Source organism: Geotrypetes seraphini, chromosome 5 (genome assembly GCF_902459505.1).
Source record: "Geotrypetes seraphini chromosome 5, aGeoSer1.1, whole genome shotgun sequence".
Taxonomy (NCBI): Eukaryota; Metazoa; Chordata; class Amphibia; order Gymnophiona; family Dermophiidae; genus Geotrypetes; species Geotrypetes seraphini.
Window position 1 is genome coordinate 99,788,351 of NC_047088.1, and position 288,358 is coordinate 100,076,708.

Below are 288,358 nucleotides of genomic sequence, written 5' to 3' on the forward strand. Positions count from 1 at the left end.
TCCCAATCCTGTCCTGGGCACCCCAGAGCTGCTCAGGGCTTTGGAGTTGGTAGATAAATGTTCCGACTCCGACTCCTCAGTTTTTTGTACTTCAGACTCCGACTCCAGGTACCCGAAATTTCCTCCGACTCCGACTCTACAGCACTGGTTAATTTTCAGATCGTTAAAATGGAATGTCAAGTTGAGAGAAATGAGCATTTTCGACACCACCTTCTTTTTGCTTTTAATCAAGGTTCTAAGGCCGCAGAAGCTGCTCGCAACATTTGTGCTGTGTATATAGTGGGTGCTATAGCTGAAAGAATCGCTCATGATTGGTATCCCAAGTTCAAAAATGGAGTCGGTAGATAAATGTTCCGACTCCGACTCCTCAGTTTTTTGTACTTCTGACTCCGACTCCAGGTACCCAAAATTTCCTCCGACTCCTCGACTCCGACTCCACAGCCCTGGAGCTGCTCATGTTTTCTGGATATCCACTATTAATATGCATGAGATCAATTTCAATACACAGAGTCTCTAATACATGCTAATTTCTCTCATGTATATTCGTTGTGAATAGCCTGAAGACTTGACTAGCTGGGGGGGGTCTCCCAGGATGGATTTGGGAGCTATTGTAGTAGAGCAGGGGTGTCAAAGTCCCTCCTCGAGGGCCGCAATCCATTTGGGTTTTCAGGATTTCCCCAATGAATATGCATGAGATCTATTTGCGTGCACTGCTTTCATTGTATGCTAATAGATCTCATGCATATTCATTGGGGAAATCCTGAAAACCCAACTGGCTTGCGGCCCTCGAGAAGGAACTTTGACACTCCTGTAGTAGAGGAACTGAAGTTACAAGTTTCATAGCTGCAATGATTTAAAACCAGGACAGCTACCTGAGGCTTTTACCTACTGTACATTTCCCAGTGCTTTGTGGTACTTATGGCCCCTCCTTCTTCCATTTGGAAAGCAGTGCCACCACAGTCTCCCTCCAGACACAAGAGGTACATCCCAGCTTATCAGTGGATTCATATGCATTTCCCATTCCAATCTGGATTAGTCCTCTTGTAATTTAATATGGCATTCTACCCTGTTCTTCCTTGCCTCCACCCTAGATTTTGACTGATGAGCCCCAGGCATTTATTACATTTACCAAGCTAAAATTTGTATTCTTTTCGGGAATGATGTGTAGAAGTTTCCGCCGAGGAGATTTGAGGCAAGAAAGATGTAAAGTATTAAAGACAGATGGGAAAGGATTGACGCCTGCAGGCAGGGATAAATGGAAAACAGTTGGCTTAGAGCCGGGAATTTCTGAGTAAACCCCTCTCTCACGTTTTCTCTCTCCCTCCTACTAGCACAGAGCAGGTTACATCTCAGAGAGACTGTAAATGAGAAGAGAGAGCCTTTCTGTGTTCAGGGAATAAAGCAGGGTCAGGGGCTGCAAATCAAAGCCAGGATACCCTCTCACTGGCTTGGATTCAAAGAAACTTTTATTGGCAGTGCAGTATGTACACCTAGCCAAATTCGGCACATTGCATAGTGAAAGAAAGAGAAGACCCAACCATGATAATTGTAGGGCTTTTCCTGGTGCTCTCAATCCGTCTGTCCAGGCCCAGCTGTCTATCTGTCTTGTATGTTCCATTCTCTATCTTTGTGTATTTCTGTCTCATAATCCAGGCAAGGGGGGTCTGAACTGATGATAGCCTTGAGCCGCGCCCTTCCCCCTGCTATACAATCCATATGGCTTAGTGACAGCTCTCACTACACCCACTCCTTACGTCCCTCTGCACACATGTAAAAGGGATGGCTGCGTCAGTAAGACACTATTATAGAACTCTGCTCTATGTACCCTTAAATGTTACCTTGCTTTTATTGTCACTGTTCTACAGAGAAAGAAATTATTAATATTTTTACAAAATATTTTTACAAAAATGCTGGCTGCAGCAGTCAGAAAATATCCTGATAGTTAGTGCCGGTGTCTGGATAGGTTGGACAGAGTTGGAACTTATCCAGATAGTGGCTGTATTCACTCTACTGTAACCCAGGACAACTTTTTATCCCAATTAGGTAAAATTAGAGCTTACCTGATAATTTTCTTTCCCTTAGTTACAGCAGAAGAATTCAGACACATTTAGGTTGTCACATTTAGGTATTCATACTTAACTTACTTAAGGGTGGCTTAATAAATGTAAACCTCTTTGATTGCACCTCAGAAAAGTGGTACCTAGGCCCTGATTTCCAGCCAATGGTGATCAGTGATTGCCTGACCCCCTACTGGCATTAAACCTGGAAATTCAATGCCAGGCCATAGCATTGAATTTACAGGCCTCTGGAGCTGGCTATCACATAGCTAGTTAAGTGCAATATTCAGAAATTATCAACTATGGTGCACTGCATAAAGGGAATGGGAACTTGTATGCTGCCTTTTTTGGCATTGGAATTTCAAAACTTACATTCAAAGTAGTGGGCACTGGAGGATTAAGTAACTTGTCCAGGGTCACAAGGAGTAGCACTGGGATTTGAACTCACAACCTCTGGGTACAGAGGCAACAGTTCAACCAGTGAGCCACAGCCCCTTTTACAAAACTGTGGTAACAATTCTCCCACAGCAAGCACACTTTCTATGCGCTTTGTAGCATTTGCCACAGCTCTATAAAAGGAACCCGATGATATGCAACTTTTAGGCAGTCCTATTTTTGCAGTTAACCTGGCCAGTTAAGTGCTAAATATCAGTACTCGATCAGCTAAGCACTGATTCCACCCACCTAGCTGGTTTTCAGTTTGGCACTAAACAGTTAAGTACCACTAAAAATTTGCTGTTAGGCCCGAACACGTAATTTAACCAGCAAGGAGCCACATCTGGCAAGTTAAATTGCTTTGAATATCAATTCTTTAAATGTTAGGCACATTAATTTAGTAATGCACACTCTATGATAAATTGTTAGAGACTTGTCAATTGATATACATAATCAATAACACAGGGAAAGATTTCTGAAAAAAATAAATAATCCAGCAAAAGATCTGTTATAATTTAGTGTCTGCTGCAAAACATCCAGCAAAATGTCATCTACAATGTAATCCCCAGACTGTGTTACCACCTTCCAGCCTCTTGCAGCTCCCATCATTTTAGAGGGCAGTCTGTTGACCAAGAAGATGGAGACAGGGCAAAGGGGCAGTTGCCCCAGGCCTTGCATTGTAGGGTGCCCACAGGTACAGTATATTCTGCCTGGAGTGCAAAACTGCCAGTGTTGCTACTGCTACTCTTAAACCTTTCCTTAAAGTCCTCCAATGCAGATTACAGACCCAAATTCTTCATATGCCCTCTGGCTCTGCTTCTGGGCTTCTCTTCCCAGCTACAGTTTCAATATTCTTACTGTAGCAGACTCAGCCACAGGGTATGCTCTAAAGCAGGGGTCCCCAACATCCCTCCTTGAGGGCCGAATCCAGTCGGGTTTTCAGGATTTCCCCAATGAATATGCATGAGATCTATGTGCATGCACTGCTTTCAATACATATTCATTGGGGAAATCCTGAAAACCCGACTGGATTCGGCCCTCTAGGAGGGACTTTGGGGACCCCTGCTCTAAAGGCACAGTGCACAGGTCAGGAAGTCAGGGTACTGATGCAGCAGAGACCCAATCAAAAGTTTGCTCAAGGCCTCATAAGCAGTTTAAGCAGCCTTAGATGAGGACAGGGGGAGGGGCTCTGTTCAAAGACCAACTTTCTCAATAACAACCATCAAGAGAGTCTCTTTCTTTCTCTACAGGGGTGTGTGAGACCAAGCAGCAGAGGCAGCAGGGAGGAATGACAAGTCCTTCTTGTCCTTCTCCTCCTTCCCCTTACCCCTCGTGCCTCCAGAGCTGCACTGTTTTCCAGAAGCCTCAGTGGGAACTGCTTGACAGAGAGAGAAGAGAGGACAACCCTCAACCCCTCAGATCCACGGGATAGAACTGCACTGCCTGCAAAGGAAGAGGGAAGAAAGCATGTGAAGCCTTCTTGCAGGCTATTAGTAAAGCTAAACTGCCCCACTGAACACTTATAGCTAAGTAAATATATAGCTCCTTTGGGAAAAATGCCCATTAGAAAGCAAAATATGGTATGTATAAATATGAGTATGTGTCTATTCTCCAAGAGAGGTTGAACATATACAGATAAAAGAAGGGAGGGGTAGTTTAAATCCCCGATTTATATTGTTTAGAAAAGAAAAAAAAAGTAGTATTTTTGCATTAGTATTTTTGCTTCGTCAAAAAATAGGTTAAAACTTAAACCCCCAAAGTGACACAAAGTGCAGGAATCAGCAGCACATGCATAGATCCAACCAGGTTCCTTCCTCAAAAACAGGATCCATCTATCGACTTCTTTCTTTGTAAGGGTCTGCACCCTGGCGGTGCCAGCTCACTGTATGATTGCCTTAAAAAAAGTATTTTTGGTCTTTTTTTTTTTTTTTTTTCCTTCTTCTGATGCTGCTGAATTTTGCACACAGTATTTTGCACCGGTGGGAGGGTGGGGGGGGGACTGGGATATGCTGTGTGTGTATGTATGCTGTGTGTGTGGGGGTGCCTTTATGCTTATGGGGAACATTGCTAGAAAAGGAGAAACAGTTCCTCATGTCACCCTGAACTTCATTGACTTTGAATGTAGACTTTGTTCTCCTTTCTGGGTAAGCTATTGACTGCTCCAAGGCAATTGTGAGGCTTCCCTTAGGTTGTGTGACTTTTAGGTTACAGCAGTGAGACCTGTGGGTTCAAAGCGAAAATGGTATATGTTGAAGCAGGCACTACAGGGGGGGAGGGGGAGGAATGCCCTTTGGGGGAGGGAAGGGGACCGAGCCATCTGGCCAGCAGATCAGCTTCATTAAAGAGCAGCACAAAGATCCAGGAGAAAGGTAGCAGATGTACCTATATGTGCATATGTTGCTGTTCCTTTTTGGCACTGCATGGTATCCAAACTTGTGCTCTATGCTGATAAGGGAGGAGAGGGAGACTCTGAGATGCCGAGAAGAGCACGGGAGTTCAGGCACTACACAGTTCAAACTTGCTATGTACCATGGCCTTCTGGAAAGAAATGGCTTTCTGAGGCTCATATCTTGGAGTCCTTGAAATATATGCTTGGACAACATAGCTCATAAAACACATATCTGCTGTAGAAAAAGTCAAGGGTTTTCATGCAGAGGGTTTCATCACTTGGGCAGTGGAATTTCTTAAATCATTCCTAAATTAATCAAATGAAGAGTTATTTGTAGAACCTCTTCCATCAAAGGTCTGCAAAAAAAGTGAAAATGTTGACAAGAGGAAGGGAACTTTGCTGATGGCATCACATAAACTGGTATGATAATTGGGATTAGATTCACTTTTGCTTTATCTATATCCCTTCCTTCCTTAACTCAAAGTAGCAAGGAGCAGGATGATTGGAAAATCACATATCTCTTATGCATGATGTGCACGTGTGAGAAAAGTTTCGCAGTGGTTGGGTGGGGTGTGTATGTATCTGTGTGTGTCTGTGGGTGGCAGTTGGATGTGTGTGTGTGTATCACATACATACAATCAAACTCAGATGTTCAAGTACCATGTATAATATTTTCCAAAGGATGTGAACATTTTAAAAATGTGTTTCTCCAGAGGCTGTGCACAATATCAAAAAAACTATATCTATTGCAAAGAATGTATGTATTTTTTAAAGCTGTACATATTTTCAAAGGATGCATGTATCTTTGAAGGATGTACATATTGTCAAAGAGCATGAGTATTTTATAAGAATGGGCTAATCCATCCATCTTTTACCAGGTTCTGCCCATTTACCTCCATCTCTACGCCTGACTGATTGTGGGGAGACAGTACCTCCATGGGTCGCAGGCATGTAGCTTCAAGCCATGTATGATGGAAAAGTCAGTCACATATATATTAACAGTTTCTCAAGGTGATGTGTTCACTATGTGTATGTATGTATATACACACACATAAATATATTATTTATATTTGTATAGTGTACATACTATAAAATCCTCAAGGGCAGAGGATCAGGCAAATGGGTTTATGGCTCCGTTACTCTGATTTTCCAAAATCAGGCAAGGGTGAGGGGGGAAAGTTTAGGTGGCTAATGGCCATAGCTAGGGGAAATAATCTGCTGGGTTGTGTATCCCTTCCCACCATTTGATTATATATGTGCACACACATTTCCTCCCTTTCTCTCTCTTTCCCTCCCTCTTCCCCCCCCCAAACACACACATATACACTTTCACTTTTTGCATTGTTAACTTTCTATCTTGGCAGGGCAGGGATTTCTGTAGAATCATCTGAAATATATTTTCTTATGTGTGCACCTCTTCCCTACCCCAAATCCCACCTTCACATACACACACACAGACATGTGAATATGCATACAGAGCCATTTATGCACTCAGGTGCACATGCACAAAATAACACACATCTTTACACTATTTAACAGGCAAGTTGTGCATGGAGAAGCGCAACTGTTTACACACATATGATTACACTTGCAGATATGCACCCACAGAGAAACACGGGCATGCATCGATGCAAGTATTAAAGCACAGGTGATGTTGTGCTTACATATGGTGTCTGATGTACTGTTGGCAGGAACACACCCTCACACACAAATATAAACTCACATGCTTACAGTAGCTGCACGTCCTTACAGTGGTACAAATACACATAGCAAGTACACTTAGACCCATCTGCCTGAATGCGTTTTGTGTCCTCTGTATCAAAGGGATCAATTGTCAAAGGGTTTGTGTACCCTACTTAAGAAATTAGGTTCCAAAGTTGGCTTCTTTGAAACCTAAATAGCACTGAGCACTTAAAAATTTAGATAATCAAAAAAACGGGTGGTTGTGGGGTTGAAATTGAGGTGGAGAAAAAGTTAGGTGCCTATCACCAATTTCTTTTATTATTATTAAGCACCTAAATTTATGGCTATGAATTCCAAACTAAAATGAGTCCTTAGTTCAAAGTGCCTATGTTGAATCTTCAACAGAAGACATATCCAATTCAACTAGGCACCTAAAATACGGCTAACTGAAGCGCTGAGCGTTTTTGAAGACTGACCTTTAAGCTTTTTTTCTCGTGGACCTGGAATGAGAGAAAAGCTTTAGCAAATCAGGTGCTTGAACTGTTAATAAAATAAAATAGTGTTTCATAGTTGTATAGTCTGTAAATTTTGCTTATAAGAAGACTTTTTAAATTGTTACAGTCCTGGAAGATCTGGTGCTCTTACAAACAAAAAGAAATAAAATAAAATAAAAATAGAATTCAGAAACCAGGTTTGAATTGTAGAGTCTGATTCTTGTTTGTTTTTGATGAAAGGTGAAAGGATTACAAGAGGTGGGAGACCTCTCTGGGGCAAAGCTATGATGAATGCAATGAGGGGGGCCCAGCTTTACTGTGTAAAACCTCAGATCTCACCCTCTTGTCTTGGCACAGAAGAGGCTTAAGTGCCTGCTACGGAAAGTGCAAAGCTTCTCCAGTGCCTGGGATTTTGGATTTAGCTCAAGTCTCTTTTCAGGTGTAGCTCAAGCAGGGTTTTATTCAAGTATCATAGGCGTTTTTCTGTCCCTGGAGGGCTTACAAGTTTGTACCAAAGCAATGGAGGGTTCAGTACAGTAGAATCTCACTTAACTGGTATTCAAATAATCGGCACTCTCAACCAACCAGAAAAAAAAAAAAAATTGTCTCCCACGCTCCTAAGACAACGTCCAGTGGTGCTCCTGACAATAACCTCCCCTCCCTCCAGCCCCAGAGACATCAGCAGCAGCTACAAATCTTCCTCCAGCGCCTGGAGCACTGCGGCAGCCACAAATTGCCCTCCATTCCCAAAGCAGCAGGCTGACCTCCCCCCCCCCCCCCACACACACACACTGTTCCCGAAGCAGTACAGTCTTTCTCTGTTCCCAAAGCATTAGAGACAATTCTGACAAGCCCCTCCCTCCCTCCGTTCCTGAAGCAGCAGAGCCAGTCCTGACAATATTTTTTCACTCGGAGAATAGTTAAGCTCTGGAATGTGTTGCCAAAGGATGTGGTAAGAGCAGTTAATGTAGCTAACGGTTTGGACAAGTTCCTAGAGGAAAAGTCCATAGTCTGCTGTTGAGACAGACATGGGACGGTAGCATTGGATGCTGCTGCTATTTGGGTTTTTTGCCAGGTACTGGTGATGAAGATGGGATACTGTGCTAGATGGACTATTGGTCTGACCCAGTAAGGCTATTCTTATGTTCTCCCATACTCACCTGATGCTTTAGCAGCAGCTGGTGAGCAGAGGAAGCACTGGTAGACAAACAGCTTCAGGCCAGCCCCGGCAAGGCCTTTCCTCTGCCGCATCACTTTCGACATGGCAGAAGAAAGGGGCTGGCCAGAATCTGCCTATTTAGTGGCACTTCCTTTGCTTGCCAGCTGCCACTACAGCATTGGGTGAGGGAGGGAGGAAAGGGGTTGTCAGGACCGGCTCTGCTGTTTCAGGAATGGAGAGAGGGGGTTGTCAGGACTGGCTCTACTGCTTTGGGTAAGGGAGGGAGGGAATGGGGGGGGAGAAGAGGGAAGAGAAAGTGGGAGAGGAGGGAGAAAAAGTAACCAATAAAGAAAGAAGGGAAGAAGATGCTGGACCTACAAGTGGGGGTGGAAGGAGTGAGGTAGGAAGGGAAACACAATTATTTTTACACAACTATTTGAAGATGCATTTCTTTGAGAAATTGATCTTATGTAAGGATTGAATCTGTTTGTTTTGTTTTTACTTTGTTCTGAATTTTATAATATTTTATGTATGTAACTATCTGAAAACTGTTTTGGAACAGTATAGAAATATTTAAAATAAATAAATACCCAGAAACTACAGTTATCCGGCCTCCGCCAATCCCCATGGGTGCCGGATAACTGAGATTCTACTGTAACTTGCCCATGGTCAAAAAAACATAAGAGTAGCCATACTGTGTTAGATTGACCGCCTAGCCCAGTATCCTGCTTCCAACAGTGACCAATCCAGGTTACAGGATTCCACATAGTAGCGAGATTCCATGCTACCAATCCCAGGAATAAGTAGTGGCTGTCCCAGTGTCTATCTTAATATCAGATTACAAACTTTTCCTCCAGGAACCTTTTTTAAACCTGATACACTCATTGCTGTTACCACATCCTCTGGCAATTAATTCCAAAGCTTAACTATTCATTCAGTTAAAAAATATTTTCTCTTGGTTGTTTTAAAAGTATTACCATAAGAATAAACAATTGATTCATATTATATTTATCTGTCAAACTCCAGGATTTTGTAGACCTCTTGTCATATCTCCTCTCAGCCATCTCTTCTCCAAACTGAAAAGCCCTAACCTCTTAAGTATTTCCTCATATAAGAGGAGTTCCATCCCCTTTATCATTTTGGTTGTCCTTTTTTTGAGCCTTTTCTAATTCCACTTTATCCTTTTTGAGATACAGCATCCAGAACAGTGCACAATGCTCAAGGTGAGATCATACCATGCAGCAATACAGAGGCATTATAATATTCTTTGTCTTATTTTCTATCTCTTTCCTAATAATTCCTGGTAGCAGCAGTGGGATTTAACTGGATTCCCCTGGTTCTTAGCCTACAGCTCTAACCAATAGGCTACTTCACCATAGCTAAGTGAAAAAGAGATAACAAAGAAAGGGGGAAAAAGAATTGAGGGAGAAAGAAAAATGCTGACCAAGAAAGAAAGAAAAAAAAAGATTAAAAGAGAAATGAGACAACAGAACGGGTAAAGAGAAACAAAGAAAATAGTGAGTAATTCAGAGCAACAGAAAGAAGAGAGCTGGGCTGGGTTCTGGCAGCGAATGCTCTGGACTGTAGGGAGTTGGTGTGTGTGGGCTGCCAGTCCAATCATGGCAATAAACTTCACGGTAAAACATTGTAAATCCCTGGTGTAGATCTTACACAACGTTGGTGAGAGAGAGATAGGGGGTGCCTCAGGGAGTGGGGAGGGAAGGAAGTTCATGGATCAGTCATCACTTTTGTGGCTGGTGAAAAGGACAAGGCTCAGGAAACCTTCTCTCCCTGCCAGATCTGCAGTCTGGCGTGATGGGTGACTCATCTCCTGTAGCCAGAGACACACATAAACAGAAGGAATACAGAGGGAGCAAGAGGCCTTGCCTTATAGCCAGGAGGTGGCTGCTTGCACTCCTGAGAAGCCTCCTTGTCAAAATTTTATTTGTGGAAAGAAAAGTCAACACACAAGTTGTAGATATACCTTTTTTACTGAACAGAGTACATTTGTGACTGGTTTAGGAAAGCTACATGCGCTTTCTCAATGCAAAATGGGCTAAAGCTGATAGAGCCCGCATATAGAAGTAAACTTTAGGGTAGATTACACCATCAATATTTATTTTCAAAGCCTAATGATAGGGGGGAGGGAATTGAATGATTCTCCTATGAGAAAAATCTAGAGAAGGGGTGGGCAAGGGGAAGTATGATACAGGGTCTAGAAAATTCTGAGTAGAGTGGAACAAGTAAGTGCAAATCAATTGTTACAAAGTAGTACATTTTAAAACAAATAGAAATCACTCTTTCACTCAAGTGTCTAGTTAATTAAGCTTTAACATATTGCTGGATGATGTAGTGTAATGGTCTCAAACTTGTGGCCCGGGGACCACATTCGGCCCACCAGGTACTATTTTGAGGCCCTCGGTATGTTTATCATAATCACAAAAGTAAAATAAAACAGTGTCTTGATCATATGTCTCTTTAGCTATAAATTACAATATTATTATTAAGACTTAGCCAAAAGGAAAGATTTATAAACGATAAAGAGTTTTACCTCATGGAAAATTGTCATTACATTTAATAAGACATTACGGGTAACAGTTTTTTTTCTGAGGCCCTCCAAGTACCTACAAATCCAAAATGTGGCCCTGGAAAGGGTTTGAGTTTGAGACCACTGCTCTACTATGTTGTTGCTGCCCAACATAAGGCCCTGCAGCCTACAGCACCTAGTATTCCCCTGCTTAGTTTCCGATAGCAAGAGCAGGCCTACCCAGGGCAGCCAGGCCATAGGCAGATGATGTATGGTAGTTAAAACAGTAAAACCAAGTTTTATAGACATGATATGTAATAGCAGTAAAAAAACAAAAAAGGAAAAGTTTCTGGAGGAAAAAGTCAATAACAGACTGTTATTAAGGTAGACCTAATCGTTAAGGTTAAAATGGAGTGCAAGTTAATTTTACTTCTACTTTTTTGTACTTTTATAAACCTTCCTTCTTGTCTATGCACAATTTAATTAGTGTGCATTTTACTTCCACTCAAATAAGTTAATAAGATACAGAATTAAGTTTTCTAGAGCAGTAAAAAAAAAAAAAAAATCTGCTCTAAAAACTTAGCTCTGATTTTAACCAAGGTCTCATTACGTCAGCCCTACTGCATTCCCATGTTCTGCCTCAGCCTGCTTTCTCTGAAAGGGAGGAGGTGCTTCTGGAAAGCAGCAAGGATACATACCAGTCACACATTATCTTGTTATAGGAAGCACTGCAGTGCAAATCATGATATCAGGGCTAGCTCCACCACCAGATTGACTTGGCAATTGGTATCCACCTAGGGAAGCAAGCTTTAAGGGAGGGAGAGGGGCAGGGGCAGCAGTTCAACACCAGCACAGAGGGGAAAGATAGCAACAGGGAAGGCTTTTGAGTGTGTGTGTCTGTCATGTCTCACTGTCCCTGATGTCAAAATGGATGGAATGCAGAGGCCTTCAGTGCTCAGAGGCAGATTCTCAAAGGCCCACTACTGATAGCAATTTAAAGAGGTGCCCTGCAATGGTTTTCTGCTGCCCCCTTCCCTCCAAGCTTGTATTTCCTTTGGGCTCTTGTGGAGATAGGCACTGATGGGGGCAACAGAGGAAAGGGTAAGATACTGGACACTTTGTGAGAGCAAGCAAATAGGGGGTGATGCTGAACATCTAGGGAGAGGTAAGGAAAGAATTGCTGGACACCTTGCGGAGGAGGGAAAGAAAGAGCTGCTGGACACCTGAGAAAGGAAAGAGGCTGGGCTAGGGGTGGTGTGGGATGAGGTGAGGTGATGGTTGTGGTGGGTCACCTAAGTTTCCAAGTTTTATTTTTCATTTGATATACCGTCTATTAATGCTTATCTAGATGGTTTACAAACAATAAAGAATAAAATATAAAATATCCAAATACAGATAATTAAAATTTGCTATAGTAAGGGGGGTTACCTGCTCGGTATGTAAATTATAATACACTTGTGACATGTTTACAGTGGTTAAGTGGGATGTGCATACATATTGAAACATTTGTGCTGTGTTAATACAAGCAACATACTTGTAAAATGTGCTCAGAACATAATTTATTATGCATTTGTTTCATACTTGTTGATGGACATTATACCATGCTATGGTGTCAATAGATATAGCACACCTATTACATTGAATAGCACTGCACGTGTAATACAATAGCCAGTGTAAAACACTTATGTTGATAACACTTTTTAAATGTTCTGGGATTTTCCCGCTACCACACCCACCCACACACTCACAAGAAACTTCTGTAAATCTGTTAGGAAGTTGAGCTTAAGAGAGGAAAACAGCCTTACAATTGTGCAGAAGGTACTTAAAGTATGCTTAGCACGATGTATTGCACTGTGCCCAAGACAGGAAGAGAAAGAGAAGAGAGACTGAGACAAAGAGACAGGAGAAACTGAGAAAGAAGAGAATGATAGAGATATGGAGGGGGGGATTAGAGCAAGAAACAAACAAACAAACAAAAGAACCATAGAGACATAAAACTGATACTAAGAGGGAGAGAGATTTCAGGGCAGAAAGAACAGTGAGCAAGGCTTGCTTCCCTGAGATCTCACGGTTTAGGAATGCCCGAATGATGCAATCTGTAGAAAACAAGCTTTTATAAAGGAGAGTTATATATAGAATGCAGACACAGGGGGAAAGAACGGCTTAAAGAAGCAGTGCTTGCTAAGTGTTAACATTTAACTCTCTGGGGACAAAAGGTTACTGTATATAAATGACCCTTCTTTGGGTACTGTGTATTTTGTGACTCCCTGCTTACATCAGGGCTACTTCTGCCTTTGGGCAGAGGCCAACTGCCCCCGCCCCCTCCGCCAGCCAAGTTTAACAGGGGACCCATAAGTACACCATTCCAATAGTGTCCTTCCCTCCCTACCCTCTTTTTATCCCTGCTTCCCACAGATAAAAAGTGGTATAAAGATGTAAATCCATCTATACCACTGACAGCTCTGTTGGACCTGCCCCCTTCTGATGTTACTTCCCGTTTCTGAGGGGTGGGGTAGAATCAGTAGAGCCAATGGCACTGACTGATGTGGAAGCCACTTTTTATCCCCAAGAAGCAAGGTAGGTTGTGCTGCTGGACCAGGAATGAAGGAAAAAGTGTACTGCTGGACCGGGGGCTGCTGGACTGTGTGGAGCTCATCCACAAAAGTTTGCCCATGGCCCCTTGGATTGTTAATGCACATATAGAGCAAAGTAAAGGAAACAGAAACCCCACGTAAAATCCAACAAAGAAAGAACTAGTGGAGAGTGAGATAGAATACATCAACCTTGGGACAAACAATCTTATTTCTATAAATGCAAAATAAACACAGAGGCATATAAATAAAAAACACATGTATAAAAGTCCTATGAACGTGATGTCTTTATATTGAAAGGATTCAGCCGATGACCCGACATGGTCCGTGTTTCGGCCCCAAGATGGAGGCCTGCCTCAGGGGTGTGCCTATTGGTCTTTAAAAAGTCTGAGAACATGTACAAGGCTCGTGGAATGGAATCAACAGGCAGGCCTCCACCTGGGGGCTGAAACACGGACCGTGTCGGGTCATCGGCTGGATCCTTTCAATATAAGGACATCACGTTCATAGGACTTTTATACATGTGTTTTTATTTATGTGCCTCTGTATTTATTTTGAATTTATAGAAATAAAAGATTGTTTGTCCCAAGGTTGACGTGTCCTATCCCACGCCACACTTGTTCTCTCTTTGTTAATGCACATATCATTCATTTTATGCATTCACTACAGGAATAATGCAATAGAAAGTTCAGGGCCTGTTCCTTACTGTGCTGATATTACACTTCTCCCTCCAGATTCGCGGGGGATAGGGGCAGAGCCGAACCGCGAATGGTGAAATACCGGGAATGGTGAAATACCAGGAATATCTTCTGGTCCGGCTCTGACCCACCCCCGCTTCCCTCCCGCCTTCCCCCTGGCATCCCAGCCTTACCTGGTAGTCTAGCGGGCTTTCGGGCCAGGAGCAATCTTCCTACGCTCCTGCCCCGTGCAGATCGCCAATAGGAAATGGCACCTTTTTATGTGTTTTATATTTTTTCTTTTTTTTTCTTCTTCTTCCTTTTCATTCTTTTTTATTTTTCTTCTTTTCTTATTCAACAAACCGCTTTTATAAAGCGATCCCGCCCCATATGTTTTACCCTCACCCCTTTCTCTCCCTTCTTCTTTTAACATGTAACTCTCCCCCCCTTCTCCCTTTTTCCCTCACTTTCATGTCTGTCCAGTTTACGTCCTTGGTGTGCACTTTCATTATTTTTTAATTATTTATCTTTTTAAATTGTTATTGTAAACCGGCCAGATACTTGTTGATGGTCGGTATATTAAAAGTCAATAAACTTGAAACTTGCCATGAGTTCCCGTAGTCTCTCGAGACTACGACGAGAACTCCCCACAGCCATTTCCTATTGGTGATCTACACGGGGCAGGAGCGGTGGAAGATCGCTCCTGCCCCGAAAGCCCGCTAGACCACCAGGTAAGGCTGGGACGCCGGTGGGAAGGCTAAACTATGGGGGGGGTTCTTTTTTTTCCCCCTCCCCCAAAAATCACGATTGCTGAAACCACGAATGGGGAGGGGGAAATGTACAGAGATTTAAGTTACCCGGTTTCAGGCTGGAGATTTTGGGCAGTTCTAGATTTCTGACCACTCCATTCTGGTGCATTATGGGACATGCAGCACTGATTTCAGTGAGTAGGATCAGACACTACAAATCCCACACTACTCTGTTAGGGTTACCATATGACTCCAGAAAAAGTAATGGAAGAAAAACCCAGATGTCTTAATCTGTCCTCCTTTTTCTGGAGCCATGTGGTAACCCTACCTGGGTTGAACGGTAAGTTCAAACTCAGGCTTGCCCCAAAACTTTCCAATGACACAGTTAACTAGCTGATCCTGATCCTAAGTCAGAGGTGAATCTAGCTGAGTTTCCAAATACATTTCCACTGTACAAAAAAAACAAAAACAAAACAAGGGTTATAAACTAAACAGGAAACTGAATAGCCATAAACTGGGAGACACAGAGCAGTTCACACTCACGGGACCAGATGTCATGTGCTACTTGATAACAGGCTTTAGTTCCATTTAATGACATCATCTTAAGGCTGTGGCAGTGCTGGATGACATCACAGTGCACCTTTGCCACACTTGAAGGTTACTGATGGCACTTAATAATATCACAACATAGCCCTGCCCAGAGCTTGATGACACATCATAATGTAAATGCTACATATAAAATAAATTATATTTTGTAGTTTGTTAAGAAGTGCCCCAGTCTTGACTAGAGGAAGAAAATAGTTTCTGGTAAGGTAACACTTGAAAAAGATACCAACATTGCTAACATTGGCTCACTCATAGTCATACCACATATCGGAGGCTGAAAGACTCACCTCCCCCAGGAACACATCTGGGACCTCTTGGACTGTTTGACTTTGGAAATGAGCAAAGAAACATGGAACATCTTGTCTCTAGGACTGAGTGACTCAGAGGACTGGAACAAGCTAACAGAGCCTTTCACCTCTATAACTGGATGGTTCAGGGGACTGGCACAGGGACACAAAGCATCTCACTCTTAGCACTGAATGGCTTACGATATAAGGGGATACATCTGTACTAATACATTAGCAACCAAAGCGCTCTTAATACTATGTAGCACAAGCAAGGGTTAATCCCAGAGAGAACAAGGAAATACACAGTAGGGAAAAAAAAACATGAAAGGAGAAACCGGAGGCCCAGAAAGAATGTGAGCTGTGAGTCAAAGCTCAGTGTGTGTGGGCAGGAATCTCTTGCAGCAAGGCATCCTACAATCCTGACTCAGGAGCTGAGAATCCACTTCAAGTCAGGCAGGAAATAACAGAGCTTGAAAAGACCTGTGCCAGAATTTTAAGCCTTGGGTGCACAGAATTGTGTTGCCTTAGGCAGCATCAAAATTTGGCAGCATTCCTCTCCCCCCAAGACTTTCCTTTACCATTGGGAGTGCACCTTAACTTGCTCTCCCCTCCCATGCACCTGCTGTCAACTGGTAGTTCCCTATTCCTCCAAAGCAATAAGACAACTCTGGGAACCACAGTTACCTGTAGGGATGGGTTTTCCTTTACAACAGTGGTCTCAAACTCAAACCCTTTGCAGGGCCACATTTTGGATTTGCAGATACTTGGAGGGCCTCAGAAAAAATAGTTAACATCTTATTAACTATGAGGTAAAACTCTTTATAGTTTATAAATCTTTCCTTTTGGCTAAGCCTTAATAATAATATTGTAATATATAGCTAAAGAGACATATGATCAAGGAACTGTTTTATTTTACTTTTGTGATTATGATAAACATACCGAGGACCTCAAAATAGTACCTGCCGGACCACATGTGGCCCCCAGGCCATGAGTTTGAGACCATTGCTTTACAAGGACTTATCCCATGTTGTATGTCATTGAAACCTGAAAATGAGCAGAAACTCCCCCACCCTCTTCTACACATACACACATGATTTTTTTTTTTTTTGTGTGTGACCCCTCCAAAGAATGCCTCTGCTACAGAGGGGAATCACTGAGTATGAGTGTGTGTGGATAGAAGAACATGGTAGGAGGGGGTGGGAGGAAGACTAGTATAAAAAAAGAGAAGAGGAGTAAGGTCAAGGATTTGGTTATCTTGATTCTCCCCCCAGAGCCCTAGTACTGAGGGAGACTCCTGAAAGTACTGACTGCTGGTGGAAGGAAAATTCGTGAGGGTTTGCCGGAAGAGCAGACAACAGAGTGTGAGGAGAGAGATTGGAACCTAGAGAGTTTCACCAAGAGGAGTATCTAAGACTTTGCTCTTCCAAGGGTGTCTCCAGGAGATGACAGAACCAGGATTGTGTGGAGACCCATATCCAAGGGGTAACTATGCAATTGAGAGACCCTGCTTATAGCAGAGCTTGTGTGAAGTGTTTCAGCTTGGCGGGAAAGATAAGTAGTTCCGGGCTGAGGAAAGAGAGTGGGACCTAGGAGTGGCTCATCGCATGAACAAAAGAGTGGAATGAAGAGATTGTGGCACATGAGGAAAACGTTCTTGAGTTGACTGTATTATAGCCAGCTTTGAAAATAGTGTCACTATTCTGGAAAGTGAACTGTAAATAGTCCAACTACAATCAAGTTCAAGTAAAGTTCTCGTTATCAATTGCACCTTGGTCTCTGCTGATTCCCTTGATAAGCAACAAGGTAGTGTCTGAGTGTGGTGACTGAACCCGGGAAAGTGATCCTCCAGCCTACACCCAGCTCAGAGACATAGACTGTTCTAAATAAATTCCTTTTGGTAAGACCCGGGTAAGCCAAAGGGTTGGCTGGTGCCTACAAATTGTGTGTGAATGAAAACAGGGCTGCATTTAGGTGAGAAAACAAAGCACCTGGTCTATTAGCTCCAATGTGGCAAGTAAAAAAGAAGCAGACCGTATATAATAAAATCACAGCATGATCTGAATGAAGTAATGGTGGCGGCTCACACCTATTTTTGTCCTTGCCATCCTTCAGAGGAAAATTCTGCCCATGGGTATCACTCTGCATGCAAAGCTCAGGTGTCTTCTGCTTTAAGGTCACCTCTTTTGCAGCCTCCATAACTTTAACTACAAGTAGGCCCTGGACTTCCACTAGCTTAGACCCAGTCAAATGTAACATCATCTTCATGGAGCTGAGCTCTGTACCGCACCTACTGTATAACTTTTATTAATAAATCTTCAAACCATCCTAAAAATGTTACCATCTAGTCTCTAATCTTACAGTGATTACTCCTACATCTACTGTCCCCTCTATCCTATCTGCTTCTGACTTTGCACACTTCTTTCAACACAAAATTGAGACTCTCCAAGCTTCGATTTCTCTTCTACCTATTGGTTTGCATATGCTTTCAAGTTCTCCTTCAGTAAGATCCCTTTGAATCCTTTACTATGTTCAGCTTCCTATCATAAGGACTACATGGTCCAAGTTCAATCTCCCTTCTCTTACATCATTTAGCAAGGTTTTCTCATCTGCTAGGAAAAACCACCTGCCCTCTCAATCCAATCTCCTCCTTTGTGAAAAAAAATTTCTACTCATGGTGTTCTCTGACTGGAATTTAATAATTTCTACCATCCCATTCCTGAACAGACTCACCATATGGTTCCAGAAAAAGGAGGACAGATTGATACATCTAGGTTTTACTTCCATTGAAAGCAACAGAACTCAGGTGTCTCAATCTGTCCTCCTTACTTCCATTGCTTTTAATGGAAGTAAAACCCAAATGTCTCAATCCATCCTTCTGTTTTTGGAGCTATATAGTAACCCTAACCAAGAGGATTGTCTACACACAACTACTCCAACACACTGAAATTTCCAACATTCTGCATCCCACTCAATCAGGTTTCTGCCTCAGACACTACAGCATTCTGGCTTCACTTCTTAATGATATTAATTCACCTTTTGATCACATTGATTCTGTCCTACTTATTTCCGTGGATCTCCCTGCCACCTTTGATCTTTTTAGTAGAGAATGACACAGAGACAAATTTGTACACGTCCCCAAGGGATCTATCTCCATCCTTGTCCCATCCCTGCAAACTCTGTCCTCATCTGCATATTAGTGTATTTGAACAGGGGCTCTCTATGTTCTGAATGTTCGAATGAGGCCAGAATGGGGTGCTGTGGAAGCATATGAGAGGGGAAGATAGGTCTCAGAAGGGGTTGAGGGTGGAAATGGAGTTAATATGATACGCAGAAATGTCATTTTGACCTGCTCCCTCATACCTAGTTTGCCTCCCTGCTTCCACCCCAAATATTTTTGTATAGAGATACTACCATATGCTGATGATATTCATTTGGTTACCCCAGCCCTCACTTCTCTTCAGGGATTTGTTTGTCTATGGCAAAAAAAAACAAAAAACTATTTTTTTATCTCCTGAAGGAAGCAATTCCCCTTCCCATCTACTTTTTAAACCATGATATGAATTAGAATGTCCAAAGTTTAACAGAGATTTGTATAGCAAAGACACTGATGATGGGTTAGGGTTTTGAGGATTAAATAACTCCTGTAAGTGTGTAGTTAAATCAATAGAAAGTGAATTTGGAGGTAAGGAGTAAACATAATGCTGCAATTGATGGTGTGCAAAGGTATCTCCTAAATACCTTATATACTCAAATATAAACCGATCTGAATATAAACCAAGGTATCCTTTTCCCCCCCCCCAAAAAAAAAATGGGAGGTGGGGGAAGGAAAATGTTGACTAGAATATAAACGGAGGTTAGAAATTTGGGTTATCATGGTGAGCCACTCTATAAACATTGCTCAACTTCCTTCCCCATCAGCTATCTTGGAAGTCGCTAAACATAATAAAAAATACCTGTGATGCATATATCCCAAAGCTAATATATTCACAAGGCCCTTATATAGGAAAACACAACTACATGCAACCACAAATTTAAATAAATGTAGACAAAAAGCAAACTTAAACCTCAAGAAGCCATAAGCTGCATGCAGTTCAACATCACAAAAAGAGAAATAGCACTCTACACTTTGGAAAATAAAAAGAAATCAGTGTAAATTTACTGTAAAACTGCATTTTCTGTTCATGAAATTAAAAATAAAATTATTTTTTTCTGCCATTGTTGATTGGTCATTTTATTCATGTTTATCCCAGTTTCTGCTTTTCTCTGTCTTTTCTTAATTTTCTTTCCAGGGTCTTCCGTTTATCCGCCTCGTCTCCTTCCTGTCTTCACTTCCTCTCCTCCATCCGTCTGACTTTAACCTTTTCCGTTCAGTTTTCCTCCATTTATTTTTCTGCTTCTTCATATAGCTTTCCATCTCCCTCATCCTATTATTCTCCAGGGTTTTGTTTTGTTTTTCTAACTCTCCCCTTTCTCCTCTTTCAGCATCTTCTCTTTCTCTCTCTTCCCATTTCACTCTTCTAACCAGTCTCTCCTCTCTTGCCCCTCCATCCAGTATATCTTCTCCCCTCTTTCCTCCAACATCTCATCTGTCTCTCTTCCTCCACCTCCAACCAAGATCTCATCCCATCACCTTTTATCATTTGCCTCTTCCAATACTATTTACCTAGGGGTCTGGCTGTGGAGAATGGAGTTGCGGGGCAGGAGCAGGCCCATCATGTGAGACAGGTAGCTGATTACTCCCAGCGGCAGCCACAGTGATCGTCCATGCTGTTTGCTAGCCACTGGGAGGAGGGAAAGTGAGGAACAGTGGCGCATCCTGATTGCAATCAGCTCTGCCTTCGGTCCCAATCCCACTAAACTGGTTGGCAATAGTTTAGTTTATTTAAAATTTGTTATACCGCTTATCGTACTTCTAAGCGGTGTACAGAATATAAAATAGTAAAAAAAAGAGGAATTATATACTAATAATATAAAACTATATGGACAAGACATTATAGACATATTGGAGACAGAAGGATATGGGGGGGGAAAAATCCATAAAATATATAGAATAGTAAGACATTTATGGGAAGTACAATGGGAAAGGAGGATCTTGTTTGAACAGCAATTGAAGGATTTTTTTTATTTTTTTGTGGGGGGGGGTGTTAGTTTTTAATCTGGGCAAACCCAGAAGAAGTTTTCAGATTTCAAAAGCATCAGTGAATAGGAAGGTTTTTATTTTATATTTGAACAGGTTTAATTGGTTTTCTTCTCTTATATAAGCAGCAGTGTACCTAGGGTATGTGATACCCGGGGGGCTATCAGTTTTTACACACACACCCCCAGCCCATCATTTTTTTGACCCCCGCCCTTGGTATGCCACTGCTACGGTTCAAAAAAGGCTAAGAAGCAGGCGGGAGCGGCGAGAGTGTCCTTTAAGGAACACTCTCCCGATCTGGCTCTATCCTGCCCCCTTCGTGATGCCACCGGACAGCATTCTCAGCCATTGGTCAACCTTGCTGGGTCACAGCGCCCAGGCAACGTCGACCAATGGCCGAGAACACTGTCTGGTGGCGTCACGAAGGGGGCGGGATAGAGCCAGATCGGGAGAGTGTTCCTTAAAGGACACTTTCGCTGCTCCCGCTGGCTTTTGTAACTTGTAATTGTAACTTTTCCACTTTCCCTCAAAACTCATATTTGTATTTTATGAAAGAATATTGTTAATATGTTAGGCTCTCTGTATTATACTCTATTTTTAATTTTGTTCATCACTTAGTAATCCTAATAAGCGATTCATCAAATATACTAATAAACTTGAAACTTCTTAGCCTTTTTCTTGGCTGTGGGGGTAGACCGGCAGCCGCGCTGAAGTGCAGGTCCCAGGAGGTTCCGGACCCGGCCGGCTGTGCACCCTCCTAGGGCGTGCACCCAGGGCGGACCGCCCCACACTTGGTACACTACTGTATATAAGTTGTTATAGAGTTCCAGAATGTGGGAGCTGTTACTGAAAAGATAGAGGATTGGATTGTATCATAGTTTATGTGGCAGAGAGGGTATTGTAAGTAGATATTGGGATTGCGATTTGGATGGTGTGTAGGGGATTAATATTCATTTTATAAAGTCAGTGGAGTTTGTTTTTAAGGTCTTAAATTTAAGGAGTAGCATTTTATATGTAATTCGGTATGAGATGGGGAGCCAGTGTGCTTTTATAAGTAGTGGAGTTACATGGTCGTATTTTTTTGCCTTCATTGTAAGTTTTATTGCTGGATTTTGTATGATTTGAAATCTTCTCAGTTCCTTTTGTGTGATCCCTTTATATAAGGAGTTACAGTAATCCAGTTTTGAGATAACTAATGAATGTATTAGTATGTTGATTGATGGTGGTTCCAAAATTGTTGATAGTAAACGAATCATTGTAGTCTATGGAAACACTATTGAACTGTTGCACTGATTTGCTGATGGTAAATGAGCTTGTTAGCCAAGATTATGCCTAATAGTTTTATGGAGGATACTATTTTAAGAGGTGTGGATTTGAGAGAGAGTGGAGTAGTCAATATATGGCCTTCTTTGCAGAGCCTATAGTGATTTGGCAAGAAGGAAGGCCCCCGCGGCTTCTGGCTTCATTATTGTCAAGAACAGCAAAAAGAGGCACTGGAGATGTCACAACCAACTGTTGGTCTCAAGTCTAATATTGGAAATAAGTCACTAAAATATGTAAAAACAAACAAAGCCCCGACTAGGATCCAAGTTTTAGCGACTGCATCGCCTTCCTCAGGGGACAGTATCAAATGTGTCAGCATCTCCAGTACACAAATGAGGCACCATTATTGTCAGCCAGTTTAGCAGGACTGGGACTAAAGGCAGAGATCATTGCAATCAGGATGCGTCGCTGACTTCTCACTCCCCATGCAAACAGCATGGATGACCACCACGGCCGCCGCTGGGAGGAATCAGCTGCCTGCACATGCCAGGCCTGCCTCTGACCTGCAACTCCATTTCCCACAGCCAGACCCCCAGATAGGTTTAAAGTTTAATATTTTTAAACCGGTTACAGAAGTACTCAAGCATAGACTTGAATATAAACCAAGACCCCCATTTTTGGGCCATTTTTTTGGCCCCAAAATCTTGGTTTATATTCAAGTACCGTATATACAGTAAGCTCACAGTCCCTATCTCAGGGATAGTAATGGATGTAAACTGCCATCGTGTTGTATACAGTCTCTCAGAAAACTGATCCCTTTAGTTTGCCATTTAACAAATACTGCATTATCTTAAACAAGAGAAAAATCTGAATTCCCTTTAAGAGGAAACAAATGGAAACTATGAGGGTTCAGATTCCAGTGATGTGTTAAAGCAAACCAGATGCCCTGAAGGGGCTTCAATAATATACTACGTTTAACGGTGTTTGGAATATTTTATCCGGATATGTGCAGTAAAAAGTACAAATGCCAAGGAGCAAAAAATTCTTTCTCCAGATGACAGGGAGTATAGTTTTCCAATTCAAATAACCAGTCCCCAAGGTGTCTTAACAAACAGTGCCAGTTGTATATATTGAAACCAGGCAAACCTATTCCACCCATTTTCCAGTTCCCTATCAGATATTGAAACCATAATTTAGGGATTTTTCCCCAGGTCCCAACAAAATTGCCCCAATTCCTTACATAATGTCCTAAAATCCTTCTTTAAAATCAGAAAAGGAAAGTCTGCATAATATACAACCATCTGGGGAACAATGTCATTCTGATTAAAGCAATCCTTCCCATCAAAGAGAAAGACTTTGCCAGATCCTTAATTGAAGTCTAGTTTGATCTAACAACTTAGCAATGTTTTAATCTATACTGTGAACAAAAAAAAACCCACACCAACATTTATTTTGTCATATCTTCCACAGAACTCAACCAATTCTTATGAAATTTAGTGCATTGTGTCCTGAATGAAGTCGATGTAAAATGTTGTATTTCCCACCGAACCACAACACTACCTTGTGAAAATGAATTGTGAAATGAATAAAAACACATTAAAAAGTTTTATGCCATATTTTGCAGAAAAATATAAAGTCAAAAAATAATGTTTCAATTAAGATAATGTTCGAAGCATGCTCCCTTTGCATGAAGGTATGCCCTCAGCCTTGTCCGCCACTGATCTATGGACTTGTCACTGTTTAAGGTCTTTGACATCAGATATCATTGTCTGTTAGATGTGTTCCTGTATAAGCTCCCAGATCCAGCAGTCAACTGGGTTTAGGTCTGGTGAATTCGCAAGCCAGAGTTCTGGACCAATGAAGTCTGGGGTCTCCTGATGAAGCAGTTCTACGGTGTCCTTTGCCCGAAATGCTGGTGCATTGTCCTGTTGGAAGATAAAGTAGTCTCCCAACATGTGACAGATCGCTGACAACAGCTTCTATGTCAAGAGGATGTCCTGGTAGAATGCACCTTTGATCTTAACCCCAGGATCGATGAAGAACAGATCTGTGAATCCGAGTTTCAAGATTGCAACCGAGACCTTGACTGATTGGCTGAAGGTCGGGCTGGTCCATAGTAGGCGTTTGTCATTAACCTCACACTTCAGTGTTGTCGAAGGCATGTACAGGCAATCATTCTGTGTGTTAATCGGTGGAGCTACTGTAAATATTTTTTCATCTGTAAACCAGATGAAGCTGATGCTGTGCTTCGAGTACTTGGTCAAAAGCTGCTTGTACCATTTCAGGCATGTGTCTTTGTTGTGCAAAGTTAATTCTAGGGCACAATGCTTTTTAAGACACTTTAATTTCAGATCGCCATGAATTATTCTAACCACAGCTGTCTGGCTTATTCCTATTTTTTCTTGCTAATTTGACAAGTTGTTTGGGATGTTTGCAGCGCATCGTCCTCTCCTGGCTCAGTACAAAATCACGTACAACATCAATGTGCTCTTGTATGCGAATCTAGCATGGTCGTCCACCGCCTGGCTTTCAAACCACAGTGCCCCTTGCTCGGATCGTGCGTAACAGCACATCAAGGCCGTTTTTGTTCCAACCCTTCTGTGGGAACTCTTTCAACAATAATCAACCAAGTTCTTGATCAGAATGCAGTTAAAACCATTTTTATACAGAGACTGATTACAAACTGTCATCTGCTTCTGCACATATCCCATAGCAACAATTCATTTTCACAAGGTAGTGTTCTGATGCGCTGGGAAATATTTTACATCAACTTTATTCAGGACATGATGCACTAAATTTCATAAGAATCGGTTGAGTTCTGTGGGGTTTTTTCCAGTTCACAGTGTATAAATTCTGGATGTGTCCTTTGTGAGTTTGATCCCAAAGTGAATTGACTCCATTGCCAAATGTAAAAAAAGAAGCAATGCCAATTATTTCTCATTTCCGCCAGGGTTGGTAAAGCTTCTGATTTTCCTAAAATTAGTTCTAGTGCAATGTATCTAGTAGTCCTGTTGGGAGTGGGACCTCTGCCTGGGAGGATCAGCCCTTGGGGACATCTAGCTAGCCAGTCTGCTTTTGTATTTTTTTGGTGCTCAAGGGCCATCCCCATAGCTGCTCGCATCCCTGATTTATTAGGAGCATGAGCATAGGCTGTTTGGCTCCTTCCTGGCTTTGGCCAGGTTTAATCGTGGGCTGGTACATGGTACTCTCCCCTTCCAAAGCATGAGGTTTTCCTGAGGTTGAGTCTCAGTCTGACATCAGACCAACTGGCATCCTGAAAATCAGGCTTGTTCTGCGAACCTGTGAGGCAGAGTTCTTTTCCATTTGTTCCAGCTGCACTCCTAAGCTGAAGGAGGCAGGCACATGGCACAGTGAGTAAAGCTATTATAGCCTATTGGGAAAATTGGGGGGGGGAGGGAGGTCTCCAAAATTTAAATTTGAAGGTTTGTAAGCCAGAGCAAAGATCCCCCATCTCTAAAACACTTTCCCTGCATTTTTATTACTTCAGGGGAGTCCCCATGCAATTATGTTGGTGGCGACCATCTTGGATTTTAAACAGTATTTTCTTCTAAAGCCTCCATCTGCCTCAAAACCCTTCAGTTTTACTTACCATTGATAGGGATGGACCCCTCAGGCCTTCCTACTCCTGTATCATGCCAGGTTTGCGCTGGATGACTGGTCAAGGAGCATCATGTTCTGCATGCCCACCACTATGCCCACCACTATGCCCACCACTATGCGGGAGAAGGGCAGGAGCTTTGGGCTTAGCCTCCTCTGAGTCCTCCAGGGCTGGGGATCCAAAGAAGGCACAATCCCAAAGGAAATTCCCTTTCTAGAGCCCTTCGAAAGTACATTGGCTAAATGCAGACATGTGGTCATTGCGGAGCCCAGGAGGACCTGCAGGAGTTCCTTGCCACCCCGGATTTTGTAAGCCTTATGTGAAATGCCTATCTGAACTGCCGAGGGTCCTCAGCATCTGCGTTAAGTGTGACAGGTGGTGGGCATAGTGGATCTCAACATACATAAAATCCCATATATTGGTATACAGAAAGAGAAAGGTAGATTTAGAGTTTCAGAAACCCGCTTGGGATTCAGTGTATTCACTTTTTACCAAGACTGACTGGTTCCGAGTCTCAGTCATCGACCCTTATAACCTCCTCCTCCTCGTGCTCAAAATTTTTTTCTGCTTTTATTTAACTTTAATTGTCATTCATTTAGCAAGAAAAATTACTTATCTTAAATATGCAGAATTCTAGCAAGGCCGACAGGACCTGTTTCGCCATCAAAATGGGTTTTTCAAGGGTTCACAGGACATTCTGCTATTTTTATCGTGCATCCTTTCTCACTTCGGGCTAGCTTTTTCTGACTATGGAGGAGAGGGGAGATATCATAAAGACATTTAAATACCTATATGGCGTAATGCGCAAGAGTCGAGTCTCTTTCATTTGAAAGGAAGCTCTGGAATGAGAGGGCATGGATGAAGTTAATAGGTGATAGGCTCAGGAGTAATCTAAGAAATACATTTTTACAGAAAGGGTGGTAGATGCGTGGAACAGTCTCCCGGTAGAGGTGGTGGAGACAGAGACTGTGTCTGACTTCAAGAAAGCATGGGATAGGCATTTGGGATCTCTTAGAGAAAGGAAGAGATAATGGTTACTGCGGATGGCCAGACTGGATGGCCATTTTGCCTTTACCTGCCATCATGTTTCTCTGTTATACAACTTAGCAAACTAGCTGCGAATATTCAACTCTGGCCAGCTGAGTTTAGGAGGTAAATCTGATTGCCTAAATAATAGTTCTATCTTTGCACCCCATTAACTTTGGCCAGTGCTGAATATTTGTTTATCCAGTTAATTTAGAGCCAGCCAAAAAAAACCCAACAGATATTCAATGCCAGTCAATGGAAATGACCCAGTATTGAATATCCAGGTTAAAAAGCACTGGCATTGGGTGGACAGCACGCTGCCCAGTGCTAGCTGAAAATAGTCTGGTAGGTGCATAGATATTCAGGGCCGCCATCAGAAATTTCTGGGCCCCTTACTGAGCAATCCTATTGGGCCCCCCACGCACCCCTTCCCTCCCCCCGACGCCCCCCCCTTCTTCCATGGGCCGAATACACACATACTTTTCTGCTAATGCTCCACCTAAGCAAGTCCCTTAAAATCTTCTCACGTCCATTGGGTGATTTGGCATAGAGGAGATATTCATAAAAAGAACGTCCGTCAAGATCTTTACTCATAGACTGTGCCATTTGCTTTAAATCATCTTCCATCATTAATCCAAATTGCACAATTCTTTCTCTGTCTTTGTCCTGAATGACATCTGGCCACATTGCTGGATCCTTCCAGTCAACAAATTTATGAGCAGGCGCGGAGAACGCATTTTTAAACAAATGTAGTTTATCCTTGTACTCCTTATGTAATTTTAATCATCTATGGATATGTTTGTATGTTTATTGTTCAAATGGTTTTATTTATTTCCCCAAATTTATTTTTGTTATACGCATTGAAAATATTTGATATTGAGTTTAAATCAAAATCTCAATAAACTTGAAACTTGAAACGAGTGCCCGTGAGATTGTGGGAGGGTTAAATACTCAAAACTTAGAAGAATAACAATTTACTTAAAGTTTTTGCTACGCCAGCTTTCTGGTATCTTTACATACAGTGGCGTACGTAGCATATGTAACACCCGGGGCCCATCATTTTTTGGCACCCCCCCATCTGTAAGAAAAACATGATTTTTAGTAACAAACCACACGTCACACATGAGTACCTAGGAAAAGGCAGCATCTTACATATTGCAGTGAGCAGTACATCAATACACCCATTGTAAAACTAAACAAGCCAGACCAGCACAGATCAATCCTACACCGTCAATCCTAACAGAAAACCATGTCTTTCGAACACACAGCACACAGAAAACACCTTCGCCTAGTATGGAATATGTCATCACAAACTAACCCCTCACCCTTTTACAAAACTGTAGTGTGGATTTTAGCCACGGTGGTAACAGCCCTGACGCTCATAGAATTCTGAGCATCAGAGCTGCTACCACCACGGCTGGCGCTAAAAAACGCTCCACAGTTTTGTAAAAGGGGAGATAAAATAGAAATACACAGTTTCAACGCTCTAGCTCAGAGGTGCCCAAACTTTTTGAGCTTGTGAGCTACTTTAAAATGACCAAGTCAAAATGATCTACCAACAATAAAATTAAAAAACACAAAGCACACTATACGCTGAGAAAATGTTAATTATCATTCCTATTCTGGGGTTTTTTCAAAGAGGTCAAGGCAGATGACTCTATGCATTGTCACCTCAGTAACAACCATACAAAAATAGACAAATATACCCTCCATCCTTTTTATTAAACCACAATAGCAGTTTTTAGCGCAGGGAGCTGCGCTGAATGCCCAGCGCTGCTCTTGACGCTCATAGGCTCCCTGCGCTAAAAACCACTATTGTGGTTTAGTAAAAGGGGTCCATATTGTAAAATATAGACAGCAGATATAAATTCAGAACTGTGCATAGTAAGTGAAGGGAAGTTTTCATCTCTGGGAATTTACCCAGTTAACTATTAAGTTATTTGGGCAAATTCCTTTGAAAACTGTGGTAATACTGCCTCCACTTTGCTAAATTTAAAATAAAATAATTTTTCCTACCTTGTCTGGTGATTTCATGAGTCTCTGGTTGCACTTTCTTCTTCTGACTGTGCATCCAATCTTTCTTCCCTTGTTTCAGCCTGTATGCTTCCTCTCCTCCACACCTCATTCCCTCCCCCAACTTTTTCTTCCTCTCTCCCTGACCTTTCTTTCTTTTTTTCTGTTTCTCTTCTTTCCTTCTGTTTCCCTGCCTGCCCCCTTTCTTTCTTTCTCCCTGCCGTTCCCCAAGCCACTGCCACTGCCGCTGCCATCGGGGAACAGGACCCACCAATGGATAACAGGCCCCAAAGCCAACGCCGACGCATGCTCTCCCTGCTTCGGGCCGACCAGCATTCCTCTCCCCGACATCAATTCCGCCGTCGGAGAGGAAGTTCCGCCCAGCCAGACAGCGATTGGCTGGCCCGAACTTCCTTTCCGACTGCAGAATTAACGTCGGGGAGAGGAAGACTGATCAGCCCGATAGATCGCCAAGACAAAGTGAGTCCTGGGTTATCGACTCACTTTGCCTTGGCGAGCTACTGGCGCCCCTGCCTTAGAACACTGCCTAGGACCCTGGGGGAGCCCGGGCCCCCTGTCAGCTCCGGGCCCCTGAATTCAGGACTGGTAGTACTGCCCTGATGGTGGCCCTGTAGATATTACATATAATTAGTTGTTGTTTGCCTACTGTTATATGGGCCAACACAAAATGTCCATCTGTTCCAAATACTATTTTATGAACTACTGCCAGGTGTTTATAAAATAATAATATACAACCAGATTTCCTGTTAAGTACTGGAGAAGCTAAATAAGAACCCACCTACTATCTTTTATGCTTAGCCTGTTCAGCCTCATCCAGATGTATTTTTTGGTTGTATTTTATTTACCATAAAGAATAAGTTTGAAGAAAACTTCCCTAGTTCTGATTAGAGAATTACAAACACACAAACTAAATACAATGATATTGTAGACCTCAAAATACCCCAGTGTCGTACATTCACACTAGACACCTTATTTTGGGGATCTAGAGTATCATCATTGGTCAAAAAAACCTCTGAATGAAGGCAACATACTTGGCATTTTAAACAGGATTTACAGCTGTGATTTGAACAACACTTTCTCTGAAGAAGCCATTGATAGTGAAACGGAGTGGCCTCTTGTCAGGAATAAAAGCTAAGGGGCTCATAATCGAAATAGTAAACATAGAAACATAGAAGATGACGGCAGAAAAGGGCTACAGCCCATCAAGTCTGCCCACTCTGCTTACCTACCCCCTGTCTATGCCCTAATGACCCAATTTCCTTATCTTGACCCTCGTAGGGATCTCACATGGGTATCCCATTTATTCTTAAAGTCTGGCACGCTGTCTGCCTCGATCACCTGCACTGGAAGCTTGTTCCAATGATCAACCACTCTCTCTGTGAAGAAATACTTTCTGGTGTCGCCATGAAATTTTCTGCCCCTGAGTTTGAGCGGGTGCCCTCTTGTGGCCGAGGGTCCCTTGAGAAAGAAAATATCATCTTCCACTTCGACACGTCCCATGAGGTACTTAAATGTTTCGATCATGTCTCCCCTCTCCCTACGTTCCTCGAGAGTGTAGAGCTGCAATTTGTTCAGTCTCTCTTCGTACAAGAGACCCTTGAGCCCCGAGATCATCCTGGTGGCCGTCCGCTGAACCGATTCAATTCTGCGCACATCTTTACTGTAATGTGGCCTCCAGAATTGCACACAGTACTCCAGATGAGGTCTCACCATGGCCCTGTACAACGGCATTATGACTTCAGGCTTTCGGCTGACGAAACTTCTATTGATACAACCCAATATCTGCCTTGCCTTAGATGAAGCCTTCTCCACTTGATTGGCAGTTTTCATGTCTGCACTGATGATTACTCCTAAATCTCGTTCTGCTATAGTCCTAGTTAAAGTTTCTCCGTTTAAGAAGTACGTCCTGCATGGATTTCCGCTTCTGAGGTGCATGACCTTACATTTCGTAGCATTGAAGCCTAGCTGCCAGGTTGAGGACCAACTTTCCAATGTAAGCAGGTCCTGCGCCATATAATTCTGTAAACTGCATTCACTTACTATATTACATAATTTGGCGTCATCGGCGAATAGTGTTATTTTACCTTGAAACCCTTGAGTCAGATCCCCTATGAATATGTTGAAAAGGAGTGGACCCAGGACCGAGCCCTTCAGCACTCCACTGGTCACCTCCGATGTTTTAGAGAGGGTACCATTAACCACCACCCTCTGAAGTCTGCCACTCAGCCAATCATTGACCCATGCAGTTAGTGTCTCTCCTAACCCCTTCGATTCCATCTTGCTTAGCAGCCTGCGGTGTGGGACACTGTCAAAAGCTTTACTGAAGTCCAGGTACACGATGTCCAAAGACTCTCCCAAGTCCAACTTTCTTGTTACCCAGTCAAAGTAGCTGATGAGATTGGATTGGCAGGACCTACCCTTGGTGAATCCATGCTGACTGGGATCCCGAAGATTCCCTTCATTCAAGATCGTGTCCAATTTGCTTTTAATTAGTGTTTCCATGAGTTTGCACACTATTGATGTGAGACTCACCGGTCTATAATTCGCAGCCTCTGCCCTGCAACCCTTTTTATGCAGAGGAACGACATTAGCTAATTTCCAGTAAAACATCTAAAAACCGGCCTAAATCGGCACTTGCACGATCAGTAACAAAAGTCATCCGTTAAGCAAAATTAGCAGAAAATTTTAAGAAAAACAGAGCTTTAGGTAATCAGGAGCTTTGAGCAACCCCAAGATGGGCTTTAAAAATATTTTTTTTTTAATTATTTTTTGATCAAGTACAGTCAAATTCATGGGAAAAATTTTAATTTCTCACAGGTTTTTCTGGACAACCCTAGCCTTCATTTTTCTCTGTTTTTTTTTATAATGTGTACTATGCTATTTGACCAGTTTTATATGGCAATCTTGTATCATGCTCTTCTCTGGCCAGAGAAAAGAAACATTCGGCATCACCCCCACACTGGGTTTTATTATGAGATTTGTGGCTGTATGACCTTTTGCAGAATACTAGTGATTCCTTTTTCTTTATGTTAGATTCCTTTGCACATCCAGGGTGGGTGTGTATTATTTATTTAGAGGTATAAATTTCATAATATTCTATAATATTGATGAGTATAATATAATATCATTACTGTTATAGGTTAAGAAGGGATTAAAATTTTTTATTGTAATATTTCTGATGTTAATAGTGTATTTTCATATAGTTGTTTTTTGTTTTCGATTTTTCAAATGTATACATTGTCAAGTTCAAAATATCAATAAAGAAATTTAAAAAAAAAAAGAATACTTCCACATGAAAAGCAGCATTGAAAGACATTTGTAAGTGCCTGACGCCACCTGCTGACATTCTAAGTTATGATTCTTTTACATCAACCTTAACGTTCGCATTATTCCCTTGTAACAGCATCATCTGCTGCCCATTACCTTACCCTACATGATCAACAGATTCCCTAACAGTTCTGTAGACAGGGAGCAAGTGACAGGAAGGGTATTGGATACCATTAGCAAACCTTCTGCTTTGTGCCATGCTATTCAAAAATGCCATCCTGGAAACCCAGATCACATATATTCCATGTATTAAAAAAGGAAGGCGGGCAAACAATAGCCAAAATATTTTCTCAGGCTTGTTTTAAATCTATGAATTAGTATCTATTTTGTAGCTTCATGGCATGCCTCCAAGGGCCGGATTCTCAAATCTTAATGTGCCTTTAACAATGATTGCTAAACCTGATCAAGCCGGTTTAGCATGCTAGGATTTTACCACCTGGATTGTCAGAACGGACCATAGTCTTTTCCGAGCTTCTTAGCAGACTCAGACTCTGCCATGCAAATGTAATACAACAAGGTCATTATTATAAAAATGGTAGTAAAATGGGGTCATTAATATGTAATCGAGCACTCTGGGTGATTCTCTATCATCGCCAGGGGATTTTCTAAAAAAAGCGCCAGCTTTTAACAAACAAAAATTACTGGCTGGTCCACAGGTGCTGGTTCTGTGAAAAGCACCTCTCAGGCGCATATATCTGGCTGTGGCTCATGATCAAATTTTGTAAAAAACATACTATTCAAATAAATTATAGCAGTATAATAGTGCACACGACCAAAACCCTTGTCTATGCTCTCGTCACCTCACGCTTAGACTACTGCAACATACTTTTCTCGGGCCTCCTGCAAGCCCACCTCTCGCTTCTTCAATCCGTTCAAAATGCTGCTGCGCAACTCATATTCCGTGAGAGCCACTATTCTCACATTACCCCTCTCCTCAAGTTGCTTCATTGGCTCCCCTTCCATCTCCGAATACAGTTTAGACTCCTCTTGCTGACTTACAAATGCATTCGCTCTGAAGCCCCCCATATCTCTCTTCACTTATCTCCCCCCTATGCTCCTCCCTGTGATCTCTGTTCATCGGGCAAACCCCTCTTATCTGTACCCTTTTCTTCCATTGCCAGCTGCAGACTCCGTCCCTTCTTTCTTGTGGCGCCGTATGCCTGGAACAGGCTAACTGAATCAATACATCGTGCTCCCTCCCTAGCAGCGTTCAAATCCAAGCTAAAAGCCCACTTTCTTGAATCTGTTTTCAACTCCTAAATCACTACTGTCAGATACCTATACCCACTGTATCATTTCCTTTACCATAATCTCCCCAACCCTGAAATGTCCTGTCTAAATTAGATTGTAAGCTCTTCTGAGCAGGGACCGTCTATTGTATATTAAAATGTACAGCGCTGCGTACGCCTTTCAGCGCTTTAGAAATAATAAATAGTAGTAGTAATGGGAACTTATGGCTTTTTCAGCTACTGTACTTCAACTACAGGAGCGAGAAGGCAACACGAAAAGGAAATTGCCATAAAAGCGCTGGGCTTATCTCTTTTGCGACAAGAGCACCTAACGGCTACAGCCGCATGCCTATAACATGAGTCCAATAAGGCATACCTATGGCGTAGTTTTTCCCAGCACATGTGCACATTTACACCTTCCATGAACTATTCTGCGCATGTGCTGATCACTATCACCAGCTATCTGATCTCATGTAAATTTGACAACCTTCCGCGAACCTCATTAGCATGCGCAGTTCTTTGAGAATGGCTCATTTTTTTAAAATTGTTAGATTTACAGCCGCTACAGCGACCTGTCAAATTTTACTGAAGATATTAGAGAATCCGGCATCGACTTCTACTATTTTTGGAAAAAGTAAACAAGCAATTCATGCCTACCTGTTCCACTTGATTCAGTATTTTGTAAACCCCTATCATATCTCCCCTGAGCCATCTCTTCTCCAAGCTGAAAAGCCATGGCCTCTTTAGCCTTTCCACATAGGGAAGTCATTCCATCTCCTTTATCATTTTTATTGGCTCTCTCTGTACCTACATACAGTATTTGAGATGCAGTAGAACCAAAGTGATTTAAAAAAAAACAACAAAAAAACCCACAAACATGTGCAGGGGCATAATAATTAAAAAAAAAAAAGTCTAAGTCCCCTTTTGGCCTAAGCCCCTAAACTGAAAGTAGCAGCAGGGAAAATGTCCATTCTCAACAAAACCGTCCAAAATGAGGGTTTCTTTTGAGAATGGTCTACCTCTACATTCAGCAGTTTAATCACCCAGACCACCACTACGTCTAACCTTAAAACACATTAAAAATTGTCCATGTCCCAAATGCTGAAAACAAGACCTTTTAGGCCAGGGATAGGGAACTCCGGTCCTTGAGAGCCATATTCCAGTTGGGTTTTCAGGATTTCCCCAATGAATATGCATGAGAGCTATGTGCATACACTGCTTTCAATGCATATTCATTGGGGAAATTCTGAAAACCCGATTGGAATACGGCTCTCAAGGACCGGAGTTCCCTACCCCTGTTTTAGGCAAAGGAGGGCCAGTCCTTTGCCTAAAAGCTGGATTTTGTAACCGGCATCTCTCAAAACAACACCGGTTACAGAATATTGCCACCCCCCCCCCCCCCCCGGCAATGATCGCGACAGTTCGGGGGGGATCGTGATTGCGCCAGGAGAGATTAGGCATCTCTCCTGCCACGATCGTTGCGGTGGGGCAGGGGTGTCCAATGTCGGTCCTCGAGGGCTGCAATCCAGTCGGGTTTTCAGGATTTCCCCAAAGAATATGCATGAGATCTATTAGCATACAATGAAAGCAGTGCATGCAAATAGACCTCATGATTATTCATTGGGGAAATCCTGAAAATCCGACTGGACTGTGGCCCTCGAGGACCGACATTGGACACCCCTGCGGTGGGGGGTGGGCAGGTTGCCAGGGCTGCTGAGCTGATCGCGGCAGCTGCGATCAGCTCAGCGGCCCCTATTCAGAACTTATACCTATTTTGACTTGATGTATAAGTTCTGACTGGGCAACCTTGTTAAACTTTTGGTTATACTTGCTGTACGACCAAGTCTAGGTCGGCCCACCTCCTGCCCTTTCCCCTTCTCTAAAAACGCTTTTCGCTCTAGGTGTTTAGAGACAGGGTAAAGGCCTAAGCTGTTTTTAGATACGTCTAAAACCAGCTTTATCGGTACTTGGACGATCTGTCCTTTTGATCGTCTAAGTACCAATTTAGGCCACTCTTTGAACGTGGTTATTTTTTTAGTTATGAGACCCATATTTTCAGTTTTGCTTTTCATTCCATTCATAATAATTCCTAGCATTCTATTTGCTTTCTTAGCAGCGCCTGCACACTCAGCTTATGGCAACTCCTAATGTGGAATTTTGCATCATGTAGATTGGATAGACCAGGGATAGGCAATTCCGGTCCTCGAGAGCCGGAGCCAGGTCAGGTTTTCTGGATATCCACAATAATAATAATAAATAATTTTATTCTTATATACCGCCATACTGAAAAGGTTCTAGGTGGTTCACAACAAGGTGAGCTAATACATGGAATACAGATAAATACAAATTAGAATAATGGATTTAAAGACAGAAAGCATTTACAATATAATGCAGAAAATACCGGCATGGCAGGGAAAGAAGTAATACATAGAACAGATAAATGCATCAAGTTGAATATAAGGAACTTGATTGAAAAAATGAAGCAGAATGCATTAAGATACCAGCCTATCAAAGAGCTGAGTCTAACAATTTTCTAAAATCAAGATAGAAAGAGACCTCTAACATAATTTTTCCAAGCCATACATTCAATTTAGCGGCTTGAAATGAGAGGGTTCTCTCACAGAACTTCTTATAATGGGATATGAAACTTCTGATAAAGGGATATGAAAACAAGTGCGCTCTACATGTGGTCTTTTTGGCGTGACTCAAAGAAAAATGAGACACAAGATAACCTGGTAACAAACCCGAAACTGATTTATAACAAATACAAGAAAATTTGAACAGAATTCTCGACTCTATCGGCAATTAATAGAGTTTCAAATAAAAAGAAGAGATATGCTCCCATTTTTGTAAATCATAAATGAGGTGAACGGCAGTATTATGAATATGTATGAGATGGATTTGCATGCACTGCCTCCTTGAGATGCAAATCTATCTCATGCATATTTATTGTGGATATCCTGAAAACCTTACCTGGCTCCAGCTATTGAGGACTGGAATTGCCTACCCCTGGGATAGCACAGTTACTTACCGTAACAGGTGTTATCCAGGGACAGCAGGCAGATATTCTTAACGTATGGGTGACGTCACCGACGGAGCCCTGGTACGGACACTTTTTACTAGAAAGTTCTAGTTGGCCGCACCGCGCATGCGCGAGTGCCTTCCCGCCCGACGGAGGAGTGCGTGGTCCCCAGTTAAGATAAGCCAGCTAAGAAGCCAACCCGGGGAGGTGGGTGGGACGTAAGAATATCTGCCTGCTGTCCCTGGATAACATCTGTTACGGTAAGTAACTGTGCTTTATCCCAGGACAAGCAGGCAGCATATTCTTAACGTATGGGTGACCTCCAAGCTAAGAGAGGGAGGAGGGATGGTTGGCCATTAGGAAAATAAATTGTGTAACACAGATTGGCTGAAGTGCCCATCCCGTCTGGAGAAGGTATCCAGACAGTAGTGCGTAGTGAACGTGTGAACTGAGGACCAAGTGGCAGCCTTGCAGATTTCCTCAATGGGCGTGGAACGGAGGAAAGCCACAGAAGCAGCCATAGCTCTGACTCTGTGGGCCGTGACAGCACCTTCCAGTGAGAGACCGGCCCGAGCATAACAGAACGCAATGCAGGCAGCAAGCCAGTTGGAAAGCGTCCGTTTAGAGACAGGACGACTAGGCTGTTAGGGTCGAAGGACAAAAAGAGCTGAGGAGACGAGCGGTGAGCCCTGGTACGGTCAAGGTAGTAAGCAAGGGCACGCTTACAGTCCAGCGTGTGCAATGCCTGTTCCCCAGGATGAGATTGGGGTTTAGGGAAAAAGACAGGCAACACAATGGACTGGTTGAGATGAAAGTCCGAGACCACCTTGGGGAGGAATTTCGGATGGGTACGCAGAACCACCTTGTCATGGTGAAAAACAGTGAAAGGTGGGTCGGCAACCAGTGCATGCAGCTCACTAACCCTCCTGGCAGAGGTGATGGCAATGAGGAAAAGCACTTTCCACGTAAGGAATTTGAGTGAATTTGAGGCAAGAGGCTCAAAGGGAGGTTTCATGAGGGCGGATAAAGCACAGTTACTTACCGTAACAGGTGTTATCCAGGGACAGCAGGCAGATATTCTTAACGCATGGGTGACGTCACCGACGGAGCCCCGGTACGGACCTTTTTAACTAGAAAGTTCTAGTTGGCCGCACCGCGCATGCGCGAGTGCCTTCCCACCCGACGGAGAAGAGCGTGGTCCCCAGTTAAGATAAGCCAGCTAAGAAGCCAACCCGGGGAGGAGGGTGGGACATAAGAATATCTGCCTGCTGTCCCTGGATAACACCTGTTACGGTAAGTAACTGTGCTTTATCCCAGGACAAAGCACAGTTTTGTTTTGTTCACTTTCTGCTTTATATTATACGTTTGTGAGGTTATCCCAGGACAAGCAGGCAGCATATTCTTAACGCATGGGTGACCTCCAAGCTAACAGAGAGGGAGGAGGGACGGTTGGCCATTAGGAAAATAAATTTTGCAACACAGATTGGCCGAAGTGTCCATCCCGTCTGGAGAAGGCATCCAGACAATAGTGAGTAGTGAACGTGTGAACTGAGGACCAAGTGGCAGCCCTGCAGATTTCCTCGATGGGCGTGGAATGGAGGAAAGCCACAGAAGCAGCCATAGCTCTGACCCTGTGGGCCGTGACAGCACCTTCCAGTGAGAGACCGGCCCAAGCATAACAGAACGCAATACAGGCGGCAAGCCAGTTGGAAAGCGTCCGTTTAGAGACAGGACGACCTAGACGGTTAGGATCGAAGGTCAGAAAGAGCTGAGGGGACGAGCGGTGAGCCCTGGTATGGTCAAGGTAGTATGCAAGGGCACGCTTACAATCCAGCGTGTGCAACGCCTGTTCCCCAGGATGAGAATAGGGTTTAGGGAAAAAGACAGGCAACACAATGGACTGGTTGAGGTGAAAAGCCGAGACTACCTTGGGAAGGAATTTAGGATGGGTACGCAGAACCACCTTGTCATGGTGAAAAACAGTGAACGGTGGATCGGCGACCAGTGCATGCATCTCACTAACCCTCCTGGCAGAGGTGATGGCAATGAGGAAAAGCACCTTCCATGTTAGAAGTTTGAGCGAAGTTGTGGCAAGAGGCTCAAAAGGGGGTTTCATGAGGGCTGATAAAACCACATTCAGGTCCCAGACGACAGGAGGAGGCTTCAGAGGTGGTTTGACATTGAAGAGGCCTCTCATGAACCGGGAAACCAGTGGATGAGCCGTGAGAGGTTTTCCGAGGATAGGCTCATGAAACGCAGTGATGGCACTAAGGTGGACTCTGATTGAGGTAGACTTGAGGCCAGCGTCGGACAGGGAAAGCAAATAGTCCAGTACAGTTTCCACCGCCAAAGAGGTGGGATCGTGATGATGCAGTAGACACCAAGAAGAGAACCTGGTCCACTTCTGATGGTAACATTGAAGGGTGGCCGGTTTCTTAGAGGCATCCAAAATGCGACAGACGGGCTGAGACAGATTCTCTGGAGAGGTTAGCCCGAGAGAAACCAAGCTGTCAGGTGGAGCGAAGACAGATTGGGATGTAGTAGAGACTGATGCTGCTGCGTAAGTAGAGTAGGAAACACAGGAAGAGGAATGGGCTCCCTGGAGCTGAGCTGAAGCAGGAGGGAGAACCAGTGTTGGCGAGGCCACCGAGGAGCGATGAGAATCATGGTGGCCCTGTCCCTGCGGAGTTTGGATAACGTCCGCAACATCAGAGGTAGAGGAGGAAAGGCATAGAGGAACCGATCTGTCCAGTTGAGCAGGAATACGTCTGGGGTCAGACGATGAGGAGAGAAGAGTCTGGAACAGAACTGGGGCAGCTGATGGTTGTGAGGAGCTGCAAAGAGGTCCACCTGCGGAGTGCCCCAGTGAGCAAAGATGGAGTGGAGTGTTGGAGGGTCCAGAGTCCACTCGTGAGGTTGAAGGATGCGGCTGAGATTGTCGGCCAGGGAGTTCTGTTCGCCCTGGATGTATACAGCCTTGAGGAATAGACTGTGGGCCGTGGCCCAGGGCCATATTCGGATGGCCTCCTGACAGAGGAGGGGAGATCCAGTGCCGCCTTGCTTGTTTATGTAGTACATGGCGACTTGATTGTCTGTGCACAGGAGAAGAACCTGAGGGTAGAGAAGGTGCTGGAAGGCCTTGAGAGCATAGAACATGGCTCTGAGTTCCAGGAAATTGATGTGATGTTGACGCTCCTGAGGGGTCCAGAGTCCCTGGGTGCGTAGATCTCCCAGGTGAGCTCCCCACACATAGGGGGAGGCATCCGTGGTTATGATCATGGAGTGAGGGGGTAGATGGAAGAGTAGACCCCTGGAAAGATTGGAGTAGTTCAACCACCATTGAAGAGATTGCTGAAGAGACGATGTCACAGAGATGGGATGAGAAAGAGGATCCGTGGTCTGTGACCATTGGTTGGCTAGAGTCCACTGAGGTGTCCTGAGGTGGAGTCGAGCGAGAGGAAGTACATGGACCGTCGAGGCCATGTGGCCCAAGAGGACCATCATCTGTCGAGCTGGGATGGTTTGATGAAGGAGCACCTGACGACAGAGGTGGAGCAGGGTCCGGTGTCGGTCGGGGGGGGGAGAAACGCCCTCATTAGTGTGGTGTCGAGAACTTCTCCAATGAACTGAAGTCGCTGTGTGGGAAGCAGATGCGACTTGGGGTAGTTGATCTCGAACCCCAGGAGATGGAGGAAAGAGATGGTGTGATGAGTGGCTTGTAGCACAAGTGGAGACGTAGGTGCTTTCACCAATCAATCGTCCAAGTAGGGGAACACCTGGAGGTTGTGAGACCTGAGAAAGGCCGCCACCACAATAAGGCACTTGGTGAACACCCTGGGCGATGATGCGAGGCCAAAGGGTAGCACCTTGTATTGATAGTGGCGGTGCTGTATCTGAAATCGGAGGTAGCGACGTGAATGCAGATGGATTGGAATGTGAGTGTAGGCCTCTTTGAGGTTCAGGGAACATAGCCAGTCGTGTTGAGAGAGAAGAGGGTAAAGCGTGGCAAGGGAGAGCATTCTGAACTTCTCCTTGACCAGACACTTGTTGAGGTTCCTGAGATCGAGGATGGGACGGAGGTCTCCTGTCTTCTTGGGTACCAGGAAGTAGCAGGAGTAGAATCCCTGACCCCTTTGGTCCGGAGGCACTTCTTCGATGGCATTGAGAAGAAGGAGGGATTGGACCTCCCTCAGGAGGAGGGGGGTTTGGGAGGAGTGAGAAGCATACTCTACGGGAGGATTGTCTGGTGGAAGAGTCTGGAAGTTGAGAGAGTAGCCGTGGCGAATGATGTTGAGGACCCATTGGTCTGATGTGATGACCTCCCAACGACTGAGGAAGATTTGGAGGCGACCTCCGATCGGCTGAGGAAGAGGCAACGATGTTGGGAGACTGGCTATGCCCTGGAGAAAAGAGTCAAAAGGGCTGAGATGGTTTTGACGGAGGTAGAGGCTTGGCAGGTTGGTGAGACTGAGAGCGAGCCTGAGTTTGATGTTGTTGCCGAGGTCGGCGCAGCTGCTGTTGAGGCGGGTTGAGAGGTCTGGCCGAGAACCTGCGCTGGTAGGAAGACTGCTGTCTGTAGGTGCGAGCAGGTGGAGTCTTCTTTTTAGGTTTGATCAGAGTGTCCCACCTGGTCTCATGTGCGGAGAGTTTCTGGGTTGTGGAGTCCAGGGACTCCCCGAAGAGTTCATCACCCAGACAAGGTGCGTTTGCCAGGCGGTCCTGGTGGTTAATGTCTAGGTCAGAGACTCTCAGCCATGCCAAACGGCGCATAGCCACCGCCATGGCAGAAGCGCGAGAGGTCAGCTCAAATGAGTCGTAGATGGAGCGAACCATGAATTTCCTAAGTTGGAGGAGGCTGGAAATATGCTGTTGGAAAAGAGGGACCTTACGTTCAGGAAGATATTTCTGTAAGGAGGAGAGCTGTTGCACCAGATGCTTCATGTAGAAGGAGAAGTGGAAGGTGTAGTTGTTGGCTCTATTGGCTAACATGGCATTTTGGAAAAGGCGCTTACCAAATTTATCCATGGTTTTACCCTCTCTGCCAGGAGGGGTGGAGGCATATACACTGGAACCCTGAGATTTTTTCAAGGTGGATTCCACCAGGAGGGACTCGTGGGGCAATTGAGACTTGTCAAAACCTGGGATTGGAATAACCCGGTACAAGCTGTCTAACTTACGAGGGGCTCCAGGAACCGTGAGGGGAGCTTCCCAGTTTTTATAGAAAGTTTCCCATAAGATGTCGTGGACGGGCAACTTCAGGAACTCTTTGGGAGGTTGTTCAAAGTCTAGGGCATCGAGAAAAGCTTGAGACTTTTTAGAGTCAGACTCCAAGGGAATGGAAAGAGCTGCTGACATCTCCCTAAGAAATTTGGAGAAAGAGGATTGCTCTGGTTTTGAGACGGTGTCAGTCATGGAGGGTTCTTCATCGGTTGATGAAGCGTCCTCCTCGGTACCGTGAGGGGAGTCTTCCCACAAGTCTGGGTCCCTAACGTCTGGGTGTGTACGTTTGGACATCAGTGTGGAGGGCTCGGCATGGTGGGTCTTTGAGAGAGATTTGCCTGAGCGCACCGAGACGGTACCGGATGAGGAAGACCGATGTCGTTCCTGGGACCGGACAGGGGCAGCAGCATCACGGGTATGTACTGTAGGTGTTTCTGCCAAGAGCACCGGCATGGAAGTATTAAGCGGTACCGAGGGGGTCGATACCGATGGAACGGTGTGGGGCTCGGACCGGTCCCGTACCGGAAGGTGCGGTGCCAGCAACGCCGGCAACAGTTGTTGGAGCTGTTGTTGCAGCTGCTCCTGTAACTGTGTTTGGAGTATGGCCGCGATGCGGTCGTCCAGGGGAGGCACCGGTACCGCTTTTTTCTTCTTCGGTACCATAGGTGCCGCTCTACGCTCCGGCGATGAGGAGGCCGATGATGAGGCACTCACCGAGATCGGAGCGGAGCGTTTGTGGGGCCGGTGCGGTGCCGGGAGGGCCGGTGTCGCAACCATGGTAGGAGGGCGCTCAAGGGAAGAGGGAGGCTTCTTAGCCGGCTTACCTGGGCCCAACGACCCCGAGGAAGGATCCGGTGGTGTCGATGTCGTCGGTGCCGACTTTTGTGGTGCCGTCGACGTCGCAGCCGATTCCATGGCAGATCCGGTACCAAACAAAATATTTTGCTGGATCTGCCGATTTTTTAAAGTATGCTTTTTAAGCGTAGCACAGCGGGTGCAGGTGTCAGCCCGATGCTCTGGACCCAAGCACTGGAGGCACCAATTGTGTGGGTCGGTGAGGGAGATCGGGCGTGCACACCGCTGGCACTTCTTAAAACCCGGTTGAGGGGGCATGAAGGGAAACACGGCCTCGGCGAAATCGAATCCGGAGGCCTGTATGATGGCAACAGTCCCCGCCGGGGCCGGCCTGAAAAAATAAAGAAAACTCGACGAGTTTTTTTTTTTTTTTTTTGAAAACAAAAGTAAAGGGAATCCGATAATAAAAAAGGAAAAAATTTAGAAAATACGCGAGCGGGAAGGCAAAAATTAGTTTTTCAACGGCCGTTGAAAACACATGCGTCTTCTTCGCTCTGCGGAAACGAAGAAACTGGGGACCACGCTCTCCGTCGGGCGGGAAGGCACTCGCGCATGCGCGGTGCGGCCAACTAGAACTTTCTAGTTAAAAAGGTCCGTACCGGGGCTCCGTCGGTGACGTCACCCATGCGTTAAGAATATGCTGCCTGCTTGTCCTGGGATAAAACCACATTCAGGTCCTAGACGACTGGAGGAGGCTTCAGCGGTGGTTTGACATTGAAGAGGCCTCTCATAAACCGGGAAACCAGTGGATGAGCCGTGAGAGGTTTTCCGAGGATAGGCTCATGAAACGCAGTGATGGCACTGAGGTGGACTCTGATTGAGGTAGACTTGAGGCCAGCGTCTGATAGAGAGAGCAAATAGTCCAGTACAGTTTCCACCGCCAATGAGGTGGGGTCGTGATGATGAAGTAGACACCAGGAGGAGAACCGGGTCCACTTCTGATGGTAACATTGGAGGGTGGCCGGTTTCCTGGAGGCATCCAGAATACGACGGACAGGCTGAGACAGATTCTCTGGAGAGGTCAGCCCGAGAGAAACCAAGCTGTCAGGTGGAGCGAGGACAGATTGGGATGTAGTAGAGACTGATGCTGCTGTGTAAGTAGAGTAGGAAACACAGGAAGAGGAATGGGCTCCCTGGAGCTGAGCTGGAGCAGGAGGGAGAACCAGTGTTGGCGAGGCCACCGAGGAGCGATGAGAATCATGGTGGCTCTGTCCCTGCGGAGTTTGGATAACGTCCGCAACATTAGAGGCAGTGGAGGAAAGGCATAGAAGAACCGATCCGTCCAGTCGAGCAGGAATGCATCCGGGGCCAGACGATGAGGAGAGAAGAGTCTGGAGCAGAACTGGGGCAGCTGATGGTTGCGAGGAGCTGCAAAGAGGTCCACCTGAGGAGTGCCCCAGAGAGCAAAGATGGAGTGGAGTGTGGGAGGATCCAGGGTCCACTCGTGAGGTTGAAGGATGCGGCTGAGATTGTCGGCCAGGGAGTTCTGTTCGCCCTGGATATAGACAGCCTTGAGGAAGAGACTGTGGGCCGTGGCCCAGGTCCAGATGAGGATGGCCTACTGACAGAGGAGGGGAGATCCGGTGCCGCCTTGCTTGTTTATGTAGTACATGGCGACTTGGTTGTCTGTGCACAGGAGAAGAACCTGAGGGTAGAGAAGGTGCTGGAAGGCCTTGAGAGCATAGAACATGGCTCTGAGTTCCAGGAAATTGATGTGATGTTGACGCTCCTGAGGGGTCCAGAGTCCCTGGGTGCGAAGATCTCCCAGGTGAGCGCCCCAAGCATAGGGGGAGGCATCTGTGGTTATGATCATGGAGTGAGGGGATAGATGAAAGAGTAGACCCCTGGAAAGATTGGAGGAGTTCAACCACCATTGAAGAGATTGCTGAAGAGACGATGTCACAGAGATGGGATGAGAAAGAGGATCCGTAGTCTGTGACCATTGGTTGGCTAGAGTCCACTGAGGTGTCCTGAGGTGGAGTCGCGCCAGAGGAAGTACATGGACCGTCGAGGCCATATGGCTCAGGAGGATCATCATCTGCCGAGCTGGAACGGAGTGATGAAGGAGCACCTAACGGCAGAGGTGGAGCAGGGTTCGATGGCGGTTGAGGGGAGAAATGCCCTCATTAGAGTGGTGTCGAGAACGGCTCCAATGAACTGAAGTCGCTGTGTGGGAAGCAGATGCGACTTGGGGTAGTTGATCTCGAACCCCAGGAGATGGAGGAACGAGATGGTGTGTTGAGTGGCCTGTAGCACAAGCGGAGACGTAGGTGCTTTCACCAGCCAATCGTCCAAGTAGGGGAACACCTGAAGGTCATGAGACCTGAGGAAGGCCGCCACTACAATAAGGCACTTGGTGAACACCCTGTGTGATGATGCGAGGCCAAAGGGTAGCACTTTGTACTGATAGTGATGGTGCCGGATCTGAAACCGTAGATAGCGACGTGAAGTCGGATGGATTGGGATGCGAGTGTAGGCCTCCTTGAGGTCTAGGGAGCATAGCCAGTCGTGTTGAGAGAGAAGCGGGTAAAGCGTGGCCAGGGAGAGCATTCTGAACTTCTCTTTGACCAGACACTTGTTGAGGTCCCGGAGATCGAGGATGGGACGAAGGTCTCCTGTTTTTTTGGGAACCAGGAAGTAGCTGGAGTAGAATCCCTGACCCCTTTGGTCCGGAGGCACCTCTTCGATGGCATTGAGAAGAAGGAGGGATTGGACCTCCCTCAGGAGGAGGGGGATGTTTGGGAAGAGTGAGAAGCAGACTCTACGGGAGGATGGTCTGGTGGAAGAGTCTGGAAGTTGAGAGAGTAGCCGTGGCGAATGATGTTGAGGACCCACTGGTCCGAAGTGAAGACCTCCCAACGACTGAGGAAAAGTTGAAGACGTCCTCGATAGGTTGAGGGAGAGGTAGTGACGGTGGAAGACTGGCTATGCTCTGGAGAAAGGAGTCAAAAGGGTTGAGATGGTTTTGATGAAGGAAGAGGCTTGGCAGGCTGAGTCTGCGGACGAGTCTGAGGTGATGCTGGTGGCGAGGACGGCGAGACTGTTGTTGAGGCGGGTTGAGAGGTCTGGCCGAGAACCTGCGTTGGTAAGAAGACTGTTGTCTGTAGGGGCGAGCAGGCAGAGTCTTCTTTTTAGGTTTGATCAGAGTGTCCCACCTGGTCTCATGTGCGGAGAGCTTCTGGGTTGTCGAGTCCAGGGACTCTCCGAAGAGTTCATCACCCAGACAAGGTGCGTTAGCCAGGCGGTCCTGGTGGTTAATGTCTAGGTCAGAGACTCTCAGCCATGCCAAACGGCGCATAGCCACCGCCATGGCAGATGCGCGAGAGGTCAGCTCAAACGAGTCGTAGATAGAGCGAACCATGAACTTCCTGAGTTGGAGGAGGCTGGAAATTTGTTGCTGGAAAAGAGGGACCTTACGTTCAGGAAGATATTTCTGTAAGGAGGAGAGCTGTTGCACCAGATGCTTCATATAGAAGGAGAAGTGGAAGGTGTAATTGTTTGCTTTATTGGCTAGCATGGCATTTTGGAAAAGGCGCTTACCAAATTTATCCATAGTTTTTCCCTCTCTGCCAGGAGGGGTGGAGGCATATACACTGGAACCCTGAGATTTTTTTTAAAATAGATTCCACCAGGAGGGATTCGTGGGGAAATTGAGGTTTGTCAAACCCTGGGATTGGGATAACCCGGTACAAGCTATCCAATTTGCGAGGGGCCCTAGGAACAGTGAGGGGAGTCTCCCAGTTTTTATAGAAAGTTTCCCGTAAGATGTCGTGGACGGGCAACTTTAGAAATTCCTTGGGAGGTTGCTCAAAGTCTAGGGCATCGAGAAAAGCCTGAGACTTTTTAGAGTCGGACTCTAAGGGGATGGAAAGAGCTGCTGACATCTCCCTAAGGAATTTAGAGAAAGAGGATTGCTCTGGTTTTGAGACGGTGTCAGTCATGGAGGGTTCTTCGTCGGTTGACGAAGCGTCCTCTTCGGTACCGTGTGGGGAGTCTTCCCACAAGTCTGGGTCTCTAACGTCGGGGTGTGCACGTTTGGACATTGGTGTAGAGGGCTCGGCATGGCGGGTCTTTGAGAGAGATTTGCCTGAGCGTACCGAGGCAGTACCGGGTGAGGAAGACCGATGTCATTCCCGGGACCGGGCAGGATCGGCAGAAGCACGGGTATGCGCTGTAGGTCTTTCAGCCAAGAGCACCGGCATGGAGGTATTAATCGGTACCGAGGGGGTCGACACCGATGGGACGGTGCGAGGCTCGGACCGGTCCTGTACCGGAAGGTGCGGCGCCAGCAACGCCGGCAGCAGTTGTTGGAGTTGTTGCTGCATCTGCTCCTGTAACTGTGTTTGGAGTATGGCCGCGATGCCGTCATCCAGGGGAGGCACCGGTACCGCTTTTTTCTTCTTCGATACCAGAGGTGCCGCTCTACGCTCCGGCGATGAGGAGGCCGATGATGAGGCACTTACCGATATCGGAGCGGAGCGTTTGCGGGGTCGGTGCGGTGCCGGGAGGGCCGGTGTCGCAACCGTGGCAGGAGGGCGCTCGAGGGAAATGGAAGGCTTCTTAGCCGGCTTACCTGGGCCCAACGACCCCGAGGAAGGGTCCGGTGGTGCCGACTTTTGTGGTGCCGTCGACGTCGCAGCAGTTTCCATGGCAGATCCGGTACCGAACAAAATATTTTGCTGGATCTGCCTATTTTTTAATGTGCGCTTTTTAAGCGTAGCACAGCGGGTGCAGGTGTCAGTCCGATGCTCTGGACCCAAGCACTGCAGGCACCAATTGTGCGGGTCAGTGAGAGAGATCGGGCGTGCACACCGCTGGCACTTCTTAAAACCCGGTTGAGGGGGCATGAAGGGAAATACGGCCTCCGCAAAATCAAAGCCGGAGGCCTGTATGGTGACAACAGGCCCCGCCGGGGCCGGCTCGAAAAAATAATGAAAACTCGATGAGTTTTTTTTTTGAAAAGAAAATTAAAGGAATCCGAAGGGAAAAAATAGAAGAAAATCGAAAAAATACACGAGCGGGAAGGCAAACTAAATAATTTTAACAGCCGTTGAAACACATGCGACTTCTTCGCTCCTTGGAAACGAAGAAACTGGGTCCACGCACTCCTCCGTCGGGCGGGAAGGCACTCGCACATGCGCGGTGTGGCCAACTAGAACTTTCTAGTAAAAAGTGTCCGTACCGGGGCTCCGTCGGTGACGTCACCCATACGTTAAGAATATGCTGCCTGCTTGTCCTGGGATAAAGATCATTCGAGTCTTTATATGCTGTCATTTACTATGTTACAATGTAGCTATAAGTTTCGGTTCCTCCCTATATGGATCACTTTGTACTTGCTCGCATTAAATATTATCTGCCATTTGGATGTCCGTTCTCCCATAAGGCCCTCTTGCAATGTTTCACAATTCTCTTCTGCTTTAAGAACTTTGCATCACCAGCAAATTTAATCACTTCACTCATTATTCCAGATCATTTATAAATATGTTAAAAAGCTGAGGTCCCAAAGGAACCCCACTAATTATCCTTCTCCATTGAGAAGATTGTTTTCTTTTAGCCAGTTTGTAATGCATAATAGGACACTGCCTTCTATCTCATGACTTTCTAAATTTCTAAAGTTTTTTGTCAAACACTTCTGATAATCTAGATGTACAATATCATCCAGCTCATCTTTATCCACATGTAGGGTTACCAAATATCCAGGAAAACCTGAACATAACCTCTTTTTACAGGACTGTCTGGAAGCCTGGACAATTTTTTTAAATGGGGGAGTCTGTCTGGGTTTAACCGGCTATCCCAACTCCTCCACCCCAGGGCTGGTGCTGTAATTTAATCTTTAGGCAGCCAGCAGCAACAAGGTAAGCCTGCTACCGACAGCCTGCCCTAGAAGCTGCCGCTCTGCAGGTCCTATCTACGTGGGAACAGGAAGGCGCTGCAGAGGCAGCTTCTGGGAAAGGCCAACAGCAGCAGGCTCACCTTGGTGTTGTTGCTGCCAGCTGCCCGAAGATTAAATTATAGCAGCTGAGCCTGGGAAGGAGGTAGGTGGTGGGGGAGTCAGGAGCTAGAGAAGTCGTGAGGGGAAGCACATTGGAGGAGGAGGGAGGGGACTGGAGTAGGGTTACCAGATGTCTGGGAATCCTGGAAATGTCCTCTTTTTTAAGAGGACTGTCCGAATGTCTGGATGAGTTTCCAAAACCTGGAAGTTTGTTCAAGTTTTGGAAGGTGCTAAGCTCGAGGCCACATCTGGAGATCCTTGGAGCATGCATGGATGCATTGTGATGTCAACACGCATTTAATTGTGCATCCGTGCATGCCTTGAGGCCCTACAGAGGCAGAAGAGATGAGGTTTATGTGAGAGCAGAATGGGGTAGGGCCACATATCCTCTAAGAAATCTGGTACCCTAAGCTGGAGAAACAGCATGGAGGAAGGGAGGACTAGAGAAGCATTGTGGAAAGGAAAGAGTGCTGGAGAAAAGAGTATTGAGTAGGTTAGTGCTGGATGGGAAGGAAGAAACAAAAGGAGAGGAGGTTAGGAAAGAGAGGGGCACCCACAGGAGAGGGTTAGAATGTGAGTGAAAAAGATAAAAAGGAAAAAGGAAAGCATCCACAGGAGTGGGGTTAGAAGGAAAGAGAGATAAGCAACTGTAAGGGGGGAGGGTTGGAGAAAAGGGGGAGAGAAAGAAAAGCACTAAAAAAGGTACAGAGGATGGGAAGGGGGACCACAGAAATGGGTGACATGTGGGCAGGGGTCATGTGTTTTTTTTGTCTTCACAAATATGGAACCCTATCCACACATATATTCACTCTTTCAAAGAAATGTAGCAATTGCCCAATCAGAACGCGTTTTTTTTTTTTTTTTTTAAAAGCCCCCCCCCCCCTGAGGAGGGTTGCCTACATTGTAAGTGTTATCACGACCCTAAGGAGGCGCATAGGGCTACCTAAGCTCACCTAAGGCTAGGCATGGTTTTACCACCATCGTTGAGTGGAAAGGGTAGATGTGAATCACTTGTTCACTCTCCCAAAAAATACTAGGACTAGGGGAGATACGATGAAGCTATTAAGTACATTTAAAACAAACCGGAGAAAATATTTCTTCACACAATTAAACTCTGGAATTTGTTGCCAGAGAATGTGGTGAAATCAGTTAGGTTAGCGGGGTTTAAAAAAAAAGTTTGGATAATTTCCTAAAAGAGAAGTCCATAGGCCATTATTGAGATGGCTTGGGGAACACTGCTTATTCCTACGATAAGCAACATAGAATCTGTTTTGCTACTTGACATCTAGCTAGGTACTTGGGACCTGGGTTGGCTACTGGTGGAGAGGATACTGGGCTTGATGGACCTTTAGTCTGTCCCAGTATGGCAATTCTTACATTCTTGTGAAAGTGTTTATTTAGTCTGACATCACTTGCAATCATAGCTCATGTAGTTTCACTACCTGTATCTTCAATAGATTTGTGAAGGAACCGTACTAAAGACTGCACAGGATGTTTGCTGTGATAGTCACTGGGGGAGGATTTGTTAGCAGATATCCCAGACCACATCATTACCTGGATCACCAACCTATTAAACCACAATCATTTACCATCCCAACTGGGTCAAATTGCCCTCACCCCCATTCCCAAGACCCAAAATAATGACCTATTGAGCCCTGCAAACTACTAACCCATCAATAGCATCCCAATACTCACCAAATTTGTAGAAGTGCATTTATGCAAACTCTCAACACTCCTGCCTTCATCCCAACACAGTACCAAACTTCTTCTGTTAACCTTACCGTCTACTGATCACATTTGTGGCAGAGGGGGGATTGTGGAACTATCTATCACGATGAAGTAGGGGGGATTCTAGAACACCTAAGAGAATCCCAGAAGAAAAACACCAGATGAGGAGGAAAGGGAGTGGCTGTCCTACCGCTGTCTAGCCAGCCAATTGGGAACATACATATTATTTTAAAAAAAAAAAAAAAGCCCCGAGAGTCGCCTACATTGTAGGTGTTATTGCAACCCTAGGGAGGCACCTAGGGCTGCCTAAGCTCACCTAAGACTAAGCGTGGTTTTCCCTGGAAGTAGCCTTAGGCAAGGTTAGGCAGGCCTAGGTGTCTCCCTATGGCTGTGATAGGCACCTGAAATATAGGCCAGCAAAATGCTGTTCTACTACATTTCAGACAGACACAGCCGCTGATCCGATCATGGCAAGGGAATCTCCCTGCTGCAATCAGATTAGCAGCCGCGGCAGGGAACCCGCACCTCCCCCACAGACTACCGGCAGGAGGGATGCTCAGTCTGTCCTACCAGAACCCCCAAAGCCACCCCACCAAATGTCCATGGCAGGAGGAGTGCCCAATTCCTCCTGCCGCCACCACAGCAAGACATCCCCCAGCCTTCTTTCCCTTCTCACCTACTTGCCCCTCCTTCTGGAACCCCCAAAGCCGCCTCCCCCACCCTGAATGTCTGCAGCAAGAGTGCCCAATTCCTCCTGCTGCCACCACACAAAGACATCCCCCGGTAGGAGGAATGCCCAGTCCCTCCTGCCGGACCCCCCCCTCCGAGACATGCCCCCACAGGAGGGATGCCCAGTCCCTCCTCCACAGCCCCCCCTCGAGACATGCCCCAGCAGAAGGGACACCCCCCCTGACATCCCCGGGCACCCTGCCCCCACCCCAATTCCACCCAGACCACCCTAAGTACCTTATTGAGTTGGCAGGCTGGAGGGATGCTTACTCCCTACAGCCAGTAGGCCAGCCTCCACTGAATAGATGCCATTTTGAGACAATAAGGACTTTGGCCCCTCCCACTGCACCCTAAGATGCATTGGGAGGGGGAAGCCCTGTCATTTGCAGTACGCGGCCCTGTAGGCAGGAGGAAGTGAATTTCCTTCCTGCTATTTGCTCTTCCAAAGGTACCCGGGGAAGGGGGGGGGGTCCAAGGATGTGGGAGGGTGGTTCAGGAATATTGGAGAGATGGGAGGGGCAGATATGTCAGGACAGGTCCAGGATGTCAGGAGGTTGTGGGTGTCAGGAGGAGGGGTGTAGGGCTAAATGACTCAATTGATCCTGGAAGGGGGAATCCATATCAACTGAGCCACCAGGAATCTCTGAAACCGGCTCAGCTGTTGAGGATTTCTTCTGCCACAATCAGCTGATGGGAAACCTATGGGTTTTGGGGGTTGTTTTCTTTTGGGGGTTTTGCTCTTTGGGTAGTGGGAGGGGGTCATGACTACTGGGGGAGTAAGGGGGTGGTCATGCTTTAAATCCTCCAGTGGTCTTCTTGTCTGTTTGGGCACCTTTGTGGAACTTAGATCCAACTCAAACAGGTCTAACTGCTGGTGTCTAAGTTCCCTCTAGGAAAGCTTCGATTATGGCTGGAGTGCATCTAGGTTGAAGCCCGCTCGATGAACCACCTAGAAGTCATTTGACTATGGTGGTATAGAAAAATAAAATTATTATTATAACACACCCCTCTGGACGCACAGCAGCTTAGAGGTACTGCTGCATGTCCAAAAAGTTGGTTTTGATTATCGGCACTATAATGTCCAAGTGCTGACTTAGGCTGGGTTTTGGACGTTTTAAAATTTTGATTATGAGCCCCTTAAGGTTTTAGGAAACCAAGGAAGTACAGCATCCAGCTTGTGTCAGTTTTAACTGGTAGGTTTTCAGAATAACCACCTTTAATATATTACACACCAAGTCTCCCATCTGTAAAACCTTTGTATATCTGATGTGACTATTTCAGAACTTCAACAGGTTTAGCAGTTGCTAAGACAGATTGAACTTGCTGCAATGGAAGCTCAGTATACCAGATCATCAAGACATGCAATCAGTTAATAAAGTTGCCTTTCCATCAGTCCATTTATTTTAATGATCTAATTCTCCAATCTACCAAAAGAAAAAGAAATGCACTTTGTTGGATTTTTCAGTCTTTTAATTTTTTTTTTTTTTTGGTACAGGAAATAAATGCAATCAATTTACAGATGTGCAGAACTGAATGAAAAAAACCCAAACCAAAAACAACTCTGCTTTCTATACGCATGCAATAGCTATTGCAAAAGACACACTGAAATTAACATCTGACAGAGGCCTTGATGCAGTAAGTAATGTACTGCAATAAGCTTCAGCACATAGTATTTTAAGGGGGGGTGTTAAAATATTTTTTGACTCAATGTCATAAATTAAAGGCATGCAAATTACCAAGGTGTTATAGTTTATGCTTTCAGAAAAAGTAGTGTATACTACAGCTCCCTTTATTTAGGGAGGATTATCTTATTGGCATGGGAAAGCAGGATGTAATGCTAAGATCCATGCACTGCAGGCAGGAGCAAATTGGCACTGCTTCAGGCATACTAGTTTTTAAAAAGGGGAGCCCACATTTGGGCCACCAGAGATCTTGAGTGATCTGAGGTGAAGTTTGGCACCAGTTTTTCTCCCATGCTGTTTCTACTCCAGCACTAGGAGAAAAGTAAAAAGCACTGTAGATTTTAGCTCCCTCCCCCCAACACCCTTCACATTGAAACAGTGTTAATCAGTATTTCATATACCCACTATGCTGCTATCCTTTAACAGAGTGGTATTACTGCTAATTTTTCCATACTAAGAGTGTTACGCCATCAAATATGTAAGACTGGTATAGGAAAATCAAGAGTTAAGTCACTATACTAAAAGGATAGCACACTTTGCTGTATCAAGGCTAGTCAGGAAAATCCTTCCAAGATCAAGGAGGAAAATGTATTTAAAAAAAGCAAAAGGATTATTTATTTGAATTCATAGCCAAAAATCTGAAGTTTTCTTTCTCCTCAAAAGCAAAGAAAATAGCAGCAAACATTTCCAGAAGCCAAGATGCAATTTATGAATAAAAGAAACTCTTGAAGTTACAGTGAATTTCTTAATTGCTGAAAAATTAAGGAAACGGCAGCAGTATAACTAGACATTACTTCCAGACAGGAAGTGAAGGAAGAATCTCCATCACTGCGGTATTTGAGGGTCAAAATATGTAGCACATGACAGAAGTTTTTAAGACAACTGACATCCAAAACTTTTCCCCATTTACCATGGATATTCCAGTCATCCAGCACATATATCATACAATTTTCATTTGAATGTTTTTGATGTGGTTTACAACTTCTAGGCAGGAACTTTGAGACAGGAGATATTTCCTCTACACCAGTGTTTCCCAACCCTGTCCTGGAGGACCACCAGCCAGTCAGGTTTTGGGGATAACCCTAATGAATTTGCATGAGAGAGATTTGCATATAATGGAGGCAAGAGGCATGCAAATCTGCTCCATGCATATTTATTAGGGCTATCCTGAAAACCTGACTGATTGGTGGTCCTCCAGGACAGGGTTGGGAACAACTGCCTACACCATCTCCTTACTAAGAAATACTATATGACAAAGACTTGCCTAAATCTCTCAACCTCAACCTCCAAATTCTTTGACCATCACAATCCTGTAAGCATTCCTAACAGTAAGATATCCAAGTTCTCCAGAAATTAAAATGTACATGAAAGAGTTTTCCTTCATTAGAGGTGAAGTAGATGCAAAATTTATCTCATGTGCATTTGTTATGGCTTTGCTGAAAATCAGACCTGTAGGTATGCCCCAAGAATAGACTGAGAGCTGCAGAGTAAAGCGATACTGGCCAAAATATATAAATTCCAAGCCACATGAAAAATCTCATGATTTTTTTTTTTTTATTAAAAATACATTTTGGGCCATATTCTATAGAGGAAGCCTAGATTAGGTGCTGCTAGGCGCCCTAATTGCAACCACCTAGCAACACCCAAGTTCAAGATCTGCGTGTATTTTTATTTTTTTTTGTTGTTGTTGGCATGGTAATTGACCACACCAGTTTTCAACCAATCAAAAAAAAAAAAAATTTTTAATAATTTAAGAGAGAGTTTGGCACTAAATTCTTAGGGGTCCTTTTACTAAATATTAATACACGCTAAACGCTATCATGGGCATGTTAGCGTTTAGCACACGCTAAAACGGCTAGCGCACCTTAGTAAAAGGACCCCCTTAGGGTGCCTAACAACGCCTAAGTGGAGGCGCCCTCCCACATCTAATAACACCTATCTGAAAAAGCAGGTGTGGTTAGGAGCGGAGAATAGGCATGGTTGAGTTAGGCATCCGACATAGGTGCTACCAAATTAGGCAAATGAAAATCAGGCCTAATGGAGCAGCTCCTATGTCTAGGACACCTAGTGACGCTCAAGTCTGCTTAGGTGTCGCTAGGCTTGATTCTATAAAAAGCACCTAGAGGTTGATTGACAAACACACCTAAACTTTGGGCACTGCTAGGCACCGTTTATAGAATCCGAGCCTTTGTGCTCTCCCAGCTGTGTTGGGTCTGATCCAGTACTACTGCTGCCACATCTTTAAGACAAGATAGGGTGCCTTTAGAAGGAATAGTGATTAGAGAAAGTTAATATTCTTCCAACTGCATCTCTGGTCTTAGCTGGACAAGCCACACCTGCAAAAGAATTTGTTTTAAATTAGAAAATTAGCTACTATATTTACAAAAACATTTCCACTGTATAACTAGACATGCTATATTCAGGACTGACCCTGCCAGTAAGACTAGGCACCTACATAGGGCTTCAGATTTTTTTTTTTTTTTTAAAGGGGGGGGGTAGGAGGCAGCAGTGTGGATCAAGCTCCCCCCCTTCTGCATTTGTTGCTGATGCTGTCCCTCCCCAACTCCTCCCATGTCAGCTCCAAAAAGAAGAGCAAGTGCTGTGTGGGTCTTTTAAGCAGTTGCTTTTAGAGGGTGCAGGATTCAGCAGTGCTTCAGTGCAGGTCTGTAATGACAGGGCCTGCACAATGCTACCTCTTTACTGTCAGTGGTACAGGAGATGGTAAGGGGAGGCGGCAGTGGCCTGGAAGTAGGGAAGGAAGAAAGAGGATGAGATGCTAGCAACCCCTGGGATGGTGAAGTGGTAGAGAGAGGAAGGAAAGATGCTGTTTGAGCTGCAGAATGGACAGGATAGCCATGGCTGAAGGTTCACCTAGGGCAGGGGTTGGCAACCTGCAGCTCTTGAGCCACATGCGGCTCTTCTGCCATATGGCTGCGGTCCTCCAGGCCCTGACCCTTTAATATCTCTGCCAAACCCACGATTCCTCCCCCACCCAGGGCCTACAGAGGTACCTGGTGGTCCAGCGGGGAATCTTCATGGCAGGAGCGTGACTTTCTCGCTCCTGCCTCCAAGCAGCTGCCTTCTAAAATGGCTGCTACAACCTCTTGCGACAGCTTGCGATACCTACAGGAAAAGCTGCAAGCAGCTGCAAAAGGTCATAGCAGCTATTTTAGGAGGCAGCCACATGGATGCAGGAGCAAAAGGGCCAAGCCCCCTGCCATGAAGACCCCTGCCATGAAGACCCCCTGCTGGACCACCAGGTACCTCAGTAGACCCGAGGGTGGGGGGATTGAGGGGTTGGGAGGGAGATAAAAGGGTCAGGGCCTGGAGAGAGGAGAGAACCTTGGCTATAGGTTGCGGGGAGAGAAGCTAGACCTTTGGGAGGAAAAAGAGTAAGAGACCTGGAATATCTCAAACTCCCTTCTCTATCCATTACGGCTCTCTGTAAATCTTGGGGTCAAATTTTTAGGATAAATTGGCTCTTTGCTTAAAAAAGGTTGCCGACCCCTAACCTAGGGCATTCAAATAACCAAGGTCAACCTTGCTCCATGGAGCTTCCAATCTAATTGAGGCACAAAAACAAGACCAAAAAAAAAAAAAAAGTGTCACAGTAAAAGCCAAGATCAGGAGGTAGGATTTAAAAATGATTTAAAAGATTTGTTTTGACTATGAATTTGACTATGACCAGAGAGAGAACAAGAACCAATTCAGGATGGCTATATGGGCACACAGTGCAGCAAATCTATAGGTTGATTTAATAAAGTACAACAGGAAGGAGACAGATTTTCACACAGGACTTTGCAATGATCCTTTTACAAAGCTGCAGTAGTGAATTCCAGCATGGCAAAGGCGACAGACTATAGGAATTGAATGGGCTGCATTGCGTTTGTCACACCGGGATTCGCTACCATGGTTTTGTAAAAGGGGCCCTAAATTTTCTACTAACTGTTGATTGGACATGGACCCCATCTTAAAGCTAATGTGCAGTAAATTGCAACATGTTAATTACTCCTTGTTATCTGCTGCATTAACAGCATAGCTGCAATGGATTTAAACACGTGGAAAGTGTACTGTTTCTGCATTATTAATAATAATAATAACTTTATTTTGTACTAGCTTTATAGCCCGTTACATTAATGGGTGCTAGAATATATGTGTGTGTCTGTCTTTATTTCTTTCTCTCTGTCTCCTTAGCTGCTTTTTCCTGTCCATTCTCCCTTCTTTTTACTTCCCCTGTGTCCACCACCACCCCTTCATTGCTCCCCTTATCCAGCAGCAGCCCTTCTCCCTTTGTTTTACCTCCCCCCTGTCCATGAGCACCTCTTCCTGCTCCCCCTGTCCAGCAGTAGGCCTCCCTTCATTTCCCACCCCCCGTGTCCATCATCACCTCTTCCTGCTCCCCCTGTCCAGCAATAAGCCTCCCTTCTTTTTTTCCCTCCTGTCCAGCATCACCTCTTCCTGCTCGCATTTCCCTCCCCCTCCAGGTCCCTGTGCAGCAGTAGCAGTATTTCCCCCCCCCTCCCTACTCTTACCACGATGTGGCCTGCTCCTTTTGGCCCCTCCGCCTTCCATTCCCACGGTCTAGCCTGCTCCAAGGGCCCCCCCCCCCCTACCCTTATTGTGTTCCCCGCAGGCAGGCCCAGCTTCTCCCTGCACGTTACCTTTTTTTCATTCTGTTGCCTCCCTCGCGTGGCTGCCTGCTTGGTCCCATTGAGCGGCGAGCGGCTGAAGTCTTTTTTTTTGGGCGCTTCCCTGTCCTGTGTTTGTTTTGGTGTTTGTCTCTTTGGCTGATGTATGTGGATTTTTTTTTTTCTGTGTCTCTCTCTCTCCTTTTATTTTTTTCTTTCTTTCAATCTTTCTCTATTGCTCCTTGTCTTTAAGGGTTTTTTTTTTCCTGTGTGTGTCTCTCTGTTTGTATATGGAGGTGTCATATGTCACCTATTATTTTTTTTTTTTTTTTTTTGTAATAACTGAAGTTTCACAGAGTAAGTTGTTGTTTTTTTTTTAATGTATATTACCAGCATTCCCTCCCTCTCTATTTCCCTACCCCCACACTACTTTCCTGTGCAGCAGCAGCATTTACCCTACCACCCCCCCCTTTCTCTTCCCGCGGTCTGGTTGGCTCCCTTAGTTCCTTTCCGGCCCCCCCCCCTTCCCTTCCCGCGGTCCCGACAAACCTGCTACACCAGCAGCGTCTGCAGCACTGTACACACGCTGCATCGGGGCCTTCTACTGCCCTGATTTGCTCTGCTTCTGTGCCAGAGTAAATCAGGGCAGTAGAACGCCCCGAAGCAGCGTGTGTACAGTGCTGCTGGAGTCGGGACCGTGGGAAGGTTTCTAGAGAGTAGCTGAACAGGTCACCGGCAGTCAATGAAGGGCTGCTGTCCTCGGGGGCAGAGCCGCGGCAGGATTTTGAATTTACAGTTTGCGGTCAGGCAGCCGTCCTCACGCTCTGTCCACCGTGCACGTGGGCTGCCTCTACCCTCGGGTGCGCTCGGCAGCGATGCTTGTGGCTGGGCCGTTGCCGTTGTGAAGGGTCGGCGTGGTGCGGTCTGTATTGTGAGGTGGAGAGCAGGGAAGGGCGCGCATGCGCACTTGTCTTGCCACATCCCGACAGAAAAGGGATCAGGGAACACTCTTGAGGCAAGTGCGCATGTGCGGGCTAGCATTTTATTATTTAAGATACCGCAGTACCACAAACAGTTCACAGCGGTTTACAGTGTAAGAGACTGTACATTTACAGCGAAGATACAATGAGGACTGTACATATTCAGTAAAGGTGTTTATACAGCGAAGAACAATGCAGATTTACCATGCAGGAGACTGTACATATATAGCAGAGATATTTATATAGTTGAAAAAAAGCAGTGCAAGAGACTTATAGAGCAAAATGCAATGCAAGGGACTGGATAATGCGGTGAAGCGGTTTACTATGCAATGATAATTACATATATGGCGAGGATGCAGGGTGGTGAATGACAAGAAAAGCAACCAGTATCAATTACAGGATGGAAGTATTTGATTGAGGGGTAGAATTTGGTTATTTGGTGATGGGGAGGGTTCGAGAAATTTGTCGTAGAGGAAAGATTAACCATATGTGAAGATGCTGTGCATGAATCTAACAGTTAACACAGATTTTGCCGTTACCATGCAGTTTGGCAAAGAGGCATTAAATGCAAAACTAAAACACAGTTTCATATATAAACACAGAAAATCTGGCAACAGATAAGACGGTAGCCCAGTCTGCTTAGATACACCAACATTCTACAATCCCTCCTCTCCTTCAGAGATCCTTTGTATTGTATTCCATCTCCATTATCTCTATTAAGAGGCTGTTCCTTATATTTACCACCCTTTCCATAAAGACATATTCCTTTATTATTCAAGTCTATCCCTTTTCACCTTCATCTTATGATCCCTCAATTCCAGAGCTCCCTTTCATTTGTAAGAGGTCTGCCTCCTGTGCATTTATGCCACAAAAATGTCTGTCACCTTTCCCTTCTCCTGCATTTCTTTCAAATTATACATATGTAGATCTCGTACAATGTAGGGCAAAGACCACTGACCATTTTAACAGCCACCCTCTGGACCAACTATCCTGCTTATACCCTTTTGAAGATGCAGTCTCCAGAATTATGCACAGTAATCCGAATGAGTGCTCAGAGACTATATAGAAGAATCAACCTCTCTTATCCTCTCCCTCTGCACCCAAGCATCCTAGCTTCTGCAATCACATTGTTTGGCCACCCATAAGTCCATCAGATATGATCAATCCCCAGTCCTGCACAGATACTATAGTATACTGCTCTCTTGGGTTTATGCAACTGCCACATACTAGAACATTCCTTGAGCTCTGCTAGATCCCTCTTCACGTTTTCCACATCTTCCAGAGAATATTATCTGTAGATTTTGATTACATCCACAAAAAAAAAAGTGATTTTCTCTGCAACTATTTCTGCTAATCTCGGGTGCTATGGGAAAGGAATAGCACAGGAACAATCCGAAGAATTTCCAGATAGAAAAAGAATACAATGGAGAAAAATAACCGCAACCAGGAAGTATACGTGGTGCGAACAGTCTCGAAGCTTTGCTAAAAGCTTAAAGTGACAGTACACTTTAACACTATCCTTACCAGCTTCGTGGATGATGTTGCCCCCTTCTGTGAGAATATGCTGTCTGCTTGTCCTGAGATAATAATGAATTCCATACCATAGGATTTCCCACTTTAAATATTCAAACTTTCTATACATCTCCAAACTTACTGCTCAGAAGGAAGGATACTGGGCTAGATGACTATTGGTCTGACCTGGTATGGCTAGCACTATAGAAATAATTAATAGTAGTAATAGTAGTATTCTTATGCCATTTTGCAGTCAAATAGATATGAGACCACAGCATCAGAGCCTTACCTTGATCTTGTTTGCAGTTACATTAGAGGGTCTGAAAAGAAAAAAGAGAAAAATATAAATACTAGAGTTACAGTCTGTAAGACCCTGCAATCTTAAAGAAAGATGCATGAGAAAGAATATATTGCTAGCACTCCAAAATTTATCAAGGGTAATGGGGAGCTTAATATGGTGGCAGCAAGTAAGAACTGAACACTTATCTACAGAGCAGAGAATACAGATGACTACAAGGCAAAGAATTAAAGTGCTATTAAAGAAATAAACCCTCTAAACAAGGTTAAAAATTTTCCTAAAAATAAAATGGATGTTTCCCATAGGACAAACATATAAAGTGGCTTAAAACATTTTTGATCTGGCATGGCACTGGTCTCCTACCTCTTAAGCTAAACTCAGAAGCTAAAAAGAATGACAGTTTCCAACCCCTTTTCTGACCTGTAACTACGAATACAACCAAAAGGACACTGGGGAAATTGCATGGACTGCCAATAGATTTACTGCAATTTTGTAAAAACATGTGTTCTATTTCACTACCATTCATTTCCTTCAAATGTGGAAATATTCTCCCTACAGATTCCTTGCAAAGCAGGGTTAACATTTGCTATTTCTTGACCTGACAGTTGTCTCCTGCTAAAGTCCAGTAGTTGATCTGGGGAGCTTCTGTGCAGTACTCTGCAGCCCTTACCACCTGATCCACCAGGCTGTCCAGAATGTTTACCTCTTTTAGGGGCCCTTTTTACCAAAAGGCAATAAATCTTTAATAAATGATTAGTGCGTGTGAAGAGGCTGCTGCAGAAACATGTTAAGTGTTTTGCAGTATTTTGCCTGTTTATGCACAACTAATCTAAATGTTACCAATTTTTCAAAATGGTATTTCGGGGAAGCATGTGATTAATATACAAATACAGGAATGCCAATGTCTTGAAGGTCTCTATCATAATGTACTAGCCAGATAACTGAGAGCACTTAGATTGCCTAATAAATAGGAGATTCTAAGTGCTGCTGCGTTAATATTTTGCAGCTACTGCACACCATAATGAACACGTGGAGGGGCATAATCAAAAAACACGTCTAAGTTTGTTTTGGACCTAAGTCGCTAGTCGCCCAAAGTCGGTAGTGTCTAAAGTCCATTGTTGAATAATACATCCAAAATATTTTTTCCGAAAATTGTCTACTTGTATGACCAGCTGTTTGATCGTCCAGACCGCTAAGTCATCTATCGTTATACCCCTATTCTCATCCAAAAATTTGTCCAAGTCAAAAATGCATAGAACAAGACCTTTTGGATGTGGGCGGGGTCAGTAAAGTGATGGACTGGCCACTCAGACATGGCAAGAGTAGAGTGGGGCACCTTATAGGGCACTGCTGTGAACTTCACAAAAAGGGTGCCACATAAACATCTCACCACAACTTCCTTACAGGTCATGGTGAGCTCCCCAAAACCTACTAGACCCACATGTCTACCATCCAAATAGCCCTTATGGCTGCCGGTGCCACCTCTATGGCAGTACAAAAGAGTTTTGGTGGATGCACGTTTCACCATGAATGCAGTGGTTAGAGTGGCTTATGGGCCTGGGTTCTCCTCTCTATGGTTCACTAGCCCACCCACCAAATCACTTAAGCCACCTCTGTGCAGCTTTACTAGGCTTTCCTATGCCAGGTGCTGATATTCTGGAGGCGGATATGTATGTTTTTATTCCAATTTTTATGGCAGTGGTGGGGGGGGAGTCAGTGATCACTGGGGAAGTGTGTGGGGGGTCTGTACTTTGTCCCTGCAGTGGTTATCTGGTCCCTGTAGATACTTTTTTGCCACTTAGACCTGTTTTTAGATTACCTAAATCACTACATATAAGCTCCGTCTAGGCAGTCTGGTTAAACTTTTGGGGTTCATAGTCAGTAGCGCGCAAGACGCCAGCACGCCGACAATTCGGCGCAAGACAGAAGCGCATGGGGGAAAAAGTAATTTTTAAAGAGCTCCGACGGGGAGTTTGGGGTAGCAACCCTGCCCATTTTATTGGTTAGTGTTTGTGCTGCTGTTGGAGGGGGGGGGTTCGAACCTTTTCTGATTTTTTTCAGGAAAAGTTCTGTTTTCTCTATAATGTGGGGGGTTTCACCCCCCACCCCCTCCCGCAATGGCAGCACGAACACTAACCAATAAAGTGGGGGGGATTGCCACCCCAAACTCCCCATCTGAGCTCTTTAAAAATTATTTTTTCCCCCGCGCGCTTCTGTCTTGCGCTGAATTGTCGGCGCTAGATTGTCAGTGCGCTGGCGTCTGGCGTGCGATTATCCCGTCACTAACTTTTGGTTATACTTGCAATACAACTAAGTCTAGGTTGGCCCACGTCCCACCCAAATCCCACCCTCACCACGCCTCCTAAAACGCCCCTTTCAGCTGTGGGCGGCCAGCAGCACTGAAAAGGCCTAAGATGTTTTTAGATATGTCTAAAACCCATTTCAATTATCAGTATTTAGACGACTTCAAGTTTATTAAAAATTTGATTAATCGCTTATTCAAAATTCTTTTTTTTTTTTTAACTTTTTATTTATAGAATTTTCATTCTTTCAATACATGAATCACATATTATAAAATGTATAATAAAATATATATGTATGTACAAATTCATATCATAGATATTCATCCCTTTCCCCTATTAATTGTTTTTTCATTTTTCTTTCATATTAATATCTATATTTCCCACCCTAACCCTATATTACTATTATCAATGTGTTAAGATATCTGATCTCTAGAATAATTAGTCAATGGATCCCATATTTTCTTAAAATTTTTAATATTTCCTTGTTGTAAAGCCAAAATTTTCTCCATTTTGTAAATGTGACATACCGAGTTCCACCAGAATGTATAATTTAGTTTGGTAAAATCTTTCCAATTTTGTGTGATTTGCTGCATGGCAACTCCTGTCAATATTAAAAGTAATTTATTATTATTTGCTGATATTGGACTCTGTGTTCTCATTGCAGTACCGAATAATATGGTATCATATGAGAGTCCTACGTGATTTTCTAGTAATATATTTATTTGGGGCCAAATTAAATTCCAAAAAGCTTTTATACAGGGACAAAAAAAAATTAAATGATCCAATGTCCCTACTTCTATTTTACAATGCCAACATCTATTAGATCTAGTATTATCTATCTTTTGCAAGCGCGTCGGGGTCCATAACACTCTATGTAATAAAAATAACCATGTTTGACTCATAGATGCTGACTTTGTTAATCTTAATCTCCAGGACCAGAATTTTGGCCATTGAGATGCAGAAATTGTCTGTCCAATCTCAATGCTCCAAATATCCCTAAGTCCAGTTTTCTTTTTTTTATTTAGAAATCCATTTATTAATTTATACCATTTTGCGGCTTGGTGACCCAAGAAATCCGTCTGGAAACATAAAACTTGCAAACTATATTGAGTATTGAGAATTTTCCATTCAGGGAACCCTACCTGAATGGCTTGCTTCAATTGCATCCATTTAAAAAATTGTGTTTTATTTAGTCTAAATTTATTTTGCAATTGTGAAAAACTAAGCAAGGAACCTTCTGATATGACGTCATTTAATGTTCTTATTCCTGCAGTTATCCATTGTTTCCAGACGATTTTAAATCCGCCAATTCTGATCCTGGAGTTTACCCATATTGATTGATTTAGGGATTTAGCAATTGGTTCTGGTGTCAGATTATTTATGTATCTTAATGTTTTCCAAGTATCTAATAAGATTCTGTGTTCTTTGTATCTTATAGGCATTGATATAGAAATTAAGTGTTCTGGATTTAAAGGGAACAGGAGCCGCCATTCTAAATACAGCCAATCTGGTACATTTTCTAAGAGATCTGGGAGGATCCAATACATACCCTGTCTTAAAATATAGGCTTGATGATACCTATAAAAATTTGGAAAATTTACCCCCCCTTCCATAATTGGTCTTTGTAATGATACTAAAGCGATTCTTGGTCTTTTCCCACACCAAACAAATTTTGTAAGAATATTGTTAAGTTTTTTATAAAATGACCCCTGAAAAAATATTGGAATCATACTCATTTGGTAACAAACCACAGGCAATATCATCATTTTAATTGTTTGAATTCTTCCCCACCAAGAAAGATGTAATGGATTCCATTGCTCACACATTTCTGTTATTTTTTTCAATAAAAGTTTTTCATTCTCTTTGACTGTGTCTTCAATTGTATTTTTGATCATAATTCCTAAGTATTTTATTCCATCCTCTTTCCAAATAAATGAATATGGATCAAATAATCCTTTGGTACAATGAACATTAATTGGGAGGATTTCAGATTTATTCCAATTAATTTTATATCCAGAAAATGTACCGTATTTTTCTATTAAATTAAGCATACATGGAATAGTAATTTCCGGTTCTCTTAAATATAATAATATATCATCTGCATATGCAGATAATTTAAATTCAAAACTGGTAAATGAGATTCCCTTTATTTCCCTAGTTTTTTTTATTGCAATTAATAAAGGTTCTAGGACAACATCAAAAAGTAATGGAGACAAAGGGCATCCTTGTCTAACTCCCCTATGCAAGTTGAATTTAGTTGATAAATTATTGTTAATATATAATCTTGCTCCAGGAGAGCTATACAATGTCTGAATCATTTTAATAAAACCGGATCCTATACCAAACCAATGTAAAGCTTGATATATAAAATTCCATTCCACTCTATCAAAAGCTTTTTCTGCATCTAAAGAAATTAAAAAAACTGGATCATTTATATTTTTTGCTAAATTTAATGAGTGGAATGCAAGTCTAGTATTGTCTGATGAATGTCTTTTAGCAATAAATCCTGTTTGATGTACATCAATAATGAAAGGAAGAGCTTTTGCCAATCTTAATGCTAATACTTTAGCCATTAATTTATTATCCACATTTAATAATGAAATAGGCCTGTAATTTGAAACCAGAGTAGGATCTTTGTTTGGTTTTGGTAAGACTATAATTATCGATTCTGCCATAGTACCAGATATATTTTCATTCTTTATTTGATATTGAAACAAATTTAACAGATATGGTAATATGATATTTTGGAATGATTTATAAAATTCAACAGTATAACCATCTCCACCTGGAGCGGATCCAACTCTAAGAGACTTCAATGCTGTTTCTATTTCTTTTAAAGATATAGGTTCTTCTAAACTTCCTTTTATATGATCCGGAATATTCGGTCCAATAAAAGAATTTAAGAAAGTTAATCCGTCTTGTTCTTTATTTTTATAAGAATTAGAAGTGTATAATTCCTTGTAAAAATCAAGAAATTGTGTTATAATATCTTTTGTGTTGGTATGTGTGTTACCTTGTATATCTTTAATTGCAATAATCTTAGATTTTCTTTTCTTTGCTTTAAGAAAATTTGCTAATAATTTTCCTGCTTTATTTGAATTGCCATAATATTGTACTTGTTTATTGAAAATATCTTTCCTCACAATTTGAGAAGAAATCTCATTATATTTAACTTTTACTTTTAACAACTCTTGTAATGTATTGTTTTCCCATTTTGTAATTAATTTATTTTCTAAAATTTTTATTTGTTTTTCCATATCTTCATATTGTTTTTTAAGTTGTTTTTTAATAAAAGCTGAATATGAAATTATATTTCCTCTCATTGTTGCTTTAAAAGCATCCCATAAAATTTCTATATTAATGTCATCAGAAGTATTAAATTGAAAGAATTCTTGCATTTTTGCTTTAAGATCTTCTAAGAATTTCGAGTCTGCTAATAAATCATTATTAAATCTCCATATTGTATTAAATTGATCATTATTGTAATTCTGAAGGTTAATCCACACACCAGCATGGTCTGAAATTATAATGGGATCAATTACTGCTTTTGATACATGCTGCGCTATGTTATTATTTACAAATATATAATCAATTCTTGAAAAAGATTTATGGACTTGAGAACAAAAAGAATATTCCCGATCATTAAAATGAAGGATACGCCATATATCTATTAAATTACAAGATTGTATTAAATTATCTAGTCCTAAAGATTTTATGATTTTACTTGGTTTTTTGTCTATAATTGGATCCATTACAGCATTGAAATCTCCAGCTACTACTAAGTTAGAAGTAGCCAGTGGTAGTAATATCTGTTGAATTTGATTGAAAAACTCCTTTTGATTTGAATTAGGAGCATAAAGATTAAATAAATCAAGGGTTGTACTTCCCAAATCCATTTTAATATGTACCCATCTTCCTGAAGGATCAAAATTTATTAATTTAAAGTTTGCAGTGCATTTCTTATTTATCAGGATCGCTACCCCAGCCTTTTTTCCTAAAGCAGGTGAATAGAAACATTTTGATATCCAACCCCCTGTTAACTTCCTAGATTCATTATCTGAGAGATGAGTCTCTTGTATAAAGTATATATCGGCGTTTTGCTTATGGAGAAATCCTAATAATTTGTTTCTTTTGATAGGATGATTTAAACCATTGACATTAATTGTATATATTTTAATATCCATTTAAAATTTTAGAACTATTTTGATTTAAATGTAATATAAGTTTTACGATCAGATATCCATACATTGTAACAATATAATTTCCCATTCCCATTTCCCCTCTCCTCCCATCCCACCCTCCCTCCCCCCTAATTAATAGCAGTGCACACTTGGCAACACACATATTAGATCGGTATCAAAAAACACTCCCTGAAAGTCCAAATCTGTTAAGATTCACAAATAAGTCATATATATTATAGTAGTTTTAAAGATAATTAATATTTTCCTTGACATTTCATATTTCTATAAATCCGGTTGAGATTTTATGTTAATATAGACTTTAAATTAATTTATTATTCTATTATTCAATACACTCTTATTTTAATCTAAATCTAATAAATCATATAATATAGATTATATTTTAAGTTCCCTTCTATGGTTCCTGTATATCAAATTATATGTTTCATTACTATTTTTGACCTTAATTTAAATCTTATGTAAATATATTTAATTTTATAAATTTAAAAATATCACATTGTATAATCATATTATACTTATATATATTAAAATGAAATAATCTTTCATTATATCAAACCCAATCATATACTGTTTTCTATAATATTAATCTTTAAAAACATGAAAAGATTAAAAGATATATAAGGTATAGGTTAAGTATGCGACAAAAAAAAAAAAAAAAAAATTATATTCCAGAGCTCCCCCCCTTCAAACGCAGAAGTCTCTTTTATTCTTATATCGTGCTCTTTATTTACTAATATTTAATGTTCAGTACTTCCTTCTTCGTAGAAAATCATTCCTTCTTCTTTCACCGCCTCTTTGTATTTTTATATCCAGTTCAATATTCTTATCACATTTTGTTGTATTCCAGGTGATTTCTATTTTTCTTCGTCGTTCAATTTTAAGATATAAGTTGGTCTTTGTTTCTGTTCCATTCATATTTTATTTTAATAGTTTGTTATACAGCGAAGTAATTCTTTAATATCCATTCGAGAAATAACATCTCCTATTTATAATTCCTCTTTCCGGTTTCGTGAAGTCTTCTTATTCGCAGATTCTTTCGCATTGATGTCTGGGATTTGTAGTATTTGTAGTATTAAAGAATAGTAAAGATGTTGAAATACTGATTATCTTTTCAATTTGCTTGAGGGGTTAAATTAGTCACATGCATATAGTTCAAATAGTCTTACTGCTATTTTAAAGGAAGGAAGCTCCATCCTACAATCAATTCGCATACAGTTTTTCCTAATATTAAAAATTATAATTGAGATCAATAGAATTCAGCTGATGCCTTAACTGTTTCATTCCATTATGGAATACTTAGCCAGGCCATATCATTAGCATAAAGAACGTTGAAGTGTAATTTTGAATAAGGTTAAAAACATTCTAAATCGTTGCTATGGGTAAACAATATTATTTTAATAAGTGTATATCATAAAATAAAATAAAAGTTTTTCCAGTTAAAATAATATAACATATAATAAAGAGAAATTAAGGTGACATTGGTAATTCTTGGCTTTGTATAAATTTTTGTAGTTCTTCTGCATTGTCAAAAGTTAAAGTTTTATCTGCAATAGTTACTTTCATATTAGCCGGGTATACTATACCAAACTTTGCTCCCATTTCTCTTAGTTGTGGTCTCAAGTCCAGGAGCTTTTTTCTTTTGATCGCCGTACTTTTTGCAAAGTCTGGAACAAAATGAATGCGGGCATCTTGAAATTGTAATCCTTTATTTTGTTTTGCAAGTTGAAAAATTTCTATAACCTGCTGGTGGCGCAACAGTTTAAAGATCAGTGGCCTCGGTCCTTGATACCTTCCTGATCTTTTTGTAGGCACTCTATGTGCTCTTTCAATCTCTATGGGGTACTTGGTTTTTAGAGGAAGTAGTTTAGGTAGTAAATTTTCTATAAATGCCACCGGATTTCCTTTCTCTGCTCCTTCCGGGAGACCAATCAGACGAATATTACTCCTTCTTTCACGATTCGATTGATCCTCCAACTCTGTAGTAAGTAAATCAATTTTCTTTTTTTCATTTATGTTGTTAGAAATTTCTTTTTCAGCTGTTATTAATCTTTCTTCCATGTCATTGCACTTTAACTCCATTAAATCCATTTTTTTATTTAACGTGGATACATCTTCAGTTAAATTGTTAACTTTTTTAGTAAGAAGTAAAAGCATTTCTTTGATTTCTTTCAATTCTTTCATTACTTCTGGATCTCCTGTTTTTGATCCTATTTCTTGTTCAGGCTTTGCTCTCTTGCTGCTTCCCGAGACCGCAAAATCATTTTTATTTTGTTTTCCTGAAGCCATCGCGTTTTTTTCTTTATTTATCATTAAATAATTCTTAAATCTCCACTTTTAGTAACTTTTTTTTTTTTCTTTCAAGGACTTTTTTCAGGGAGCTCTTCTGTTAGCCGACCTTCCTCATGCGTGTCCAAGCCACGCCCCTCTTATTCAAAATTCTAAGCGATGTACAAAAAGTAAAATTACAAATTTCTGGGGGAGACAAAACAAACAAATATGACTAACCCAACAAAAAACTTATGAAGCAGAAGGAAAAAATGGGGAAAGAAATACAAATTGTTGATAGTAAATAAGACAAATAAGGGGGGGGGGGGGACCCACACCAGGAAGGGTGAAAGCGGTAGACTTAAAATAAGTCAGAAAATAAGAATCATTGGAGGCTCCTAATCTAGCTTTCTAGCAGTCAAATGCATCTTTAAAAAGAAAGCATTTTAACTTGCTCTTGAATCTGTCTAGGTTGTGTTCTTCCCTTAAAAGAATGGGGAAGGAATTCCATGTTTGGGGATTTGTCTTTTAGATCGTCCAAGTACCAATTTAGGCGGGTTTTTAAGATGTACAGTGGAACCTTGGTTTATGAGCATAATTCGTTCCAGAAGCATGCTCATAAACCAAATTGCTCGTATATCAAAGCAAGTTTCCCCATAGGAAGTAAGGGAAACTCGCTTTGATTGGTTCCACCTCCTCCCCCCCCTGCGAACCGGCATACTCCCCCCGCTCGCGTTGTTCCCCCCCTCCACCGCGTTCCTACATCCCCCCCCCCCCCCGAGCACAGCAATGACATCCCTTACCCCGACTGGGCACCAGTGCCGGTGCCCGAAGATCCTCCCTCTTCTGGCACGGCCTGGGCTGGACTGGCTTTGAGCATTTGCGCATGCTCAAAGCCTTCTGGTCTCGCTCTCTCCAAGATTCTCAGATTCAGAATCTCGGAGAGAGCGACACCAGAAGGCTTTGAGCATGCGCAAATGCTCAAAGCCAGTCCAGTCCAGCCCAGCCCAGAAGAGGGAGGAACTCCGACGCACCACCCAGCCCAGGCCGCGCCAGAAGAGGGAGGATCTTCGGGCATCGGCACTGGTGCCCAGTCAGGGTAAAGGATGTCATTGCCGTGCTCGGGGGGATGTAGGATCGCGGGGGGGCAGACGCGAGCGGGGGGATGCCGGATCTCTGGGAGGTTGCCGGATGGCAGGGGGGGGGGCGCTCATACAGCGAGGCAAGCTCGGTTTACGAGGCACCCAAGTTTGCAAATGTTTTGCTCGTCTTGCAAAACACTCGCAAACCGGTGCACTCGTAAACCGAGGTACCACTGTATTTGATTTTTGATTGAATATGAGCGCCATAACCTGCAAATAAAAAGAAATCCTAAACAACGTATGTTCAATCTAAGCTTAACACACAGGAAAGTCCCATATTTAAAATGTGTTAAGCCCAGATTTTACCAGTTTAGTAAAAGGGTCCCTTAGTTTCCTACCCTCAACATTTTAAGTTTAGAGTAACAGCAAGTGGCATCAGATACCAGGAAAAAGGACAGGAAATTTCTACATTAAAAACTAGTGGCAGTATGCTGAAGCATCTGTGGGAAGACTTTTTGCATAAAAAATGGCAAGGACGTAATGCAGCAGGCAAAAAAGAATTAGGTGCTCACCCAGTTTGTATGAAATAGGCTTCTGGCTTAGATGGCTCACTTCACAGGTATGCTGCTTGTTATCACCTGGTACGAAGTTGGTAAATTTCACCTTCCTGTAGGTCCAATCTCCTTCAAAGGAGAGGTCGAGCTCCTGAATCCCCGGCATCTGTTTTCCATTTTCATTCAGACTCATTTCAATGACGGAAGGGTGAAACTTATGAGCACAACATATGAGCACATTCTCCTTTCCCTCTTCAACTGGGTAACGAGTGTATACGTCTACTCGGGGTGCCTCTAGAGAAAAGCAACAAAAAAAAAAATACAGGTATTCACAAGTAAGCTATACGCAAGTCATAAAGGGACACCCCCCCCACACACACACACACACACACATTACATGAAAGCTCATACAGAACATTTCTGATAATCCTGTATTGGTCTGATAAACCATAGTCTGCAAAGAACACATTCATTTTCTCCAGGACTAAATATGGCTACTGGCACTCTGCATCACATGGAGAAACACAGGCTTTAAGTGTGAGCCATAAAGGATCCTAGAGAAGGTCTTGGGTTCACCCACTTCCAATATGTGTACCTACAGATTTTAGAAGCACAGCTGAACAATGAATCCCTTCTTCTTGGGAGTGTCCTTTATGCAGTAAACAATGGGTATTCATAGGGCCGCCTGCATTCCATTTATAAATTATTGCTCGACAATAACCAAAACACCAGAAAAATGGACAAATTGTGACAATTTTCTTTTTAGTCACTGCAGATGAATCCATAAACAAGTGGGTTATGTCCATCCACCAGCAGGCGGAGATAGAGAAAACAAAAGCCGAGATGAACTCTGTCGTATTTATAGGATTGTAAGCTCACTAGTAAGCCAGTATTCCTCGTAACAAAGCAGCAGGAGCAACAGAAAAGGCAAATTGGCAAAGAACTCCCTCCTCACAATTGCAAAATCCAAATCCAGGCTGCCCCAAGGGTCAATTTCTACAGAGCAAAGAAAGACAAAGTACATAAATGAGACCCTGGATTCATATGCTGTGACTAAAGAAAAGAAAATCATCAAGTAAGAACATACATTTTTCCTTCTTTGTCAGCAGCAGATGAATCTAGAGATAAGTAGGATGTAGCAAAGCAGTCCTTAGTATTGCGGGACAGAGAGCAGAATGAAGAAAGAATGAGATCCCATCCCAAGCATTCCAGAGGACTGAAAAATGGGCTTCAGAACCACCACCGCCTCCATAACAAGCAAGGACCACCTACAAAAGAGCCATGTTCTGGACAGAAGACCCAGCTTCCAAATAGCGAGATCAGCTCCATCCGGCATAACAAAAACACCAGCAGAACTGGCCACCTCAAAGTACCCAGAGAAGACAAGGCGGCGCACTCCATAGCTGAAATAGCAACCAGCACACAAGCAATAGAAGATCAATACCCTCACTCAACAGCAAAGAGAAGAGCCCCCAGCTGACAGACAAAAAAAGAAATGTGCTGGAGTGACAGACTGTACCCACAGTCAGCAAAACAGAGATGCACCACATCAGAATAAACGCAGAAATGTCAACTCCTAGGCCTCGTAAGCTGTCCAATGACCACGCTGTGCACACTGCTAAACCTGGAAGCAGAGCCACGCAAAACCATCCCAGGAGGAGTCATGCTGGCCCACTAGGCAGTAGCAGCACACTCCCCATGCATGACAGGACGTCCAGGAAAGAGGTTGTGCCACATGGCCAGACTTAAAGGTGCTCTGCTCTACATTTTAGAGCTGGAGCTGTGCCAAACAGGCAAGAGGACCCACGCTACATAGGCAGAGCTGGAGCTGTGCTGCACAGCTAACAAACGCCATGATCTATAGGCAGAGCTGGTGCTGCACCAAAGAGGCAGTAGGTGCTACATTCTAAATCCCAAGCCACAGTTCTCTCTGCATCCAGAGTTGGGAGTGCTATAATCTACCACCCGAGCCAGAGTCTTATCGGCTCAGCAGGAGATGCTCATCGGGCAACACCTCACTTACATATATAGAAGGATCTGCACCGAACGAGCAAGTGGTGCCCAACTCTACATCCAGAGATGGATCCGTGCCAAACACGCAGCAGGTGTCATGTTATCCATCCAGAGAGAAAACTGTGCCAAACAAGCAGTAGGTGCCATGCTCTACATTCAGAGATAGAGCTAATCCAGAGCTGGAGCCATGCCGAACAGACAGGAGGCACCACACACTACATCCAGAGATAAAGCCGATCCATAGATGGAGACGAGCCATAAATGGAGTGGAACTAGCACGAAGTAGATGGAACATAAAAAGGAGCCAACCATCTGTAGCACAGACTGATAGTGTGAGAACAGACAAACAAAGGACCAGCAAGATAATCCAGCCTACCTATGAATATATAGAAAGCATAGTGATGCATTCCTTTCAAGTAGACCAGCGACCTTTGATCTCCTCTAAAATGAACAAAATTTAACATTGAAGGTCTCAAATAAAACCATGGAAAATTAATTTTTTCTGGATGCCTATTGTTTTGAGACTTACTGACATCCTTAAGCATCTCACCGTGCAAGGGCTCGAAGAACGCCCCTTGCAATCTCCCCAACACCAACCCGGACAGGGTCTCTGCAAAGGTAAGCAAGTATGCTGAACCCCCTTCAGGAAGCGCATCACGTCCGGCTGAGCAGCCAACAAATAATGTGACATCCGGCCTCTTTAACAAGCAATGACAGCCTCTTGCACCCAAAGATGAGATAGGGAAGCCTGAAAAGGGAAAATGCCTTGCTGACCACACCAAGAATCGAAATCCTAGCATAAGTCGCTGACGTCAACCTCTTCTTCGCCTGGAGAAGATTAGAAATAACCTGCACAAAATATTCTTTACATTGCAGCCTCGACCTTTCAATAGCCAGGCCGTAAGACCAAAGCGGGAAGGATCTTTCACCCGTCTTGGACCTTGTGTTAGCAAGTCCAGCGTCACTGAAAACCGTAGAGGATCTCCCATCAATAGGCCCATCAGATCTGCATACCACGGACGGCGTGGCCAATCTGGAGCCACCAAGACCACCAACCCCGGAAATCGAGCAATGCGATGCAAAACCCTGCCTATCAGCCAGGGGGGGAAAAATCGTACAGAAGCCTTCCCAGAGGCCACAGAAGAGCTAATGAATCTACTCCCTCAGAATTCCTTTCCCTGTGTCTGCTGAGGAACTGAGCAAGTTTGGCATTGTGAGCCAAGGCCATGAGACCTATCTCTGGGCAACCCCACTTCTGAACAATAAGCTGGAACGCCTCTAGAGACAGTTCCCACTCTCTGGGATCTGGCAGATTTTTGCTTGAATGTTGGCTTTTCCTGCAATGTGAGCTACCAACAGAAGTGGAAGACAAGTTTTGGCCTAAAGAAGAAGAGTTTGCGCCTCCTGCACCAGTTGAGGGCTCTTCATGACCCCTTGCCTGTTGATATATACGAGACCGCTGTAACACTGTCCAAAAGACTGCTGGGTACGATGGACCACTGGTCTGACCCAGCAGCGGCAATTCTTATGTTCTTATAAACTGTATTTCCATTGGTCTGTATTCCTTCTCAGCTAAACTTGGACTCTCTTTGTCTGTTATCACTTCCTGGCTATCTCTGACCTCTGCTTGATAAGGTCACTCAAGGTGTTTCCTTTCCTCGGCCACCTGGAACTAATCTCAGCTCTGATTGGCCTCTCTCTAGTGCCCCCCTCCTCTTACCTGGTGGGCTTCCTGTAGTACCTTCGTGCCTTAACAGTCTTGCTGTTACCCTCTGCTGGAGCTCATCTCTGACCACACATTCTGGCCACATGGTTTATGGCAGCATGGCAATTTAGGCCACCCTGATGCTTCTCTGTTTAGAGAACACAGTTTTCACCTCTCTTTCCAACAGACCTTTCGTAAAAATCATCATGTTAACCTCTCTGGCTCTTGGACTTTCAGTATTTGCCGCTCCCCTTCCCCCCTATTCTAACCTCATCACCTTTACATCATAATGGAATAAGGAAGCAGTACCCAGAGGGATTCTTTCCATCTATCCTCTGAGAAAACTCCACAACGGTGAGTGCCTATGTTATATTTACTCAATAAAGTATAGTTCAGAAAAAACAGGAAAATTATCTGCATTTGAATCTGTATTGAGAGGTTTAACTCGGTGTAAAATATGACACATAATCTGGGATTGCATCGTATTAAAGCGGCAAACAGGGCATTGCTCGAAACTGATAATGTTGACCGAGAATCCTAGAGCCTGATTGGCCGAAGCACCTAAGGCCCCTCCTATAGCGGGAGGGGCCTTAGGCGCCTAGACCAATCAGGTCCTAGGATCCTATGGATTGGGCAGGGTAGGGGCAGGCCCACCTCATTTGGAAGGAGGCGGGCCAGCTGACCGGACATGCGAGGAGCTGTCCGGTCCAACTTGCTGGTAAGGTCAAGGGGGGGTTCCGGGGTAGTGGTGTTCACTGGGGGGGGTCCGGCACCCTCCTGCCAGCGATCTTATGGAGGGCCGTTGGGGAGGGGGGTCGGCAGGAGTAATTGGGCATGCTCCTGCCAGTAATCTTAGGGGGGAGCCATTGGGGGGGGTCGGCAGGAGGGGTTGGGTACCCTCCTGCCACGATCGTTAGGGGGTCAGCAGGAGGGGTTGGGCACCCTCCTGCCAGGGATCTTAGGGGGGAGCCGTTGGGGGGGGAGTCGGCAGGAGAGGTTGAGTACCCTCCTGCCGCAATCGTCGGGAGAACCGTTGGGGGTCGGCAGGAGGGGTTGGGCACCCTCCTGCCGTGATCACAGGGCAGAGGGGAGACTTTTGCGGCTTTAGCCACAGCCGCTACACTAATCACAGCAGGGAGATCCTTGTCGTGATTAGGTACAGTGGCCACGTCTACTTACCATATAGACAAAATTTTGTAAGCTTATCCCGTTCTGCTAGGGAGACACTGCCTAGGTTTGCTTAAAGCTACCACCGAGCTTAGGCGGCTTGTGGGCCTCTCTAGGCTTCCTGTTGGCGCCTTCAATATAGGCAGCCTGCCTGGGGAGCATATTTTTTTTTTTTTTTCAGAAAAAGTGCCTCCCAATTGGCTGATTAGACAGCTGTAGGATGCCTAAAGCTGCCTACAATCGGGAGCACTTTGCAGAATCAAGGCCTTATTGCACAGTAGATTAATAACTTGTGGGGAAACCTAGCTAAATAATAATCTAGGGGGGGGAGATTATACTAATTTTTCTTACAAATATTCAATAAAAATATTTAAACAAAAAAAACAAACAAACCATTTTCCAGATCCTATAAGGGACTTGTAAGTAATCCAAATCCAGGAAAAAAATACACCTTTAAGAACATAATTAAGGAACTTTTATTGACAAAATAGCTAACGGATAAATTGCTAAACAAGCAACTTTGTATGTAGCACCAGTGAAGACATTGAAGACTGTAGCAGGAAAACCCTAGCTACGATGCAAACAGAATAGAAGACTTCCGTGCACGATCCCTAGCTCAGAGAGAGGACGTGAAGACCCATCGAGCCCTTCTCTTTTGAGGAGCCTTAAGACTAGGCCAGACTACCACCAGTGCAAGAAATATCACTGAGTCACCGACGTCTGCACACTGCCTGCCTCTCTAGACCAGCAGCACAAAACTCACCCTGTCCCAAAGCTGGAACCTGCTTCCCCCAGAGGGGCCAGTACCAGCAGAGCTCTGCAGTTTGCTTGAGCCCGCAATGTGACTGGATCTGAGGCAAGACCAAAACTGCTAAATGATTGCAGCTGAAGAGGCACAGACCCTCACTGGAAGGCACCCACGGGGCACCCCTGTCATCAGCTTAAGAGGAACCTGCAAAAACTCATGCAGGAAGCAGAAAAGCCTGAAGAGGCCTGCACGACTCCCCAATACTGCCCCTGGGCCCCCATTGCAGGAGCAAAAAGCTCAGCTGCCCTTAAAGCCCCATAGATATATATTTTTTGGGGTGGGGAAGGGCCAGGACCAAAGGCCAGAATTAGCACAACCGCTGAAAACACCGGCAGGAAGAAATCACCATGGGAAGGACCAGTAAAGAGAAAGAAGGAGCAACAACCTGCAGTACTCCAGAAAATGGTAGAGATCAAATATTCATTGTATGTTACTTTAATTTTGCCTCCAGTACACTGAACTCCCTCTGGGTTTAATCACACACAAAAAAAGAAAAAGTTATAAGGGAGCAAGGAGCGCAGGACAAATGTCAAATGGAGCTGAGCAAGGGTAGGGAACTGGCATCACCAGCTATACCTGGCAATAGGCACCCAGGAAGCCTAATCCCATTGCTCAACTAAATCAGCAAAGCCAAAACAGGAGCCACCTCCACACTGACCAGGAGAAAGACGATCCATCCGCCTGCTGGAGATAAGAGAATTAAGAACATAAGAATAGCCTTACTGGGTCAGACCAATGGTCCATCTAGCCCAGTATCCCATCTTTATAGAGGCCAATCTAAGTCACAAGTACCTGGCAAAAGCCCAAATAGTAGCAGCATTCCATGCCACAGATCCAGGGCAAGCAGTGGCTTACAAGTAAGCTTACCATCCTATATGTTTGCAAAGATCAGATTTGTTTTCTCTATCTCTTTCTGGACTTAACAGCAACAGATGACTCCATAGACGAGTGGGTTAACAAGGAAAAGTAGCATTCAGTATAAAATCCATCTGGCTCTTTTCACTTGTTATAGCTCCTATGCTTGGTTTTCAGTCCTTTTATATTGTGACCTGCCCCAATGCAACTATCTGAATATTTAAAAAAAATTAAATTAAATTAAAAAATGTTTATTTCTTGTGTAACTGCATGAACCTGTGAAGATTATGCTGCTTTTAGAACTGGACCACCATACAATCTGTTTCAAGGGATTAGTTCCCAAACTGCGGGTCAAGAAAACAAATGCCATCACATCAGTGGATGAGGTAACAGGGCTGTACCCCACCCCTAACGGCTTCCACCATGATTTCTGCTCTGGCAGTTGACATGACACCTGGGAGTCTGAATGTTTACCTGCTTCTTCCTTCCGTGGGCGTTTCCTGTCATTCTGCAAACCTAGAGAAGTCTGAGTGCAAACAAACCGACACAGAAGATCCTGTGCTGACCGCTGCTTCTGTTTCCTTTGTGCTTTCGATAAGTGAGGGCAGAAGAAGAAATGAGTTGGGGGGGGGGGGGGGCTCTGCTGTTAAAATGGGGTCATATTGGATAAAAGCTTAGGAAGCACTGGCCCAAAGAAAAAAAACTGCAAGACTATATGAGCCCTTAGTCTCTGCACCAACTATTCTAGCTATTGTTTTTCTCAGCTCACTTTCCAAAGGACAAAAAGGCTTTAAGTTGCCCTGTGTGGGTCTCTCACTCCTCCACAGAACAATTTATGTCCTACTAATATGAAATGTGAGGACTATGTCAAGAAGGAAGATATGAATATTCTGACCAGGGGAGTATGTAACTTCATTTTTTTCATACGCACAGATGGGATAAAGAAAAGGCTGGATTGGTTCTAGATGGTATTTGTCATAAAGTTACTGTACATTGGACAGTTCTTTATCTGGAAAAAAAAAATGTGGAAGATGACTAACGCTATGGGAGAGGAGCAAGAATTACATCAGAGGCTGTCCAGATCACTTGTTTGAACTAGTTCTATGCTGGCAAGTCAATTTATGCAGCAGGCTTGCTGGGAAGTCACATGATTGTAAAGAACTAAAGCAACCAGGCATTAAGCCAGATCTGGATCACATGCGATTCAACAAACAGGGAGATTTGTTTTATTTCACTGAATCTCATTTAGATCTTCAGGATTCTTACATCCTAATGCTGCTCCCCCAAAATCCTAAAGGGTCCCTAGAAAAATAAAAGGTTTATACATACCCCAAAGTTTGGATAATTAAAAAAAAAAAATGTACTGTATTGAGAAAACCAGGAGTACAATTAAAGTGTTACTGATTCAATGCCAATAAAATTAAACGCCCTAGAATTGGCTTTTAAAGCATTGCCCATTCCCAGAACAGCCCATTTCAGTATGTTCACTTTGTGCAGTCTGCCCATAAGGGCTTTCTTATGGGGCACCAGGTAAAAGTCATAGAAGTGGGTGCTTGAGCCCCTAATATTGAACAAAGATCTCAACTATGTCTGGGGAAAAGTCATTTCTATTGAGTTTAACACCCCCAATAATTTTGAAAAGTTGGTGCCTATGGTGAAAGTGGCCAAGCCTTCCAGATCTTTCTTCGCGAAGACCAGTAGACCGCATGGAGAAGCCACCACTCACGGATGCCAACAGAAGTGCGGCTGGGAGGAGAAAACCGGCCAGAGGAGGAAACACAGGATGCATGAATTTGGGGCAGGAAGGGAGGAAGAAGGGGCGTGTTGGCAAAGGAAGGGAGAGGCAGTAAGTACCCTGGTTCATAAGTACGAGTTCGACATAACTCGAGTGTTCTTAAACCAGACACTGCCTATACATGTACTTTGATCTCATTATCACTAATTTATCTGGGTAATATTGCAAGGGACTTTCTACAGGGTATTTTTATTTCATTCTATGTATTATTGTTATGCAATTTGTGATGTTATACCACGCCTTCAGAACCTTGGTGTGATCATCATAATGCCCTGCCCCTACCACCAAGGAAACCTGCAGGGGATTTCCATGGGTCTAATAAATAGTACCTATACGTAAACCGCTTTGTGTGTGGTTGTAAAACTATAAAAAGGTAGTATACGAGTCCCAATCCCTTTCCCTTACTTCCTTTAAAAGCCATATGGGTCTTTTATAAAGCTGCTTTCCTACAGTCCTATAAGGGACTTGCTAAATGCTAAGGGACATGCTAAATGCTTGGTCACCTGTTCTATTCCTATGGGCTGCTTGGCAGCACAGCTTTTTAAAAGCCTGTCATAATTTGTCCATATTACAGCACATAATCAAGCAACAGAATATAAAAAAAACTTGATCACTATCATTTGAATGACAACTTTTCAAATGCATTCACATCAGTACCAAGGATTTAAAATCGGGAGTGCACACATTGACGAAGCACTCTGGATTTATCAAGCTCTGATGCAGCAACAGCTGTGTTTCCTTTGGTATAGCATCATGCAGTGGCCAAATTCCTATGCCAGTCTCACAAAACCTAGGGCCATGAAACCAGCACAAAGTTCAAGCACTACACAACTTTAAACTCATCAAGAGCTCATGGTGTCATGTCAAAAGGGAACAACCAGAAGCAGAGGCATACCTAGCTGGAGTCTACAACTTAGGGCTCCTTTTTAGAGAATGACACAGTGACAAAATTCATCACCGTCCCCGTCCCCGCGGATAACCGCGGGAAACCATCTTCATGTCATTCTTTAAGGAGAGAGGGAAGAATAAGAGTATGAATGGCCACAACCACTGACCCACAAGCTTTACTTTGAAGAATTCTGGTGTAGAAGGACTGAGATTGAAATAGACACTAGAAAATGACATGGGATTATTTCCCGCGTTTATCCGCGGGGACGGGAACGGTGATGAATTTTGTCACCGTGTCATTCTCAACTCCTTTTACAAGGGTGCGTTAGGGCCTTAGCGCACAGAATAGCGCGTGCTAAAATGTCATGCGTGCTAGCCACTACCGCTTCCTCTTGAGCTAATCCGGTGCACGCGCTATAAACGCTAGCGCCCCTTTGTAAAAGGAGCCCTTAGAGGAGGGGGTGACTAAACAAAGAAGACCAATACTAGCAAGGAGGTTACTGACTGGCTGGTGAGACAGAAGCTGAGGTGAGACTAAACAGGAAAATGCTTTATTAAATCAGGCATTTTAAAAGCTACAGCAGATCTCTTCACTCCTGCACTTCATCCCCCAGCTCCTACCTAAGGACCAACTTCTAGATCCAGAGAAAATGTGTCAAAAAGACATATGGAAAAGATGCACAACCTGGAATTGAGTTATCCATGCTGGGATATCTACAATTTTGTAGCTATTTTAGAAAAGGGTCTGTGGTACCACTGTACACCAGGTGGTACTCAATATCTTTATTCTATGAATACTCAACACGTATGAGTTTCAGCCTGAAGGCCTGCCTCAGGAGTCTAGAAAATGATTTAAAACCAATGTATGACAAATATAAAACAACAATGACATTTATAAACAAGAAATGAAACTCATATTAATCCATTTCACTGTAAATGGTAAAAACAAAAAATGAAACTCATATTGATCCATATATACTCAAATATAAACCAATCTGAACATAAACTGAAGTAACCTTTTTTCCCCCAAAAAGGAGGAAAAAAGGTTGACTCAAAATATAAACCGATGGTTTATATTCAAGTACCGGTACTGGGGAAGAAGCGACCCCTCTTGCCTTCCTTGGTGTCCTATCTGCCATCTCTGCAACTAAACAGCCAGCCAATTTGCCCCCCTTCCCAGACCCACCGAAGGCCTCCAATACTGCCCTGGTGGCCAGTGGTGCAGACAGACTGCCAGTTGGCCCCCCTTTCCGCCTCCAACTCGCAGTCTCACAAAGGTTGCCATGGGATCTCGTGGCAGCTATTTTTTCAATACAGAGACTGCAGGGAATGAGCGTAAAGAGATCGCTCCTGCACCATCTCACTGCTGGAAAACCAGGGACCCATGGTAGACCTGCAGGGGGAAAGGGAGAGGTGGGCTAGTTACACACAGTTGCTGTGAGGGAGGGATTGACGGCATCTCAGGCTCCCCTCACCACTGGATCACCAGGACAGTACTAGAGGGTCACAGTAGAAGCAGGATAAGGGTTGGTTTGAATATAAACTGGAGAACCTCATTTTTGGTCCCCATCTTTATTTGTCCCTAGTCAATTCTTTTCTGTTCCCACCCTATCATATTGGTACTGTCCCTGCATCATCCCTATCCCCAACCTGCATTTAACAGATCTTATTAATGTATTCCTCCTTCCAGCCCCAGGTCCAAAACTCTTTCCCCCGCCCTCCAGCCTCAGGTCCAACTCCCCCTCCTCCCTTAGGGGCATCTCCCTATTTCCACCCTCCCTCCCATCTTGGCTCTGCCCTAGCTCTTTTAATCTCACCCACCTCCACAGTCTGATATCACCTCCCTCCCCTCCTGGGGCAAATTCTGTAAAGGACGTCTAAATGTTACATATTGTTTAGACATCCAGCAGTGCAATTCTCTTAGCCATAGATGCACAATAGAGAATCAAGCTCAGCGAACTGAAGTGCATATATAAAGTTAGGCATGCTTTATAGAATCGCCTTCTAGGCATCGCATAGACATCTCCACAACATCTATAACATTATCATGTTTTAGCATTAAGAAGTCATTAGAACAGCGATTTTATGCTGTTTTTTACATTACAATTGTATACAGTAAAATGGCATATTTTATTTATATACCACTTATATCCTAAGTGGTTTTACATTTAACTACTTTATCATATTTCCCTTCTGTCCTGGTGGACTCAAACTCTTAGCTAGTGTAACTAGTGCAATGAGGGGATTAAGTGACTTACCCAGGGTCACAAAGAGCAGTGAAGGGTTTGAACCTATAACCTCAGGGTACTGAGACTGTAGCTCTAACCACTATACCACACACACTCGGATATTAAACCATGTCAATTCAAAAGCCAAGCTTATACCTCTTGATTCATACACAGTCATATTTCTAGGATAAATATCGTACATGTACCTTCAACACTTGGCCAATTCCTCTTTTGGTCTCTGTCTTCCTCAAAGCACATGAAAAAACATTTTTATATACCGTATTTTCTCGCATATAACGCATACAAACCGCGCATAACCTTGCGGGTTATACGCGTGAGCGCGTTGTACAAAATTTTTTTTACATAGTTTCTCCCCCCCCCCGACGCCCGATTCATCACCCGGAAGGAGCGCTCGCACTCCCACCCTGAAGGACCGCTCGCACCCCCACCTGAAGGACCGCTCGCACCCCCACAGCCTCCCCCCCTCCCCCATGGAGAAGCTGTCTACCTTGTTTCCAGATGCCAGCCCAGCTGCTTCCTCTGCCGACGGTCCTGCCCCTTCTCAGAACCCTGTGCTGCGCTGCTTCCTCTTCAGGCGGTCCTGCCCTTGCTCTGACATCAGAGAAAGGGCGGGACCGCCGGAAGAGGAAGCAGCGCAGCAGGGCTCAGAGAAGGGGCGGGACCGCCGGCAGAGGAAACAGCTGGGCTCGCTGGCATCCGGAAACAAGGTAGACAGCTTCTCCATGGGGGAGGGGGGGAGGCTGTGGGGGTGCGAGCGGTCCTTCGGGTGGGGGTGCGAGCGGTCCTTCGGGGTGTGAGTGCGAGCACTCCTTCGGGGTGGGGGTGTGAGTGCTCCTTCGGGGTGGGGGTGCGGGTGTGTGCGAGTGGTCCTTCGGGGTTCTTAAAGAGAGCTTTTTTGAACACAATGGTACCATCTACCAACAAATTGAGGGGGTAGCGATGGGGGTGACGGTAGCCCCTTCAATAGCCACTCTATACATGGGCAAGTTTTGAGACAGAAGTAGTGTACCCTTCTGAGTTTTTTCAACACATCCAAGTCTGGAAAATATTTTTAGATGATATTTTTATAGAGTGGCTATTGAAGGGGCTACCGTCACCCCCATCGCTACCCCCTCAATTTGTTGGTAGATGGTACCATTGTGTTCAAAAAAGCTCTCTTTAAGAACCCATTCTGCCAGTCTAAGAAGAAAAAAATTAGATATTCTCAAATGTTCCGTCCTACTCATCAAAATATCTTCAATGACTAGACGTAGTGTCCCTGTATACCAAGATCCCCCAGAATGAAGCCCTCTCTATCATTGAAGATATTATGATGAGTAGGACGGAACATTTGAGAATATCTAATTTTTTTCTTCTTAGACTGGCAGAATGGGTTCTTAAAGAGAGCTTTTTTTGAACACAATGGTACCATCTACCAACAAATTGAGGGGGTAGCGATGGGGGTGACGGTAGCCCCTTCAATAGCCACTCTATACATGGGCAAGTTTGAGACAGAAGTAGTGTACCCTTCTGAGTTTTTTCAACACATCCAAGTCTGGAAAAGATTTTTAGATGATATTTTTATAATATGGGATGGCTCAGAAAATGACCTTAACAGGTTTTGTATATGGATAAACACCAGAAATCCAAATCTCCAATTTGTGGCTCATTATAGTAAAACTAACATTGAATTTCTAGATATACTCATAAACAAAGACGATACAGGGATTCACACTATGCTATATAGGAAAGCTGTGGCGAGGAACACTCTGCTTCACTTCAACAGTCATCATCCATATCACTTGAGATTTAACTTACCTATCAGTCAATATCTGAGGGCACGGCGGGTTTGTTCTACCTTAGCAGAATTCAAGAGGGTAGCTAAAGATTTAGAAGAGAGGTTTTTAGAAAGGGGCTATCCCAGAAATTCCATTAGACAAGCTTATCTTAGAGCACGATATGCTCAGAGAGATCTTTTATTACAAGAAAAAACTAGTGATAAAGAGGAAGATCGTCTTGTTTGTGTTCTACCCTTTTCTAAAGCCTCAGGAGTATTAATATCTCAAATTAAACAATACAGGTCTATACTTAGCTTACATGAGGGTTTTACAGAATTCCCCTTGTTTTCCCATCGCCGAGGTAGGACCATAGGTCAAGCTCTCACTAAATCTGGCAGAGCTATAACGGACCCTAATAAGATCAGTGGTCACGAAAAATGTCAACAATGCCAGTGGTGCAATTCTACTTTGGAAGGGCCCCAATGGATTGACCCCCAATCGGGGTACATAGTGAGGGCCAGGATCAACACCAACTGTAAGACCTCTAGGGTAGTTTATATAATAGTGTGCCCCTGTAACTTAGTTTATGTGGGGCGCACTAAGAGAGCGATCAATGTCCGCCTCAATGAACATAAATCGCGGATTAATACCTTAGCCTTACAAGCCCCGATAGTCCAACATTGTATTGATAGAGATCATGAAGTTAACCAATTAAAATGGAGAATTATCGATCATATTGAAATAAGTGAGCAGAAAGGAGACTGGGAGCAGAGGCTCAATGTGCTTGAACAGAGGTGGATTTACAGACTAAATTCAGTGGTCCCTTATGGACTTAACAATGAATTGGAGTGGGCCACGTTAATATAGATGAATGGTCCTGGGATTTGTCCTCTATCTAGCCCATACACTCTATTTAGCCCATACGCTCAATGTATCTTTAATTATCACAATAAAGGCTGTACTCCAGCCCCCGACGTCGCGGCCCATTATCATTGGACGGTTGACGCTAGGGGAAGGAGTCTATAAATCACATGATTTAGAGTCGGGCTGCCATTTCGTTTTGACGCTATGGTAGCTGAATGTTAGTGAGAGGTAAGAAAATGAAATTAAGGTTTATTGATAGTACACTTAGCGATATGATTGTAAGTAGTTGGGACGGTGGATTAAGGAAACTTAACTCTCTGTTTTTATATTTTATAGGGAGTGGGAACCTTGATAAAGCCCAATAATTTTTATGGGCGAAACATGTCGGTGTACTCACACATATTCCCCTGCACAGCGTCTTGCTAAAAGCTAAGTACTTTTAGTATATTGAATTTAACCACATAGTATACGCTAGAAGTGTGCATATATTTATATATATAAAAAAATACACTAGTTCCAATGAGGAGTGGGAGCATAAAGCCATGCCCTATGAGAATGCTTGAGTGTGTGGTGGCCCGCTGAGGAACAGTAAACTAAAGAAAACTAAACTATATATGTGGAGGAAAGGTGGTAATGCTGTGAGATAATTTCTCTCAGCTGAATTGTTTAGCATCTATATTAGTTTGAACCTTCACCCAAAAACATTATTAGATAGTGCTGAGGTTCACATATTATTTTTTAATGACATTTTGCCATCTAGGTGTATATTGATGTCACAATGTTGTCAAGATTGTGCATCAGACATGTCCATTTGCTCTGAGCTACAGCCATTGTGAGTAGGGTTTCTTTTTATTTTCTTAACCTTTTGGAAATATATTTTATATATCATGTGTTTTGCTTAAGTAATGAATTATTAAACATCTTTTTCTATTATCAAAGAGGAGTCCTCTACCTCCAAAAATAGGTTGAGTTTGCAATATATATATATATATTTTTCATGTGCTTTGTTTAAGTAATGCATTATTAAACATCTTTTGACCTTAATATCAAACTGGAGTCCTCTTTACCCCAAAAAAATAGAAGCCCCATTCACTTATATGTGGATGCCTCCAGCACGCCTAAGTGAAGTCTAAGTCACATCCACCTAACTCGTGCCCAAATCATGTCCAAAAGTAGACCTGCTTTTGCAACACCTACATTTTAGGCGAGAATGTAGACACATTAGGACGCTGAGCAGCATGCGATTCTGTAAATAGGCATTACATCAAAGCCAAGCCCATGCCTATCTTGTTAGGTGCAGCTTTTTCCGATGGATGTCCACAAAATTGTGGACGCCCATTTTGTGAATCATGCACAGCCTTTGGATGTCTAACTTTCAATTATTGCTTATTTGGCTTATTATCCAATTTATTTGGATGCCTAAGTTGCTGGACATCCACATTGTGGACGCCCAACTTTAGGTGTCCTTTACAGAATTTTCCTCAATGTGTCTGCTTTTCCACCCACACCAGCCCAGCCAGTCTGGCATCAACTCACTCCGAACCAATGTGGCTGCTTTCCACCTCCCTACCGCCATCATCCTTTAAATTTAGTCTTTGACCCTGAAGGCAGCTGTACAGAAAGGCTGCCTGGGACCTGCACCTCACCTTTCCCTCTGACTTGACCTGCTCCTTCTGAAACAGGAAAATGCATCAGAAGAGGTGAGCTGGTGCAGGCCGCCTTTCTATTCATCTGCCACTGGCCTGAAGGGCCAAAGACTGAATTTAAAGGTAGGCAGGGAATTGGGGGGCAAGCATGGAGATTCCAAGGCTGCAATGTTAAGGTATGCACAGGGACATAATTTAGTCCCCATCCCCTCCCATTCCTGCAGTAATACTCTCCCCCCTCCCATTTCTGTGCTCACCACTAGTGTAAAAGGTTCTCAGTTTAACTCCTAGAGTCAGCATTTCTGCTCGCTTGAGCAGCTGAGAAAGCTGTAAAGGGAACACCAATTGCACCCAGCAAATAGATAAATCAGGACAGCTAGATTCAGGGCCCATATTTCCAAGTTTCTGGAAGGAGGCCTGGCAATGATCATTAGATTTTGTTGTTGTTGGTTCTTTTTTTTTTAGGGGGGATGGAATTCCCTGCCTCCAAGGATATCAGGAAATAAGCATCTGAACAGAAACCTCCATCCCACTGCACCCACCATGACACTGACTCCTCTTTTCCCCTCCCCTCACTCCCTATCACCCCCTAGACCAGGGATCTCAAAGTCCCTCCTTGAGGGCCGCAATCCAGTCGGGTTTTCAGGATTTCCCCAATGAATATGCATTGAAAGCAATGCATGCACATAGATCTCATGCATATTCATTGGGGAAATCCTGAAAACCTGATTGGATTGCGGCCCTCAAAGAGGGACTTTGAGACCCATGCCCTAGACTAACATCTTCACTTAAAGTCCCTCCCTGCTTTTGCTCTTTCATATAAACCAGGTTGCTGCAACATAATTACTGCTAAAAGAAATAACATTTGCAGCAAAGCCTTAAAACCTATGCTTGGCATCCTGTCTCACCTCTGACATATGAATCCTGTTACAGTCTGGTGGGTCACTGGCAGAACCTTCAATTATGTGTGGGTTTGAAGGCTCTACTGTGTACATTATAGTGTCGTCTGTGTCACTGCAGCAGCCCAGGTAGATGAAGGAGCTAAGACAGGGAAGGAGTTAGGGTACCAAGTCCAGCATCTCCATCTATCTCTTCCATGCATTTACCCAAGATGATGGATGGCTGGGAGTGAGAGAAAAACACACTGGGAAGGAAGAGGAAGAAATGTAACAAGCCAAGAGGGAGAGAAAAAGAGAAGAGTGTGCCAGGAGGAAGGGGAGAGAGGAAGGGAATGCTGATAAGATAGGGGTAGGAGAGAGGAAAGAGGGAACAGAGTGGGAAGATGCAGAAATGAAGAGGAGTAGTAGTGGAGGATAACGGAAATATGAAAAGTGGGGAAAAGTAGAGCAAAGGGTTGTGTGAGAGTGCAGGCGGAGAGAAAGGTAGGATAAAGAAAAACACAAAAAGAAATAAAGGGAATACATTGAACCTTTAGTATGAGCAAAAGAAATGTAACAGAATAAAAAAACCTATAGGAAACACCAAGAGAATAAAATGAGAATAACTAAAAAAATTAGAAAGGCGAGGAAATTTTGAAAAAGATAAAATAAGGACAAGCTAGAGATACCATGTAAAAATGAAACAAGAAACAAGAGACCAGAACAGATGCAACAGGGTGATATAATAAAATTAACTTTCAAACCTTTGTACAGTGGGTACAAGCTACAGCTGACCAAGCAGGAAGTTTGAGATGGTAACGATAGGCTTGGGAGGAGCAGTGAAAGAGTAATAGAATGTGCGCTCCTATATGTGTGGGAGAGAGAGTAAGTAGAAAAGTTAATTAATGCTAATCTGAAGGGGGCAGACAAATTAGGTCTATGGCCCTGCAATGATCAAGTAAAACATGGGGTAGGGGATAATATCAGGTGAAAAAAAAAAACCAAACCATCATTCAATAGCTATACGACAAGGTGCTGATAAGTCTTTAGCTTTTCCTATTTCACATACCAGTACTTTTAGACTATATTTTTCATCACATCAAAGTTTATTTTTTCATGTGTCTAACCTAAATTTCATAATTGTAGCTCGATTTACTTTTTTGGCAGATCTGAAATGAAAATTATGCAAAACAACCAAAATTTCACTGCAAGAGTGCTGCGTGGTAATGAAAAATCTTTTCCTAAAAGGAAATTTGGCCAAATTAATTTACAATGTGTCAGTTACATTAGAGGATAACAGCCCTTCCTACTCCACAGTCAAGAACTCGGTTGCTGTGTTTAAAACAGGACATTAGAGCACCAAAGTCTAAGAACGTTCTGGGAAACCAACTCAAGTGACAAGTCCAGAAAACGTGGTTTCCATTCATTCCATAATCCTGGACGATCAAAGAATATCCGATTTTAAACAGCAGAAACCTTGGAAATATCCTGAGAAGTAAGCTATATTACCATATACTGTATACTCAAATATAAATATAAAACAGAGATTTGGGAGTAAAAGAAATGGCCCCAAAAAATGGGGGTCTCGGTTTATATTCAGGTCCACCTTAAAATTCTGGTGGTCCAGTGGTGTGGTCAGCCAAGCCAGGAGTGAGGCGAGGTGTCAGGTTCTGTCCCAGCTATCAGCCTGTTGTAGAATCAAGTGTCCCTTCCCTCCCTCCCTGCTGTAGGATCAATGCTGGCTCCCTCCCTCCCTCCTGTAGAAGCAACACGCGCCCCCTCCCTCCTTCAGAGAAGAAGCGTAGGACTTCCCCTGGTGGTCCAGCGGGGCGAGTCAGGGCAGAAGCGATCCTCTTACGATCCTGCCCCTGCAGTCTCCCTGAAAAAATGGCTGCTGCAAATTCCCACAGCAATTCGTGAGACTGCTTCGAGAAATGGAAGATGCTGCTCACGCCGGTGAACTTTTTAAAAGGTATGCAGCGGCAGTGGGAAGGGGGTGCTCAAGCAGCGGGGAAGAGTAAGGGGGCATGGGGAGCATCACCCCCAAATGAGGTCAGGCTACACTGCCAAGTTGACAGCCAAGTGTAGGAAGATTCACTGCCAAGTTGACAGCCAAGTGTAGGAAAATTCATCAGTGCTGAAATGGCTACAGTGAATTATCCTAGACCCCACATAACACAAATCCATAATAGCTGACCAAAAACAATAAACATAAATTAAAACAAAATTCCAAAAAGTCACATCTTGCATATATATATATAGTATAAATAAAGAAATTGATACCATAAATAAAGAAGTTGAAGATGAAGGTTTTATGTACAGACTCCGCAGCCCTGCTGCAAGGTCAGAGCGTTTACCTCACCAGGCCGCAGTAGAAACCTCTACCTCAGCTTTAGCTAGGCATGTAAGCCAAATAAACAAGAACCACCAGGTTAAAAATTGGGCTGTTCTAGGAGCTTGGTGGCAGTGTTACATGCTCCCAAGTTAGGGCTTCTGCACCTTCTGTCAGCTAGGGATGCAACAGAAATAGCATTCATAGCTCCCTAAGCATGATTTGGGGGAGCAATAGTTCTAGCCATCACTGTAATCTTCACAGTGGCTAGATTAAAAGATACCATCAATTCAAGAACCCCATCACTATAATGATCAGACCCGACACAGTAATGTGTCTTTAACAGTGCAGAAATCCCAAGTTAGCTCTGAATAAAGCCTCATGGCACCAGTATTCTAGCACTAGTTCCAAATGAGCCAACAGTAAGAGGAGAAAGGAGCACTTTATGTGATTAAAAAGACAGAAAGAGCTAGCAAAACCCCATCATAATAAGAGAGTCTAGTTATTTTGCACAGTGATAAATACTGGTCATTACCGCCTCAAACTCTACTTCAGATAATTCTGCGGAATCAACCTATGGATCAGATAAGGCCCTGACCCACACTGGTGATAAAGGGTGCCACACTCTCAGTCCGTCTGCCTTCAAACATTTGAAGGGAAAGATGCCAAACTGGAATTTTGGCATCTTTTAATATAATGCCCTGGGCCAATGCCTCACCTGGTCCAGCGGGGGAGGGGGAGAGAGAACTTGAGAGAGGGGGCAAGATAATGGATCACAGGTGAGCAATACCACAATCCAGCACTGACTGAACATTTTGTATACATTGTTGCTCCTGAAGCAACAAAGAAAACAATTTCCTAACATGCTACCTAGTTTGTATATAGCAGGAGTGCCACACATTTTAAAAGCGAAAGCAAACCTCTACTTTCCCCCCACTAAGGGCTAGATTCACTAAGCAAACCGATCATGTATCAATCGTTTTCCGACCCCTTTGCACCCGATTCCCTTTTGTGGCTGATCAACCCCAATCTGATGCCGATCCACGCATGCAAATGAGGAGGAACGGCATTCAAATGATGGCAGGCAGCGATTCATTAACAAAAAACCTGGGCTGGCCGATCACAAACAAGCAACTGCTGGGGACCAGTCGTTCACTGCTTTCTGATTGCCATCTCCTGTTCTCTGCCTGCTGTCTACCCCGACTTTCCAGGTCTCTCTGCCCTAACTCTGTTGCGATTTTCTCCTACCGCCCTGCTCTGCCCCGAATCTCCTCTCCTGCTCTGACTCTCTGCCTTTTTCTCCTGCTGCCCTGCTCTGCCCCCGACTCTCCTGCTCTCTGCCCCAAGCGCTGCCCTGGCCTTCCCCCACAGTGCAAGCCCGTGGTTTAAAACCACGGGCTCACTGGGCTAGGTAAAAGTTACAAAAACAAGGTTGTTGCTCTTCGATGCATGCACAGACCATCTAAGATGGTCTTCGCATGCGTCGGTTGGGGGCATGATTCCAATCATGCTCATTTGCATGAGGGCAATTCATGAATCAGCCCCCCGGACACGGATCGGATCCCTCACGGATTGGATCCGATCCATGCCCTTAGTGAATCTAGCCCTAAGTTACCCAACTGGAAAGTACCCTGTATATTTATCCCTGCTCCCAGTTAAAATCTGGGACTTTAAGCAGCTGTGTGTGTAATTTATAAGAGAGCCTTCAACAATAGAGGAACTGAGGTAGAATAAAACATCCAACGCAAACAAAAACCACCAGTTAAGCTGTGTTAACTTGCCAAAAACTCCACTTTCTCATATAAATTACAGATAAAAGCTGGATAAGGGAAGAAGCTTCAGAAGCCACAAGGTGCAAGCACACACCAGGGCTATGAGTGAGAGCTAGAACTAAATCTTGGCTCCCCTCCACATGCTTCAATCATCAGTCAGAAAAACCATGTAGCATGGCTGATGATTGAAGCATGGGGGAGGAGGGAGCCAAGATTTAGTTCTAGCTCTCACTCATAGCCCTGGTGTGTGCTTGCACCTTGTAGCTTCTTCCCTTATCCAGCTTTTATCTGTAATTTATATGAGAAAGTGGAGTTTTTGGCAAGTTAACACGGCTTAACTGGTGGTTTTTGTTTGAATTGAATAATTTATAAGACAGACATACCTCACGACATACATGTATATAAAAGGCAATGAATTAGTGTGTGTAAAATACTGTTTTTAACCCTCGAAAATGTCTAGGAAGTCATCCATAAAATATACGCTAGATTTACGATTTCTAAGTATTCACCATTAACTGCTCAAAATAAATATCTACACCATTACCATCATACGACTAAAGTGACAGGGGTAGAAGACGGATCTCGTAGATCCTTCAAATCTCCCGGAGTTTTCGAGTACTAGTTTAAGAGCAGACAGGTTCTATTTTGTTCCTCGGGATCCATCCTTTACCTCACTCCATAGGGGGTAAAAAAAAATAAAAATAAACAAATAAGGGCGACAGCAAATCATCATGAGATATCCAAAATGAGACACATTATACACCAAGAATGCGTATAAATAATCAGAATACCGGCGTATATACCGTACATTTACCAGGAAATAAAACTAGGCAACAGGCTCTCTGAAATATAATTACTTTTTAGAACTTTAGAAAAAAAAAAAAAAAAAAGAACAGGAAAAGAAAAACGCTTAAGAGAAAATTCGCATGGTCCTTTAGCACTTTAAGTAATCTGTTTTCTTACTGATCTCCGCTTGAAGGCTACCGATGACGCAGAAGAAGACCACCAAAACCTTATACATTCTTGCAAATAGGCTTCCCCCTACAATTCTGTTTAAGCGCTGCTCTGCAACATTATATAAGTCTCACAGCTCAGCCAATCCCTGCACTCCTACCCACAAAAGTAGCACCAATGTCTCGAAAGAAGTCCCGAAATCAGCATAATGCGGTCAACGACCGACCAATGACTAAGCCCAAATAGGGTAGCGTCAGTAGTGTCCGGGCAGACTTAACTCTTGAAGGTTGGCAAAGCAAGGGGATTTCCTATGGTTTTACTTTCGGTTTCAAACTACATCATAAACAACACAAACAAACCCAATGAATCCAAATTGTTTGTAGCAGTGAGGTCTCGGTTTTATATACCGCAGTCAATTTAAAATTGGGTTGCTTGCATTGGCTCTGTAAACTTTGTAATTTGGGAGAATCTAAATTAAGATATTTGACTGTTGGAGGAGGAAGAAAGCCTGATGCTTGATTGGCCAAAAAGAGACCAAATATCAGTTAAAAATAATATCTTCACTTTTGTTACGTCCACTCTGGATTCTGTATGATAGATATCTTCCTATCAATTGAAATTTTTTACACTATCCTCAAATGGTAATTGTAAACAAAACCTTAAAGGTGCAATCTGTGATGTACGTGACATCGCTAACTAATTTTTAAGGAGATTCTGTGTTAAAAAAAAAAATCTGGACATTTGTTTAAAGAATACGTGGTGCAATATTTCGTGTTTTAGGGCAGAGTTTCTCAACTTCTTCAAGTCTAACAAATATCAACCGCATACCCTCACCCAAGCTCAGCCCCAGAGACCCCATCCCCATAATAATAGTACTACAGTGGTACCTTGGATTACGAGCATAATCCGTTCCAGGAGCATGCTCATAATCCAAAATGCTTGTTTATCAAAGCGAGTTTCCCCATAGGAAATAATGGAAACTTGCTTTGATACGTTCCCCCCCCCCCCCCCCACAAGACCTGCATTGCTCCCCCCGAAGGCCCCCCCTTCAATCAGGCAACCTCCCCCGCAATCCGGCACCCTCCTCCCGTGATCCGGCACCTCCCCCCCCCCGACGCGATCCGGCACCCCCCCACCGGCATGTCCTGTGCTTGGTGCCAGTGCCCAAAGATCGTCCTCCTCCTCTGCTGGGCCTTGAGCATCTGCGCATGCTGAAGGCCCAGCAAAGGAGGAGGATGATTTTCGGGTACCGGCACCAAGCATAGGACATGCTGGTGCTGGTGCCCAGATGACTGTAAGAAGCGGCGGGGGGAGGGGGGGTTGCCCAATCGCGGCTGGGGGTGCCGGATCACGGGGGGAGGGTGCCGGATCGCGGGGGGAGGGTGCTGGATCGCGGGGGGGGGGGGGGGCGCTCCTAAATCGAGCCATGCTCGGTTTCCAAGGCACCAATTTTGCAAATGTTTTGCTCATCTTGCAAAACATTTGCAAACCGGTGCACTCGTAAACCGAGGTACCACTGTAATTGTAATGCAATTTCTTCCATTTATTTTTCATATACATACAATATAATCTTAAACATAAGAACATAAGAAATGCCTCTGCTGGGTCAGACCAGAGGTCCATCGCGCCCTGCAGTCCACTCACGCGGCGGCCCATCAGGTCCAGGACCTGTACAGTAATTCTCTATCTATACCCTTCAATCCCCTTTTCCTTCAGAAAATCATCTAATCCAGCGGTCTCAAACACATGGCCTATGGGCCGCATGTGGCTCTTCAGGTTTTATTTGCGGCCCGCGGTCTGGACACGATCAACAGCATTTCTCTTCCCCTTTCCCTTCCTTTTGGAGCAGCAGCATCTCTGGCCGGCTCGTTCTGTTCAAAGCCGCGGGTTGGCGGCTCCTCGCGCTATCCACTTCTGCATCGGAAGCCTCTCTGATGTCACAACATCAGAGAGGCTTCAGACGTAGGCGCGGATCTCGCAAGGAGCCGCCACCTGCGGCTTTGAACGGAACGAGCCAGCCAGACACGCTGCTGCTCCACAAGGAAGAGAATGGAAAGGAAGGGGAAAGAGAAATGCTTCTGCTACATAGGAAAGGGGGACCACAGGGAAATGCTGCTGCTGCTGCTGTACAGGGAAAGGGAGAAGGAAAGGGGAAGAGAAATGCCTCTCCTGCACAGGAAAGGGGGAAGGGAAATGCTGCTTCTGTTGCTGCTGCACCCAACTGGGGAAAGAGAGGGAAGGAAGGAGAAGGGAGAGGAGAGGAACAAGATAAGAAGCCAAGTTCATGGGAGGGAGGGAAGGAAAGGAGATATCAGATCATGGAGGGAGAGGGAGAGATGCCAGGGCATGGGGGAAGGGAAGGAGATAGATGCCAGACCAGGGGAAAGGAAGGAAGGATAGAGGGAGAGAAAGGAAGGAAAGAGATACCAGACCATGGAAATAGGATGGAAGAAGAGAGAGATAGGAAGGGAAGGTAAGACATGGAAACGTAGATTTTGAAAAGAAAGCAGAAAAATTGAACATTAAGTTAATGCCAAAGATGGATGCAAGGCAGAAAGTGAAGACGGAGAGAAAAACAGTCAAAGGACAAGAAGGCCCTGGAAACATAGTTGAAAGCACAGAAAAATAAAGTCACCAGACAACAAAGGTAGGGAAAATTATTTTATTTTCAATATAGTGATTGAAATGTGCCAATTTTGAGAAAGAAAAAATATTAAACTTTAAATGTGAGGGCTGCAGAAAAAATAGAGTACTTGGAGGGCCGCAGAAAAAATAGTTAATGTCTTATTAAAGAAATGACAATTTTGCATGAGGTAAAACTCTTTATAGTTTATACATCTTTCCTTTTAACTGTTAAAGGAAAGTTTTATAAACTATAAAGAGTTTGCCACATCCAATATTTCTCCCTCCTTTCCATTGGTCCAACATGTCATTCTCTCTGCCTCTTGCAAGCTTCCTCTCCTCCAGCCCTCATTCCCTCCCCAACCAACATCTTTCTCTCTCCCTCCATGAGTCCAACTTTTTACTCTCTGCCCTCTCCCCCTGAGTGTGACATTTCTCCTTCCCTCTTTTCTGTCCTCTCCATCCATCTCTCCCTCTCTCTCTATGAGTCCAAAACTTTCTGCCTTCTGCATGCTTTCTCTCTTTCTCATCGCCCCTTCCCTCAAGTGTGATCTTCACGCTTTCTCTCTTTCTCTTTGCCTCTTCCCTAAAGTGTGATATCCCTCCCAGTACATATCTTCCCAACCCCACTCATATGTTCTCTCCATCTCCTCCCACCATGTCCATTTCTCCCTCTCTCATCACTTTCACTCATCCTGCAACAATTTTCCTTCCTTCCTTCCCTCCCCCCAATCCTACTCACAACTTATATGCTCTCTCCACATGCACTATCTCACCCTCCCCTTCAGCGTGCAGCATTTTTCCTTTTCCTCCCCTTGTCCAGCAGCACGTCTCCCTCTCCCCATGTCCAGCAGTACCTTTTCTCTGTTCCCTATGACCAGCAGTACCTCTTCTCCTTGTTAAGCAGTACCTCTTCTCTCCCTAGCAGCAGCTCACTGTATGTTTTTAACTTCCCCACACAGCTGCCGCTAGCGTTAGTTTAACCATGGTTCCTCCCTCCCCCTGTACTTTTAACTTCCACACACAGCAGCCACTAGTGTTAGTTTAGCCGGCAATTCCATCAGTCAGCCTCAGGCCTTTGCTAGGCCAGCCGCCTCCGATGATGCAACTTCCTCTTTCATCGGAGGCGGTCCGGCCTAGCAAAGGCCTGAGGCTGACTGATGGACTTGCCGGCTAAACTAACACTAGTGGCTGCTGTGTGTGGAAGTTAAAAGTACAGGGGGAGGGAGGCTAAGAAAAGAGGATGAGAAAGCGGGAGATATGCAATGGCAGAAGGAAGTTGGGAGTCATACAGCACCGGCGTCGCTTACCTCCTGACAATGGTGCGCATACCCCCTGGGTACGCATACCATATGTTGAGAACCTCTGTTTTAGGGTACTATCAAAAGCAGCAGCTTAGGGTTACCATCTGACTCTAGGAAAAGGAGGACGGATTGAGAGATCCGGGTTTTTCTTTAATTGTATACAAGTAAAACACAGATGTCTCAGTCCGTCCAAACATATATACAAATTACATAGCAGTAAGGAAACACAAGGAAGCTGGTTTACTAGATTCCATAGAACAGAAGATAAGAAGACGATATGAAGAAAAGTGGTTTTTAATGCTCCAAGGCAATAGCATCTGACATGACTGCGTTTTGGCAACAAGGTTGCATCAGGGTACACAACCAATTGGTGTTACATAACAGCTTTCACCAGGGCTGAAAAAATTATCCCAGGCACTATCCCCTGGGAGCATTAAAAATCACTTTTCTTCATATGATCTGCTTCTGTCTTCTACAAACTACAGAATGCACCAAAACTGAGGGAACTGGGCATCAAGGTAAGCCAAAAGGTGCATTTTCAGCTTTTTTATTCTTTCCAACACAGGAAGTTGAAAATAATTGTACAAAGAAGGATAAGAATGTCTGCTAGTCAGAGGAGGAGACAGACACCCAATTTTAAGTGGGCTTGAGTAGGGTTACCAGATTTCCTCTTTAAAACAAGAAGACATTTGGCCCTGCACTGCTTCGCTCCTGGGCCTGCCCTGTTCCATACCCAGCCACGCCCTCACACGAACCTCGTGTTTCCTTCCCAGAGTTCCAGGCTGCGTCTAGAGGGCCTCTGCTCATGCATGGACGTCAATGTGATGATATCACGCTCATATGCGCATGCGTGTGATGTCATCTGCACATGCACAGAAGTCCTCTACACATAGCCCCAAGATCGAGGCCTTCCAAAACCTGGACATACTGCCAACAAATATCTTCCTACTTGGGGCCATGACATCAATAATGCTTCACAACATTCATTTCTACCAGAACACCTGGCCTTGGTCATAAGTGCAGAACACAGATAAACCCTATGGAGCTCATAAGTGAAAGAGAAAAAATCCAAAAACCAACCTAAGTCGGCACTTGGATGATCATCAGTCAAAAACGTCCAAGTGCCAATAATAAAACCAGGTTTTGGATGTATTTATAAACGACCTAGGTCTTCATAGTGCCGCTGAATGACCATAGATAAACAGGGTGTGTCAGGAGGAGTGTCGAGGGCGGGATTTGGGTGGGATGTGGGCAGGCTTAGTCGTACTGCATGTATAACCGAAAGTTATACAGCAAAGGATTGATGGAACTTGGATGTTGTGACTTAGACCATTTAAAACATGGTCTAAGTCACAAAAACCCACCTAGAGTGACCAGATAAGCACTGCAAATACATAATACAGACCCCCCACATACAACCCCAGTGATCACCGACCCCCCACCCCCATAAAAAATATTAATCATAATTTGAAAATTGTGCCTCCAGAACATCATCACCTGGCAGCCTGGCATAGGAAATCCTAGTTGTGCTGCACAGAGGCATCTTAAGCCATCTTGCTTGTGGGTTAGGGACCCATGGAGAGGAGGACCCATGCCCATATGCCCCTGTAATCACTGCATTGATATTGAAACATGTGCACTCCTCTATACACCCCCAAAAACCTTTTTTACTGGCATATAAGTGGCTCCTGCAGCCATAAGGGCTATTGGGGTGGTAGATAAGTGGGTGTAGGGGATTCTGGAGGTGGTTTGGGGGCTCACCATGACCTATAAGGGAGCTGTAGTGAGATGAAGACATGGCACCCTTTTTGTGAAGTTCACAGCAGTGCCCTGTAAGGCACCCAACTATTTAGGTGCCATGTCTGGGTGTTCAGTCCATCACTTTGCAGACCCCTCCCACGTCCAACAGGGCTTGTTCTAGGCGTTTTTGACTTGGACGAAAAGTTGGACAAAAATGTAGTATAAAGATGGACAATTTAGTGACTTGGACGATCAGATCGGTAGGACGTTTACTTAGACGATTTTCGTAACGATAAAAATTTTGGACGTATTTTTCGAAAATGTGTCCTAAGCTGTTTTTGGATGACTTGCAACTTAGACGAAAACAGACTTAGACATTCCTTTCAATTATGCCCTTCCACGCAAATACAGGCCCACAAACTAAGGGCTCCTTTTATCAAGCCATGCTAGCGGGGTTAACGCACGTGACTTTTCATCACGCACTAACCCCTGCGCTGGCCAAAAACTACCGCCTGCTCAAGAGGAGGCGGTAGCAGCTAGCGCGGCCGGCGGTTTAACGCACGCTATTATGCGTGTTAAACCGCTAGCGTGGCTTGATAAAAGGAGCCCTAAAAGTCTTCATATACATAAACGAACCTCTAAGATGTCAGGGTCTGTGTGCAGTATAACACCAGAGAAATAGAAAGAAATATTTTTTTTCCTGAACAGTGCAAAATATAGACAGTAGATGTAAATTCTGAAAACTGACACATTTCAATCACTATATTTAAAATAAAATAACTTTACCTACTTTGTTGTCTGTTGATTTTAGTTTTCTATTTATCTTTTCCCAGTCTCTGGTTGTACTTCCTTCTGTCTGTATTCTTAACTCTGTTTCCAGGGCCACCTTATCCATTTTCTGTTTTCCTCTCCTTCATTTTCTGCCCTACATCCATCTTTGGTATTAACTTTTAACATTCAACTTTCTTCCATATTTCTGCTTCCTCCTCAAATCTATCTACTTTTCCATGTCTTCCTTTCCCATGTATCCATGTGAACCATCTTCTCCTTTCTTCTCCCCTATTCTCATCTATCCATAAACAGCATTTCTTCCATTTTCTTATCTTCCCCACTCCTCCCATCCCTGTATACCATGTCCTCCCTCTATCTCCCCATCTCCTCCATCCCTGTATACCATCTCCTCTCTCTCATAATGGTATGACATCTGTTTTCCCCCTTTCCCCCTCCTATGATCTGGGATCTTTCTCCTCTCCTTTCCCACAGTCTGACATCTCTATCTCCTCCTTCCTTTCCTTTCTTCCCCCTTTGTGGTCTGTCATCTGTCTTTCCTCTCCCCGCCCCCTACCTTAGTCAGGAATCCCTCTCTCCTTCTTTCTTTCCCTAGTCTGACATCTCTATCTTCTTCCCCCCCTTCCCTATCCAGTGATCTGATATCTTTCTCCTACCCTTCCCCTCCTCCCATGGTCTGGTATTTATATCAGCCCTTCACTTTCTTCCCCTGCAGGTCTAGGGCATCTTTCCTTCCATTTCCTCGCCATACCCGCATTTACTTGCTATACCCATAGTCCAGCATCAGGTGTTGATTTCAGTAGGATTTAGCAAAGCAGAATCTCAGATTATTCGTATTCAGATTTAAATCACTATTCAGCCAAACATCTAGTATAAACAATGTATTCAGGACCAAACTGAATATGAATATTTGGTACAGCTCTAATTTTTTCACTTAGATAATAGTTAATTTCTGGAACTCATTGTTGTAGGACAGGTATATTCAACTTCAAACAGGTTGTGATCTACTTTTTCCGGTCAAAAGTACCGGTGATCTACCACCATGAAAATTTAGTTTCAAATTAGTTTAAAATTAAATTTTAACCCAAATAAAGTTGGAGGATTCCTCCGCCCCCCCACCCCCCCATTTTTAATGAACCTTCTGTCATTTACTTGGATGTGATCAGCTGTTAAGCAAATTAAGCAAAAACAAATCAGAGAGACAAAGATCCAGTAAGAACTGCGAGGGGAAATGAAAAGTACATTTTTTCTTAACGTTTTATTGAGTAATAACTTTCTTTAACTGTCTTAATAACTTTCTTTTTTTTTTTTTTTCTTTTTTTTTTTACTTTTACAATTTAACATGTCAATCAGTACTTGAAGGAAATATAACAATCCAATAAGAAAAACAAATATTAATTATAAAATAATGCCACATAGTAACTATGAGTAAAGTCCACAATCTGAGAGGAGAAGGAATCAATCACTTCCAAGGGTAGTTGGTTTCAAGAAATAAACTAAATTAATACAATACAAATAACAGAGTGCAGTTGGAGTTATTTAACTAATGGCCTGCTGGGTTGATTCCATGGAGGTATCTGGAATTCTTGTGGTTACTTTACCTTCAAGAAAAAACTGCATGGGTTCATAAAAAATATATCTATTACTCTGATAAGTGATGCAACATTTACAGGGGAAACGTAATTGAAAAGTTGCCCCTAAACTCAAAACAGACTGACGACAAGCCAAGAACTTCTTACGTCTGGCTTGTGTCCACCTAGATACATCAGGAAATATAGAAATTTTGAATCCATGAAATTCCACCTTTTCAGTCCTATAGAATAGACGAAGAATTGCTTCTTTATCTTGAAGAAAGACAAAAGTTACCAATAAAGTGGCTCTAGGCAATAAATCTTCTTGCGATGTCTCCAGCATACCAGTGAGATCCAATTCTCCCGGTATGGTGTTCCCTTTATCTTTATCCTCCTTTGGTAAATTTAGGTAATATATCTTTTGTAATGGTGGCATGTTATTTTCAGGAAATTTCAAAACAGTGTTCAAAAAGGAATGAAATAGATCCGTAGGAGATTGAAACTTGGAAACAGGAAAATTTAAAAGTCTCAAATTCAAGTTCCTATTAACATTTTCCAAATTTTCAATTTTCCTAGCAAGTAAAACTTTATCCTTAAGTTGTAAATTAGTAGTAATCTTCCCATCTGCCACAGATTTCTCCAATTTGTCCATTCTAAGAGACTGTTGCTGGAGTTTCTCTTCAAAAGTTTTAAATTTACTATTAGTATTTTGTGTGGAAAGTACAATTTGGGAGCATACCTTATGTAAAGTCTCCAGAGCGCTCCATAATGCCTCCATGTCGATCACCGCTGGTTTAATCAGGGGTGCGGGGGTAGCTATTCCGGGGGACTCCACCATAGGATCCATCTCCACCTTCCCCGCTTCCCGCTGACTTTCAGGTCCTCCGGTTTCCGATGCTGACTGTAAGGAAGTCAGCAAGCTGTGGTTTCCATCCGGGGTCAGGGGTGAGACCTGCAGCGCCGCCGGAGACATCAATTCCGGCGCTTCCTGTGCGTCTGAGGACGTCCCCGACATCATCCCGGGACGCGGAGGAACTCCGGGCCCAAAGGGGCTAAGCGAAACGTCGCCTTCCAGGACCGAGGTCTGCCCTCCTCGGTCTGCGGATGCGCCCTCTCCAACTGGGACAACATAAGATGTTATTGCCGCTTGCTGAGTCAGTGAAGTGGAAGAGGAGGCAGGAAGCACACTCCTCTGCTTACCCCTGCGCTTGGGCATAGCAGGTAAATTCTATAAGAAAAAGTTGAAAAATTGAGAGAAAATGCCGAGCAGAGCAGGAGCCACTTGATAGCTCGACTCACTCCGACGCCATCTTGATTCCCCCCATAACTTTCTTTAACTTTTATTGAATAACTAGTGTTTAAGCCCGTTACATTAACGGGTGCTAGAATATATGTCTGTTTGTCTTTCTTTCTTACTTTCTGTGTCTCTCCCTGCCCCTGTCTCTCTTCCTTTCTTTCTTTCTCCCTCCCTCCCTCCCGCTGTCTGTCCTTTCTTTCTGATTCTCTCTCTGGCAACCTGTCTGTCTGTCTGTCTTTCTTTCTTTCTGTTTCTCTCCCTGCCTGCTGTCTTTCTGTGTGTCTGTCTTTCGTTTTAATGCGCTGCCTGCCTGCCTGTCTTTCTGTCTCTCCATGGCCCCCTTCTGTCTCCCCTCTCCTAAAGCAAACCAAGATTGCTCCCAGGCCCCCTTTCCCTCTCCGTCCTCTCCACTTCCCTGTGCTGCAGCAGCAGCATTTCCCTCCCACCCTTCCCTGTTCAGCAGCAGAATTCCCCCCCCCCAGACACACATACACTACCCTGTGCAGCAGCAGCATTTCCTGGGCTTCCCTGTGCAGAAGCAGCATTTCCCCACACACACACTTCCCTGTGCAGCAGCAGCATTTCCCACCCTTCCCTGTGTAGCAGCAGCATTTCCCTGCCTTCCCTGTGCAGAAGCATTTACCCCCACACACACACACTTCCCTGTGCAGCAGCAGCATTTCCCTGCCTTCCCTGTGCAGAAGCAGCATTTACCCCCCCACATACACACACACTTCCCTGTGCAGCAGCAGCATTTCCCCCTCACACACACACACTTCCCTGAGCAGCAGCAGCATTTCCCACCCTTCCCTGTGCAGAAGCATCATTTCCACACACACACACACACACACACACACTTCCCTGTGCAGCAGCAGCATTTCCTGGCCTTCCCTGTGTAGCAGCAGCATTTCCCGCCGTCCCCTTCCCAGCCGCCGCGTTGAAATTGAGACAAAAGCGCTGCACCGTGCTACCACTGGCTTTGGCGTCTTCTATCCACTGCGGCCAACCCTAGCAAAACAGGAAGTAGTCAGAGAAGGTGGGCCGCAGTGGACAGAAGACGGCGAGGCCAGTGTTAGCGCGGTGCAGCGCTTTTCTCTTAATTGAAACGCGGGTGAGCTGGCAAGAAGGAGGAGGCTTTGGCGGTGGTGGTTTTGGCAGTGAATGAGGGCAGGAGGGGGGAGTCGCCGGCTGTGCTGTGTTTCTCCGCTTTGGCCGCCGCATCCGCACTCCTGCTGGCCACGGACCTACTGATCACAGATCAGAGATCACGGAAGCACGCAGGTAAGTGTGCATGCGCGGCTAGGGTTTTATTATGTAGGATTTGTGTTAAATTTAGGTCAAGTATTGATCCAGGCTGATCTTGCACAATCTTTAATATTTTGCTCTTGCTCATTAGTGAGCCTGCATTTCATCCACCAGCTTTTTGAAGTTGGGTGAATATTGCATGAAGGCCAGTCTTAGGGAATCCTGGAGATGTTCATCTGTCATGTTGGAACGTTGTGTATTCTTTGTCATTTTCAGATGGGAAAACACAGATTCACACAAATAAGTTGAACCGAAACAGGAGTGTACAGCTTCACTGCATCTTCTCAAGTTGGGAAATTTGTCTCTAGGCACTAGCTTCCAAAATGATTCTTGCTCAGTACGGTCTTGAGAAAAATGTAATTTTTAAAGGTTAATATTTAATTTTCAAGAGATGGTTTGTTCAATGAGTAATTTTTACTGATAGCAGCTGCAGTTTCTTTAATGTCCACATCTACTTTGAATGGGGTATGATAAGTACTCCAATTTTTTGGAAGTCAAAGAATCTATTTTTTAATTCCTGGATAACAGAACAGATTTCTGTCACATACTTCTCATTCTGAAAAACAAAATGTGGATGTTGTCCCAAATGGTCCTGCATAGTAGGAAAATTATTAAAAATGTTGTTTGCAAGGTCAGTCATCATTAGCTAAAATTTGCTCATGTAGGATGAAACTGTACTCATCATCTCACCAATGCATTTGTTTTTACCTTGTAGTTCAAGGTTCATATCACTTAGTTTGCCTGTAAAGTCAGCAAGAAATGCCAGATCACATAACCATTCTTCATCTTCCAACTCTGCTTGGTCATCTCCCCTCTCCTTCAAAAAACTTCTTAGTTCATTCAGCATATCACAAAATCTTTGCAGAAATTTGTGCCTACTTAGCCACCTTACATCAGTGTGCAAAATGATTTCCGCTGCCCCTTCATCAAGAGTAAGATTGAAAAGCCGGCTTTGAAGTGATCTTCCATGAACTGAATTTACAATTTTTAAAATTATGTCCATGACAGTCTTTGTATTGAGTCTCTTGCTTGCCAAAACTTGCCGGTGAATGATGCAGTGGTAAGAAAGAAAATCTGGGAAGTCATGCTGTCTACAGAGGGCTATGAAACCCTTAACCTCACCTGTCATTGTTCTTGCACCATCAGTAGTGATGGAAACAAGTCTATGCAATGGAAAATTACACTTTATCAAAAAAGAATGGAAAGAACTGAATATTTCTTGACCAGTAGCTCTCCCTTTTAAATAAATCATTCCAAGTAGTTCTTCTTTAACACTGCAGTCTTCAAAAACCATCCGGATAAAGATTAGTAACTGGGCTATGTCTCTTATGTATATAGATTCATCCAGTTGGAGTGAGAAAGCAACACAATTTGAAACGTCCTCCAATTGTTCAGTTGTGTCTACAAACATCTTTTCTATTCGCCGCACGACGGTGTTTCTTGACAATTGTACATCTTGAATAGCAGCTATGATCTCTTTCTTATTTTTAAATCCTTCAAAAAGATTGTTAGCTGCTTCAAGAAACCAATCTTACATATTCCCCTTCAGTAATAGGTTTGCATTTCTTTGTGATCAGGTTGCTGACCTTGAAGGATGCTATGGTTGCATTGACCGAATGTGACCTTGGCTTCGCCATCAACTGTTGCTAAGTAACCAATTTTGATTTAATTTCTTTGAGCTTCAGTTTATGAATTTCACTTTTAGGTGGAAAATCAGCATCAAACTTATTGTTATGCAGAGCCTTATAATGACGTTCCAGATTACCCTTTTTGGGCAAGGATATAAATTAGACAACACCACTTGTCTTCAGTGGCGTACCAAAGGGGAGCCGGGGGGAAGTCCGCCCCGGGTGCACGCCCCAAGGGGGTGCACAGCTGGCCACCCACCGGGGACTAGGCTGCCACTGGGGAAAAGCTACCACTGCCGCCATCGAGAACAAGCCGGCGCCGAGTTCTCCCTCCCTGCTTTTCTTCCCCACAGGCTGACCAACTCTCACCACCCGATGTCAATTCTGATGTCAGAGAGAACATTCCGGGCCAGACAGAACTTGTTCCCGATGGCGGCAGTGGCAGCCTTTCCCCGGTAGCGGTGGCAGCAGCATGTTTCCCAATGGCGGTGGCATTGGGGAGGGCAGGGAGGGAAAAAGAAAGAAAGGGGGCAGGGTGAAACAAAGAAAGAAAAAAAATGGGGCACAGAGAGAGAAAGACAGACATAGAGAAAGAAAGGGGGCATGGAGAGAGAAAGAAAGAAGGGAGCAGGGTGAAAGAAAGAAAGAAATGGGGCACGGAGAGAGAGAGAGAAAGACAGACATACAGAAAGAAAGGGGGCATGGAGAGAGAAAGAAAGAAGGGGGCAGGGTGAAAGAAAGAAATGGGGCATGGAGAGAGAGAGAGAGAGAGAAAGACAGACATACAGAAAGAAAGGGGGCATGGAAAGAGAAAGAAAGAAGGGTGCTGCGTGAAAGAAAGAAAGAAACGGGTCACGGAGAGAGAGAGAGAAAGGCTGACATAGAGAAAGAAAGGGGACATGGAGAAAGAAAGAAGGTGGCAGGGTGAAATAAAGAAAGAAATGGGGCACGAAGAGAGAGAGAGAAAGACAGACAGACATGCAGAAAGAAAGGGGGCATGGAGAGAGAAAGAAAGAAGGGGGCAGGGTGAAATAAAGAAAAAGTTTGGGGAGGGAATGAAGTCTGGAGGACAGGAAGCATATAGGAGGCTGAAAGAAGGGAAGAAATATTGGATGTACAGTCAGAAGAATAAACTGCAACCAGAGACTGATGAAATTATTTTCAATTTAGTGATCAAAATGTGTCCGTTTTGAGAATTTATATATGCTGTCTATATTTTGCACTATGGCCCCCTTTTACTAAACTGCAATAGCGTTTTTTAGCACTGGGAGCCTATGAGCTTCGAGAGCAGCGTTGGGCATTCAGCGCAGCTTCCTGCGCTAAAAACCGCTATTGCAGTTTAGTAAAAAGGGAGGGGGTATATTTGTCTATTTTTGTATAGTTGTTACCAAGGTGACATTGCAGAGTCATCTGCCTTGACCTCTTTGAAAACCCTTGGAATATAAATGATAATTAACATTTTCTCTGCGTACAGTGTGCTTTGTGTTTTTAAAATTTTATTGTTGATAGATCATTTTAACTTGGCCACGAAGGTAAGGGGGAGGGAGGGAAGGGAGCTGCTGAAAGACATCTAGTAATCCTTGCAGGCTTGAAAATGATATAAAATTGATATAAAATTACTGGCTTGTTTTTATGTGCGTGCACTGAAGGAAAGTGGAGCGAGAGTGGGCTAAGGACGCTGAAGGGAAATGGGGAAGAGAGAGTGGGGAGAAGACGCTGATTTATAAACTGACAATTGTACAGAATATTGTTTCTTTTTATACTTTAATATAATAAGCTCAATATAAAACAATTGAAGGCTGGGGATGGAATCAGGTGGTTTGCGGGGATGGAGACTGAGCTTACGGGGATTAGTCCAATAAAATGTTTTTTTCTTATTTCTCATTATTTGTTTTATTTTTATTTGTTAATTTGTAAAGTGGCGATTGTTATGTATCAGTTTTTTCAAATTTACATCTACTGTCTTTATATTTTGCACAGTATTAGAGGATATGTATTACTGTTTTTGTGGTGTTGTACTGTATGCAGAGTCTGGTTTCTTGGCGGTTCAGTTTAACTTTTGTTTACATATTTCTATTTTTAGTTTGTGATTATTCCATATTGGTCGAGGGTGTATCTGTCTGTGTGTATGAAAGGGACATGGCTTTCTGATAGCATTGACTGTACAGGATCAATTAACTGTGCAGGATCTGGCTTGTTTAGTTTTACAATGTATGTGTTGGTGTTCTAGTGCTCACTGCAGTGTTTAAGATGCTGCCTTTTCCTAGGTACACTCTTGTTGTGCGATATGTGGATTGTTACTAAAAATCATATTTTTCATATAGATGGGGGGGGGGGGCAAAAATGATGGGCCCTGGGTGTCACATAAGCTAGGTACGCCACTGCTTGTCTTTCACCATGATGAAGTAGTCCATTTCCCATTCATCATGAAAGTGGTAGGTTTTGCTCTTCTTTGGAACACTCATCTTCGTTATACTGGGGTGGCTGGATGTAAGAAGGCCAAATCTGCTAAGTTAGTATAAACACTGGCTGAATCTGGTCCAAAACTGTCACTGTCTCAAAGTATTCAAGATCAACAGGAACTGAAGACTTCTAGATGATGTGCAATACAAGGACTGGAGATGCCAAAACCACACATGCAGTTCTAAAAGTAAAAATAATAATTCATCATACTGACACCAATAATCAAATACCACCAAACAATCATCAAAAAAACTCAAACACCTATCCAGCAAACCAGATAAAATAAAATACTACCAAACAAGTTCAAATACCACCATAAGCAATTTAATAAATTCTGCACACAGTGTAGAATCAACACAAAGGCTAAGCAAAATAAAATTGCAGAGGCAAGCAAAAGTCACAGTGGTTTGAACCAATTCAAAGGCAAAGTATAGGCAAGTTAGAACAAAATTGGAAAGCCTGCCAAAATCACCAAATTCTTGACACTTTGTTGTGTCTGCCCGAAAATGTTTAATGAAAGCGAACTATAAAGCGACACAACTAATATGGTAAGTGTATTCAGGTAAAACACAGGTGAATGGATATCGCCCGGTATATAACACACTTCTAAGAGGTGTTGGGGCGGGGGCAGGAATGGGTGATTCTGAGAGGCAGGAAACCAGGTATGATGCCAGGCCTGTGGCATATCATCACAGGGCGTGGGCGGCAGCTCCCTGGGGTACTCACAAACTATTGGCACGAAAACAACAAGCGCCCCCAATACACCTGCAGGCAAGATTCCCGCAGGCAGGGAAAAAAGACAGGCAAAGGATCAGTGGCGGCGGCAAGTCCTCGGCAGACGACCTGCCAGCATGAGCTCTCTCCTAGCAATAGGGCAAGCTGCTGGAGAGATGGAGCCAAGTGGAGCTAGCAATCTACCTCTGACCCCTCCACAATCTACGGGTAGATCGCGATCTATCTGTTGGACATGCCTGCTGTAGGATGTGGTAACAGCAGTTAGTGTGGCTGGGTTTAAAAAAGGTTTGGTCAAGTTCCTGGAGGAAAGTCCACAGTCCACAGTTGAGATAGACATGGGGAAAGCCATTGCTTGCACTGGGATTGGTAGTATGGAATGCTGCTGTTATTTGGATTTCTGTCAGATATTTGTGACCTGGATTGGCCACTGTTGGAAACAGGATACTGGGCTAAATGGACCATTTGTTTGACCCAGTATGGCTATTCTTATGTTCTTAGGAGACATGTTGTACAGTAAATCATGGATAGGGTTACCAGATGTCTGAGTTTCCCAAGCCATGTCCTCTTTTTGAGGACTGTGTCAGGAGTCGGGTGGCTTTTTAATTTTATAACTTTTCTCTGGGGAAACCGGACATCTAGAATGGGGCTGTGCAGGGGGGCAGAATGGGGTGAGGCCCCTCTTTTTTTATAAAAGGAAATCTGATAACCCTAATCACAGAAGGAGTAATATTGAAAGAGAAAGGGAGAGATGCCAGACTGTGGGCAAGGGAGGGGAGTGGAGGATGAGATCCTGGACTGCGGGCAGGGAGAGAGAAGTGGAAGGAGAGATACTGTCTGACAAGTCGGATAAGGGGAGCAGATGGTGAAATGCCACATTGTGGGCAGGGGTGGAGGGAGCAATGCTGCATCACAGGAAAAATGGCAGGTAGGAGAAAGAAGTAGCTGGCACATTTAGGGGTGCTTGTGCCCAAGCCCAAGTGCCTCCTCCAAGTTTCAACATCTATACTAGCACCTACGATAGGTAGGCCTGCAGTGGGGAGAATCTAAATACTTCCATCAAGCTGCCCACCAGTGAGGGTAGCAATCAGACTACAGGACACCTATTGTAGTAGTGAAAGAAGTCTCAGATTGCAGTGCTAGAAACAATCACTGCAGCTAAACTAGGGTTACCAGATTTTACTTTACCTTTTTTTTTTTTAATGGGCACAGATGTTGTGTGTGTGTTACACATGCACAATATCTATCCCCATTAGAAATTAGTATTGTAAATCATCTAAGTATTTCTTGATAGACGGTATATCAAGTACTGAATAAACCTGGAAACATAATTTATCAACCAACGTCCATAATGGCTCACCGTGGGCTTTTCAGTGCATAGGCCCTCTAGGCGTGGGCCGGAGCTTGGGGAAGGAGGAAACAGGTTCAAGAGGGGGCGGAACGGAGCAGGGTCACAGTGTCTTCTGTGTTTTTTTTTCCAAAGAGGAAATCTGATTACCCTAGTTTAAGCACCCACGGTATATAATGCCTTTCATTCACAGCGAGATTGGGCACACTTTTGATTTGTGTGGTTTAAGTGATGCAGCCTCTTTTTATTGGGATTGCATGGGTCAATCTCTATAGAGAAGTATTTGTGTCTGCATTGCTCTTTCTTGCCCGGCCCAAACAGTATTTTTTCTGTCTGAAAGAAACGTTCCATCAAAAGCTCAGATTAATACAAGAATCGTGTTTATTATATATTTGTGAGATATCCCGGTGCATGTTCTGCTGCATGTACCTATAAAATACAACTCCCCTTTTTGTGTGGTCGGGTTCATGGTTATGTGGCTAGTACAAATTTGAGTGAGGATGTGCCGATGCGCATGCGTAACCTTTTGCTGTGGCGGGAAAAACCTCTCCCACCTCTACACAGGTGTCTTGCTGAAGCTTCGGAGGTACTTGCGATAAAGGTACTTTTAGAGGGGGAACTAATGCGGAGTAGTAGTGTAATATAACGTATATAAATATGTGCTGAGATTATGCATTAAGGCGTGCTACGTGGGCTTTACATTTTTGGAGAGAGACTGCTGAATGTATATTCATGTAAATGTTTATACTGTGATTATTATATGCATGGGGTGTTTTTTTCGTGAATAATTGTAAAAGTACATGGTGTGTAAAATTACTTTAAGTGCATAGGCGTCGGAATGGCCTGGCCCCTCCAATATTATTTATGTTCGCTTTTAGTTTCAGAGCAACGGGTGCTTGTCTCCTCGCGCCGCGTACTTCTAGAAATATTCACTGGCGCGAGCAGCATCTTCCACTTGCTGCTCGCACTTGCCTCGGCTCCCTTCGTAATGTTCTGGTCGCGGAACCAAAACTTGACGTCAGAAGGGAGCTGTGGCCTGTACGAGCAGCAGGAGGAAGGAAAATGCTGCTCGCGGCGGGGAGTGGGTGGGGGACTGCATAGCGCCGCCCCCGGCGTTAACTTCCCTCACTACTCCACTGCCTCTGCCAGTCCTTGGCTATCTGCTGGAAGCAATTAAAGAGGCAATAGGTATGTTCCTCTAACTAGTTTTAACATCGCATAGTAGTGGAAACAAACTTCTGTTTAAACTGCTTAGATATTCGTATTATGTGTTAAATTTTAAATAAAAGTGGACTATGAATTTTTTTTTCTGCAGGTGACTTTAAAGTGCTGGGCAGTAGGTAGGGGATGGCGGACTTGCCTGGAAATAGAACCTGTCAGGTGTTGGACTGGGAGCAGGTGGGAGAACTGGGGCTTGAACATGGATCTGGAAAGGGGTTGCCAGATGGCAAGAAAGTTTCCAGCCAGCAAAAAATAGCTCAAGCAATTGCTGCTGGAAATCCCTCTAATTTATCAAAGAAATGCTTCATACAAATACAAAATGTTTATTTATACATTTCACATATCCCAAACAGTCCATAATGGTGTACAAAAAGATCAAATCCTAAATACAAAACATTCAGGAAAACCACAATTAAAACAAGCTCTTCAAATTTCTGGACATGAGTCCACAACAGCAACAGATTTATTTTACCAGATTATACCCGAGGCCAATTCAGTGCTCTCTATCTCCCCCTGCTGGTTGATAGAGGTAATCCCACTAGTCTCTGGTTTTATCTGCTGTGACTAAGGGAAAGAAAATTATTAGGTAAGGACATATTTTACCTTCTTGTTCCTCTAATCTTATTCCTCTAATCTTATTCTGGTTTTCTCTCACTTGTTTCTCAATGCAATTTGATGTATAGGTTGCTTAATTACCTCCCCATTCTATATTTCTTTGCTGTCTACTTCCTTTTGACCTTTTCTGCCTCTTCCAGCATTTCAGAGCAGCATTTTCTTCACCAGTGACCCCTTTCCATTCCTTTCACCCTTTCCTTTTCTCCTTTTTCCTCTCCCAGTGTTTCTTTTTTACCTTAACTTCTGCATTGATACTTCCAGTTTGTGGCGCTCCCTTTCGGATTGACCATGGCTCGCTCACATCTTTACCAAGGTGATGTGTAGGATGGGTGTCCAGGTGCATCCTTACCTAGATGATTGGCTGATCAGGGTCACCCCTCCCCTCCTCCTCTGCGGGCCAGCAGCAGGTGGTGAGTCTTCTCCAGAGTCTGGGTTGGATAGTCAACTTTTGAAAGAGTCATCTTCAGTCATTTTAGTGCTTGGAATATCTGGGAGTCTGCTTTGATGTGGGTCATGCTTTTTTTCCCCCATGCCCATACAAACAGAAGCTCAGGAAGCAGATCTTAGAAATCCTGGCTATACCGAGCCCCATGTCCTGGAATTACCTTAAAGTGCTGGGCTCGATGGCAACCTCCCTAGATGTTGTTCCCTGGGCGAGTGCTCATATGCCACCACTCTACTACTTTCTTCTGTCCAGGAGGTCTCTGCAGCACCACTCTTTGTAGATGCAGCTCCCCTGGACTTCAGGGGCAAAGCGCAGCTTACGCTGGTGGCTCCAGGGGGTTGCTTTGTTGAATCCAAACATGGGTAACCCTCATGACCCTTGCTGGCCTGAACAGCTGGGGGCCTCACTGCTGTGCTTGTCCGCTCCTGGGCAAGTGAAACTTATCAGAAAGCAAGTGGTCCATAAATTATATGGAACTGAAAAACATTTGTTTGGCTTTGAAGGAGTTGCAATCTTTCTTGATAGGGAAAGCAGTCAGGGTGTTTTCAGACAATACCACAGTGATAGCTTTTGTGAACAAACAAGGAGGCACCAGAAGCGTTCCCCTACACCTGGAGGCAGATGTTATTCCATTGGATGGGAAGTTCACTTGAAAGGCCTCTCAGCTGCCCTTGTGGCAGGAGTAGAGAACTCCAACACTCATAGAAATTCCTTTGGGCATCGGAGTTCTTACCACCACAGCTGGCGCTAGAAATGCTAGTGCGGCTCTGTAAAGGAGGGCCTTAATATTGTTTTATATTTACACATTGATCTATTTTTATCTAAATGTTCTTGTTCTGTTACAGGCATATTCTTCATCTCTGATCCCAGACAAGGTGTTTGGGCTTCCAAGCACAGGTGGCTGAAGCACTTTTGGTCACTTCATAATTAAAGCTAGATTCCTGGAAGATTTGAGGAAGAAAAAAGGAGCTATACAAGCTGTGAACTCAAAAGGCAAGATGGGTGGCAGTGAGGAAATGGGTGCGGCACAGCTTTGCTCTTCTCATGGCCTGCCCTTAAAGTATTTTTGTAAAACAGATCAGCTTGGGGTCTGTGCGGAATGCATAGCTGGGGGGCTCCACCGAGAGCATCCGTATCTGAACATGGAAGAAGCTTCCAAGCAATGCAAGGTGAGGTTTTTTTTAAATACTAGCACAGTAGATACAAGGTTGTCCTAGTCCTAATTGCTATAGCACATTCCTTTGTATAGCTGTTATGCATGCAGCTACTTCAGGATGCATGTGAGAGGGTTATTTTTTACTGGTAGATTTCTCCTGCTCTTTTAGGGTGTAATCTTAAATGAGAAACAGATTGAATGCTAGAACTAGGGTGCCATAATCTCTCTTGCTGCAGCATTCTGAATTTATTTTCCTGACTTTGTATTCCTCCTTCTCATTTGTTTAGCCGTTATTGATGCGAGAGTTCTTAGCTAGGGACTGCTGATTGTGGTGTTCTTTGGAACATGTGAAACATGAATATGCATAGTAGGTTCCACTGTTGCATAATGGCTGGAGCCTTCTTCCCCAAGAAGCTCAGAAAATTGCCTCTGTGGCATCTCTGGTTGCAGCTGACTGGGGAATGGGGGCCAGGAGGGTGCAGTGACATCTCTTTTCTAATATTAAATATTTATATAGCACAGCACTGCAAAGATAATACTCTGGGGTGTTTGCAATGTGATCAGCAGAAGGACAGTGAGGAATAAACATGTTTCCTAAATTATAGTCAGGATGATAAGCCAGTATTTTCTCTCTCAAGGCTTCACTTCCCATTGATATCTGTTCACACTGAAATCTGGAATAGCAAATTTGTTAGAGGAAAAATAAAGCAAAATAGCTGGAGTTGGAAAAAGCAACTATTACAATAGATTAAAATCCCCACAATATCAGCACCATTGAGGCCATCATGTTGCCATGACATGGATGAACTCTGATAGCCATTGGACTTTGGGCATAATGGGGAGAGAGACACCATCATGGATTTTTAGTTAGGATTTGAATGTTGCCAGGGATGGAGTCACTCACTGAATCAGGAATGTTGTTCATGCACTTAGGTAAATCAATGACAGTTCTAGGTGTAAAGTTGGATTGTGTCTTCTCAATGAATTTACAAGTTGCAAAAACTGTACAAACATGTTATGCATCACGTAAAGCCAATGTTGTCACCTTATGATTTCCGCATAGTAGTTCAGGCAATGGTATTATCTAGACTTGATTACTGCAATGTCCTGTATCTTGGAATAACTAAGACAAGATGCAGGGCATTGCAAGTTGTGCAAGACTGATAACAGGCGTATCTAAATACAATCACATCTCGCCCTATCTCCAACAATTGCACTGGTTGCTTGTTGTTTCTAGATCTCAATATAAAGCAATAATGATTTGCCATCAATTCTTGTATGGAACCATACCCGAATTGTTTAAAAGTGAGATGTCAAACTATTTACCATCTAGGTCTCTGCGTTCTGAGAATTTAGCATTATTAAAAACAAATGCTAATCCAAAATATGCTGAGACCAGTAAAATGGCCTTTTGCTGTACGGGGATCAAATTGTGGAACTCGATTGTCGGTCAGTTACGAAAATGTTATGACAAGGGTAATTTCAGAAAACTATTAAAAACGCAGTTATTTGTTAATGCATTTTTCTAGGAACTGATCTTTGCAACTGTTCTTTTGATGGGCACTTTAGGTGATTTTCTGATGATTATGTTAATGTTTGTTTGATTTTATTTGTCTTACTGAATTATGTATGTAACGATATGTAAACCATTTAGGTTTAAACAGTATATAAATTTTTAAAATGAATAAAATAAATTACCTTAGTGGGGGGGGAGAGTTTATAGCATTTTAAACAAAATTCAATTAAAATTATTCTCCACTTTTTTTCTTTTTACTTGAAATATAGCTAATTTTATTGTATGTTTATTGATTGTGAACTGCTCTGTTGTATAAGAAAGAGTGGTATATTAAATAAAATAAACCAAGGGTGCCCAAATGGTCAATCGCGATTGACCAGTAGATCGCAAAGGCAACACGAGTCGATCGTGTTGCCTTTGTGATCTTCCTTCCCGAGCCAGGCCAGGAGTGTACAAGTGCCAGACCCACAAGACTTCACCTCCGATGTCAATTCTGACATCAGAGAGGAAGTTCTGGGCCAGCCAATTGCTGCCTGGCTGGCCTGGAACTTCCTCTCTGACGTCTGAATTGATGTCGGAGGTGAAGTCTTGTGGGTCTGGCTTGGGGAGGAAGGAAGAAATAGTCATGGTGGCTTGGAGAGGGGTGGCAGGGAGAGAGAAAAAGAATCGGGGAAGTGGAGAAATCAGTGCAATGGCTTGGGGGGGAAGAGGGGAGAGAGAAAGAAAGACAGAAATAAAGAGGTGGGTAGGGGGAGAAAGAAAGAAAGAGAGACAGAATGAAAAGGGGAGGGGGCACAAAGAAAAAAATATTGGATTTACAGAAGAAGGAAGTGCAACTAGAGACTCATGAAATCACTAGACAAAAAGGTAGGAAAATGACTTTATTTTCAATTTAGTGATCAAAATGTGTCCGTTTTGAAAATTTATATCTGCTGTCTATGTTTTGCACTATGGCCCCTTTTTACTAAACCGCGATAGAGGTTTATTTTTAAAATCTTTATTCATTTTCAAACTTACAATAAGTGTCAATATATTCAAACAAATTAACAATAAATATATCACTTAATCATCATCATCAAATGATATGCTCTTATTTCCCACCCTTTCTTATCATATAATCAAATACCTTGTACGATTTGTAATAATAAATTACCCTCCCTCCCCCCTCACAATTGAAATTGTAAATTCAAGGGAAAAAATGTCCTCTAATCAGTACAATATTTTGTTAATGGCTCCCACACATCTTGAAATTTCTTAAACACCCTTTCAGTATTGCAATAAATCTTTCCATTTTATATATATATATATGATATGATATAGAGAATTCCACCAAAAATTATAATTTAGTCTACTCCGGTTCTTCCAATTATAAGTAATTTGTTGAATGGCAACCCCAGTCATTATAAGTACCGTATTTTCTCGCATATAACGCGCGCGTTATATGTGTTTAAGTACCGCGCATACCCTTGTGCGTTATACGCTTGAGCGCGTTGTACAAAAATTTTTTTACATAGTTCCCCCCCGACGTCCGATTCCCCCCCCCCCCCCGCAGGACCGCTCGCACCCCCACCCCGAAGGACCGCTCGCACGCACCCGCATCCCCACCCCGAAGGACCGCTCGCACGCACTCCCACCCGCACCCCCACCCTGAAGGACCGCTCGCACCCCCACAGCCTCCCGACCTTCCCCATCATGTAGAAGCTCCTACCGGTGTCCTGCTGCTTCCTCTTGATGCTTCCTCAAGCCCTCTTGCCCCCCCGACTCCCCGACACGATCGGGGCAAAAGGGAGCCCAAGCCCTCTTACCCCGCAGACTCCCCAACAATATCGGGCCAGGAGGGAGCCCAAACCCTCCTGGCCACGGCGACCCCCCTACCCCCACCCCACACTACATTACGGGCAGGAGGGATCCCAGGTCCTCCTGCCCTCAACGCAAACCCCCCTCCCCCCAACAACCGCCCCCCCCAAGAACCTCCGACCGCCCCCCCAGCCGACCGGCGCCCCCCCCTGGCCGACCCCCACGACACCCCCACCCCCCTTCCCCGTACCTTTGTGTAGTTGGCCGGACAGACGGGAGTCAAACTTGCCAGTCCGGCAGGCAGCCAACGACGGAATAAGGCCGGATTGGCCCATCCGTCCCAAAGCTCCGCCTACTGGTGGGGCCTAAGGCGCCCGGGCCAATCAGAATAGGCCCGGGAGCCTTAGGTCCCACCTGGGGGCGGGGCCTGAGGCACATGGGCCCAACCCGACCATGTGCCCAAGGCCCCGCCCCCAGGAGGGACCTAAGGCTCTCGGGCCTATTCTGATTGGCCCGGGCGCCTTAGGCCCCACCAGTAGGCGGAGCTTTGGGACGGATGGGCCAATCCGGCCTTATTCCGTCGTTGGCTGCCTGCCGGACAGGCGAGTTTGACTCCCGTCTGTCCGGCCAACTACACAAAGGTACGGGGAAGGGGGGTGGGGGTGTCGTGGGGGTCGGCCGGGGGGGGGCGGTCAGAGGTTCTTGGGGGGGGCGGTTGTTGGGGGGAGGGGGGTTTGCGTCGAGGGCAGGAGGGCCTGGGATCCCTCCTGCCCGTAATGTAGTGCGGGGTGGGGGTAGGGGGTCGCCGTGGCCAGGAGGGTTTGGGCTCCCTCTTGGCCCGAACAACTAGCGTGGGGGGGGGGGTTGCCAGGGCCAGGAGGACTTGGGCTCCCTCCTGGCCCGATATTGTTGGGGAGTCGGCGGGGCAAGAGGGCTTGAGCTCCCTCTTGCCCCGATCGTGTCGAGGAGTCGGGGGGGCAAGAGGGCTTGAGCTCCCTCTTGCCCCGATCGTGTCGGGGAGTCGGGACCGCCAAGAGGAAGCAGCAGGACACCGGTAGGAACTTCTACATGATGGGGGGGTCGGGAGGTTGTGTGGGTGCGAGCGGTCCTTCAGGGTGGGGTGCGGGTGGGAGTGCGTGCGAGCGGTCCTTCGGGGTGGGGGTGCGGGTGCGTGCGAGCGGTCCTTCGGGGTGGGGGTGCGAGCGGTCCTGCGGGGGGGGTGAATCGGATGTCGGGGGGGCATCAGGCTTTCAGGGTGGGGACAGGACTTCAAGGGGGAGAGGAGAGTCGGGGCGGGCGAAAGGAGAGTCGGGGTGGCCAGAGGAGAGTCGGGGCGGGCGAAAGGAGAGTCGAGCAGCATGCGCGGTATACGGGTGTGCGCGGTATATAAAAACTTCTGTACATAAATTTGTGTTTTTTGCGCGCTATACCCGTGTGCGCGTTTTACAAGGGTGCGCATTATCTACGTGAAAATACGGTAATAATTTGTTATTATTTGAAGAAATCTGACGTTTTGCTCTCATTTCCATACCAAGCAGCACAGTATCATATGACAATGCCACTGGATTATCTAATAAATAATTTGGTCCCAAATTGATTTCCAAAAAGCTATAACATATGGACAATAGAATAACAAATGATCTAAAGTCCCTGCTTCAAGATGACAGTGCCAACATTCATTAGACTTAGAGCTATCCAATTTTTGTAACCGAACAGGGGTCCATAATTCTCTATGTAACAGAAAAAACCATGCTTGTCTCATAGATGCTGACATTGTACATCTCATCCTCCAAGTCCAAATTTGTGTCCATTTAGACACAGAAATTTGATGTTTGATCTCTTTGCTCCAAATGTCTCTCAGACCAGTACAGTGGTGCCTCACACAACGAACTTAATCCGTTCCAGGAGCAAGTTTGTTATGTGAAACGTTCGTTGTGTGAAACGCGTTGTCCCATAAGAATACATGTAAAACAAAATAATTCGTTCTGCAGCCCTGTTTTCCCATAAGAATACATGTAAAACAAAATAATTTGTTCTGCAGCCCTACATTTCCCTCCCTCCACCTCACCTTATATGCAGAGTTTGCCAGCTTTCTTTTTCACCCAGCCGCACGCTTTCAAAAAGCTGTGCACGCGCAGCTGCTGGAGTTGATCAATGTTCTCCTCTCCTGCAACTTCCGGTTTCCGGTTGCGTCAGAGGAGAAGATTGAACAACAGAGCATGCGCGCATGTGCTGCTCTTTGAAAGTGTGTGGCTGGCCGAAAAAGAAAGCCGGAAAACTCGGCATCTAAGGTAAGGTGGAGGGTGCTGCTGTTCCCGGCTCACATTAGGAAGCGGCGAGAGTAGTTCCGCCCCCCCCCGGTCCCCTCGGGCGACTTCGTTGTGTGAAACGAAGTTCGTTATAGGGAGCAAGACAAAAAGTTCGTTATGCGCAGCGTTCACTGTGCGAGGCGTCCGTTATGCGAGGCACCACTGTATTTGATTTCTTTTTAATCAGTCCAGTTAACAATTTATACCACTGGGCAGCCTGGTGACCCAGGAAGTCCACCTGAAAGCATAGGAACTCCATACTATATTGATCATTAAGGTTTTTCCATTCAGGGAACCCCGCCTGAATGGCCTGCTTCAATTGCAACCATCTAAAACTTTCTGATTTATTGATGCCATATTTATGTTGCAATTGTGAAAACTCAAGCAGTTTACTATTAGAGATAACATCATCCAATAAATGTATTCCTGCTTTCATCCAATGCGATAGTGGTTTTTAGCATTGGAGCTGCGAGGGGCATTCAGCGCAGCTCCCTGCGCTAAAAAACACTATCACGGTTTAGTAAAAGGGGAGGGGGTATATTTGTCTATTTTTGTATAGTTGTTACTGAGGTGACATTGCATATTTTAAAGTCATCTGCCTTGACCTCTGGAAACCCCCCCCCCAAATACAAATGATAATTAACATTTTTTCTGCGTACAGTGTGCGTTGTGTTTTTAAAAATTTTATTGTTGGTAGATCATTTTTATTTGCTCATTTTAAAAGTAGCTCGCAAGCCAAAAAAGTGTGGGCACTCCTGAAGTAAACCATAAAACCATTTATGTGGAAGAAGGTGTCTTAACAAGCAGTTAGTTTTGAAGGAGGCCAGAAGATCGGAGGAACGCCCCCATTTGTGAGCAGGAATCGAAAATGTGCGATCCCCGCTCATGCGCAGACCCTGACAGTAGTGACAGGAGAAGCAGGGCTTGTAATTTTTTTTTTTTTTTTTTTTAATCGGGCAGATATTTTGTGTGTTGTACACATGCAAAATATCTGCTCAGTTAAAAAAAAAAAAAAAAAAGCCCCCTAATCTAATCTAATCTAAACCTTAAGTTTATATACTGCATCATCTCCATGAGAATGGAGCTCGACACGGTTTACAAGAACTTAAAATAGTGGGTAGAGAAGAAGAAAAAGGATTACATGAACTTATGTGTAGAAGGGGGGAGAGAAAGGGGGGGAAGGATAGAGCTACAATTTGCTGAAAAGCCAGGTTTTCAGTTGTTTGCGGAATAACTGAAGGGAGCTCAGGTTCCGCAGCGGGGTAGTTAGGTCGTTCCAAAGACCTGTGATTTTGAAGAGAAGGGATTTTCCCAGTTTGCCTGAATAGTGGATGCCGCGTGGAGAGGGGAAGGCTAGTTTAAGCCTTTGGGCAGTTCTGGAGGAGTCGGGACTGGAGGAGTTGAAAGACAGTGGGATAAGAGGAGGCAGGATTCCGTGAATGACCTTGAAAGCCAGGCAGGAACATTTGAAATGGATTCTGGAGATTATTGGGAGCCAATGAAGTTTGGCAAGGAGTGGGGAGGCATGGTCAGACTTGCGTTTTGAGAAGATCAGTTTGGCTGCTTCCTCCCTCCCCAAACCCCTACAAAATGCCCCCCCCAAAGCGGCCCTGCCGATGCCCCACAAAAGGCAGGAGGGATGCCAACTCCCTCCTGCCATGTGAAACCCCATCCTGATCTGGCTGGCCCACCTCCCTCCCTCCCTACCTAGGCTGGACAGACAGCCTGGCCCAGCCTGGCCCACCCGTTCCCCCCCCCCCACACACCTTTAAGAATCGTGGGAGCAGGAGGGGTGCTCATTCCCTCCTGCTCCAGGCCTGCTCTGAGACCGGCAGGATGACTGGGCAAGGCCCACCCCCTCTCCGTACCTTAATATTGTAGGGAGCAAGAGGGGTGCTCAGTCCCTTCTGCTCCACGCCTCCTCTGCCGACGAGTGCAGCCTTAGGCCAGGCCCGGAGCACCTCAGCCAATCAGGGCCTTAGGCCCCTTCCCGTGCATCATGATGCATCGGGGTGTGACCTAAGGCCGCACTCATCGGCGGAGGAGGCATTTAGCAGGAGGGACTGAGCTCTCCTCCTGCTCCCAACAATATTAAGGTACAGAGAGGGGGTGGGCCTTGCCCGGTCATCCTGCCGGTCTCGGAGGAGGCCTGGAGCAGGAGGGAATGAGCACCCCTCCTGCCCCAATGATTCTTAAAGGTAGGGTGGGGAGCGATTGGGCCGGGCCCGGCCGGCCTAGGTAGTGCTGCAGGGAGGGAGGGAGATGGACCGGGATGGGGTTTCACAGGGCAGGAGGGAGTTGGCATCCTTCCTGTCTTTTGTGGGGCATTGGCATGGGGGGGGGGAATGGGTCTAGGCTACAACTTTTTTAAAAAAACTTTTGTATTCTTTGGAGGGTAATCAGGCGATAAGTGATCCCGCGGTGAAACCAACAGCTGCTGGGGTCTTATCCTCAGCCCCTTTGGAGGTCACCCTGCTGAACGTCTGGGGAGTTCTCCATAGAATGGAAGGAACAGTACTGAAGACTGCCCAAGAAACATCAGAATTGGTGAGGAAAATGGACTCTTTGTCTAAAACTATTGAAAATGTTAAAGCAGACAATGAAGCTAAATTTCAATTAGTACATGAAGATATAAAAACTTTGAAAACAGCAGTTGATAGTTTGATCAAAGATAAATTGGTGGTTCATAGAAAAATTGAACATCTAGAAAATTTTAACAGAAAACTCAATTTGCGTTTCTTGAACTTCCCAAAGACTTTGGAAATATCAGCTGTAGAACTGTTTAGGAAGTACTTAATACAAAATTTAAACTTCTCTCCCGAGGCTATTCTTCCATTAAACAAAATTTATTATTTGCCTATGAAAAAAAACCCTGGGACTGAAGTGGAGATTGAAAATCAGATTCAGCAAGTTCCTCCTACCATGGATTTGGATAATTTGTCAGCTATATTGGAGACTACTACAACAATTGAAGAAAGAGCAACATTGCTTGTGTCTTATTTTTCAACAAAATTTGAATTCAGTATTGAAACTTTATTTTCGGAAACCTCAAATTCCCTTTATGGGTCAACATATATGGGTTTTTCCTGATGTAAATAAAGAAACTCAAACGAGAAAGAAATCTTTTCTAGCTACGAGACAAGAGACTAAGGAAATTGGTGCAGTCTTTCAATTGATGTACCCATGTAAATGCCTTATTAAATATGCTGGGACTAAATATACTTTCTTTTTTCCAGACCATTTGCGAGCCTTCCTAGACTTGAAGAAAATCTCCAGGGGGTAAAATGGGAAGTAATTGGACTGTTAAGGGGCCAATAAGCCATTAATGCCTTTTCATTTTTAAATCCTTCTGTTTCCTCATGTAGAATTTGGTCCCCAATATTAAGCTTTCTCCCCTTCAAAATTTTTTGAGGTCTAAGGAGAAATATTGGTTTCTTATGTTGATATTCTGTGATATATATTGTTTTCTTTCGAATTGCCTACACAAGTTGTTTTACTTGTATATTATTTCAATAATTATAAATAAATAAATAAAAAAAAAACCCAAAAAACTTTTGTAGGCAAGGGAGCCCATGGTTTTAACCCGCAGGTTAAAACCATGGGCTCGCAGTGCAGGAAAGGGCAAGAGAGATTCGGGGTGGCAGGCAGGAGAGATCGGGAAAGAACATCGGGGCGGCAGGCAGGAGAGATTCGGAGCAGCAGAGAGCAGGGCTGTGAGCTGGGCTTCTATGGAGTAGGAGAGTAGGAAAGACGTTTGTGACTGGTCCCCAGCAGTCGCTTTTTCCGAGCCCAGTCAGATTTGAAAAAATGGTTAGTGAATCACGTCCCTGCCTATTTTGCATGCAGTTCCCCTCATTTACATGCACGGATCGGAAGAGGGTCGCTACACAGGTTAGTGAATCGTGTTGGGGAGAAATTGGGTCACAAAGGGCTCGCAAACCGATCAGTACACGATCAGTTTGCTTAGTGACTCTAGCCCTTAGTGCTTAAAGCAAAGCAGACTATTTTAGGGGCATTTTGGGGGTGGGGTTGGCACCTGGCTGGTTAAAGTGCCAGTATTTGGCGCTTAACTGGCCAAGGTAACCACATAAATAGGACTACTCCAGAAACCCAGAACTTCAGTGTTGAAGCCTGGACATGGCCCGGCATTGAATTTCCAAGCATAACATCAGTGGTGGTCAGCAAAACACTAGGCACTGCCAGCTAAATATTGACCCCCTTGTTTATAGATTTCATTTCTTATAATGTGTACATTTTAATGCAATTCCTTACTTAGATTTATTAATTTTGTTTTTGAGAGTACAGCAGCAAGAGCAAGCTTGCATACCTCTACAGCGTTCCCTTTCGCTACCCCCTTCTTTGAACACCGGTCACCTAACCTCGCTGGAACAAGCGGTACAGAGAAAAGATAACATACGGGAGAAGCACAAAACCGAAGTGAGTGCGACTTTTGGTTTTTCAGTGTTAGAAAAATAAAAACTGAACACACCATAATGGCAGATAAGGACCATAAGACCAATTTTCCTGCCCAATCTACTACTTTTTGCAAATGCCATAGACCAGTGATTTTCACTATTTTTTATGCAAGTGCCAGTTTGGAATTTTTTTTTCTAAATTTTAGAGCCAGGGAAGTTATAGGATAAGGTGGTTCTGAGCAGTGGGGCTAGTAGGAGATATTCTCCTTCCATGATACAACTAGCAAAAACTGAAGTCTGCTGTCTCTCTCCCTCACCTTTCTTCCTCAGCCCCATCCTATTTTGTCTCAGCTCTTCCCTGCTTTTCCTACTAGTCAGCTATCTTCATCACCTTGTCTCCATACCCGTTCCTTACAAATTGGCTTTAACACAATTTTACAATTCTCCCCCTCAAATTCATCAGAGACTTGTTGCCAGCAGTTGCCCTGAATCAGGTGTTCAGTTCTTTGAACTACCTGTTGCTTGAATGCCTTCACTTTTTGCACAGTCTTGCAATAATGGTATGTGGAAGCTCATGCATGCATTGCGTGGCTTGAACTCGGAGATGTGCAGGGTAAGAAGCCAACAGAACAGTTGTCTTAGAGGCAGTACTAGAACCATATTCAAGAGCTAGGGAACCACATTCAAGAATCATGGGCCTTTAGGCCCAGAGGTCAATGGTATCCCCCAAACACTTCTAGAATGGACCCCATTGTATTTCTGAGGGGTGGTTAGTTTGTTTGTTTTAAACTCTCCCTCATCCATGTTCCCCTTTCTGTCCTGAGCTTAGGTAGAGAGGCAAAGAGCCACATGCTTGAAGGGCAAGGCATTTCTCAGTAGACAAAAAAGAATGCATTTGTGAATGCTTATAACCTTGAGAATGTCCCACAATGAAGTTTGAGGGTAGGTTGGTGAGGATGATGTCATTGACACACACTGGTCAGCAATGTCATGACCCTGTATGGGAAGATACTTGGCAGCTTTACTTCAGCTCATTAGAATCCAAAGTGGTGCCAGCTTAAAAAATTAATGACATAGATCATAGTTATCTCGTGGATTTCCCTTCATTTCTCTGGAGGTAAGCAGTGGAGATGTAGGCACTAGTGCTGCCCGATTCAGAAAAAAAAATTTCGATTCGATTCAGCCTATTGAATCGATTTTTCGATTCGATTTTCCTGCCCAATTGGGTGGTTTTTTCCAAACATACTTGTGGGTTTATTTTATAGCCTCTTCACCCCCTTTGCCCTCTCCTAACCACACTGGTCCTGTGGTGTAAACAAAATAAACAAACAAAAAATACTTTTTCTCTCTCTGTTAAATCCTAGCTCACGTTCAAGGTCCAACACAAGCTCTAAAATGATACACATTTAAAATCTGACATATTGTAATCACAAAACAGAAAATAAAATTATTTTTCCTACCTTTTGTTGTCTGGTCATTTTTCCAATCATGTTGGTCCCATGATGTTCTGGTTGTCTTCTGATCAGGCTCTCCTTCTTTCTTCTTTCTCTGTGCTAGCCATCCATCTTCCATCTCTGTCCTCCCCTTCTGTTTCCCTTTCCTCCCCCGGAGGTCTGGCATCTTTCCTTTTGTTCATCTCCATCCCCCTGCAGCTGCAGCAATGGACTCCACCATCCCCAGATCCACCATCTCTCCTTTTCTCAACTACCCTTTCATCCAGCATCTCTCTTCTGTGTCCTGTCCCTATTCTCCTTTCCAGTACTGTCCCCCTTGTGTCCCTGTTCCTATGCTCCCTCCATTCCCAGCATCTTATCTCTCTCCATATCCAGCTTCTTCTTTCTCCCTTACCTCCTATTTATCCCAGGACAAGCAGGCAGGTATTCTCACATATGGGTGACGTCATCGACGGAGCCTGGATGCGGACGCCTCACAAGCAGACTTGCTTGAAGAAACTCGAAGTTTCGAGTCGCCCGCACCGTGCATGTACGAGTGCCTTCCCGCCCAGCACAGGGGCGTCTCCTCAGTTCTCAGTTTTCTGTGGAGCCAAGAAGTCCGTCTTTGACTCTCTGCGTTTAACTTCGTTCACTTTGTGCCTTCTCTCAACCGCGGTTTGTGTTTTTTTTCTCACGAATCACTGTTTTATTTTATTTCTTTTATTTTAGTACAAAAAAAAAAATTTTCTTCTTCTGTTCGTTTTCCGGGACAGGCCGCTCAGCCGCAGCCCGAAGGCTTCGACTTTGATGCGGCTATTTTTCCGTCTATGTCCCGGCCTGCTACAGGCTTTAAGAGGTGTAGCAAGTGTCAGCGCGCGATCTCTCTTACGGACCCTCACGGACGCTGCCTCAAGTGCCTTGGGCCGAAACATCATCCTAGGTCGTGCCTGCCTTGCCAAACACTTCAGCCTCGTGCTTTCAAGCACGTCAGGGGTAGGATCGCGGCAGAGAGAACGTGACGCTTAGGACAACGGGCAGCTACAGGGATCGCTATAGCATTTGCGATCCTGCAGGCTACTGTATTAGCCACTCTCGCAGGATTCGTCAGGAAGCAGAGGCGCAGCCAAACAATCTCCGCGGCAGAACAGGATCAGCAAAAAAGCTCCCGCACTCCACGGGACTACCGCTGGCTCTCACTGCAGTTTATCGACTCCTAGGAGGCACACCATCTTCTCAAAGAGCTCCCAAAGCTCAGTCCACGCCGCTCCCCCCACAATCTCTGAGGAAGGAGTCTCCAGCAGAGACAATACTCTCATCTGCCGTCCGTGCACTCACAGCGGGCGCCGCCCCCAACACTCCAGCCAGCTCTCTGCCTCTGCTCTCCCCTCGGCTGCGTCGGAACATGTGGGCTCGCAACAGAAACACTACAAGGAGAAGCTCTCCGCTCCAGCCAGCCAGCCGTGGTGAGTTTAGAGTAAGTAATTAATGGGGCAGTGCTAGATTTCTCCATGGTAGGGTAGAGTCCCAGTTAACTCACACTAGTCAGCCATTGATTCGGGAGGCCAATTTTTTTTTTTTTTTTTTTTAAATTGAATCGATTCAAATCGTGAATCGGGCAGCACTAGTAGGCATAATAATGGATCCTGTGTGCCTGATCACTCCTTTAGCTAAGTAAGCCTTTTGGCTTACTGGTTATATACAGGAGTTCTGCGCTTGCTGCTTCTTAACCTGTTCCTCTTATTTTGTTTTCTTTTCTCACTCCTAACTAGAGAATGACACGGGGGCAAAGTTTGTCCCTGCCCCATCCCCACAGGCTCTGTCTACATCCCTGCCTCTGTTCCCATGGACTCTGTCCTCCATCTGCACAAACCTTGAACACTTATATTTAAATCACAAATAGAACCTTCCATTTTGATCTTGTTTTGGTACAACTTTCCCCAAATATATGGGAAGATAATTGTATTGTCTTTCAGACATGGGTATAGAAGAGTGTAGTGGATGAAAAGGAAAATAAGTTCCTCTTAAATGTTTTAAATGCTCCTTGATGCCAGCAATGATGGATGAATCTGTTAACAATAAGATACTTGAACAACTGGACACGTGATGCAAGGATGTTGTAGGTGGTAGGAATTTGGTGTTAAGGTGGTGATGGCTCTGAAGACAGGAGGAGAATGGGGGTAAAGGTGAAGACTTTGGGAAAAGAGGCTCCAACTGGGGACTAAGCCAATAAGAAAGCTTGTTTCCTTGCTGTAGAGGAGAGTGAGGAAGCCAGCTACCTCTATCCTCAAACTCTTGCAAACATTTTTTCAGGAAAGTGCCTCCCTTCTGTCTCAGTCTCCTGCACCACTCTCAGCACAGCGCCAGAACCCCAACAAACCCAAGCATCTTTGCTCCCTCAGATCAGCTGCAGCCCTCCCACCTTCCTCCACATGCATGTACAGCCTCTATCAAACTGCCCAACCCCACCACCTCCACAACCTTCAGCTCAGGGACGGGATTCTAAGTGATCGCTGAACCAGGTTCAGTTGTTTCCAAACCACATAGCAGACAATCACTGAACATCATTTCTGTGGAGGTAGCAACTAAATTTCAGCACTCACCTAACTAGAGTGCTATTCAGGAGGGACAGAGTAGGTAAAAAGGGTGGCATATGTTAAGAATAATATTAAAGTGACAGAATTCCAGGACATATGGGGTAAAGGTAAAGAAGCACTCTGGGTTAATCTGCAAAGAGGGAATGGAAAATGTATTTACATTGGTGTGATATACAGGCCTTCTTCAAAGTCAGAAGAAATGGACAAAGATTTAATTGAAAACATTCACAAGAAAGCTATGAAAGGGGAAATATTACCATCCCTGCTATGGGGTCATCTGAAAGCAAGAGGATCTTGGATTCACTACAGGAAGAATTGTTCCAGCAGTTAGGAGCACAACTCACAGAGGATAGAACTATTCTGGACCTGATGTTGATTCTAAGTATAGTGAGGAGTATCTCAAAATCTTAGACTACGATCATCCTCCAAAGGACATGCTTAAACTACTGTTGCAAGGGATCTTAATAGAGACTTTTTACAAGAATCTGGAATCACCCTTCTCGGTACCGGTGGCTCCTAGGAAACTGGAGTCTCTCTGCAAGATAATTTCTCTCCTGGGATTTGATAAACCTCAACTCCTTCATCAATCCCTCATCGTTGAGTCTACTCTAAAGAAGTCCACTCCGTCTAAAGTTTATGCGTCGGTTCCCCCTGGTAGGAAGGGCCGCACTATGGACAAATTTGGACAAAGTCTCTATCAAAATTCCATATTGGCTAATAGAGCTGTCAACTACAAGTTCTACTTCTCATACTACTTGAAGCATCTTATGAAACAATTTCCTGCATATCACAAATACATCCCTGCTTGTAAGTTGAAAGGTTTTCAACATCTCGTCAGCACTATCCTGCAATTGAGGAAGTGTCTGGTACATTCAGCCTATGACATCTTTGAACTCACGTCCAGAGCCTTTTCCATGTCCGTAACCATGAGGAGACTAATGTGGCTTAGAGTCTCTGATATGGATGTAAACCTGCAGGACAGATTTGCCAAAGTACCTTGCTTGGGGGAAGAGCATTTTGGGGATTTGGCGGATAATGCAATCCAAAAACTCTCGGCTCAAGAGACTCGATGGGACACCTTGGTTAAACCCAAGTCAAAACCCTCATCATCAAGACTTTTCAGGCCTACTCCTTCTTATCAGAAGCGTTTTTCAGCCAAAGCCTCTACTCCAATAAGGCTGCAGCAGAAAAAGCAAAAAGCAGCAACGCCCTGCCAAGGCCCAGCCTGCTGCTCCTGCCTAGTCAACTCAGTCTTTGTTAATGAAGAACATAGTTTCAATCCCCTTGATTCAACCTCTTCCTTAACCAATCAGAAGTCGCCTTCAACTTTATATCGATCATTGGGAGCTCATCACCTCCGATCTCTAGTTTCTGCAGATCATTCGGGAGGGTTAGTCTCTACATTTTACTGCCCTTCCTCCGGATCATCCTCCAAGAGTCTACTTTCAATCCTCTCTTCTTCTTCAGGAGGTTCAGTCCCTTCTTCTCCTCAACGCCATCGATTAAGTTTCGGTAGACCAACAAAACCTAGGGTTTTCCTCCCATTATTTTCTAGTGCCGAAGAAGACATGAGGTCTTTGACTGATATTAGATTTCAGAACCCTCAACAAATTTCTGGTCAGAGAAAAATTTTTGCATATATATATAGAAGTGTAAGCCTCTTAGGGTCAATAGAGCATTACTATGTCAAATTAGATGCAGGGGCAGTATGGAGGTTCCTCACTTCGCTTCATATTTAGCAGCCCAGATTCAAATTTTGGCTACTTGGATGGCAACATCCTCTGCACCTTGGGTTTGTCTTGAGCAATACTATATCCCTACGATACAGTTATGGGCACTACCGTGGCTGCCCTTAGATAGATTGCGTCAACTTCTATCTGAACTTCCTTTTTTAATGAAGGGGCTTTTACAAGCTTGAATTGCTTTACGCTCCCGCCTCTTCCAGAGCGTAAATATTTCCATCTCTCCCCTATATCATTTCTACCTGATTTCTCCCCCCAATCAAACCTACATGACTTTCTATAATGGGCTAAGCAGTCTTTGCGCACTTTGAGGCAGGTGTGGAAGGATGGGAGAATGGTTTCACTTCAAGAAGTGGAAGAGGAATATGGCCTCTCAGATCGAGACTTATTTCACTGTCACCAACTGCAAGCTTTCCTATTATCTTGTAAAGAGGAGTTACTGCTGGGAGAGACCTATTTTGAACAGGCTTTATATAAGGCTTCACATAGGAGGGGATTGGGTAGGTTATACTGATACCTTTTACTCTGGAGAGATCCCACAGTTACCTATATGAGCCGATTGGAGGTTCAACTGGATCGTTCTTTCTCTCCATCTCAATGGGTCAAGATTTATAAATCTCTGTTTCAGGTATCGGTGGTGGCCTCTCTGGTGGAAAATGGATATAAAATATTTTATCAATGGTATCTTACTCCTGAGCACCTCCATAAAATGTTTCCGAAAGTCCAGGATGTTTGCTGGAGAGGTTGTGGCCAGAAGGGCATGTTTACACATATTTGGTGGCAGTGTCCATTACTCCAACCATTCTGGACACAAATAGTGCACACCTTTGGGGAAGTGTTCGGTATAGATTATCCTACAACACAGGAATGCCTTCTGTTGCATGATAAACCCCCTGGGGTTACAATTCAGATTCATAAATTTGCTATGGCGCTCTTTGTAGCTGATGAACTGACACTGGCCCAATCAAGGAAGCAACCAGAGATTCCTGCTATACAGAAGGTGCTGCACAAATTAGATTATATATGACTGCAATACAAATATGGTAGAATGGCACCCTTTCACAAAGTTTGGGATACTTATCTTGAGTGGAGAAATGAGGTGTATTGATTTGTATCTGGGATTTGATGATCATTACCTTATACCAAGCTCCAGCGATGCTGGTTAAATGGTGGCAAATGGTGAAAAGAATTGGAGGGTTTTGTTTACAATTTCTTTTGTTTCATTTCTTGAACATCACAAGTAAATATTTCTCTGATGATATGTTGCTTTAGCCTGTCTCCCCTCCCCTTTTTTGTAGTGGGGGCTTTGTTAACCAATTGTGATGTATAGTTTGTATACTTGTATATGAAACATTATAAAATAAAACATTTAAAAAAAATAAATCTTAATAACACAGGAACAGCAATGAACCTTGCAGCACACCCTAATTTAATAGGTGCACTACTCATATTCAGATCATTGTATTACCAAGAAAATAAAGACATACCTCTAGCTGACCATGGTAAATGGTATGAAAGGCTGTTGACGGATCCAGTTGGACTCAAACAGCATCAAAACGCTAGCTGGCATTAATTCTGATAGAATTGCTGGCCTTGGTTGATAATATCTGACAACTGAGACCTTTCTAGTAACTCTACTATACTGAATGAAATGGTTTAATCTCATTCAGAAAATCTATAAACTGATAAGTGCTATTTTTTCCAACATTTTAATAAAAATAGGTAAACTTGAAACTCTTCTGACAGGTTTAAAATTAGCCAGCTGACTTCCTCTTCTGATCTTGTTACCTGATGAGCTTTTTTTGGATAATTCTTATGCTAATTCAGTATTGGACATATGAAAATGGGACCTATGTTGGAAAAAAATCAATTTCCTTGCTTTTAATAGTTTATTCTTGCGATCTTTCTTTGAAGCTACATGGGTTTGACTAAAGGTATTATAAGAAATTCTAAATATTGCAAATAGTGGGTTCTCATGCTTTTTTGTCATTTTTGACTTCCAGGTGTATGACATGTCTGGGGAGCGCCTGGCTCTCACACTGTGTGTGACTTCAGGGAGAGCTGGAGCTGAGGCAGACATTTTTGCTCTTAATCAGCTATTCTTTCGCTTGGGATTTCTCAACAGGATTATCCGGGATCCCACAGGAGAGGTAAAACTTTCTTTGTAAAGGAGCAATTTGTATATAAAAGCATGTGCCAGCTCCTGAAGCAGTATCATAAATATCTAGCTGCAAAACGTTGGGCATAATGTAGAATACTTTTTGACTAATAATATACTCCCCCTTTTACAAAATGGTTTTGAGCACTGGCTGCGGTGATAACAGCTCTGACACTCATAGAATTCCTATGAGAGTTGGAGTTGTTACCACCACAGCCTGCTCTAAAAACCACACTACAGTTTTGTAAAAGGGGAGAATAATAAAAAATGTATTTTTATGCCTGATAAGAAAGTAATAAAAAGCTAGGCACTAGATATAATCAATTTGAATGAAGAATATTCTCATATAACAGGCAGCTTCAGTAAGATGTTATCTCACTGATTTACCAAACTTCATTCTGCATGACTTCACAATATTTTCAGGTCCTCAGCGGGCCACCACACACTCAAACCATCTCATTGTGTGGGGCTTTATGCTCCCACTCGTCATTGGACCCATATATATTTTTTCAGAGAGAGCCCTAAGCCAGCTGGAAGCTAAAGAAGCACATCTTGCTTTGTGGTACCCAGTTATGTCTAACACCAGCTCTAGCAGGATACATATTTCAAATCTGATATATTCTATTTTTCTACCTTTTATTGTCTTGTCATTTTATTCTTGTTGGTCTCAGGTACTTGTCTCCGTTTTCTTTTTGTCTTCTCTTAACTCACTTACCAGGGTCTCCTGACCATATAACATTTTTCTCCATGCTCACCATCCATCTTCTAAGTTCAATAATTTTTATTAAGTATTTTAAAGGATACAAGAATCATTTAAAGTACATAGAAACAAAATAAAGCTTTCTGTATATAAAATATATAAATCTATGTTTAACTGTATAGGAGCAAAGGCTCCAGTTATTAAAAATGTATGTAAGGGATATATAAGATAAAGATGAGAGAGAGCAGTAAAGAAAAAGGAAAGAAGAATGAAAGAGAGAAGAGAGGAGAAGAAAAGGATAACAGGAGTGTCTAAGAAGATGAGCGTACATAGGAGTCTAAGAATGACCATGGAGATTTGTTGTATTTCAAGTTCATGCAGGTTCGGAATGTAACTCTCTTCTCATATGCATAGGATTCAAATCTATGATACATACTCAGAGAGTTCCACCAAAAGGTATAATCTAATAGCGAGGGTGATTTCCAATTTTTTAGAATGTGCATGAGAGCAGTCACCAACATGGTATCAATGAGTTTAGGTGGACAATTTGATTGTGTGAAACATGGGTGTTGAGAGCGAAGGATTACAATGTCTATAGAGATTTCTTCTGAGCAGTTAGTAATAGATTGTATGGTGTTCCAGACATAGGTCCAAAAAGAGCGGACTAGAGTACAATGAAATAACATATGATCAAGAGTTCCTTCCTCTTTCAAGCAGTTCCAGCAAACAGAGTTTTGCTTTAAGTTAGCTTTCCACATGCGAAGTGGGGTCCATATTGCCTGCCACATAAGAAAGTACATTGATTGTGATACTCTAGAAGATAAAAGCGGGCGATTTGTCGATGACCAGAAAAGCTCCCAATCAATGTCAGAAAGCGGAGTGGTAAGTATAGCGTCCCAGTGCTTCATAGAGTGAGGTGAAAAAGTGAAGGAGTGATCTCTTAAAATATTGTAGAAGGATGATATCGCCTTGCCTTTTAATAGAGACAGAGAAGACCAGTTGTAAATAGTATTTTTGGAAGTCATATATTCAAATCGTATATGCAAAGAAGGCAACACTCCAGTGAGAGAACGCCATTGTGAATAAGTAGAAGGAGGCAGCGAGTATGTAGAGCACAGTATATCGAATGGAACTAACGAGTTGAGGGTAGACAATTGATGGACAAACCATATACCTGCCCGCTGCCACCTTTTCCATGATAGAGATTTGTCGTGATTTTGAATTTTGGGATTGTTCCAAAGGGACATGAGTGGACTAACATTAACTGAGATTTCAGTCAATGTATCTATAAGATAAAGAGCATGCTGCGTTGCACCCAATAAAGAGTATCTCTTTAAGTGCCTTGGTATTGACACCGTTAGTAAGCATGAGATGTGTAAAGGCGTACATAAAAAACATTCCATTTCAAACCAGGCAGGAAGATCTTGAGGGGGAAGATTTTGAGTGGAGGAGTTAGTGAGCCAGTAAGCTCCATATTTGGCTAATGAAGCAATATAATAGTGATAGAAATCAGGAAAGTTGAGACCACCGTTGATCTTAGAGGCTTTCAGTTTGGCGAGAGCAATTCGAGGTTTTTTCTTGTTCCAAATGAATTCAGATATTTTCATATTTAGCCAATTAAATAATGATTTCCGGCATAACAGAGGGAACATAGAAAGGATATAATTAATTTGAGGGGCCAGAGTCATTTTGATGGATGCAATTCTACCCCACCAGGATAAAAAGAGTGGAGTCCATCGAGATGTAGTGTTTAGAACTAGATTTTTGACTTTAGATATATTAAGATCTTGAGCATGAACCGAATCTTTATGTATTAAAATCCCCAAGTATTTCACAGCTTCATGTGACCATGAGAAAGGAAAATGAGCCAAATCTGATGGAAGTATATTATCATTTAGAGGGAAGATCTCTGATTTCTCCCAATTAACAGAGTATCTGGAAAGGAGGGAGTATTGAGTGATAATGTGAATAAGATTGGGAAGGGAGAGTAAAGGGTCTCTCAGAAAAAGTAAAACATCATCAGCATAAGCTGCTAATTTGAAATCTCGATCAGAGGAGGGAATACCTTTAATTGAGGGACTTTGTCGTATAGCTGAAAGGAGTGGCTCTAACACTAGATTAAATAGTAATGGTGAGAGAGGACAGCCTTGTCGAGTACCTCTATGGAGGGGAAATTTATTGGATAAAGAATTGTTAATCCTAATACGAGCTGTGGGTTGATGATATAGCGTTTTTATCCAGTTTGTAAAAAATGGGCCAAAATTATACCACTTCAGGACATGGAAAAGGAAAGGCCACTCCACTCGGTCAAAGGCTTTTTCAGCATCAATAGCTAGGCCTATTACAGGGTCTGACATTGTTTTAGCATGAGCGTTAATATAGTGAAATAGGCGCAGGTTGTCTCCTATATATCTTTGTTTAATGAACCCTGTTTGATCTTTATGTATAAGCAATGGGATTATTTTGGTAAGTCTTAATGCAAGTAATTTTGCCATTATCTTGTAGTCTAAATTGAGGAGAGAGATGGGGCGAAAGTTTTTAACTAAAGTGTCATCTCTGTCAGGTTTAGGGATTACTACAATGGTGGCCTCGGTGAAATTGAATTGCTTGTCCGGAGTGGAGTGGAGGAAGTCATAATATTTAAGGAGATGAGGAGCTAGTAGGGTGCGAAATTGCTTAAAGAATTCGTTCGTGAAGCCGTCTGGGCCAGGGGCTTTCCCAGCAGGTAAGGAAGATATGGCAGTTTCAATTTCTAATATAGTTATTGGAGAATCAAGTTCCAATTTAACAGATTCTGGAATGGTCGGATGAGTTAAGGAGGTAAGAAATTAGTCTATATCTGCTTCAGGAGTGGTAGATTCGGATTGGTATAAAGAAGTATAGAATTTTTCAAATTGAGAGGAAATTAGAGATCTGGTTTTGACTAATTGACCTGATGAATTTTGAATAGCCGTTATATGTAGTCTTTTAGATTTATTTTTAAGGTATCTGGCCAAAGGACGACCCATTATATTATCTCCCATGTAATGTCCAGAGTTAGTGATAAAAATATCACGCCTAGCTATATATGAAACTAAAGTATTATATTCATATTTAAGATTTTGAATACGTTGGAAAGTATTTGGGTCATGTATGTGATTAGACATATGTTGTAATTCTAAGGTTTTGATGGAGTTTTCTAAATCTTTTTCCTTTCTTATGGACTGTTTCTTTTTCCAAGAGGCAATTTTAATCAATTCACCTCTAAGGGTTACTTTGTATGCTTCCCAGACAATGGAAGGACAAATTTCAGGATATTTAGAATTATTTTCAAAAAACTCCGCAGTGAAAGAATTGATTTTTTCAATAATTTCCTCGTCTAGCAGTAAGGCGTTGTTTAGCCGCCATGAGGGGGATTCCTTATGTGGGGCTGAGATGGATATATATAATGAGATGGCAGCATGATCAGTGAGAGAGATTGGATGTATAATGGTATTGGTGAGATCTTGAATAAGAGAAGGGGATAAGAGAAAATAATCGATTCTCGAGTATGTATTATGTGGAGGTGAAAAATGTGTGTATTCTCTACCTTTCGGGTAAAGCAAGCGCCAAGGATCCACAAGAGAAAAGGCATCCTTTAAAGCATGAAGAGCTGTGAAAGACTTGGATTTGGAGGGTTTACAAGAAGAAGATCTGTCAATATATAGATCTTGAATTTGATTAAAGTCCCCTCCCAATATCAGAGAACAAGTATCAAATTCAACTATCGCCAGCTGAAGCTCTTTGAAAAAGTTTGGGTGGTCTTTGACCGGGCCGTATATATTAAGAAAAATAAAATTAGTTGAGTGTATCGCAGCATGTACTAGACACCATCTTCCTTCAGTGTCTATTTTAAAATTGTGAATAACGGGAAATAGTTTATCATTGAAAAATATTGACACACCATTTTTCTTTTGATGAGTTGCAGGGGAATATAAGTGAGTTGAAAATCCCTTTAGTTGAAATTTCGAGGCAGCAGCGGGTAGGAGGTGGGTTTCCTGCAAATAAATTATATCAGGATGTTTATTGGATACATAATTAGCTATCTTTTTCCTTTTAATGGGATGGTTAAGACCATTCACATTAAAGGAAAAAACATGTAAATCAGCCATAATATATGATATATATTGTTGAATCATAGATTATATCTCCTCTGTCCAGAAAAATAATTGATATAATTGTAAGCTCGGGCAGACACTCCTGTCTAAGAAGAAGAGAGATAAAAAAAAGTGTGAAAGTAAAAGAAAAGAAATCAGCATAGTATATGGTCAGAAAAAGAATGGACCACACTATTCTACATATTTTAAAACATTTTAAATGTGATCCTGTGACCACGGAATAATAACACATATGGAACAACTAATAAATTCCACACCTATTCAATAATAGAAAATTTGAGATTAGTGTGCTTGATTTAGCAGAATATATGACATAGTATATACAATTCATTATGAATTATAAGAAGATGAATAGACAAAATAGACAGTGAATTTGGAGCTATCCAAGCAGGATGTCATATCTCTATATTGATCAATCTAAGGTAGGTTTAAAAGATGCAAAAATAAGAGGAGTTAGACCGTTGGATCCATCGCCAGGGCGCCGCCAGCTACTGTCACAGGTATAGAATCTATAAATTGTTGAGCAGTTATTGTGTCTGTGAAGGTGTGTGATTTCCCATCATGCCAAATGCGTAAGGATGCAGGATATATAAGTGCAAATCGCACTCCTCGATGATGAAGTATGGAGCATAGTGGTGTCATCGCCTTACGAAGGGAGGATACATGTAAAGAGTAGTCATTGAATAGTAGCAATTTTTGTCCTTTATATTCAAGCCGGCCAGATTTCCGAAAAGCTTGCATGATAAGCTCCTTTTCTTTCCAGTTGATGTATCTAGCAATCGTTGTTCGCGGGTGGTTGTTATCACTTGTACGTTGGCCCAAACGGTGTGCCCGTTCGCATAAAAAACCAGATGTTGGGGTCACCAGGCCAAGTTGCTTTGGTAGCCAAACTTGGAAGAAGTGATAGAGGTCTTGGTCTGCTTGGAGCTCAGGTAGCCCCACTACTCGTATATTATTACGACGCTGACGGTTCTCCTGAGCATCTAAACGTTCTGTCAGTGCTGTCACCTGGGTCTGTAAACTAATCACACTCTCCCGTTCATGCAGTACTGCGTCCTCATTTTCAGATATCCTCTGTTCTACTGCTGTAATACGGCCAGCCTGTGTTTCAAAGCGGTCATTAATGCAGTCAACTGCTGATTGTAATTTATGAAGTTTATCTTCCAAGGATTTAGTGACCATTTTTGAAATTTCCTGTGCCCATTCACTCCAGTGTATCGAGGTTGGAGTGGGAATTGGTGACGCCGCCATTTTGAGCATGGAGTAGTCAATTTTGTGTTTCGGCGTTTTCGACGATTTTACTGGCATGACGGATTGTTGCGCACTAAAAGAGGGCTCACTTACCAACAAGCGTCGACAGGGACCCCAGTTGTGGCGATCTGATTTGTTTTGTTTATTAGGCAGACGAGTTCAATAACTCCGAGATATTCGGTTTCAGATACAAATTAAAGTTCTTTGCATCAAGTTCTCTCCGATTGTATAAAAATATAAGATATAATAGCACGGTTTAATTTAAAACTAGGTGCAGGTGTAAGGAGCCGTTACACCATATGTGTAATCACCGCGGCAATCAGGCCACGCCCCATTTTTTTTTTTTTTTTTCTCCTTTTTCTTCCCTTCCCTTTCCTTCTTTCTTCCCTTTCTTCTTCCCCCTCGACGACCAGCAGTGGGCTGAGAAAAGAAAAAAAAAAAAAAGTAGCACTCGAATGAGCTGAGGAGAGCAAGGAATCGAGGCATCCCCCTTCACTGCACCGGAGGAGCCTGAGATCGGCGGTTTGCCCCGCCCCCAACAGCCACTTTCAGCACAAGTCTGCCTTTGCAGCCCTTTTAAGGGCTCTGAATTCAAGATCCATCCTTGGAATCCAGCACAGTGAAGGGGAAGGAAGATCGAGGCATCCCCCTTCACTGCACCGGAGGAGCCCGAGATCGGCGGTTTGCCCCGCCCCCAACAGCCACTTTCAGCACAAGTCTGCCTTTGCAGCCCTCTTAAGGGCTCTGAATTCAAGATCCATCCTTGGAATCCAGCACAGTCACCATCCATCTTCTATCTCTGTGTATGTATGGTTTCCCATGTTCAGCGTCTCCCTTCTATATGTTTCCTGTATGACCCTTTCTAGTATTTCCCCTGTGCCCATCTCCCTGCCTTCATCATCTTTCCATTCTATGACCCCCTCCCACTGTGTACAGTATCACTCCTCTTTATCCTCCCTGTCTAATATTATCCTTCTGCGTTCTTATTCTCCCCCATGTCTAGCCATCTTCCCTCTGTGTCCATATGCCACCCCCATGCATCATTTCCATTTTTGTCCCTGTTCCTGTGCTCCCATCCATGCCACCATCTCCCCTCTTTTTATATATCTCCGTATCCAGCTTCTTCCCTCTCTTACACCAATGTGTCTCTCACACACTCTCTTTCCTCCCTCCCTCCACTGTTCATTATTTCACTCACTCTTCTTCATCCCCTTGGTTCAACTTTTCTCTTTCCCTTTCCTTCTCTCTCTTCCTCCCTGCAGGTCCATCACTTTTCTCCATTCTTTCAAGCCACATTCCCATGGGTCCAACACCTCTATCCCCTCCCTTCAGTGCAAGGTGTGGGTCTGGCACCTCTCCCTTCCCTCAAGCTCCACTCCACCCACCACATGGGCCCAGCACCTGTTTCCCTTCTCCTCCCAATTCCCAGACCAGATCCAATAACTGTTGCCCTTCTCTTCAGCATCCCAAGCAAACCCCTCCTTCCTTTGCGGGTACAACAGCAGTCCTCCTTGCCAGTCCAGCAGCCCCCCCCCCCCCCTTCACAGTTCCATCAGCCCTCGCACCCTTCCTCTCTCTCCCCAATCACCGATGGCAGCAAAAAGAAAAAAAATACATAAACCCACGACTCTCTTGGGTCGGCCCCTTCCTGCCCCACCTACCAGCCTGTTGGAAGCTTCCTGCACACAGCGCTGCTCCGGGAACCTTCTTGCTGCCGAGTCCCTCCTTTCAGTGTAACTTCCGGCTAAACCAGAAGTTACATCGGAAGGAGGGGGACTCAGCAGCAAGAAGGTTCCTGGATCAGCATTGCGTGCAGGAAGCTTCCAACTGGTTGGTAGGCACGTCCTGGGAGATGGGATGGGGGTCGGCCCAGGAGAGTGCAGATTTGTGGGGGGTTTATTTTTCTTTTTGTTGCTGTCGGCTATCAGGGAGAGAGAGGGAGGGTGCCTGCCAATGCCAGCTGGGCTGGGAAATCTATTGTGGGAGTTGATTGGTGCAGCGCCATTGATAAGTATCAGGGTGATCAGTCAGCTAGAGATGAGCCATTCATTCGGTGGCTCATCTCTAGCTCTAGTGGGAGTTCCTGTCTGACAGTGCTATAGTGGTGATATATATTAACAAGAATGGTAGAACCTAGTGCCAGGCAATGGAAGTGACAATAATCTACTGGCTATTTTGGTGGTTCACATTGCCAGTTAGGACAGTGTTTAGGTGGGCTTCCTCACTGCTGTATTACCAACTGGGGGATGGGGAGCTCAGTCTGAAGTTGTTTCAGCCATTGGTGGGTTCAGCTAGTGTTTGCCCTGATGGCCACAGCTTAGAATTCCAAGATGGAGCACTTTTTCAGTTACAGGAGAGAGCCTATCTGGTGCCACTTTACATCTTCCCTCCATGACCTCTGCTCAGGAGGGTGCTTTGCAAGGTGGCGCACCATTCTCATTTCCGGTGCTTTCATTGTACTGAATTGCAGGGATGGCTCAAGAAGTTGTAGCACCCTGAGCCAACTTTGTGTTTGCGCCTCCCCCTCCCCCTTCACACCTGCACCCTGTCTCCTACCTGCCCCACACCTATCTCCTTAGGGCCAGTCTGGTATTCTGTTGCATGTACACAGAAGTCCATACAGTAGCTGTTGAATCCCACTTCCCACAAATCTGCAGAAGGGTGTGTCTGTAGGAGTTTGAACTCCTTCCCTTCTGCAGTGGAGAACTTTCCTTCTGCAAGCAAACTCAAAAGGTGTGTTCTGATCTACTACTTTTTATTATTTTGGAGGGTTTTTTTTCCAACATTTTAAAAAAATCTTTCCTTGTGTTTTTGATTCTTGGAGGTCCCCTTCTAGGGCATACTCTGTGTAGGAAAGGATGCAGTCCTGCATGGGTACATTGCTACTCCCAGGCCAACCGGACAGTCTACACCCCAGGGTGCTCAGTGAGCTGCGTGATGTCCTGGGAGAACCGCTATCAGGACTCTTCAATCTCTCCCTAAGTTCAGGGAGAGTCCCCATAGACTAGAAAACAGCTAATGTCGTTCCACTGCACAAAAAGGGTTGCAGGGCAGAGGCTGCAAACTACAGACCGGTGAGTCTCACATCAATAGTATGCAAACTCATGGAAACACTAATCAAACGTAAATTAGACGCAATCTTGGATGAGGAGAATCTACGGGATCCCAGTCAACACGGATTCACCAAGGGTAAGTCCTGCCAATCCAATCTCATCAGCTTCTTTGACTGGGTAACAAAACAGCTAGACTTGGGAGAATCTGTGGACGTCGTATACCTAGACTTCAGCAAAGCTTTCGATAGTGTCCCGCATCGCAGGCTGTTTAGCAAGATGAAATCAATGGGGCTGGGAGAAACACTAACTACATGGGTCAATGACTGGCTGAGTGGCAGACTTCAGAGGGTGGTAGTTAATAGTACCCTCTCTAAAACATCGGAGGTGACCAGTGGAGTACCGCAGGGCTCAGTCTTGGGCCCGCTCCTTTTCAACATATTCATAGGGGACCTAACTCAGGGGCTTCAAGGTAAGATAACGTTATTCGCTGATGACGCCAAACTATGCAATATAGTGAGAGACGGCAATTCACCCGATAGTATGACACAGGACCTACATTTGTTGGAGCTTTGGTCCTCAACCTGGCAGCTGGGCTTCAACGCTAAGAAATGCAAGATCATGCACCTCGGCAGCAGAAATCTGTGCAGAACTAACACCTTGAATGGTGAGACCTTAGCTAGAACTTCAACAGAACGAGACTTGGGAGTGATCATCAGCGCAGACATGAAAACTGCTGATCATGTGGAGAAGGCTTCATCTAAGGCAAGACAGTTGTTAGGTTGCATCTGCAGGAGTTTCGTCAGCCGGAAGCCTGAAGCCATAATGCCATTATACAGAACCATGGTAAGACCTCATTTGGAATACTGTGTGCAATTCTGGAGGCCACACTATCGAAAAGATGTGCTGAGAATAGAGTCGGTGCAACGGATGGCCACCAGGATGGTTTCGGGGCTCAAGGATCTATCGTACGAGGAAAGGCTGAAAAATTTGCATCTGTACTCACTCGAGGAACGTAGGGAGAGAGGAGACATGATCGAGACGTTTAAGTATATTACCGGCTGTATCGAGATGGAAGAAGAGATTCTCTTTCTCAAAGGACCCTCAGCCACAAGAGGGCATCCGCTCAAATTCAGGGGCAGGAAATTTCATGGCAGGAAATATTTCTTCACCGAGAGAGTGGTTGATCCTTGGAATGAGCTCCCGATGCAGGTGATCGAGGCAAACAGCGTGCAAGAATTTAAGAGCAAATGGGATGCCTATGTGGGATCCCTTAGAGGGTTAAGCCAAGGGAATATGTCACCAGGAGTGGGATCCCTAGGATAGTAGACTTGGGGGTGGGTCAGTAGAGTGGGCAGACCTGATGGGCTATGGCCCTTATCTGCCATAATCTTCTATGTTTCTACCTGTGGAGCCAGCCTGCTTGGTAAATCTTAAGAGCTCGGGGTCCATTCCCTTGAGTTACACAAATAAAGCTTCTACATATTTTTTTTTTTTTTTAACATTTGACATGTGCATTTGACAGAAATCAGAAAAAATGAATGGTTTCACTCATTTTGTAAAAATATAAAAATGAACCTCACATTGTGTTCCCCCCATCCATCTGCCTGAATATTTCTTCCTTTCCCCCCCAGCTTATGTCTTCTCTACACCTGCCCCTGTCAGAGGGACATGGAAAGGTTTAGGAACTTTCAAATCTACCATTGTTACCTGGATCAAAGCAGCTTTTTGTGAGAAGCAGGTGTTGAGGGGGTCTATGGATCTACTCCACAGGCGATTTGTTGAGTTGAGTGTCGCCTGAAGATATTTGCAGAGTGGCAATCTTGTCATTCTCCCAGGACAAGCAGGCAGCCTATTCTCACATATGGGTGATGTCACCGACGGAGCTCCGATGCGGAAGCCTCGCAAGCAGACTTGCTTGTAGAAACTAGACGTTTCGAGTCAGCCGCACCGCACATGCGCGAGTGCCTTCCCGCCCAGCACAGGGCGCGTCTCCTCAGTTCTCAGTTTTCCGCGGAGCCAAGAAGTCCCTCTTTGACTCTGCGTTCAACTTATTTACTTTGTGCCTTCTCTCACCGCAGATTGTGTTGTTTTTTCATCACAAATCGCTGTATTTAGTTTATTTCTTTTATTTTTTGTTTAAAAAAAAATTATTTCTTCCATTCGGCTGCTGGAGCAGGCCACTCAGCCGCAGCCCAGGGGCTTTGACCTTGCAGCGGCTGTTTTTCCTCCTATGTCCCGGCTAACAACAGGCTTCAAGAAGTGTAGCCAGTGTCAACATGCGATTTCTCTCACGGACCCACATAGTAAGTGCCTCAAGTGCCTTGGGCCAGACCATCACCCAAAGTTGTGCGAGCGTTGTGCTATTCTTCAACCTCGAGCCCTTAAACGTCGTCTGCTTTCAGTGGAGAAGCTCTTCGGGATGGATTCGACCTCAACTCCGAAGCCAACCTCGGTCTCAACTTCAACCGAGGTTCCTCCTGCCTCGAGCCTCATCAGACCTTCTTCGTTTGCAGCGGCTCTTTCCGTGATGACGTCTGCTGTATCTTCCCCTGTATTCTCAGGTCAGATAGCTCAGCAGAAAGTTCCACCGGTGGTGCTTAAGGTGCCTAAGACTTCCAAGTCGAAGCACTTTCCACTGCTTCTGTGGAACTTCTGCCAAAGCAGGTGGTCTGGTTTCAGACACGGATCCATCCTTGCTGGCTTCTTTCCAGACCATGTTAGAGCAGCAATTCATTCAGTTCCTTACTAATATGGGACCTAAGCTAGCTACTCTAATCCAGCCTGGGCATTCTACAGACTCCCATGAGGTCGAGCCTCTTCCTATGCCTCAGACTGAGATTACACACTCTATGCAGGGAGCAGAGTCTCTGCGAGTGTCTGGTCTGGCATCTATGCACGTAAAGCAAGGAGCAGATTCTTTGCAAGTGCCTGGACAGGAATCGTCACACTCCATACAAGGAGCAGAGTCTTTGGGAGTGCATCGAGGTTCCTCCATCAAGCCTTTGGAGCTTCGATCCACAGCTTCTAGCCCCATCCATTCCTTGGTGCATCGACTGCTTCCATCTCCGGGGTGAAGTCTCCTCGAACTTCGAGATCTGCTTCCAACCACCATTCTCACTGATGTTCAAGGCCTTCATCGAGGCATACTTCCAGGCATAGCTCTTCTTCCAAAGAGCGTCCTTCTTCAACTAAGCATCGATCTACACCTTCCAGTTCTACTAGACCACCGACTCCTCGATCGAGGTATCCACTTCCATACCTCGAGGACCCAGCGGTTTCGATTGCTTCGTCCAAGTCTCTCTATTCTTTTGATGCCTTTTTTTCCTGCCGAAGACTCATCTTCGACCCAGGCTACTTCGACCTCGAGTCCTTCTCGAGGCAAGGCATAGGTAGATCAGCTATCTTTCTCCTCCTTTCTTCGTCAGATGGCTCTTGACTTGGACCTTCAATTGGATGTTGGTTCTAAATACTCTAAGGAGTATCTCGAAGTCATGCATCTTCCTCAGCCTCCAGCAGAGTCACTTAAGCTTCCTTTTCACAAGCTTTTGTCTCAGACTTTTACCAGATGCTTGGAAACACCTTATGCAATTCCAGCTGTTCCAGGCAAATTGGACTCCAGATATAAAACTGTTCATTACATTTTATCACTTATTTTGAGTTCCTCATTGCTCTTTTGCCTAAATTTCTTAATTATTTAGATACTCAAAAACACTTTCAATTTCAAGAAGTCTTAGCTTCTCTATCACAGCTCAGATTACATCTACTTCAGTCTTCTTATGATGCCTTTGAGTTGTCTGCCAGGACGGCGGCTTGTTCTGTAGCAATGCGCCGCCTTGCCTGGCTTCGTACCATTGACATGGATCCTAATCTTCAGGACCGCTTGGCTAATGTTCCTTGTGCAGGCAATGACCTCTTCGATGAATCCATTGAGGCAGCCACTAAGAAATTGTCTGACCATGAAAAATCCTTTGCTTCTATTGTCAGACCAAAGCCTAAGCCAGTTCCTGCCAAGCCTGCATGTCCTTCTCCTATTTATCAGCGGTGTTTTGCTCCGAGAGCGGCTCCTTACAATCGTCCACCTCCTAAGAAATAGCAGACTCGGAAGCAACAGAAACCTCAACCTTCTGCTGCACCTAAGGCTACGCAGCCTTTTTGACTTAAGACAAAGCATAACCTCCACAGTTCTGTCTTTGTCCTATCTTCCCCCTATTGGAGGTCGTCTCCATCATTTTTTACCACCGATGGGAGACAATTACATCTGATCTCTGGGTGCTGTTAATCATCAAGGAAGGATACTCTCTTCATTTCACTCAGGTTCCACCAGAGCTTCCTCCAAGAGAGTATCCTTTCCAGTCCATCCCAGACCACCCTTCTTCTTCAGGAAGCTCAAGCTCTGCTTCGTCTCCATGCCATCGAACCAGTTTCCTTGGAACAGCAGAACAGGGGGTTTTACTCCCGTTATTTCCTTGTTCTGAAGAAGACGGGTGATCTGCGGCCCATTTTGGATCTCAGGGCTCTCAACAAATTTTTAGTCTAAGAAAAATTTTGAATGTTTCCTAGCATCCCTTTATCCCCTCCTAGATCAGAACGACTGGTTATGCTCTCTGGATCTCAAGGAGGCTTATACTCATATTCCCATTCATCCGGCCTCCCGCCAATATCTCAGATTTCGGGTGGGGAATCTGCATTATCAATACAGAGTGCTGCCCTTTGGCCTGGCTTCATCTCCCAGAGTGTTCACCAAATGCCTGGTAGTGGTAGCCACAGCTCTCAAAAACCATGGTCTTCATGTTTTTCCCTACCTGGACGACTGGCTCATCAAAAATTCTACATCTCAAGGGGTTATTGTAGCAACCCAACAGACTACTTGGTTTCTACAGAGTTTGGGATTTGAAATCAACTTTCCCAAATCCCAGCTTCAACTCTCTCAGAATCTACAATTCATCGGAGCTGTTCTGGACACTCTCCAACTCAGAGCATTCCTTCCGCAACAATGTCTGGAAGCTCTCCTTCAACTTTGTCATGCAGTATCTTCCCGCTCTTCAATCTCAGCGAGACACATAAGGGTACTGGGTCACATGGCCTCCACAGTACACGTGACTCCTTTTGCCAGACTTCACCTCAGAATTCCTCAGTGGACACTGGCATCTCAGTGGATGCAGGTTTGCGGCCCACTTTCTCAACACATTGCAGTTACTCCTTCATTGAGACAGTCTCTCCGCTGGTGGATGCTCTCTTCCAATCTCTCCAGAGGATTGCTGTTTCAAACGCCCCCTCATCAGAAGGTCCTCACAAACAGATCCTCAACCTACCCTTGGGGTGCTCATCTCGATGGTTTCCGTACTCAAGGCCACTGGACCAGTATGGATTGTCAGTGTCACATCAATCTGTTGGAACTCAGAGCGATTTTCAAGGCTCTCAACGCTTTTCAACATCTTCAAGATCAGGTAGTCCTCATTCGGACGGACAACCAAGTCGCCATGTATTATGTCAACAAACAGGGAGGGACGGGATCTTCCTCCCTTTGTCAAGAAGCTCTGAAGGTTTGGGACTGGGCAATCCGCCACAACACCTTCCCCAAAGCTGTTTACATCCAAGGGGCGAAAAATTGCTTGCCGGATAACTTGAGTCGTCTTCTGCAACCTCACGAATGGACACTCCATTCCTCGCCTCTTCATCACATTTTTTCACAGTGGAGAACGCCTCAGATATATCTCTTTGCAGCACCCCACAACCACAAACTGCCTCAGTTTTTTGCTCCGGGATCTATTCTCCTCATCGCCTTGAGGCAGATGCTTTTCTTCTGGAATGGACAAATCTCTTCCTGTATGAATTCCCTCCATTCCCTCTCATTCTCAAGACTCTTGTCAAGTTAAAGAATGACCATGCCACCATGATTCTGATTGCTCCTCGGTGGCCGAGACAACCTTGGTACTCCCTTCTACTTCAACTCAGCAGCAGGGAGCCATACCTTCTACCAGTTTGTTCTTCTCTGCTTACACAGAGTCAGGGATCTCTGCTTCATCCCAACCTGCAGTCTCTACACCTGACAGCTTGGTACCTCTCAACATAACTCCTGTTCAGTTTTCTCAATTTGTAAGAGACATTTTAGAGGCTTCTAGAAAGCCTACCACTAGACAATGCTATCACCAAAAATGGACTAGGTTTTCTATGTGGTGTTTTTCTTACGATAAGGAGCCTCAACATTCCTCCTTATCTTCTGTTTTGGATTACCTTTTGCACTTATCCACCTCTGGCCTCAAGTCTACATCAATCAGAGTTCATCTCAGTGCAATAGCTGCTTTCCATCAGCCTATCGAAGGAAAATCCCTTTCTGCTCAGCTGGTGGTTTCCAGATTCATGAAAGGACTTTTCATTGTCAAACCTCCTCTCAGTCCGCCTCCAGTGGTTTGGAACCTCAACGTTGTTCTTACTCAATTGATGAAGCCTCCATTTGAACCAATGTCTACAGCTCATCTGAAGTATCTCACTTGGAAAGTGGTGTTTCTCATTGCCCTCACTTCTGCTTGAAGAGTCAGTGAGCTGCAAGCTTTAGTTGCTAATCCACCTTTCACAGTTTTCCATCATGACCAGGTAGTTCTCTGTTCTCATCCTAAATTCCTCCCTAAAGTGGTTTCGGAATTTCATTTCAACCAATTCATTGTTATTCCAGTGTTCTTTCCAAAGCCTCATTTTCATCCTAGAGAATCGGCTCTTCATACCTTGGACTGTAAACGTGCTTTGGCCTCTTATTTGGAACGCGCCAAACCACACAGAATTGCTCCTCAACTTTTTGTCTCCTTCGATCCAAATAAGTTGGGACTTCCTATCTCTCAGCATACCATCTCCAACTGGATGGTTGCTTATATCTCCTTCTGCTATGCCCAGGCTGGATTACCCATACAGAGTAGAGTCACAGCCCATAAGGTCAGAGCAATGGCATCTTCAGTAGCTTTCCTCAGATCTACACCTGTTGAGGAAATTTGCAAGGCTGCTACTTGGTTCTCAGTTCATACTTTCACTTCTCACTATTGTTTGGATGTTTTCTCCAGACAGGATGGCCATTTTGGCCAAACAGTATTACAAAATTTATTCTCCTAAATTACCAACACTCCCACCCTCCCATTCTGGTTAGCTTGGAGGTCACCCATATGTGAGAATAGGCTGCCTGCTTGTCCTGGGATAAAGTACAGTTACTTACCATAACAAGTGTTATATCCAGGGACAGCAGGCAGCTATTCTCACAACTCACCCACCTCCCCCGGTTGGCTTCTCTGCTAGCTATCTGAACTGAGGATACGCGCCCTGTGCTGGGTGGGAAAGCACTCGCGCATGCGTGGTGCGGCTGACTCAAAACTTCTAGTTTCTACAAGCAAGTCTGCTTGCAAGGCTTCAGCATCGGGGCTCCGTCAGTTACGTCACCCATATGTGAGAATAGCTGCCTGCTGTCCCTGGATAACACCTGTTATGGTAACTGTGCTTTCTTGTAATTCTTGTACAGTCTCACTCGGTTCCTAGACTAGTGGGTTATGCATAATGTGACTCTTAATTTTTTTCATCAAAACGCGACATCTATTAAAATTCATATTAATATATGGTATATAGGTATGAATAGAAAAGGAAAGAGGGTAAATTTATTGGAAATATGTTGTTATGAAATATAAGGGGATATATGTACTATGATGAGATATATATTGTTGTGCATTACTTTGTATAATAAAATGAATAAAGAGTTTGAGGAAGAAAGGGTGGGGGGAGGGACAGATTTAATGTAAGATTAATTGTATTATGAAAGAGGGATGTACAAGTATGTATAAGTTTGGATGAAATATTTTGTTGATATGGGAAGGGATGGGAGGTGGATGGGGGGTATTAAAACATGTATAATATTGTTTAAGAATGTCAAGTGAGTTATGTGAATTAATTGTAATAATATTGTACACTTGTTGAAAGAAATAAAAAAGAATAAAGATTAAAAAAAAAAAAAAAAAAAGAAAAGCAAGTGATGTTCAAGTTCAAATGTCATTTTCTGATGCACTTGTAAGTTGTAAAAATGAATAAAGAATTAAAAAAAAAAAAAAAAATATTCAGTCCCGCCCCCCAATCACGCCCTAGCCCCACCCCAGCCCCACCCTAGCTCCACCCCCAATTTCTTCCATTCATTTTCATGTACACATGATATCTTATTAATTCATAATGGTAAACATAAAATATATTTAAAAAACCCACAAAAAACACTGTACGCAGAGAAAATGTTAATTATTTACTAGTTTCAGGGTTTTTTCAAAGATGTCATGGTATATTACTTTAAAATATGCAATATCACCTCAGTAACTATAGAAAAATAGACAAATATAGTGCAAAATATAGACAGCAGATATAAATTCTCAAAATAGACACATTTTGATCACTAACTTGATAATAAAATCATTTTTCCTATCTTTGTTGTCTGGTGATTTCATGAGTCTCTGGTTGCACTTCCTTCTGACTGTGCATCAAATCTTTCTTTCTTTCTTTTGCATTCAACATTTCTTTCACAATCCAGCCCCATCCCCTTTGGGTCCAGGTCTCTCTCTTTTCCCTCTGTTACCCTCCCCAGATTCAGTGTCGGTTCTCTTTTCTTTGTTCCAGGTCTCCCTCTCTCTCCCCCTCTGTTTGAACCTCCCATGGAACTGCATCTGCCTCCTATCTTTCTCCTTTCCTTCAAGCCTTTTTCTCTGTAGTTTTTCTAATGTGCTTACAACCCCCCCCCCCCCCCCGGGGGTCACGTGATGGTAGAGAGCTGACCGGACGTCTCCGGCTCGGGCTCCTCTCTCCCTCAATTTAAACGCTAAATAACTTGCTAGTAGTCAGCGTCTTCTCCCCGGCGATTTCGCTCCTCTCTGCTTGGGATCGCTGTGGCATTGCGTCGGGAGCTCCGGAGCAGTGCAGCTCGGTTCCGTTCGGCAGGGATGCCGATCAAGACCACGAGGCCCGGCAAAGAAAAAACTGCTAAGCCTCCCAACATGGCCGCCGCTAGCCCGATCTCTCCTGGGCCGCCCCCGCATGATGCAGACATGCAGGTCTCCGTCTGCCATCTCTCCAAGCTCCTGGATGAGAAACTCTCCAAACTGCACACCGTGATGGAGGAGGTAAAAGACAGCATAGCGGGCCATGCTGCGCGGCTGCAGCAGGCGGAGGAGCGCATTTTGGCGCACGAGGAGCAGGCGGTGGTGGCGGAAGTTCGTATTAGTGCCCTGGAGGACCAAGTTAAGCTGCTGGAGGAACGGGCGGAGGAGGCGGAGAACCACAGCCGTCGCAATAATCTGCGGCTTATTGGGGTGCCGGAGGCTGTCAGAGACTCTGAACTGGGCGAATTGGTGGCCACGTGGCTTCCCCAAACCCTGGGACTTCCATCATCCTTGGGCCCAGTACATGTGGAGAGGGTTCATCGCATCGGGGCCCCGCGAGCTGAGGGAGCGCGGCCGCGCTCGGTCATAGCCCGTTTTCTAAATTATGCCATTAAAGCTTGCATACTAGAGGCTTACCGGCGCACCCGCTCCCTGGACTACCATGGTACCAAGCTCCTGCTTTTCCAGGATTTCTCCATCAAGCTATCTGAACGCCGGCGGGCTCTGGCACCCTATTGCACCCAGCTCCATGCCAGGGGAGTTAAATTCTCCCTCCAGTATCCAGCCAAAGTCCGCATCTCTCATAACAACAGTGTGGTAACCATGGATACCCCGGCGGAGCTTCGCTCATATCTGGAGGGGCTGCCGGCCACTTGAGGGGATGAAGACGGCGCAGTCCTTGTTTGGGTTTCTGCCCTGCGACCCTGGATAGGAGCTGGAGTTCTCTTTGTTTCCTGGGCAGGGGGACCTGCTTGTATCTGCTTCCACCTTTGAGACTACGCCGGGGGGAGGGCAGCCCTAGGGGGATCTTGCCTCTTCTCACTGAGTGTTTCCCTGCCCATGGCTGCATTCTTGGACCCTGCCTCGGTTGAAGATTTACCTGTGGGGCACGGGTCTGTGTCTAGCCTGCTGGGGGCAGTATCCCTTGTACTGTCACCTGATGCGGAGACCTTGATGGGCATTTTTCCTCTGCCCACTCCAGCGGGAGTTAGACTGTTGGTCCTGTTGCACTTATGCTGACTACATGAATATCTTGTGGACCTTTGTTTAATGGAGGGAGGGGGGGTTCGGGATATTGGTTACGTTTCTGGTTTTCAGGATGGGTTGTCTGTTGGGTGGTTGGATTGTTCCTGGGGAGGGGGGAGGGATGGGAGGGGGCGGGGGGGAGTGTGTCGGGTGGGGTATGCATGGGGATGTGTGATTGGAGTCTCGAGAGTGCGAGCTTCTTCCCTTTCACAGGGGGGTGAATCCCATGGGGGTCGGTGGGAGGTGGGCCTAGCTGGGGGGGCCTTCTTCCCTCTCTTCTTCTCTTGCCCGTTTTACTCCTGCTGTTCCAAGAGGAGTAGATAATGGTTAATTTAAAACTTTCCACCCTCAATGTGGATGGGATCCACTCCCCGATCAAAAGGAAGAAAATACTTTCTTGGTTTCGTAGGGAACGTATTGACATTGCTTTCCTGCAAGAGACTCACCTCACGCCGGTAGAACATGAGAAACTCAGGAGGGACTGGGTGGGGGAGGTGTACTATTCCTCATATAGCGCCTGTCAACGGGGGGTAGCTATTTTGGTTCACAAACAACTCCCGTTTCAATTGCATAAGGTTATACAAGATAAAGAGGGTTGATATGTTCTAGTGTTGGGCGAGCTTTGGGGCCGGAAGTACCTACTCGGTAATGCATATGCCCCTAATATCTATAATCATTGTTTCTTTTCAGGGATGTTGTCGCGGCTGACACAGTACCCGGGATACCAAGTTATTTTGGGGGGGGGGGGGGATTTTAACATCACAGCGGACCCTGCTCAGGACTGCGCTCCCGCCAAGCGCATCCCTCGAGACCATATGGGCAAGGGAGTTAATTTTCTGACCACGCAGCTTGGACTCCTGGATATCTGGCGCTTATTTCACCCTACGGAACGCACTTATACGTTTTACTCTAATCCTCATAATCTTTATACCCGTCTTGACTATTTCTTGCTCTCTCCCTCACTGTTGCCCCTCGTTCATGCTGCTGACATTGTGGAGGTCCCGCTCTGACCACTCTCCTGTGGTCCTCTCTCTCCAAATCACCGCTGATTCCTCTGATCGGACTTGGCGTTTCCCAGGTTAACTGTTTAAAGATCTTGCTTTTCGTAGATTTCTGCGGGAAAAGTGGCTAGATTATTATAGTACCAACTATGCCTCTGATCTTGATCCGGGTCTCTTCTGGGAGGCTTCCAAGGCGGTACTGCGTGGCTTCGTTATAGCATATGTCGCTGGAAAGAAAAAGAAATTGGAAGAGGATCTGTTGCAGTTATCGGGCGAACTGCAACAGTTACGGAGGCGTCACCAGCGGACTCTGCAGGATGCTGATCGTATCCGCATATGTACTCTTAGACAACAGATTGATGTGATCTTCACCCAGCGAGCGGAGAGAAATCTGTATTTTCGTCGTTATAATTTACATCGGTGGGGGGGGGCGAGCGGACCGGTTGCTGGCCCGTCTGGTCCGTCCCTATCGTAAGTGTCAAATCATTACGGCCATTACCGACCCAAAGGGTCAAACCTACACGACGGAAGCACACATCCAGCAACAATTTGTGACGTACTATAAGGATTTGTATGCTTGTTGGCCGTTCGTGGATGCGGATCGGGACCACTTCTTCAGGGATGTCCTTTTACCGAAACTTCAACCGTCCCAGGTTCAGGCCTTGAATGCCCCGATTGATCGCCTTGAGGTGGAGTTGGGTATTAAGGCACTTAAATTAACTAAATCTCCGGGGCCTGATGGCTATGGACCAGAATATTATAAGATTTTGTCCGACGTCATCTCCCCTTCTTTGGCAGCTGCTTTTAATTCTTTGCATTCCCAGAAGGGTGTGGATCGCTATAATATGACGCACGTTATTTTGCTGCCCAAGCCGGGCAAGGACCCATCTCAGGTGGGTTCTTACAGACCCATATCACTTCTCAACCAAGACGCCAAACTGCTAGCCGCCTTGCTTGCTCGACTTCTGAACTCTTATCTTCACCTTCTTATTCATGAAGATCAGGCAGGATTCGTACCTCCATGAATCTTACGAGGGCTTTGATGGCCATCTATTCTCGTAGGGGGGGGGGACAATAGGGCGGCTATAGTAGGCCTTGATATGGAGAAGGCGTTCGATAGCATCTCTTGGTCCTACCTTTTTTGGGTTATGGGTCACTATGGGTTGGAGGGCACATTTCTGGACTGGGTGCGCAGTCTTTATTTTTTGCCCCAGGCTCGGCTTCTGGTTAATGGACAACTCACTTCGCCATTTCCGCTTGAACGCGGTACTAGGCAGGGGTGCCCTTTGTCCCCGCTTCTTTTCCTTCTGGCTATTGAGCCATTGGCGGTTAAGATTTGTTCCAATTCACTCCTTCTTGGTATTAAAGTGGGAGCCAAAGAGAGTCGCATTAATCTATTTGCGGACGATATTTTGTTATATTTGGAAAACGCACCTTTACACCTCCCGGTGGTTCTCTCACTTGTCCGAGACTTTGGGACCATATCGGGCCTCCGAGTTAATTGTGCTAAGTCAGAACTTTTTCCCCTGGCTTCCCATAGACATGAGCTGTTGCATGACGATCTTCCCATTCCTCCCGTCCGGAAACCCATGCGCTATCTCGGAGTCTATTTGAGCACCCAATATCATCTCCTCTATAAGTATAATGTTCTTCACCACATTGAGGCTATACGTCACCTTTGTGAGAAGTGGAAAGATTTGCCTCTTTCTTTATGGGGTAGAGCAGCATTGTTTAAGATGGTTCTTTTGCCGAAACTTTTATATCCGCTTCAAACGATCCCACTCTGGATCCTGAATAAAGATGCCCAGGCCTTTCGGTCTCTCCTTCTTTCTTTTCTGTGGCATAACAAAAGGGCTCGAATCAGCTTTGCTACCCTATCCTTGGACACCAGGCAAGGCGGACTGAATCTGCCGGACATTCGCCTATATAATGTTGCTTCCTTGATGCGTTTTGTCCAAGAGGGCATCTCGGGACAGTTTAGGTATTCTCCCCCGGGGTGGATAACGGCTTGGTTTGCTCCTCACTCCTTTGTCTCTTTATTGCATCTGCATCCACGGTCCTCCCCTGGGGTGGACTTCCGATTTCATCTTCTGAAACCTTTTCGTCAGGCCTGGTGGTGGTGGCGGAGGCTGCAGCGGCGGGCTCCGCAGGCCTCTCCGTTCTTGCCCCTGGTAGGTAATATTGATTTTCTTCCGGGAATGGGTCCATCGGGGTTTCACCTGTGGGAGTCCCGGGGCTGTGTCAGCATGCGACATCTCTCTGCTGAGGGTGCAGGGACATTCCCCACTTTTCAACAACTGCAGTCCCGTTGGAACCTTCCGGCTTCACATTTTTGGGCTTACTTGCAAGCCAGACACTACTATTTCTCATTAACACGTAAATGGGGCGAGCAGTGGGCTTTTGGCAAATTGGACGCCTGTTTGGCCCTCTTTCCTTCTCACCTTAACACCCTAGCTACTTGGTATAGGCTCTTAAAAACTGCTCTTCCCACCTCTTATCTGCCTAGGGTTTCGGCCCAGTGGGCTCGTGATCTGGCCCTTGACTATAATGAAACCCAATTTTTGGCCCTCTTTCCTAACCTTATCCAATTCACGAGCTCTATGGAACTCCGGGAGATGCAATTTAGGATCTTGCATCGGGCTTATATTTCTAGGGCTAGAGGACAGGCTATGGGCTTGTGGGCCGATGCTACCTGCTCTCATTGTCGGAGGGCATCGGGCACACTAGTACATATGTTTTTGGAGTGTCCCCATTCAGCTCTGTGGCTCCAGGTTCTCCCTTTTCTTGATGGCCTTCTTGGCAGGACGGTACCCAGGTCTTATGGCCTCTTGCTCCTGGGAGACATGGGGGAGGTGTTGGCTGCGGGATTTTCCCCACCTTCCCAGAAGTTCTTATATATGGCACTCCTGGTGGCGAAAAAGATTATACTTCTACATTGGGTGGTGGAGGCGCAGGCTTCCTTTAGTCAGTGGCTCAACAAAATGCGGGAACTAGCTGCATTCGAACTCCAGACCTATGCAGCTCCTACTAGTAATGACAAAAAACTGTATGTTTCCTTATGGAGGGCGTTTCAGGTTGCAGCTGACTCTGCAGTCTCTGCTCCCTTGTCTTAATCTGGTCCCTGTTGGACTTGGGGGCCCGCCTTCATGGGATTTCGCCCTACAGGACTAGTCGGTGACTCTCGAGCTCTGGTGTTTGTTGTTTGTTTGAGGGGTGCTTGGTGTAAGCTTGGTGTGGTTTGTGTGGATTGTTTGAGAGGGATGATTTTGTCTGCTGGATGAGTGAGGGATGGTTGCGTGGGGGATTTCTATTTTTGAAAAATGATTTTGCAGTCTCTGGTATCTTTAGGAGGGTCTTTTGATGCACGTCTCTGAGCCCGAATTGGAAGGGTTCTCCCTTTTATCTTGCTGATTTTGTATTCATTCCTAGCGATTGTTTCGATTGCACCTCTCCTGTTGTACGGTTTTGTACCTACCAGCGATTTACTCTTCCTTTGTACTAGTACTTTGGTCCTCAGTTTGGGCCTTGTTGTTTGTTCTTTTTGACTGCTTTCTCAATAAAAATTATTAACAAAAAAACAAACAAACCCCCCCCTTCTATACCTCTTTTTCTCCTTCTTTCCTTCCTCCCTCCTTCCCTCCCAGCAGATTTTAGCATATCTCTCTCCTCCTTTTTTCCCCTCAGATCTAGTATCTGTCTCCTTCCTCTTTTCCTCCTCCCAGGTCTGGTATCTGTCTCCTCTCCTCCCCCCCTGCTCGGGCATCTCTCTCCGTTCCCTTCCCCCTGTTCTTCCCTGGTTTTCCTTCTCAGTTTATTTTCTGCCTCTGTCTAAATTCTTTTTTACTATTCAGTCCTCAATTTCCCTCTTTCACTGTGTCTACTAATAGCTTGCCACCTCTTTCCCTCACCCCTTCAAGTAACTAACTCTATCCTCTTCCCTCAATCCTGCATGTGCCCTTTTTTCTTTCTCCTCCCCACTTCCTTCCAGCGTCTGCTTCCCCTCCCCCCACACTTCCATTCAGTGTCTGTTTCCCTCTCTCTACCTCTTCCATCTACTGTTCACCCTCTCTCGCCCCTTCCATTCACTGCCCTCTCTGTTCTTTCCATCCAGTGTCCACCCTCTCTCTCTCTTTTCATATGGCATCTTCCCTCTTTCTGTACTCCTTCCATAAACTATCTATCCCGTGCCCCTTCTCTCCTTTGTACGTGATTGATTTCAGCTCTGTCACCTCTCCGTTTTTCTGTCTCTGTCACCACCCCTCCCCTATGTTCTGGCATCTCTCTTCTCCTTCCCACCCCACGGTCTGGCATCATCCCTTCCTTGATTCCCGGCATCTCTCTCATTTCCTTTTCTTCCATCTCTCCCTCCCCCTCCATGCTCTGACGTCTCCTCCTTCCTTTCCACCTTCCTTTTCCCTTGGTCTGGCATACCTTCCTCCTTCCCTCCATGCCCTGGCATCTCTTCTTCCTCCAAGCCCTGGCATCTCCTTTCATTCCCTCCCTCCAGTTTGGGTACAGCAACACTCTCCCCAGTTCTCTCCCCCTCTGCTCCCTTTCCTCCTTCTGTCACCAAGGCCTGGTGGCCTGGAGTCCCTCTGCCGCGTCACTGATGACATCATCAGTGACGCTTCACCAGCAGGAGAAAGCCACGAAGCAGCCTGTTTAGCGTGCTGCGTCTGTCAACTCTACTGGAGGGAGGTTTGCTGCTCGGTCATCTCGCTGGGAGGGTCGGCAGGGTTCGCTTGGGAGGGAGAGATAGGGAGGGTCAGCGGGGCCTGAGCGATGATGATGCCGCTGCCGAATCCAGGCTGCGAGCCCCTGTCCCTTTGTCCCCACTCACAGCTTCAGGACGCCCTCTCTGAAAATGGGACATTTCGGCGTCCCAAAGCTGTGAGTGGGAACAACGGGACAGGGGATCTGAAAAAGGGGCTGTCCCGTTCAAAACGGGATGTATGGTCACCTTAGTTATGCATCTATGGTTGTTAGACAACTTGTAGGGAGCCTCAGTTATACAATTTCAGCAGTTTATACAACAGTTTATACAGTTTCAGCAACTCCCCTCTTACCTCAGGACTGCCTCCCAGGAATTCAGTTGCATTCCTACAAGCTAGACAGTAGGAGCTTGTCTTTTCTGCTCAGCTTTATTTTTTCTTTAAACTCAGTCTTTTTGTTTGTAGATTGCACCTATATGCTGCAGAGGTTCCCCGTGGGGACAGCTCTGACTGTGGAAGATCGCAGACTTTGTGGAAAGTCTGTTTCCAGGGGGTTGATTGCCTGGCAGTGCACCCTCTGGACAGCCTGCACTTTTGGCTCAGGGCTAAGGGACCATTCCCTTGGGAGCTTGCTAACCCCAGTCAGTTTTTCTGGGGTAAGAAGAAAGTGAAACGGCAGGGGGCTCTCCTGCTGGGGGTCTGGTCGGTGAGGGGCTTGGGAGTTCCCACTATGAGATTATATAATCAGGCATGTCATCTGCGACATATAAAAAATTGGGTCTGTTCTATATCTGATTATACTGACCTAAACTTTGAATGGGAATATTTTCAATTTGGCATTTTAATTTATTTCTTCATGCCAATCACTCGCAATTTTCATAGGATTGTACGGGGAGTCTATTGTTAACACCCCTTCAAGGGGCATGGCTTTTTTTTTTTTAATGAAGAACTGAGGTTATACAGCCCATGTTATTCCTTTGCTCCCCATCATAGGTAATATAGGCTTTATTCCAGGACAGGACAATGCCACTTTCTGGAGATGGGGAGCATGGGTACTTCACCTGATAAAGCACTTGCTTAGGGAGGACGGACAACCTCTGACTTTTGCGGAGTTTAGACAGTGCCTGGTAACTCACCCCTCAGATTTTTTTCACTTACTGTCAGGTTTCCCATTATATACATTCCTTGGGTCTCATTCACTTATCTCTAGCAGTGAGTACTAAAGTGCAGGCTCTTTTGCGTGGTGATGAGGAGGGCGATGTTTCAGTATCAGGTCCTTTATAAATTACTGCTTGGTGAGCACCCGCCAAAAGATTATACTTTGACTCAGGCAGCATGGGAACGAGATTTAGGACCTGTGGCCCAAGCCCTTGATTTTCTCTTGGTGGTATCTCGGAACCCCCAACTGGCCCATAATACAGAACTACAAGAGTGTCAATAGAGTGGTTTAAAGGGCATATTTTTTGCAACACAGAGCTCATTTGGCAGGGTGTGCACAAACATCACAATACAACAAATGTAGATAAGTCCCTAATAACTTTTGCCATGGCATTTGGAATTGCCCGACAATACAGGAGTTTTGGAAGGCTATCTTTGGTTATCTCCAATGGGTTCTACAACGTACCTTGACATACTATGCAACGAGTATTTTTATTTCATGAGCCCAGACAGTTGGGCACTGTATGCGGGGGGGGAGGAGGGGGGAGGGGAAACGTTGATTCTTGGAGAAGATCTATTTGGTGGGCACAAGAGCATCCTGAATATTTGGTTACAGGATCAGCCCCCATCTTTCTGGTATTGGCGTAATAAATTGCATGCGCTAATGATTTGGGAATCTTATGGAGTGCATGGTCTCTGTAAACAAACCCTTTCGCTGAGGGCTCGTAGTCAAATTTTGAATGGCTTTATGAGCTTTCCATGATTAGCTTGGGCACATGCATTTCAATGTAGGGGAGGGTTGTTTTGGGTTTTTATTTGGGGGTGTTCAGGGGGATTATCACTTGAATGTGTCATATTGCTGGGGTGCATAAAGTCTCAGCATCCTGGATATTTTGTTCTGTTGACTGGGGGCGGGAGGGTGTTATGGGCTGCTTTTTGATGGAAAGTTAGGATATGGTTGTTGTGATATAATTCAACCATTGTGCATCATGTATTGCTCCTGTGTTCATTGTAATATTAATTTTACTGTGGCTGCATGGTCTGTTCTCAGTAAAACAGATTTTTGTTAAATAAAGGGGGAAAAAACCAACAATACATCTCCCTCCAACACAAAAAATTTCAGCACCCCATTTCTTGTGTAAGCCTTTATATCTTGTACAAATTTTCAATAAAAATTTTCCTTAAAAAGCAGTACCTTGAGACCTGCCACACCAGTCTGGGACTCACTCTGGAAGACATTGGCTTGTTGAACACATTGGTTTATTTGCCTGTATCTCCATTGGTTTACATAGCTGCTTGTATAGATTGGTTAATTGTGCTGCTGTGTTAGATGGGGCTTTTGGTATAGCACAGAGGACCTTATGCTGCTTTGGTGGTAGCATACTGTACAGTTCCAGGAGGCACTAGCTCATATACCAGTGATGTCATTGGAAAAATCAGTTCTCTACCTTTTATCTGCTGGTAGGAAAAGATCACGATCCACTTGTTTAGATTGTTATCCCAGGACAAGCAGGCAGGTATTCTCACATATGAGTGACGTCATCGACGGAGCCCGGATGCGGACGCCTCACAAGCAGACTTGCTTGAAGAAACTTGAAGTTTTGAGTCGCCTGCAGCGCGTGTGTCTTCCCGCACAGCACAGGGCACGTCTCCTCAGTTCTCAGTTTTCTGCGGAGCCGAGAAGTCTGTCTTTGACTCTCTGCATTTAACTTCGTTCACTTTGTGCCTTCTCTTAACCGCGGTTTGTGTTTTTTTTCTTCACGAATTGCTGTTTTATTTTATTTCTTTTATTTTAGTTAAAAAAATAAATAAATTTTTTTCCTTCTTCCGTTCGTTTTCCGGGACAGGCTGCTCGGCTGCAGCCCGAGGGCTTTCGACTTTGCGGCGGCTATTTTTCCATCTATGTCCCGGCATGCTACAGGCTTTAAGAGGTGTAGCAAGTGTCAGCGCACGATCTCTCTCACGGACGCTGCCTTAAGTGCCTTGGGCCGAAACATCATCCTAGGTCGTGCCTGCCTTGCCAAACACTTCAGCCTCGTGCTTTCAAGCGTCATTGCATTCTGGTGGACAAGCTTTTCGAGATGGAGTCTCCTACTGATCCCTCGACTTCGAAAGCGTCTTCGGCCTCGACTTCCATCGAGGCTCCGTCTGCGCCTACTGCTTCTACCTTGAGCCTCATCAGACCCTCGTCGTTTGCAGCGGCTCCTGCTTCGACGTCATCTGCTGTATCTTCCCCTGTTTCCTCAGGTCAGATAGCTCAGCAGTCGGTTCCACCGGTGATAATTAAAGTGTCCAAGACTTCTAAATCGAAACACACTCATACTATCTCGAAGGAATCTCCAGCCAAAGCAGTTAGTCCGGTTTCAGACGCAGATCCATCATTGCCGGCTTCTTTCCAGACCATGTTAGAGAAGCAGTTTATTCAGTTACTTACTAACATGTGATCTAAACTGCTTCCTCTTAACCAGCAGACTCCCGCGAGGTCGAGCCGCTTCCTTTGCCTCAGTCTGAGCTTCCACACTCTTTGCAGGGAGCAGAGTCTCTGCGAATGTCTGGTCTGCCATCCAAGCATGAAAAGCAAGGAGCAGATTCTTTGCGAGTGCCTCGAAGAGAATCCTCACACTCTAAACAAGGAGCAGAGTCTTTGAGAGTGCATCGAGGTTCCTCCACCAAGCCTCTGGAGCTTCGATCTACAGCCTCTAGCCCTATTCATAAATCGGTATCGGCTGCTTACGTCTCCGAGGCGAAATCTCGATCCTCGAAATTTGGTTCCAGACACAGTTCTCACCACCATTCGAGGCCTTCATCAAGGCATCCTTCCAGGCATTGTTCTTTTTCTCAGGACAGACCATCTTCCTCGAAGCCTCGATCTATTCCAACCTCGACCAGACCACCGACTCCTCATTCGAGGTCTCCGATGCTGGACCTCGAGGATGTTCCGGTCTCGATTGCCTCGTCCAAGTCACCAGGTTCCTTTGATGCCTTTTTCCATGCCGAAGCTTCTTCTTCAACACAGGCTGCCTCGACGTCCTCAAGTCCTTCTCGAGGCAAAGCATTGGCAGATCAGCTATCTTTCTCGTCTTTCCTGCGACAGATGGCTGTAGACTTGGATGTTCAATTGGATACTGGCTCCAAATATTCTAAGGAGTATCTAGAAGTCATGAATCTTCTTCAACCTCCAGCAGAGTGTCTTAAGCTTCCACTTCATAAGCTTTGGAATCAGACTTTTGCTCAATGCATGGAGACACCTTTTTCCATATCAGCTGTTCCAGGAAAATTGGACTCTAGGTATAAAACTGTGCATCACAAAGGGTTTGACAACTCCCAGTTATCTCATCAATCCCTGCTTGTTGAATCCTCCTTGAAGAGATCCCACCCTTCCAAGGTCTATGCCACAGTTCCTCCTGGAAGGGAGGGGAAAACTATGGACAAATTTGGACGTCACATCTACCAGAATGCTATGATCTCCTCTAAAGTCCTCAATTATAATTTTTATTTCATCACTTATTTTGAATTTCTTCTTTCTCTTCTACCAAAGTTTTTGGCTTATTTGGATAACCAAATGCATTTTGAGTTTCAAGAAGTCATTGCTTCTTTCTGTCAATTACGTCTGCATCTCCTCCAATCATCTTATGATGCCTTCGAGTTATCTGCCTGAGCGGCTGCTTGCTCTGTGGCTATGCGTCGTCTTGCCTGGCTTCGTACCATTGACATGGACCCTAACCTTCAAGACCGCTTAGCTAACATTCCTTGTGAGAGCAACGACCACTTTGATGAATCCATCGAGACAGCCACCAAGAAATTATCTGACCATGAAAAATCATTTGCTTCTATATTCAGACCTAAACCAAAGCCAACTTCTGCCAAGCCTGCACGTCCTGCTGTTATCTATCAAAGGTGTTTTGCTCCAAAGCCAGCTCCTTATATTCGCCCTCCTCTGAAAAAACAACAACCTCAGAAGCAACAGAAACCCCAACCTTCTGCTGCACCTAAGGCTTCTCAGCCTTTTTGACTGTTTACAACAGAACATAACCTCCACCATTCTGTCTCTGTCTCTTTTCCCCCCTATGGGAGGTAGTCTCTATCATTTTTACAACCGATGGACGATAATTACATCCGATCTCTGGGTGCTTACCATCATCAGGGAAGGGTACTCTCTTCATTTCACTCAGGTTCCATCAGAGCTTCCTCCAAGAAAGTATCCTTCCAATCCATCCCAGACCGCCCTTCTTCAGGAAGCTCAAGCTCTGCTTCATCTCCATGCCATCGAACCAGTTCCCTTGGAACAGTAGAACAGGGGTTTTTACTCCCGTTACTTCCTTGTTCCGAAGAAGACGGACGATCTGCGACCCATTCTGTATCTCAGGGCTCTCAACAAATTTCTAGTCAAAGAAAAGTTTCGAATGTTGTCCCTGGCATCCCTTTATCCCCTTCTCGAGCAGAACGACTGGTTATGCTCTCTGGATCTCAAGGAGGCCTACACTCATATTCCCATTCATCCGGCCTCCCGTCAATACCTCAGATTTCGGGTGGGGAATCTGCACTACCAAGACAGAGTACTACCCTTCGGCCTGGCCTCATCTCCCAGGAGTGTTCACCAAGTGCCTGGTTAGTGGTAGCAGCAGCTCTAAGGAATCATGGTCTTCAGGTATTTCCGTATCTCGACGACTGGCTCATCAAAGATTCCACATCTCAAGGGGTTATTGTAGCGACCCAACGGACTACCTGGTTCCTACCTAATTCGGAATCAACTTTCCCAAATCTCAACTTCAGCTCTCTCAGACTCTACAATTCATTGGAGCTGTTCTGGACACTGTCCAACTCAGAGCATTCCTTCCACAACAACGTCTGGAAGCTCTTCTTCAACTCTCACACAGTGTCTTCCTGCTCTTCCATCTCAGTGAGACACATGATGGTACTTCTGGGTCACATGGCCTCCACAGTACACATGACTCCTTTTGCCAGACTTCACCTCAGAATTCCTCAGTGGACACTGGCATCTCAATGGACGCAAGTTTGTGACCCTCCTTCTCGGCACATTTCAGTCACTCCTTCCTTGAAGAAGTCTCTCTGTTGGTGGAAGCTCTCTTCCAATCTTTCCAGAGGCTTGCTTTTTCAACCGAATCTTTTCCTCTACGCATTTCCTCCATTCCCTCTCATTCTCAAGACTCTGGTCAAATTGAAGAACGATCATGCCACCATGATTCTAATCGCTCCTCGGTGGCCGAGACAACCCTGGTACTCCCTTCTACTTCAACTCAACAGCAGGGAGCCATACCGTCTACCAGTTTTTCCTTCTCTGCTTACACAGAGTCAAGGATCTCTGCTTCATCCCAACCTGCAGTCTCTACACCTGACAGCCTGGTACCTCTCAACATAACCCCTCTTCAGTTTTCTCAATCTGTAAGAGATATTTTAGAAGCTTCTAGAAAGCTTACAACTAGACAATACTATCACCAAAAATGGACTAGATTTTCTACATGGTGTTTTTCCCATCATAAGGAGCCTCAGCATTCCTCCTTATCTTCTGTTTTGGACTATCTTTTGCATTTATCCAATTCTGGCCTCAAGTCTACTTCTATACGAGTCCATCTTAGTGCAATTGCGCTTTTCATCAGCCTATTCAAGGGAAACCCCTCCAGTGGTTTCCAGATTCATGAAAGGACTTTTCAATGTCAAATTGCCTCCTGTGGTTTGGGACCTCAATGTTGTCCTTACTCAACTCATATAGCCTCCATTTGAACCAATTGATAAGGCTCATCTGAAGTATCTCACTTGGAAAGTGGTGTTTCTCAATGCCCTCACTTCTGGTCGATGAGTCAGTGAGCTGCAAACTTTATTTACTGACCCACCATTCACTGTGTTCCATCATGACAAGGTGGTTCTTCGTACTCATCCGAAATTCCTACCTAAAGTGGTCTCAGAATTTCATCTCAACCAATCAATCGTTTTTTCCAAAGCCTCATTCTCACCCTGGAGAATCAGCTCTTCATACTGTAAACGTGCTTTGGCCTTCTACTTGGAACACAGCAAACCACACAGAACTGCTCCTCAACTTTATGTCTCCTTCGATCCAAATAAGTTGGGACATCCTATTTCTAAGCATACCATCTCCAACTGGATGGCGGCTTGTATCTCATTGTGCTATGCCCAAGCTGGATTACCTCTTCACAGTAAAGTCACAGCCCATAAAGTCAGAGCAATGGCAGTTTCAGTAGCTTTCCTCAGATCTACACCTATTGAGGAAATTTGTAGAGCTGGTAGTTGGTCCACGGTTCATACCTTCACTTCTCACTATTGTCTGGATACTTTCTCCAGACGGGATGGACAGTGTGGCCAAACAGTATTACAAAATTTATTCTCCTAAATTGCCAACACTCCCATCATCCCATTCAGGTTAGCTTGGAGGTCACCCATATGTGAGCATAACTGCCTGCTTATCCTGGGATAAAGCACAGTTACTTACCGTAATAGATGTTATCCAGGGACAGCAGGCAGCTGTTTTCACAACCCACCCACCTCCCCTGGTTGGCTTCTCTGCTAGCTATCTGAACTGAGGAGACACGCCCTGTGCTGGGTGGTAAGGCACTCGTGCATGCGCGGTGCGGGTGACTCGAAACTTCAAGTTTTTTCAAGCAATTCTGCTTGTGAGGCGTCCGCATCCGGGCTCCGTCAGTGACATCACCCATATGTGAGAATAGCTGCCTGCTGTCCCTGGATAACACCTGTTACGGTAAGTAACTGTGCTGTTTGCCAAGACTCGGGGAAAGGAAACTAACAGATATATTTCACCTTATCCACTATGTTGCAACAACAAAGAGATGGTGCTACATATAGTTAATCTCTTGTGTTTCTATACCAGGGATTCAAACGGGAGCTCCTGGCATTCCGTGAATGGGTTGAATCTCATGTTTCCTTTATTAGCTGCTGCTTTGTGGTACTAATGGCTCATGGGAGACCTGGGATCCTCATTGGCAGTGATGGGGCCACAGTGAATCTAGAGCAACTCTTCCAAGCAATGAATAATCAGAACTGCACTGCCCTACAAGGCACACCTAAAATCTTTCTTATCCAGGCCTGCCGTGGAGGTGAGTCTGGATCAGTATGTGTGTGAGAAGCTATTCATATTGTAAATGAGGTTTAGCAGTTTTGTACAGTATAAAATGTATTAAACAAATAGCTGAAGTGGTGTGTATGACGAATGTTTTTGTTCATAATGTATTTGTTTTGTGTTGGGGCAGTAGGTGTGTGAGAAGAGAAATATGCATTTCCAGACCAGTTCAGATGGATGGGATGTCACCCTGCCAGCAGATGGAGCCAGAAAAAGTCAGTTCAGAACTTACTCCACTCCCGTTATAAAGGGCTAGTGCTGCCTTCAGCTGAGACACCTGATTCTAGGCTAAGGTGTCCAAGACTAAAGGTTTTGCTGTCCTTGTACAATCAATCATTCTTTCCAGACTGGACTATTGTAATTCCATCTATCTAAGTCTAACCAAGAAAAATCTTCAAAGACTTCAGCGGATCCAGAACACTACAGCTAGGTTGATCTTTGCAAAAAAGCAAATTCGATTATGTTTCCCTGCTTCTGTCAAAACTTCCCTGGCTTCCGATGATTTCTAGGATTCACTTTAAATGTACCTGCCTAATTTTCAAGATCCTACATGGCATTCTTCCTCCCCTAATCCCACTATCCTGGAATTCTTCGAGACCTGACACTACCAGATCCGCCCACATATTCAAAACTATCTTTCCCCTCATTAAAAGGCGTCATGTATGCAGGTAAATTAGGGAAATCCCTTTTCTTCACATTCACTGAGCTTTGGAATAACCTCCCTGCCCTGCTGCGGAACCTAGGCTCATTCCAATTATTCCGAAAGCCTCTGAAAACCTGGCTTTTTTCCAAAACGTAAAGCTCTCTATTTAAAATGTAAATCTAGCTATCCTCTTCATAACCTCTAATTTCATATTATGTCGTTCTCTCATTTATTGAATTAACTGTAAACCGTGCCGAGCTCTATGGAGATGATACGGTATACAAACTTAAGGTTTAGTTTAGTTTAGTTTTATAGTCCCTTCGTGATGAAAAGGATATGATATTGGGTCACTTAAGGGACTTAACCTTGTCTTGTAAAACCACAGTTGGAGGGATACACAAACATTCAGGGACCCCCCCTAAAGAAGGATTTAAGACTGTTTAAACATTCTTTCTTTTGTCTTTAAGCTCTCTCTGTTTTTAGAAGTTGAATTCAGTTGAATTCTGTTTTTAGAAGTTGAATTAATATGTCTTCCTTGGGTCCAGCATTTCTTGAATGGGAACTTGCTAACCTTCCTACAGATAGCAGTGTGCAGAGGAGGAAGATCCCAAACATCCCCATGTGGAACAAGCCAGAGTTTAATCTATCTGAGAGCTGTTAAGTCTTGCACAATGAAAGTAATGTTTAGAGCTCCTTTGATTGGACATAACATATCATAAGAATTTATTTCTAGACCGCAATTACCAGAGAGTTCAATGCGATTTACAAAAGATTAGCTATAATACATAGTTTGAAATAACAGATGAATTGGTTTTTAAGAGCTGAAAAACCTAGGAAGAATATGGTCTTCTGGCACTGGACATCAGGGACCCAAGACCTCACTTCAGTGCCAAGATAATCCCATTTCTAATACGACAGACATTCTGGCCCAGATGCACTAAAGCCAGCGATCGTCGCATGTTTTTCCCCTCGATCACCCATCTTCCTATCCAGCTTGCAAATTAGCTAACATCACTTGGCTATGCACAAAAAATGGGCAAGGGTTTTAGCAATCTGAAAAATACGACAGGTCTGCCTGGTGTTTTTGGTTGGGGTTTTTTTTGGGGGGAGGGGTGTTTGTTTTCATTAAAAAAAAAAAAATAACACTGATATTTTGCGTGTGTTAAACATGCAAAATATGTCCCATTAAAAAAAGGAAAAAGCCCCCCCCCCCAGCGATGAAAGCCGTCTCTGAACGCAGCACTGGGAATCTCCCCCCTCGCGCTAGCAAAAATCGGCAGGAGGAATGCCCAAGTCCTCCTGCCATGCCAACCCACCCCTGTGGCAGCAAAACAGCAGGAGGGATGCCCACTCCCTCTTGTCAGCGGAGGTCCCCCAAAACTCCCTACCCATACCTTTCAAGGAAGTTGGGAGCAAGAGGGATGCTCAGTCACTCCTCTGAGGCCCACATGTTCAAAATGGCAGGCCTTCCCCCTCCCTGGTGCATCATGTGATGCATGGAGAGGGATCTAAGGCCCTGATTGGCTCAGACGCCTAAGGCCCCTCCCCTTGGGAGGCATCTGAGCTAATTAGGGCCTTAGGCTCCTCCCCCTTACATCCAGGGTTACAGAGGGAGTTCCTAAGGCCCTGATTGGCTCGAACACCCAAGGCCCCTTCCCTTGGGAGGTGTCTGAGCCAATCAGGACTTTATACCCCTCCCCATGCATCACATGATACATTGGGGAGGGGAGGCCCGTCATTTTGCACAGGCAGACCTCGGAGGAGTGACTGAGCATCTCCTGCTTCCAACTTCCTTGAAAGGTACAGGGAGAGAGTTCGGTGGGGAGGGGGATTTAGGGGGACCTCTGGTGGCAGGAGGGAATGGGCATCCTTCTGCCTTTTTTTGGGGGGAAGGATGTTGGGGGGGTTGCCTGGCGTTAGGGTGGGCCTTCAGTGTCAGGGAAGGGAGTGAGCATCACTGCTGCCATTTTTTTCTTGGGGGGAGAGATGGCATGGCAGGAGGTAATGGGCATCCTTCCTGCCGATTTTTGCTAGTTGGGGGTGAGGAGGAATTCCGGTGCCGTGTTTATCAGGGGTCGTTAGGGAGAGTCATCATCGGGGGGACTGTTTTTTGGGACTTTTTTTTTATGGAGTAGATATTGTGCATGTAACACGCAGAGCATCTGTGCCCATAAAAAGAAAAAAAGTGGTTTCCTGCCCCAAGCATCTGAGTAGCAGAAGGCTGCTTTTGGGGCTTCCCCTGCCTCTCAGCTGCTCGAACTTCCGCTGCCGGCTCTACACGAGTGTAGCTCTCAGTGATCAATCATACAGGAGAGACGGGGATTACGACGAACCTCCATGTGAATCATTTGTATGCAAACTTTTTAGTGCATCAATAACTCTTTTTGAATCTGGCAAAAATCGGATTGGATCAGACCCATATAGTCTTACCAATCCTTTTTAGTGCATTTAGCCCTCTATTCCGGAACCTGTTGGTAGTCAACCTCTTCTCATTAGAACTCTTGTAGGGCGCTTCATTTGCAGTGTTTGCTCCTCCTCCCTTACCTCTGGGCTGTTCTCCAAGTCCCCAATAGAGGTCTGCATGGGAATGGGGATCACGGGAATCCCGCAGGGATCCTTCCCCCAGGTCAACGGGACTCCCACGGGGATACCCTCCAAGGCCCACGGGGTTCCTATCTTCCCGACTCTAGGCCTACCTTATTTCCGGTCTGACACTGCGCTGAGCTCAGAATCCCGACGAATCAGCAGCATGTCACGTAAGCATGGAGCTCATCACGTAGGCAGTAAGCTCAGCACAGGCACACATTGGTTCAGCTGCATCACAACGGGCCAATCGCAAACGAACTCAGAGTTCTAAGGTCATTTGTGATTGGCCCATTGTGCTGCAGCTGAACCAATGTGTGCCTGTGCTGAGCTTAATGCCTATGTGATAAGCTCCAGAGGAGGGAGAGTCGGCGGCTGAGTTGCTGCTTCTGGGGAGTTGCGGCGCTTTACTTTCTGTTGCCTTTGTGCAGCTGCCCGAGCAAGGAGCAGCTGGCTCCCATCTGAGTTCTGCCCCCACCTGAGCTGGCCAAAGTTGCGTGGGGTAAGTGACCTCATTCTAAGTGTGCCTCACGTAGGGAATACTCTTCCTCGAGATCACCCCCGAAGGAGCGCACTGCTGCACCTATGACCCACAATCCTTTGGTCTCAGTGCCTATGTTCGAGGACATGCTTAAGGCTATCCTTACATCTCAGCTTTCCTTGGTGGTGAGCCAACTGGTCCCGACCTCGACGCCTCTGACCCAGCCCCAGTCTGACCAGCCTGAGCATCCTTCTCTTGTGTCTCGGAGCCGTGCCTGCAAGACTCGCCGGATTCCCTCGAGCGATTCTTCGTCTCCGGAATCGGGACCTGTGATTTTCCGAGGGCCATGACAGGGGCCCGCTTTTTGCCCGCTACTTTGACGAGGCTTGCCTCTTCTAAAAACCTGCGGTCTTCTCCGCCCCTTTGGGGCAGGTTGCCGACCGTGAAACCTTCCAGGCACACCCTTGACCCAGAGTTGGACTCTAGTTTGCATTCCCCATCGGGGCTGGTGACTGCCTCTCAGGGGTCTTCTTCGAAGCCGGTGGAGGAATTTTCCTTTGCCCCGTCTTCTCTGAGGCTCCGCAAGATGGTCCCTCGGACTCCGGGGTCCTCCCCGACCCACCTTATGCGGGGTCGTTCCTTAACGTCCCCAAGGCGATTTAGTTGAGCCTCCTCGATCTCCCATTCGCGGGACTCCGAGGCTCCGGCATGCTATTCGAGGGAAATTTCTCCCATTTTCTCTGCTGTCCCCAGATATCACTCGGGGTTTCCTCGGGAGGATGAGTTTTCTTTTCAAAACTCCTCCTTTACTCGGTTCATTTCTGACATGGGCAGGGCCTTGAACCTGGACTTCCAGTCTGAGTCCCGTTATACCCAGGAATTCCTGGCAGAAATGGGTGTTGCTCATCCACCCCGTGAGGCACTGCGCTTACCATTGCACCAGGTTCTCCAGCAAACATTTCTCCGGAACCTGGAGACCCCTTATGCGGTCCCGGTTATTCCCTCCAAATTGGAGTCCCATTACCAGACGATCCCGGTCAAGGGGTTTGAAAGTTCTCAGCTTTCTCACCATTCCTTGGTGGTTGAATCTTCCTTGAAGAAATCCAACCCCTCGAAGGTGTACGCAGCCATCCCTCCGGGCCAGGAGTGCCATACGATGGACAAGTTTGGTCGCCGTCTTTATCAAAACTCAATGATGGCAAACCGTGTCTTCAACTATAACTTTATCTTCACGTCCTATCTCCAGTTCTGTGTGGAAGCCCTCCACTCGTTTTGAGCGGATGTGCCGGATTCTCGACGTCAGGAGTTTCGTCTCCTCGAGGAGACGCTCTCTCAGCTCCGCCTCTATATGTTTCAGGCGGCCTACGATGCCTTCGAGTTGTCCTTGAGGGTCACGGCCTTTGCGATTGCCATGCGTCACCTCGCTTGGCTCAGGATTGTGGATATGGATCCAAATCTACAGGATCGTCTTGCCAATCCCCCTTGTGTGGGTCATGAGCTATTTGATTCCATAGAGGCGGCTCCTAAGCGCCTCTCGGAACACAAACGGTCCTTCGCCTCTCTGGTGAGACTTAAGCCGAAGACCCCTCTGACTCAGCAATACAAAATTCTTCCCCAGAGGTATCCGCAGAAATCTACGCCTGTGTTCTCTCGGCCTCCTTCGAAGTGGCCGCAGCAACAACAGCAGCGTCAAGCTAAGGCCCAGCCACCGGCTCCGGCGAAGCCTGAGCCGTCTTTTTGACAATTCCGGTCTGAGCCTTCGGGCTCACTTCCTCATGGAACCTTCTCCTCTCCCCATCGGGGGTTGTCTCCATCATTTCTATACCCAGTGGGAAAGTCTTACCACCGACAGTTGGGTGCTTTCCATCATCCGGGAGGGGTACTCCCTTCACTTCAGTCGCTTACCCCCAGACCTTCCTCCAAGAGTTTCCTTCTGCCCAGTCTCAGCTGCCTCTCCTTCTGCGGGAAGCTCGGGCCCTTCTTTGCCTTCGGGCAGTCGAGGAGGTTCCTCCGGACCAATGGAATACAGGATTTTATTCCCGGTACTTTCTGGTACCCAAGAAGACGGGGGATCTGCGTCTGATCCTGGATCTCCATGCTCTGAACAAGTTTCTGGTCAGGGAACGGTTCAGAATGCTAACCCTTCCTACGTTGTACCCCCCTCTTGGACGAGGGGGACTGGCTGTGCTCGCTGGACCTCCGATACACCCGGCCTCTCTCTGGTATCTGAGATTCCGGGTAGGGGATCTCCATCTCCAGTATCGTGTTCTTCCTTTCACCTGGCGGCCTCTCTGAGGGTTTTCACGAAATGTCTAGTTGTGGTAGCTGCGGCTCTTTGTCTCCGCGGCCTGCAGGTGTTTCTCTACCTCGACGACTGGTTGATCAAAGCGTCCTCTCGCCACAAATTTCTGCAAGCGATGAATCAAACCATCTTGCTCCTTCAGAGTCTCGGATTCGAGGTGAACTTCCCCAATTCTCACCTCTGTCCGTCCCAGTCTCTAGAGTTCATCGGAGCGGTCCTGGACATGGTTCTTGCCTCGGCCTTGTCAGGAGGCCTTTGTTCGTTTATGCTGGAGGGTGGCCCATCTGTCCTCAGCCCCGGCTCGGCTCCTGATGGTCCTACTAGGTCACATGGCCTCCATGGTTCACGTGACTCCTTTTGCCAGACTTCACCTCCGTATTCCTCAATGGACTCTAGCGTCCCAGTAGAACCAGGATCGGGATTCTGTCTTTCGACTCATTGTCGTGACTCCTTTGTTGAAGAAGTCTCTCCGTTGGTGGATGCTTTCTTCCAATCTTTCCAGAGGTTTTCTGTTTCATGCTTCTCCTCCGCAGAAGGTCCTCATGACGGACTCGTCGGCTTATGCTTGAGGGGATCATCTGGACGGTCTTCGCACTCAGGGTCTTTGGTCCAGTGCCGACCGCCTTTGTCACATCAATCTGCTGGAGCTTCGAGCGATTTTCCTCACCCTGAAAGCTTTTTGTCACCTGCTTATCGACCGAGTGGTGCTGATCCGCACGGACAACCAGGTTGCCATGAATTATATCAACAAACAAGGGGGCACGGGATCCCTGTCCCTGTGCCGGGAGGCAATGCGGCTCTGGGATTAGGCCATCCACCACAAAATATTCCTTCGAGCGGTCTACATTCAGGGCCAGCATAATTGTCTGGTGGACAGGTTGAGTCGTCTTCTGCAACCTCAAGAATGGTCCATCCATTCCTTGACCCTGCGTCAAATGTTTGCTCGTTGGGGGACTCCGGACGTCAATCTGTTCGCGTCCCCCCCTCAATCACAAGTTGCCCCGCTTCTGCTCCAGGGTTTACACCCCTCTCAGGCTTGAGGCGGATGCTTTTCTGCTGGATTGGACGAACCTGTTTCTGTATGTGTTCCCTCCATTCCCTCGGATTCTGAAGACTCGTCAGGCTCAAGTCCACGAGTGCCACCATGATTCCGATAGCTCCTCGGTGGCCCCGACAGCCATGGTTCTCCCTTCTGTTGCAACTCAGTTCCAACGAGCCTCTTCTTCTGCCTGTTTGTCCTTCTCTGCTTATGCAGAGTCGAGGTTCTCTACTTCATCCCAACCTACAGTCTGCACTTAACGGCTTGGTTCCTCAAGACTTAATACCCTCATTCCAGTTCTCCCAGCCTGTGTTGGACGTCCTGTAGGCATCTCGGAAGGAGTCCACTCGCCAATGTTACCATCAGAAGTGGACCCGCTTTTCTTCCTGGTGTGCTACTCGGCAGCAGGAGCCCCTATCTGCCTCCTTATCTACTGTCCTGGATTATCTTACACTTGTCTGGTGCTGGACACAGGTCCTCTTCAGTTAGAGTCCACCTTAGTGCCATTGCTGCTTTTCTTCAGTCTGTTGATGGGAAACCTATCTCTTTTCATCCTGTGGTTTCCCGCTTCATGAAAGGCCTTTTCCACGTTCATCCGTCCCTTAAACCTCCTCCTGTGGTTTGGGATCTTAACGTGGTCCTTGCTCGTTTGATGAAACCCCCGTTCGAGCCACTAGCGTGGGCTCACTTGAAGTATCTTACTTGGAAGGTTGTGTTTCTTATTGCTCTTACTTCTGCCCGCCGGATCAGTGAGCTTCAAGCCTTGGTAGCGGACCCACCTTTCCCTGTCTTCCATCGTGATAAGGTGGTTCTCCATACACATCCTAAGTTCTTGCCTAAGGTTGTTTCTGAGTTTCACATCAACCAATCCATTGTTCTTCCTGTGTTTTTTCCGAAGCTCCTCTCAGCGAGAGGGAGAATTAGAAGTCCTTGAGCATGCGTAGATGCATGCTCAAGGCAGGCAGGCAGAAGCCGGAAGATCTTCTAGGCACACGATCTGTGCCTGCGCTAGACGGGGGTGGGGGGGTGGGGTGGTAAGTTTAAGTTGTTCGGACGGGGGGGGGGGCGGTTCACGCGGGGGGGGGCCAGTTGGAGCGAGGGGGCCTTTGTGAGCGGGGGGGGGGAGCGATGCCGGTTATCGGGGGGGGTGCTCGCAAATCGAGTCAAAACGCGGTTTGCGAGTCAAAAGTTTGCTGAGTGTTTTGCTCGTAAATAGGTTTGACTGTAAATAGAATTTTTTTTTCCTACCTTTGTTGTCTGGTTTCTGCTTTCCTCATCTTCTCATTCAATTCCTTCCATCCACTGTCTCTCTTCGTCTTCCATTTACTCTGTTACTGTGCGTCTCCCTTCCCCCCATCATCCCTCTCCCTGGCACCCATCTTCTTCCCTCCCCTCCCCCATAGTCTGGCATCTCTGTCTTCTCCCCTGCCAGCATCTTCTCCCCACTCTCTGTTCCCCATTCTCTTTAGCACCTTCTCCCTACTCTGTCATCCCCATTTCCCTTCAGCGTCTGTTCCTCTCCACCCACCTTTCCTCCCTTTCTCCCTCCCTGCCCCTTACCTTCATGGCGCTTTCACCCCCCTCCCCCCCACAGCAAGAACACCTTTTAGCCGCTTCTGCCATGCATACTGCACCCCTCCCTCTCGGACAAAAGGCCCCGGTTCGACTAAAAAAACTAAACAGTAAGTCCTCAATTTAAAAGGCAGAAGGAGTGTTTCCTGCTTGCAGCGCACAACTGTGCTGACAAACCTCCCTGCCCCTTACCTTCGTGGCCGGCGATTTCTAAATTGCCTTCCTACGAGCAGCCGGAGAGTTGAAGTTGCATGTGGCTGCTGGAAAGGTCGTCTCTGATGCAACTTCCGGTTGCGTCAGAGATGACCTTTACGCTTCAACGCTGGGTCCACTCCTTTTCAACATATTCATAGGGGATCTGACTCAAGGGCTTCAAGGTAAAATAACACTATTCGCCAATGACGCCAAACTATGTAATATAGTAAGTGAATGCAGTTTACAGAATTATATGGCGCAGGACCTGCTTACATTGGAAAGTTGGTCCTCAACCTGGCAGCTAGGCTTCAATGCTAAGAAATGTAAGGTCATGCACCTTGGAAGCAGAAATCCATGCAGGACGTACTTCTTGAACGGAGAAACTTTAACTAGGACTTCAGCAGAACGAGATTTAGGAGTAATCATCAGTGCAGACATGAAAACTGCAAATCAAGTGGAGAAGGCTTCATCTAAGGCAAGGCAGATATTGGGTTGTATCAATAGAAGTTTCGTCAGCCGAAAGCCTGAAGTCATGATGCCGTTGTACAGGGACATGGTGAGACCTCATCTGGAGTACTGTGTGCAATTTTGGAGGCCACATTACAGTAAAGATGTGCGCAGAATTGAATCGGTTCAGCGGACGGCCACCAGGATGATCTCGGGGCTCAAGGATCTCTCGTACGAAGAGAGACTGAACAAATTGCAGCTCTACACTCTCGAGGAACGTAGGGAGAGGGGAGACATGATCAAAACATTTAAGTACCTCACGGGACGTGTCGAAGTGGAAGATGATATTTTCTTTCTCAAAGGACCCTCGGCCACAAGAGGGCACCTGCTCAAACTCAGGGGCGTAAAATTTCATGGCGACACCAGAAAGTATTTCTTCACAGAGAGAGTGGTTGATCATTGGAACAAGCTTCCAGTGCAGGTGATCAAGGCAGACAGCGTGCCAGATTTTAAGAATAAATGAGATACCCATGTGAGATCCCTACGAGGGTCAAGATAAGGAAATTGGGTCATTAGGGCATAGACAGAGGGTGGGTAAGCAGAGTGGGCAGACTTGATGGGCTATAGCCCTTTTCTGCCGTCGTCTTCTATGTTTCTATGACCAAAAATTTAGGCTACGACAGCTCAGACCTGCCGGAAATTTTGCACGCAGATGTAGGACAAGGTTAGGAAATCACCCATGAATTATATCAACATCACCTGGAGTGCTCATTTAAATATTAATTACCTCTTTGTAATACATTTGCAATGCAGAGTCTGCCAGGAAGTTTGGAAAAGACTACAGTGAGCCCTTTTGAGAATTGGCCGGTAGAATACTTCCACGCTAAACCGGCTAGAACCTTCCCCTTAATTTCTTCAAGAGTCATTCATAAAGTACTTTGTCAAATGATTTCTAAAAATCCAAATGCACAATCTACCTTCAGACCAACAAATTTGGCTTTAGTGGAAAGTTAGAAACCTAAAACATAATCTGAGTTTAGTTGTTTTAGCTTTGACATATAGGATACTAAGCTGAAGGTGGCATCAACCCCCTATAAGGGAAGTGAAATCAATTAGGAGCTGTTTTTCTCTGGCTCCTTCTGCTGGCAGGGAATTGAACCCACTTATCTGAACTGGTCAAGCAGGACTCAAGGAAAGGAAATGAACAGGTAGGACCAAATTTCACATTTGTTTTATACTTTCAGAGCAACAGGACCCTGGCATTGTATATACTACTGATGCTCTGAGCCATCTATCTAAAGTACTACCTACACATACAGACAGCCTATTTATCTACCCATCTCAAGAAGGTGAGAACAGGCTTAATTTTGAGAGTAAAAGAAGTAAATGGAATACTATTCCTGACAAGCAAAGTATCAATTTGTCATCCTGTATTTTGATTTTCCCAAGGATATGTGTCTTATCGCAGCGAGACAGATGGCTCAATCCTCATTCAGAAACTGGTGATGGTTTTCTTGAAAGGCTTTTGCGAGTTTCACATCCTGGAACTTCTCACTAAGGTAACAGGAAGGAAATTTATCAACGTTTGGGGAGGAGAGATGAGGGAAATCTTGATGGGGCCATTTTTATAACAGCATGTCCAGATGTATGTATACAGTATATACTGTATATATTTATTTTATTTTTTAAGGAGGAAATGACAGTTTGTTTCCAGTTGCAGCTGTCTTTCCATTTGTATGTTTATCACAATATCGTAAATCATTTTCTACAAGATAGTTCCTTATCCCACATGACCAGTCCAGACTGCTCGGCTTGCCTTCTACCAGCAGATGGAGATAAGAACTACGCATTATCCCAGGTCAAGCAGGCAGCATATGCTCTCACAAGTCACTGACGTCATCCATGGAGCCCCAGCAAGGAAGGTCCCAAGTACATTGCTACTTTAAGAACTAGAAAGTTCACAACTGACCGCACCATGCACGTGTGAGTGCCTTCCCGCCCCACATAGGTGCGTGGCTCCTCAGTTCAATGTTTTCCACAGAGCTGTTCAGTCGTGTCATTGAATGTTTATTCATTATTGCCTTCCTGCTCGCAAGTCAAATTTACTTCTTTTTTCTTTAGATTTCTAGTTCTGTTTTTTTTTTCTTTAAAAAAACATTTTGGATTTTCTTTTCTTTTGCTTGTTCACCCTCGGATTTCAATGGCGGGGCCTACAGTTTCGCCTCAGCCTATCGTGTTTAATTTGGCTGAGGCGGTTTTTCCAAACTTTATGTCCCAGCTGTTAATAGGGTTCAAGAAGTGCAGCAGGTACCAACAGACAATTTCTGTCACAGAACCACATTCATGGTGTATACTGTGTGTCGGACCGAACACCATATAAATTCTTGCGTGCAGTGTTATATTTTTAAAAAGCGCACCTTGAAAGCCGCTGCCGCCTTCAACAAAAACAGATCTTCGGTACTACTATGGAAGGAGATAAACCTTCACCCCCTTCAACGTTGATGGCACCACCACCAAAGGCACTGCGTTCGGCGGTACCAACATCTAAGGCACTGCACTCTGGGGCACCATCTTTGAAGGCACTAAAATCTTTATCGGCACCACCTGCTACCCCAGCATTGCAGCCTCTTCCTCCTTCGGGTAAGCCAGAAAAGAAGTCACCAGCTTCTCATGTAGGGTCGCAGGCCAGTAAGGCATTGAGTCCAATCATACCGGCCAAGCATCGACCCTTCATGTGGCCCACTTCAAAATCAAGGGGTTTCTCTTCATCAGATTCATCCTCTTCAGAACAAGCCATGGCACCAAAGGTACCGGTGAAAAGCCACAGGCACCAGTGCCTTCTTTGAAAGAACAATTTGAGGAGTTCTTTTCATAAGGAGTATGGAGAAATTTTTCACAAATTATTACACCTGACACCTATCGCCTGTACAGGTACCAGGTCCTATTTCTTTATTAAACTTAGATGGTAAACTCTTGGCCAAAGTTCTGGCCCTCCATTTGGCTAAGGTACTACTAATATAGGTGTGCATCAAATGGGCTTTGTGTCTGGAAGGTATTCTTCTCACACTGTCTGGCACTACACCTTATGTCTTTAGCTAAGACAATGGGAAAACCAGCCTTTTCTGTGTCCTTGGAAGCAGAGAAGGCGTTTGACAGGGTAGAATGTACAAAGTAATGCAGTGGTTTGGTTTGGTATGGGCTCAGGTTTTATACATATGATTAATATGTTATATAGTCATCCCAATACTAAAATATGTATTAATAATGTTCTTATGAAAAGTTTTATCTCTATCTGCTTTTACCACAACCTCTGGCAACGCGTTCCAGAGCTTAACTATTCTATGAATGAAAAAAATATTTTCTCCTATTGGTTTTAAAAGTGTTTCCCTGCATTTTCATCGAGTGTCTCCTATTCTATGTAATTTTTGATGAAGTGAAAAATCGATCAACTTGTACCTGTTCTACCCCACTCAGAATTTTGTACACTTCAATCAGATCTCCTCTCAGCCTTCTCTTTTCCAAGCTGAAGAGTCCTAACCTTTTTAGTCTTTCCTCATACGAGAGGAGTTCCATGCCCTTTATCATCTTGGTTGCTCTTCTTTGAACCTTTTCTAGTGCTGCTATATCTTTCTTGAAATAAGGATACCAGAACTGAGCGCAATACTCCAGGTGAGGTTGCACCCTGGAGTGATACAGAGGCATTATAATATCTTTAGTCTTGTTAACCATCCTTTTTAAATAATTCCTATCATCTTGTTTGCTTTTTGGCCGCCGCCACCACACATTGGGCGGAAGGTTCCATCGTATTGTCTACAATGACACCCAGATCCCTTTCTTGGGCGCTAACCCCCAAGGTGGACCCTAGCATCTGGTAACTGTGATTCGAGTTATTCTTCCCAATATGCATCACTTTACATTTGTCCACATTAAATTTCATCTGCCACTTGGACACCCAGTCTGCCAATTCCCTAAGGTCTGCCTGCAATGTTTCACAATCCACATGCATTTTAACAACTTTGAACAGTTTAGTATCATCTGCAAATTTAATCACATCACTCGATCCAATTTCCAGATCATTTATATATAAGTTAAATAGCACCGGTCCCAGTACAGATCACTGCAGCGCTCCACTGTTTACTCTCCTCTATTAAGAAAAATGGCCATTTAACCCTACCCTCTATTTTATATTTGATAACCAATTCCTAATCCACAACTGAACTTTGTCTCCTATCCTATGACTCTTTAATTTTCTCAGGAGCCTCTTGTGAGGAACTTTATCAAAAGCTTTCTGAAAATTTAGATACACTATATCAACAGCTCACCTTTATCCACATGTTTATTCACACCTTCAAAGAAGTCAAGCAAATTTGTGAGGCAAGAACTCCCTCAGCTGAACCCATGCTGACTCCATCTCATTAAATCATGTTTGTCTACGTGTTCCATAATTTTATTTTTTATAATTGTTTCCACCATTTTGCCCAGCACTGAAATGAGGCTTATCGGTCTGTAATTTCCCGGATCAACCCTGGAGCCCTTTTTAAAAATTGGCGTAACATTGGCCACCCTCCAATCTTCAGGTACTACACACAATTTTAGTGACAGGTTACAGATCACTAACAGCAGGTCTGCAATTTCATGTTTGAGTTCATTTAGTACCCTGGGATATATACCATCCGGTCCTGGCAATTTATTACTTTTTAACTTGTCGATTTGGCTTCCTATATCTTCTAGATTCACCGAGATTTCTTTCAGTTTCTCAGTATCATCACCCTTGAAAACCATTTCCGGTTCAGGTAGATCTCCTACATCTTCTTCCGTAAAGACCGAAGCAAAGAATTCATTCAGTCTTTCTGCTATGGCCTTATCTTCTCTGAGCGCCCCTTTTGCTCCTTGATCATCCAGTGGTCCCACATATTCCCTCACAGGTCTTCTGCTTCTGATGTACCTAAAAAAAATTGCTATGAGTTTTTGCCTCTTTTGCAAGTTTCTCTTAATATTTTTTCTTAGTTGTCTTTATCAATGCTTTGCATCTAACTTGCCAGTGCTTGAGTTTCTTCTTATTTTCTGCATTCGGATCCTTTTTCCATTCTTTAAAGGATGTTTTTTTGGCTCCAATAGCCTCTTTCACTTCACCTTTTAACCATGCCAGCTCTCTCTTCCTCTTCTTTCCACCTTTGCTGATACATTGAATACATCTGGTCTGGACTTCCATGATGGTATTTTTAAATAACATCCATGCCAACAGTCCTAACTTTTGCAACTGGTCTGGACTTCCATGATGGTATTTTTAAATAACATCCATGCCTACAGTCCTAACCTTTGCAACCGATCCTTTTAGCTTCTTTTTAACCATTTTCCTCATTTTCATAGTCGTTCTTTCGAAAATTAAATGCCTGTACTAGAGAATGACACAGGGACCGTTTACCACGGTAAACCATGGTCACTGCAGTAAATCCACAGGAATGGAGACATTTGCAATTGGTTTACTGCAGGATTGGGGACAAGACCTTTCACCGCCCGCGGGAATGGAAACAAGACCTTTTATCGCCCCATGGGAGCGGTGAAAAGTCTTGCTCCTGTGGTAAAAAAATTGCACCTGTGTCACTTGGCATCTCCTCCCCAGCTCTTCTTGTGCCTATTTTACCTTCAGGAGCCAGCCATGCCACAATGAAGATAGAAGGAACCCAAAACCAAACCCTGAGACCAATGCAATTTGAAGAATAAAATTACCAGAGAATAAAATTACCAGACAACAAAAGGTAGAAAAAAATTAATTTAATTTATATTTTTTGATTAGAATATTTCAGATTTGAAATATGTATCCTGCTAGAGCTGGTATTAGACATAATTGGAGACTGCAAAGCCCAGGCTGTGCTTCTTTAGTTTCCAGCTGGCTTAGGGCTCGCTCTTTCTCTTTGGCCAGTGGGCAGTTGCCCTAGTTGCACTCCCCTAACACTATTCCTTCCATGTGTGACTGAAGTAGTCTGTTAGCTTGATTTTTCTATGTAGCATTCTGTAGTAATTTGGTTTGTTCGGTTTTCATAATAGTTGAGTTCAGTTTCCATGCCTTGGTGATGAGCTTTTTTGAGATACAATTGAGAATGCTACTCAAAAGCTCATCGCTCATGAAAATTCTTGGGACTCGTTAGTTAAACCTAAACCCAAGTCTTCCACATCACGTCCATTTAAACCATCTACGTCCTACCAACGGCGTTACGTTCCTAAATCATCTGCTTCAAGACCTCAGCAGTCTGCTCCTGCTAAATCTACTCAGTCTTTTTGACTGCTTACTCGAGAACATAGTTTCAATCCAGTTGTCTCTGTCTCTCCCTTAACCCATTGGAGGTTGCCTACAACTTTATTATCATCATTGAGAGTTAATTATATCCAATTATCCAATCTCTGGATTCTCAACATCATTCGGAAAGGGTACTCCCTTCATTTTCTCACCATACCTCCAGAACATCCTTCAAGATAGCCTGTTTCCAATCTCCTACAGCCCTCCCTTCTTCAGGAGATCGAGAATTTATTCCTTCTCAATGCTATTGAGAAGATTCCTCCAGAACAGGAGAATACGGGGTTTTACTCTCGTTACTTTCTCATCACCAAGAAGACCGGGGGGGGGGGGGGGGTCTTTGACCTATATTGGATCTCAGAGCTCTCAACAAATTTCTAGTCAAAGAGAAATTCAGAATGTTATCCCAAGCAACTGAATCACAATGATTAGCTATGCTCTCTAGACCTAAAAGAAGCCTACACTCATGTCTCAATTCATCCGGCTTCTAGGAAGTACCTCAGGGTTCGAGTGGCGCAGTACCTCTACCAATACAAAGTTCTACCTTTCAGCCGGGCATCCTCTCTCAGAGTATTTACCAAGTGCCTGGTAGTAGTGGCAGCGGCCTTGAGGTCTCAGGGCCTTCAAGTCTTTCCCTATCTGGAAGAGTGTCTCATCAAGGATCTCTCTTATAAGAATGTACTTTCAGCGGTGTCTTTTCTTCAGAATTTGGGATTAGAAATCAATTTCCCCAAATCTCAACTTCAACTGTCTCAACTCCAATTCATTGGAGTTCTCCTAGACATGACTCAACTCAGGACGTTTCTCCCTCAACAATGTCAAGATGCCCTTGTCCAACTCTGCCATCAGATTGTCCAGACCCAGTCTCTGTCGGCAAGACACATGATGGTTCTCCTAGGGCACATGGTTTCCACGGTCCACATGACTCCATTTGCGAGATTACACCTAAGAATCCCTCAATGGACTCTGACTTCTCAGTGGTCACAGGCTCTGGATCCTGTCTCCAAACATATTGTAGTGACCTCATCTCTTCAACAGTCACTACAGTGTGGATGCAATCTTCCAATCTTTCCAGAGGTTTGCTTTTCCAAATGCCTCCCCATCAGAAAGTTCTCGCTATGGATTCATTAACCTATGCTTGGGGGGCTCATCTGGATGGCCTACGCACTCAAGGTCTGGACCTCCAGAGACCGATGCCATCATATAAATCTATTGGAACTCAGAGCGAATTTCATCTCAATGAATCGATTGTGCTTCCAGTATTTTTACCAAAACCTCATTCTCATTCTGAAGAAACAGCTCTTCATACTTTGGACTGCAAACGAGCATTAGCTTACTATTTTCAAAGGACTGAGGGCTAGATTCACTAACCCCCTATTCTGTCTCCAATCCATTAACGATTGCATGCAGGCTGACGAATTCACAAAAGGCCTGCATGCAAATGGGGATGATCCTAAAGCATGCGCAGACCCTGACAGTAGTGACAGGAGAAGCAGCTTCCTGTCACTGCTGTCAAAGCTTCTGCCGCTTTTAAAATTTTTGGGCACATAATTTGCATGTATTACACACGCAAAATAACTGCTCGGTTAAAAAATAAAAAAGCCCCCCCCGAAATGCCTCCTCCCCCCCCTAGCGCCAATGCCCCACAAAAGGCAGGAGGAATGCCAACTCCCTCCTGCCATCTCAAATGCCTCCTGCCGAGCCGGCCCAGGCCCACCTCCCTCCCTACCTGTAGCTAAGCTAGGCCAGCCAGCTGGTGGCCTGGGCCACCCCCTCCCCATACCTTTTAAAATTGTTGGGAGCTGGGGCATCCTATTTCCAAGAGAACAATATACAACTAGTTCGCTGCATGCATCTCTCTCATTCTGTTATGCTCAGGCTGGGCTGCAACTGGAGAGTCTGGTCAGAGCCCATAAAGTTCGAGCTATGGCAGCTTCAGTAGCTTTTCTCTGTTTCACTCCTATAGACGAAATCTGCAAGGCAGCCACTTGGTCCTCAGTTCATACATTTACCTCGCATTATTGTCTGGAATCTTTTTCCAGATGGGATTGGCACTTTGGCCAAACAGTATTACAATATTTATTTTCCTGCCAACTCTCCCACCATCTCATTCTGGTTAGCTTGGAGGTCACCCACATGTGAGAATATGCTGCCTGCTTGTCCTGGGATAAAGCACAGTTACTTACTGTAACAGGTGTTATCCAGGGACAGCAGGCAGATATCCTTACAACCCACCCACCTCCCCTGGTTGGCTTCTTAGTTGGCTACCTGAACTGAGGAGTCACGCACCTGCTTTGAGCAGGAGGGCACTCGCACATGTGCGGTCAGTCGTAAAATTTCTAAAGTCCTTAAAGTGGCAATGCACTTGGGACCTTCCATGCCCGGGCTTCATGGATAACTTAGAAACATAGAAACATAGAAAGATGACTGCAGAAAAGGACTATAGCCCATCTAGTCTGCCCACCCTACTGACCCACCCCTTTAGTCTATGCTCTAATAATCTAATCTAATCCTTAGGTTTGTATACCGCATCATCTCCACGTTCGTAGAGCTCGACGCGGTTTACAGGAGGAGAAATAGGAAGGAACTACAACAGAGGGTTAGAGGTAGAAGTGTGAAGAAAATTTAGAGGACTTGGGATGCCAAGATATAAGAGTTTCCTTGATTCCTAAGTTGGAGGGAGACTTACATTTTTTGAGAAAAGCCAGGTTTTCAGATGTTTGCGGAAAACTTGGAGAGAGCTCAAGTTCTGAAGAGGGGAGGTAAGGTTGTTCCAGAGCTCAGTGATTTTGAAGTGGAGGGAGTTCCCTAGCTTTCCTGTGTGGGAAATGCCTTTTAGCGAGGGGAAAGATAGTTTTAATTTGTGGGAGGATCTGGTGGTATTAGGGTTTGAGGAATTCCAAGAAAGAGGGATAAAGGGAGGGAGGATACCATATAGGATTTTGAAAGTTAAACAGGCGCATTTATAGTGGACCCTGGCGATTATCGGAAGCCAGTGGAGCTTGGCCAGGAGCAGGGAGACATGGTCAAATTTACTTTTAGTGAAGATGAGCTTGGCCGCGGCATTCTGAATCCGTTGGAGTCTGTGGAGGTTTTTCTTAGTTAGGCTTAAGTAGATAGAGTTACAATAGTCCAATCTGGAGAGGATGATGGATTGGACAAGGAGGGTAAAATGTTTTTGATGGAAGCAGGATCTAACTTTCCTCAGCATGTGAAGGCTGAAAAAGCATTTTTTTACCAAGGATTGGAGGTGGTCATTGAAGGACAATGTAGAATCAATGATGATGCCCAAGACCTTGCTCGAGAACTCAAGCTGCAGAGAGGAGCCAGAGGGTAGTGGGATGGAGGTGGGTAGGTGATCTAGTTTTGGACCGAGCCAAAGAAGTCTTGTTTTGGACTCATTCAATTTCATTTGCACAGTGTGGGCCCAGGATTGTAGGTTCATTATACAAGAGGATATGTTCTTAGACAGGTCGATGAGGTTTGAATCGGTCTCGAGGAGGACGAGGATGTCGTCTGCATAAGTGTAAATTGTTTCAAGGGGGGATAGGTGGAGGAGTTTTAGAGAGGACATATAGATGTTAAAAAGGATAGGGGATAGTGGAGAGCCTTGCGGGACTCCACAATTCGGTTTCCAGGGAGAGGATGAGGTGCCATTCATGTTAACAATGTAAGAACGAGAGCGGAGGAATTTAGAGAACCAACCTAGGACTGTGGAGTTGATACCTATCTCAGAGAGTTGGTAAACAAGAATATCATGGTGAACAACGTCAAAAGCAGCGGAAAGGTCAAATTGTAGAAGGTCGGCGAACTTGTTTTGAGAGTGAAGTTGTTGAACCCTTGAAATCAGGGAAGACAGTAGGGATTCGGTGCTGAAGTTAGGACGAAAGCCATATTGATAGGGTAAAAGAATAGAGAATCTCTCTAAGTATGATGAGAGTTGGGAAGAAATGATGGACTCTAGCATCTTGGTTAGGAGAGGGATATTTGGCAATTGGGCGATACCTGGATGGTATGGAAGGGTCAAGGTCAGATTTTTCAGTAGTGGGGTCAAGGCGATATGACCCATTTCTGGGGAGAAATGGCACAACTGAGGGGCGGAGTTTATGAGAATGGTGATAGAAGAAATAGCCTGAGCGGGAATGTTCTCGTATAGGTAGGAGGGGAATGGGTCCAAGGAGCAATTACAGGATTTCAGTTTGAGGCAGAGATTGAGGACCAGGGATTCAGATACACGCTCAAAGGTGGTCCAGGATCTGTCAGCTGGGATAGGGTTGGAGACCATTAGGGTGGGAGTGGAATCGGTGGGCACTAGGGAGTTGTGAGAGACTTAACTTAACCTTCGTAGGGATCCGACATAGGCATCCCATTTGTTCTTAAAGTCTGATACGCTGCTTGCCTCGATCACCTGCACTGGAAGCTTGTTTCAATGATCCACCACTCTCTCCGTGAAAAAATACTTTCTGGAGTCGCCATGAAATTTCCCGCCCTTGAGTTTGAGCGGATGTCCTCTTGTGGCCGAGGGTCCTTTGAGAAAGAAAATGTCATCTTCTACTTCGACACGTCCTGTGATGTACTTAAATGTCTCAATCATGTCTTCCCTCTCCCTTCATTCTTCGAGAGTGTAGATTTATAATTTGTTCAGCCTCTCTTCATACGAGAGACCCTTGAGGCCTGTAATCATCCTGGTGGCCATCCGCTGATCCGATTCAATTCTGCGCACATCCTTACAGTAATGTGGCCTCCAGAATTGTACACAGTATTCCAGATGAGGTCTCACCATGGCCCTGTACAATGGCATTATGACTTCAGGCTTCCGGCTGATGAAACTTCTATTAATACAACCCATCATCCGCCTTGCCTTGGATGAAGCCTTCTCCACTTGATTGGCAGTTTTCATGTCTGCACTGATGATTACTCCTAAATCTCGTTCTGCTGAAGTCCTAGTTAAAGTTTCTCCATTCAAGGAGTACGTCCTGCATGGATTACAGCTTCCGAGGTGCATTTCCTTGCACTTCTTAGCATTGAAGCCTAGTTGCCAGGTTGAGGACCAACTTTCCAAAGTAAGCAGGTCCTGCTCCATATTATTTTTTAAATTGCAATCACCCACTATATTACATAGTTTGGCGTCGTTAGCAAATAATGTTATTTTACCTCGAAGCCCCTGAGTCAGATCCCCTATGAATAAGTTGAAAAGGAGTGGACCCAGGACTGAGCCCTGTGGCACTCCGCTAGTCACCTCCGATGTTTTAGAGGGGGTACCATTGACCATCACTCTCTGAAGTCTGCCACTTAGCCAATCCTTGACCCATGCTGTTATTTTCTCTCCTAACCCCATCGATTTCATCTTGCTTAGCAACCTGCGGTGTGGGACGCTGTCAAAAGCTTTACTGAAGTCCAGGTATACGACGTCCAAAGACTCTTCCCAAGTCCAGCTTTCTTGTTACCCAATCAAAGAAGCTTATGAGATTGGATTGGCAGGACCTACCCTTGGTGAAACCATGTTGACTTGGATCCCGAAGATTCCCCTCATTCAAGACCATGTCCAATTGAGAATATCTGTCTGCTGTCCCTGGATAACACCTGTTACGGTAAGTAACTGTGCTTTCCGGACCATGGAATAGCTAATGTCAAATTCTTTTGAGATCTTTTTTAAATCCCTTACCTGGCTTATAAACTGCTACAATCTTCTTTCTAAAGGCCTCAGACAGCTCTTTTGATCTTATCATGGTATCCACTCTCACCACAACAGTCATGAGCACACAAACTAAATGTCTGAGGTTTAAGTAGGGCAAACCTTCAAAATGCTGAGTAATGATGTTCTAATCAAGTGCACCTGATGTGATACACCTGTGTATGATTTAAGCTACTTTAAGTGGGGAGGATATATGGGAGTCTCTTAATTTATTCCTCAGTTAGAATACACATTTTAGTTAGAATACACATTTTAGAATACACATTTTATGAAAATGGTGGGGAAGAAACTCAACGGCAGCACAAGGAAGATAGAGTCCGTAGAAAGCGCCTGGACCCTGCTCAAGCGTACGGTGCACGAAGCACAGAACCTGTACGTCTCCAGGTTCAGAAAAGAGTGCAAGAAAAATCGAATAAAGAACCCAGCATGGATAACGGCTGCTGTAAAAAAGGCAATCAGTGACAAGAAAGCATCGTTCAAAAAATGGAAACAGGATCAAACGCAGGCCAACCAAAAGGATCACAAGGAAAGACAGAAGGAGTGCCACCGAGTGGTTAGGAGAGCAAAGAGGGAATATGAAGAGAGACTAGCGGGAGAGGCAAAAAATTTCAAATCATTCTTCAGGTACGTAAAGGGAAAGCAACCAGCGAGGGAGGAAGTGGGGCCCTTGGATGATGGGGATAGAAAGGGAGTAGTGAGGGAGGAAAAAGAAATAGCTGACAAGTTAAACGACTTCTTTACGTCGGTCTTCACGAGGGAGGACACATCCAACATTCCGGAACCAGAGGAAATAGAAAATGGAGATCAAGATAGCAAGCTGGTCCAACTAGAGGTGAGCCAGGAGGATGTCCTCAGGCAGATAGACAAGCTAAAGAGCGACAAGTCGCCAGGTCCAGACAGCATTCACCCAAGGGTGCTCAAGGAATTAAGGAATGAAATAGCAGAGACACTTCAGCAAATATGCAACCTATCCCTAAAAACTGGAGAGATCCCGGAGGACTGGAAAATAGCTAATGTCACGCCCATCTTCAAGAAGGGTTCAAGGGGCGACCCGGGAAACTATAGGCCGGTGAGCCTCACATCGGTCCCGGGAAAGATGATGGAGGCGCTGATTAACCCTTTCAGGACCATAAGGATCGTAGGCCAATTTTTGTGGTTTTGACGACATTTTTATGGTAAAAAGGGCTTGCAGATGCCAAAAAATTGATTTTTTTTATGAAATATCATTATTTTTTTAAAAAAAAATCACACTTCTGGCTTATGGACAGTGTGGCAAGTGAATCTTCTCGTCAATCTGGCAACGACGCTAATGAATGAATGTCGGAACCAGTTTGTTTACATAAAGGCAGTATCCTATGGAATCCGTACATATCAAATTTAGAACTGTAGACTATCCCAATCAAAATTTATAGGATTTTAAAGTTATGGGACAAATATGTCCCTTGGTCCTGAAAGGGTTAAGGACTGCATCTGTGATCATATCGAAAAAAATGGACAGCTAAGGTCGAGCCAGCATGGGTTCTGCAAGGATAGGTCGTGCCTCACAAACTTGTTGTACTTCTTTGAGGGGGTAAATAGCCAGGTGGACAAAGGTGAACCCATAGACATAATTTACCTAGACTTCCAGAAAGCCTTCGATAAGGTACCACATGAGCGGTTGCTCAGGAAACTATGGAATCACGGGGTGCGAGGGGAGGTCCACCGATGGATCAAAAACTGGCTGGCAGACAGGAAGCAGAGGGTTGGTGTAAAGGGCCACTACTCGGACTGGCAAGGGGTCATGAGCGGGGTTCCTCAAGGGTCAGTGCTGGGACCGCTCCTGTTTAACATATTCATTGACGACCTGGAGGCGGGAACAAAATGTGAGGTCATCAAATTCGCAGATGACACCAAACTATTCAGCAAGGTTGAAACCACGGTAGATTGCGAGGATCTCCAAAGGGATCTTACGACACTGGAAGAATGGGCGAAAAAGTGGCAAATGAGCTTCAACGTGGGGAAATGCAAGGTCATGCATATAGGGAGAAGGAACCCGATGTTCACTTACAAAATGGGGGGATCAATGCTAGGGGTCAGTAAGCTGGAAAGAGACCTGGGAGTGATGGTAGACACGACATTGAAGGCGTCGGCACAGTGCGCCACAGCCTCGAGGAAAGCAAACCAAATGTTAGGTATCATTAAGAAGGGTATCTCGACCAGAACGAAGGAAGTCATCCTGCCACTGTACCGGGCTATGGTGCGCCCGCATCTGGAATACTGTGTACAGTACTGGTCACCGTACCTCAAAAAGGACATGGCAATGCTTGAGGGAGTCCAGAGAAGAGCAACTAAACTGATTAAGGGTATGGAAAACCTTACATACACTGACAGACTGAAGAAGCTGGGGCTGTTCTCCCTGGAAAAGCGGAGACTCAGAGGAGATATGATAGAGACCTTCAAGATCCTGAGGGGCATCGAAAAGGTTGACAAGGACAGATTTTTCAATTTGAAAGAAACCACAAGAACAAGGGGTCACTCGATGAAATTGAAGGGGGACAGGTTTAGAACAAACGCAAGGAAATTCTTTTTCACACAGAGGGTGGTGGACACATGGAACACCCTTCCGGAGGCCGTGATAGAAAATAGCACAGTACAGGGTTTCAAGGAAGACCTGGATAGGTTCCTGGAGGACAAAGGGATTGAGGGGTACAGATAAGAGCAGTGGAAGGTTTAGAGATAAGTGTAGAGGTAGGTATAAAATTAGTCAGGGACCGCTGCTCAGGCAATATGCCTGATGGGCCGCCGCGTGAGCGGACCGCTGGGCGGGATGGACCTCTGGTCTGCCCCGGCGGAGGCGACTACTTATGTTCTTATGTTCTTATCTTTTGTTTCATGAGTAAATCAAGGAAAATTTTTGTTGTTTACTTGGCATTTATATCACTTGAACTCTTTATTAATTTTTCATTCAAAAACAATGCATTAAAATATACATTTACATATAATTAATTTCAAAATTGCATTTACATCAGTCATAGTAATACTTCAAAAACTTTTCCTCCTTCCTCCCACCCCAATACAAGAACAAAAACCAAATGCATTATTTCAGACATATAGTGAAAATCATATTAAACTTATTGATCATTGAAAACATCAAAATATAACACACACACACACCCTCCCTGGATGTGTAAATCAAATAAGAAATCAAGAAAATAAACCAACTAATCATCATTAACAAAATGGACATGGACTCCATGTTAATTTAAATAACTTATTATTACACAACATTTCTGAATTGATTTTCTCATATAGAGTCCCACCAAAAAGAGAAATTTAGTTGATTCCAATTTTTGGTAACCATTTCTATGGCTATCCCATCACGATGGAAAATAATCTACTTTTATACTTGTCTAAAGGAATAATAATAATAACTTTATTTTTGTATACCGCCATACCCAAGGAGTTCTAGGCGGTTCACATTTGTTTATCAAAAAAATTACAAGTGGTTCAAAACAATTGAACACTATTAGAAGCAAGCAAAAAAATTACAAGTGGTTCAAAACAATTGAACAATATTAGAAGCAAGGAAGTAGTTGAGGTTAGAGAGAGAGGAGAGTGTGTAGGTCAGGGGGAGGGAAGGATAGAGGTGGGTAGGCTGGGAAGAGAGGTGGAAGGGGACAGGAGGAGATTGTGGTTCATTGGAGAGGGGTGTTAGGTGTCTTGTCCATGGAATAGGTGAGTTTTGAGAGATTTTCTAAACCCGAGGTAGGTGGGGGCCTCAAGGAGGTTTAGGTGAGAACAATGTACCACAAATAACCACCATCACTTTCTTTTGCAGAGATAAATAAAAAATTTTGACATTGATATGTGAACATTTCTTAAGAAAGAACTGAATATTTCATGGGGTGTCCTAATTTTTTCACATAACTGTATATATCCCCTTTAAACCTTTTTACTATAGCTCTTCAATCCTCAGCTGGCTTTCAAAATTTTTCATGTGTTCACCACATTAGCCATTATTGTCATCTGTTCAAGATGGTATCCTTCTGTTTTGGAATGGAAAAAGCACAAACAACATCAAAGCAGGTGCCATAAGGCGGTAAGAGGGGCTAAAAGAGACTATGAGGAAAAAATAGCCAAGGAGGCAAAAAACTTCAAGCCGTTCTTTCGATATATTAAGGGGAAACGACCAGTGAAGGAAGCGGAGGGGCTGTTAGATGACCATGGAATAAAGGGAGTACTAAAGGAGGACAAAGCCATTGCTGACAAACAACACATTTTTTGGGTCTGTATTTACCAAAGAGGATATATACAATATACCAGAAGCCGACAGACTATACGCAGGAAATGAAGACGGGAAACTGACAGGGTTGACGGTCAGTCTAAAAGAGGTATGCATGCAGATTGATAGGCTTAAAAACGACAAATCCCCGGGACTGAATGGCATCCATCTGAGGGTAATCATGGAACTGAAAGCGGTTATAACTGAACTGCTTCAACTAATAGCAAATCTGTCAATCAAATCACGAAAGATTCTGGAAGACTGGAGAGGTGCAAGGGGAGATCCAGAAAACTACAGACCAGTGAGTCTGACCTCGGTACCGGGAAAGATGGTAGAGGCGCTAATAAAGGACTGCATCATTGATCACGATTGCTTTGAAAAATTGCGAGCCATGGAATCGAGGGTGATATACTAACGTGGATTAAAAACTGGTTAGTGGATAGGAAACGGAGAATGGGGGTAAATGGACAATACTCAGACTGGAAAAGCGTATCGAGTGGAGTGCCAAAGGGTTGGCGCTCAGGCCTGTGCACTTCAACATATTTATAAACGACCTGGAAATTGGTACAACGAGCGAGGTGACTAAATTTACGGATGATACAAAGTTATTCAGAGTAGTGAAGACACAGGATTGAGAAGCCATGCAACATGACATAAACACACTTGAATGGGCTGTGACATGGCAAATGAGGTTTAACATGGATAAGTGCAAGGTGATGCATGTCGGTAACAAAAATCTTATACACAAATACAGGATGTCTGGTGCAGTACTCGGGGAGACCCCCATGAAAGAGACTTGGAAGTACTGGTTGACAGGTCAATGAAGCCGTCTGCGTAATGTGCGGGGGCGGCGAAAAAGGTGAACAGAATGCTAGGAATGATTAAGAAAGTGATCACAAACAGATCGGAGAAGGTTATCATGCTGCTGTACCAGGCTATGGTACGCCCCCACCTGGAATACTGCGTCCAGCCAGGTGAAGAAGGACATTGTACTACTCAAAAGGGTCCAGAGAAGAGCGATTAAAATGGTTAAGGGGCTGGAGGAGTTGCTGTACAGTGAGAGATTAGAGAAACTGGGCCTCTTCTCCCTTGAAAAGAGGAGACAGAGAGGGGACATGATCGAAACATTCAAGATAATGAAGGGAATAGACTTAGTAGATAAATACAGGTTGTTCACCCTCTCCAAGGTAGGGAGATCGAGAGGGCACTCTCTAAAGTTGAAAGGGGATAGATTCCGTACAAATGTAAGGAAGTTCTTCTTCACCCAGAGAGTGGTAGAAATCTGGAATGCTCTTCCAGAGGCTGTTGTAGGGGTAAGCACCCTCCAGGGATTCAAGACAAGGTTAGACAAATTCCTGCTGAACCAGAACGTACACAGGTAAGGCTAGACTCAATTAGGGCACTGGTCTTTAACCTAGGGGCCACTGCGTGAACGGACTGCTGGGCATGTTGGACTACTGGTCTGACCCAGCAGCGGCAATTCTTATGTTCTTATACTTATGAGTTCTGTCTTTTCCTTTAACAAAGTCACATATCTGCTTTGTGCCGTTTTAAAGATCACCTCTCCTGACACATCCATGTTTTAATATACAGTCAAACCACGGTTTGCGAGTAACCCGGTTTGTGAGTGTTTTGCAAGACGAGCAAAACATTCTCGCAAAACGTGTCTCGCAAACCGAGTGTTGACTCGATTTGCGAGCACCCCCCGATAACCGGCATCGCTTCCCCCCCGCTCACAAAGAGCCCCCTCCCGCTCAAATCGGCACCCCCCCCCTGCGAGAACAGGAACCCCCTGCCCGACCAACTTTAACTCACCCCCCCTTTGGCACCCGGCACGCAGCCCACAAGAGCCGGTGCCGCTTGAAGATCTTCTTCCCAGTCTCTGCCGGCTTGAGCATGCGCAGATGCATGCTCAAAGCCGGCAGAGACTGGGAAGAAGAAGATCTTCAAGCGGCACTGGCACTTATGGGCTGCGTGCCGGTGCCAAAGGAGGGGGTGAGTTAAAGTTGGTCGGGCAGGGGGTTCCTGTTCTCGCGGGGGGGTGGTGCCGATTTGAGCGGGAGGGGGCTCTTTGTGAGCGGGGGGGGGGGAAGCGATGCCGGTTATCGGGGGGTGCTCGCAAATCGAGTCAACACTCGGTTTGCGAGATACGTTTTGCGAGAATGTTTTGCTCGCAGGCCCAGCAAAGAAGAGGACGCAGATCTTCGGGCACCGGCACCAACCCACAGGACATACGGTGGTCAGATGGGGGTAAGAAACGTGTTCGGGTGGGTCTGGGGGATTTCAGATTACGGCGGGGGGTGCCGGATCACGTGGGGGGGGGCCTTCAGGGGGAGCAATGCTGGTTCTCGGGGGGGGGGGGGGTAGAGCAGCAACGCTGGCCTGTGGGGGTGGGTGGGAACGTATCAAGCGAGTTTCCCCTGGTTCCTATGGGGAAACTCACTTTGATATACGAGTATTTTGGTTTACGAGCATGCTTCTGGAACGAATTATGCTCGTAAACCAAGATACCACTGTATTTGGAGAATATATGTTGCCCCCAACAAAGCTTTTCACTTCCATATAGTTGCCACAGCTGCCTGTCCGAAATGTGGCCATCCAGAGGCATCCCTGGGTCACATGTTTTGGACATGCACCATCCTGGTAGCCCAGACTAGATATATTCCATATATTAAAAAAGGAGGAAGAAAAACCAAATGGCAACCAGTGTGGTTAACGAGTGAGGTGAAGGAAGCTATTAGAGCCAAAAGAGAATCCTTCAGAAAGTGGAAGAAGGATCTGACTGAAACTAATTGTAAATAGCACAAAATAATGAAGGGAATAGACTTAGTAGAAAAAGACAGGTTGTTCACCCTCTCCAAGGTAGAGAGAACGAGAGGGCACTCTCTAAAGTTAAAAAGGGATAGATTCCGTACAAACGTAAGGAAGTTCTTCTTCACTCAGAAGGTGGTAGAAAATTGGAATGCTCTTCTGGAGGTTGTTATAGGGGAAAACACCCTCCAGGGATTCAAGACAAAGTTACACAAGTTCCTGCTGAATCAGAACGTATGCAGGTAAGACTAGTCTCAGGGCACTGGTCTCTGACCTAAGGGCCGCCGCGTAAGTGGACTGCTGGGTACGATGGACCACTGGTCTGACCCATCAGCAACAATTCTTATGTTCTCTCTGCAAGGATAGAAATTCCAGACCGTCTGGGAATCCTTTTGGTCCACTTTGAACGCCAAGTTGGATCCTCAATATGTAGCTTCTCAGTGGTGCATGAGGGTGGGGAATGTCTGCAGCATATGGAGGTATTTAGGGATGGGAAGGGTTTTTGAGTGAGAGGTTGGGTGGGTTTGGAGGGTTATACTTAAAAGCTGTACTTGTTGAACCATGTTTCTCATAAATATTTCACGGGCCGTATCAAGGTGGAAGAAGATATCTTCTTTTTCAAAGGTCCCATGGCTACAAGAGGGCATCCGTGGAAAATCAGGGGAGGGAAGCTGCACGGTGACACCAGAAAATACTTTTTCACCGAGAGAGTGGTTGATCGCTGGAATAGTCTTCCACTTCAGGTGATCGAGGCCAGCAGCGTGCCTGATTTTAAGACAAAATGGGATCGTCACGTGGGATCTCTTCACAGAGAAAGGTAGGGGAGGGTCATTAAGGTGGGCAGACTGGATGGGCCGTGGCCCTTATCTTCCGTCTATTTCTATGTTTCTATGTACTGTTCTCTGATCTGCTGAACAATAAAAAGATTTAAACAAAAGTTACAGGTGCTGTTTTTAGAATCTGTTTCAGCTTCCTGCCACAGTATATGTACTAAAAATTGAAATCAAAACAGGCAAAGCTGCTTCGCATCACTGTAGCTCAAAAAAGAGGAGGAGAGGATGCTTTTGAAGAGTATATTTGGTTGAGCAGTTGTGTTTATATAAGTTGTTACTGGTTCTTGTGTAGTTGACTTATTCAAAGTCATACAAGTTCACGAGCATATGCTGTTCCATCTGCTTTATCGAAGTACTAGATAGTGAAAGTCTGTCACTAGCTATATAGTTCTCGGCTTTCATTTGCTGGTAGAAGGCAAACCCATCTTCTGAACTGGTCTGGAGGAACTCGGGGAAAGAAAATTAGCAGGCAAAATCTAATTTCTCCTTTGGTTTCAATGACTCCAGGATAGTCCTGGAGAGTTGGTAGCTTGAGATGTGATTATATAATTTGTACCTTCTTGCATTTTGCAACTGAAACACACCTTTCTTGTATAATCCCACTTTATTCTGGAACCAGTGGGTTATTTCCGTCTGGCCACCAGGATCTGTAGGAAGCCTCAAAACTTAAGAGACTTTTACCCTCCCCCCCTCCTCCTCATACCTCATCACTGAGCATGCTCCTCTGCTCACCAGTTCTTCTTCCTGTAGGAGCTTATCTTTTCTGCTTGTGTTTAATTTTGTGGTATTTCAGTATTTTTCGTTTATGGTTTTCACCGTCGTTCTGTGGAGGTTCCCTGCGGGGACATCCTTGACTGCAGGAGATCGCAGACCTTTGGAAAAAGTCTGCTTCTGGTGCGGTTCCCTGATTGTCAGTAATACCCTGGACAGCCTGCACATCAGATTGGGGCTTAGAGATTGTTCCCTTGGGAGCTTGCTCACCCCAGGTTCGTCTGCTAATGGGTAGAGCGTAGGCTGAGTGGTTCCTTGGAGGCGCAACTGGGATAGGAGCCAGACTGCATTCCTCCACCAGGCGTCTGTAAGACGTATCCAAGTGTGGCGGATGTCTCCGGCCATGGTGGTCAGGTTGGTGGGGCATTCAGAAGACTTGAAATCCAGATTTACAGTTGACTGAGGCAGAGGATCTCCCTTTAAGCTGTTTTCAGCTCTTGTCTGCTCATTCAGCACATTTTACAGTGAGTACAAGCTGCAATATTTTCCTATCAGCACATGTTTCTGTGAGAACAAGCTAATAGCTTGAATCAGGTTTTGGGAGGTCTTTAAAAAGGGGGGTTTTGGGTGGTTTCCCTGCATTTCCCGGGCTATTTTTAGTCAAAACAAACTGTCAGTGTCCATCTTGGATTTTTCCAGATTTGATTTTAAAGTTATTTTTCATACTTTCCAGCTTCATTTTTGAAAGAAAACCACAGAGATGACCTCTCCAGGGCAGGATGTCGTGGATTCATGCCTCATTTGTGGTGGATGGCTGTCGGTTACGCAGCAGTGTTTTCATGTGCATTGCAGCCCGCGAGGGGTGCAAGGTTTGCCCGTATGCGATGCTTTCGGCCTCCAGGGAGGATCTTCAAGTGCCTTCTGCCCTGACACCCGCAAAAATGGATCAGGGGGCCCTGGGGAGTGCGCTGAAAATCTTTTGGCAAAAGAAAAGTGTGGCTCCAGCGATTAACCTCACAAATCTTCCAAGCATTCCAAATCTGAGGTGCAGAAGTCGGCTCCTACCACAGAGGATGGTTTTCCCCTGGAATTTGTGAATATGCTTTATCAGACATACTTAATTAAAAAGTCTCTGCCTGTTTCCCTTCCACTGGCCTCTGTGCAGGTCACAGGGACCCCTGCTCTGGCAGACCAGGGTCTTCATGCCTTCCTGTGGGGGTACCAGGAAGTAAGACGGCTGTGCCCACAGTTGTGCCAGATACTCTTTCCTTCTCTCTGCTTTCGCAGGGCAGCTCTGCAGTGGCCACTGATGTGGTAAATCTGGCAGAGCTCCAGAATCCAAACCTGTGCAGAGCCCGTGATTTGGGGGAGGACCTCACTGCGCAGATTTTTCAAACCCACCCACCTTGTTGAATTAATTTCTGGATCTCTGCAGGAATTGAAATTGCAGATGGAACAGCTGATCACTGCTGAATGTTCCCTCATGAGTGACCAGAAACAACACAATCTGCCTCTTTTCCAGATCATACTAGAAACATAGAAACATGATGGCAGATAAAGGCCAAATGACCCATCTAATCTGCTCATCCGCAGTAATCTCTCTCTCTCTCTCAGGCCCTCTTGAATTCAGACAGTTTCTGTCTCCACACATATGCCTTATGATGAAAACCACATACTATTTTAGTAGCCTTCCTCTGGACCAACTCCATCCTTTTTATATCTTTTTGAAGGTGCAGCCTCCAGAATTGTACTCAAGATTCTAAATGAGGTCTCACCAAAGTCATACAGAGACATCAATACCTCCTTTTTCCTAACCTCTCCATATGCAACCTAGCATCCTACCTTTCGCCGTCACCTTTTCAACTTGTTTGGCCACCTTAAGATCATCACATACAGTCACACCCAAGTCCCGCTCTTCTGTCATGCGTATAAGTTCTTCACCCCCTAAACTGCACTGTTCCCTCGGGTTTTGCAGACCAAATGCATGACTTTGCATTTCTTAGCATTAAATTTAGCTACCAAATTTCACACCATTCTTCAAGCTTCACCAGGTCTTTCTTCATGTTTTTCACACCATCCAGTGTGTCTACTCTATGGCAGATTTTGGTATCATTCGTAAAGAGGCAAATCTTACTCGACAACCCTTCAGCAATATTGTTTACTATCCTCTGTCACCTTCCATTCAACCAGTTTTTGACCCAGCCCGTCACTTTGGGACCCATCCTAAGGGCACTCAGTTTATTTATTAGGTGTCTGTGTGGAACACTGTCAAAGGCTTTGCTAAAATCTAAATACACCACATCTATTCACGTTTGTCTTCTGCGGTCTCGTCCCTGCGCTTCAGCCGTGAACACAGAACAGAAATATTTGTTAAGCAATTTGGCCTTTTCTTTTATCAGCTTCTCCCCTTTGCCTTTGAGTCTCATAATGCCACTTTTGCACTTCTTCCTGTCACTAAAAAAATGTCTTGTCTCCCCATTTTACCGTGTCAGCTATTTTTTTCTTCCATTTGCATCTTTGCTTTCCTGACTACATGACCAGCCTCTCTTAACTTTTCCAGATATTTTTGCCTGTCTTCCTCTTTCTGCGATCTTTTGTAGTTTATGAAAGCTAACCTCTTATTCCTTACCTTCTCAGCTACTACTTTTGAGAAACAAAGCGGCCTTACTTTTACTTACTTGCCTCACAAAAAGGTTTGACTCCCTTACAATCGCTCCTTTCAGTTTTGCCCACCACATTTCCACTCCTTTCTTTAGCCTCCATATCCTGAGAAGCGCTCTTTCATTAGCAACACTTCTCTGTATTGGTTCAGTCATTTATCTTGTCAAGGTTGGATTGTTGCAACTCAATGTACCTGGGTCTCCCAAAGATCAGTCTGCAGAGACTTCAATTGATATAGAGTACCTGGAGTACCGCTGTCAAGCTAATTTTTGGTAAGAGTAAATTTGATCACGTAACCCCGTTGCTCAAGGAATTACATTGGCTTCCAGTGTATGTTAGAATTCAATTTAAGTGTGTTTGTATTGCATTTTAAATTCTCTTTGGCATTTTTTACGTTGATACGTTGATTCCTTTAGATTGGAATGTACACAGATCTCATCTTGCTAGGAGTTCAAATAAGTTAAAATTTACATTTCCTTCCCTTAAGGGGTAAAAATAGAACTTTCAAGAGATTCAGCCACTCTTTTTTTATTTTCAAACTAACTGGAATGAGTTACCGCTTTACTTAGAAGTCTAGGTCCCTTAATTTTATTTCGGAAAGCTCTAAAAACTTTCTTGTTTACTAAACACTTTGGAAACTAAGCCATTCTAGATTACATTCTTCTTCTATATTTATGTACTATACTTACAGCAGTCCGTGGCAAGTCAGCCGGTAGCTTCCACTTAGAACTATTTCTGATGCCAGGCAAATGTCTCTTCTGTTCATTGAGGGACGGTTGTAGGCCTTTCTGGTAGAATGGCAGGCCATCACCTCTGACTCCTGGGTTTTGGAGGTACTCGGAGATAGCTACAAATTGGATTTTCTCTGTTCTCTGACCGAGTATTTTCTGGATTCCCCTGTGAGCCACCCTGAGAATGTGGTTTGGGTGTAGGGCACAGTCCGCAGACTATTGAATATTGCGGCCATCGAATCTGTGCCAGAGTGAGACTCAAACTCTTAGATACTCCATATACTTCATCATTCCCAAGAAAGGATTGAGACCAAAAATGAAATAACAGGTTATGAAACTTTGGAGGATTGAAGACCAATTCTGGACCTCAAGGCAGTCAATGCAGCACTGAAAGTCCCTCACTTCCGCATGGAGACGGTGCACTCAATGATGGCATCAGTGGTGTCAGGGGAATCTCAAGCCTCCCTAGATCTGGCAGAGGCATATCTCCACATTTCCATTTTCCCGGACCGCCAGAAGTATAGGTGGTTCCATGTTCTGGGGCAACATTTCCAGTTTGCAGTATTGCCCTTTGGATGAGCACAATGAGTGCGGCCCATCTCCGCACCTTGGGTGTCCTGGTTCACTCGTATCTGGATGATTGGTTGATCAGAGCTCCCTCGCTGTCCGAGGGGTGTCAGGCTGTCCATCAGGTGATGCAGTTGTCGCAACATCTGGGCTGGGTGATCAACTTCTGGAAGAGTCACCTCGAGTCCACCCAGGGAGTTCGATGTCACATGAGTCAGAACAAAGTGTTTCTGCCCATATCCTGTCAGGAGAAACTACAACAGGTTACCTTCTGGCCACTCCGATCCCGACAGCTTGGCAGTACGTCCAGGTTGTGGGTACAATGGTGGCAACGATTGATGTCTCTTGGGCCAGATCCCATCTGCGTCCACTGCTCTGCTTTTGTGCTGGAATCTATAGCAGGACCTGTTACAAGCACCACTGCCCTGGATAACAGTGGCATGCAACACTCTTGCATGGTGGTTGCATCCTCTCTTGCTGTCCCGGGAACTTCCGCTCCGGATCTCGAATTGGGTGATCCTATCGACAGATGTGAGCCTCAAAGACTAGGGAGCTGTGTGCATAACTGTCCCTATTCAGGGCCGGTGAGCGCTCTCAGAGCGCAAGTGGTCGATCAATCATCTGGGACTGTGAGCGATTCAGCTGGCCCTTCTCCACTTTGAGTGTCGTCTCCGTCATTGAGCCATCCTTGTATTCTCAGACACTGCCACGGCAGTGGCTTCCGTCAAGCGTAACGGAGACATGAAGAGTCCCTCTCTGAGTGTGGAGGTTCAGCTGCTCTTTTGGTGAGCTGAGAGACACCTTGCAGTGCTGTCTGCGGCACACATGGCAGGAGTGCACAATGTTCAAGCTGTCTTTCTCAGTTGTCAGACACTGGATCCTGGAGAGTGGTCATTCTCTCAAAGAGCATTCGATTTCATAGTGGATCAATAGGTGTGCCCCACATTCGACCTCATGGCGACTGCAGCCAACAAGAAAGCCAATCGGTTCTTTTGTCGTCGAGAGGCTGGCAGCGAAGGCCTGGATGCTCTAGTTCAGCCCTGACTCGGGAGGGTCGTCTTTATGTCTTCCCTCTGTGGCCCATGATAGGGCATCTGTTGAGGTGGATTTTGGCCCACAAGGGCCCAGCGATTCTGAGGACACCAGATTGGCTGAGGTGGCTATAGTATGCCGACTTGGTTTGGCTCCAGCAGGATCAGGGACTCTGGCTACCTTGTCATTCTCGCCTTCTCAAACAGGGTCCGATTGCAATGCAAATTCCAGTCCGCTTCAGTTTAGGCGCCCCCTTCTGACAGTGCAGACTTTGTCTCCCGTATAGCACTGTTTTGTCATTCAGGTTTCCAAAGTTTCATAACCTATTATTTCATTTTTCATTGTTGCTGTTGTTGCATTTGTTTATATGAGCAGAATTGATTTGCTTACTAGGGAGTTTTTCTCTCTCTCTTTCTCTCATTTCGATTTCTATCCCGTCCTCCCAGTAGCTCAGAATGGGTGACATTTTGGACAGGCCAACACTATACAGCATTCAAGACGAAGTTAGACAAGTTTCTGCTGAACAAGAACGTGCGCTGGTAGGGCTAGACTCAGGGTGCTGGTCTTAGACCAGAGGGCCGCTGCGTGAGTGGACTGCTGGGCATGATGGACCACTGGTCTGACTCGGCAGTGGCAATTCTTATGTTCTTAACTTAAGTACATTTTAGACAGTTCAAATACTATACAGCAACTTAAGTACAGGAGAGTGCAGAAAGGAGGGGGAATATAATTATCCTCTACAGATATTCCTGGCTGCTTTAAGACTGACTGACTGAGCAGAGGAGCATGTTGACTGATGAGATGGAGGCTTCCTACAAATCCTGGCGGGTAGATGGAAATAACCCACTGGTCCCGGAATAAAGTGTGGATTTACAAGAAAGAAGATTAGCAAAAGAACCTAATCTTTTGTTACTCACAGTTTTTCAAGAATGGGTGAGGGCAATAGAAGAATTAAATTCCTAAATAGCCATTTTTGTATTTTTGGGTGTGTTTTTTTGTTTGCTTTTTTATTTTTTGTTTTGTGAGGTTTGCTTAAATACATTGTTAATTTAATTAATATTTAATGTTGGTTTTTTTTCCTTTTGATGCTTGGTAGGTGATCCAGGAAGTGTCTGGTATTAACATCCCAACCAGGAATCAACAGCAGTACAAGAGTACCCCACTGGTGCAGTATACTCTGCGAAAACTGCTCTACCTGAAGCCCTCAGGCATGGCTGCTTAATTCTTCCCCATGTAACCCTTTCCTCCTCTTTAGCCCTCTTCACCTCCTTATTCCACTTCTCCTTTTTATTTTTTTACATTAAAGTTTCCTTTATACCTCTGTTTCCCTCCTCACAGAAAGGAGTCCGACCTCCTTTCCCTTTTAAATTTTGAAGGGTACGGGAAACCACTATAACTCATTCTAGTACAACAACACTCTATTCATGAACCTGTTGGGTAGTCAATTCCTTCTCAAGAAAAGTCTTGTAGGAAACTTCATTTGCATACCTTTTTGCTCCTCCTCCCTTATCTCTGGGCTGTCCTTCAACTCCTCAGTTGTCTTCCTACAAATGAGACAATAAGAGCTTGTATTTTCTGCTCGTGTTAATTTTTTTTCTAAATTCAGTCTCTTTTTTTTGCTAATCCGTTTGCAAAGTTTTTTCAGTGCTGCAGAGAATCCCCTTTCTGGGATAATTCTGTCTGGGTGAGCGCAAGGGGCATAATACTTTGCAGTGCAGTTGCTTGGACAGCCTATACTAACTGTTCAGGAGGTCTGGGACCATTCCCATGGGCGCAAAGCTTGCCCCAGGTTTGTCCGCTAGTGGGTTTGTCCGCATGCGTGGCTCCATGGCATTCCTCCCCCCGTTAAACATGCACGTGATCTGGTGGGGATGGAGGTCTCCGGCCAGTGCATTGGGCCCAAGAGGCAGTCTGAAGATACAAGCAGTCTGGTTTCCAGGCTTGTTGAAGCAGTTTCTCCCTGTAAGCTGTTACAGCTTCCATCTTGCATCTCCTAGCACACAGCAAGGCACAGTGAGTAACAGACTTACAGCCTGGCAGATCAATTTGGGAGAGGGGGTCCTTGAAATTGATTTTTTTTTTGTTCTAGGATTAGCCTGAGATGTGAAGGCAGCTGAGATTGTAAACTACCTCAAAAATCCCAAAATCGCTATTTTTTAAATTTTTCTGTGTAGCTTGCCCAGGCCATTTTTGGAACTAAAATCGCTGCTGCCACAGCCATCTTGGATTTCTCAATTTGAATTTAAAAGCTGTCTCTCAAAACACCTTGTTTTTGCTTAAAAATTGGTGGAATGGATTGCTGAGGTCCGGATACTTCAGATTCATGCCCCATTTGCGGTGGATGGCAGTCCGAGGAGCCTCAGTGTTCCATATGACATGCAGCATGTGAGGGGGGGGGAATTCTTCAGCTTATGTCCCTCTGTACCATCGAGGGGGGTACTGGTACCTAATTGGTCTGAGGAAAGGGTCAAAAGACCAAATTTAAGCCAGGGAGCAGTGCAAGTGAATCCCTGGCGAAATGCAACCAGTGTTCGATTGGAAAATCCCGGAATGAAACTAAGCGGGCCGCAGGAGTCATCTGCACCTCTAGGGCAGGGATTCCCTCCTGAGTTTATAAATATGATGTTTCAGGCCTATCTAATTAACAAAGGTTACATAAAACCTTCTGGAATTGTGGCCCTGCTAACTCCAGGGGTTCCCCACCACCAACAACACGAGTCCCCAGCAATAATGCCATGCACAGATCGGGCACAGAGAACAAATCGGATGATGATTCTCTTTTGATGCCTTTATTCTCCAAGTCAGGGTCCTCCATGGTGGGTGATGCTGCTGCATCTCTGGGAATGCAGGTCCCAGATCTGGGGGAAGCTCTGGACCTTGGTGAGGACCCAACTGTGCACAGGTTGTTTAATGATGTGAGTAGATCAGACATGTTTCCTCTCTAGGGTTGACTGCTTTGTTTTGCACTGAGGAGTTGAAGGACAGCCCAGAGATAAGGGAGGAGGAGCAAAGAGGTATGCAAATGAAGCTTCTTGCAGGACTTCTGAGGAGAAGGGATTGACAACCTGCTTTTTTCCTTTTCTTTCTGGGGTAGAAGAGGAGAGGGCTATGCTAAAATAAACCATGGCCTTGTGAAAGCCTACATAAGAAATGTGGTTTCTATTTCTAATCCCATTACTGCCACAAAGTGTTGTGCTTTTTTTTTCCCTTCTTTTGTGGTTATATAAAGGTTTCTGTGGACTGTTGGCTGGATTTTGCAGTTCAAAAATGGAGAGGGTTACCTTGCCTGGCTCTAATTAAAATAATTATTTTGCAGAATAATTACTTAGTGTGTCAAGCAGTTTTATACTGTTGTATCCATTCTGTTTTGTGATATTGCAGTTACATTCATTGAAACAAGCTATGAAGTACAGAGCAGCTTTATTGAATACATAGAACATGACATCACATATACAATCTGACATGTTTACAATTCCTATTCATCCCTCTCAAAATCCTCAAAGTAGCAATGGTGATAGTCTGAAATATCTGGTCTGTATCTGTTTGGTCATTTATTTGGGATATAAAATGGGTGGTGGCAATTTTTAAGAGGAGTCTTAATGTTAGCAGTTATTTCCTTCAAAACACTATCTCAAGTTGCTCAATTTCAGCTGCAAAAGACAAGTGTCCATTCTTACATCCCTCTGTTGTCTTATATAGGCAAGAAATGTTGGTTTCGTACCTATTTTAAAACTCATTTTTGTAAAGTGAGTTTGACAGCTGACTTGTTGAGGGAATGAAATGGAAAGAGAGGGATCAAAAGATAGAAATAACAGGAATATTGATGGAGAAAATCTAAGATAATTTCAGTATTTAAATGTGGGGACAGTAGATTTGAAGGGCTTGTCCAGTACAAGTATTAGACTATTGGTGTTCTCATGCTGGATAGTAGATCTTCAGGGGTTGGCAGTTTTTGCCCTTGTCATGCCAGCACACATCAAAGAATGGATATACTTTGCCAGCAAACTTCTCGTGAAAGGTGTAGAGTAGGATCATACAGTCCTCATCATCTGCATTGTAGAAAGACACTACACCATCACTGAAGCTCAGATAGATACCCACCTTAGCTGGCTTGGATTCCATACGTAGAAGCCGTGGCTCTTTTTCCTCTGCATGTACTTCATATACCTTCCCATCCTTGCATCCTAGCAGCCAGAATCCATTGGAGGGGCAAACATGAAGCTTTCCCTTGTGGTTGACAGACTCAGAAATCACACCTATGCTCCAGCGGGGCTTGTCTTCCACCTCTACCTCCCAGTAGTGTTCACCAGAAGAAAACCCTTCCCTTGTCACCACACAGTTGGCCTTGTCAAAGCGTCCTGGGTCTTCTGGTGACACGGGCTGCTTGCGGTCCACACATTCCACTGATTTTCTATCCTCTGAGATCAGCAGATTCTGATGGGCTGTGTCTGGATCGAGGGTTAAGCTTTCCAGAGCTGAGGAGTACACAAATGAAAAATGAATGGAGGGGCTATAAGGGTAATCTAATAGCATGTGATTATTAGGAACAAGTAGGTCTAGGCCTGGTTTTGTGTTTCTATGTATCTATGTGGCATGTAGCTGCAACTGCTCTTACAGAAACTGCAGTGAGTTCCAAAGATGTAATGAACAATTGAATTTAATAGATAATCTGTGGTTTGGGGTTTTTGTTGGGTTTTTCTTTTAAGCTTATATCCAAGATCCCAAACCTGTCTTAAGGACTCTATAGTCAGTTTGGTTTTCAAGAAATCCACTATAAAAATGTACATGATAAACTGCACACACTGGAAACTCTATATCCAAACTTAGTTAATGCATATTCATTGTTAATACGACTATCCTGAAAATCTGATTGTTGGATAATTTCAGATCATTAGAACAAGTTCAGCCAGTCTTGGTTTTTGCCCTTTGACATTCTATTCCTCTTTTCAGAAGAGCAGGAACTAAATGGTCCATAGATAGCATGGGGAAGAAGGTTGGAACCTGATGGGTTATTGTTCCAATTAATTTTATAAATAATAAGCTGGGTCAGTAGCTAGGGACCAGCAAAGAGCAGCCCAAATCAAAACAAAATAGGTATTGATTCTTAATCTGCAGGGAACGTTTATAACATATACAATTTATAAGGGTAATTTTCATAGACATTTCTATACAAAAACTAGATTTTCTTTGTATAAAAATTGAACTGTGGAATGCTCAACATATGTATATAAGGCACATACTGTACATGCATGTGTATGTTAATCAGGTTTTCTATTCCACCTTTACCTATTCAGTTCAAGGTTGGATTACATTAGAAGAGGCTGGGTCAGCTACCCAGGAAGTTACAATGGACAGTTTGACACGGACATTCAACAGAGTTGCTAGTACAGGTAGATCAGTACAGTAATTACACTCCTCCCTCCATATTTGCGGTGGTTACAGGCGGAACATAGCTGCGAATACGGAAAAACGACAAATAACTTTCTCATAGGTTATTTGCAGTTTTCTGTTAAAAACCTTCAAGAATATTATAAAACCGCGAATAACCTATGAGAAAGTTATTCGCCTCCATCCCCCACCTGCCCGGGTCTCTCCTTAACCCTGGCCCCATCTATAGAGCAGGGGAGAGAGAGAAGCCCACCGCCAACTCCCATCGCATCGCTGCAACCCCTCCCACTCCACAAGCGACTGCTCTTAACGCCAGGTCTCCCTCGCGCACAGCCTGCGCACAAATAACCGAACCCGTGGATACTGAAACCGCAGATTTGGAGGGAGAAGTGTACTTACATCATGGAAATGTATTTTGTGGGGGAAAACACTATCTGCAAGCATACCAGGGGCTAAAATCAGGACACAATTAAGCAGTCTAGGTTATATGGAAGTAGCAGGTAGGGGTGCCGATGACTGGCATCCAGCAGGCTTGGCTGGTTTATATCTAACCAGTCTGGCTCCTGACACCAGTCATAACAAGCAACATAAAAACCAGGGTATTTTGGTTTGGGGGTTTGTTTGTTTTTTTTCTGTATTGCTGGCCACTAGCTATGTTAAAGATTGTACAAATAGCAGATATTAATACCATTGCAGTTTTGATGAAAGGTAGGAAGAAAGAACTGCTTCTACTATTACTACTTATCTTTTCTATACTAGAAATGCACAGCACTATACATCAAAACCATAGAAGTCCCTGCTCAAAAGAGCTTACAGTCTAGTCAAAACAGATAAACTGGACAAGAACGTGAATGGGAGAATTACAGAAGGAATAATAAGACAGATATTAGTGCTCAACAGGTGGGTTGGAGTTTGGAATTAAAAGCAGCTTCTGAGGGGACTTTTGAGTGTGGATTTAAATACTGCCAGAGATTGAGCTTGACGTACCAAGTCAGGCAGTTTGTTCCAGGCATACAATGCAGCAAAGTAGAAGGGACAAAGTCTGGAGTTAGATGTAGAACAGAAGGGTGCAGATAAGCGAGGCTTACCCAATGAGCGGAGTGCCGGGGGTGGGAGGAGAGGAGGGATACTGAGTTGCTGCAGAGCAAATACATTTGTAGATCATTAAGAGGAGTTTGAATTGTATGTGGAAACAGATAAGGAACAAATGAAGTGACTAGGAGAGGGGTAATGTGGGCATAGTGATATTGGCACAATATAAGGCATGCAGCAGAGTTCTGAACAGATTGAAGGGGAGCGAGATGGTTTAGCAGAAGGCCAATGAGAAGTAGGTTGCAGTAGTCTAGATGAGAGGTGATGAGGGTCTTAGCAGTGCGCTCAGAAAGGAAGGGTCTGATTTTAGCAATATTGTAGAGAAAGAAACAAGTTTTGGCAGTCTGTTGGATATGTGAAGAGAAGGAGAGAGATGAGTCGACGATTACCCTAAGGTTGCAAGCTAATGAGACAGGGAGGATGAGGGTGTTCATAGAAATAGAGAATGGGGGAAGAGGAGAGACGGGTTTATGTGGAAAGATAAGTAGCTTAGTCTTGGCCATGTTTAATTTTAGATGTCGGTGAGATATCCAGGTAGCAATGTCAGAGAAGCAGGTGGAAACCCAGGATTGAATGTATGTTGAGATTTCAGGTGTATAGAGAGAGATCTGTGAGTCGTCAACATAGATGTGATATTAGAGCACTAAGGGAAGAAGTGTAGATGGAAAAAGAAGTGGTCCCAGGACAGAGCCCTAATTACACCAACCAACAGCGGGATGGCAGTGGAGGAGGATCCATCGCAGCATATGCTAAAAGTGCAATGGGAAAGAGAGGAAGAAAACCATGAGATAATAGAACCCTGAAATCCAAGCAAGGACAGCATATCAATGAGTAGGTGGTGATTTACCATGTTGAAAGCTGTGGATAGATCAAGAAGGATGAGGATGGAATAGAGGCTTCGTCTGCAGCTTCCTTTCTCTCCACTCAAAAGAGAACATGGCCAGAAGAGAGAGGCTACAGACAGCCCTAGCTCTGTGTTCCCTGGACTCTAGCTGTAGAAAGAAGCGAAAGAGAGAACTACCAAAAAAGTGAAGAGATGAATGGGGAGGAGTGAGAGGAAAGATTGAACTTTGAGAATTTATATGCAAGAAGAGGGGAATAAATTCATAATTTATTTGATATACTACTCATAATAGGCATTAGGCAACTTGTGTTTACTAAATATCAATAAAACTCAACAGAATATAAGAAATGGTATTACATGCTAGTGGGAGGGTGTGAGGAAGCCGAGTGGGTGTATGCTGGGGGAGGAAGCCACAAGTAGAGAATGCTAGGAGGAAGACAAGCAGGAAAAATCTGGGGGGGGCACTGTGAAAGGGAATGAGTGCTGAGGGAAGGATGACAAGTCAGGAAAGTGAATGCTGGGGGAAGGGGGAGGACAAGCAAGTGAAAAACTGGTCTAAAGGAAGAGATCTCCAATCCTATGTGTTTCCCAGCTCTAGCAGAACTGGTGCTCTGGTTCCCTTTCCCCACCTAGGCTCTCCCCATGATCTGACCCTGCAATAGCTTTTGGGAATTGCCACACCCCTGCACCCTTTTCCTCTATCCCATACTTACGTGGCATCAGGGAACGGAACATCTTCCTCCACACCTGGAATTTAAACTCATCTGAAATGACTGGCAGGTGGATATCCAGACGTCCTATAGGAGGGGACTCGCAAAGAATCTTGTTCAGCCTAGAGAGGTGAGGGAGAAAAATATATAGAGATATATACATAAATAAAGAATCCTTGTCCCTGAGTGCTTACTAAAAGCAATGTGCCATGAATGTTTGCATACAGATAAGCAATAATGAGAGATATAGCCAGCCACCTTGTTTCTGTCCTGTTCTACTATTTTGTGTTGTGTTTACCTTCATTTTCCTACTATGAAGGATCTTCTATTTGTGTCCCATTTCCTCTTGAATTCCTGTATTAGGTTGTTTGTTTTTTCTTTTTGCAGTAGCTATTACCTGGAAGGGGGTTCATGCAAAAATGCTCCACCCAGAAACTTGCTCTTATGGACCTTGAATTTGGTATCTAGGTGCCACACTTAAACATTGACCATGACTCCCCTGCTGCTGTGGGTTGAGAACAATGCCCCTTAAATATCTTCAGCCTTACTGTCTAGGGCAGTGTTTCTCAACCTTTTCAAGCCAAGTACTCCCTAAGCCTAACAAATACCAACCGAGTACACCCAGCCAAACTCAGCCCCTGACTCCACCCCCATGATAATAATACTAATTGTAATGCAATTTCTTCCATCCATTTTTCATATACATACAATATCTTATTAATACATAATGGTAACCACAAAATTAAAAAAACACAAAGCACACTGTATGCAGAGAAAATGTTAATTATCATTTATATTTGTGGGAGGAGGTTAAAAGATGTTAAGGCAGATGAATTTAAAATATACAATGTCACCTCAGTAACAACTATAGAAAAATAGACATATAGTGCAAAATATAGACAGCAGATATAAATTATCAAAACTGACACATTTTGATCACTAAATTGAAAATAAAATCATTTTTCCTACCTTTGGTGATTTCATGAGTCTGGTTGCACTTCCTTCTGACTGTGCATCCAATCTTTTTTTCTTCCTCCTGCATGCTTCCTCTCCTCCAGACCTCATTCCATTCCCCAACCAACATCTCTGTCCCTCCATGAGTCCAACTTTTCTTCCTCTCTTGTCCCCCAGATCATTTTTCACCACGACCCACCAGCCCCATGCCCATTTCTCCTATCACCCCTCTCCAACACTGCCACATCTCTCCCTCCATCACTATGCCCAATATTCCTCCCCCTTGCATCCCCTTCAATCTATCTGTTCCCTCTCCAACACCATATCCAACATTTCTCCCTCTCATCCTATTCCGCATGCATCTCTACCTCACTCCTCTCTATGCCCAATTTTCTTCTTTTTCCCTATGTGCACTATCTCACTCACACACTCAGGCCCAACAATTGTCCCTATGTCCCAAGTTAGTGCCCCCTTCCTCCCTCTCTCCCTCCTTCCTATGTCCCAAGTTTATGCCCACTTCTCTGTCACATTGAAGCCTGCCTCCCTCCCTACCATGCCGAAGCCTGCCCGCCTGCCTGCTTCCCTCCCTGCCATGCCGAAGTCTGCCTCCCTCCCTCCCTGCCTTGCCAACACCTCCCTCCTTTGACAAAGCCTGCCTGCCTTGCCGAAGCCTGCCTGCCTCCCTCCTTCCCTGCCTTGCCGGAGCCTGCTTGCCTCCCTCCCTCCATCCCTGCTGCGCCAAAGCCTGCCTATTCGCCACTGATTCCTCCAACCCCCAGTCTGCTGCTGCTTGCTGCAACTCCAGGAAGGGAAGGAGCATGTGTGTGCAGCGATTGCATGCCGCCAGCCCACAAGCCTTCCCCTGATGTCAATTCTGACGTCAGAGAGAAGGTCCGGGCCAGCCAAGCAGTGAATGGTTGGCCCAGACCTTCTCTCTGACCATTTTTAGCAACCCTTCGTGGTACAGGCTCGTTCTTATACAAAAGACACTACTCATTTCATCTGTAAAGTACAGGAGCTAACTAATATCAGTTCACAGATATTCTCGTTTCTTTGGTGTGGTTGCTTTATATAGTAACACTAGTCTTTAACCCCTTACATTAACGGGTGCTAGAACATATGTGTGTGTGTCTGTCTTTCTTTCTCTCCTTAGCCGCTTTCTTTCTTTCTACTTTTCTTTTTCCTTGGCTGTCCATCACCACCCCTTGCCTGCTCCCTCTGTCCATTTTCCCTTCCTTTTACCTCCACTGTGTCCACCACCACCCCTTCACTGCTCTCCTTATGCAGCAGCAGCCCTTCTCCCTTTGTTTTACCTCCCCCCTGTCCAGCAGCACCTCTTTCCTTCTCCCCCTGTCCAACATTAGTCCTCCGTTCCTTTTTCTTCACCTCCCCTGTCCATCAGCATCTCTTGCCTTCTCCCCCTGTCCAGCAGTAGGCATCCCTTCCTTTTTTATCCCCCCTCCTCCTTCTTATCCCTATGATACTCTTACCTTGCTCTGCCCCTGATCAGAGGTTCCCGACAGCCGCCCAGTTGCACCCATTGGAAAAGTTCCCACTGCCGCATCCCGCACCCCTCCTGACGCGGCTCCCGCTGTCCTTTCTGTCTGTCTCTATCCCTGGCCCCCTTTGCCTGTCTGTCTTTCTGTGTATCTCCCTGCCCCTGTGTCTTTCTTCTTTTCTTTCTGTCTCCCTTCCTCCCTCTGCTGTCTGTCCAAAGCAGCATTCCATTTCCCTCCCCCCACACCAGTTCCCTGTGCACCTGCCCCTGTGTCTTTCTTATTTTCTTTGTGTTTCCCTTCCTCTCTCTGTCTTTCCAAAGCAGCATTCCCTCCCCCTCTATTTCCCTCCTCCCCCCCACCAGTTCCCTGTGCAGCAGCATTAGCGTTTCCTCTACCCCCCCCCCCCCTTCCCGTGGTCCGGACTACAAAGGTGGTGATTCCAGCAGCGCTTGCATCAGTCTCCACACGCTGCTTCGGGCCCTTCTAGTGCCCTGATTTACTCTGGCACGTCCCTGATGACATCATCAGAGACGCGGCAGAGCAAATCAGGGCAGTAGAAGGGTCCGAAGCATTGTGTGAAGACTGTTGCACACGCTGCTGGAATCGCCATTCGGGCCCGCGGGAAGAGAAGGGGGTGGGTGGCAAAGGAGGAACGGAGATGGTCATCTGGCTGCGGTCCGGCTTGTGGAGGCGATAGGCTGGTGACGTATTAGCGCGCATGCGCACTCCTTCGGCCACAGACCTACACGCACGGAACACGCAAATAGGAGTGCGCATGCGCGGCTAGCTCTTTATTATATTAGATATTTCAGGCTCGTGCAATACAGATTGTGATCAAACCTTCCGCCAAAGGAGTGACACAGATAGAGTCCCTACAGAATTTATTATGACCCTCACCAATTTAGTTCTTTATAAGAACTATTTCCAATTTAAAGACACATTTTACCAACAATATCAAAGGATCGCCTTAAGTAAGGTGGCAGCCCCTAGCATTGCAATTTGTATATGAGCTTGTTTGAGGAACAGTTTTTGTACCCCTCTTCTTTTTATCATCAGGTTAGAATGTGGACTCGTTTTATTGATGATGTTTTTTTGATTTGGGCAGGGTCCTTAGAGGACCTCCAGGATTTTCTTGTCTGGTTAAATATTCTGGACAAGCATATACAATTCACGCATACTTGGGATTTTGAGAAGATCACTTTTTTGGACACAGTTGTCAAATATGAGCAAAGCCTTATTATAAAAGTCCATCATAAAAATACAGAGAAGAACAATTACTTACAATACACCAGTTGCCATCCTTACAGTTTAAAAAAAGCCTTACCAATAGGTCACTTTTTGAGAATAAGTACATCTATAGAGGAATTTTATAGGGAATCAAAACTGTTCACCTCAAAACTATTGGCAAGGAGTTACCCCAACTGGATCATTCTTAAAGCTTTTTTATGGGCTAAGTTTGCAAACAGAGATCTGTTATTGTGAAAGGCCACACAAGAGAACATGGACAAGCATGTTTGTGTCCTGTCATTCAAATTACAAGCTCAAAATAGAATGAAAAGTATACACAAGCACTGGGAAGTGTTACAATTACATCCTATCTTTCAGGAACATCCTTGCATTGCCTTCACTAGGGGCAAAAATTTAGCAGATAAACTGGTAAGATCGAAATTCAGTGACAATTTCACACATTCAGAAGGACACAGCACTTGTGGTCATTGTTCTTGCTGTAACAATACTATAGTGGGAAAAATTTAGATTCATTCACAGACCAAACGAGAGTACACACTAAGGAAATCTACTACTTGTGATTCCACTTATGTGGTATATGTTGTATATTGTCCGTGTGGTCAATTGTATGTAGGCAGCACAGTACGGTCAGTGAGGGTAAGGATGACAGAACATTGCAGCTGCCTTTAAACAAGAAATCAAAATGTGCCTATGGTGGCCCACAGCACAGACAAGGAACATACTTTTGATCACATGTGCTGCTCTATCAATGATCAGATCTCCTTGGATTTTGGCAGGGATAAGAAAACTTTTTTACTGTCCAAAGAACAATTTTGGATCTACAATCTGCGCTCATATAAACCGTATGGCATGAATGATTCAGTAGAGTGGTTAACAACTGGCAGTTTCAGGTTTCTATTCCTTGGCTTGCAATTTTTTGAAGCAGTCATTCATGCGGGACCTTGTTGAACGCCTTTTGAAAATCCAGATATACAATGTTGACTGGGTCACCCTTGTCTATCTGCCTGTTTACTCCCTCGAAAAAGTGCAGTAAGTTTGTCAAGCAAGATCTTCCTTTATTAAAGCCGTGCTGGCTGGTCCTTATCAGATTGAGTCCGTCAAGGTGATCAATGATGCGGTCCTTTATCAGCACCTTTACCATCTTTCCCGGTACCGAGGTCAGACTCGCAGGTCTGTAGTTTCCCGGATTTCCCCTCAAACCTTTTTTGAAGATTGGCGTAACATTCGCCACTTTCCAGTCTTCTGGAATCCTTCCTGATTTGATCGACAGATTGGCTATTAGTTGAAGCAGTTCAACTATAACCACTTTCAGTTCCTTGATTACCCTCGGATGGAAAAATAAAATCACCAGATAACAAAAGTAGGAAAGTGATTTTATTTTCAATTTAGTGATTTGAAATGTGTCAGTTTTCAGAATTTACACCTGCTGTCTATATTTCGCACTGTTCAGGAAGAAATGCATTTCTTTCTATTTCTCTGGTGTTGTACTGCATGCAACATCTGGCATATTTAGGGTTTCATTTGTGTATATTAGGACTTTTACTTTGTGGTCCTGTATTTGCATAGGGTTTATCTGTGTTCTTCATGTGTGACCAAGGTCAGATATTCTGGTAGGAATGAATGCCTTGAAGCATTATTAGTATGCCTTGAAGCGTTATTGGTATGGCCCCATGTAGGAAGATATTTGTTGGCTCTCCATCATCCCTTTTAGACCCAAAATGGAGGAGTCTAGGACAGAGCCCTGAGGCACATCAACCATTAGTGGAATGTAAGTGAAAGATCTACTGGAGGACATAAAGTGCTGTAAAAAGTAAGATGAAAAAAAATTAATTTTGAAGTCAACAGTATCAAAAATCAGCAGACAGGTCAAGGAGGATAAGGAGTATACCCTCCGTTTATCAAGCTGCGCTTCCAAGGAGCTTGATGCCGAGCCATCCATTTTATTCCTATGTGCAGCTTAGCATTTAGCTTGCGCTGCTTGGCAGTTTGGCTTCATAAAGGGGGCTGGGGGTATAGAGTCAATGGCATGTATAAACTTGAAGCAATAGAGCAGGGGTGTCAAAGTCCCTCTTCGAGGGCCGCAATCCAGTCAGGTTTTCAGGATTTCCCCAATGAATATGCATGAGATCTATTTGTTTGCACTGCTTTCATTGTATGCTAATAGATCTCATGCATATTCATTGGGGAAATCCTGAAAACCTAACTGGATTGCAGCCCTCGAGGAGGGACTTTGATACCCCTGCTATAGAGGATAACATCCAGCTTGAATTAGATCAAGGATATCCTTGAAGCAAAGTATATCACATGTATCCCTTTTTTGTTATTGTTCCAAGAAGATGTAAAGTGTTTGCAATGTCTTGAATGATCTTCCTATTTAGCAGGTCTACCATTATGAATTTGAGCAAACTGTTATTCCTGTGATCATCTGAATCCCAGGGCAGATACCACACTATGTAACATGAATACAACTGACCATCAAATATGTATTAATATCCCATGCAAGCATTAGAATGGAACATGCAATACAACACAGACGGCTGAAGAACACTACTCAAGGAAGAAGATTATTTAAAAGCATGGAGCATCGTCTTAAGTTACATATTTTTTTCATATGGAAGAAAATTATACTATAACAAAAAGAAAGGATACATAAAAATATGAAGTAAGTAAGGCTGTAAATGATAGGGTTACTACTGCTCTTGAAAGTAATGAATCTCTGGATATTATTTTTTAAATTAAAACCAAGAATCAATCATCTGAGTTTTGAGGGGAAGAAATCAGACGTTCTCAGGGAGTAAAAAGTGGTGTTTTATTTCATAAACACTGGACTTACCTGGCTGCTATCAAACAGTATTTCTATGGGAAAGAAAAAATAAGATAATTATGTCTTTCACGAGCACGGCTAGCAGCACAGAGAGCAACAAAAAGGTTAATCAGAGAAACTGGATAAGAAGGAAAGAATGGAAAGAAAAGAAATTACAAATAATGGAGAGACAGGAGAAAAACAATAAATGAATGAATATGATGAGAAAAGAATACAGAAGAAGCACGAAAGGGAGAGAAAAGAAATGACAAAAGGAAAAGAAATAAAAATAGATGTGAATCATATTGAGTAGCAAGAAAAATTAAAATTTTTTAGGGGTGATCCTTCAGTGCACACCCCATAGCTTACCCGCAGGAACTCTGTCTGTGCTTCTTTCTCCACCTCACTTAGGACAGTTTCCATCTGCCGCAGCTGCTCCAGGTAGCGTGTCATTAACTTGCGTTCCTCCAGCAATGCACCAGAGGCATCCCTTTGGGCTCGTTCCGCTTCTTGATTCAGTGAGGACTCCATGACATTCAAGTAGGCCCGCATGGTGTTCAGCTGCTCCCTCACATTGCTCTTGAACTTTGAAACTGTGTCCTAGGAATATGGGAAGAAAGATTTACAACCTTGAAACTGAGGTGTGATAGGGATTGAACAGTACAAAATTGATTCTGGCTCACCTCAACTTCTGCAATTTGTTGATCAAGCAATGCAATAGTCTTCTCCTTGCGGACACGAGCTTCCTGCAGGAGCACCTGCTGCTGGGGGAGTTGTCTCTGAAGGGAGAATTCAAAAGGAGAATAGGAGAGAGAGAAAGACAAACCCCTTATTCAAATAGTGAGAGCTGCCTGCCTCTAACCTTTCCCCCTTCACTTTCTGTGCATAAACATACAGGTCAAGAGAGTAAGGAGTATTAGAGTATTAGCAGACACCAGACAATGGGAGACATGATCTCTGATGGAGGCCTCACCAGTAAAGAGAGAGCGGTACAAGTCTCTTATGAGACACCACCATGTTAAGAATGTTCACCTCTGGAGGGTTTCAACAAGACAGAAACAATTCAAAGGAAGACTATCTGCAATACAGCAGACAAATGGGGAGGAGTATAAAACATTAAAATGGACTTGGAAAAAACTACAAGAAAGGTCAATGGTTTGGAGAAAGACCTTTAATGCTAACAAGCTTAAGATTACATATTTGGAATATAAAATTTCATTGGTCAGACATGAACTGTAAACTTTCAAACAAAAATAAAGATCTAAGTGTAATGATCTAAGATGATCTAAAGTAAGACAGTCAATGTAACAAAGCAACTGAGAAAGCTGATGGCTCTCTACTTATGCACCAAATATATGAGGACTGATTGTAAAGTAATGATACTGGTTATTTTATTCAGAATCAGATGACGCCACAGGATCTGAACATTTTTCTTTTCCAAAGTAGTGTCCTTCATAGTCAATTAATTTTTTGTAGCATTTCAAAAATGATTCAAAGATTTGCAGTAGACTGTTATGCGACATCACTTTTAGTGCTGTGGCTGTGATGGTTTTCACTATGAACAGTGTTCCTGCGCACTTGAACTCATTGTTGCATCTGCTCTTCTGTGAGATTTCTGGGTACCCACCTGGGGCAAATGTGATGCATTTTCAGTTCCTCTGTCACAATATGTTGATCAAGTTCAAATGAGATGCCAAGTGAAGCCAAAAGTTTGCATAAAGTTATACTTTCATTTTGCAACAACTCCATAGCTTTGGCAGTGTTGACATCTGTAACCATGGGGCATGGCCGCCCAAAATGCACTTCATCAGTCACTCATGTGTTGCCATCTTTGAAGTGCTTCCACAACCAAAATACTGCAGCATGGCTAGTTGTTTCACCACTTTATGCTTGCCGTAATATTTCAAGAGTTTCATTACTACTCTTTATAAGTTTAACACAAAATTAAATTACACATCTCTGACACTCTTACAGACAAGTCTCCCTCATCTGCCATGACGAAACATACAAAGTTCTTCCTCTCACTTTGACACAACAGTTAAGACTATGGCAGTCCAACTGGAGGTTCAGAAATGTTGATGTATGAGCTTCACAAGAACCAGCACAGCATTGCCACGTCTACTTCTTGGAAAGAAAAACAGAAGCAGTCTCATTATTTTTCAATCAGCCCTCATACACTGAACACCCCAGGGAATTATTTAGAAACAGATAAAGACCAAATGGTCTGCCCATTCGCAGCATCCACTGTCTCCTTCCTAAGAGATCCCATGTGCCTGTCCCACACATTCTTGAATTCAGACACAGCCATGGAGGAACATTTTCGATAGGATGTCTAAGTCTAATTTGGATGTTTTGGGAAAAAACATCCAGAGATCCAGTACAGAAAATGTCCATTTTCAGACATCTGTTTTTTATTTTTGAAAATGACCTATGTAGATGTTTTGGTCCTTAGGATGTCTATCTTTTTTGGCCATTTTCAATAATAGAAAGACTTACCTAACTACCTTATCTGATTGCAACAGGGGAATCATGATCAGCTGAACCAGTTTCTGGGAGTCCTGCCAGCTCAGCTGATGGAGGATTCCCCTGTCAGGATCACCTGAACTGACAGGGAGATCTGATTCATCCCTCCTTTCCTTCATACCGATTCCCCACCCCCTTCACAGAGACCCTGCCCTATACCCCTCCCCCGACATCCCCTTGTACCTTTCTTCAGTACAATTGGCAGGAGGGATGCCAACTCCCAGGCATCTAAGACAGCCTCCTATGGGAGTGGCCTTAGGTACCTAGGCCAATCAAGAATCCTCCCTGCAGGTCAATGATGGCAACTGCCTCATCTTTATATAAATGTTTGTTCATGCCTTCAAGAAATATAGCAGGTTAGTTATCATGTTGGCTTTGTCCCCTTAAACCACAAATATCTGTTAGATACACACAGGAGTCTGTATATTAGGTGATCAATACATGCTCACTTGCAGAAAGGTGTTAATCACATCTTTCATCAGTTCCTCCTTCACCAGTGGAGTATAGCTCCCTCTTCAGTTTTTCCTTTTGCAAGTGAACCAAGAAAAGATGTTCTGATCTGCTTTCTTCAGTTTTTATTATTTTTGGGTCTTTTTACTCTGTTTTCGGAAGGCTTTGCTGCCAGAGGACCCCATATTTGGGGTTACTGTGGCTGGAAGAGGTTTTTGCTGCCAGAGGACCCCCCATATTTGGGGTTACTATGGCTGGAAGAGAAAGCAAACTCCACGAGAGCAGACTGCAGCTCACAGGGCAACCCCCAGGTATACCTGATTTGTCAGCCTGCTTTGGTTACTTCAAGGCTCGGGGTCTATTCCCCTGGGAGCCTGCTTACCTGCTGATTTATTAGAGGCTTGAGCACAGGCTGTGGAGCCCCTGAGTGAATCACTTTGGGTATCAGGGAGCCAGTTCCCTCGTCGCACTGTGAAGATTGGGGGGGGGGGGGGGTTGTGCCTTCAGTTAGTTCCAGTCTGATTGGCAGACTGAAGATTTCCAGAACTGGACTGTTCTACAAGAATTCGAGGCAGAAAGTTCTCTCCACTTCAGTTAAACTGAAGCAAAGCTGACACAGGCAGACACAAGAAGTAGCACTGTGAGTACAGCCCAGTATTCCCTATGGGGAAAATCAGTGGGTCCTGAAAAAGTTAAATTTAAGGGTTTCTGGGGCCAGAGATAGGGTCCCCTAACTCCAGAACTTCTTTCCCTGAGTTTTCTTTAACTTTCAGGGAAGCCCCCATGGGCAGTTTATGGTGCGATTTTTCTGGCTGTAGCCATCTTGAATTTTAAACAATCTTTTATTCTAAAGCCTCCATCTGCCTCAAAATGCCTCTATTTGGCTCCAAATCGACTGGGATGAAGTCCTCAGGCTGTTCTATGCCCTATATCATGCCAGTTTTGCGCTGGATGGTCGGCCAAGGAGAGTACATGTGCTGCATGCCATGCTGCATGTGAGGGTGGGGCGGGAGCCTTGGGCTTAGCCTCCACTAAGCCCTCTATGGCTGGGAAATGACTGGGAGGCCAAGTGATAAGAAAAGAATCTCTCTAGGAGTCCTCGAATAGCAAAGACATGAAACACAAGTGCTCGGACACTGTCGTGATCATGAGAAGCCAGTCAGGTCCTGCAGAGATCCTTGGGGCTTCCTGTCCAAAGATTTACTCCAGAATTTCTGAATCTTATGTGGAAAGCTTATTGCACAGGCCTCAGCAGCTGGGGGGGGGGGCCCTCTGCTGCTATTGCCCTCTCCAGGGCAAGTGGTCCCCATCGGAAAGCAAGTGGTCCATCAGTGATCTGGAACTGAGAGCCATTCAATTGGCCTTTCTACAGTTGCAGTCTTTCCTGTCAGGGAAAGCAGTCAGGGTGATTTTGGACAACGTTGCCACAGTGGCTTATGTAAGTGTACAGCGGGGCACCAGAAGGCTCAGATGCTATTCCAATGGGCAGAACTTCATTTGCAGGCCCTCTCAGCAGCCTACGTGGCAGGAATAGAGAATGTTCAAGCTGACTTTCTCAGCCAGCACTCCCGGTCTCTCTCTCAAAAGATGTTTTCCCTCATAGTCCAGACTTGGGACAAACTGTACATGGCCAGGAATGCAAAAGCAGCCTTCTTCTACAGTTGCAGAGTAGAGTGGGGAAGTGTAGGACTAGATGCCCTGGTCCAACCTTGGTCCACAGATCTGCTTCTCTGTGTTTCATCATTGGGCCATGGTGGGTTTGATCATCCAACAGGGTTTGGTGATCTTGGTGGCACCAGACTAGTCCCGAAGACCTTGGTATACCGACCTGGTGCATCTATAGAGAGGCAGACCCCTGAAGTTGCCTGTTCATCTGGGTCTTCTCAGTCAAGACACGGTTCCGATGGAGAAGTTGGACCACTTTAGTCTTATGGCATGGCTCTTGAGCATGCGGCCTTGATTCGGAAGGGTTATTTGAAGGTTGTGGTTACAACTCCTTAGGGCCAAGATGCCATGATGGTTGCAACTTATGCTAAGACCTGGAAGACCTTCCAGTTATGGTGTGCCAAGGAGCAAGTGGAACCAGAGAGTACTCCCATTCTGGTGATCCTTGCCTTCCTGCAAGCCTGCCTCAAAAAGGAACTTACATTTTGTCCCTGAAAGTGCAGATAGCTGGTATCTTGTGTTTTTGGGCTTGGAGTTGCCTTTGGTCTCTGGCTTCTCACCTGGACATCGCTTGGTTTTTTGAGGGGAGCTCTGGGGCTGAGACCCCTGTTGCGCAGATCATTTTCATTTTGGGACCTCAGTGTGGTCTTGAAGGGCCTGGCCTGTGCTCCTTACAAATCTCTTTCAGAGGCTACCCTGGGTCAAGACTGTGTTTTTGATTGCTATAGTCTTGGCAAGAAGGATCTCAGAATTGCATGGAACTATTTCTCTGTTTCAGGGAGTTTGGTGTTTTGCTGAGTACAGTATCTTCTTTCCGAAGATGGTTTCTGCCTTCCATATTAATCAGGAGCTTCCTCTACCCGCCTTTCAGCCTACAGGTTCAGCCAAATAAGGTAAATTTCTGTGCAAGTTGGATGTGCACAGGGCCCTGCTCATCTACCTGAAGAGGACTAATGACTCCAGGCTTTCTAATCATCTTTTTATACTCAAGACAGGGCAGGCTAGCCTCCAAGGCAACCACTGTCAGACGGATCCGTATGGCAATTTCCTCTTCCTATATTTCCTCTGGGAAACAGCCGCCTCTTTCCCTGACAGTGCATTCCACCAGAGGTGAAGGAGGAGGAACTGAAAGATGTGATTGACATCCTTCTACTAAAAAAAATCGACCGGGACCTGGAGACGGAACTGCGGCAGGTATGCAAAAATGGAAGTGTGGTGGTGATGGGGGACTTCAACTACCCTGGGATAGACTGGAGTATCGGGCACTCAAGTTGCGAGAGAGAGACCAAATTCCTGGAAGCCACGAGGGACTGCTTCCTGGAACAGCTGGTCACGGAACCTACACGAGGAGTAGCCACTCTTGATCTAATCTTCGGTGGACTGGGGGGACCTGCAAAGGAAGTAGCAGTAATAGACCCACTGGGGAACAGCGATCACAATATGATCCAGTGCAGACTAGAACTGGGATCAACCAGGGTGAAAAGAACCACAACGACAGCGCTCAACTTCAGAAAAGGGAATTATAATGCAATGAGGAAAATGGTGGGGAAGAAACTCAACGGCAGCACAAAGGAGATAGAGTCCGTAGAAAGAGCCTGGTCCCTGCTCAAATGTACGGTGCACGAAGCACAGAACCTGTACGTCCCCAGGTTCAGAAAAGAGTGCAAGAAAAATCGAATTAAGAACCCAGCATGGATAACGGCTGCGGTAAAAAAAGCGATCAGTGACAAGAAAGCATCGTACAAAAAATGGAAACAGGACCAAACGCAGGCCAACCAAAAGGTACACAAGGAAAGCCAAAAGGAGTGCCACCGAGTGGTTAGGAGAGCAAAGAGGGAATATGAAGAGAGACTAGCGGGAGAGGCAAAAAATTTCAAATCATTCTTCAGGTACGTAAAGGGAAAGCAACCAGCGAGGGAGGAAGTGGGGCCCTTGGATGATGGGGATAGAAAGGGAGTATTGAGGGAGGAAAAAGAAATAGTGGACAAGTTAAACGACTTCTTTACGTCGGTCTTCACGAGAGAGGACACATCCAACATTCCGGAACCAGAGGAAATAGAAAATGGAGATCAAGATAGCAAGTTGGTCCAATTAGAGGTGAGCCAGGAGGAGGTCCTCAGGCAGATAGACAAGCTAAAGAGCGACAAGTCGCCAGGTCTAGGCAGCATTCACCCAAGGGTGCTCAAGGAATTAAGGAATGAAATAGCAGAGACACTTCAGCAAATATGCAACCTATCCCTAAAAACTGGAGAGATCCCGGAGGACTGGAAAATAGCAAATGTCACGCCCATCTTCAAGAAGGGTTCAAGGGGCGACCCGGGAAACTATAGGCCGGTAAGCCTCACATCGGTCCCGGGAAAGATGATGGAGGCGCTGATCAAGGACAGCATCTGTGACCATATCGAAAAAAATGGACAGCTAAGGTCGAGCCAGCATGGGTTCTGCAAGGGTAGGTCGTGCCTCACAAACTTATTGTACTTCTTTGAGGGGGTAAATAACCAGGTGGACAAAGGTGAACCCATAGACATAATCTACCTAGACTTCCAAAAAGCCTTCGATAAGGTACCACATGAGCGGTTGCTCAAGAAGCTATGGAATCACGGGGTGCGAGGGGAGGTCCACCGATGGATCAAAAACTGGCTGGCAGACAGGAAGCAGAGGGTTGGTGTAAAGGGCCACTACTCGGACTGGCAAGGGGTCACGAGCGGGGTTCCTCAAGGGTCAGTGCTGGGACCGCTCCTGTTTAACATATTCATTGACGACCTGGAGGCGGGAACAAAATGCGAGGTCATCAAATTCGCAGATGACACCAAACTATTCAGCAAGGTTGAAACCACGGTAGACTGCGAGAATCTCCAAAGGGATCTTACGACATTGGAAGAATGGGCGAAAAAGTGGCAAATGAGCTTCAATGTAGGGAAATGCAAGGTCATGCATATAGGGAGAAGGAACCCGATGTTCACTTACAAAATGGGGGGATCAATGCTAGGGGTCAGTAACCTTGAAAGAGACCTGGGAGTGATGGTAGACACGACACTGAAGGCGTCGGCACAATGCGCCACAGCCTCGAGGAAAGCAAATCAAATGTTAGGTATCATTAAGAAGGGTATCTCAACCAGAACGAAGGAAGTCATCCTGCCACTGTACCGGGCTATGGTGCGCCCGCACCTGGAATACTGTGTACAGTACTGGTCACCGTACCTCAAAAAGGACATGGCAATGCTTGAGGGAGTCCAGAGAAGAGCAACTAAACTGATTAAGGGTATGGAAAACCTTACATACACTGACAGACTGAAGAAGCTGGGGTTGTTCTCCCTGGAAAAGCGGAGACTCAGAGGAGATATGATAGAGACCTTCAAGATCCTGAGGGGCATCGAAAAGGTTGACAAGGACAGATTTTTCAATTTGAAAGAAACCACAAGAACAAGGGGTCACTCGATGAAATTGAAGGGGGACAGGTTTAAAACAAACGCAAGGAAATTCTTCTTCACACAGAGGGTGGTGGACACATGGAACACCCTTCCGGAGGCCGTAATAAGAAATAGCACAGTACAGGGTTTCAAGGATGACCTGGATAGGTTCCTGGAAGACAAAGGGATTGAGGGGTACAGATAAGAGCAGTGGAAAGTTTAGAGATAAGTGTTGAAGTAGGCATAAAATTAGTCAAGGACCGCAGATCAGGCAATATGCCTGATGGGCCACCGTGTGAGCGGACCGCCGGGCTAGATGGACCTCTGGTCTGCCCCGGCGGAGGCGACTACTTATCTACTTATCTTATCTACTAGTAGTTCGTGAACATGGATTGATCACCTAATGTATGGGCTCCTGTGTAAATTAACAGAAACAAGGAGTGTGTGGCACAGTGGTTAAAGCTACAGCACCCTGGGGTTGTGGATTCAAACCCACGCTGCTCCTTGTGACCTTGGGCAAGTCACTTAATTCCCCCTTTGCCCCAGGTACATTAGGTAGATTGTGAGCCCGCCGGGACAGACAGGGAAAAATGCTTGAGTACCTGAATAAATTAATGTAAACCATTCTGAACTCCCCTGGGAGAACGGTATAGAAAAATTGAATAAATTTAAAAAAAAAAAAAAAAATCTAATCTTTCAATATATTCAGTAAATGCTATTTGCACTGCGTCCTGATTTATTTCTGGGTTAAATTCTGTGTTCTACTTGGCTGCCTCTCTCTCTCTTTCATTCTCCCTTGATCTTGGATCTGAGCCCATGCTTAGGCCTTGACAGGTGCTGCCATGCACATGAGCTACACTACCTTTTGCTGTACAAGAAAAACCATACATACACACATCTCTGCTATTTCACTTGGATTTTGAATTCTGAATGCCAAGTTCCCTACAGCACAAATTCCAATATATTCATCTTACCTTCATATTCTGGTGAGCCTCAACTGCCTTGATGATGCTGTGACCTTTGTGCTTCCCAAGGGATGCACAGACTCCACAGATCAGCTGCTGGTCCTTTTCACAGAAGACACTGAGCGGGTCCAAGTGCTCCTCACAGTGGTCCCTAGGCACCTGCTGAAAGCTTTCTACGAGATGTTGTAGCTGCCGGTTGATATTAAGGGACTCAGGTCGGGTCATTGCATGGCAGGTAGGGCAGGCCACAGAATTGGTATCATCCTCTCGGGGCACCCCTACAAGGCACTTCTGACAGAAAGTATGACCACATTCGCAGGTCACAGGAGAGTTGAAAAGCTCCATACAGATGGGACAGCTCAAGTCCTGATGCATTCCATGGATGAGCAGGGGCTTGGACATCTTAAGTAGGTCTCAGAGGTCCTAGTAGAGAAGAGGCAGAAGAATGGAGAAAAATGATCCCAGGATTCCCTCCCTCAGATCTCCATTTCTAGATACAGTATAACACCTGTTTCTGTTATTATAGAATTGTCTCCTATTTATTCATTCACATTTGTGAGGGAAAGTAGTAGATCAAATTTTGAGAGTGGTCATTTTCATGTCATGGGTCCATAAGCAGTCTGTAAAAGTTACATGTTTGAACTTCTGTAATTTTTTAAATTTCTCACATAAAAGGATGGCATTTAGATTGTTGTATTACAAATTGCTCTAACAGAATTCATTAAAACTAGAGAATGACACGGGGAAAAAATCTGTCCCTGTCACTGCCTCATCACCGGATCACCATCCCCTTCACTGACTCGTCCCCTTCACCGCCCCATCCCCGAACCCGCCATCCCCTTCAACACCCCGTCCCCGCAGCATCCTTATTTCCCTCTCGCCACCTCACCGCCCTTCAGTGGCCCGAGAATCTCCCTCCCTCCCCCTCACCTTTGCGGCATAAAGAAACTTAAAGGAGAGAAGGCACACGGTCAATGATTGTGTGCGTGGCCCCTTCCCTCCAGCCAAATCTATCTCCCTCCCCCTTACCTTCGCGGCGCTTTAGAAAAGAAACTGATGCCGTCAAAGCCTGCCTGTGTCACCCTGCAGTCGCGTGTGTGTGGGCGGAAGCTTCTCCTCTGAAAATTGTCATTTTATAAACACAAAACAGAGCAAGGTTCAACAAAACCCATCTGCCCTCCCTTTCACAAATATCCCCTTCACTATTGTGAAAACCGAACAAACCAAATTACTACAGAATGCTACATAGAAAAATCAAGCTAACAGAATACTTTAGTCACACATGGCAGGAATAATGTTAGGGGAGTGCAACTAGGGCAATTGCCCCCTGGTCAGAGAGAAAGCCCTAAGCCAGCTGGAAGCTAAAGAAGCACAGCCTGGACTTTGTGGTCCCCAGCTATGTCTAATACCAGCTCTAGCAGGATACATATTTCAAATCTGAAATAATCACAAAATATAAAATAAATTTATTTTTTTTCTTTTTGTTGTCAGGTAATTTTATTCTTCAAATCACATTGGTCTCAGGCTTTGGTTTTAGGTTCCTTCTGTCTTCAGTGTAACATGGCTGGCTCCTGAAGGTAAAATAGGCGCAAGAGTAGCTGGGGAGAAGATGCCGAGTCTGACAGGGGTGCAATTTTTTTTACCACAGGAGTAAGACTTTTCACTGCTCCTAAGGCAGTGGTCTCAAACTTGCGGCCCTAGGGCCACATGCGGCCCACCAGGTACTATTTTGAGGCCCTTGGTATGTTTATCTTAATCACAAAACTAAAATAAAATAGTTTCTTGATCATATGTCTCTTTAGCTATAAATGACAATATTATTATTAAGACTTAGCCAAAAGGAAAGATTTATAAACTATAAAAAGTTTTACCTCATGCAAAAATGTTATTTCTTTAATAAGACATTAACTATTTTTTCTGTGGCCCTCCAAGTACCTATAAATCCAAAATGTGGCCCTGAAAATGGTTTGAGTTTGAGACCACTGTCCTAAGGGGTGGTAAAAGGTCTTCTCCCCATTCCCGTGGGGTGGTGAAAGGTCTTGTCCCCATTCCTGCGGTAAACCAGTTGCAAATGTCTCCATTCATGCAGATTTACTGCGGTGACCTGCGGTTTACCACGGTAAACAGTCCCCGTGTCATTCTCTAATTAAAACCACATTCTTTTGCTTCTAGTGACTGTAGCCATCTTTTCCCAGAGATCATCACATTTGCTTATCCACCTAACAACTTCATATATAGGCAGATTACAGTAATAAAAAAATTAGAGCTGTACAATTAATGCGATTAACATGTTAACACTTTAAAATATTTTTTATTTAACGCACCCCTCCCCTCCCCCACTCATGATCTGCATCTTCCTCTCTCTTTTCTTTTTTTATGGGTGCCTTGCCTGCCTTCAGTGCCACTGTGAGGAGCTGCAGAGTGTGTAGTGAGTTATGAAGAGGCGCCGGTAGAAAAAAGAAAAGATGAATAGGATGGAAGTGGCAGAAGAGGCGACACTAGGAAGAAAAAATTAAGAACAAGCAATGAAAAGATAATTTTTAGACTTTTGGGTGCATGGTTTGAATATATCAGCTGTTCCCCACAACTGAACGAGCCCACGAATCACTGGATGGGAGTGTATAATATTGCTAATTGAGCTGGATGAAGTTTGGGTAGCTGTTGGTATCTGCTTTTTTGCTCCAACCTTGCAGTCACTGGGGTAAATATGCTATTTCATTAGAAGGATGGGGAAAGGGGGAGGAGGTTGTAGAAGCATGAAATGCCATGAATTGAAAATCTCCCTTTTAAAACTTACTTTCTCTTGGCAGCTTTTATATTGAGAGGGGCTATGGTCAGGGATTATAATTATTCCTCCATTATATACCACAGAAGGTAGAAATGATGGGGACCCTGGGCTATGTGAACCTAAATAAATAGCACAGCAGCAGGAAGAGGTGGCAGGAGGGACATGTCTCACAAACTCTGTGGGTTTCGTGGTTTGGCTTTCAGGCGTTCCTCCTGTTTAATTGCTGATCTTGCTCCCCTTTTTATTCTTGGGAAAACTCTGTAGCCATCTCCTAGATCCGAACTCTGTTCCCTGAGCTGGATGCTTATTCTTTGGCCACTGGATTAAATTTGTGGACAATACGAAGTTATTCCGAGTAGTGAGGACACGAGGGGATTGAGAAGATCTGCAACATGACATAACCAAGCTCGAGAAATGGGCATCGACATGGCAAATGAGGTTCAATGTGGATAAGTGTAAAGTGATGCATGCCGGTAACAAAAATCTCATGCATGAATACAGGATGTCCGGGGGTGGGGGGGGAACTTGGAAAGACCTCCCAGGAAAGAGACTTAGGAGTTCTGATCGACAGTCTATGAAGCCATCTGCGCAATGCACGGTGGCGGTGAAAAGGGCAAACAGAATGCTAGGAATGATAAAGAAGGGGATCACAAACAGATTGGAGAAGGTTATCATGCCGCTGTACCGGGCCATGGTGCACCCTCACCAGCACTGGTTGCTGTACTTGAAGAAGGACATGATACTATTCGAAAGGGTCCAGAGAAAAGTGACTAAAATGGTTAAGGGGCTGGAGGAGCTGCCGTACAATGAGAGATTGGAGAAACTGGGCCTCTTCTCCCTTGAAAAGAGGAGACTGAGGGGACATGATCAAAACTTTCAAGATACTGAAGGGAATAGACTTAGTAGATAAAAACAGATTGTTCACCCTCTCCAAGGTAGGAAGAACGAGAGGGCACTCTCTAAAGCTGAAAGGGGGTAGATTCCATACAAACGTAAGGAAGTTCTTCTTCACTCAGAGAGTGGTGGACAACTGGAATGCTCTTCCATAGTCTATTATAGGGGAAAACACCCTCCAGGGGTTCCTGCTAAACTGGAACATACACAGGTGAGGCTGGACTCATTTAGAGCACTGGTCTTTGACCTGAGGGCCACCGTGTGAACAGACTGCTGGGCAGGATGGACCACTGGTCTGACCCAGCAGCGGCAATTCTTATGTTCTTATGAGACTTAATATGAGTGAAGGCTCCTATGCTCTGGGCTGCTGGAACTACATTGAATAGCAACTAGTTAGGGAGCTTGCTGGAGAATATAGGCAGGATCAAGGGAAATAAAAACCAGAAAAAAGCTAAAAAGATTTAGGGAGGAGCAGGAAGAGACCTATTAAACTCTCTATCCCTTAAGACAAAAACATCAAATTATGCTTGTGCAGAAGGAGAACAAAATGTGCAGTGAGAGTACGGTGATGGAAAGAGGACAAGGAGGAATAAGGAAGGAAAAGAGAGAGGGGGAAAATGAAAAATATTGAGGGAAAAGTTTTGGTGTAGATGATGGGCTGAAGGAAGAGGACTGATTGGAGAAAAGTGCTATGAAGGGACTAAATAGAAGGAAGGAGAGAGTATGATGCTGACAAGCTATGAGGGAGAGAAGAGAGTGGCAGGACCCTAGTTTTTGATTTGTCCACATTACCTGTCCTGCTTTTGACATTTAGATACCAGCTGGTCATTCACTACCAGATGTATTTTGTTTTTCCTTTTCTGGGTGAGGAGAAATTTGTTGTAAGTTATGAATTCAGCATCCCCAATCATTTTCAAAAGTTGGATACTGTGAACTCAACCCCAACAACTAGTGCACTTCCTGTTTTTCTGATATAGGAGGTCAGCTACTGATATAGTTAGTGCCATGGGAGTCCATTGAATAAGTGTGCAGAGTGCAATAATAGCATTAGCACACTAACCATTAGTAAATGACCCCAGCAAAGGAATAGAGATCTGATTCTTGCAGTTTTACCTAAAAGTTCAGTGGTTTATAAATATACTTTTTGAGACTGCTTTAAATCTTACTGCTCAGCCTAATACCTTTTATAAGATTAGAAAAGGTTCATTGCTGTAAATTTGACTAAATTCTGTTAGTCTATAGTGTTCTGCTTCAGCTGGTAGAATAATTCAAATGATTAAAGAAATGTTAATTTCTCCTGCTTAGGTAGTTACTAAAGCGCATATGTGTATGTGTTAAATAGCAAAAGGGTGTTTTATTTTCTGTTAATGTATGTTTTGGCAGCTTAACAAAAGTAAGATAATAATGATATGCAAAGCCTGAAAATGCAGCAAAACATCTCATTGTGCAAATTACATAATACAACCTGCATACTACCACTTGGAGTTAAACTTATTTGGTACTATTACAAACCTACCACTAAAGCTGGGGAGGTCCCATTTTGAGGATGCCAACTGATGGGGCAGGAGCAACTAGGAATCACTTCTGCTCAGCCACTAGCCTTCATGGAACCTCCAGAAGGTGGGAGGGGGAAGATTGATTGTTGGGAGGCTGTTGGGTAAAGAGGGCTCAGTATTTGATGGTGAGGAGGATTGGAGGGGTAGGGGGAAAGAGGGCTTTTGGGAGGGTAAGGGGTTCATATTTGATGGTGGTGGGGGATCAGGGGCAGAAGGGCTATCTTTTAGGTAGGGATTTTGTATTTGATGAGGCTATGTTGGAAATCGGGGAGGGGATCAGGGAATAGGTTAACTTTATCCCACTACTGGCCCCTTAAAGAGATAGCGAGCCCTGTGTTCCTGGCTGCAATAATGCAAATTCATTTGTACCATTGGAACCACTAACCTGTGGTACCTGCATTATTTTACTGCAGATTATTAACTATAACTATACCCTTAATTTCACCACCTGTTGTATAGATTTTTAGAAGGCTTAGCATAGCAGTAGTTCTTATATTCCACGTATACCCCAAAGAAGGTCAAACTAGATCACAATGATTAAGAGACTGGTCAGACCAACCAGGAGACTAACGTTTAGTAGGCAGACATTTTGCTCAGTTTCTCACTAAAATTCTTCCTTTTAAGCCAATGTTTAAATCCTAAAATTGGTCTTCCCTGTTCATGGCATTCTATAGCAATCATATTTCTGAAACCTTTTTTGTCTTGATGCTCTCCCATGATCAAATTGTAAGCTCCACAGAGTAAGTACTCTTTCTTCTATGTATGTATCTCTACAGAGCTGTGCATGATTTTTTGTGCTATATAAATATGAACAGCAGTCATAGTGTAAAAGGGAGGGGGAGGGGGGTCCAAAATATGAAAAACTACTTTCTGGTCAGGATGTGATCATGCATGCTTTAGGAACCCACTCTCTCCCTCTGCTATGTCTCTAATCAATCACAGGCAAGTGGAATGGGGTGAGCCACTGTGGTAACCAGGGAGCAGGGAATGGAGCTAGAGATTGGTTTGTTTTGCCCCTCTAATCAAAAAGGTGGTCTAGCACTCCTGTTTTAAATTTAAGAGTGACCTCCCTTTGTCTTAATCTAATCAAATCCATTGCCCTAACTCATGGAAACAGTCTGATAGGCTGTACTTGGTTCAGTCTAGGTCAGATCCTAGAGAGTTCCCCAGATACAAAGATGTGTAAGCAATTGGAAAGATAGTCGCAAATCCAGGAGCACCCTCTGTTTGCTGAAGGTGGTGGAGATGAAAATGTATCTGAATTCAAGAAAGTTTGGAACAAGTACATTAGATCACTGTTCTTCATCTACCGGTCTGTAGAAATTTCCTGCCAGTCCACAAGGCCAGCACGTGCATCAGGCCTAAAACAGTGTTCTTCAACCGCCGGTCCACGGTGCGATCGATGCAGCGTTATCTTCGAGCCAGCTCCCTCTTCCTCACTGATTCAGTGCACAAAGCCATGGGCAGTGGCTCCTACATGCGTCCTGTGCCTGAACCGGAAGCGTCTCTGACGTTGCAGCTTTGTGCACTGCATCAGTGAGGAAGAGGGAGCTGGCCTTAAGATAATACCGGGGGCACCATAAAATGGCCAGGTGGGAGCAGGCCAAAAAGGTAAGGCATAGCATGGAGGGAGGGAGACAACAAAGGTAGGGGGGAATGATTTTATTTTTGAATTTAGTAAGTGAATTATGTCAATTATGAGAATTTACATCTGCTGTCAGTGTGCTTTGTGTAGTTTAATTTTGTGGTTAACCATTATGTGTTGTTAATAAGATTATATTGTGCATCTGTGAAAAATGAATGGAAAAAATAGTGTTACAATTAGGACTATGGGGACAGGGTCTGGGGTGGAGATTGGGTAGAGATGGGCAGGGTCTGGCCCACGGACCGATGCCGGTCCACAGAATAATTCTTTTATTTCTGCTGGTCCATAGGTGTAAAAAGGTTGAAAAACACTGCATTAGATCTCTGAGGAAGAGGAAGGGATAGTAGATGGCATGGATAGGCAGACTAGATAGCAATATGGTCTTTATCTACCTTTATTTTTCAATAACAGTAGTCTCAGTTAACCGGCACCCATTGGGTTTTTTTGGCTGGTTGCTTGAGTTCTGTATTTGCTTCATCCTTCCAGCAGCACCCTCATGTCAAAACTGTAAGTAGAAAACATCTGGGTACCGCCATGCGTGATGAGGGAAGCAGCCCTAAAGTCATGGCAAAGCAGAAGTCCACTTTTGGTTCTATGCATGTGGGATGGGCATTTAAAAAGAAGTCTTGTCTGTCCTATGAAAAAGGATTTCCCCTGAGGCCTTGAAGGTTTAATTCAGAACCCTCAACAAGATGCCAGAACCTTAAAACTAGGAGATCACTATTGAATAAGAAGCAATGAATCTACACAGACTGTTTTCTTTTTGTTGAAAAATACCTGCACTGTTCTTGTACCTCAGCAATAAATGGAAATTATGAGGACCACCAGCCTAGTGTGTGAAGTTCTTTTTTTGTAGCTTACTCCATCAAGGGTTCATTTTAACATCTAATAAAACCTCTTAAGTGGGGCAAATGCAGAGTTGGCCCAGCCATTAGGCAAGAGTAGGTGGTTACCTAGGGTAGCAAGTCAAAGCAAAGCAGCCCCCCTCAACTCCCCCCTTCCCCAAAGTTTAAAGCATGATGTCTGGGAAAGGGGGGGAGCAGACTAGGCCTAAGGAGATAAAACTGAAGGTTTGCTTAGTGGGCCCAATACTCTTGCACCAGTCCTGGAATCAGCCCCTTCCCTCCCTTTGATCAAGATTAGAGGTGGCCACATACAGTATGATCTTTTCACAATAGTTACATGAAAATCATGATGGCAGATTTTGTCAAATCATATTCTTTGCTGTTTTGCTTCTAGGCTAGAAATGTCCCACATACTCTTCCCCTTTTTTCCTTTCTAGTTCTGGATTCCATCCCCACCCTAGAATGACAGAGGGGACATGGAGATTCTGCTACTCAGACAGACAGGGTCAATGGCATTCAGAGCTGCACTTTTAAAAAGGAGATAGATAGCTATAATTAGACACTACTCCATTTTGGTCACAGTTGCCAACATTTTTCTGGCTTTCAGAGCAGCTGAGCATAACTGTGGCCTATGCAGTATTGCTAGTAGCCTGCAGAGAAATGACACCTGCAAATCTGACCCAATTCCATTATTCCCAGCAGTGAGTAAGAACTATCATGCCTAAAGACTGGGATTCTTCTGATCACATTGCTCCCACCATCTCTCTCCCTATGACCTTTAACAAGGTCACTTAAAATCACACTACCAGCAAAATGTTTTCATACAATTCAGATCAAGCGTATGCTAATCAAACATGCCACAGAGCTGCCCTGGACATAAGGAACTACCCAGTTATGTAGGTAGATAGCTACTAAAGTTACTTTTGTAACTACTTGTGTATCAAATATAATTTTTAGATCATTTCTGTGATTCTTCTGCTGTTTGCTCTAACACTGGTGACATAAGACACATTGTTCTCTTTTGAAAGCTGTTCGTAAACCTCAGTCCAACCTGTAGAACCGAACTGAATGTCCAATGCAGAGCTTATCTCCTGTGTGTTTTTTTTTCTCTCAGAATTGCTGTTAAAAAGTGTTTCCAGGACAGAGCCATATTGAAACAGATTAGAGTAGCTAAAAACCTAGTTAGTAGGAATGTGCACTGGGCAGAAACTTTTTGGTCATCTTCTAATGTGTTTGTTTTAATGAAAAAAATCTAACTTTTTAATATAAGCTAATTGAAGCATGATAATTGTAGGTTAGTGTCATTAAATTTATTTAACACGCACTACATTTTTTTGAGATGCACTAACAAACTGAACGCATGCTAATAATTGCTAGTTCTTTGCTATCTGACTTACTAGTAACCAGCCAACTAACGGTTACAGCCAGTTATTTTACTGTCTAAGATACTAGAACTAGCAACTAGTTATCATACTGTTTATTTTGCTAGTAAATGTAGCTAGGTACTTTTCCCTGATAGTAACTAGTAATTTTAACTATATAGATTTCTTGTTCATCAACCAATAATGAAAAAATATTACATTTGTGCAGTTGATAGTACTAGTTACTGCAACTACCAGAGTTACTAATAATAACCAGTTCTGAATCTTAGCCTTCCAAAGACCTCTTTATTTCAGCTATACTGAACCTGCTCTGTGGGATCTGGAAAGTGAAAAAAAAAGTTAGCATATGTGCGTACTGTTCATATCTCAAAACTCTCCCCCATGTTGGAAAAGTCAGAATAGATGCCAAGAAATAATGGGAATTAGAAAGAAAGAAGTTACCTGTTTCTTAAAAGATGCTGGTTCAACTTCTGAGATGAGAGGTCAGTTGCTGAGAAGTTTTTGGGGACTGAGAGTCTGTAATAGGGTCTGAAGGGCACACACAGAGACTAAATCCTCACTCCCTGGATCTTGTCTTCCCACTCCCCACCCACCGCTTCCCAGTGAGTTTATTTTTGGCATGCTGAGCCGTTCTGGGAAGGCAACAAGTAGGTCTCAGATTTTTATTTTTTTTTTCCCCCCTGTGGCAAAGAGAAGTGAACAAAAACCTGTGCTAGATGCCAGGCAGCTGCTAAGGAGTTCAGTTTGGTTGTGGGGGAAGTGGCATTCTACCTAAGGAGCATGAACAACCCAATGACTCATTAACTCCTTGCCCTTCTTCTCTTCCAAATTCCCTACCTTTATATGTCCTATCATTTATAGTGGACACATTTTGTACAAAATTCCCTGGATGCTCCTGAGGAATGCTTCCTATGATACCAACTGCCAATCACAGATATCTAACACCAACTCAATAAATGCATCGAGAGATGTTTGCTTTGGCATAAGAGATACCATGTGATACTGTTCATTCATAGAGGTTTTTGCATCAGTTAAAGTGCCTTCTGAGGAATTTACTTTCTGGTATAAAAAAAATTATGTCCTTTGCTGGATGGTTTATGGATTTTCTTCATTAGATACTTTGTGCTGTATTACAGTATGAGTTGTCATGCTGTGCTGGTTGGGTCGTTGATATTTTTGGAGTAATTTTATAAGGCATTTGTGTGTGTAAAATAGCATTTGGGGGTTTGTTTAAAACAAAGTGCTGATGTTAAAAGAGCAGAAAGGCACCTATTTTGATGCTATTTTGTGAAGGCTCATAGGGACCTATGGGACTTTATAAAATACAAGTGCAAATCAGCAACAATAGTGGCTAGAGCAGGCTTGTCCAACCTTTTTCTATCAGGGGCCACATTTTATATTTTGTACCATTTGGAGGGCCAGAACACACAGCGTCATATTTTGCCGCATGTTTAGTCAAATAGTGGCAAAATACCACAATGCATTGTCCCCTCTCCAGCCTTCAAACAATCTCTCCTACTCTCTCTCATGCAACCCCCTCCAAGTTTTCACTGTCTCTCTCACACACCAGATGCACTAAGGCCAGCAATCATCGCTAAACCTATTTCAACAGCTTTAGCTGCCCCGAAACAGAACACGGCACACCACCTGGTTTTCTGCACGATCGCTCATTCCCTGATGCAACCATGCAAATAAGCTAATTAATACTACAATGCCATGTAAACTGTAGAGTAATTGATGCTCTAACATGGCTTCCTGATGCACTAAAAAAAAGTGATCACTTTTAGCAATCCAAAAAAGAAGTGACTGGTGACTGGTCAAAACCAGTTGCTTACCTGTCTAACCTTTTTTTTTTTTTTTTTTATAATAGGCACAGTTGCTGTGCATATTTCACATGCACAATATCTGTCCCATAAGAAAAAAAGCACACACACACACACACACACCCTTGCCGCTTTATGATGGCAGCTACTTGGTCCTCAATTCACACATTCACATCTCACTACTGTCTAGAGAAGACATGGGCAACTCCGGTCCTCGAGGGCTAGAATCCAATTGGGTTTTCAGAATATTCATTGGGGAAATCCTGAAAACCTGATTGGATTCCGGCCCTCGAGGACCATGTCTGATCTAGACAATCCTATTCCAGATGAGATGGTCATTTTGACCAAGCAGTATTATAGAATTTATTTTCTTCTTAATGTCCAATTCTCCCTCCATTCCATGTGAGAATATGCTACCTGCTTGTCCTAGGACAGGGGTGTCAAAGTGCCTCCTCGAGGGCCGCAATCCAGTTGGGTTTTCAGGATTTCCCCAATGAATATACATGAGATCTATTTGCATGCACTGCTTTCATTGTATGCTAATAGATCTCATGCATATTCGTTGGGGAAATCCTGAAAACCTGACTGGATTGTGGCCCTCGAGGAGGGACTTTGACACCCCTGTCCTAGGACAGGTGTTATCCAGGGACAATAGGCTTCTTAGCTTGCTTATGGAACTGAGGAACTGCAAGCCAATGTCAGGCGAAAAGGCACTCGTGCATGCATGGTCGGGCAGTCATGAAGTTTCTTGAAACTTAAAGTGACAGTTCACTTTTAACACTGTCCGTACCGAGCTCCGTAGAATATCTGTCTACTGTCTCCGGATAACACCTGTTATGGTAAGTAACTGTTCTTTCTGGCACATTCAATGTTATCTTTCTAGTTTATAAATGAATGGCTCTTACCAGCTGTGCTCCCTTGATGAAGAAATAATTTCCACAAAATTATCCAGATACTGGCCTAGACTTCTGCAGTAGTACTTGCCAGAAGGACCTTCATATTGAGTTTCCTGCTACTGCTTATGCTACTACTCATCAGACCAGCATTGTAGCTTGCCAGTTAAACTGTCATACCTGTTGGATCAAACTATGACCTTCAGTTAACACTTACTGCTACTACACAGCTTTACAACTGGTTCATTTGTCAGAATAAACTTGGTTTATCCAGTCCATCGACTCCACTTCCTTTTTTGATTTTGTGGCTCTCCCTTTTTTCGGTTGTTGCTGCACAAAATTATTTAACCATCTGCTATTACATTACATTAGTGATTTCTATTCCACCAATACCTTGCGGTTCAAGGCGGATTACATAAAAGTTTTCAGAGATTACATAAAAGTTTACAGGAATGGCATAAGACATGTCATAAGAGTTAGATATGAATTACCAAAGAGTTGTCGAGATCTTAGGTGATAAATGTTGGGTAATAAGAATTACCAGAGAGTTGTTGAGATCTTGTCCATATAACAAAAAGTAAATTGTATATACAATATGCAATAACTTAGCACTGAAAATTACCCTCAGTCGTGAGATTACTCACAGATCTTGAACCTTTGGACCACTGTGCAAATTATCTAAAAATATTGTATGTGAGCTTTTGAACTCAGAGGTCCCTTCTTTAAATGTCATATTAGATATATTAATCTGTGGTCTCAATAATTCATGAACGTTATTTTTGTAACACACTGATCCAATAAAAGTGATCACAACTGGAAAAGAACCCAGTTTATTCCAAGGACTATCCAGCTCCTGGATAGCTGCCTTGTATTTCCAAACACAACATTGAAAAAGAATACAGTAGTTGTTTTCTTCTTATGTTGTCCAAGTGGAGGGAGACCATTTTTTATTTTGTAGGTGAAGAGCTCTGTTTTCCAACATTCAGAATGTTATAAAGAATTATATAATTACGATCAGTGTCCATCCATCTGAAGACAACATAATGCTCAGTGGTGATTGGCTGGCCTAGAACCTTCTCTCCAATGTCAGAATTGACGTTGGGGGGAAGGTTTGTGGGCCGGCTGTGTGTAGTCGCTGCACGTGTCTAGCCTGTCCATGCCCAGAGTTGCAGTGATGGGGGATGGATGGATAGAGCATGTTAGGTGGTGGAGGGGATGGAGCATGTCGGGTGGCAGGCAGGAATTGGTGGCAGGCAGGAAGAGATCCCAGGTGGCTGCCAGCCCATGTACCCCCTAGGGCAGTGTCTCTCAAGCTTTTTTAGCTCTGGCACACCGGAGCAAATGTTTTTCAAAGCACTTTGCGGCGGTGGGGGATGGATGGATGGAGCATGTTAGGTGGCAGAGTAGCGGGGGAGGGGGAATGGAGCATGTCAGGTGGCAGGGAGGAATTGGCGGCAGACAGGGAGAGATCCCAGGTGGCTGCCAGCCCACGTACCCCCTGAAGGGACACGTCTTGTAGTTTTCCATAGAATGTGTTTTGGAGCAGTAAGAAACCCAGGCCCTGTTTGTTTTTCCTTCTCTGTAATAATGCAAGGACATCTAATGTTTGAAAAGATGTGTGTCCTTATGCTATGTTTAATCCAGATATTGTTTGCCTTCTCTTGCCAAATATTATAAGGCTATTCTATTATGTAGTTTTCCTTAAGTTGTGTTTGAAGTTGTAAATCCAGATTGTTTGCCTTCTCCTGCTGATATACTACAAGGCCATTGTATATTTGAGAGATGTGTTTTCTTCTGTAGTAAAGTGAATCTAATTGTTTTCTTAGCTGTATTTGTATGAAAATTTAGATAAGACTTTGTTAGCCAAAGCACCTTTAGACTTTGGCTTTAGATAAGTAAAGGATTTTGTTATTTCTTTTAAAGTTGCATGTGATCTGATATGGTTTGCATTTACGTCATATGCTGACGACCCTTACCCATGTAAGATGATATAAATTGAGGTACAGAACATTCAATAAAGTGGACATGTTTGAGAGATAATAGGTGTCTGTTTTCTCTTGGATATTGTCCCCGGATGCATCTGCTTGTCAAATGACAGAGTGTGTACAGCCATAATCGGGCTTTAACAGTGGGGGCTCCTCCGGGAGGGACGTTGATATCACCGGTATTTTGTGAGTATTTCTGAATTTTGAATTCTGTTCTTTAATACTCACGGGTATTAGGTGCCCTGTTCCCACCCTTTATTTGTTAAATATAGATTTTTGGGAAGTCTATAGCGGAGTTTATAACAATAAAGAAACTCCTATTGTTCTTTTGGGAAGAACTATATTACTTATAGAGCTGCCTGCGCACTCTGTCGTTTGTGGGGTTAACACTTTTTGTATGTGCCTTCTCTCTTCTATCGCTATTCTTTTCTATTGCTTAGAGATAAGATTTTATAGAGTATAAGACTATATTGTATATTACTGTTCTGTATCTCGCTTATAAGGTAAGATAAGCGGGATTCCTGCATTGCTATATTGTTTTTGTAATGGGTCAGAACGGTAGTAAGGTTCCCCCCCCCCCTAAGAAAGCTGAGACCTGTAAGGCTTACGTTGCCCGTGTATGTGACACGGGATATTATCTTATTGATCCTTGGATAGATAATATGGCTGGTTGGACTGAAGGACTTCATAGTTCGAGTCCGTTTCCCCGAGATGGGGCAAATGATACGTTTCATATGGATATGATAAAGGGATTGTGTTTGGGGGATCATGAGGCATGGCCATATTATTTAGGGGATCCGCACTGGGACAAAGAATATATGAGAAGGGGAGGCATTAATTGGCTTACATATGCTCCTTATTGGTCAGCTACTGATAAAGATAAAACATCCAAGCTGTCCATTCTTTCCCCTGCTCAATTACATGCTGCAGAACAATCTATCTGTGCTGCTAGCCCTCCTCCTTATCATTTACAAATTCCTTCACCCGGTGCTCCTCTTAAACTTTATCCTTCTTTATCTAAGGATGATATTGACCTCCTTATCGGTAGTACTCTTATTCCCCCTCCTCCTCCACCTCCCGTCCTGTCCGGTGCAGTTGCATCAGGACAGGTTGCTGACACTTTGTCCCAAGACATTACATTTCCCACTGTATCCACGACCAGCCCCACTGTTCGGGGGCCGATAATCTCTTTTTCACCCCTCCACACTCGTAGCGGTACTCAAAGGGTTGCGGAAGTACAGGAGCTGATGCAAGAACAGATGCCCTTTCTCACAGTGGGGGATACTCTTTTGAAGAAACCCATTGAGTTAGAAGACATTAACAAGATCATTAAACACTGCCCCAAGCCTCTTGTCTCTGCTAGTGCGACTTTTCACTATTTAAAACGAGCATGCAAGGGTCGAAATTATACGCAGGAAGATATGCGCCTTATTATAGATGGCATTGTTGGACACAGTTCCCCTTGGGACTGGTCTAATGTCCCTAGTATTAGTGTTTTAGAGCCTGCTACTGTCACAGCTACTGCTTATAGACTGAATACTGAAGCAGGAAATGCTGTTATGTGGAATGAATTACAGGCAGAGCTTGATCGGTGTTTTAAGTCTCGATCTTCCCTTCCTATTGCAGTAGCCTGCAAACAGAAATCAGGTGAAACTGTTGTGGATTTCTGGAAGAGGTTTAATGAAACCTGGACCCAAGAGGCGGGTCTCAGTTCTCATGCTAATATGGATTCCCTACTTATTCAGACTTTTCTTTCTAACCTCCGTTCTCCCTTGCAAATTCTGGTCAAACAAATGATTTCAGAATGGCCCACTAGTTCTCGTGCTGAATTTCAAAATAAATTAATGGAAAAAGAGGCAGCAGGTTGTTTTGAGATCTCTAAACCTCGGGAAATCCTGCATCAGGGCCAGCTACCCACCTGGGGACCGCGCCTGACTGCTACTCGTGGAAGAAGGGGTCGCGGGTTTCGCAGGGGGAGGGCTCCAGTCTCCGGTCGAGGTGGTAATAATCCATCCAGAAGTACTGGATGTTTTAATTGTGGGGACCTTAGTCACTGGCTTAATCAATGCCCTCATCCCAGACCCCCCGCATTACCAGTTCAGCCCGCCCCACCGGTGGTGCCTACCCCTCCCTCTACTGTGAGACCATCTGCCACTTCTCCTCGTTTTCCTATCTCCTGGCACAGCCCCCCTACTCCCCAATGAAGGGGCCCGGAGGTTTACACCCCAGCATTCACTTTGGTCTCTGCCTTTGCTAAGGATTCTCCTATGATATCTCTTATTGTACAAGGGAGTCCAGTGCCTTTTCTTGTAGATTCGGGTGCCACTTGTAGCACCATCAGTGAGGATTACTATCGGGGCCCACGCATGAATGCTGAACCTTCTATGGGAATTAATGGGGTTTTGACTAAATCCTATCGTACCACACCCCTGTCTGTAGCTCATCCTGATACAGGCTTTACTCTTTTTCAGCACTCCTTTCTTATTATTCCCCATTGCCCTGTCAGCCTTCTTGGTCGAGATCTTTTTTTTCCCCTCCTCATTCAGCTCACTACAGATGATACAGGAGGTTTGCATGTCTTTTCCTCCGTTATTCCCATTCGCCCTCCGTCCACCCTTTACCTTTCTACTTGCCCTGACACACTTTTGCCCCTTCCCCCAGACTCTCCGGTCTGGGCTTCTACTGACACTGATGTAGGCTTTATTTCATGTACCCCCTATCGTGCTTCTCTGAAATCACTCATTCCTGTTTTCATTAAGCAGTACCCAATCTCCCAAGAAAAGGAGAAAGTCATGATTTCACTAATTGCTTCATTTCTTTCCTCTGGTATTATTAAAACCACCATCTCTTCCTACAATACGCCCATCAATCCTGTTGTCAAAGCTGATGGCACCCCCCGTTTTATTCAAGACCTTAGGGCTGTTAATGCTTTGGTGATTCCCATTGCACCCATTGTCCCGGATGTCCCTTCTCTACTCTCCTCCATTCCACCTGCAACTCATGTTTTTTCAGTCATTGATTTGAAGAATGCTTTTTTTTCTGTCCCTGTTGATGAGGACACTCAGCCCCTTTTTGCATTCACTTTTAAGCAACAGCAGTATACCTGGTGTAGAATGCCTCAAGGATATGTTGATTCCCCTGTGGTTTTCTCCATTGTCCTGCGGGCTACTTTACAGTCATGGACTGCCCCCCATGGTTCTATTCTCATTCAATATGTGGATGACCTTCTTTTGTGTTCCATAACTCAGGAGACCTGTCAAGCTGATAGTTTGCACCTTTTACAATGGTTGTCTCTGTGTGGTCACAAGGTGTCACGAAAGAAACTACAATGGTGTAAAACTGAAGTGGAATACCTGGGTTTTGTCCTGACTCATGGTCAGAGGAAAATTAGCACTTCTCGCATTGCTGCTGTTCTGAGTTTGCCTCGCCCAGCTACTCAAAAAGACATGCTTACTTTTCTTGGTATGATTGGTTACTGCCGCCAATGGATCCCTGATTGTTCCTTCTATGACCAGATTTTGAGACAGACCCTAGGTACTGAAATGACTGATCTTATCAGATGGACTAAAGAAATGTTGGACGCTTTTGGACATTTGAAATGTGCTTTGGTTTCTAGCCCCGGCTTGGGTCTTCCTGATTATGACCAAATGTTTCATCTCTTTGCTCGTGACAATTGTAAAACTATGGCGGGCGTCCTGGCTCAGGATCATGGCGGTAAGTTACGCCCTGTTGCTTTTTTTTCTAAAGTTACCCCTGTTCAAGTTCAAGGCATGCCTGCCTGTTTAAGGGCCCTAGCTGCATGTGCTATGGTGGTAGAGATGGCTACTCCTCTAACCCTTGGTCACCCCACTACCCTTCATACTTCTCACGATGTCCAAGCCCTCCTTCGCAATATTCATACCCAGCATATGTCAGCTCAGCGCCTTAGTGGTTATGAGGTCATCCTCCTTTCTAATCCCAATCTCACCATCAGATATTCTGCCCCGACATATGGCCCTGCTCTACTTTTAAATGGTCTTTTGGGTCTTAAGGGTGAACAGGATGCGCTTCCTCCTGATCATTCCTGTGTCTCCCTGATATATCAAGACACTTCCCCTCGCCCTGATTTGTCTTCTACTCCTCTCCCTGATGCTTCCTCCATTTTTGTTGATGGTTCTTGCTCACGTCCTAGTGACAACACCTTCCACACAGGATATGCTGTGGTTGAACTCCCTGATATCATCCATGAGGCCTTTTCCCTCCCCTATCCATCGGCACAGGCTGCTGAACTCATTGCTCTTACTCGCGCCTGTCACCTTTTCTCTGGTAAACGCGTTAATATTTATACTGACTCTAAATATGCCTTTGGTGTTGTACACGACCATGGTGTTATCTGGCAGCGTCGCGGCTTTGTGGCCGCTGATGGTAAGCCTATTTCTCATTCTTCCCTTGTTTCGGATCTTCTCTCTGCTTTACTCCTGCCTGCTGCAGTTGCTATTCTTCATTGTCGTGCACACACTGGCCTTCAGACTGAAGTTGCCAGAGGTAATGCTCTGGCTGACCGCATTGCTAAACAAGCTGCTTTGGACCCCCCTCCTTCCTCTGTTCTCTTTCCTCTTCTTTCTCCTCCTGCTTTTCCCCCTTCTTCTCTTTTTTCCCAGCTTCAATCCTTTGTTACCCCCTCTGAACTTGATGCCTGGCAAATTGCTGGTGCCCAAAGCTGCCCTTCGGACGGACTTTGGTGCAAAGAGGGGAAACCCTGTATACCAGCCGCTAGTTCTCCCTTATTCATTGCTCAATATCATGGCATTGGTCATCGTAGTGCTCGCTCGACACTCCAGCTCCTTGCCAGCGATTTTTTCATTCTTGATCTTCGCTCCCTGATACAGACATATATAGCTCGATGTCTAACTTGTCTCCGTGCTAATCCCAACATACCCCATAAAGCACCACACCAGCATCTTACTTACCCCACTTCTCCTTTTTCACACTTACAGATTGATTTTACTCATATACCTCATGCCACTGGGACCCGCCAGGATTATGCTCTTGTTATTGTTGACATGTTTTCCCGATGGCCTGAAGTCTTTCCCACTACAAATGAAACTGCTCAGACTGTGGTGAACATTTTACTTCGTGAAATCATCCCTAGGTGGGGATGTCCCATACACATCAATTCAGATAATGGTCCTGCTTTCACTGCCAGAGTATGCAAAGCTTTAGCTACCGCACTCCGTATTGAGTGGAAATTTCATCTTCCATATCACCCACAGAGTTCTGGTATTGTCGAACGCATGAATAGGACTATTAAAGACAAAATCAGGAAAGCCACAGCTGGCACGTTTGTGAATTGGAAAAAATTCCTCCCTATTGTTTTAGCTGAAATCAGGATGCAGCCTCACTGCACCACTGGCTACTCTCCCTTTGAGATTCTCATGGGACGACCTTTCCCCGCCCCATGGGTAGACAGACCCTCCATAGTTGAGAGTAGTGATCTTCCTTTGATACAAGAAGAATATGTTCGGAAGCTCATTGAAACATTAGGGCATGTTGAAAGAACTGTGTCTTGCACTTCTCCTTTCTCTCCACAGACTCCTACCCATTCCTTCCAGCCTGGTGATGAAGTCATCATCCAGAAGCTTTTCAAGGATCGGAAGCAGACGGATTTCCCCTTTGGCCCTCCCACTACTGTGATCGCTGTGACCAGGACCGCTGTACTCACTGAGGAGTCTCCTGTTTGGATCCACGCAAGTCGCTTGAAGAGGGTTAACCTAAAACCCCAGAAGCAAGCCGTCTCTGCGCAGATTTCACCCCCTTCAGAGGAACAACATGATGATCTCATCACAGCATTCCACCAACTTTATCTTTCTCCTCCTGGCAGCGCTGCTGCTAGTTTTCTTTCCTGTATGGATCATTTCTAACTGTGTCTACAGGGATGATGTGTCCTGGGTTCACGACACTTTCTGCCCATACCCATCTGTAAATGACACTCCAACAATGTACTCATCTGCAAACAGCACCCCCGGCGCCTCTTTGCGACTGAGACGTCAAGCTGGACTACTCCCTCGCAAAGGCTGTCCTTCAATTGGAATTCAGAAAGATAGACAGTATACTACCTTTTGGTATAATTCCAGTAGTGTGCAAGTTGCCACCTTCTCCTTTGAGTATTGTGACATTATGGTCTGCTCATCAATTGATATCCCAAGGCTATGCCATTGGTCCTCAGAGATTCCTAAAACTAAAGATATATATATATGTGTTGCTGACTTACGTTGGGGGGATAAGTGTGCATCCTGGGGAGCAGTAGGGTGGAATACTGGCACTGACTGGGCTTATAGACCAGAAAGTGCTCTAAAAAAAGTGGATCAAAATGGTAAATCTCTGCTTACTCGTATGACCCTTCGTAAGATTGGAAACTGTTATAGGAGAAGGGCTCCTGAACAAATTATTAAGCTTTCTCTTACTATTGACAACCCTAGACCTACTGATGAAGGTATGTACGTTATGGGCATATGGTTTAAGGGTGGGTCTAGCTATCCGACCCATCAGTTTTTCTTACGGGATCTATCTACCTCCACTCATCCTCTCCCGCCATTTTGTGGGGGCCCCAAAAATACTAACCCACTGGCCCCTACATTCAATAAACTTACTGACATGATGGCTATTGCCAATCCCACTTTTGAAGATACTATGGCTGTTGAGGTAGGGTTTTCAGAACGTAACCTTTGGTTAGAATGGATGAAATTCACTGCTGATCAACATAATAAGAGTAATTGTTACATATGTGCTCAAGCTAGACCCCATCTAGGAACCGTACCTCTGGACCTCCCTCCTGGTATCCAACCATGCTTTTTTGGGTTATTTACCAATATCTCCTCTAATTTTACTGATCCCCTTTGTGCGCTGTGGCGTTCTAAATACCCTTTGCTGCCAGGACAGAAAACGCTTGACATAGCCGTTACTATCTATAAGGGTAATTACACATGTCATGTTTCTAATTTGACACAGGGAAGTTTTGTGGGCAACTTTCCCCCAGGTTATTGTTCTGTCTTGGATTATAGGTATGCCCCATTGTTACAGCATCAGATTTTCACCCTAGGTGATATTTACTGGCTCTGTGGAGACTTTAGGCTCCGTGTTAAGCTACCCAGCCAGTGGATAGGCCAGTGTGCTTTAGCTAAGGTTATTATGCCTCTGCATATCCTTTCTGAAGGGCACTCTTCCTCTTATTCACTTTCTTCCTCTCCTCTGTCTCGACATAGACGTGATCTCCTTGGTAGTTTTGATCCGCATGTATATATAGATGCTATAGGGGTCCCGAGAGGGGTCCCAGATGAATTCAAGGCCCGAGACCAGGTTAAGGCTGGGTTTGAATCCCTTATTCCCCTTATTACTATCAATAAGAATGTTGATTGGATTAATTACATTTATTATAATCAGCAACGCTTTGTGAATTACTCTAGAGATGCCTTGCAAGGTATTGCTGATCAGTTAGGCCCCACTTCTCAGATGGCTTTTCAAAATCGTATGGCCCTAGATATGATTTTAGCTGAGAAGGGGGGTGTTTGTAAAATTCTTCCCAGTACTTTATCGTGTTGTACATTTATTCCTGATAATACAGGTCCTACAGGAAAAGTTACTATGGCCATTCAGAAATTAGCAGACCTCTCTGCTGAGCTCAAACATAACTCTGGTTTATCTCATCCTTGGGACCAGTATTTTAGTTGGATGCAGGGCTGGGTAAAAGACCTTCTTATCGTTATAATCTCTATTATTATCTGCATTCTTGTCTCTTATGTAAGTTTTCGACTGCTCATGCGCTGTGTTATTCGTATTACAGCTCCTAAAACTCCTCCTCGAGAGACATATTTGGAATATCTCTCCCTCCAAGCTCATGCTGTACATTTATGACGTCATTTACATGACGTAAGAGGGGATTTGAAGGGACACGTCTTGTAGTTTTCCATAGAATGTGTTTTGGAGCAGTAAGAAACCCAGGCCCTGTTTGTTTTTCCTTCTCTGTAATAATGCAAGGACATCTAATGTTTGAAAAGATGTGTGTCCTTATGCTATGTTTAATCCAGATATTGTTTGCCTTCTCTTGCCAAATATTATAAGGCTATTCTATTATGTAGTTTTCCTTAAGTTGTGTTTGAAGTTGTAAATCCAGATTGTTTGCCTTCTCCTGCTGATATACTACAAGGCCATTGTATATTTGAGAGATGTGTTTTCTTCTGTAGTAAAGTGAATCTAATTGTTTTCTTAGCTGTATTTGTATGAAAATTTAGATAAGACTTTGTTAGCCAAAGCACCTTTAGACTTTGGCTTTAGATAAGTAAAGGATTTTGTTATTTCTTTTAAAGTTGCATGTGATCTGATATGGTTTGCATTTACGTCATATGCTGACGACCCTTACCCATGTAAGATGATATAAATTGAGGTACAGAACATTCAATAAAGTGGACATGTTTGAGAGATAATAGGTGTCTGTTTTCTCTTGGATATTGTCCCCGGATGCATCTGCTTGTCAAATGACAGAGTGTGTACAGCCATAATCGGGCTTTAACACCCCCTAAGGCAGTGTCTCTCAAAACTTTTTTAGCTCTGGCACACCGAGCGGAGCAAATGTTTTTCACAGCACTTTGTAATTAAAATTATAAAATTGCGGAACCAACAAAAAAATTAAATTTGATTGTTATTTCATTCTTTTAAGCTATGTATAGATAATTGTAACAACAGTGAAACTAAATAGAATAGAATTGCTAATCAATGTGATGGATGTGCTTGATTTTGAATGCAAATTAATTCAAAATGCAGTTCGATAGTCAACAAGCAAACATGCATTTCATCATTCACCATCTGAAGTCATTTTCTTTTTTTTTTTAAATTCGATTTCAGTCAGAGCTAAAAATCCAAGTTCGCAAAGATAAGATCCAAATGGCAACAAAGCCTTGATTGCTTTGCTGCTCAAGTTAGGATAACTACTGCATAAAAAATAAAAGTAAAATTACTTGCCATTAGTTTTCAAGGACCAATCACGTCAAAGAATGATGCTTGTCTGGGTGGTTGCATCCTTACGCACACAGGCTCTCATAACATTGACAGACTCTATACTGTATACTTATGAAGGGAATTTAAAAAAAAAAAAGTAAAATTCTGGAATCTCTTCGAGGCACATCACTGTGTCTTGGCACACAGTTTGAGAGACACTGCCCTAGGGTATGCGTACCGCAGGTTGAAAAACACTGCTGTAACAGATTCAAGCCCTAAAGTGTTTAAAAAATATATATCAATCATAATTTTCCAGTCTGTGCAGTGTAATAAAAGTGCGACTGGGAATGCAGACATTACCCGGGTGAGCTTGAAGTAAGGAATTTGGAGCGATATGGACTGCCTGGGGAGTTATTGAACTCCTTGGTGGGTCAGATCAGTGGCGTACCAAGGGGGGGGGGCGGTCTGCCCCGGGTACACGGCTTGTGGGGGGTGCACAGGCAGCCAGGTCCAGGTCCTCCTGCCCGGGTCCTCCTGCCCTCCTGCCAGGTCCGGGTCCTCCTGCCCTTCCTTTCCCCCGGTCTGCACCGCTGCAATTTTACCTCCCCGCTGCTGCTGCTAATCACCGACAAGAAGTCTTCTTTCTGACGTGATTGGCTGGCCCGGAACGTCCTCTCCGATGTCAGAATTGACGTCGGAAAGAAGACTTCTTGTCGGCGATTAGCAGCAGCAGCAGTGGGGAGGTAAGATTGCAGCGGCGCGGACTGGGGGAAAGGAAAGAGAGAGGCGCTTTTTTTTCTGCGGCAGGAAGGGAAGGATGTAGGCAGGCAAGCTGGCTGGCTTTAGCGCGGCAGGGAGGGAGGGAGATAGGTAGGCAGGCAGGCTGGCTTTGGGGGTGAACAAAATCTGGAATGTAGGGGGGGACATAAGAAAGAGGCACTGGGGGCACTAAGGACATGGGAAGGGGGCATTGGGGGCATTATGGACACAGGACAGAGGCACTGGGGGCACTAAGGAAACAGGACGGAGGCACTAGGGACACTATGGACGCAGGACAGAGGCACTGGGGACACTATGGACGCAGGACAGAGGCACTGGGGCACTAAGGACAGGACGGGGGCACTGGGAGCACTATGGATACAGGAAGGAGGCACTGGGGGCACTAAGGACATGGGAAGGAAGGAGGGAGGGAATAGAAAGGGACAATTGTTGGGCATGAGTGCAAAGAAAGAAATTAAAGAAAGGATGAACAGTCAATTAATAGATGTCCCCTTTTGATGAAAAAAATAAATGGTCACGTTATCTCTGACTTACTTTCTCTGCAGCAGAGTCGTCAGCCGCACTGAGGTGCAGGAAGGTCCCGCGATGACTCGTCTGCTGGCTCTGCTCCGGAAGAAGTAAGTTACTTCGGAGAGGGTGGACCCGGCAGACGCAGTCATTGCGGGACTTTGCCACAACTCCCTGCGTCTGCCGGGTCCACCCCCTCCGACGTAACTTACTTCTTCCGGAGCAGAGCCAGCAGACGCGTCATCGTGGGACTTTCCAGCATGTGGCTGCTGAGTCCGCTCCAGAGCAAGTATGTTGGAGTGGGGTGGACTGGCAGCCGGCAGCTACAGTCATCATGGGACCTTACTGCATGAAGGGAGAGAAAGGAGCAGGATTGCTGGGCGTGATGGACCCCTGGTCTGACCCGGCAGAGGCAACTTCTTATGTTCTTATGGAAGAGTGGTGGAGGGAAAGAAAGGGGGCAGAGTGGTGCTGATGGAATTGATGTACAGAGAAAGGGGAGAGACATAAGGGGGAAGGATATTGGAGGGAAAGAAAGGGGGCAGATGCTGATTGAAGAGGGGTGGATGGCAAGAGAAAGGGCAGACATTGGATGGTAGTGGGGAGCCTATGCTGGATGGAAGTGCAGATGGGAGAGATAAGGGAGCAAATGCAGGAAGGAAATGGGAGGAGAGAAAGAGAGGAGCAGACGCTGGATGGAAGTGGACAGAGAGAGGAGAAGGTACTAGATGGAAGGGTTAAAGAAAGAGGGTACATGATGGAAGGAGGGGATAAATAAAAGGAGGGCACATGATGGGGAGAAAAGGATTGAGTTAGGGAAACACTGGAGAAGTGAGGGAAAGAGGTGGCAAGCTTTAGGTAGACAGTAAAAAAGGACATTGATGAGAGGGTAGTAAGAACGTAATCTAGACAGATGCAGAAAATAAATTGAAAAGGGAAATGAGGGAAAGGGATTGCAGAGGAGAGGTGTGGGAGAGGGAAGGAGAGGAGAGAGATGCCAGACCAATGGGGTGAAAGGAGAGATGGAAGGGGGCATAGAAGGGGCATAGAAGGAGAGAAGATGCCATATAGGGGAAGAGAGACGGCAGACAGTGGATGGAAGGAAGAGAGTTACAAGAAGGTGAGGAAAACAGAAACCACAGAAGACAAAGGTAGAAAATTTTTTTTATTTTTTTATTGCTTTAGGAGACATGTGTCACTGTTTCTGTGGTGCACTGTATGCAGAGTCCAGCTTCTTACTGGACAATTTAATCTTTGTCTATGTATTTCTATTTTATCCCCCCTTTTACAAAACTGTGGAGCGTTTTTTAGTGCCAGCCATGGTGGTAGCAACTCTGATGCTTAGAATTCTATGAGCGTCAGAGCTGCTACCACCGTGGCTAAAATCCACACTAGGGTTTTGTAAAAGAGGGAGGGGTTAGTTTGTGATGACATATTCCATACTAGGCGAAGGTGTTTTCTGTGTTCTGTGTGTTCGAAAGACATGGTTTTTTGTTAGGATTGACTGCAGGATTGATCTGTACTAGTCTGGCTTGTTTAGTTTTACAATGGGTGTATTGATGTTGTACTGCTCACTGCATATGTAAGATGCTGCCTTTTCCTAGGTACTCATGTGACATGTGGCTTGTTACTAAAAATCATGTTTTTCGTACAGATGGGGAAGGCTGTCAAAAAATGATGGGCCCCGGGTGTCAGATACACAATTGCGGTGAAAAAGGCATGTTTAGAAAAGTTCTTAAGACGCAGCTATTCGTAGATGCCTTTTTTTAAAGTTATTTTTGGTAGAGTTGAATTATCCATGCTTTTTTTTTGTCCATATCATGGTACTTTTCTGAGGATTGTCTGTATGTCCATTTTATCACATGTCCATTTTATTATGTATTTGTTTATTAAGTGCTTATTTTAAATATTGTGCATGTAAATTATGTAAAACGTTTAGCGTTAAACGATATATAAGAACATAAGAATTGCCATCTCCGGATCAGACCCTGGGTCCATCAAGTCCAGTGATCCGCACACGCGGAGGCCCCGCCAGGTGTACCCTGGCATAGTTGTAGTCCCCATATCACTGTATGCTTCTCAAGGGAGATGTGCATCTAATTTACCCTTACCCGTATCACTCTATGCCACTCTTAAGGAGAGGACAAAGTCAGTATAAAACTGAATGGTCTGGATTTGATATATTAAATGAATATTTCTATATTATTGAAAAGGACGCCTCAGCCCCACCACTCCACCGCAGAAAAAACTTATATCGCGGGAAGCATAGTGTGGTGCTTCATCATTGGCTGCCACTTCTCATTCATTACCTAATCTTCACTTTATTTATTTTATTTTAGTTTAAATACTTATATCAAAAATATTTTTTCTTTATAATAAATATATTGCAATTGGTGCTGGTATATTAGTGTGGTACTTATCTCAGCCAACCCTGGGGAGCCAGACCCGACATGTTTCGCACATGAATTGTGCTTTTTCAAGGGCCTCCCTAAAAAAATATATATACAAGATGGAGTCATAAACGTACAATTGCATATATTAACCATCCAATCATTAACATCTTTCCTTAAACCTCAATCTTTGTCAAAAAAAACCTCACCTAGGTTGCCGCCGTCATCCGACTCCAAACGTTAAAGAGTATAAGATGGCGTCGGCGTCCCAGGAGCTCAGTTTAAATGCTTCCCTCCCCGAAAAGTTCACACCCCCCCAGCAGCTCATTGGACAAACTCAAATGAAGATCAGGACACAGAGCTCCATTCAATCATGTTATTTAACCCTCTAGGTTCCACTGTGTCTATCTTAAAGATATATCGCTGTTCTTGTTCATTCAGCAGTCTCGCATCCCCTTCCCCCCCGATGCCACTATTCTTATAAATAATCCGCCATTTCAAGTCCTCCACAGAGTGATTTAATTTTTCCCAGTGCTCTACTAAGGGAGCCTGGGCTACTCCGTTTATAATACGGGACTTATGCTCATTAAGGCGTACCTTAATCTTCCGATTAGTACGACCAATGTACACCAGATCGCAGGGGCACACTATTACATAAACCACCCCCTGCGAATTACAATCTGTATCCATTCTTGATCTCAGGATCAAGTTCCTCCCCGGGACCTGCCACCAATCACCCTGTATGGTGAGAGGGCACCACTGGCACCTACCACAATTGCCGTGGCGACCCCCCACCATACGTTGTCTCTTGCCATACCTTTGAAAACCACAACATTGGCCCAGTGTCCTCCCCCGGGAGTAGGCTACCAAAGGAAAACTTTCCAAAGACTTGTGGCCCTGAAGGATGTACCAGTATTTTCTTAAAATGCCCACCAGGGTCGGAGTTATCTTGGAAAAAGGCAAAATGCAGGTAAGTTGGGCATACTCTCCCTGGGGGTTATCACTCGGTTGTGACAAAAGAAGATCCCTCTGAGCATACCTCGCTCTTATATATTGTGGTATGCGAGATAAGCCTGCTAGGTTTGGCCCTACTACTATGCCCAGGCCTAGAGCAGGTATCTCTCATGCTGTGCAAAGTAAAGAACATTTTGCCTTCCTGCCCGACTTCCCTTCTAAATCCAGCAGAGGGAGCTTAGGAGCAGAGTTGCAGGCTTCCCCTCCCCCTCACCTTCCCAAAGCTGGGGACAGAAAATACGTTTCACCTGAGAAGGTTGGGCGGGGCTGTAAGCTCCTTAAATGTAGAGCTGAACAGTTAGAAAGGTGGAGAGAGAACTGGAGAACAGGAGACCGGTCACAAGAACAGCTCTGGCAGTCTAGCTCAGGACTAGGAGCTCTGCAGGAACTTCAATGCCCTGAAGGTATGGAGATTGAGGAAGCTGATTCTGTTTTGTCTCCTGAATGCATGGAAATTTCACAAGCCATGGAATTGGAAAGTGAACCAGTCTCTGAAGTTCTACCAATGGAAGTATGTGTCTCCAAGACCAATACCCAGGCTGCCTAAGGAAAAAGGTACTACAATTTATTTTGTCTTTGAGGACACTGAACTGTTTTGTTTGACTTTTGCCAAGTGTGGTGGGGGATTTAGCCCCACGTTATTGAGGTGGGATTGAGGGCTCATTGTGTAGCGAATGTCAGCACGTGGAGCACACCACCTGGCCAGCATTTTTTCAATCTGCTGAAGAAAGACAGTGCAGTGCTGCTGTTCCTTGGGATAGAATCCTATGCAGAGGAAAGAACACTGTTTGTTTTCTAGTTTGCATCTTCTTGGAAAGAACTTAATACTGTGGCTCAGAATTACAGAGCCTTTCTTTATTTTACTGAAAGAAGTTTGGACTTTAAAAATATCTTGCTGAAACTAAGTTTGATTTTTTGAAGACTGCATTTAAAGTTGGTATCCTGACAGAAAGGTTGTTTTGGTTTTCTTTTTGTTTGTTTAATGCTATGCAGCATAATAAAATCCAGTCCGGATTTGCTATAAAACTTTCCTAACTTGTGGCAAAAATTCTTATTTCAAGCAAGGGTTTGCTTTTCCTTGTGTAGCCCTCGCGGCTCACAAGTGCTCAAATCTTGTCCCAGTAAACCTGGACACCTTGCCCAGTGTGTGCTGATGACAATATGCCTGTCTGATTGAACTGTCAGGGTAACCCCTCGTACGTAGTCTGTCACTTAATTTTCTAGCTTCAAGTTTATACAGGGCAATCGAGGAACAAATCCTGCGAATCCGCAGGAATTGTCCTATAGGTAGATTATACTTTAATTTGTACGGGTGAAAACTATCATAGTGTAATATGGTGTTCTTAGTCACCGGCTTCCTATAGAGCGATGTATAGATCAAACCCTCCGACACCTGTATTGAAATATCTAGGAAATCAATTTTAGTTTGATGGCACACCATAGTGAATTGGATATTGTTATCTACGGAATTAAGATATTGATAAAAAGCTTCAAGTTCTTGTCTCGTATTGTCCCAAATGAAAAAAATATCATCGAGGAATCTACCCCAAAATGATATCCTGGGGTACCATGTAGAGGTATATATCCAATTCTCCTCGAACCTAGCCATAAACAGGGCGGCCACAGAGGGGGCCAGCGTGGCCCCCATCGCCACTCCTTGGATCTGCTGGAAAAACATTTGTTGGTATTGAAAATAATTCCTCTTTATCACCCACTCAGCCAGTTGTATGAGAAAATCAACAGACATACGATGAGGTGTCATAGATTGAAGTGTGTGGCGAATAGTGTAAAGGGCCTCCTCCTGCGGTATCTGGGTGTACAAGGACACCACATCTAGTGTTACTAACCATTTATCAGTCATATCTATATTCAAATTAGACAAATCCTTCAAAAAATGGGAGGAATCCCTAATGTATGATTTGATCTTCGGAACTTCTTCCCTAAGGAAGAAGTCCACTATCTTAGAAAGGGGCTCCAAAATAGAGGAACGAGTATTGACAATGGGGCGTCCCGGGGGTTTTATCAAGGTTTTATGTACCTTCGGGACAAAAGAGATCTTTGGAATCTTCGGATATCTCTCAAATAGAAATTTGTATTCTTTTGATGTTATAGTTCCCAGATCTAGATGTATATTCAGAAATTCTAGAATTTCAATCCCCAAAGCCGTAGTGGGATCGTCCGCCAGCGGGCAATAAGCCTGTGTATCCGACAGTTGATGCCATGCCTCTTTTTCATAGTCGTTTCTGTCAAGGATCACGGTGGCACCCCCCTTGTCCGCTTTAATGATGATAATATCATCATTATTTAAAAGATCTTGTAAACCTTCCTGTTGCGCCCTAGTAATATTATATGGACCCTGATTTCTCCAAGATTTTTGAAGATTCTTTAAATCTTTTATAACTAACTCAGAAAAAGTAAAGATTAGAGGGTCCATAGGGCCTGGGGGGGTCCAGGAAGATTTAGTCCTACATATAGAGATGGAACTTTTATCTATATCTGCCTCCTGATCCTCTTTGTCTCCTCCACCCTCATTTTTATACTGCTGGGCAGGCTCAGTATTTTCAAAAAACACCTTAAGTTGTAATTTTCGGGTGAAATCATGGAATGCTTTATGTAACATAAAGAAATCTGGCGGGTGAGACATCACAAAACTCATGCCCTTTTCCAAAATGTCCCATTGGTGTACAGTCAGCTGTACCGATGATAAATTCACTACTGTCGTGCCGTCCCCGTCCGCGCTCTGTGCGATGATTGTTGAATCGTACCCCTCATACGTTGTTGACGTGTTCTTCCTCTTCCACGAACCTCTACATTGGAGGACTCCCCTGCCTTCTCATTAGTGGTCTCGATTGGACCTTCGCTAGACGCTTCTGAATCTCCTGAGGAGCTATCAAATACAATCTTCTTCTTTTGTGGAATCAATGTGCTTTTCCTCTGCCAGGAATACACCCGGTCTTGTAAGTAGTCTCTTTCATCTCTTTTCCACTTTTTGATTTTGTTTATTTTGATCTCTTCCCTGAATTTAGCCATTGATGTTTTTAATTCATTGAGTTTTTGATCAAAATCTATAACCTCTTGTCGTTGTTGGAGATCATTCTGGATCACACTAACTTTTGAACATAGTTCTTTCTCAGTTGCCTCCGTGGTTTCCACTAAGAGAATCATCAAATCTCTTGAGCACTTGTTCAAGATAGCAGTCCAACGTTCACTGAAGGATTTGTCTGTGGAAATCATCTTGGGTTCTTTGAGGATGCGAAGTCCCCTGGGAATCATTGTATTTTTTAGATACTGCACCAGGGTGCTACAGTGTAATTCCGCCCGTATAGCTCTTTTCATAACATTCTCGAGTTCTAACCAAGAAGATTCTGCTGGAGGGATAGATTCATCATCAAGAAGAGCAGGTCTAGTTAAAATCCTTTTAAACTGCTCTTCTGTATATCCCTCAAATTGTGGTAATTCCTGGGCCATCTTGAACATTCACTTAGAGCTGTTAGTATATTGGCCACTTATCATACAGTAATAATCCAGCCTCTAACGAATGCACAAAGTCAGTATAAAACTGAATGGTCTGGATTTGATATATTAAATGAATATTTCTATATTATTGAAAAGGACGCCTCAGCCCCACCACTCCACCGCAGAAATAGCACAGTTACTTACCGTAACAGGTGTTATCCAGGGACAGCAGGCATATATTCTCACATGTGGGTGACGTCATCTACGGAGCCCCAGCGCGGACAGCTTTTCAAGCAAACTTGCTAGAAGTTTCAAGTTTGCACACTGCACCACGCATGTGCATGCCTTCTCGCCCACTAGAGGGCGCATCCCACCTCATGGTCCTCAGTTCCATAACTAGCAGAGAAGCCATCCCCGGGGAGGCGGGCGGGTTGTGAGAATATATGCCTGCTGTCCCTGGATAACACCTGTTACAGTAAGTAACTGTGCTTTATCCCAGGACAAGCAGGCATGATATTCTCACATGTGGGTGACCTCCAAGCCAACCAAAAAAGGGCAGGTGGGAGGATGGCAATTCAGGAAAACAGGTTACGCAACACCGACTGGCCAAACCGGCCGTCGCTTCTGGACAAAGTGTCCAGACAGTAATGAGAGGTGAACGTATGAACCGAAGACCAAGTGGCAGCTTTACATATGTCCTCCATAGGAGTGGATCGGAGGAAAGCAACCGAAGCTGCCATCGCTCGGACCTTATGCCCCGTGACTCGACCCGGGGGCGGAAGTCCAGCCTGAGCATAGCAAAAAGAAATACAAGCAGCTAACCAGTTAGACAGAGTGCGCTTGGAAACAGGATGCCCTAATCGATTAGGATCGAAGGACAAAAACAATTGAGGAACCTTCCTATGAGACCTGGTGCGTTGAAGGTAATATGCCAACGCCCTCTTACAGTCAAGCGTGTGAAGCGCCGTCTCGCCAGGATGGGAGTGGGGCTTAGGAAAGAACACAGGAAGGACAATGGACTGATTGAGGTGGAAATCAGAAACAACTTTAGGTACAAACTTAGGATGGGTGCGGAGAACCACCTTGTCATGATGGAAGACAGTGAAAGGAGGGTCCGCAACCAAAGCTTGCAACTCCCCAATCCGCCTAGCGGATGTGAGGGCAATCAGAAAAATCACCTTCCAAGTCAGAAATTTCAAGAGAGACTTGTTGAGTGGCTCAAAAGGAGGTTTCATCAGTTGAGCTAAAACCACATTCAAATCCCACACGACTGAAGGAGGCTTAAGAGGGGGACAAACCCTGAGTAACCCTTTCATGAAGCGTGTCACCAAAGGATGGATCGACAAAGGACGCCCATCCAGATGTTGATGGAAAGCAGAAATAGCACTAAGATGAACACGCACAGAAGTGGTTTTCAAACCAGAGTGCGACAGGTGAAATAAATAGTCCAAAACCGAGGACACCGGAACCGAAACCGGATCCAGGTGAAAAGACGAACACCAGGTGGAAAACCTGGTCCATTTCTGCGAATAACAAAGCCTAGTCGAAATCTTGCGGGAGGCTTCCAACACCTCCCTCACAGATTGAGACAGATCAGGCGAAGTTAAGGAGCAAGAAACCAAGCTGTCAGGTGTAATGACTGCAGATTAGGATGCAACATGGATCCTTGACTCTGAGACAGCAGAGAAGGAAACACAGGCAGAAGAAGAGGCTCCCTGGTACTGAGCTGAAGCAGCAGGGAGAACCAGTGCTGACGCGGCCACCGAGGTGCAATGAGAATCATCGTGGCAGCGGACGATTTGAGATGTACTAACGTTCGCATGATCAGAGGAAAGGGAGGGAACGCATACAGGAACCTCCCTTCCCAATCGAGAAGGAAGGCATCGGCCTCCAGACGGTCCCGGGAGTACATCCGAGAACAATACAGGGGCAGTTTGCGGGTCTCCGGAGAGGCAAACAGATCCACCTGCGGCGTTCCCCAGCGAGCGAAAACCTCGCGCAGAACTCCGGAGTGTAGAGTCCACTCGTGCGGCTGCAGAAGTCGACTGAGTTTGTCTGCCAGACAGTTCTGTTCTCCCTGGATGTAGACCGCCCGAAGGAAGATGTTCCGGGAGACCGCCCACTCCCAAAGGCGAAGAGCCTCCGAGCAGAGGGGCCAAGAACCCGTTCCACCCTGCTTGTTCACATAGTACATCGCCACTTGGTTGTCCGTGCGGACGAGGACTACCTGATTCTGCAATATGTGGACGAATGCTCGAACCGCCAGAAAGATGGCCCGAAGTTCTAGCACGTTGATGTGACACCGACGGTCCTCGGCAGACCACAGGCCCTGCGTTCGAAGACCGTCGAGGTGGGCTCCCCACGCGTACTCCGAGGAGTCTGTGGTCAGAACCTTGCGAAAAGGAGGGGTGAGAAACAGTAAACCCTTGGACAGATTTGAAGAGTCGGTCCACCAACGCAGCGATTTCCGCAAAAGCGGAGTCACCGCAATGAGACGAGACACCGGATCGTACTCCTGACGCCACTGGGAAGCTAGGGTCCACTGAGGAATCCTCAGGTGCAGCCTGGCGAACGGAGTGACGTGGACCGTCGACGCCATATGGCCGAGCAGCATCATCATGCGCTGGGCCGACACCACCGACAGTTGAGAGACCTGACGGCCCATCCGCACCAAGGCTTCCAACCGCTGGGGCGGGAGATAGGAGCGCAGGCGCACCGTGTCCAGCACTGCGCCTATAAATTGAAGAGACTGAGCCGGGCACAACTGTGATTTTGGAAAGTTTATCTCGAACCCGAGGCTCTGCAGGAAGGCAATAGACTGTCGGGTCGCTGAGATAACCCCCTCCCTGGTCGGGGCTTTGATGAGCCAATCGTCCAGGTAAGGGAACACATGAAGCCCACGAGACCTCAGGGCTGCCGCGACCACCACCATGCACTTCGTGAAGACTCGGGGAGACGAGGCCAGGCCGAAGGGCAGGACCCTGTACTGAAGGTGCAGATCTCCCACCTGGAATCGTAAAAATCTTCGGAAGGCGGGATGCACCGGAACATGGGTGTATGCTTCCTTCAAGTCGAGGGAGCACATCCAGTCCCCTCCCTCCAAGAGAGGATATAAAACCGGGAGAGACAGCATTCGAAACTTCTCCCGGACCAGGAATTTGTTGAGCTTCCTGAGGTCCAGTATGGGCCGCAGGTCCCCGGTCTTTTTTGGGACCAAAAAGTAACGGGAGTAAAACCCCGTACCCCGCTGGTCCTTTGGGACCGGTTCGACCGCCCGAAGCACCAACAGAGCCCTGGCCTCGGCCAGAAGGATCGGCAGTTGCGCTCGGTTGCAAGAGGCTACCCTTGGGGGATGATCCGGTGGCAAGGACACAAAGTTGAGCGAGTAGCCCTCGGAGACGGTCCGGAGCACCCAAGCGTCTGATGTTATCTCGGTCCATGCCATGTGGAAGAACCGAAGACGCCCCCCGATGGGAAGGGGTTCCTGTGATTTCGCGGAGGGGAACCCGCCCCGTCCGCTCAGCCCGTCAAAAGGAAGGCGCGGGTTTAGAAGGACCCTGCGCCAGGGCTTGGGTTTGTCCCCCTCTGCCTCGCTGAGACGGACGTCTCGGAGGCGGCCTTGAAAAAGCCGGAGTCGACTTCTGAGGGTATCGGCGCGGCGGAGGACGGAAAGGTTTCTGCTGCGGGGGCCTAGGTTTGGGGCGGACCAGGGATGCTAACGAGCGCTCCTGCTCCGACAACCGCTTGGTCGCCGCATCTAAGGACTCATCAAATAACTCGGACCCCACACAAGGCAAGTCTGCAAGACGTTCCTGCAGGTTTGGGTCCATATCGAGGGTGCGAAGCCAGGCCAGACGGCGCATGGCCACTGCGAAGGCCGACACCCTCGAAACCAGCTCAAATGCATCGTACACCGCATGAAAGAGGTACAACCGCAATTGAGACAGGTTGGACATAAACTTATCAAATCCTGCTCTTTGGGAGTCCGGTAAGGAGTCTCGATATTGAGGAAGGTCCTTCACCATGCCACGCAAATAGGAGGAAAAGGTGAAGGCATAATTTAGAACCCTGGTGGCCATCAGGGAATTTGAATAGAGGCGACGGCCAAACTTGTCCAGGGTCCGCCCCTCCCTGCCGGGTGGAACCGCTGCAGAAACCCGTGAGGGCTGTGATTTCTTAAGGGCAGACTCCACCAGAAGAGACTGGTGGGAGAGCTGCGCCTTTTCAAACCCTTTAGGGGGCACCGTCCTATACTTCGCTTCCATTTTAGAAGGCACAGACGTGACTGTAAGAGGGTTCGACAAATTCTTCAACCAGGTCTGCAGGAGGACTCTGTTGAGGGGGAGCCTAGGCACCTCCCTAGGAGGAGTGGGAAGGTCTTGCTCCTCCAAAAATTCTTTAGAATATTGGGAACCGACCATAAGGTCCAACCCCGGGGCTCGGGCCATGTCCTGAACAAAAGTGGAAAATGAGGACGGCCTGGCTGGAGGAGACGGGGTTCTCGACCTCCCCACCGAGGAGAGGGGAGAGGCCTCATGGGAATAATGAGGATCCCTGACCGACCCCGAGCCCCAGGATTCTCTTTCCAAGGCCCTCGAGGGGGAAGGAGAAGTTCTCCGCCTCGAAGAACCCTTGGGTGAGGACCCCCGGGGTCCAGGGGGCACTCTCCCACTTCCTCGGCGAGGCGGCACGGGAAGACTTCCCATGAGGTGATCGGAGGAGCCTCGGGTTGTCGAGGCGCAACTCCGATACCTGCAGCGCCTCGCCCTCGAGTGGCGAGGAACGACCGTGCCTCCGAGGCGAGCCCCGCGGGCGCTTCGGCTTCCTCGATCGGCGCCCCGTCCGAGGTCGCGTCGAGGGCGAGGCGTCCCGGGAAGACCTCGAGGAGGAAGAGGAGGAAATACGGCGCACTCTGCGCAACTTTTCCTTGGGCCGCACACTCCGCTCAGGCAACCCCCCCCGAGGTCGAGGTCGAGGGCACAGCCGGGGCCGAGGTTAAAGGGGCCACAGTACCCGAGACCGAGGCCACCGAGGCCGGGGCTCCCGAGGTCGAGGGCGCCGAGGCCGGGGCCTCCGAGGTCGAGGGCGCCCCGGCCGAGGCCTGCGAGGTCGAGGCCGCCGGAACCGCAGCTCGCTGCAACACTTCCAGGGCCCCCGACAGCTCCGATGAAATAAGAGCTCGGAGGAGGTCCTGAAAGGCCGGAATCCCCACGAAGGTCGGGAGTTCCGGGTCCGGAGCACACTCCCTGGAGGGCGACCTCGGTCTCGAGTATTCCCTCGGGGTGTGCGAAGCCGGGGTCCGAGGCGGGGCCGGGGTCGACCCACTCGCCTTAGCCGGAGCAGAGGATGGCTTCTTCGCTGACGGGGATGGAACAGAGGACTTACCCGAAGCCGGTTTTCCCGAGGACGCCTTCGAAGTCGAGGGCCGAGGCGAAGCCGAGGCCCCCGAGGACGCCGAGGCCGAGGTCAAGGCCGGGGCCGAGGCCGACGTCGAGGCCTTAGCCGGCGCGTCCACGGCGAACAATTCCGCCATTCTGGCCTTTCGGCGGCGGAGGGCTCTGGCCTGAAAAGTAGCACAGCGATCACACGAAGCTGTCGGATGATCCGGCCCGAGACAAACAATGCACCACCGGTGAGGGTCAGTGATGGAAAGTAACCTCTCACACCAGCTGCACTTCTTAAATCCCGTAACAGGACGGGACATCAACGGAAAAGGAGGCCGGGAACGACCGACGTCCCGCGGCCACGGCTGCCGGGAGCCCCCGGAGCCCAACGAAAAGAAAAAAATATTTATTTATTTTTTTTTTTTTAATGAAAACGAAGGAAAAACACAAAAAAGAAAGGAGCACCGCGAACCGATCGAAAAAACGAAACGCAGCAGCAGAAAGGCATACAAAACTGGAGCTCAAATCCACAGGGCTTTCTGGCTCCGCGGAAAAAATTGAACTGAGGACCACGAGGTGGGATGCGCCCTCTAGTGGGCGAGAAGGCATGCACATGCGTGGTGCAGTGTGCAAACTTGAAACTTCTAGCAAGTTTGCTTGAAAAGCTGTCCGCGCTGGGGCTCCGTAGATGACGTCACCCACATGTGAGAATATCATGCCTGCTTGTCCTGGGATAAAACTTATATCGCGGGAAGCATAGTGTGGTGCTTCATCATTGGCTGCCACTTCTCATTCATTACCTAATCTTCACTTTATTTATTTTATTTTAGTTCCTGAGATCAAGAATGGATACAGATTGTAATTCGCAGGGGGTGGTTTATGTAATAGTGTGCCCCTGCGATCTGGTGTACATTGATCGTACTAATCGGAAGATTAAGGTACGCCTTAATGAGCATAAGTCCCGTATTATAAACGGAGTAGCCCAGGCTCCCTTAGTAGAGCACTGGGAAAAATTAAATCACTCTGTGGAGGACTTGAAATGGCGGATTATTTATAAGAATAGTGGCATCGGGGGGGAAGGGGATGCGAGACTGCTGAATGAACAAGAACAGCGATATATCTTTAAGATAGACACAGTGGAACCTAGAGGGTTAAATAACATGATTGAATGGAGCTCTGTGTCCTGAGCTTCATTTGAGTTTGTCCAATGAGCTGCTGGGGGGGCGTGAACTTTTCGGGGAGGGAAGCATTTAAACTGAGCTCCTGGGACGCCGACGCCATCTTATACTCTTTAACGTTTGGAGTCGGATGACGGCGGCAACCTAGGTGAGGTTTTTTTTTACAAAGATTGAGGTTTAAGGAAAGATGTTAATGATTGGATGGTTAATATATGCAATTGTACGTTTATGACTCCATCTTGTATATATATTTTTTTAGGGAGGCCCTTGAAAAAGCACAATTCATGTGCGAAACTTGTCGGGTCTGGCTCCCCAGGGTTGGCTGAGATAAGTACCACACTAATATACCAGCACCAATTGCAATATATTTATTATAAAGAAAAAATATTTTTGATATAAGTATTTAAACTAAAATAAAATAAATAAAGTGAAGATTAGGTAATGAATGAGAAGTGGCAGCCAATGATGAAGCACCACACTATGCTTCCCGCGATATAAGTTTTTTCTGCGGTGGAGTGGTGGGGCTGAGGCGTCCTTTTCAATAATATAGAAATATTCATTTAATATATCAAATCCAGACCATTCAGTTTTATACTGACTTTGTGCATTCGTTAGAGGCTGGATTATTACTGTATGATAAGTGGCCAATATACTAACAGCTCTAAGTGAATGTTCAAGATGGCCCAGGAATTACCACAATTTGAGGGATATACAGAAGAGCAGTTTAAAAGGATTTTAACTAGACCTGCTCTTCTTGATGATGAATCTATCCCTCCAGCAGAATCTTCTTGGTTAGAACTCGAGAATGTTATGAAAAGAGCTATACGGGCGGAATTACACTGTAGCACCCTGGTGCAGTATCTAAAAAATACAATGATTCCCAGGGGACTTCGCATCCTCAAAGAACCCAAGATGATTTCCACAGACAAATCCTTCAGTGAACGTTGGACTGCTATCTTGAACAAGTGCTCAAGAGATTTGATGATTCTCTTAGTGGAAACCACGGAGGCAACTGAGAAAGAACTATGTTCAAAAGTTAGTGTGATCCAGAATGATCTCCAACAACGACAAGAGGTTATAGATTTTGATCAAAAACTCAATGAATTAAAAACATCAATGGCTAAATTCAGGGAAGAGATCAAAATAAACAAAATCAAAAAGTGGAAAAGAGATGAAAGAGACTACTTACAAGACCGGGTGTATTCCTGGCAGAGGAAAAGCACATTGATTCCACAAAAGAAGAAGATTGTATTTGATAGCTCCTCAGGAGATTCAGAAGCGTCTAGCGAAGGTCCAATCGAGACCACTAATGAGAAGGCAGGGGAGTCCTCCAATGTAGAGGTTCGTGGAAGAGGAAGAACACGTCAACAACGTATGAGGGGTACGATTCAACAATCATCGCACAGAGCGCGGACGGGGACGGCACGACAGTAGTGAATTTATCATCGGTACAGCTGACTGTACACCAATGGGACATTTTGGAAAAGGGCATGAGTTTTGTGATGTCTCACCCGCCAGATTTCTTTATGTTACATAAAGCATTCCATGATTTCACCCGAAAATTACAACTTAAGGTGTTTTTTGAAAATACTGAGCCTGCCCAGCAGTATAAAAATGAGGGTGGAGGAGACAAAGAGGATCAGGAGGCAGATATAGATAAAAGTTCCATCTCTATATGTAGGACTAAATCTTCCTGGACCCCCCCAGGCCCTATGGACCCTCTAATCTTTACTTTTTCTGAGTTAGTTATAAAAGATTTAAAGAATCTTCAAAAATCTTGGAGAAATCAGGGTCCATATAATATTACTAGGGCGCAACAGGAAGGTTTACAAGATCTTTTAAATAATGATGATATTATCATCATTAAAGCGGACAAGGGGGGTGCCACCGTGATCCTTGACAGAAACGACTATGAAAAAGAGGCATGGCGTCAACTGTCGGATACACAGGCTTATTGCCCGCTGGCGGACGATCCCACTACGGCTTTGGGGATTGAAATTCTAGAATTTCTGAATATACATCTAGATCTGGGAACTATAACATCAAAAGAATACAAATTTCTATTTGAGAGATATCCGAAGATTCCAAAGATCTCTTTTGTCCCGAAGGTACATAAAACCTTGATAAAACCCCCGGGACGCCCCATTGTCAATACTCGTTCCTCTATTTTGGAGCCCCTTTCTAAGATAGTGGACTTCTTCCTTAGGGAAGAAGTTCCGAAGATCAAATCATACATTAGGGATTCCACCCATTTTTTGAAGGATTTGTCTAATTTGAATATAGATATGACTGATAAATGGTTAGTAACACTAGATGTGGTGTCCTTGTACACCCAGATACCGCAGGAGGAGGCCCTTTACACTATTCGCCACACACTTCAATCTATGACACCTCATCGTATGTCTGTTGATTTTCTCATACAACTGGCTGAGTGGGTGATAAAGAGGAATTATTTTCAATACCAACAAATGTTTTTCCAGCAGATCCAAGGAGTGGCGATGGGGGCCACGCTGGCCCCCTCTGTGGCCGCCCTGTTTATGGCTAGGTTCGAGGAGAATTGGATATATACCTCTACATGGTACCCCAGGATATCATTTTGGGGTATATTCCTCGATGATATTTTTTTCATTTGGGACAATACGAGACAAGAACTTGAAGCTTTTTATCAATATCTTAATTCCGTAGATAACAATATCCAATTCACTATGGTGTGCCATCAAACTAAAATTGATTTCCTAGATATTTCAATACAGGTGTCGGAGGGTTTGATCTATACATCGCTCTATAGGAAGCCGGTGACTAAGAACACCATATTACACTATGATAGTTTTCACCCGTACAAATTAAAGTATAATCTACCTATAGGACAATTCCTGCGGATTTGCAGGATTTGTTCCTCGATTGCCCTGTATAAACTTGAAGCTAGAAAATTAAGTGACAGACTACGTACGAGGGGTTACCCTGACAGTTCAATCAGACAGGCATATATAAGAGCGAGGTATGCTCAGAGGGATCTTCTTTTGTCACAACCGAGTGATAACCCCCAGGGAGAGTATGCCCAACTTACCTGCATTTTGCCTTTTTCCAAGATAACTCCGACCCTGGTGGGCATTTTAAGAAAATACTGGTACATCCTTCAGGGCCACAAGTCTTTGGAAAGTTTTCCTTTGGTAGCCTACTCCCGGGGGAGGACACTGGGCCAATGTTGTGGTTTTCAAAGGTATGGCAAGAGACAACGTATGGTGGGGGGTCGCCACGGCAATTGTGGTAGGTGCCAGTGGTGCCCTCTCACCATACAGGGTGATTGTTGGCAGGTCCCGGGGAGGAACTTGATCCTGAGATCAAGAATGGATACAGATTGTAATTCGCAGGGGGTGGTTTATGTAATAGTGTGCCCCTGCGATCTGGTGTACATTGGTCGTACTAATCGGAAGATTAAGGTACGCCTTAATGAGCATAAGTCCCGTATTATAAACGGAGTAGCCCAGGCTCCCTTAGTAGAGCACTGGGAAAAATTAAATCACTCTGTGGAGGACTTGAAATGGCGGATTATTTATAAGAATAGTGGCATCGGGGGGGAAGGGGATGCGAGACTGCTGAATGAACAAGAACAGCGATATATCTTTAAGATAGACACAGTGGAACCTAGAGGGTTAAATAACATGATTGAATGGAGCTCTGTGTCCTGATCTTCATTTGAGTTTGTCCAATGAGCTGCTGGGGGGGCGTGAACTTTTCGGGGAGGGAAGCATTTAAACTGAGCTCCTGGGACGCCGACGCCATCTTATACTCTTTAACGTTTGGAGTTGGATGACGGCGGCAACCTAGGTGAGGTTTTTTTTTGACAAAGATTGAGGTTTAAGGAAAGATGTTAATGATTGGATGGTTAATATATGCAATTGTACGTTTATGACTCCATCTTGTATATATATTTTTTTAGGGAGGCCCTTGAAAAAGCACAATTCATGTGCGAAACATGTCGGGTCTGGCTCCCCAGGGTTGGCTGAGATAAGTACCACACTAATATACCAGCACCAATTGCAATATATTTATTATAAAGAAAAAATATTTTTGATATAAGTATTTAAACTAAAATAAAATAAATAAAGTGAAGATTAGGTAATGAATGAGAAGTGGCAGCCAATGATGAAGCACCACACTATGCTTCCCGCGATATAAGTTTTTTCTGCGGTGGAGTGGTGGGGCTGAGGCGTCCTTTTCAATAATATAGAAATATTCATTTAATATATCAAATCCAGACCATTCAGTTTTATACTGACTTTGTGCATTCGTTAGAGGCTGGATTATTACTGTATGATAAGTGGCCAATATACTAACAACTCTTAAGGAGAGGTGCATCTAGTTTACCCTTAAATCCTAGAACGGTGGATTTTGCAATTACTTCCTCTGGGAGAGCATTCCAGGTTTCCACCACTCGCTGCGTGAAACAGAACTTCCTGATATTCGTCCTGGACCTGTCCCCCCTCAGCTTCAGTCTATGTCCTCTTGTCCCTGTCATATTGGACACTGTAAATAACTGCTTTCCCTACTATTTAAAAAATTGATTATGATTTTTATTTTGGTGACTCCTTTTTTTCCTGTATTATTGGATAATGTATTATTCAAACTATAATTAAAAAAAAAAACTTATTGAACTAAAAAAAAATAATAATCAGTTAGTTTGCAATGGCTGGCTGCTATTTACACTTGTTAGAGAAGTCTAATAGTTTGTGCTGTATGTTTCCGCTATGCCTGTCTTAGCCTCGAAGGGTGCATGTGTTATACCCTTCCAGCTCGGGAAGGGGTAAAACGCGGACCTCGCGGATCTAAACCGGCACGGCCTTAAAAATTCTTCCGTCATTCAGCTGACAACTGCGGCTTCAAACTTCATCATTGCAAGACCGGCTTTTCTACCACTATAGCTGCTATTGAGATGCCGGCAAGGAAATTTAATATCGCTCCCCTCATCCTGGACTTGAACCCGTACTGTTAGTCTCATAAACAGCTGCACTAACCTCTACACTATGTTCTTAGCTCATAAAATTGTACGTTTTATAACTTATATTTTCTGTACAGGTTATCAGTCTCTCACTCCTGCCACCTGTCAGGATCCATTTGCTAATTTGTCTAAAAAAACCCAAAACCAGAAGCCCACTCTTTTCTTATTCTTTTACCTATTCTCAATAAAATTTCAGAAAAGTGTGCTTTCCCCCGGTCTTGAACCCAGCCCATCGGGGTCCCAGTCAGCTGCCTTAACCCCTAGGCTAGAGCCTAGCTTGAGTAGTTGCAAAAAAATTTCAATCTTTTAGTCTCTGCATATCTTATGGCCCTTTAACTCCCACGGACCTCCATTACAGTTTGACTCTGACGGACCCTAATGCTATGAAGGGTCTAAAAGGGAGGATCCGTGATATAAAACATAAGTTTTTCAATGCAGGGGAGAAAAGTGTGCTTTCCCCCGGTCTTGAACCCAGCCCATCGGGGTCCCAGTCAGCTGTCCTAACCCCTAGGCTAGAGCCTAGCTTGAGTAGTTGCAAAAAAATTTCAATCTTTTAGTCTCTGCATATCTTATGGCCCTTTAACTCCCACGGACCTCCATTACAGCTTGACTCTGACGGACCCTAATGCTGAGAAGGGTCTAAAAGGGAGGATCCGTGATATAAAACATAAGTTTTTCAATGCAGGGGAGAAAAGTGTGCTTTCCCCCGGTCTTGAACCCAGCCCATCGGGGTCCCAGTCAGCTGTCCTAACCCCTAGGCTAGAGCCTAGCTTGAGTAGTTGCAAAAAAATTTCAATCTTTTAGTCTCTGCATATCTTATGGCCCTTTAACTCCCACGGACCTCCATTACAGCTTGACTCTGACGGACCCTAATGCTATGAAGGGTCTAAAAGGGAGGATCCGTGATATAAAACATAAGTTTTTCAATGCAGGGGAGAAAAGTGTACTTTACCCTGGTCTTGAACCCAGCCCATCGGGGTCCCAGTCAGCTGCCTTAACCCCTAGGCTAGAGCCTAGCTTGAGTAGTTGCAAAAAAATTTCAATCTTTTAGTCTCTGCATATCTTATGGCCCTTTAACTCCCACGGACCTCCATTACAGCTTGACTCTGACGGACCCTAATGCTGAGAAGGGTCTAAAAGGGAGGATCCGTGATATAAAACATAAGTTTTTCAATGCAGGGGAGAAAAGTGTACTTTACCCTGGTCTTGAACCCAGCCCATCGGGGTCCCAGTCAGCTGCCTTAACCCCTAGGCTAGAGCCTAGCTTGAGTAGTTGCAAAAAAATTTCAATCTTTTAGTCTCTGCATATCTTATGGCCCTTTAACTCCCACGGACCTCCATTACAGCTTGACTCTGACGGACCCTAATGCTGAGAAGGGTCTAAAAGGGAGGATCCGTGATGTTAAACATAAGTTTTTCAATGCAGGGGAGAAAAGTGTACTTTACCCTGGTCTTGAACCCAGCCCATCGGGGTCCCAGTCAGCTGCCTTAACCCCTAGGCTAGAGCCTAGCTTGCGTAGTTGCAAAAAAATTTCAATCTTTTAGTCTCTGCATATCTTATGGCCCTTTAACTCCCACGGACCTCCATTACAGTTTGACTGTGACGGACCCTAATGCTATGAAGGGTCTAAAAGGGAGGATCCGTGATGTAAAACATAAGTTTTTCAATGCAGGGGAGAAAAGTGTACTTTACCCTGGTCTTGAACCCAGCCCATCGGGGTCCCAGTCAGCTGCCTTAACCCCTAGGCTAGAGCCTAGCTTGAGTAGTTGCAAAAAAATTTCAATCTTTTAGTCTCTGCATATCTTATGGCCCTTTAACTCCCACGGACCTCCATTACAGCTTGACTCTGACGGACCCTAATGCTGAGAAGGGTCTAAAAGGGAGGATCCGTGATGTTAAACATAAGTTTTTCAATGCAGGGGAGAAAAGTGTACTTTACCCTGGTCTTGAACCCAGCCCATCGGGGTCCCAGTCAGCTGCCTTAACCCCTAGGCTAGAGCCTAGCTTGAGTAGTTGCAAAAAAATTTCAATCTTTTAGTCTCTGCATATCTTATGGCCCTTTAACTCCCACGGACCTCCATTACAGTTTGACTCTGACGGACCCTAATGCTATGAAGGGTCTAAAAGGGAGGATCCGTGATATAAAACATAAGTTTTTCAATGCAGGGGAGAAAAGTGTGCTTTCCCCCGGTCTTGAACCCAGCCCATCGGGGTCCCAGTCAGCTGTCCTAACCCCTAGGCTAGAGCCTAGCTTGAGTAGTTGCAAAAAAATTTCAATCTTTTAGTCTCTGCATATCTTATGGCCCTTTAACTCCCACGGACCTCCATTACAGCTTGACTCTGACGGACCCTAATGCTGAGAAGGGTCTAAAAGGGAGGATCCGTGATGTTAAACATAAGTTTTTCAATGCAGGGGAGAAAAGTGTACTTTACCCTGGTCTTGAACCCAGCCCATCGGGGTCCCAGTCAGCTGCCCTAACCCCTAGGCTAGAGCCTAGCTTGAGTAGTTGCAAAAAAATTTCAATCTTTTAGTCTCTGCATATCTTATGGCCCTTTAACTCCCACGGACCTCCATTACAGTTTGACTCTGACGGACCCTAATGCTATGAAGGGTCTAAAAGGGAGGATCCGTGATATAAAACATAAGTTTTTCAATGCAGGGGAGAAAAGTGTGCTTTCCCCCGGTCTTGAACCCAGCCCATCGGGGTCCCAGTCAGCTGTCCTAACCCCTAGGCTAGAGCCTAGCTTGAGTAGTTGCAAAAAAATTTCAATCTTTTAGTCTATGCATATCTTATGGCCCTTTAACTCCCACGGACCTCCATTACAGCTTGACTCTGACGGACCCTAATGCTGAGAAGGGTCTAAAAGGGAGGATCCGTGATGTTAAACATAAGTTTTTCAATGCAGGGGAGAAAAGTGTACTTTCCCCTGGTTTTGAACCCAGCCCATCGGGGTCCCAGTCAGCTGTCCTAACCCCTAGGCTAGAGCCTAGCTTGAGTAGTTGCAAAATAATTTCAATCTTTTAGTCTCTGCATATCTTATGGCCCTTTAACTCCCACGGACCTCCATTACAGTTTGACTCTGACGGACCCTAATGCTATGAAGGGTCTAAAAGGGAGGATCCGTGATGTAAAACATAAGTTTTTCAATGCTGGGGAGAAAAGTGTACTTTCCCCTGGTCTTGAACCCAGCCCATCGGGGTCCCAGTCAGCTGCCTTAACCCCTAGGCTAGAAGCCTAGCTTGAGCAGCTACAAACATTTTCAATCTTTTAGTCTCTGCATTGGTTATAGGCAGCCCGAGAGCTCGTCTCGACGGGCGTACATAACGTGTAGCTGGGAGGCCCGCGTGGTAGCCCGTCAGAGACGCGGGGATGCTGGGGGGAGCAGGAGGCAGGAGATTGTTCGGCAGGTCTTCCCGCCGTTGGGAAGACCTGCCATTGGGTAGTCGCGGCTGCGGAGAGCCTCGGGAGGGGGGAGGGTTTATAAGTCGGGCTTCGGAGGACTAAGGGCGTTCCTGGTCCTCCGAAGTGCCTTTAGCAGCATGGAGTTGGGTTCGTGAACCGGTGGCGGTGTGGCCGAGCTCTCCTTCGCGGCCGGTAGCTCCTTCGACGAGGAGGAGGAGCTGGTGAGTACCGCGCCGGACCGGGAGCATTCCCTGCCGCCAAAGCGTTCTCGTGCGGTCGCCCGGGAATCGATCGCGTTGGAGGCGGGAGGAGGTAGCGTGGAAGTCGCGAGGTCCGGTGGGAGGGCCCGTAGGGGGGATTGGATCCGGTGGTTCTGGTCAGGGTGGTGCTGTGGCAGCGTCGGGGCGTGTATTGCCGACCGCGGGGCAGGTGCCGGGGTGCTGGCCTGTCTGAACATGTATCCGCTTGGGGCCGTGGGGCTGGTCGCAGTGGTGGTCCTGCAGATTGGTGTGCCCTCGGGGGAGTTGGGGGTTCTGGGGGTCCCTTTGGGGTTCATCCTGCTGGTGCTGTGCAGTTGTCTGGTCCTTGTTTGGATTTTTCTTCACAGGCCTTCGCTGGTTCTTCGGTGAGACGAGAGGCCGTGGCCACCTTTCCCCCAGAGGAAGTGCTGAGTTCCGGAGGAGTTCGGACAGCGGAGCTCGGGCGGAGTGGCCTTGGTCGTGTGGTTGCTGCGAATGGCGCTACTGGCGGAGGAATCTTGTCTGCGATGTCCGGACAGCGGGGTCCACACACGGTGGCTGCTGCGGATGGCGCCGCTGGAGAGTCGAGCGGACCAATCATCGCCGGAGGAGCATACGACATGGGTAACATGGCCTTAGAGGCTGCTGAGTGTGGAGAACAGGGTATGGGGAAGGGGAGGAGTAAGTGCAAGCGCAAGCAGAGGGCTAGGGCTTCCTCCTCTTCTTCGTCTTCCTCCCAATCTCGGACGAGGGCGTTGGGTGAGCAGGCGGGGCAGGAGAGCCAGGATAGGGGAGCTCCGGCATTGATGGCGCTCACCGAGCTTTGGGAGAAGGTACCTAGAGGGTTGCGTCGTAAAATTAGGAATCGAGCGTGCATTGATGTTTTTCGGCTCTTAGAGGGCAGTGCGTAGGAGTAAAAAGAAGTGTAAGAAGGAGGAGGGTAAGGTTAAATCGGGTCAGGTCTCCCGTAATATGGTCAACTGGACGCGGGCGTTTCTTCGGCTTGCTAGCTTCTGGGGCCAGGCTCGTCCTCAGGACTATGGCCTGCTTTTGGCGTACGTTGATTCTGTGCTCGATGCTTATCAGCGCTTCGGTGGTTGGGCCTGGCTCAACTATGATGAGGCTTTTCGAGATAAGATTGAAAAAAACAGGCACATGTCTTGGGGTACCCAAGATATCAATTTGTGGTTAATGCATATGGCTAGGCTAGGGGGCGCTGCTGCAGGTGGTGCGGTACGATTGATGCAATAGGGATCAATGGGTGTGAGTCGTTCCTTTCGCTCCGGTGCAGGGCAACCGGGTCAGGGTTCTGGGGGAGGGAATGACCTCTGCTGGAAATTCAACAAAGCGACGTGCCCATTTCCGGATTGTAGATTCCGGCATGCCTGTTCTCTGTGTGGGCAGGGTCACTCAGCGATTAAATGCCCTAAATAAAGAGCGGTCTTGCCCTCGGGGCCGGAAAAATGAGGTGGGTTCCTCTGCGGTGCCCACCCCGATTAAGGCGGGGGCCCTCCGGCCGTGGTTGAGCTGTTATGGTGATCGGAGGGCAGCAGTACTGTTGGAGAAGGATTTTGGTGAGGGTTTTGTCATCCCGTACGAGAAACCGGTGGCTCCGGTGCGGGTTCCCAATGCATCCTCAGTGACTAGCCTAAGGGAGGTGGTTCGATCAAAATTGCAGGAGGAGATTGGGCTTGGACGTATTGCGGGGCCTTTTCAGAAGCAGCCTTTCTTGGTTATGATGGTCTCCCCGTTGGCAATTATTCCCAAGAAAGACCCTGGTAAGTTCTGTTTGATTCACAATCTGTCCTGGCCTTTGGGCCACTCTGTCAACGAGGGCATCCCTCGTGACCTGTGTGTAGTTCGTTATTCGTCATTTGATTGTGCGCAGCGTCTTGTTGTGCAGGCTGGGCATGGTGCTCTATTGGCGAAGGTGGACATTGAGTCTGCCTTCCGGCTTTTGCCCGTCCATCCCTCCTCTTACCCGCTGCTTGGTTTTCGATTCGAGGGTGAGTTCTATTACGATCGTTGTTTACCGATGGGCTGCTCCATTTCTTGCGCTTACTTCGAGATGTTTAGTACGTTCTTGCACTGGGTTACGGTCCGCATAGCGCGGGCGGATTTGGTTGTGCACTATCTGGACGACTTTCTCTTCGTGGGAGTGGTGGGGTCTGCGGTGTGTTCCCGCTTGAAAGCATCATTTGAACGCGTGGTCGCTGAATCCGGAATTCCTTTTGCGGCGGATAAATCAGAAGGTCCAACTACGGTGCTTACTTTTCTGGGTATAGAGATCGATACTGTAGCAATGGTCACCAGGTTGCTGCTGGGTAAGGTGAGACTCCTGTTGTTACAGATTTCTCGGATGGCTGAGTCCCGCAAGGCTACCCTCAGAGAAGTTCAATCGCTGCTGGGGTCTCTTAACTTCGCTTGTCGGGTACTGCCTATGGGACGGGCTTTTGCTTGACGGCTTGCTGCTGCCACTTCGCTTGTTCGTGATCGTCGTAATTTCGTGCGTATTTCTGCTGGTATTCGGGCGGATCTCAGGATGTGGATCGTGTTCCTTACGCGGTTTAATGGAACGCTTCCGATACAGCAGCCCGAGTTGTCTAACCTGGATTTGGAACTCTACTCGGATGAGGCCGGTGGCCTCGGTTTCGGCCTTTACTGCCAGGGGGACTGGTGTGCAGCGCCGTGGCCTGTTGCCTGGCAGCGGAGTGGTGTTGCGCGTAATGTGACTCTCTTGGAGCTTTCCTGCTACTGGTCGCCTGCGAACTTTGGCCTGCTCGGCTGTGTAATAAGCGCGTAGTATTTAGGTGTGATAATAAGGGGGTTGTGGAGGTCATTAATCGGCATGCCGCTAAATGTTAATCAGTTGATGCGTGAGATTGTTCTGCGTTGTCTGCGGCTCAATTTGTACATTAGGGCTAGGCCAGGGAGTCGCAACTGTATTGCTGATGCTCTTTCTCGCTTTAACTTTTCACAGTTTCGTTGGCTGGCTCCAGACGCGCAGCTCCGGGGGTTGCAGATGCCGGATCATTTATGGAGCCTGGTCGAGAAGGGCTCTGGGACTTGCTGAGACAGTCGGTGGCTCCTACCACCTGGACTCGCTACAATGCTGGATTCCGTCGATTGTCCGCTTCTCTGTCTTCCTGGGGTTGGACCCCGGGACCAGTATCTGAGACCCTGCTGGCGGAATTTGTACTGGTTTCACATCGTGGGGGTTTGTCGCGGGGAGTTGTGGCTGGCCACTTAGCTGGTTTTGCATTCTTCTCCAAGGCCTTGGGGTGGCGTTGCCCGTCTTTGGGTTTCCTGGTGCGTAGACTTCTGGCGGCTATGGCTCGGATTGCGCCACAGCAACCCGCCGCCCGGCGGACAATATCTCATGACTTGTTGGTGAGGTTGCTCGCGGAGTTGCCGGCGGTGGCTCGGTCCCGATACGAGGAGCTGCTGTTTACTGCTGCTTTTTCGCTAGCGTTTTTCGGAGCCTTCTGCATCGGGGAGCTACTAGTGCATCCAGCTGATTCTGCAGGTGCGCATGGCCTCTTATTGTGGCACGTGCAGTGTGGTGACAGCTCCGTTAGTTTATATCTTGCCAGATCCAAGACGGACCAGCTGAGCAGGGGCCGTACGGTGGTTTTGCATAAGATAGTGGGCTGTGTTACTTGCCCGGTTACGGCTCTGTATGCCTTTATGGCGGTTCGTCCCCCGTTGGGGTTGGCCTTGTTGTTGCATGAGGATGGCAGGCCCCTTACACATTATCAGTTCTTAGCCGTGCTGCGTCTAGTTTTGCGCCAATGTGGTGAAGACCCGGCGCGATATGGTACTCATTCATTTCGGATTGGAGTTGCCACTTGCGCCTTTCTGGCTGGGGTGCTGTGTGAAGGGATTCAACAGTTGGGCCATTGGTCCTCGGGAAGTTACAGGAGTTACATTCGGCCTTACGGGGTGGCACGGGGTTTGGATCGGGGAGGGACCTAGGTTGGGCTGATCAGTTCTGGTTTCCACAGATGGGTACCTTGGTTCTGGGGGAGTGTGTGGCTATAGCTGGTTGGTGCATGCTCAGGACTGACACTTTACTAACTGGGGTTTTGTTTTTCCAATTGGGCTGGGTTTAATTGCTGGGTTTGCCTTGCAGATGCGGTGCGGCGACAGCGTACGGTGTGGATTGTCGGGCACTCCTTCGTCCACTGGGCGGGAGAGCGTGCCGTGATCCAGCCTGGGGGTCAGCACCTGGGTCTGCAGCACTTGGGCATTTGCGTGTCCTGGTGGGGTCAGCAGGGCATGCGATGGCATCAGCTGTTACCGTTGCTGGCTGACTTCCATCGTCGCCCTCGTTGTCCGGATGTCCTGCTGCTGCATTTGGGTGGTAACGACGTGGATTCCCAGACGGGGAAGCACCTGATTGACTCTATTCTGGGTGATCTTAGGATAGTTTTGGAATGGTTCCCTGGCACGACGCTGCTGTGATCGGACATTATTCCCCGACCACGCCGGCTGGAGTCCCGGAGATGGACCAGGGGTTTGTGCAAGGTTAACCGTCAGGTTGGGCGCTGGGTGGAGTCTAGGGGGGGTGCAACTACGACATGAATGGGTGAATGTGTCCTGTTTGGGTTTGTTTGCGAGGGATCGGGTACATTTGCCTGACGTGGGCTGGGATTTGCTGTTGGATGATTTCTCGTCGGGTTGTGAGCGTTGGGCGCTGTCTTAGTCACAGCTCTGTTCATTGTGGGGGGGGGGCTGTAAGGGTTTACAGGCCCTATGGTGGTATCTCGAGCTACTGGCTGGGCTCATCATGGGATGAGCGGTGGGCCGGCTGGGAGCCGTGCTTGGTGGGTCAGGTGACCCGGGTTAATGGGGCATGTGGGCGACAGATCCTTGCTTCATGGCGGGGTCGGGGGCATAACTTGTTTTACAGTAGCTCGAAATAATTTTGTGTTATAATGTTTATGCTGTTTATACGTTGATATGTTATTTAACAAACTGTTATGACCAATAAACAGGGCTGCGGCTATTTTTTCACCATAATTTGTGTTGAGTTTTTGTGGGAGAATGTAGGGGAGGGGTAAGGGTTTGAGATATATAGGAAGCGGGCCTATCCAGATTCCGCTGTTAGCTTCTCAGAAGTAAGGTTACCATATGGCTCCTGAAAAAGAATAATGGATTGAGACTTCTGGTTTTTAAGTAAATTTAAACTGTTGAATTCACTCATGCTTATGGCAACTGAAGAGTGAAAGTAGTTGCTGTGAAAAGTGAACCATCAACCCTAGTTTACTAATTTGCTCTGCTCTCCATTGTTTGTTTCTCTAACACTGTCTCATCAGTGATCTGCTAATTAGGGATTTTGCTTGGATAATTTAATAGACGTATCCTGACTGGCGGCAGGAGTGAAGGAGCCATAAGATTAAAAAGTCCGAGAGCTAGTCTCGATGGACGGCTCTAACGCAGAGCTGTGAGTCCCGCGGGGCCATCCGTCGGGTAGGGTTTAGTGAAGGGGGGGGAAGTTAAGGTAGGAATAAAAGTTTTGATCGGGAGGGTAGAGGCCTTCCCGCTGAGGGATTGGCCTCTGATAGGGTAAAAGTCGCGGTCGTGGGGTGGGATGGGAGATGTATATAAGGAGGGCTCTCGGAGGACCTTAACGGTTTCAGGTCCTCTGAGACAACTTTTGCGGCGTCGGGTTCGTGCGGAGCCTCGTGGTTTGCCCCTCTGCTATGGAGCGTGCACCTTTTGACCCGGAGCTGTCCCTGTTGGCCGGCGATTCACTTGATGAGGACGAGCCGACACCGGTGAGTAGGACTGCACGGGGGGGACACTCGCTGCTTCCTCGGCGCTTGCGTTCGGCTGCCCAAACTGCGATTGCGCTCGAGGTTGTGGAGGAGGTGCGATCTGTTGCTGGCAGTGAGGGGTCAGCCCGCAGGGGCCGCAGCGGACTACCGGGTGTGCGGGGGAGGAGCCGTGGTGCTTCCCGAGCAGGGGGTAGGCAGGAAGGGCATTTCCTTCTGACTGCTGCTGGAGTTGTGGGTGTGTCAGATGCTGGTCTTCTTCCTGCTTGTGTGCCTGTGGCTGATCGGGCTGGGGTGGGGAGTGTTGGTGCTGGTTTGGGGTCTAGCCGGCAGGATGGAACGGCTCCTTCCTCGCTGGGGAGTGGAGTCCTCGGGGGTGGTTCCTTGGAGATCCGGTGTTGCCCTCTACCTCTGGGACGGGTCCTGGGCTGCCTGGCAGCGCGGCCAGCTGGTGGTCACCTTGGGCGCAGGGTCCTTGGGGGACTCCTTGGGGTCCTGGTCCCTGGGCTGTAGTTCTGCCTCCAGTCCATGGAGCTGTCCCGCCGCTGCCTTGGGGCCCGGGCGTTTCCATCGGGGGTATCCCTCGGGGGTTTGAGGGGGTGGGAGACCAGCGGGTGGGGGGTTGGCCCTCAGGGTTAACGTATCCTTCTACTGTGCAGGCTGCTGGCCCCTGTCTTGATTTTTTCCCCCAGGCTTCCGCTGCTGAACGTGGGTGTGTCGCTGGGACTTCTGCAGCTGGAGTGTGTGCCGAGGGACTGGATGCTGCCCTGCGGACTGGAGTCCAGGAGCACGCAAGGGCGGCCCGTCGGAATCCTGCTACGGTGGTTGCTGCGGAAGGCGACAGGAGGAGCAGCAGGTGGAGGAGGCAGATCAGCTGGAATCCTGACCACGGGTAACATGGCGTTAGAGGCTGGGGTTGTTGGTAAGGGTAGGAGGAGGAAGAGTAAGGGAAAAGGTAGGAAAGGCCGACGGAGTAGGGATTCTTCTTCGTCCTCTTCGTCTTATTTAACCTCTTCTTCCTCTTCGACGTCGTCTTCCTTGTCAGGGTCACCTCGGCGGGGGACGGGTGAGAGCTCAGTACAGGAAGGGGCTGATCGGGGGCCCCTGGCTCTTGTGGCGCTGTCAGAGCTGTGGGAGAAGGTTCTGCGGTCTCTTCGCCGCAAGATTAGGAGGTGTTCATGTGTTGATATTTTTCAGCTTTTGGAAGGCAGAGTGCGAGGTCGGAAGAAGAAGAGTAAGAAGGAGGGGGGAAGCCTAAAGTGGGTTTTGTGTTTCGTAATGTTGTGAATTGGTCACGGGCATTTTTGCGTTTAGCCAGTGTTTGGGGACGGGAGCGCCCCCAGGACTACGGCCTTTTGTTGGCGTACGCGGATTCCATCCTCGATGGTTATCAGCGGTTCAGTGGTTGAGCCTGGCTCAACTACGATGAAGCGATCCGTGACAAGATGGAGAAGAACCGGCACATGTCTTGGGGTATGCAGGACATTAATCTGTGGCTCACCCATATGGCAAAACCTGGGGGTGTCCATCCCTAGTGTTGCGGGTAAGACGGGGCTTCCGGTCGCCGGGGGGGGTTCGTTCCTTTCGTCCCCCGGGGGGGCCCGGGGGCCGGGGGGGGGGCCCGGTCTCTGCTGGCAGTTCAATAAGTCCTCCTGTTCTTTTACGGACTGTCGCTTCCGTCATGCCTGCTCCTTGTGTGGACAGGGCCTCTCGGCTCTCAAGTGCCCCAAGAAGGGAACTGGAGCGCCCCCTGCCCCGGCCAAGTGAGGTCGGGGTGCCGGGATTGCCCACTCCGGTCCAAGTGGGTGCCATGAGGCCTTGGTTGGACCTCTACAGGGATGGGAGGTCGGCTGCGATTCTGGCGGGTGGATTTAGCGACGGTTTTGTTATTCCATGTTCACTTCCCTTGGCTACTGTGCAGGTTTCCAATGCTTCCTCGGTTTCTCAGTTGCGGGTGGAGGTGCGGCGTAAGTTGCGTGAGGAACTTGCACATGCGCGGGTTGCGGGCCCTTTTCTGGAACGTCCATTCCCGGTGATGGTGTTGTCCCCTCTGGCAATCATTCCTAAGAAGGAGCCAGGGAAATTTTGCCTGATTCATAACCTGTCTAGGCCCGTAGGTCGATCTGTGAATTCCTCGCGATCTCTGTTCTGTCCGCTACGCTTCCTTCGACAGTGCTTTGCATCTGGTGTGAATTGCGGGATGTCGGGCTTTATTGGCCAAGGTGGACGTCGAGTCAGCCTTTCGGTTGTTGCCAGTTCATCCTTCTTCCTATCCGTTGCTGGGCTTTCGGTTTGAGGATGACTTTTATTTTGACCGCTGTCTGCCAATGGGTTGTTCCATCTCCTGTGCATTTTTTGAGTTGTTCAGCTCCTTTCTTCACTGGGTTACGGTCCGAAGTGCAGGGAGGGACTCGGTTGTTCACTATCTAGATGATTTTCTGTTCGTCGGGGGGGGGGGGGGGGGGCGGGCTCCGGCGATTGCGGTCTGCTGAAATCTACCTTCGAAGCGATGGCTGCCGAATTCGGGGTGCCATTGTCCGCTAATAAATCGGAAGGGCCCACTTCTTGCCTCACCTTCTTGGGGATCGAGACTGACTCGGTTGCAATGGTGATTCGGCTGCCACAGGCTAAGGTGCGACAGTTGTTAGCCTTGATTTCTCTGGTTCGGGGTGCCCATAAATCTACTCTGCGGGTCGTGCAGTCTTTGTTGGGGTCCCTTAACTTTGCCTGTCGGGTTTTGCCTATGGGTCGGGCTTTTTTTGCGTCATTTAGCGGCGGCGACGTCAGGTGTTCGGGATCGACGACACTTTGTCCGGATTACTGCAGGGATTCGGGCGGATTTGCATATGTGGTCTCTCTTCTTAGCCCAATTCAACGGATCGCTCCCCATTCAGTTCCCTGATGCCTCTAACTTGGATCTAGAGCTGCAATCGGATGCGGCTGGGGGTGTAGGTTTCGGACTCTATTGTCAAGGGGACTGGTGCGCGGCGGCATGGCCTGAGAGCTGGCGGCGGGCAGGTATTACTCGCAATTTGACCCTGCTGGAGCTTTTCCCCTTGCTAGTCGCGTGTGAGTTGTGGACTGAAAAGTTGCAGAATCGGCGAGTCGTTTTCTGGTGTGACAACATGGGGGTGGTCGAGGTAGTGAACAGGCAGGCTGCAAAGTGTTTGCAGGTGAATGTGGTAATGCTGGAACTGGTCTTGCGCTGTTTGCACCTTAATTTGTATATTCGGGCTCGGCACGTCCCTGGGGTTCAGAACAGGCTTGCTGATGCGCTTTCTCGTTTTCAGTTCTTGCAGTTTTGCCAGCTGGCGCCATCAGCGAAGAAGGAGGAGTCGCCGATGCCAGAACATTTATGGGGCCTGTTGGTGAGCGGATCTGGAGCATGTTGCAGTGGTCGGTAGTGCCTGCCACTTGGACTCAGTACAATCGAGGCTTCGTGACTGTATTTCAATTTCTGCATACGCGGGGCTGGGTCCCTGGCCCTGTCCCGGAGGTCTTGTTAGCTGACTTCTTAGCGGGTTCTCAGTTGGAGGGTTATTCCCGTAGTGCGGCGGCGGGTCACCTGGCGGGCTTTGCTTTCTTTTGTAGGGCCTTCGGGTGGTTCTGCCCGGCGTTGGGATTTCTGCACCGCAGGATGTTGGTGGCCTGGGGTTGGGTGGCTCCACAGTTGCAGGATGCTCGGTTGCCAATCACGCATGCGTTGTTATCTCGTCTCATCGTGGTGTTGCCTGTTGTGGCGAGTTCTAGCTTCGAAGCATGTGTTCTTTGGGGCGCTGCGAGTGGGTGAGCTGCTTGTTCACCCGGCTGACACCCTGGGCTTGCGTGGTCTCCTGTGCAGTCAGGTGCGCGTGGCCGGGGATATGGTGCGTTTGTTCATTGCCAGGTCTAAGTCGGATCAGCTGTGCAGGGGGCGCACATTGGTCTTAAGCTGAGTGATGGGCTGTGCTTCATGCCCGGCCAAGTCGCTGGAAGCCTATATGGCGATCCGACCTAGCTCAGACGTGGCGTTGTTGCTGCATGCGGATGGCATCCGTCTCACTCGTTACCAATTCCTGGCAGTTTTGCGTCAGGCTCTGGGTCGGTGCGGTGCTGAGCCGGCGCGTTTCGGCACGCACTCTTTTCGCATTGGGGCTGCTACTAGTGCATTTGAGGCTGGGGTACCTGCTGGGGCTATTCAAAGGTTGGGTAGATGGTCGTCTGGGGCCTATCGCGGCTACATTCGTCTGACTGATTCCATACCGGTGGAATTCTGACTGATTCTCAGCCTGGTGGATTGGGTTAGTGGGTGCTGCTGTGCTGGTCGGGGAGGCTGGGGCGGTTTGAGGGAGGTTGAGTACTGGGTAGTAGTGTTTGCCTTTCAGGGGTATGGGCGGGTTCACTGCATGGCTTCTGTTACTAACCTTTTGGGTTCTGGGGGACGTTGGCTTGACTGCTGAGTTTTGCTTTTCAGGTGCAGCACAACGTGTCCTGTCGGTTTGGATCATTGGGCACTCCTTTGTCCATTGGGCCGGGGAGCGTTCAGTGGTACGACCGGGTGGTCAGCACTTGGGTCTCCGTCCTCACGGAGTCTACATCTCTTGGTGGGGTCAGCGGGGCATGCGTTGGCACCAGCTGCTCCCCCTTCTGGAGGATCTGCGGCATCGTGCTCGGCGTCCTGATCTATTGCTTTTTCACCTCGGAGGCAACGATGTTGATTCGCTTAGCGGAAAACATTTAATTTATATGGTTATTGGTGACCTGGGGGTAATTCAGGGTTGGTTTCCGGGTGCCAGGCTAGTCTGGTCCGACATTATTCCGCGTCCGAAGCGGCTGGTGTCTCGTAGATAGACCAGGGGGCTTACTAAGGTGAATAGGCAGATTGGCCGGTGGGTGGAAGCTCGGGGCGGGGTACAGATCCGGCATTCCTGGATTGATGTTTTTTGTTCGGGTTTGTTTTACCGGGATCAGGTGCACCTTTCTGACATCGTGTGGGATCTCTTGCTCGATGATTTTGCTACCTGTTGCGAGCGTGTGTTGGATCCTTAGCCGCAGCTCTGTTCATTGGGGGTGCCTGTAACGGTTTACAGGCTTGTGGCGGTATCCCGAGCTACTGGCGGCTGGTGTCATCATGGGGATGAGCGGTGGGCCGGTTGGGAGCCGTGCCTGGTTGGTCGGATGAACCTGGACAATGGAGCATGTGGGGGACATGCCACCCCTCGGACCCTTGCTTAGATGGCAGAGTCGGGGGCCATTTACATCTGAGTCAGTAGCTCGGGATCTGGGTCGCAATGGTGATACCATTGTGCGGGTTTAATGGATAAACTGTTATTTAATGTTGTTTGTAATGTTATTTATAATATGTAAAATGTTATTCAAATATGTTAATTTTCAATAAACAGGGCTGCGACAAGGTTTCTCCACGCAGGTTTACGTGTCTTCTTGGGGTTTGGTTAAGGGTTTGATGGGCAGGAAGATGTTAGCATTAAGAAAGCGGGCCACTCCAGCTTCCGCTGTTAATGCAGAGACTAAAAGAGTGAAACTTTTTGCAGCTCTTAAAGTTAGACTTGTAGCCTAGGGGTTAGGGCAGCTGACTAGCACCCCGATGGGCTGGGTTTGGGGAAAGCACACTTTTCTCCCCAGCATTGAAAACCTTATGTTTTACCAACAGCGGAAGCTGGAGAGGCCCGCTTCCCTGAGGCATACCCATCCTTACCTTCAAATCCCAATCCAACCCCCCCCCCCAAAAAAAAAAGCGTATACCTGAGTGGAGAAACCTGGCCGCAGCCCTGTTTATTGTAAAATAAACATATTTAAATAACATTTACATATAGTAAACAACATATACAAACAGCATTAAATAACAGTTTATCTGATTAAACCCACACATTGTGACCCTGATCCCAAGCTACCAACTTAGATGAAAATGGCCCCCGACCCTGCCATCTAAGCAAGGGTCCGAGGGGTGGCATGACCCCACATGCCCCCTTGTCCAGGGTCATCAGACCCACCAGGCACGGCTCCCAGCCAGCCCACCACTCATCCCATGATGAGACAAGCCGCCAGTAGCTCGGGATACCGCCACAGGCCTGAAACTCGTTACAGGCCCCCCCCCAACAATGAACAGAGCTGCGGCTAGAGGTCCAACACGCGTTCACAACAAGAAGCAAAATCATCGAGCAAGAGATCCCACCCGATGTCCGACAAATGTACCTGATCCCTGTAGAACAACCCTGAACAAGATACATCAACCCAAGCATGCCTCATCTGCACCCCACCCCGAGCTTCCACCCACCTCCCAATTTGTCGATTCACTTTGATAAGCCCCCTGGTCCATCTACGAGACACCAACCACTTCGGTCACGGAATAATGTTGGACCAAACGAGCCGAGCACCAGGAAACCAACCCTGAATCATCCCAAGATCTCCTATGACCATATCAATTAAAAATTTTCTACTAAGTGAATCAACATCGTTGCCCCCAAGGTGAAAAAGTAAAAGATCCGGACGCCGGGCACAACGATGAAGATCATCCAGAAAAGGGAGCAGCTGGTGCCAACGCATACCCCGCTGCCCCCACCAAGAGACATAGACTCCACGTAGACGAAGGCCCAAGTGCTGACACATGGTCGGACCACAGCACGCTCCCCAGCCCAATAGACGAAGGAGTGCCCGACGATCCAAACCGACAGAACACGTCGAGCGGCACCTGTAAAGCAAAGCCCAGCAGTCAAGCCAACGTCCACCGACACCCTAAAAGTTAGTAACAGGAGGCCATGCAGGGAACCCACCCAACTGACCCCAAAAGCAAACAGCCCCTCCCCCAAACTGGCCACTCCACCAAGCTTCCCTGGACCCCCCTACCGGCTCAGGAGCACCCTTACCCACTCGACTGACCAGACGAAGAACTCCCCCGCCCAGCTCCCGATGAATGGATGTAGCCACGATAGGCCTCCGAGGACCAACGACCCAACTGTCGAATAACCTCCGCAGGCATCCCCGCCTCGAAGGCAATGGTAGCAGCCCCTATGCGAAAGGAGTACGTGCCGAAGCGCATCGGCTCAACGCCGCAATGACCCAGTGCCCGATGCAAAACTGTCAGAAATTGGAAACGAGTAAGTTGAGTGCCGTCGGCATGTATCAACAATGCCAAGTCCGAAGTAGGTCGAACCACCATATAGGCAGCCAGAGATTGGACAGGGCACGAAGTACAGCCCTCCACTCAGTGCAATACTATTGTGCGCCCCCTGCCCAGCTGATCTGACTTAGACCGGGCAATGAATAACCGCACTGTATCCCCAGCCACGAGCACCTGACTATGCATGCCCCGTAAGTCGGACGGGTGAACAAGCAACTCACCCACTCGTAAAGCCCCAAAGAACGCCAAGGAAAAAGCCACCCTAAATAAACAAGCTTCAAAGCCCGAATGCGCAATCCCAGGCAAAACCCTAAGATGCGAGATAACAATGCATGCGTGATAGGCAACCGGGAATCCGGCAACCGCGGAGCCACCCGATCCCAGGCCGCCAGCATCCTGCGCGGCAAAAATCCTGTCACTGGGCAGTACCACACGAAGGCCCTACAAAAGAAAGCAAAGCCTGCCAGATGACCCGCCGCTGCACTACGGGAACAGCCCGCAGCCAGGGAATCAGCTAAGAAGTCCGCTAACAAGACCTCAGTGACAGGGCCGGGGACCCAACCCCGCGGACGCAGAAAGTTGAACACTGTGACAAAACCTCAATTGTACCGAGTCCAAGTAGCAGGAGCTACGGACTGCTGCAACAGGCTCCAGATCCGCTCACCACCAGGTTCCACAAGCGCTCTGGCATCGGCGACCCATCCGTCTTCGCTGTCGGCACCAGCTGCCGGAACTGCAAAAATTGAAATCGAGAAAGGGCATCAGCAATCCTGTTCTGAACCCCGGGGACGTGGCGAGCCCGAATGTATAAATTAAGATACAAACAGCGCAAGATAAGTTCCCGCATCACCGCGTTCACCTTCAAGCATTTCACTGCTTGCCGGTTCACCACCTCCACCACCCCCATGTTGTCACACCAGAAAACAACACGCCGATTCCGTAACTTCTCCGGCCACAACTCACACGCCACCAGCAAGGGGAAAAATTCCAGTAAGGTCATATTGCGAGTAATACCTGCCTGACGCCAACCCTCAGGCCACGCTGCCACGCACCAGTCCCCCTGACAATAAAGACCAAAACCCGCACTGCCAGCAGCATCTGATTGCAGCTTGAGATCCACGGTAGAGACGTCAGGAAGCTGAATCGGGAGCGACCCATTAAACTGGGATAAGAATAAAGACCACATATGCAAATCCGCTCGAATCCCCGCTGTAATCCGTACGAAGTGTCTACGATCACGTATACCCGACGTCGCAACCGCCAGACGACGAGAAAAGGCACGGCCCATAGGCAGTACCCGACAGGCAAAATTAAGGGACCCCAACAAAGATTGAACCACCCTCAGAGTAGGTTTATGGGTGTCCCGAACAAGCGAAATCAAAGCTAACAACTGTCGCACTTTACCCGACGGGAGCCGAGTCACCATAGCCACCGAGTCAATCTCGATCCCCAAGAAAGTGAGACAAGTAGTGGGCCCCTCAGATTTATCAGCAGACAACGGCACCCCAAATTCAGCAGCCATGGCTTCGAAAGTAGATTTCAACAGACTACAATCACCAGAACCCGCCCCACCAACGAAAAGAAAATCATCCAGATAGTGAACCACCGAAACCCTCCCCGCTCGACGAACAGTAACCCAATGCAGAAAGGAGCTGAACAACTCAAAAATGCGCAAGATACGGAACAACCCATCGGCAGACAGCGATCAAAGTAAAAGGCACCCTCGAACCAAAACCCCAGTAGAGGATACGAAGACGGATGAACCGGCAATAACCTAAAGGCTGACTTGATATCCACTTTAGCCAGCAAAGCACAACCGCCCGCCTGTCGAACGAGGTGTAAGGCACTGTCGAAGGAGGCATAGTGGACAGAGCAAAGATCGCGAGGAATACCATCATTCACCAAGCGCCCAACGGGCCTGGACAAATTATGGATCAGGCGATATTTGCCCGGCTCTTTCTTAGGGATAATCGCCAGAGGGGACAATACCATCACAGGGAACGGGCGCTCCTGAAAGGGCCCCTCAATTCGCGCCTGATCAAGTTCTTCACACAACTTACGTCGCACCTCCACCTGCAACTGAGACACCGAACAAGCGTTGGACGCCTGCACATTAGCCAAAGGAAGTGAATATGGAATAACAAAACCTTCACTAAATCCCCGGACAAGCGTCGCAGTGGCCCGCATGTCACTGTAGAGGTCCAACCAAGGCCTCATGGCACCCACCCAGACCGGGGTGGGCAACCCCTGCACCCCGACCTCACTTAGCCAGGGTGGGAGGTGGCCCAGCTCCCTTCTTGGGGCACTTGAGCGCTGAGTGCCCTTGCCCGCACAAGGAGCAGGCGTGACGGAAACGACAGTCCGTAAAGGAACAGGAAGATTTATTGAACTGCCAGCAAAGGCCAGGACCCCCCACAGCCCCCGGGCCCCCAATGGGACAAAAGAAACGAACCCCCCCAGAGACTTGAGACCCCGGCTTCCCTGACGAACTCAATCCCGACCCCGCAGGTTTCGACATGTGAGTGAGCCACAGATTGATGTCCTGCGTACCCCAGGACATGTACCAGTTTTCCTCCATCTTGTCGCGGAACGCTTCATCGTAGTTGAGCCACGACCACCCGCCGAACCGCTGATAAGCATCAAGAATGGAATCAGCATAGGCCAGCAAAAGGCCGTAGTCCTGAGGGCGCTCCCGCCCCCAGACACTTGCCAACCTCAAAAATGCACGTGTCCAATTCACGACATTGCGCGACACCAAGCCCACCTTTTGCTTCCCCCCTCCTTCTTACTCTTCTTCTTCCGCCCACGCACTCTGCCCTCCAGAAGCCGAAAAACGTCAACAGATGTACACTTCCGGATCTTACGACGTAGAGACCGCGGAACCTTCTCCCACAGTTCCGACAGCGCTACGAGAGCCGGAGCCCCCCGATTATCCCCCCTCCTGCGCTGGCTTCTTACCCGACCCCCGCCGAGGTGACCCTGCCGAGGAAGACGACGTCGAAGATAAAGAGGAGGTTAAAGAAGACGAAGAGGACGAAGAAGAAGTCCTACTCCTATGGCCCCTCCTACCCTTCTTTTTCTCTTTCCACTTCCCCCCCTGGTCCCCAACCCCAGCCTCGAATGCCATGTTCCTCGTGTTCCTGACTCCTCCAGGTCCGCATCCTGCACCTGCCACTCCAGGAGTGGCGCCCTCCGAAGCAACCACCATAACAGGGCTCTGGCTCGCCTGCACTGGCTCCTCAACTCCGGTCCGCGGGGCTTCCATCTGACCTCCGGTCGAAACTCCGGCAGAACAAGGCTCCATGAAGCGCTCAAGTCCAGCGGCGGGATCCTGGGGGAAAAAATCCACACAGGGGCCAGCAACCTGCACAGTATGAGGAGAAGTTAACCCTGGGGGCCAAGCCCCCACCAGCTGATCTCCCCCCCTTCCAACCTCCGAGTCCCGCCCCCAAAAGAGGCGCCAGGGCCCAAAGACGGCGATGGAACCGCTCCAGGGAAAGGAGGAGGACCCATAGCCCAGGGGCCGGATCCCCAAGGAGAACCCCAAGGCCCAAACGTCCACGGAGGCCACCAAGAGGCCGCCGGTGACCCACGACCCAACCCGGACGTGGAGGGAAGCACGGGGGTATCTACCCCAACCTCACCCCTCACCCCAGAGGAATACGCTGGTCCACCCTGCTGGCCAGGCCCGAACCCAGCCCACACACCCCTTGAACCACCCGGAGCTGCTACAGGCACTTCAATAGAAGGCACACTCCCAGCAGCAGAAGACCTCCCAGCTCCATCAGGAGCAGCTGCTGAAGGCTCCACAGGCACACAGCCTGCTCGAGGAACGTCTCTACCCCTCCCACGGCCTCCCTGCAGCCTGCTTCTGCCCCTGCGGGCCAACCCCGCACAGCCAAGAGCAGACAGCACCTCCCCCCCTACCTCCAGCGCTATCGCCGTTCGAGCAGCCGAATGCGAGCGCCGAGGAGGTAAAGATCGGCCCCCTCCCAAGCAGAAGCACTCACCGGCTCCCGGTCCTCTTCATCCAGCGAGTCTCCAGCTAACAGGGACAGCTCCGCGAGATCAGCAGCATCGGAGGTGGGTGCACGCGCCATCCTCCCGACCCGACACTTGCCGCCGACACCCTCCGCCGTCCGGTCGCCCGAAAACGAAAATGGCCACGTGGCAGGCCACAGGACTCCGCGAACAGCCGACCAAACAAAAGCAGCCTCGGAGGAACGGAAACCGTTACGGTCCTCCGAGAGCCCTGCTTATATACCTCCTCCCCACCCTATCCTGCTACCCTGATTCGACCTCCTCCCTTCAATTTAGCTTCCCTGCCTGCCTAACCCCCCTTCCTAACATTTTCCCGACGGACGGCTCCACGGGCCTCCCAGCTCCGCGTTAGAGCCGCCCATCGAGACAAGCTCTCGGGCTTTTTTATCATGGATCCTCCCTTTTATTCCCCTCCCAGCATTAGGGTCCGTCAGAGTCAAGCTGTATGTGGTAGTTAAAAGGGCCATAAGATATGCAGAGACTAAAAGATATAAGTTTTTTTGCAACTGCTAAAGCTAGGCTTCTAGCCTAGGGGTTAGAGCAGCTGACTGGGACCCCGATGGGCTGGGTTCAAGACCAGGGTAAAGTACACTTTTCTCCCCTGCATTGAAAAACTTATGTTTAACATCACGGATCCTCCCTTTTAGACCCTTCTCAGCATTAGGGTCCGTCAGAGTCAAGCTGTAATGGAGGTCCGTGGGAGTTAAAGGGCCATAAGATATGCAGAGACTAAAAGATTGAAATTTTTTTGCAACTACTCAAGCTAGGCTCTAGCCTAGGGGTTAAGGCAGCTGACTGGGACCCCGATGGGCTGGGTTCAAGACCAGGGTAAAGTACACTTTTCTCCCCTGCATTGAAAAACTTATGTTTAACATCACGGATCCTCCCTTTTAGACCCTTCTCAGCATTAGGGTCCGTCAGAGTCAAGCTGTAATGGAGGTCCGTGGGAGTTAAAGGGCCATAAGATATGCAGAGACTAAAAGATTGAAATTTTTTTGCAACTACTCAAGCTAGGCTCTAGCCTAGGGGTTAAGGCAGCTGACTGGGACCCCGATGGGCTGGGTTCAAGACCAGGGTAAAGTACACTTTTCTCCCCTGCATTGAAAAACTTATGTTTAACATCACGGATCCTCCCTTTTAGACCCTTCTCAGCATTAGGGTCCGTCAGAGTCAAGCTGTAATGGAGGTCCGTGGGAGTTAAAGGGCCATAAGATATGCAGAGACTAAAAGATTGAAATTTTTTTGCAACTACTCAAGCTAGGCTCTAGCCTAGGGGTTAGGACAGCTGACTGGGACCCCGATGGGCTGGGTTCAAGACCGGGGGAAAGCACACTTTTCTCCCCTGCATTGAAAAACTTATGTTTTATATCAAGGATCCTCCCTTTTAGACCCTTCATAGCATTAGGGTCAGTCAGAGTCAAACTGTAATGGAGGTCCGTGGGAGTTAAAGGGCCATAAGATATGCAGAGACTAAAAGATTGAAATTTTTTTGCAAATACTCAAGCTAGGCTCTAGCCTAGGGGTTAAGGCAGCTGACTGGGACCCCGATGGGCTGGGTTCAAGACCAGGGTAAAGTACACTTTTCTCCCCTGCATTGAAAAACTTATGTTTAACATCACGGATCCTCCCTTTTAGACCCTTCTCAGCATTAGGGTCCGTCAGAGTCAAGCTGTAATGGAGGTCCGTGGGAGTTAAAGGGCCATAAGATATGCAGAGACTAAAAGAGTGAAATTTTTTGCAACTGCTCAAGCTAGGCTTCTAGCCTAGGGGTTAAGGCAGCTGACTGGGACCCCGATGGGCTGGGTTCAAGACCAGGGGAAAGTACACTTTTCTCCCCAGCATTGAAAAACTTATGTTTTACATCACGGATCCTCCCTTTTAGACCCTTCATAGCATTAGGGTCCGTCAGAGTCAAACTGTAATGGAGGTCCGTGGGAGTTAAAGGGCCATAATATATGCAGAGACTAAAAGATTGAAATTTTTTTGCAACTACTCAAGCTAGGCTCTAGCCTAGGGGTTAGGACAGCTGACTGGGACCCCGATGGGCTGGGTTCAAAACCAGGGGAAAGTACACTTTTCTCCCCAGCATTGAAAAACTTATGTTTTACATCACGGATCCTCCCTTTTAGACCCTTCTCAGCATTAGGGTCCGTCAGAGTCAAGCTGTAATGGAGGTCCGTGGGAGTTAAAGGGCCATAAGATATGCAGAGACTAAAAGATTGAAATTTTTTTGCAACTACTCAAGCTAGGCTCTAGCCTAGGGGTTAAGGCAGCTGACTGGGACCCCGATGGGCTGGGTTCAAGACCAGGGTAAAGTACACTTTTCTGAAATTTTATTGAGAATAGGTAAAAGAATAAGAAAAGAGTGGGCTTCTGGTTTTGGGTTTTTTTAGACAAATTAGCAAATGGATCCTGACAGGTGGCAGGAGTGAGAGACTGATAACCTGTACAGAAAATATAAGTTATAAAACGTACAATTTTATGAGCTAAGAACATAGTGTAGAGGTTAGTGCAGCTGTTTATGAGACTAACAGTACGGGTTCAAGTCCAGGATGAGGGGAGCGATATTAAATTTCCTTGCCGGCATCTCAATAGCAGCTATAGTGGTAGAAAAGCCGGTCTTGCAATGATGAAGTTTGAAACCGCAGTTGTCAGCTGAATGTCGGAAGAATTTTTAAGGCCGTGCCGGTTTAGATCCGCGAGGTCCGTAAGGTCCGCGAGGTCCGCGTTTTACCCCTTCCCTTCCAGCTCCTCCCCTTAGGCTCAGTTTGCACAATCCGCAGCCTCTCGAGTTTGTTTCCTGAATCTTGCTTATGTGCTAAACCGCAGGTAGCGGGGGAGGGGAGGGGAGGGGGGGGGGGAGTTCAGTCGGTGACCCGAGATGGGGAAGACCCTCCGGGACCACTTGGTGGGCAGCCTTGAAGAGCTGCAGGAGAACCAGCTGAAGAAGTTCAAGCGGAAGTTGAACGAGGTGGACCTGGAAGAGGGCTTCGACAACATTCCCCGGGGCCGGCTGGAGAACGCGGACCCGCTGGACATCGCAGATCTCCTGATCAGCTTCTACAGGGAGGAGTACGGCATCAGGGTGACCGTGGACATCCTGGAGAGCATCAACGAGAAGAAGGTGGCAGAGAAGCTCAGGAAAGCCCTGCAGGGAGGTAGGGGAGCTAAACGCAGCCCAAAAGGGGGATCCGCAAAGGGGGGCATCTGAATTCACCCCAGTGGAGTAAATGAGTTAAGAGGTCCTTTAACAAGGCCCTAGATTTAGAGGGTCAATGGGAAGCCCCTCCCCCGCCAGAGTTCCATCTGCCTTAAACTAAAATATTTACTGTGTAGAACTGTGGCAGGAAGGAGAAACCCGCAGAGAGAATTTAGTTGAGTCGCTTCGTCTTCCGAACTTT

General features: G+C 45.4%; 4 protein-coding genes across 9 annotated transcripts in view; 2 read left to right on the top strand and 2 right to left on the bottom strand.

Moving 5' to 3' along the window:
- Nucleotides 1–52,397: 52,397 nt before the first annotated feature.
- Nucleotides 52,398–92,181, bottom strand: B2M (beta-2-microglobulin). The gene is made up of 4 exons (XM_033945509.1): nt 92,031–92,181; nt 70,357–70,632; nt 59,927–59,957; nt 52,398–54,853 (listed from the first exon to the last, which is right to left on the bottom strand). The coding sequence occupies exons 1-3, from the start codon at nt 92,086–92,088 to the stop codon at nt 59,944–59,946; spliced, it is 348 nt and encodes a 115-aa protein (XP_033801400.1). The 5' UTR covers nt 92,089–92,181; the 3' UTR covers nt 52,398–54,853; nt 59,927–59,943.
- Nucleotides 92,182–108,970: 16,789 nt separating this feature from the next.
- CASP14 (caspase 14) lies at nt 108,971–201,658 on the top strand. Of its 6 annotated transcripts, none has more exons than XM_033946417.1 (8): nt 109,030–109,421; nt 111,947–112,270; nt 122,185–122,316; nt 130,067–130,213; nt 163,231–163,456; nt 173,986–174,090; nt 174,191–174,300; nt 199,435–201,658. In XM_033946417.1, the coding sequence occupies exons 2-8, from the start codon at nt 112,100–112,102 to the stop codon at nt 199,558–199,560; spliced, it is 1,017 nt and encodes a 338-aa protein (XP_033802308.1). In that variant the 5' UTR covers nt 109,030–109,421; nt 111,947–112,099; the 3' UTR covers nt 199,561–201,658. The 6 variants fall into 6 exon arrangements, with proteins under 6 accessions (XP_033802313.1, XP_033802312.1, XP_033802308.1 ...); XM_033946419.1 differs by having other exon boundaries at nt 109,030–109,406; XM_033946420.1 differs by lacking the exon at nt 109,030–109,421 and adding an exon at nt 109,442–109,554.
- An 88-nt stretch (nt 201,659–201,746) lies between these two features.
- Nucleotides 201,747–231,578, bottom strand: TRIM72 (tripartite motif containing 72). The gene is made up of 7 exons (XM_033946416.1): nt 231,441–231,578; nt 221,899–222,312; nt 213,560–213,655; nt 213,246–213,476; nt 212,907–212,929; nt 206,376–206,494; nt 201,747–202,813 (listed from the first exon to the last, which is right to left on the bottom strand). The coding sequence occupies exons 2-7, from the start codon at nt 222,289–222,291 to the stop codon at nt 202,254–202,256; spliced, it is 1,422 nt and encodes a 473-aa protein (XP_033802307.1). The 5' UTR covers nt 222,292–222,312; nt 231,441–231,578; the 3' UTR covers nt 201,747–202,253.
- A 56,203-nt stretch (nt 231,579–287,781) lies between these two features.
- LOC117360253 (apoptosis-associated speck-like protein containing a CARD) overlaps nt 287,782–288,358 on the top strand; it is a 5,937-nt gene continuing 5,360 nt past the window's right edge. The window contains exon 1 of the mRNA XM_033943907.1: nt 287,782–288,115. Within this exon, the coding sequence (XP_033799798.1) occupies nt 287,839–288,115 (277 nt within the window). The 5' untranslated portion in view covers nt 287,782–287,838. The remainder of the gene's footprint in view (nt 288,116–288,358) is intronic.

Coding starts and splice junctions, on each gene's coding strand:
- TRIM72 (XM_033946416.1), bottom strand. CDS start 222,291: ATGTCCAAGCCCCTGCTCATCCATGGAATGCATCAGGACTTGAGCTGT. Junction 213,656..221,898: donor AGGCTCACCAGAATATGAAG/GTAAGATGAATA, acceptor TTCTCCCTTCAG/AGACAACTCCCCCAGCAGCA. Junction 202,814..206,375: donor GTTCCGTTCCCTGATGCCAC/GTAAGTATGGGA, acceptor TGTACTCCTCAG/CTCTGGAAAGCTTAACCCTC.
- B2M (XM_033945509.1), bottom strand. CDS start 92,088: ATGTATAAGGTTTTGGTGGTCTTCTTCTGCGTCATCGGTAGCCTTCAA. Junction 70,633..92,030: donor TAGCCTTCAAGCGGAGATCA/GTAAGAAAACAG, acceptor GCTTTTCTCTAG/AGGCACCCCGAGTAGACGTA.
- CASP14 (XM_033946417.1), top strand. CDS start 112,100: ATGGGTGGCAGTGAGGAAATGGGTGCGGCACAGCTTTGCTCTTCTCAT. Junction 112,271..122,184: donor AAGCTTCCAAGCAATGCAAG/GTGAGGTTTTTT, acceptor TTGAGAGTACAG/CAGCAAGAGCAAGCTTGCAT. Junction 122,317..130,066: donor GGGAGAAGCACAAAACCGAA/GTGAGTGCGACT, acceptor TTTGACTTCCAG/GTGTATGACATGTCTGGGGA.